Here is a 253,025-nt window from a genome sequence, read left to right on the forward strand (position 1 = left end):
ATTATCCCATAATATGATTTAATCCAACCTAACGAACTCTGCGATTGGCCTTCCGGTTCTACAACTTTGCATCTAAGCTTCTAAAACTTTTTTGCTCCATCATTTATGCTGCGGTGGCTTAACTTATAAATTCAACATATCTTATAAAAACAGATTGTAACACATCAAAGTCAGCGTATCAACAGTCTGTAGGCTGTTACAAATCAAACGGGGGAGCATCTTTTTGACACCCTGTTGGATTTGACGAACCTAATAGAATGATGGAGCCACCAACTATTTTGGATAAGTATGATTAAAGGTGATAGGCGATAGGCAACCCGGATGAGTAGCTTCCATCAACATACCGACATCTCCTCATTGTCGTATTTAGACTTTGGAGCAATTCAGACTACAAGCAACATTGTGCTTCTACTCGGAAAAAAACATACTATTTATGCCACTTTAAGTGTGAAAAACTGTTGAGCCAACATGGAATTAGTCGAACAATCCTAATGAAGGTTAGCTCTTGGTTAGATCACAGGTAATCTAATAGGTGCTAACCCTGATTCTTCCAGGCTATAGGTTAGAGACACCTGCCATACGTGTGCAAGTATGTATTGCTGAAATTAATTACCCATCCTACATGGCAAGAGGAGATTGGTTTGAGTCGAAGAGTTGGATGCAATTTTGTTGGATGCCATGTTAATGAAGTTTGGATTGTAATTTTCTTTTGTTGAGCTGTGGAAAATGATATTAGAATGATTTGCTGAACTTTTGTTGCTGAGAATTGAAGTCATGCTTCTCCAGAGCATCATGCTGCTCCTTCCACCACATGGAGCATGTATTCAGGAGCATGGTGCAACCTCTGGCCAGAAAGTAGGGTTGTAAAATATCAAATTGAATCAAACCTAAGTCCACTTTAATTGGGTATGATCCTAACGGGACTTGGGTCCAAAACTATACCCGTGTTCGACCCATATACTTGATAGGTCAGGTTATTCTCTATTTTTTGAAGAAATAATGTAAAAAGAAAATATGCTCATATGAAGTGATACATGATTTAGTTTAAAATAAATGTGCATTAATTCATAAATGCTACACTTAAAGATCCCATTAAGACATCAATAATTTCTTCTTCTTCTACTACTTTTTCAGTCTATGTCCATATCCTGCCTCAAATACCTCAATAATTTTATAGCTATAAATATGCAGATGGAGTAACAAGAAATAACATCCGATGATGAAGAGAATATCGTAGGCGAATGAAGCTGCAGGCTGGGTAACATCTTTCGTAGCTCATCACTCAGATTATGTGGTTTGGACCAACGTGACACATGCTCCAAGTGCCTTCCGGGATATATTTTATTTTCTATTTTTTTTTTTTGATGCATTCACACTAGAGCAGTGTGAATTATCCATCTTAGACAGAGAGTATCGAGCCATCAATTGTTGACTGTATTCGAAATCCTTAAATGAACTTAATTTTCATTTAAACAACCCTCCTCCCATGAAAATCTTCCAACGAAAAGAAAATTCCATCCTGTGAGAGCGACCGCATATGCATGGTTGTGGGGTTGCGAGCAATATGAGAAGAATAGAGCTCATTGCCATTGAATGACAAAGAAAATATCCCACAGACAATGGATGAGAACCTCTTCCACCTTGTCCCCACTGCTTAAATTTCTCTGGACTTCACTATTCTATACGTCGGCCACCACCTGCACCTTATCCTCATCTGTCTCCATCCACCCATTGCCAACAATAATGCTCATAGCACTCCTCACTCAAGATTTTGGACAAGATGCATCATGCATGCCCATAAGATTCCAGCTATAAATTTGTTCCTTTACATGCATCACATGCCATTGTGGAGACTTTTCCTTCTGTCACTCACCCTTACCAAAATGCCAGGATCCGGGACAAATTAATGAACCTAGTCTGTCACTACCCGGGGCAAGAGAGAGTTATTAAGCTCCTAATCCTTGATATCATTAACCCATTTATTTCTTCTGGTCACAAGTATACAAGTGGAATCCTAATATAGCTTTCACAATGCAATTAAAATCAGCTATAGTACATATATCTTCTTGTTATGTTTTATGCCATCTGCACTTCAACCTACCTCATTTAATTGTAGGATCATCTGACATAAATGCCTTAAGAAGAATATTTGCCGGGGAACAATTTGGGGAAAGCAAGAGATTAAGGAATGTGTTCTTTGTCAGAAGTTCATCAAAACTTCTAGTCGTTTAAACTTCAAAATCCGAGAAGCATGACGTCGCAGATGGAAACCTTTTTTTTTCCAATCTCTGCTGCTGCCAATTGCAAAGAGCTAGCATATAATGCATGATACCTCTCCCGTACGCGCATTTGTTTTCCTGGTGAAAACAGAAGTAAGCTGTTGTGTCAAAAGACAAGCAGAAATCTGGGAACTGGTAGTTTAGATTCCATTAAATGAATATGAAAATTAATGAGACACTCGTATATGGGTAGTTTAGATTCCATTAAATTATGATCCGCAATCGGAGAATTGATGTGGTGTAAATTGTGATAGTTTAACTTATTTTTTTTTATAGAACTGAAAGATCGTACCATTCTAATATGAACATATTTTACAAAATTAAAAAATAAAATATCACAAAATGGAGAAGAAACATATATAAAATCAGTCCACAGAGTATCACCAGAGTATTCGGTTATATAGGAAGCCACCCAATCTCCAGCACTATTCCTCATGATAGATATGAATAGTTCAAAATGCAATGGGCACATCGAGCAGCAAAAGGGGCACATCTATCGGCTAGGCCTGCATTGAAATCCACCTAATAATAGTCATCGAGTCGCCCTCAAAGTGAATATGGTCAGCTCTCAAGATAAACCTCACATAACTAACACCCTCCCATATCGCTCTCAATTCTATTCCAAGGACTAAGATGTCATAGATTTATCTGCCGCTATTAGCAACAAACCTGGAATCAAGGTCTCTAATCACAAACCCTGCAAATCTTCTACCGCCTCTATCAACCACACAACCATTATAGTTTATCTTTAGGATGCTAGGGGGTGGGTGCTCCCAAATGAAAAAGATCATCTAGGATGCAGTTGATGAGGAGGAGTCCTAGGTATCCTCGGCTATCACGAGTTGTCCAATGGCAAGTGGATGAATAACTTATGCTACTTGAAAGAATGCCCTTTCCACAATAAGTCTCGGCGACTGGATACTACTCTAAAAGATCCTTTCTGCTTTAAAGAAAAGAAAACCAAAACCAAAACATTTCTAGCCAACCAAATATGATACACAATATAAGCAGCCCGGATGCCCTGAGGGATAGTAGCAGCTCTGCCCCTGCAATTCTTCAAAAATACAAGAAAGATCTTGATTAGTGATGTAGACCCACGATCAGTAAAAGAAATGTTGGACATACTCCACACCTAGTTGCTCTCAGGCATAGAAAAAGGACATGGATAATAGATTCCACAGCAATCACAACTCAAAGGAATGCTCAAATTGCTCCTAGCCTACACTCCCTGTATGGAATTTGACCCCAAACAATCTTTCAGAAGAAAAGGGACGCTCTCGAATGGACATCAAGTCTCCAAATCGAAGCACTATCGATCCTTTGCACATCATGTTTAGGGATTGCTATAGATAGAACCCTATCATCCAACCAATCCTCAAATAGATAGATAACAAAAGGGGCATCCCATCTACTCTTGCCAAATAAAATCGGATTACAAATCCTCATGCCAACTATAGCATCTTGGTTGACCATGGAGGGCCAGCGAATCAAAGGCATATCAAACACCTAAGCATCATCAAACACATCCACAGACCGACCATCACCTATAGACTATCTGATATATAGCATCATAATTGAAAAGTAAGCATATACATCTCTCCAGATGAAGGAGCCGCTACAGCCAAGCTAGCTAAAGTACTAAACCTGATGTCCAATACTCGTACTTGGCTCTCATCATAGAGCTCCATAAACTGTCAGGCTAAAGTATATACCTCGCGGCGTGTCTAGCCACCAATGCCTCCCTCCTGATCAACAATGATTGGATCCCCAAACCCCCCCTAAAATAACTAACAAATTGAATCCCATACCACTAAGTGCACCCTCCTCACCTCACCAAAGGAGCTCTTGATAAAGTTCTTAAACATCTATTCCATCTTCTACAAAGAAGACTTCAGAAGGAAAGCATTGGTCATAAGAGACATATAAATAGAGCTAAGCACAGATTTCACCAAAGTTACCTTACCCATCATGGATAGAGATTTTGATTTCCACCCCTTTAGTCTCTCCTTGACCCTCAACTCAACCGTATCATATTATGTCCTTCGCAGCCTCTTGCCGGTGATAAGAATGCCCAGATATTTCTATCACCATCTTATTCCATAACTCTGAGAGTTTCCTTGATATCATTATTAAGTCGAGCCTTGATCTCTGGGCTAAAGTAGTTGGATGCATTCTATCTAGTTGCACAGTAAGTAGGAGGCAATCATCGGTGAAGAAGACATGGGATATCAATTGGGCTCATGGTGCTAGTCGAAATGCCTCCAAAACTTGATTCAGAGTAGCTTTCTGACTGGCTCTAGACAAAGCTTCAGCACAAACATAATCCAATCAATGAATCAAAAAAGTATGTGGGTGTGCCATTAATAAGAATGGCAATAGATGAGCATTGCATGCTACCAAGAATCCACCTTATCCTCACATACCCTATTCCTTGCTTGCCCTCGCATCTTTCTCCTCTAGCCCCTTACGACCTCATTAGTGTTTTTGTTGTTATTCAAGTCCACATATTCAGATCTTTGTTAAAACCAACTTCCATCTCTCCTCTTCTCTACTTGTCTTCTCTCTTCTTGAATGATACACGAGGCAGCTCTAGAGAGTTCATTGTTCTATAGGTGCTAATATGCAGCCTTCTTGAGATGGAGAGCTCATCAGCTAGAAGAGCAAGGAAGGAGAGAGAGGAAAATATGACAAAAGGCAAGAAAGTTAAAAAGATGTTGTATATTTTTCTATTTCTATAAGAATGTGAGTACAAGGCAATACACGACACACATATTTAAACACAAGGATAACCAACAGATTTCCATAAAATCAGCAGGTCAATATACTCTTCATATCCTTGATTGGTTTGTTTCTTATGCACCTAGACTTGAAGAGGCTTCTGTGCATTTACCAAAATTGATTTACTTGATCTTGTTACGATATTTTTGGACTGCATTGCTGGAGTTTCTACATCTGTTAGACTCCCATCTTGGTTTGAATTTGTTGACATTTGAACTTCATTATCTCCCAATATCTCTCCACTTATATGGGTGGTATTGTGTGAGCTTGCAACTTTATCACTCATATAATCTTGGGCCACCTTATCACTTCATTGACTCACACAATAACTGATGTTGCGAAGCTGTGATGTGCTAATACCCTCCCGCAAATTGTGCCGAGGTTGGAGGCAGAGTTTGGTTCGAAAATGATTGAGGGCAGCCTTTGTCATTGGCTTAGTGAAGAGATCTGCAACCTAGTCATCAGTGGAGATATGTCGAGTGATAAGTAGTCCAAGTGCAACTCGTTCGCGCACAAAATGGTAATCTAACGCAATGTGTTTGCTTCAGGCATGAAACATAGAATTAGCCGTCATATGAAGAGTACTAAGGTTATCACAGATCGGGGGAGATCTCATTGGAATGCGAAGATCTTTTAAAATGAAAGTCATCCACGTGAGTTCTGCTATAATGTTGGCCATGGCCCGATACTCAGTTTCGGTACTTGAGCGTGAAATTATATGTTGTTTCTTCGCACACCAGGAGATGATGTTTCCTCCAAGGAAGGTGCAACATCCTGTGGTGGAGCGCCTAGCAGTGGGATTGAAAGAGTAGATGCCCTACAAGCCAATCGCAATATGTATTGCGAAAGGTTTTTTCTTTTGATTTGTCCAAATCATGTACATGACATTTAAATATGAATAAAGGCGTTATGTTTTATCATATGCTGTTGATTATATTTATGATAAACTCCTTAGATTAGGGCAATGGTTTTAAGACTATGATGAGATCATACTAGTGAGACTTAAAATCCTAAAATCCTAATCTTAAATATTTCCAGTCATTGGTACATTGAGTCGGGGATCAATGATTACCGGAAAGACTGGCATGTCTTATGTATGCTCGATGCAGAGGATGATTGATCTCACAATCATTTGTGTGGAGACACTAATACAAAGATGTGGGTGCTCATTAGAGGAATGAGTTCACTGAATTGACCTACAAAGAGAAATCATATGAAGTCTTACTTAAATGTCAAAAGATGATTCTCTTAGTGGGAGTTGTGCAACTGATCCTATGACCTGAGATCACCATGGTATCTTGTGCACATGAACCCATATTTTGGTTTACACTCATTCATGACAATAAGTTATGTACGAGGTCTTCTGGATATGGTGAATTGCGTACGAAGATTATGAGTAGGTCAACAAGGAATTAATCATTTCTAGTAAGAGAAGATAGCATCCTATTTATTCTAATTATATGATAATTCAGGAAGCCTTTGATCAAAGCAGAATGAAAATTAGAAAGAGTTTCTAATGTTTCATTATTTGAATTATCATTAAAAGATTGAGAAAAATATGAATATGAAATTGAGTTTGACATATATTCATACTCATATACATATTTGGGATGCAGTTTGATTAAAGGATTGAATTGCATGGTAACTTGCCACTGAAGGGTATTTTTGGTATTTCTACCAAATTCCATATTTTTCGGATAGACATGACACGTTGCTAGACGTCAATCTTGTTTTATAGTTTTGATCAAATTAAAGAGTTTAATTCGATCACCAATTAGAAAGGATTCTAATTGTTAAGTTCGGGTTCGCGCAGTTTGGACTTAAATCGATTAGAAGAGTTCTAATCAAGTTGGGTCAACTCGCACTCACACCTATTGCTGGCTAAGTATGGAACCCAATGGGTCACACACAAGAAAACTTATCAAGGGTCTAATTGGATTAGATCATGTTTGCAAGATAAACATCCTAGCAGGTGTTGCAAACCTTAGCTCCTGATTCGAATTGGATTCGAATCTGATTCTTAATTAATCTAATTTGATTAGATCATATTCTAATATGGGTTAGCCAAGAGTTGGCACCTAATTGGCTTGGTTTGAGTCTAATTGGATTAGATTTAATAAATCATTCAATCTAGACCGTTAGATCTTGATCTACCGTTGGATGAAGACATAATGGAGAGTTGGTTTAACCCAATTGGATTGGGTTAGAGGATGGCTACCATAATTGACCATTGGATCTTAATCCCACCATTGGATAAAGACATAATGGGTCAAGTGAATGGCGCCTTGCATTGGAGCCCTTGGATCATCATCATGAAAGATCAAGAGGTGAGGCATGATGGACATGTGATTAGCATGTGATGTTGACTTGGTCAAAATATGGCACCACATGAAAGGACATATCATTTGATACACCTCCTCACTTGATCTGCACCTCCTCTTATTTGATGTGGCCCTTTAGATGATGCCCTTTAATGAGAGGATGTGTGGATGGGATGCATCCCTTGGAGATGCATCCCTACACCTATTATAAATAGGTTAGCACTCCATGGGTTTCATCATTCCAATTCCACCCCACTCCTCTCTTCTTTCTTTCTTACATTAGTTTCTTTCTTTCTAGCATTGCTTCTAGTGTGTCCTAAGCCAAGACAAGGTGGTCTTCTTTAGGACAAAAGGATTAGAAGTGATTTTAGAAGGCTAAAGGAAAATAGAAAGGAAGGAAAGCAAGCCATTAGAGTTCTTTAGAAGAATTCTGCATTAAGGATCAAAAGTCTTTGGAGCTAAAGTCTTGATCAAGTTTTCGTGTGGATCACCATTGGAGGGCGGACACTTGGACGCCTCGTGGAGATTGTACACTTTGGATTAGCGTTTGAGGTATTCTACTAATTCTGCATTTATTTTATATCATTTGATTGTAATCATTAAGGTGATCTAGGCTTAAAAGGGTTTCATGCATAGGGACTTTATTAAGAAATTTTTAAAATCCCTAGCTTCCGCTGCGCATTATAACATGCTAAAATCCTTCAGTGGTATCAGAGCCATCCTTAATTGGTTCAATCAAATAATAATGCATGATGTATGATTATTAATTTACTATAAGATAGTAATGTCATATGCTTAATGAAATGCTGAAATATATGATTCATATATGATATGTTATGTAATAAAATATCATGATATAAAATTTTCCATATGAAAATATGTTGAAGCATATTAATTAAATTGCTTATGATTTATACATGCTATGAGATAGCCATGATGCATAATAGTTTATTTTAGATATGTTAAATATATGTTACAATTAAAGAATGTGCTAGAGACTAGTAAGCCCTCAATAAAAATTATATTAAGTCATAGTGTTGAAAAACTTTGAGCTAACCCATTCTAGAACAATTAATCTAATTGGTGTCTAAGGAAAGCACTAAAGGTGGTTACTTAATTAGGACCTTACTCTCTGAGTAAGGAGAGCCTCCCACCTGCTTACCTGGCCAATTGTTTGATTGCCTATTATGGATAAGCTTAATATTGATATAACACTATTGATAGCCTTTCTTCATGCCTCGATATTATTATGTCACGATCCATGCTAGTTTGTTGTGTTAACACAAGACTTGCAATGGGGACTGATGTTATACTGTCTTGGTGCATTAAGATGCTTATGGCATATTTTAATATATTGCCTTGTTGTGCAACCACAAGGGCAATATTATTCGAATATGACTATATGGAAATGAAGAGTTTGACTTAACTAAAATATTATTGTTTGTTGTGCTAACACAAGGCAATAAGTATTTTAAGAGGACAAGATAAAGTTGAGAATTGCATGAGATGCAATTGGAAAGAGTTTCCTATCTTTGAACTCATAAGAGTTTGTTGTGTAAACACAAGGCTTTTTATGATGAATTAGGATCTCTCAACCCTACTAAGAAAAATTATATTTTCACGTTTATCATAGGAGAGGGCTATGATATTCGATAAAAATAGTAGGAGACAAATTAGATTAAAGTCCTTATCTAGTTGCAAACATGTCATCATGATTGGTCTGCTTATATTAGTTTTGTTCTTGCATATGTAGAATTATTAAATGGCTTCTTCACTTTCACTAAGAGGCATCTTAGATGCCAACAAGTTGACCGGACCAAACTATGTGGACTGGTTGAGGAATTTAAAGATAGTACTCACTCAGGAGAAAATTTCCTATATACTTGAAACCCCTGATCTTGGAGATCTAGGGGATGATGCTACAGAAGAGGAGGTTGCCACACATAAGATGTGGAAAAATGACAGTTTGACCGTCAAATGTATCATACTTGCCTCTATGAACAATGAATTACAGAGGCAACATGAAGGCATGGACACTCAATCCATACTTCTCAATTTAAAAGAGTTGTATGGAGAACAAAGCAGGACTGCTAGGTATAAGATATCTAAGCAGTTGTTCCGTGCTAGAATGAATGAAGGAACTCCAGTGCAAAACCATGTTCTTATGGTTATAGACTTGATCACCAGATTAAGTCAATTAGGTTTTGCTATGGATAGTGAGCTCAGTCAGGATTTGATCCTGCAATCACTGCCTGATTCATTCTCTCAGTTTGTTGTGAACTTTCACATGACCAAGCTGAACACCTCCCTGCCCGAGCTGTTAAATATGCTCAAAATAGCTGAAGGGCATATTAAGAAGGATAAAGGTCCACTCCTTCTTATAAATAGCACCTCTATGAGGAAATCGGAAAATAAGGGTTCTAAGAAACGATTGAACCCCAAGAGTAGCATCAAAAAGAAAAAAGGAAAGAAAAACTCCAGATCAAGTACCTGTTTTCATTGCGGCAAAGCTAGCCACTGGAAAAGGAATTGCAAGAGTTTTCTTGCAAGTATGAAGACCGATGCAAGAGTTGCATCAAAAGGTATGTCTATGTTACATGCCAACTTGTCATTAAGTTCTTCAAATTCAAATTCATGGGTATTGGATACCGGCTGTGGTTTTCACATTTGCAAATCTTTGCATGGACTACAGAAAATTAAAATTTTGAAGAAAGGTGACTTCGAGCTATATGGCGCTGGAGGAGAGTCCATCCAGGCTGAAGCTGTTGGAACCTACAACTTGGAATTGCCTTCGGAAAAGCTCCTACAATTAGAAGATTGTTATTATATGCCCAAAATTATTAGAAATGTAATTTCCATTCCTTTGTTGTTAAAGAAAGGTTTTGAAATTAATGGAAAGGGCAATGGTCTATTTATTTTTCTAATAAGCATCTTTGCAATGGCATTATGAAAAATGGTCTTCTAGTTTTATTACTTAATGACAATGTCTTTCATATTAATAAAAGCAATAAAAGAAAGAGAGAGAAAGTGAATAATACCCTCCTTTGGCATTGCCGACTTGGTCACATAAGTGAATCAAGAATCAACAAGTTATACAAAGAAGAGTTCTTTGATCCTTATGATTATGAATCATTAGGAACTTGTGAATCTTGTCTTATGGGAAAAATGACCAAGTCTCCATTCACTGGACATGGAGAAAGAGCAAGTGAGTTATTAGGACTTATACATACAGATGTATGTGGTCCTATGATAACTCCAGCTAGAGGTGGATACTCTTACTTCATCACATTCACTGATGATTTATCAAGGTTCGGATTTGTGTATCTTATGAAACATAAATCCGAAGCCTTTGATAAGTTTAAAGAGTATCAAAGTATGGTTGAAAAACAAACCGGAAAGTGTATTAAAATCCTTCGATCTGATCGAGGAGGTGAATACCTTTCTAGTGAATTTTTAAATCATCTTAAAGAAAAGGGTATTCTCTCTGAATGGACACCTCCGTATACGCCACAACTAAATGGTGTAGCTGAACGGAGGAATCGTACTCTATTAGATATGGTAAGGTCCATGATGTGCTTTACAGATCTTCCTATTTTCTTCTGGGGTTATGCCTTAGAAACTGCTACATATGTGCTAAACAGGATACCTTCAAAATCTGTATCTAGTACTCCATATGAGATATGGAGAGGTAGAAAGCCCAATCTTAAATATTTTAAAATATGGGGCTGCCAAGCATATGTCAAAAGAAATTTTGGACATAAGCTAAGTGCTAGATCAGATAAATGTACATTTATAGGTTATTCCAAAGAAAGTATTGGATATCTCTTCTATCACCCTACTGAACAAAATGTATTTGTTAGTAGGCATGCCACTTTCTTGGAAAAAGAATTTATCTTAGAAAAGGGCAGTGAAAGAAGAATTGAACTTAATGAAGTTCAAGACCTACAAATAGAAACACAAGAAATTCTTCAACCAGATGTACCCATTGATGAAGTACAACCACAACACACATCTCCTCTCCAAAGGTCAGATAGAGTGCGAAATGCACCTAAGAGGTATGGGTTTATCATTGAGAATGATGAAGCCCACATCGTCGAAAATGATGATCCTCTGACCTATACGGAAGCTATCATGAGTAATGACTCTAACAAATGGTTAGAAGCTATGAAATCCGAAATAGACTCTATGTATACCAACCAAGTATGGACTTTGGTTGATGCACCAGAAGGTGTAAACCCTATAGGTTGCAAATGGGTCTATAAGAAGAAGATTGGAGCAGATGGCCAAGTAGAAACCTACAAGGCTAGATTGGTGGCAAAAGGTTTTAGGCAAAAGCAAGGAATTGACTATGATGAAACTTTTTCACCAGTTGCCATGCTTAAATCTATTCGGATTTTGCTTGCAATAGCTGCATACTATGATTATGAAATTTGGCAGATGGATGTCAAAACCGCCTTCCTTAATGGTTATCTTGAGGAAGAGGTTTACATGACACAGCCAGAAGGATTTGTCTCAAGTGGGAGAGCAAATCAAGTATGCAAGCTTAAGAGATCCATTTATGGATTAAAGCAAGCATCGAGGAGTTGGAACATCCGTTTTGATACAACAGTCAAAGAGTTTGGTTTTATCAAAAATGTGGATGAACCATGTGTGTACAAGAAGACTAGTGGGAGTGCCGTTGTCTTCTTAATATTGTATGTAGATGACATACTAATCATTGGAAATGATATTCCAATGTTACAATCGGTCAAGACTTGGCTATCAAAAAGCTTTTCCATGAAAGATTTGGAAGAAGCATCCTATATACTTGGTATAAAGATCTATAGGGATAGATCTAAAAGGATGCTAGGCTTGTCCCAGTCTAAGTACATAGATCGTGTGCTGAAAAGATTCAGCATGGAAGGAAGTAAAAGAGGTTACTTACCTATGAGTCATGGCATACGTCTCTCTAAGAAGATGTCTCCTAAGACATCTGAAGAGAGGAATAGAATTAATTCTATTCCCTATGCTTCGGCAGTAGGATCAATTATGTATGCTATGCTATGTACTAGGCCTGATGTTGCTTATGCCTTAGGCATAACAAGCAGATTCCAGGCTGATCCAGGAGAAAATCATTGGATAGCTGTGAAAAATATTCTTAAGTACTTAAGAAGGACTAAATATATTTTTCTAGTTTATGGAGGATCTGAGTTGAAACTAGAAGGATTTTCTGATTCTAGTTTTCAATCAGATCCAGATGATAGCAAGTCCACTTCAGGGTATGTCTTTACCCTAAATGGTGGTGCAGTGAGCTGGAAGAGTTCCAAGCAGCAAACTATAGCTGACTCAACTACTGAGGCAGAATACATCGCTGTAAGTGAAGCCGCTAAGGAAGCTGTCTGGATGAAGAAGTTCATCGCTGAGTTGGGAGTAGTTCCTGAGATTGCTGGACCAGTTTCAGTTTATTGTGACAACACTGGAGCTGTTGCTCAAGCAAAGGAACCAAGATCTCATCATAAATTCAAGCACATTCTAAGACGCTTCCACCTTGTTCGAGAGATCGTCGAGAGACAAGACATAGTCATTGAACGAGTAGACACAAAGAACAACTTAGCAGACCCGTTCACTAAAGCTCTACCACAACAGCAGTTCGATCGCCACATCGATTGCATGGGTATAAAATATAAGAGCGATTGGCTTTAGTGCAAGTGGGAGATTGAAAGAGTAGATGCCCTACAAGCCAATCGCAATATGTATTGCGAAAGGTTTTTTCTTTTGATTTGTCCAAATCATGTACATGACATTTAAATATGAATAAAGGCGTTATGTTTTATCATATGCTGTTGATTATATTTATGATAAACTCCTTAGATTAGGGCAATGGTTTTAAGACTATGATGAGATCATACTAGTGAGACTTAAAATCCTAAAATCCTAATCTTAAATATTTCCAGTCATTGGTACATTGAGTCGGGGATCAATGATTACTGGAAAGACTGGCATGTCTTATGTATGCTCGATGCAGAGGATGATTGGTCTCACAATCATTTGTGTGGAGACACTAATACAAAGATGTGGGTGCTCATTAGAGGAATGAGTTCACTGAATTGACCTACAAAGAGAAATCGTATGAAGTCTTACTTAAATGTCAAAAGATGATTCTCTTAGTGGGAGTTGTGCAACTGATCCTATGACCTGAGATCACCATGGTATCTTGTGCACATGAACCCATATTTTGGTTTACACTCATTCATGACAATAAGTTATGTACGAGGTCTTCTGGATATGGTGAATTGCGTACGAAGATTATGAGTAGGTCAACAAGGAATTAATCATTTCTAGTAAGAGAAGATAGCATCCTATTTATTCTAATTATATGATAATTCAGGAAGCCTTTGATCAAAGCAGAATGAAAATTAGAAAGAGTTTCTAATGTTTCATTATTTGAATTATCATTAAAAGATTGAGAAAAATATGAATATGAAATTGAGTTTGACATATATTCATACTCATATACATATTTGGGATGCAGTTTGATTAAAGGATTGAATTGCATGGTAACTTGCCACTGAAGGGTATTTTTGGTATTTCCACCAAATTCCATATTTTTCGGGTAGACATGACACGTTGCTAGACGTCAATCTTGTTTTATAGGTTTGATCAATTCAAAGAGTTTAATTCGATCACCAATTAGAAAGGATTCTAATTGTTAAGTTCGGGTTCGCGTAGTTTGGACTTAAATCGATTAGAAGAGTTCTAATCAAGTTGGGTCAACTCGCACTCACACCTATTGCTGGCTAAGTATGGAACCCAATGGGTCACACACAAGAAAACTTATCAATGGTCTAATTGGATTAGATCATGTTTGCAAGATAAACATCCTAGCAGGTGTTGCAAACCTTAGCTCCTGATTCGAATTGGATTCGAATCTGATTCGAATTGGATTCGAATCTGATTCGAATTGGATTCGAATCTGATTCGAATTGGATTCGAATCTGATTCTTAATTAATCTAATTTGATTAGATCATATTCTAATATGGGTTAGCCAAGAGTTGGCACCTAATTGGCCTGGTTTGAGTCTAATTGGATTAGATTTAATAAATCATTCAATCTAAACCGTTAGATCTTGATCTACCATTGGATGAAGACATAATGGAGAGTTGGTTTAACCCAATTGGATTGGGTTAGAGGATGGCTACCATAATTGACCATTGGATCTTAATCCCACCATTGGATGAAGATATAATGGGTCAAGTGAATGGCGCCTTGCATTGGAGCCCTTGGATCATCATCATGAAAGATCAAGAGGTGAGGCATGATGGACATGTGATTAGCATGTGATGTTGACTTGGTCAAAATATGGCACCACATGAAAGGACATATCATTTGATACACCTCCTCACTTGATCTGCACCTCCTCTTATTTGATATGGCCCTTTAGATGATGCCCTTTAATGAGAGGATGTGTGGATGGGATGCATCCCTTGGAGATGCATCCCTACACTTATTATAAATAGGTTAGCACTCCATGGGTTTCATCATTCCAATTCCACCCCACTCCTCTCTTCTTTCTTTCTTACATTAGTTTCTTTCTTTCTAGCATTGCTTCTAGTGCGTCCTAAGCCAAGACAAGGTGGTCTTCTTTAGGACAAAAGAATTAGAAGTGATTTTAGAAGGCTAAAGGAAAATAGAAAGGAAGAAAAGCAAGCCATTAGAGTTCTTTAGAAGAATTCTGCATTAAGGATCAAAAGTCTTTGGAGCTAAAGTCTTGATTAAGTTTTCGTGTGGATCACCATTGGAGGGCGGACACTTGGACGCCTCGTGGAGATTGTACACTTTGGATTAGCGTTTGAGGTATTCTACTAATTCTGCATTGATTTTATATCATTTGATTGTAATCATTAAGGTGATCTAGGCTTAAAAGGGTTTCATGCATAGGGACTTTATTAAGAAATTTTTAAAATCCCTAGCTTCCGCTGCGCATTATAACATGCTAAAACCCTTCAGTGGTATCAGAGCCATCCTTAATTGGTTCAATCAAATAATAATGCATGATGTATGATTATTAATTTACTATAAGATAGTAATGTCATATGCTTAATGAAATGCTGAAATATATGATTCATATATGATATGTTATGTAATAAAATATCATGATATGAAATTTTTTAAATGAAAATATGTTGAAGCATATTAATTAAATTGCTTATGATTTATACATGCTATGAGATAGCCATGATGCATAATAGTTTATTTTAGATATGTTAAATATATGTTATAATTAAAGAATGTGCTAGAGACTAGTAAGCCCTCAATAAAAATTATATTAAGTCATAGTGTTGAAAAACTTTGAGCTAACCCATTCTAGAACAATTAATCTAATTGGTGTCTAAGGAAAGCACTAAAGGTGGTTACTTAATTAGGACCTTACTCTCTGAGTAAGGAGAGCCTCCCACCTGCTTACCTGGCCAATTGTTTGATTGCCTATTATGGATAAGCTTAATATTGATATAACACTATTGATAGCCTTTCTTCATGCCTCGATATTATTATGTCACGATCCATGCTAGTTTGTTGTGTTAACACAAGACTTGCAATGGGGACTGATGTTATACTGTCTTGGTGCATTAAGATGCTTATGGCATATTTTAATATATTGCCTTGTTGTGCAACCACAAGGGCAATATTATTCGAATATGACTATATGGAAATGAAAAGTTTGACTTAACTAAAATATTATTGTTTGTTGTGCTAACACAAGGCAATAAGTATTTTAAGAGGACAAGATAAAGTTGAGAATTGCATAAGATGCAATTGGAAAGAGTTTCCTACCTTTGAACTCATAAGAGTTTGTTGTGTAAACACAAGGCTTTTTATGATGAATTAGGATCTCTCAACCCTACTAAGAAAAATTATATTTTCACGTTTATCATAGGAGAGGGCTATGATATTCGATAAAAATAGTAGGAGACAAATTAGATTAAAGTCCTTATCTAGTTGCAAACATGTCATCATGATTGGTCTGCTTATATTAGTTTTGTTCTTGCATATGTAGAATTATTAAATGGCTTCTTCACTTTCACTAAGAGGCATCTTAGATGCCAACAAGTTGACCGGACCAAACTATGTGGACTGGTTGAGGAATTTAAAGATAGTACTCACTCAGGAGAAAATTTTCTATATACTTGAAACCCCTGATCTTGGAGATCTAGGGGATGATGCTACAGAAGAGGAGGTTGCCACACATAAGATGTGGAAAAAATGACAGTTTGACCGTCAAATGTATCATACTTGCCTCTATGAACAATGAATTACAGAGGCAACATGAAGGCATGGACATTCAATCCATACTTCTCAATTTAAAAGAGTTGTATGGAGAACAAAGCAGGACTGCTAGGTATAAGATATCTAAGCAGTTGTTCCGTGCTAGAATGAATGAAGGAACTCCAGTGCAAAACCATGTTCTTATGGTTATAGACTTGATCACCAGATTAAGTCAATTAGGTTTTGCTATGGATAGTGAGCTCAGTCAGAATTTGATCCTGCAATCACTGCCTGATTCATTCTCTCAGTTTGTTGTGAACTTTCACATGACCAAGCTGAACACCTCCCTGCCCGAGCTGTTAAATATGCTCAAAATAGCTGAAGGGTATATTAAGAAGGATAAAGGTCCACTCCTTCTTATAAATAGCACCTCTATGAGGAAATCGGAAAATAAGGGTTCTAAGAAACGATTAAACCCCAAGAGTAGCATCAAAAAGAAAAAAGGAAAGAAAAACTCCGGATCAAGTATCTGTTTTCATTGCGGCAAAGCTGGCCACTGGAAAAGGAATTGCAAGAGTTTTCTTGCAAGTATGAAGACCGATGCAAGAGTTGCATCAAAAGGTATGTTTATGTTACATGCCAACTTGTCATTAAGTTCTTCAAATTCAAATTCATGGGTATTGGATACCGGCTGTGGTTTTCACATTTGCAAATTTTGCATGGACTACAGAAAATTAAAATTTTGAAGAAAGGTGACTTCGAGCTATATGGCGCTGGAGGAGAGTCCATCCAGGCTGAAGCTGTTGGAACCTACAACTTGGAATTGCCTTCGGAAAAGCTCCTACAATTAGAAGATTGTTATTATATGCCCAAAATTATTAGAAATGTAATTTTCATTCCTTTGTTGTTAAAGAAAGGTTTTGAAATTAATGGAAAGGGCAATGGTTGCTCTATTTATTTTTCTAATAAGCATCTTTGCAATGGCATTATGAAAAATGGTCTTCTAGTTTTATTACTTAATGACAATGTCTTTCATATTAATAAAAGCAATAAAAGAAAGAGAGAGGAAGTGAATAATACCCTCCTTTGGCATTGCCGACTTAGTCACATAAGTGAATCAAGAATCAACAAGTTATACAAAGAAGAGTTCTTTGATCCTTATGATTATGAATCATTAGGAACTTGTGAATCTTGTCTTATGGGAAAAATGACCAAGTCTCCATTCACTGGACATGGAGAAAGGGCAAGTGAGTTATTAGGACTTATACATACAGATGTATGTGGTCCTATGATAACTCCAGCTAGAGGTGGATACTCTTACTTCATCACATTCACTGATGATTTATCAAGGTTCGGATTTGTGTATCTTATGAAACATAAATCTGAAGCCTTTGATAAGTTTAAAGAGTATCAAAGTATGGTTGAAAAACAAACCGGAAAGTGTATTAAAATCCTTCGATTTGATCGAGGAGGTGAATACCTTTCTAGTGAATTTTTAAATCATCTTAAAGAAAAGGGTATTCTCTCTGAATGGACACCTCCGTATACGCCACAACTAAATGGTGTAGCTGAACGGAGGAATCGTACTCTATTAGATATGGTAAGGTCCATGATGTGCTTTACAGATCTTCCTATTTCCTTCTGGGGTTATGCCTTAGAAACTGCTACATATGTGCTAAACAGGATACCTTCAAAATCTGTATCTAGTACTCCATATGAGATATGGAGAGGTAGAAAGCCCAATCTTAAATATGTTAAAATATGGGGCTGCCAAGCATATGTCAAAAGAAATTTTGGACATAAGCTAAGTGCTAGATCAGATAAATGTACATTTATAGGTTATTCCAAAGAAAGTATTGGATATCTCTTCTATCACCCTACTGAACAAAATGTATTTGTTAGTAGGCATGCCACTTTCTTAGAAAAAGAATTTATCTTAGAAAAGGGCAGTGAAAGAAGAATTGAACTTAATGAAGTTCAAGACCTACAAATAGAAACACAAGAAATTCTTCAACCAGATGTACCCATTGATGAAGTACAACCACAACACACATCTCCTCTCCAAAGGTCAGATAGAGTGCGAAATGCACCTAAGAGGTATGAGTTTATCATTGAGAATGATGAAGCCCACATCGTCGAAAATGATGATCCTCTGACCTATTCGGAAGCTATCATGAGTAATGACTCTAACAAATGGTTAGAAGCTATGAAATCCGAAATAGACTCTATGTATACCAACCAAGTATGGACTTTGGTTGATGCACCAGAAGGTGTAAACCCTATATGTTGCAAATGGGTCTATAAGAAGAAGATTGGAGCAGATGGCCAAGTAGAAACCTACAAGGCTAGATTGGTGGCAAAAGGTTTTAGGCAAAAGCAAGGAATTGACTATGATGAAACTTTTTCACCAGTTGCCATGCTTAAATCTATTCGGATTTTGCTTGCAATAGCTGCATACTATGATTATGAAATTTGGCAGATGGATGTCAAAACCGCCTTTCTTAATAGTTATCTTGAGGAAGAGGTTTACATGACACAGCCAGAAGGATTTGTCTCAAGTGGGAGAGCAAATCAAGTATGCAAGCTTAAGAGATCCATTTATGGATTAAAGCAAGCATCGAGGAGTTGGAACATCCGTTTTGATACAACAGTCAAAGAGTTTGGTTTTATCAAAAATGTGGATGAACCATGTGTGTACAAGAAGACTAGTGGGAGTGCCGTTGTCTTCTTAATATTGTATGTAGATGACATACTAATCATTGAAAATGATATTCCAATGTTACAATCGGTCAAGACTTGGCTATCAAAAAGCTTTTCTATGAAAGACTTGGGAGAAGCATCCTATATACTTGGTATAAAGATCTATAGGGATAGATCTAAAAGGATGCTAGGCTTGTCCCAGTCTAAGTACATAGATCGTGTGCTGAAAAGATTCAGCATGGAAGGAAGTAAAAGAGGTTACTTACCTATGAGTCATGGCATACGTATCTCTAAGAAGATGTCTCCTAAGACATCTGAAGAGAGGAATAGAATTAATTCTATTCCCTATGCTTCGGCAGTAGGATCAATTATGTATGCTATGCTATGTACTAGGCCTGATGTTGCTTATGCCTTAGGCATAACAAGCAGATTCCAAGCTGATCCAGGAGAAAATCATTGGATAGCTGTGAAAAATATTCTTAAGTACTTAAGAAGGACTAAAGATATTTTTCTAGTTTATGGAGGATCTGAGTTGAAACTAGAAGGATTTTCTGATTCTAGTTTTCAATCAGATCCAGATGATAGCAAGTCCACTTCAGGGTATGTCTTTACCCTAAATGGTGGTGCAGTGAGCTGGAAGAGTTCCAAGCAGCAAACTGTAGCTGACTCAACTACTGAGGCAGAATACATCGCTGTAAGTGAAGCCGCTAAGGAAGCTGTCTGGATGAAGAAGTTCATCGCTGAGTTGGGAGTAGTTCCTGAGATTGCTGGACCAGTTTCAGTTTATTGTGACAACACTGGAGCTGTTGCTCAAGCAAAGGAACCAAGATCTCATCACAAATCCAAGCACATTCTAAGACGCTTCCACCTTGTTCGAGAGATCGTCGAGAGACAAGACATAGTCATTGAACGAGTAGACACAAAGAACAACTTAGCAGACCCGTTCACTAAAGCTCTACCACAACAGCAGTTCGATCGCCACATCGATTGCATGGGTTTAAAATATAAGAGCGATTGGCTTTAGTGCAAGTGGGAGATTGAAAGAGTAGATGCCCTACAAGCCGATCGCAATATGTATTGCGAAAGGTTTTTTCTTTTGATTTGTCCAAATCATGTACATGACATTTAAATATGAATAAAGGCGTTATGTTTTATCATATGCTGTTGATTATATTTATGATAAACTCCTTAGATTAGGGCAATGGTTTTAAGACTATGATGAGATCATACTAGTGAGACTTAAAATCCTAAAATCCTAATCTTAAATATTTTCAGTCATTGGTACATTGAGTCGGGGATCAATGATTACCGAAAAGACTGGCATGTCTTATGTATGCTCGATGCAGAGGATGATTGATCTCACAATCATTTATGTGGAGACACTAATACAAAGATGTGGGTGCTCATTAGAAGAATGAGTTCACTAAATTGACCTACAAAGAGAAATCTTATGAAGTCTTACTTAAATGTCAAAAGATGATTCTCTTAGTGGGAGTTGTGCAACTGATCCTATGACCTGAGATCACCATGGTATCTTGTGCACATGAACCCATATTTTGGTTTACACTCATTCATGACAATAAGTTATGTACGAGATCTTCTGGATATGGTAAATTGTGTACGAAGATTATGAGTAGGTCAACAAGGAATTAATCACTTCTAGTAAGAGAAGATAGCATCCTATTTATTCTAATTATATGATAATTCAGGAAGCCTTTGATCAAAGCAGAATGAAAATTAGAAAGAGTTTCTAATGTTTCATTATTTGAATTATCATTAAAAGATTGAGAAAAATATGAATATGAAATTGAGTTTGACATATATTCATACTCATATACATATTTGGGATGCAGTTTGATTAAAGGATTGAATTGCATGATAACTTGCCACTGAAGGGTATTTTTGGTATTTTTACCAAATTTCATATTTTCCGGGTAGACATGACACGTTGCTAGACGTCAATCTTGTTTTATAGGTTTGATCAAATTAAAGAATTTAATTCGATCACCAATTAGAAAGGATTCTAATTGTTAAGTTCGGGTCCGCGCAGTTTGGACTTAAATCGATTAGAAGAGTTCTAATCAAGTTGGGTCAACTCGCACTCACACCTATTGCTGGCTAAGTATGGAACCCAATGGGTCACACACAAGAAAACTTATCAATGGTCTAATTGGATTAGATCATGTTTACAAGATAAACATCCTAGCAGGTGTTGCAAACCTTAGCTCCTGATTCGAATTGGATTCGAATCTGATTCGAATTGGATTTGAATCTGATTCTTAATTGATCTAATTTGATTAGATCATATTCTAATATGGGTTAGCCAAGAGTTGGCACCTAATTGGCTTGGTTTGAGTCTAATTGGATTAGATTTAATAAATCATTCAATCTAGACCGTTAGATCTTGATCTACCGTTGGATGAAGACATAATGGAGAGTTGGTTTAACCCAATTGGATTGGGTTAGAGGATGGCTACCATAATTGACCATTGGATCTTAATCCCACCATTGGATGAAGACATAATGGGTCAAGTGAATGGCGCCTTGCATTGGAGCCCTTGGATCATCATCATGAAAGATCAAGAGGTGAGGCGTGATGGACATGTGATTAGCATGTGATGTTGACTTGGTCAAAATATGGCACCACATGAAAGGACATATCATTTGATACACCTCCTCACTTGATCTGCACCTCCTCTTATTTGATATGGCCCTTTAGATGATGCCCTTTCATGAGAGGATGTGTGGATGGGATGCATCCCTTGGAGATGCATCCCTACACCTATTATAAATAGGTTAGCACTCCATGGGTTTCATCATTCCAATTCCACCCCACTCCTCTCTTCTTTCTTTCTTACATTAGTTTCTTTCTTTCTAGCATTGCTTCTAGTGTGTCCTAAGCCAAGACAAGGTGGTCTTCTTTAGGACAAAAGGATTAGAAGTGATTTTAGAAGGCTAAAGGAAAATAGAAAGGAAGGAAAGCAAGCCATTAGAGTTCTTTAGAAGAATTCTGCATTAAGGATCAAAAGTCTTTGGAGCTAAAGTCTTGATCAAGTTTTCGTGTGGATCACCATTGGAGGGCGGACACTTGGACGCCTCGTGGAGATTGTACACTTTGGATTAGCGTTTGAGGTATTCTACTAATTCTGCATTTATTTTATATCATTTGATTGTAATCATTAAGGTGATCTAGGCTTAAAAGGGTTTCATGCATAGGGACTTTATTAAGAAATTTTTAAAATCCCTAGCTTCCGCTGCGCATTATAACATGCTAAAACCCTTCAGGGACACCCTGCCCAGTCTGCATCTAAAAAAGCATACAGATCAAGTGTAGTATTGGATGTAAAATGTAAAACTATATCAATAGTTCCTTTAACATATCGTAGGATACGTCGAACCATTTTTAAGTGTATATGGTAGGAGCACGCATGAATTGAGACGCATAATTAACACTATATGAAATCTGGTCGTGTGAGAGTAAGGTACTATAAAGCACCAACAAGGCCTCAAAAGTAACTTGGATCTTCAAACGAGGTGTCATTTGAAGAGGTTTTGGTCTTTGCTTCAAGCGGTGTACTCATGGGCTTGCAGTCTACCATGTTGGAGCGTTCGAGTATGGTAAGAGCATAATGAGACTGGGACAAGTGAAGGCCATTGGGTGTCTGAGAGATTTCGATGCCAAAGAAGTGATGCGCTGGTCCCAAGTCCTTCATCGCAAATTCACTGCTTAGTAGTTGAATAAAGGTTGTAACAAGCTCTGTAGTGGACCCTGTAAGCAGTATATCATCTACATAAAGAAGGAGGATTAGTGAGTCATGATCAGAATGAAAAATGAACAAAGATGGATCGGCCAAGCTGCAAAAGAAACCATATTTAAGGAGAAAGGTACTGAAATGATCAAACCAGGCACGCGGTGCTTATTTAAAGCCATAGAGAGCTCTTTGAAGCTTGCAAACATGTGTAGGGTACTGAGGATCTGCCATTCCTAGAGGTTGTTCCGTATATATATCTTCTGAAATAAGGCCATGTAGGAAAGCATTTTTTACGTCTAGTTGATGAATGGGCCATTGTTGAACAAGAGCTATGGTGATAATCATTCAAATGGTTCCTGGTTTGACGATTGGAGAGAAGGTCTCTATGTAGTCCACTCCATCAATTTGATGATACCCCTTTGCAACAACTCGGGCCTTGAGACGATCTAAAGAGCTGTCAGGTTTGAGTTTTGGTTTGAGAACCCACTTAGAACCAATGACATGCATATCAGGGGTGCGAGGAACAAGTTGCCAGGCATAACCCAGGGATCACAGCCAAAGCTTCTCTAACAATCCCACTCCTTCAACTCAACAGCGTCGTCCTCCACCACCAGGAGAACGTCGCATGACTGCTCCCAGAGAGATATGTACCATAAAGAATAATGTCAATACTGTGGAACAGTGGGTCACATTGCCAAAATTTTTTGGTGGGTGCCCAAGAAGCCTACCTAATGTGATGAAATACCACAAGTACTTGCAGCACTCACGCTAGGCAACACCGTCACAGAAATTGAGTGGACCTCAAACATAGGAGCTTCCAATCACATGACAAGTAAGCCGGGTATGTTAACCAATATTCGTGAATATTTTGGCACTGATTCTGTTCTTGTTGGAGATGGATCCTCTCTACCAATTCTCGATATTGGTGATTCTTGCATTAAACAAAAGAATACTGCCTTACCTCTTCTTGATGTCCTGCTTGTTCCTGACTTAACAAAAAATTTACTCTCTGTAAGTCAGCTCACTACCCAATTTTCTGTTAATTGTGAATTCTCTAATGTTAATTTTTGTGTTAAGGAACGGAAAACAGGTCAACCAGTAATAACAGGGAAGCACAAGGTTGATCTCTATGTTCTCCCCACTTCACCAAAACTGCATTTCTCCCATCGTTCAAATCAGGCTCGGCAGAAGTTTGGCACCAACGCTTAGGACATCCTCAGTTTTCAGCTTTACAATTTCTGAAAAATAAGAGGTTGATTGATGATGAGAGCACAAAAGTATGATCTACATATCACTTAAATTAGTGTTATTGCTAACTAATAATAATAAATTTACTGGTTTAATATTATATTTTTGTTTGGCACAGGTTATTATAAATTAAAGTTTAAATGCGCATTTGGTATAGATTGGGTTTAGAGAGATGCACCATAGCCCCAAACTGCGCAGGCCCAATTCTACCATGACCTGGTCGAGCACATTTGCACCCGAGCAACTTTCCATATTTCGTGATGCATCCCAAGCTTCCAGTATCCAGCCATCTGCAGTCAACTTCGTGATTCCAAATCAGCGTCTTCCCAAATTCAGTATCTCCTTTCCATCTTCACCGTCTCAGATTCCACGTCTGCATCATCCGCGAGCCCAAGCGTCTCAGCTTCCTTCCACGTCCTAGCTTCCTCCCAGCTGTCCACATGCAAGCCTCCCGCGATGCAAGCTAAGGTCCACAATCTCCCAAGCATCTTTGCATTCATCCATCCATGCGTCATCCTCGTCCGCATGCAATCCCATGCATCCACACCCCATCCTCCGCGATCCGGCCTCATCCTCTTCTTCCGTGATCAACTCCCTCCTGTGATGCATGCCAAGTAATCCGCGGCCAACACCTCCTGCATTCAGTCATCCTTCATCAGCATCCCGCGTTCATAGCAATGGATTAGCAGCCCTGGTTCCCACCAAAGAGAAAACAGAGGATACTCTATTTTTGAAAAAAAAAAAAAGAAAAAAAAAAGAGGAGAGGTTGATGTTCATAATGAGAGGCTGATTCCCTTGGTAAAGGGTGATGGATGATCCCTTATCATGTTGCTTTCTTCAAGTAAACTCTGAACTTTTATTCTAATTAATTTATATCCATTGGTATGTTTAGGATTCTTGCATATTTATTTTGTAGATAGATCTATTATGGTGTATGTCAATTGATCTATGGATTGCTTTAGTATTTGATTCATCATAGACGTAACTGGCACGATGAATGCTTAGACATTGAGTTCATGTATTCATTTGATATATTCCATGATTAGATCTATTTTGTTTAATTAATTCTTAATCAAGAATCGTAGAGTTTATTTATTGAAAGTAATATTGTCAAGGGGGATTCTGGATCCCTAGCCTTCTCTATATTATCGAACTTAATCTATTAATTAATTTCTCTAAATTTCTAGAAATCATTTGAAATCACATCTGAAATTACACTAATAATACATATACCGTTCTCTGAGGGTTCAACCTCGGACTTCCGAATTTTACTACTTGTGCGATTCTCCTGCACTTGGGAGAGTAGTTTTGCAAACGCATCAATTGATGTCATAAGAACTACAAAATCTAAATATCTTTGTGATAGCTGTCAATTAGGGAAGCTTAGTGGATTACCTTTTTCTAGTTCTGAACATTCGAGTTCTGGTATTTTTGAAAAAATACATTGTGATTTGTGGGGACCTGCTCTTGTTTTGTCTATTGGCAAGTTCGGATATTATGCATGTTTGGTAGATGATTTCTCTAAATATACTTGGATCATTCCCTTACAACATAAATCTGATTTTTTTACTGCATATATCGCTTTTGAGCAACATGTTATCAAGCAATTCAACAAACAAATTAAAAATTTTCACTCTGATGGAAGAGGCGAGTTCATCAACTTGAAGCTATCATCTCATTTTCTCTCCACGGGAACCATTCATCAGGTATCTTGCCCATACACTCAAGAATAGACAGGTATGGTTGAAAGACGTCATAGGATTATACGAGAACTAGGTATGGCTATGTTATTTCACAATGGTAGCCCTCTCTTTCTGTGGGTAGAAGCCTTCACTACAGCTGTCTACTTTATGAATTGCCTGCCTTCATCTACTCTTAATTTTGAGACCCCATATTTCACACTACATGGTATTCATTCTGTTTACTCTTCACTTCGTGTCTTTGGCTCTAAATATTTTCCTTACACTTGGGACACACGACGCCACAAATTTGATCCTAAAACTGTTTCCTGCATCTTTGTAGGCTACAGTGATAAACATAAAGGTTACAAGTGCTTTCATCCCTCAAGCAAAAAATTCTTCATCTCTCGACATGTTGTTTTTGATGAGTTAATTTTTTCACATAAAACTGCTCATACTTCCAACATCAATCCCACCACACCACACGTCATCAGCATTTTTGATTCATGGCTGCTACATACTGACTCAATTCCTCAAGCAGAGACTTCTTCAACATCTACTCCGCCATGCTTGAGTTTTTTGCCATCAGTAGCTCTCCAAGTTCCAGTCTCACAACCTACAGAGCCTCCCATCACACCACCTCGTGTGGCTCCTGAAGATACAACTTCAATCTCACATGCTTCCATCTCTTCAACTCCTGCTAGCGTACCACAGCTCGGGCAACCATCTCAAGCACAGCCTGCACAACCTCCACACCTTGAGCCCGAACCATCTCAATCGGCTTCACAGCTCGAGCCTGAGCATTTTGATGTCTCTCAAACAACTCAATTTGAACCTGAGCTCGAGCTCTCACAAGCATCAATCGATGAACCTGAGCTTCCCTCACAAATTGAGCATGAGCTCCCACAAGAACCAATTGATGAACCTGAGATCCTCGAGCTCCCACAAGCACCAACCTCCCACTCTATGGTTACTCGGTCTCAACTTGGAGTTGTTAAACCCAACCCAAACTATGCCTTGACTACCACACCCTCTACCAATATCCCTCGTGAGCCACACAGTGTTCCACAAGCCTTGGCTCATCCTGGATGGAAAGCTCCCATGGACGAAGAACTTGTGGCTCTACATCAGAACCAGACCTGGCAACTTGTTCCTCGCACCCCTAATATGCATGTCATTGGCTCTAAGTGGATTTTCAAACCAAAACTCAAACCTGACGGCTCTTTAGATCGTCTCAAGGCCCGAGTTGTTGTGCCTAAAACCCTTGCCCGGTGGAGGTAAATTTCTGTGAATTGCCACGGTAGCCAGAGGAAGGCTGTTGGGAGTGCTGCTGCTATTGCCCATAGAATGCCAGTTGAGGAGTAAATTGAGAACTTGGTGGATCTGCATGGTTAAAGAACCAGCTGCGCCGCTGATCAAGATTTTGAAGTTGTGAAACCAGCTCAGAGTATGACAGTCTTGGAGGCTTCAACATGGTGGTTGTGGAGGATTCATATTGAGGGTCGAGACTAGTGAGAAGGCAGAAAACTTTCTCTTTATCAGGAACTGGTTTTCCGATGGCTGCAAGACTGTCGCACAGTCCTTGAAGGCGCGAATATGGTCTCCAATGGTTTTGTCTTCCTCCTTGCGAAAATATATCACCGTTGTCGTAAGGTGAATTCACGTTCTTGTGAGTCTTGTGCATATGCATTTTTGAGAGCTTCCCATACTGCATGGGCTATGTCTAAGCCAACAACGAGTCCGAGTGTTCCTTCAGAAAGTCTTCTATTAATTTTGGAACAAAAGTTTCTGTAACCGTGGTGTTGTTTGGATTCGGTGTGGTGTATTTGGTAGAGGCAGGATCTTCATTGGTGAGGTGACCAATTAACTCTTGGCTTTCTGCAAAAGCCAAGGCTTGTTCACGCCATAGGGGGTAATTGGTTGGAGTGAGCCTGAGTGTATGAAGTTGCCTACATTTAGAGATAGAGTAGTCATGGTGGAAGAGAAGAGCTGTGATGTGCTAAGCTGTGTACTCACAATTGCTCTGATACCAAGAGAAAAATATGAAAAAAAAGGCAAGAAAGATAAAAAGATGCTGTATATTTTTCTGTTTCTTACGAGTACAAGGCAATACACGACATACATATTTAAACACAAGGACAACCAATAGATTTTTATAAATCAGCAGATCAATATACTCTTCATATCCTTGATTGGTTTGTTTTTAATGCAACTAGACTTGAAGAGGCTTCTGTGCATTTCCCAGAATTAATTTTCTTGATCTTGTTCTGATATTCTTGGACTGCATTGCTGGAGTTTCCACATATGTTAGACTCTCATCTTGGTTTGAATTTGTTGACATTTGAACTTCATTATCTCCCAACGTCTCTCCATTTATACGGGTGGTATTGTGTGAGCTTGCAACTTTATCACTCTTATAATCTTGGGCCACCTTATCACTCCATTGACTCACACAATAACTGATGTTGTCGAGCTGTGATGTGCTAATAGGGAGATCATTTTATCCAATTGATTCAAGAATTTCTTTGAGCCTCCCAGTATGGTATACTATTCTTCTCTTTTTTCTTTTTCTTCTTCTTGCTCTTCCGGCTGGGTAAAGACCATGATGTTCTACCTCTTGCTCTCTTCCTTTCTCTTTAGCCTTTTCTTTTATTTTCTATTGCTTTGCAGTAAGAGGGATTTCAAATAGAAGGTTTGTGGCATTTTGAAGTAGAAAATGATTAATTCCAAACAGCATGGCAATCTAGGATGGCACATTGCTAGCAAGAAATCGTTCGTAACTGATTTGGTTCAATGCCATGTTGGATTCAATCATGAATTCGAACCTCATTTTTCTTTCATGCTTCACTTTTCTAATTTCTAATCTTATTCTTTTCCATAAACTAAATTGAACCAAATTTCTAATGTCAATTTGAACAGGTTTTTGCAAATAGTTGGTTTGGTTTTGATTTTAGTTTTAGAAAACCGATTTAAGTCAGTTCCGCCCTACCTCGGAGTATTATAAATGAGAGTTTCAGATAATTCTGAAAATATAAGGGCTTTTAGTGTGTAGGTCACATGTGGGGACTGGTCCTTTCAGATAAAGCGGGATTTTGTGTGATTGAGACCCAGAAGGATACGAAGGACTTTCTTAGGCATCTAACCTTAAAGTAAAATCTGATCTATCCTAGATATAAGGACACCAAACAAAAGCATAAGGCATCTTACCTTAAAAATCGCACCAACTCTTACTACTGAGTATTTCATCTATTCAATTTATTTCTCAAGACTAGCCACAAGTAAACTTTAAATTTCATCGATGCACAATAATTCCATCTTGTTGGTGAAGAGAGCAGATAATTTCACATTTATTTAGAAATCTGTTAAAGAAGTTGATTGAGAAAATACTAGAAGTTGACCATTTCCAAGGGTCTTATATATCCTGAACTCCACATTGTTAAAAGGAAAAGAACGTATTTAGAGCCGGAATGCAAAGAGAAGCAACCCTATCAAAGTGTCCCTCCACAACTTGATAGAGGAGCCATCTCCTAACTGGAAGCAATCTTCATCTTGAAAAGATCAAAAACTTTAACAATATTTCTCCTCTAATGGATAGCATCGATACGTTTACTCCCAAGCACACTTACCAAAGACTTTAACAATATTTACTCCTCTTTCAAATTGAGAACACTTAGGATCAAATCCTTGCTTCGGTTCGCAAGCAAATATTTATTATTGCAGTCAGAAAGAACTTTGGATTTTATGAGTTCCTAAGCAAGTTGTCTATTGGTCATTATATGCTTACAGTTTTTCTAAGTGGTTGATTTAGTTAGAACAGCTAGGGTGGTTGATGTTTTCTTAAAGTCCCAATGAAATTTTATGCACTTATACCTTTATAACATGCTGTTGGGGGAATGCAGCTCCCCCCTAGTACGTGAGAACCTCGTCACCAGAAGACCGCATGACGGCCGACCTTGGGCGGCCGAGGTCGGCGTCCGATCTCAGAACTTCCGACCCGGAGAGCTCCCAACCTCGGAAGTCCATCCTCGTCGCCCACCTACCGCGGTTGTACCCTTCCGAAGTCTGGCCGGGGGCCATACCCTGCCACCACCTCCAGCATTTAATATGCATGATCTCTGCAAACCCACGGTTCACTCAACAATTAATGCATATCTCTGACTCACTCAACAATTAATGCATATCTCCGACTCACTCAACAATTAATGCGCGTGGCTCCTATTACCTATGGATCCTCAGCTCTCCACGGCAAATCGGCTCAGCAGGGTCCAGTCGGCCGTGACAACTCTCTGATCCCGGCCTCACCTCCGACATCAATGCAATGATTCACCTGATCGCGCGCCAGCTCAAGTAACGTGCTGAGTCGTACGACGGCCTCGCCATATCACATCACAGGTAATCCGACCCCCCTATAAAAATGGGACCCTTCCTTCCCGAGGGGGGTTGGACTCAGAAAAAACTCAACAAAAAACATATCTTCCCCCTCTCTTCTTTTAAAAAAAGCTAAGCCCCCCCTCTGACTTAAGCATCGGAGGGCCGGCGCCGGAAGACCCAGCCTCCGGCTTTTTTGCAGGCACCCCTACGGAGGACGCCGCTCGTCGACGGATCGCCACCCTCCTATGCCCACCGGAGCTCCCCCTCCTCAGCCGACGACCACCCTCGGGTCCAATTTCCAGCAACAGTTGGCGCTAGAGGAAGGGTCCGAGTCGCGATCATGAAGCTGAGAAGTAAGGGAGCCTCCAACATTTTCCGGCGTCCCCCGCAGAGTCCTGGAAACTCCGTCCAGAATTCGCCTACTCCGGCTGACCCGGTTCCTCAGGTCCAGCTGGAACAATTCAACGCCCTGGTGCAACAAGTCCAGGCCTTGGCCGCTGCCGTTCAAGGTCTGCGGCGCGAGGAAGCCTTACCTACGCTCCCCCTACAGGCCCAGATCCCGCCGGAGTTTCCTCCCAACGGTCCGATTCTCCAAGGCCAGAACCTTCATGGCTCTTCCAGGGCCAACAACGAAGGGCGGGTGTCCCCCCAGAGAGAGCTGCCGGGGGGAAGTCTCAACAGAAGACCCCAACTCTCTGAAGCCGAGTCGGCCCCGGTCCACCGTGAGCTGGAGCAAACCACGGTGACAATTCTCCGGGTTGTGGAGCTCGACAGGAAAGTCGAGCACCTGGAGCGCCAGATCGAAGCGCTCCACAGCAAGAAGGCAAGACAGGAGGAGGATTTCGAATTTACCACCAAGTCCCCCTTCTCCCACCAAATCGAGGACGAGTCGGTCCCCCCGAGGTTCAAGATGCCTCAAGTGGAGCCCTACAGCGGAACTACCGACCCCTCGACCATTTGGAAAGCTTCTGAGCTCTCATGGCACTGCAAGGATCCTCGGAGGCCGTGCTCTGCAAGGCCTTCCCGGCGACCCTCCGAGGGACAGCTCGGCTTTGGTTTTCCGGGCTGAAGCTGAGCACGGTATCCTCTTTCGAGCAGCTCGGCAGACAGTTCGCTACCAACTTTGCTGCCAGCCGACGCCAGCGGCGGACGTCAGACTCCCTCCTAGATATCAAGCAAAGGAGGGGGAATCCCTCAAGGAGTATCTTGACCGCTTCACCGCCGCCACGTGGGAAGTCTGCGAGCTGGACCAGTCAATAGCCATGTCGGCCCTAAAAACTGGGGCTCGTTCCTACCGATTTCTCTTCTCCATCGAGAAAAGCTTCCCTGCCGACTTCACCGAGATGCTGGTCCGAGCTTGGAAGTATGCTAAGGCCGAGGAGGCTATCGCCTCCAGGCGGGGTGCAACTGAACCAGCTTCAAAGAAGCAGAAGAAACGCCGCGAGGAGCGCGGCCGCCAAAGAAGTCGATCCCCCCGCCGAGAGAAGAACCTCCCCCGGCTGAGAAGCCCGCCTCGACAGCGGGGACAACCTAGACAGAGGACCCCGCCTCAGCCAAGGTCCCCACTGCGACCTCGGACACACCCGGGGAGGTACGAGAACTACACTCCTATCAATGCACCCCGGGCCGAGATTCTGATGGAGATTGAAGGTCGGGACTTCTTCCGACCTCCGCCTCCTATGCGGGATACAGGAGTTCCCCGCAATCCGAGGAGGTATTGCCGCTTCCACCGAGACCACGGGCACGACACGGAGGACTGTTTTCAGCTCCGGGATGAGATTGAGGCGCTTATTCGCCACGGAATACTCAATTGGTTCGTAAGGAACCGACATGAGGAAAGAAGGCCAGTGGGAAATGCCACACCGCCCGAAAATCCGGATGACAACAGGCCTATCGCCGGCACCATCAATGTAATTGGAGGAGCCTCGGCTGGAGAGTCAGCCCAAGAAGGAATCTCCCCAAAGCGCCTGCGCACTTCTGAAGTCATCTCGTTCTCGGACGAGGATTTGGAAGGGGTTGAGACCCCTCACGATGATGTTGTGGTCATCTCCATGATTGTAAATAAATTTGATGTAAAACGCGTCTTAGTTGACAATGGAAGCTCAGCCAATGTTTTGTACTACCACGCCTACCAAAAAATGGGGTTACCGAAAAACCAGCTTCGGAAAATTAATACCCCGCTGGTCGGGTTCACCAGGGACTCGGTCCCAGTCGAGGGCGAGGTCAGCTTTCTTGTTACGGTCGGCCTCGCTCCCCAGGAAAACACTGTGAGGACGGACTTTCTTGTGGTCCGTCTACCCTCAGCCTACAACGCTATCCTTGAACGACCAGGGCTAAATGCCCTCCGAGTCGTGGTCTCGACCCGCCACCTACTCATGCGATTCCCCACCAACCAAGGAGTAGGCGAGGTCCGCGGGAACCAGCTGACTGCCAAGCAGTGCTACATGGCGACCCGCAAAGTAAAGCAACCAACTGAAGCATCGAGTCGACAAGAGTCATCAGCAGAGGCGCCAACTCAGGCAACGGGTCGCTCGCTGCCCATAGAAACCTTGGACGCAAGGGATGACCTCTGGAAGAAGCAAGTAAAACCCGGTGAGCTTCTCATTCAAGTTCCTCTACGAGAAAATTTTTCCGAGCTAACTGTGCAGGTCGGCTCCGGTCTTGGCACTCGCGAGAGGGATCACCTCATCAGCTTCCTGCGGGACAATGCTGATGTCTTCGCCTGGTTGCCCGTCAACGTGCCAGGAATTGACCCTGAGGTCATGGTCCACCGACTCCAGGTGAAGCCAACCTGCATGCCTGTAAAGCAGAAAAAGAAGGGCTCTGCCCCGGAACGACAGCAAGCCGCAGCCGAGGAAGTGGATAAACTTCTTGAAGCCGGCTTCATCCGGGAGGTTTCCTACCCAGACTGGCTCGCCAACATAGTCCTCATAAAGAAGGCCAACGAAAAATGGCGCATGTGCGTGGACTACACCGACCTGAACAAGGCCTGCCCGAAGGATAGTTTCCTCCTTCCAAGCATCGACCAGCTCGTCGATTCCACCTCAGGATACTAATTGTTGACCTTCATGGACGCCTTCTCGGGATACAATCAGATCTGAATGGCGCCAGAAGATGAGGAGAAGACGGCCTTCATCACCGACAAGGGCACCTATTGTTACAAGGTAATGCCATTCGGAATGAAGAATGCTGGAGCCACATACCAGAGGCTGATCAGCCAAATTTTTGAAGATCAGATCGGCCGAAATATGGAAGTCTATGTGGATGACATGCTGATGAAGAGCCGAGCGGTGGAACACCATGTAGCTGACCTCAACGAAACATTCTCCAAGCTCAGGAAGTACCAAATGAAGCTCAACCCGGCGAAGTGCGCGTTCGGAGTTACCTCGGACAAATTCCTGGGTTTCATAGTGACCCAGCATGGAGTTGAAGCCAACCCCGAGAAAATTTGAGCGCTGCAAGAGATGACGCCTCCGAGGACAGTCAAAGAAGTGCAGCGGCTCACCGGGCGGGTCGCCGCCTTGGGAAGATTTGTCTCCCGGTCGGCTGAGCGTTGCCTCCCTTTCTTCAAGATCCTTAAGCGGCCGAAGGACTTCCTGTGGTCGGAAGAAGCCAGTCTACTATATCAGCCGGATCCTCAGGGATGCTGAGACCCGATATTCTAAGCTTGAGAAGACAATTTTTGCCCTGATCATTTCAGCTCGGAGACTCCGGCCTTATTTTCAAGCACATACCATAGTCATACTGACCGACCAGCCTATGAAGCAAATACTACAAAGGTCGGATCGTGCTGGGAGGATTGCCAAATGGGCGGTTGAGCTCGGAGAGTTCGACCTTGAATACCGGCCCAGGCCGGCTATTAAAGCTCAAATACTCGCCGACTTCATCGTGGAGTGTACCTTGCCAGACGACCCCGAGCTACCGCTTACATCTACAGAGGAGACCCCGAGGCTGCCATGGGTCCTATATGCGGACGACTCCTCAACCTCGGGGGGTAGCGGAGCTGGACTCATCCTCACCAACCCGGATGGAGTGGTGGCTGAGCAAGCCCTATGCCTCGAGTTTCCGGCCTCAAACAATGAGGCAGAATATGAGGCGCTCATTGCCGGACTCAAATTGGCGAAAGAGCTGAAGGTGGAAGATCTAAAGGCCTTCAGTGACTCCCAGCTGATAGTAAGCCAGGTCCAGGGAGACTTCGAAGCAAAGGAGCCATCGATGCGGAAATATCTCCAAAAAGTGCGGAAACTCACGTCCGTCTTAGGTTCCTTCAGCATCCAGCACATTTCCAGAGTGGAGAATCTCAGGGCGGACCAACTGTCTAAACTGGCGACCTCCCGCATGAGCGAGCTTTCCAAGGCGACGGTGCTCGAATATCTCCAAACACCCAGCACAGAGGAACCTGAACCAACCATGTACATCGACCTCGAGCCAAGCTGGATCGACGGGTTCGTCCGCTATCTCCAGGATGGAACCCTCCCTCATGACGAGATGGAGGCCCGCCGGATCAGGCGTCAAGCTTCCCGGTATGTCCTATATGAAAACAGGCTCTACCGTCGGTCATTCACTTCTCCTCTCCTTAGATGTCTCCGCCTCTCGAAGGCGGACTATGCCCTCCGAGAGGCCACGAAGGGATTTGCGGAAATCACCTGGGAGGTTGGGCGCTAGCCCATAAGATCCTGCGACAAGGATATTTTTGGCCCACGCTCCAGAAAGACGCGACGGACTTCGTCCGGAAGTGTGACCGGTGTCAACGGAACGCCAACATCCAGCGCCGACCTTCGGCCCCGCTAACTTCAATTATCGCCCCCTGGCCGTTTGCCCAGTGGGGGATCGATATCCTGGGGCCCTTTTTCCTGGCCACCGGGCAAAGAAAATTTCTGGTCATCTCCATCGACTATTTCACCAAATGGGTTGAAGCTGAACCTGTGGCCCGGATCACCGAGCAAAAGATGCGGGACTTTGTTTGGAAGTCCATAATCTGCAGATTCGGACTCCCCCGTATCGTTATATCTGACAACGGCCGGCAGTTCGACAACGTCCACTTCAGAGAATTTTGCTCCGAACTCGGCATCGATCACCGCTTCACCTCGGTCGCCCATCCGCAGACAAACGGGGAAACTGAGTTAACTAATCGTACCATTTTGCAGGGACTCAAAGCTAGGCTTGATCGATCCAAAGGACAGTGGGTCGAGGACTTGTACAACGTCCTCTGGGCATACCGGACTACGTTCCGATTACCCACTGGTGAGACCCCCTTCAACCTGGCATATAGCACGGAAGCTGTTATCCCGCTGGAAATCGGCCTCCCCTCCTCAAGGGTGGAGCACTACGACGCCGACTCCAACTCTTCCCAGCTTAGGAATAATCTGGACCTCGTCGAAGAGACACGAGAGGTCGTCCAGATCCGCATGGCAAGGTACCAACAGAAAACGGCCCAATACTACAACTCCAGAGTCAAGCCCAAGCTCTTCAAGGTGGGGGACCTCGTCCTCAGGAGAGCCGAGGCTTTTCAGCCAACCGAGCAGGGAAAGCTTACCCCAAACTGGGAAGGACCGTATCAAATCGCCCGAGTGCAACGATCCGGAGCATACAAGTTGAAATCCCTTAAAGGAACTCCTATTCCGCGAAGCTGGAACTCCGAGAATCTACGGATGTATTATCAATAAAATCCCAAGGGGTTCCAGGCAATCAGGAACATGGATCCAGTCTCCTCTTTATAATGATTCGTCTCTTTACAATGATTATGATTATCTCTTCTAATATTGGGTCATTTGTGATCCTCAGATACCCCGATTAAGGTCGGGATGCCCCGAGCGTCGACCGTAGAGTCTCAAACTCCCTCGACCTCGGGAAGCGCCACCCAGTCGACGATGAGCCCAAGCTCCCTCGGCCCCATATTTGAGACCTCGACTAATGTCGGGATGCCTCGAAGGTCGACCGTAGAGTCCCAAACTCCCTCGACCTCGGAAAGCGTCGCAGGTCGATAGAGCGTTCCCAGACCCATCGACCTGGCGCACGATTCCTCGACTAAGGTCGGGATGCCCCGAGGGACGACCGTAGAGTCCCAAACTCCCTCGACCTCGGGAAGCGTCGCAGGTCAATAGAGCGTTCCCAGACCCATCGACCTGGCGCACGATTCCTCGACTAAGGTCGGGATGCCCCGAGGGTCGACCGTAGAGTCCCAAACTCCCTCGACCTCGGAAAGCGTCGCAGGTCGATAGAGCGTTCCCAGACCCATCGACCTGGCGCACGATCCTCGACTAAGGTCGGGATGCCCCGAGGGTCGACCGTAGAGTCCCAAACTCCCTCGACCTCGGAAAGCGTCGCAGGTCGATAGAGCGTTCCCAGACCCATCGACCTGGCGCACGATTCCTCGACTAAGGTCGGGATGCCCCGAGGGTCGACCGTAGAGTCCCAAACTCCCTCGACCTCGGAAAGCGTTGCAGGTCGATAGAGCGTTCCCAGACCCCTCGACCTGGCGCATGATCCCTCAACTAAGTTTGAGATGCCCTGAGAGTCGACCGTAGATGTAATATCCGGGCCCAATCTAAGCCCGATATCCTTTTCGGCCCATGGTTGGCAGCCCATTTGAGGGCTGCCACCTCATGTTAATTGAGAGGACAGAGGAGTCCAGCTGTCGGCACTGGGTGCAGCTGAAACAATGCTGCTAAAGCGGTGACTACTGCTTAAGAAATCCCCAAACCCCCTGCCTTCTCTCCTCTTGATGTATTCGAGATAACAGAGAAAGAAAGAAACAAAGAGAGAAAGGAAGGGGAAGGAAGAAGACTCACCGCGTGCGGCCGCGAGCGTCGCCGGCGCCCTGGAAGCTAGGTAAGCCCCTTCCTCCCTATCTTCTAATTTATTCAAGATAACAAAGAAAGAAACAAAGAGAGAAAGGAAGGGGAAGAAACAGGGCTCACCGCGTGCGGCCGCGAGCATCGCCGGCGTCGCTGGCCTCGGCCGCGAGCACCGCGGCGTTGCAGCCGGCCGTGAGCGCCACGACCATCGCGCGGTGCGGCCGTGGGCTCAGTCGCGGGCATCCCGTGACACCGCTAGCTCTCCCGGCGCGTCTCTCCTCCGTGGGAGAAGGGAGGGCCGCCGTAGGCGCCGCCGGCCTCGGCTAGCCTCTCGAGAACTCCGTCACCCTCATCCCGAGCTCGCCTTCCTCCCTTCGCAGGAGAAGAAAGGGGGGAAGGAAAAGAGGGATCGGGAGAAGAAAAGAAAGGGAGGAGAACAGAAGAAAGAAAGGAAAAGAGAGAAGGAAAGGAAGGTTCGGGAAGAAACAGGGAAGAAAAGAAAAAGAAAAGAAAAGAAAGAAAAGAAAAAGAAAAAAAAAGAAAGAAAAGAAAAAGAAAAGACCCTATCGGATCAGATCTGGGTTCGGGTCCGAAACCCGTTAAGCCTAATTGACCTATATGAACCCCATCTGGTTTTAAACCGAGCCCAAAGGTTCCAAATTGGGTAAATTGAACTTGGGCTAGATCCTTGGATGGGATCCAGGCAAGTAGGTTCATAGTGTAATGAACTGAGAAATTATATAATAAATAAATAGGGAATAATGTAATTCCTATGATGTTGTTTTAGGTAATTAAGGATTTGTCACCTGGACTTGAGAAATTTGGAAAGCGAATCACTGTAAGTAATCTATTTTAATCTTATTGTGGATCATGTTAGTACTATGTTTATTAAGATTTTAAAGTGTTATTCGTGTATATATTTCATGAATGGGTGTATTATAAAATGTAAGTAACCTATCCTAATCTTCTATGGATCATGCATGTAATTGACCTGTCCCAACTTTATTGTGAATTATGTATCTTGAGTTATGAATTATGCATCATGTATATGAGTGGTATGTTCTAGCCATATAATGTATGATTATGCATGTATTGAGCTTATGCAGATTTTATTATGCATGCAAGATGAATTGGGTTACATTGCTATGTAATTGTGATATCCATATGAAATAAGATAATGAATTGCATCTAGTTATGTGCACTGCTTGCAAGGGGTACCTAAGGGTTCTTATTGCTACGGGCCGAATGCAACTGAGCCGGCCTTGCCAGTGGCCGATAATGACTGAGCCAGCCCCGCCAGTGGCCGACTAATAACTGAGCAGGCCCCGCCAGTGACCGATAATGAATTCGCCGTAGCATCCATGAGGTACTACCTACAAGAAGTATTGTTTACGGACTCTTAAGAGCTACTGATCGAATGCAACTGAGCCGGCCTTGCCAGTGGCCGAGAATGACTGAGCCAGCCCCGCCAGTGGCCGCCTAATAACTGAGCTGGCCCCGCCAGTGGCCGATAATGACTTCGCAGTAGCATCTGAGAGTATGACCACGGCATGCCGGAGGCACGGTTATATATGTGCATTTCATGAAAATTCTTGATTGATATAAAACACTGAATTGTTTACTCAGCATGAATATTTTATCATGATAATTTGTTATATAGTATACATGTTAGCTTCTCAAACCCTATTAAAACATGTTTAGTATTTTTTGCATAATCAAGCATATGCTAGTAGATGTGCATGATTTACCAGGGTTAGCATGGTTCAAGTGTATCATTGTATATGGAACAACGGACATTTGATGTATATGTTAGCCTCTCAAATCCTGCATAAACATGGTTATCATATTTGATGTAAGTGACCCTGCACAAATCTTATTGATCGCAAATTACTGTTTAAGTTATAAGTATGAAATGATGAAATAATATTTGATATGGTGTATTCTCAAAATTAGGATCATATGATTGTATGTGATTCATGAATTTGGTTAAATGGTATTTCTTCATGAATATATGATTGGGTATGAATTATGATTATGATATATTGCATGAAAATGATATTTGAAGCATAATCATGAGGCTCGTTCGAGAGCCTAGGTATATGAGGCGGGTGTTTCCAAATCCTGTAGATGCGTTTTGGGGAGAAGCAAAATCGGTGAGGGGTTAAGTGCGGCGCATGCGCGCGCGTACGGACCCCGGAACCGGCCAACATCTGGCAGGGGAGCCCCGTGTTTCTCCCTCATGTGGGCCCGATAGTCACGTGCCCTGTGCAGGCGGGCCGTGACATTTATGAACGTGCCTGGCCAAAGCATACATTATTTTACGACGAGTTTTTGAATATATCCTTTATGAAATGTTGTATTTTGCTATAACTGCTATCTCCTTTAAATGATGCTAATCGCATGAATTCTTATGTTTGATCCGGTAAGATTATGTATGATTACTTACTGAGCCGTGTAGCTCATATCCATTCATTTACATTTTTCTTTCAGATCCTCACCACTGATAGCTGTCGGAGACACTTTAATTTGGTATCTGGGCTTCTTTCCTTTGGGGTAAAATAAGTATACTTTTGTGTACATAAACTACATAGAAGCTCTGTATTTGGGTACTGACCAGCATGTTGTACTAAGAATGCTTTCATATATAAAGGTTTGGTTGGTTTGACTACCCTATAACCCATGTATGAGGCTTCGTGCTATTGTGGGCGGTAGTTGGCAATAGCACGGCCGTGTCACGGATCCGGATCCGGGGCGTGACATTCTTGTGGTATCAGAGCAATAGGTTAATCATGAGTAAAAATTTTAAGTTTTAATAAGGGAATGGGTAGTTAAGTCTCATTCGGTGAGATTCCGCATAATTGGAAAGAAAGAAAAGATTGTATTAGTCGTATCATCGGTCAATCACGAAAATTGTTTGACACAAATATTTTGATAGGTGACAATGAGCAACAAAAAGAGAGAAGTTAGGGCTAATACACAACCATTCTAGGGGCATGATTGTGACTGGTATGGTATTAGAATTCAAGACTTAAGATTACTAAGGATTTTGGTATTTTGAATCAGAATGCTAGCAAGCCATGGCAAAATAAGAATAAGCTAGTTTGGAGATTTCTCGATGGAGTAATTTGTATTTGGATTATGATTAAAGTATATTTTGACTAATATTAAGTGGAGTATTAAAGTACATTGCGTATCAGTATATATGTGATTTTGGAAGTTTAACTTGATACTGAGTACTGTGGATATTATTTCTAGTTTGAAGTTGATTATTTTGATACCAAGATAGTGTTCATTCATAAGTTGTTTAAGGCTTGGACAAGGAAAGATATTTTTATTCTTCGAAGATGAAATCTGTATGACAATTATGCATGAAACTGTTATATAAGAAGAAAATATATTTGAGGATGAGATTTAAGAGTTTCTCCTTTGTTTACTTGGAATGTGAAATATTAGATCTTTTCAAATTACAATGCAAGATTGGTATTTTGATTGGAAGTCATTTAGTAAATTCTGAGATAATTTTCAATCTTGAAGAATATTTTAGGCTCAAATGTTCTACTATGGATAAAGTGCAGTAGTTTGTGATCCTGTGATAAATCAATTAAACGAATATTAGTTGATGTTTTGACAAAAAAGAAGAAGAAGAGAGAATGATGATGATATGGGGTCATTAGGAAATGCGAGTGGAATCAGCAATAGAGTTGATATGGGAACATGCCCAATAGCACATGATGTTTCAGGAGTTTGTATTTAGCAATCCTTGCTTCTAAGATTTGGAGTAAAGTGTTTCATCTCTAATAGATGAGCAATTACTAAATGCCTTCGTTTATCATTGAGAAGCAAGTTTAAATTGTTTCATGAGGAAGGTGAAAGTAATGGATGATAATTTTACATATCATCGTCTAGTGGAAGGAGCACAAAAGAAGAAGATTTTTAAATAAAGATCTTACGACAAAAGTATGCATCTCTTTCTTTTAACGGATATGTGAGATCGAGAATCACCTTCTAGCAATGCTAAAATAGGGCAGATTATTGTTCATGGCAATTTAAGGATACCTAATATAACAGATTGGGATACTAAGAAATAATTTTCAGAAGTTTATACAATTCCGAGCCTAAAATGTTCTAAGATGACTTGAGAGTTAATCTCTTATTAGGAAAGAAGGCTCATTTTTATGGCTGAAGTTGCTGGAAATGTAAAATTCGTTTAAAGCGTTTGTCACTTATTTAAGAGGATCTTATGTTGGGATACCCTTTCTTGGCTCGCTCATGGAAAAGTAAAAAGAAGTTCTAGCTAAGTAAAATTCAATCTAGATGGAGGAAAGATTTGTAGTGCAAATATCCATGAGGTATTGAATAGTCCTGTTTGTAGACAAGTAGTACGTTGATTAAAAGTTATTAGTGAATTCAAAGGATTTTGATCAGAGTGCGCAGCGAAAACATAGTGATCTGAAGTATTTATCTAAGTTGGCCAGAAGTGTTATTCTTTTGATTCGGAAAGTTTTAATAATAAAAGATTTGATCTATTTTCTGATGTAGTAGGATTTTTCTTGATAAATAAAAAGAGAAGTTGATATTTTGACAAAGAAGCTTGATCTTCTTATTCAAAATTGAGATGTAGATTTTTGTGTATAAGAGAAAAGTTTGATTTAGATCACCTACCAAAAGAATCAAATCTGAAAATGTTAGACCTTATTCTGTTGATAAGATCTAATGATGAAACTGTATCGATGAATAGAATTATCGAAAAATGTGAATTAGAATTCTACTGGAGAAAAGTATTGTTGATTCTTTGAATAATCTGGAGATAGCTATATAATTTCACTAGTGAGTTTTACTATTGTTGGCAATTCTTGGGAGATTTTGAGCATCTTAAATTTAGCATTAATGGATTGATGGTGCTTTGGATGGGCTTAGACCTGGAATGTTCCTTACTCCTAGCTATGACATTATCAATCTATCCATTTGAAAAAGGGTTTGAGGTGTTCTTAGGATAAAGGTTGATCATTAAATCATGGGCAAAGTTAAAAGAAGAAAGAGGATCATAGATTATGAAAAGTATTTGATGCTTCATCTATTTCGGTTAAGCCGATTACGATCGTTGTGTGGACTTAATCGAGAGCAATTAATTTCTTGGGCCAAGAATCATAGCATTTAAAATCTAAGGTTGGAAGATTAGTCCTCTTTTGAAAGAGATCAAAGAACTCCTACGTGTCATAGATGGAAAGGTTCAAGTTTTGAGATGCCATGACTTTGTATGTCAAAATCTTATCAGTAGGTACTCCGAGAGAGAGACTAACTGAGATCTCACGGATGACTCGATGGTTGAATACTTTTAAAGCCTGAACCCGAAGGTATGACTAATTTCGAGGACGAAATTTTTTTTTAAAGAGGGAAGAATGTAATATCCGGGCCCAATCTAAGCCCGATATCCTTTTCGGCCCATGGTTGGCAGCCCATTTGAGGGCTGCCACCTCATGTTAATTGAGAGGACAGAGGAGTCCAGCTGTCGGCACTGGGTGCAGCTGAAACAATGCTGCTAAAGCGGTGACTACTGCTTAAGAAATCCCCAAACCCCCTGCCTTCTCTCCTCTTGATGTATTCGAGATAACAGAGAAAGAAAGAAACAAAGAGAGAAAGGAAGGGGAAGGAAGAAGACTCACCGCGTGCGGCCGCGAGCGTCGCCGGCGCCCTGAAAGCTAGGTAAGCCCCTTCCTCCCTATCTTCTAATTTATTCAAGATAACAAAGAAAGAAACAAAGAGAGAAAGGAAGGGGAAGAAACAGGGCTCACCGCGTGCGGCCGCGAGCATCGCCGGCGTCGCTGGCCTCGGCCGCGAGCACCGCGGCGTTGCAGCCGGCCGTGAGCGCCACGACCATCGCGCGGTGCGGCCGTGGGCTCAGTCGCGGGCATCCCGTGACACCGCTAGCTCTCCCGGCGCGTCTCTCCTCCGTGGGAGAAGGGAGGGCCGCCGTAGGCGCCGCCGGCCTCAGCTAGCCTCTCGAGAACTCCGTCACCCTCATCCCGAGCTCGCCTTCCTCCCTTCGCAGGAGAAGAAAGGGGGGAAGGAAAAGAGGGATCGGGAGAAGAAAAGAAAGGGAGGAGAACAGAAGAAAGAAAGGAAAAGAGAGAAGGAAAGGAAGGTTCGGGAAGAAACAGGGAAGAAAAGAAAAAGAAAAGAAAAGAAAAGAAAAGAAAAAGAAAAGGAAAAGAAAAAAAGAAAAAAAAAAGAAAGAAAAGAAAAAGAAAAGACCCTATCGGATCATATCTGGGTTCGGGTCCGAAACCCGTTAAGCCTAATTGACCTATATGAACCCCATCTGGTTTTAAACCAAGCCCAAAGGTTCCAAATTGGGTAAATTGAACTTGGGCTAGATCCTTGGATGGGATCCAGGCAAGTAGGTTCATAGTGTGATGAACTGAGAAATTATATAATAAATAAATAGGGAATAATGTAATTCCTATGATGTTGTTTTAGGTAATTAAGGATTTGTCACCTGGACTTGAGAAATTTGGAAAGCGAATCACTGTAAGTAATCTATTTTAATCTTATTGTGGATCATGTTAGTACTATGTTTATTAAGATTTTAAAGTGTTATTCGTGTATATATTTCATGAATGGGTGTATTATAAAATGTAAGTAACCTATCCTAATCTTCTATGGATCATGCATGTAATTGACCTGTCCCAACTTTATTGTGAATTATGTATCTTGAGTTATGAATTATGCATCATGTATATGAGTGGTATGTTCTAGCCATATAATGTATGATTATGCATGTATTGAGCTTATGCAGATTTTATTATGCATGCAAGATGAATTGGGTTACATTGCTATGTAATTGTGATATCCATATGAAATAAGATAATGAATTGCATCTAGTTATGTGCACTGCTTGCAAGGGGTACCTAAGGGTTCTTATTGCTACGGGCCGAATGCAACTGAGCCGGCCTTGCCAGTGGCCGATAATGACTGAGCCAGCCCCGCCAGTGGCCGACTAATAACTGAGCAGGCCCCGCCAGTGACCGATAATGAATTTGCCGTAGCATCCATGAGGTACTACCTACAAGAAGTATTGTTTACGGACTCTTAAGAGCTACTGATCGAATGCAACTGAGCCGGCCTTGCCAGTGGCCGAGAATGACTGAGCCAGCCCCGCCAGTGGCTGCCTAATAACTGAGCTGGCCCCGCCAGTGGCCGATAATGACTTCGCAGTAGCATCTGAGAGTATGACCACGGCATGCCGGAGGCACGGTTATATATGTGCATTTCATGAAAATTCTTGATTGATATAAAACACTGAATTGTTTACTCAGCATGAATATTTTATCATGATGATTTGTTATATAGTATACATGTCAGCTTCTCAAACCCTATTAAAACATGTTTAGTATTTTTTGCATAATCAAGCATATGCTAGTAGATGTGCATGATTTACCAGGGTTAGCATGGTTCAAGTGTATCATTGTATATGGAACAACGGACATTTGATGTATATGTTAGCCTCTCAAATCCTGCATAAACATAGTTATCATATTTGATGTAAGTGACCCTGCACAAATCTTATTGATCGCAAATTACTGTTTAAGTTATAAGTATGAAATGATGAAATAATATTTGATATGGTGTATTCTCAAAATTAGGATCATATGATTGTATGTGATTCATGAATTTGGTTAAATGGTATTTCTTCATGAATATATGATTGGGTATTGTTGCTGGAAATTGGACCCGGGGGCCGCCGCGAAGCCGAGAAAGGAGGGGCTTCCGCCGCAGGGGCGGCGATCGACGGCGTGCCGACTGGTGGCGTCCTCCTGGAGGGGCTGAGCTCCGCCGCTGGGAGGGTGGTCGACGGTGCGCCGGCTGGTGGCGTCCTCCTGGAGGGGCAGAGCTCCGCCGCCGGGAGGGTGGTCGACGGTGCGCCGGCTGGTGGCGTCCTCCTGGAGGGGCAGAGCTCCGCCGCTGGAAGGGTGGTCGACGGTGCGCCGGCTGGTGGCGTCCTCCACTGTGGGGTGCGAGTCCTGCAGGAAGAACCGGTGGCCGGGCTCCCCGGCGCCGGCCCTCCGATGCCTAAGTCAGAGGGGGCCAATATGTGGAGAGAGCAGAGAAGCCCGTATGTGGAGAAGACAGCCAGAATATTTAGATTAGATCAAGAAGATGAAGAAGATGATGTCATCCATTGTATCTGTGCTGTCCAAGAGGGTTCAGTCCCAAGGGTCCTGAGAGTCCTCAGAGTCCAGTCCCCCTCCCCTTTTCCCCCCAGGTTTCCTTTTATAGGAGGATTTTTGTTACCTGGGAGGTGACAGGAGGTTTGTCCTGTTTTGTAATAATTGGGCACGATTTGGCCCATTAATGGCGTGGTGGAAAATAAGGCCGAATCAGACCGGAACCAGGAAGTTGTCACGGTCGATCGGACCTGTTGGGGTGGTTGAATCGCCGGCCGTGGTGGGCCTGGGGTCCGTGGATGGTAAGTGCATTTATTACCGAGTGAACCGGCGGTCAGGGAGAGCCATACGCTTTGATGGTTCAGTGATCCGGAGATCGCCTTGAGCCGTGTTCATTAAATGACTGAATGCATCGGAGACTTAAGGGGGTCTCATGCATTAATGGCAGGTCGTGCCGAATACCTGCGGAGATCTTATGCCTTGATGGCTTGGAGATAGCGGCAAGTTGTAGTGGAGTTGTCAGGTCCCTTAGAGGGTTAGGTGGAAATTGGATATTTGGCTAAGGCATGGGCTTGGCCTGCTGTGCTCGGCCTTCTGGTCTCGGCCTTCTGGTCTCGGCTCTCTGATCTCGGCTCTCTGGTCTCGGCTCTCTGGTCTCGGCCTTCTGGTCTCGGCTCTCTGGTCTATGAGCTCGAGAGCGGAAGAGCTCGATCACTTAGGATGAGCTCGAGAGCGGAAGAGCCCGATCACTTAGGATGAGCTCGAGAGCGGAAGAGCCCGATCACTTAGGATGAGCTCGAGAGCGGAAGAGCCCGATCACTTAGGATGAGCTCGAGAGCGGAAGAGCCCGATCACTTAGGATGAGCTCGAGAGCGGAAGAGCCCGATCACTTAGGATGAGCTCGAGAGCGGAAGAGCCCGATCACTTAGGATGAGCTCGAGAGCGGAAGAGCTCGATCACTTAGGATGAGCTCGAGCTTGCTGATGGATTTGGGTGCTATAATTACATTTGTGGGGTGGTCCATTTTTCCACCAACACTACCCCTCGACTTTCGAGTCCGAGCTGCTTTTTGGCTCGGGCGAAGGAAGTAGTTCAGTCATCGATCGTCCTGGTGCTGTGAGCGTTCTTACACCAAGGCGACTGAAGACGCTTTTTCTGCTCGGAGTCCGTTCTTTGGGAACGTCGGCAGAGAAGAATCCAAGTAAAGATAAATGAGAATGTAAAGACATTAAATGAATGGGTACCTTGTACCGTGTGCGTCCTTGTGCCGAGGCGACTGAAGACGCTTCTCTGCTCGGACTCCGTTCTTTGGGGACGTCGGCAGAGAAGAATCCAAGTAAAGATAAATGAGAATGTAAAGACATTAAATGAATGGGTACTGTTACGGGGGAACTTAGCCACCATGCCCCACGTGACCGGCACGCGCGCCCAGGGAGACTACGGCAGCCCCTTGATCCAGCAATCCGACCCCGAGTCGGACATCTTCGGCTCCGCAGCCCGACCCCGAGTCGGCTGCCCCTTGATCCAGCAATCCGACCCCGAGTCGGACATCTTCGTCTCCGCAGCCCGACCCCGAGTCGGACATCTCTCGACAACGACAGGCTATTTCCCAGAGGCACGCCGCGGCCCTCTGCTCCACTACTCCCTGCAACGGTCGTATCCGGCGCTGCTCCACGATCCCCTGTAACAGCCGTACAAAGCGGAGCTCCACTACGCCCTGTCATGGCCGTACCCAGCGCTGCCCCACGACGCCCTGTAACGGCCATGTCAGTGGCAGCTCCATCGTGCTACACGATGACCAACCCCCCAAAAGGGCCCCCCAGCCTGGTATATATGCGGCTGGGGGGAGAAGGGGGAGGGTAAACAAGAACTTCCAGAGCATTCTCTTACTTGCTACTATTATCTCTCCCTCTCCTCCAATCTCCTCTGACTTGATCGTCGGAGGGCCCCCACTACCCCAGTGGTGGTGCGAGGCTTGCTTGCAGGTTTCCCAGTGGAAGGTGGAGCGCAATCAACACCAGCCAAGGCAACTCAAACGGAACCCCGTTCACACCGCTGTGCCAATCGTTCTCGGTTTGGACCACCAGCAACAGTTGGCGCTAGAGGAAGGGCCCGAATCTCAGAGCGATCGTAATGGCACGGCGAGGTGGTCGTGGAGCTTCCAATGCCTCCGATCGCGGGGCCTCTCGCGCCTCCGGCCGGGAGGCCGCTGCGTCTCCAACACATTCTCAGCAACACTCCACCGTTCCACCCCCCATTCAGATGGTCGAAGCCGCTCAGTTCGACCAGTTAGCCCAGCAGGTTCGCACCCTCGCGGAGGCAGTGCAGAACCTGCAGGGTGTGATGTCTCGGGCGCCGCAGCGGGCCCAGGAGCCGCCGCTCCCTGAGCGCTCACCTGTCCTCCTCAACCCGCGCTCCTTCCTCTCCCATGGGGAGGAGCGCCGGCGCGAGGAAGATTCTCGAGCACGGTCCATTCTGCCGGGACCTTCCCATCGGAGCTGCGCGGGGTACGAGAGGCGGGCCCGGGCGCGTTCCCAGACCCCCCAGTCCTCAAGGAACCCGCGCTCCAGTCGGTCCCCCTCTCGGTGCTCCTTGTCTCCCACCCACCGGTCGCGCTCCCTGGACCGGCGGGTGGACGATCTCCACCGACAACTCCAGGTCCTGAAGGGCCACTCCAAAGATCCCTTCGCCGACTTGGAGATCTCCTCCCAGCCGGCGCTTGCCTCGAGGATCCTGCGGACCCCGAATCCACCGGGGTTTAAAATGCCGGCGATCGAGCCCTATGACGGGGCGGCGGACCCGCGGGATCACGTCGAGAGTTTCAGGACCCTTATGCTCCTCCACGGAGCATCAGATCCTCTCCTCTGCAAGGCCTTCCCGGCGACCCTCCGTGGCCCGGCAAGGGCGTGGTTCGCCGGCTTGGAGGCTAACTCAATCCAGTCCTTCGACCAGTTTACTCGCCTCTTCATCACCCATTTCGTCGTCAGTAGCCGGCGGCGACTGGTCTCCGACTCCCTCTTTGATGTCCGGCAAAACGAGGGAGAAAGCTTGCGGGATTATCTTACCCGCTTCAACAAGGCTACGCTGGAAGTCCGGAACCTGAGCCAGGAAGTGGCTCTTTCAGCCCTGAAGCGTGGCTTCCGAAAGGGCAGACTCACCTTCTCCCTGGACAAACGCCTGCCGCGGAGCTTCCCGGAGCTGTTGTCCCGGGCGAACCAGTATGCGGACGCCGAGGAGGCGGCCGCCCACCGGAGCAAGGAGGCCGCCGAGATCCCTCCAAAGCTCGGGAAGAAAAGGCGAAAAGAGGCACGCCAGAGGAGGAGCCCGACACCTCAACGTCGGCGCAGGAGCCTGTCGCCGGCGAGGAACCACGGCGCCCTACGCCCTCGTTCTCCGCCCCGACGTTTCAACCGGTACACTCCTCTCCTGACTCCCCGGGCCCAGATCCCCATGGAAATCAAGGGGCGGGAGGACCTCCCGGTCCCGAGACAGATGAAGAAGATTCCTGGGAGGAGGCCCTCTCGGGCGTACTGTGAGTACCACCGGGACCACGGCCACGACACCGAAGACTGCTTCCAGCTTCGGGACGAGATCGAGGCTCTCATCCGCCGAGGGCATCTCGGTCGATATGTGAACGACCGACGTCCCCCCGCAGACCCGCGTCCGGCCGATCCGGCCCCTCAGGAGCCTCGGGAGCAGAATCGACCCGTCGCGGGCGTGATCCACACTATCACTGGGGGCTGCCCCCGGCCCGAGAGGAACGCAGGGGGCTCGACTGAAGCATCAGGGGCAGCCGTCGCAAAGAGGCAGAGGGTCGGTAATGTAATCACTTTTTGTGATGAAGATGTAAAGGGGGTTCAGACCCCCCACGATGACGCCATGGTGATCTCCCTCACTATGGCAAACTATGATGTAAGGCGTGTTCTTGTGGATAGTGGAAGCTCAGCTGATATTTTGTTTTACGAGGCCTTCCAAAAGATGAGCTTGTCCAGACAATTGTTGCACAAAACATCCACCCCCCTCATAGGATTCACTGGTGACGCTATCTCGGCCGAAGGTGTCATTGAGCTGCCTGTGACTGCGGGCGTTGCACCCGCAGAAGCCACGGTGCGGCTCGGGTTCTTGGTCGTCCGTGTTCCCTCGGCCTACAACGCTATCCTCGGACGACCCGGACTGAACGCCCTTCGCGCGGTGGTCTCTACGTACCACTTGCTCATGCGGTTCCCCACGGCGGCCGGGATTGGAGAGGTCCGAGGTGACCAACCGACCGCAAGGCAATGTTTCCTAGCAACTCTCAAAGGGAAGAAGCCCGTAGAAGCCTTAAGCGTCGAGTCCCTCGACGCCAGAGACGAGGTGGCCTTGCGACACGGGGAGCCGGCCGAGGGTGTGATCGAAGTTCCCCTCGAGGAAGGTCGCCCGGACAGGACGATCCGGGTCGGCGCCAATCTCGACCTGGGAGCTCGGGCCCGGTTGGTGGAATTCCTCCGAGCCAATGTCGATGTGTTTGCCTGGTCGGCGGCCGATGTACCTGGGATCGACCCGGAGGTCATTTCTCACGCCCTCAACGTCGACCCGACCCACCGACCAGTAAAACAGAAGAAGAGACACTGTGCCCCGGATCGGATCCGAGTGGTCGACCAGGAGGTAGACAAACTCTTGGAGGCAGGATTCATAAGGGAGGTCAGCTACCCCGAATGGCTGGCAAATGTCGTACTTGTCCGGAAGGCGAGCGGAAAGTGGAGGATGTGCGTCGACTACACCAACCTGAACAAGGCATGCCCCAAGGATAGCTTTCCGCTTCCGCGGATAGACCAACTGGTCGACGCGACTTCCGGATATCAGCTGCTGTCTTTCATGGACGCCTTCTCCGGCTACAACCAAATAATGATGGCTCCACGGGACGAGGAGAAAACTGCCTTTATAACAGACCGGGGGCTATACTGTTACAAGGTAATGCCCTTCGGTCTGAAGAATGCTGGCGCCACTTACCAGCGCCTCGTTAACAAAATCTTCAAAGAGCAAATTGGCCGGAACATGGAGGTGTACGTGGACGATATGCTGGTGAAGAGCCGCCATGCAGACCAGCACATCGCGGATCTGGAGGAGACTTTCGCCACCTTGCGGAAGTTTCACATGAAGCTGAACCCAGCGAAGTGCGCCTTTGGCGCTTCGGCCGGGAGGTTCCTCGGTTTCATTGTCAACCAGCGGGGGATCGAAGCCAACCCGGACAAAATCAAGGCCATCCAAGATATGTCCCCTCCGACCAAAGTGAAGGAGGTTTAGGAGCTCGCTGGGAGGGTCGCCGCGCTCGGACGATTTGTGGCAAAATCGGCCGAACGCTGCCAACCTTTCTTCAAGGTGTTGAAACGCCCGAAAGACTTCCTCTGGATGGCCGAATGTCAAGCAGCATTCGACCAGCTCAAGGAATACTTGGCGTCTCCTCCCCTGCTGTCCAAGCCGCAAGAAGGGGAGATGCTCTACCTCTATCTGGCGGTCTCCCCAACTGCAGTCAGTGCGGTACTGGTTCGGGAAGAGGCAAAGCTCCAGAAGCCTGTGTACTACATCAGCCGGGTCCTACGGGATGCCGAGACGCGGTATACGAAGGCTGAAAAGATCGCCTTCGCGCTGCTGACTGCGACCCGGAGGCTTCGCCCCTATTTCCAGGCCCATTCTGTCACCCTCTTGACCGATCAACCGCTGCGGCAGATCCTCAGCAATCCAGAGAATGCGGGACGGCTGGTGAAGTGGGCAATAGAACTTGGTGAGTTCGACATCCGCTACCAGCCCCGACCCGCCATCAAGGCCCAGGCACTCGCGGATTTCCTCGCTGAGTGCACAGTGCAGGAGGCGGAACCTAGGTCGCCGGAAACACCCAGCCTCGACCTCCCGATTTGGACGCTTCACATCGATGGGTCGTCGAACCCCGAAGGTGGAGGGGCCGGGCTGGTCCTTACCAGTCCAGATGGAGTGATAGCCGAGTATGCCTTGAGGTTCGAATTTCTAGTGACCAACAACGAGGCGGAGTACGAGGCCCTAGTCACGGGACTCAAACTCACCAAGGAGCTCGGCATCCGGAGCCTGAAGGTCTTCACCGACTCCCAGCTGGTGGTCGGGCAGGTCCGTGGGGAGTTCGAGGCCCGGAACCCGACCATGCAGAATTACGTCCGGAAGGTGCAAGCACTCATTCCCGACCTCGGCAGTGTCGACATCCAGCAGGTCCCAAGAAGTGAAAATGCCAGGGCCGACAGGTTGTCCCGCTTAGTGAGCGCAGACGCGCACAACTTGTCGAGGGCGATCTACCTGGAGACCCTGGATACCCCGAGCATCGGCGAGGCTGGAGCGGTGATGGCGATTGATCCGGAGCCGTCTTGGATGGACCCGCTTGTCGCCTACCTCGCCGAAGGGATCCTCCCTGAAGACGAAGATCAAGCTCGGCGACTTGTTATGAAGTCCGCCCACTACGTACTCTATGAAGGGAGGCTGTATCGGACCTCGTTCACCGCCCCCCTCTTAAAGTGCCTCCGCCCCTCGGAAGCGGCCTACGTCCTCGGCGAAGTCCACGAAGGCGTTTGCGGATCACACTTGGGGGCTAGGTCCTTGGCGCACAAGATCATGAGGCAAGGCTATTATTGGCCTACCTTGTTGGAGGACTCAAAAGATCATGTACGGAAATGCGACGCCTGCCAGCGCCACGCCAACGTCCAGAGAGTCCCTTCTGTCCCCTTGGCACCAATCACTGCGCCCTGGCCCTTCGCCCAGTGGGGAATGGATATCCTCGGACCATTCCCCGTCGCTTCAGCTCAGCGGAAATTTTTGATTGTTGCAATCGACTACTTCACCAAGTGGGTGGAGGCAGAGCCGCTGGCCACTATCACGGAGGCGCAAGTCCGGAAGTTCGTGAAGAAGAACATCATTGTCCGATTTGGGGTACCTCGGGTCCTCATCTCGGATAATGGCCGACAGTTCGACAACAAGCATTTCCGTGACTTCTGCGAGGAGTTCGGGATCGAGCATCGGTTCACATCTGTGTCGCATCCCCAAACCAACGGCGAGGCCGAGGTCACAAATCGGACAATCCTCCAAGGAATCAAAGTGCGAATCGGTCGGACGGGGCAAGCTTGGGTCGAAGAACTCGAGAATGTCCTTTGGGCGTATCGGACCACGCATCGGACCCCTACCGGGGAGACGCCTTTCAGCCTAACCTATGGCACGGAAGTCGTTGTCTCCGTGGAGCTCGGACTCCCCTCACCTCGGGTGGCCGGGCACCGACCCGAGGCCAATTCGGAGCAACTCCGAGGGAACCTGGATCTCTTGGAAGAAGCGAGGGAAATGGCGCAGGTTCGGATGGCGATGTATCAGCGGAGGGTAGCCCGATATTACAACTCCAAGGTCCGACCGAAGCTTTCAGAATCGGAGATCTGGTGCTAAGGCGAGCTAAAGCATCTCAACCTGCGGAAGGTGGAAAGCTAGCGCCAAATTGGGAAGGCCCGTATAGGGTTCGCTGGGTAAACCGACCTGGCTCCTACCAGTTGGAGGCCCTAGATGGTCGAGAAATTCCAAGGAGCTGGAATTCCGCTAACCTGCGGATGTATTACCAGTAGAACGACAATGCCAGAAAGACAGTTCGAAAATGTATAACACTTTTCATTTCAATAATTTCTGGTTACAATGGCGTGCTCGTGTGATTACAAGGAATTCCCAGAGGAGAATTAGGGTGTAAAGAAAGTAAAGAAGAGGTGGAGACTCCGAGGAGCTGAAGATCTGGGATCCCGAAACCTCCATCCGAAGCGGCTGCAATCCCGCCGGGAGTGGGTGCTTTCAACCGGAGGCGCCATCGGCGTCTCACGAAGAAGACGAAGAGCCGGCGCGGATGAAGAAGAACTGGACGAAAGAGAAGTCCACACTGCTCCTACCCAGAGGCGCCATCCACGCCTCACGAAAAAGACGAGGAGCCGCCGCAGACGAAGCTCCCGCTGCCTCCAGGGGAACGCCACCTCCAAGGGATATTCCGGTCCTCCCCAGTGTTAGGGGAGAGAAGGAATACAAGGGAGAAGAGCATATGGAGGCGCGGTCCCGGATCAAGCGCCTGGTGCGGAGCTCAATCGGGAGGCCGAACTTCAAGGAGGGGAGACGTGATCCCGGATGAAACGCCTAGAGCGGAGTTCCGCCGGGGAGAACCTCCTTGTTGATCCCAGATGAAACGGCTAGTTGGCGGAAGTCGCGAAGGGCGCGCCTCCCGTTCCTTCGATAGGGGTCTCTCAACCATGCGCCGGAGAGGAGGCCTACGATCCATGGCAACCTGAACAGCTCCGGCTTGGCAGGCTCCATCGCACCTGCACCTATATTTATAGCCAAACTGCGGCCCCCCGGTCGTTCCGCTGCGGGTGGCTCCAATAAATGCGGGCGCATTGAATCCGGAGCCGATCCGGCTCTCGAGGCGTATCTTTCCGCGATTTCCTAAGCGTTATTCTCCTTAATCGCATTTTTTGTGCAGGACACTCCGGGTGGCCTGTACCCCTAGGTCCACATATCTCCGCTCGCGCCCAGGCCGCATCCGCCTCGAAGAACGCGCGTATCGCGGCCGCTTAACTGACACTCCTCGCAAGCAGCAACTGGCGATCCGATTTCCCAGGTAACCCCTCAATTAGCATTTAATGCTCATCTGGTGTTCCCCAGGCGACGCTTGGAGAGGAGGAGAAACACGATCGCAGCTGGCCACGGAGAAATCCCATCGGGCGGCAAGCGCCAGGCGCACGACCAGCGAACGGAATTTCCCGAGGCTCGGCCCTCGGATGCCAGGCTAACCCGATGATCATCCCGGGAGCAGACTAGCCTGAAGCCCCGACCGGTCGCCTCGGCTTGCGCCAGCCTTGGCCGACCAACGAGCGGAATTTCCCGAGGCTCGGCCCTCGGATGCCAGGCTAACCCGATGATCATCCCGGGAGCAGACTAGCCTGAAGCCCCGACCGGTCGCCTCGGCTTGCGCCAGCCTTGGCCGACCAACGAGCGGAATTTTCCGAGGCTCGGCCCTCGGATGCCAGGCTAACCCGATGATCATCCCGGGAGCAGACTAGCCTGAAGCCCCGACCGGTCGCCTCGGCTTGCGTCAGCCTTGGCCGACCAACGAGCGGAATTTTCCGAGGCTCGGCCCTCGGATGCCAGGCTAACCCGATGGTCATCCCGGGAGCAGACTAGCCTGAAGCCCCGACCGGTCGCCTCGGCTTGCGCCAGCCTTGGCCGACCAACGAGCGGAATTTTCCGAGGCTCGGCCCTCGGATGCCAGGCTAACCCGATGGTCATCCCGGGAGCAGACTAGCCTGAAGCCCCGACCGGTCGCCTCGGCTTGCGCCAGCCTTGGCCGACCAACGAGCGGAATCTCCCGAGGCACGGCCCTCGGATGCCAGGCTAACCCGATGATCGTCCCGGAAGCAGACTAGCCTGAAGCCCCGACCGGTCGCCTCGGCTTGCGCCAGCCTTGGCCGACCAACGAGCAAGAATTTCAAGAGTCGGGAGTCAGCGAGACGCTACCAAGAGTTAAAAAGAAGAAGAACGAAAGTGAAATGAAGAAACTCTATTTGCATTAACTTTCATTGTTTCAGGGCCGAGACCCATACAACTTGGCAAAACGCCAACACACAAAGAAAAGAACGAAAATACAGAAGGTCAGCTTGGAGGAACCCCCGGGTCGGGAACGCCGGCCACGTCCGCAGGGGGTAGGGAGACGGTTGGAGAAGCAGCAGGCAATGGCGCCGGAGGGGAGTCGAGAAGGGAGATCCCACTCAGGTCAATTTTGGGGTACTTAGCCGACACCCTTGCCAGGCCTTCCTCGAAGCCTAAGACAAAGGAGTCGGACCCCGCGTCCGACATGTCGCGGACGAACTCGTCAGACTGACGATAGGCCTGTACCGCCTCCGACATATCACGGGTGAACTCGGCGGACTGACGATAAGCCTGTACCGCCTGACGCCCGATCTCCGCACTCTTCTCGGCCAGCGCCGCCTCTGCCCGCTCCATAATCTGAGCCTTCGCCTCCAAGACCTTCGCCACAATCCGGTCGTCCGCCTCGGAGGAGATCCTCAGCAGATCAGCCTGAGCCTCCTTATACTTCGCCTCGGCAGCAATGCGAGCAGCCTCAGCCTCCTCCAGGCGCGACTGAAGCTCCTGGTCGCTCGCGCGGGACTTCTCCAAGGCCGACTCCAATTCGCCCAGCTTGGCTTCAAGAGACCGGGTTCGGTTGCGGGCGTTGTCGGCTGACCGCTGGGCCTTCTCCCACCTCTTCCGGTAGTCGGCAGCCTTCCGGGACTGCTTCTCGGCCCGCTCCTCCGCCTTCTTGATCTCGCCCTCGAGACCCGAGGCAACCTTGAGTTGCTCCTGAGCCTCCAACAGTTGCTTCTCGAGGGTGACGAAGCCGAGTGCCCGCTCTTCAGCCACCTGGAGCCTCATCTCGAGGTCCCTGGTCGTCCTCCCCGCCGCAGCCTGACCTCCCTCCACTACTGCCTTCAGTTGGCTCTCGGCCCTCGCCAGAAGCCTCGCCTGTTCCTCGTAGCACTCCTCCAGGCGGATCATGTACTGGGCGAGCTAAGAGATAGGAAAAACGAGGGCGTCAGGCGGGGATCAACAGAGCCTATAAATGATGAAAGCGACCAAAAGAACACTCACCGACATGAGACAGACGCAGCTGGCAGCCCCAACGTCAGGGACCCTCATCTCCCGGACCTGCCTGCGGTCCTTCTCCAGCAGTACCGTCTCGATGAGGCTTCGGGCGCCGGCGAAAGTGAAGGCCGACCCCGACTTCTCCCCGGAGTCGGACGGTGGTTCCGCAGCCTTACCCTTACCCATCGCTTGGGGAAGAGTCATGCTGACCATGCTCGGGGCAGGGACCGCCCCTGGAATTGACAGGGTCCCGCTCGGCCGGGGCCTCGGCGCGTCCCTCCTCGTATCATCCGGAGCCGACCGAGTCAAAGGCTGGGCTGGGGACCGATCACGTCCGACCCGTCCATCTCGGCCGCGCCCGGGTGATGCCTCCGGAAAAACGGTAGTCTCGGCATCGAAGGGCTGATACAGCGTCAACTCCCGGTCCGCGCCCGCGGCGTCCCCCTGATCGGTGGGTCCGGACCCGTCTGTCGGCGTCGGAGTCGCCTGCCGGCGGGACTTCTTCGCTGGTGGGGCCCCGCTCGGAGGAGCTCGTTTCTTCCTCCGGACTGCTTCCAGTAGGGACGTCCTACCAACAGCCGTTGCCTTGTCCGACCGCATGACGTCGTCGATCTCTGCAAAAAGGACGAGGTGGTCGGAGGTTGAGAAACTGAAGGAAAGAACGAGACGAAAGAGGAGAAAAGAGCTAAAAAAAGAAATGGTGGCGGGCTCACGGTCAGTGGGGACCGAGCTCAGACCAACGTTCACCCAGGTATCCTCGGAAATAAGGCAAGCCACCGAGGGGAGCCGGCCCTCGGCAACCAACCCCTTCAAGACGGCGACGCCATCGGATTCCTCCCTCGACAACCTCGATAGGCCAATCGGGGACTTCATCGGCGTCTCCCAGGTTGCCCTGATTTCCCAAGAGGGATCTACGTCAATGAAAAAGAAACGCTCCTTCCAGCCGTGAATGGAGGAAGGAGCCTCCTTGACGAGGCCGCACCCTCGCCGCGCCGCAAAGCACCACCACCCTTTGTCCTGGGGGTGGCCGCTCAGGCCGTAGCATTCCCAAAAGACATTCAGGGTGGCGGGAACCTCGTGCATGCGGCAGAGAACCTGGAAGGCCGTCAGGGCGCGCCATGAGTTCGGCACCAGTTGCGTCGGCGCCACTCTTAAACCCCGAAGCACCTGCACAACTAAGTCCGAGGGGGGAAAGCGAAACCCAGCCTGAAGAATGCCCTCATTGATGGCGACCTTCCCTGGAGGAGGATGGGACATCCTCTCCTCAGGCCCCGGGAGCGTAACATTGCAGGCCTCGGGAAGGTAGTATCGAGCCACGAACCTATCTAGGTCTTCAGCGACCAGCTCCATCTTAATGCGGTCTGCTCTCACTTCGCCCATCCCTAATGGCCAGTGAATCTACGGTCAGGACGGGGTCAAGAAGGAGGAAAGGACCGGAACGACTGGAGTACCCTAATACAAAAGGAGAAAGTATGGAGAGCCTTAAATTGAAGAATGGGGCAACTCACCGGAAGAAAAGGAAGAACGGCTCCGAGAGCGTCAAAGGAGGAGCAAGCGAACAGTCCGACGGCAATGGCGGCAGCGCAAAGGAGAAACTCGAAGATGTCTGTAAAGAGAAAGGCGGACGGAGGAGGGCCCCCGGTTAAATAGGCGGAAAGGTGGGTGACGCCTCGGTGACGCCAGAGGACGCCTGGCTGCCGAAGGGTCGCTCGCGCCCCAAAGGCGAATCGACGCCATTAAGGAGGGATGTCCGCCGAAATCCTCAGACTGCCAGGTCAGCAACAACCGCCGTACGCCATAAAGAAGGCGGGGAGCTCGAAGCGCGCGCGCCTCTCCGAGGGATGGCGGCAATCTCGAAGCATCACTCCCTTCACCCGTTCCCCTTCTGGTTTCAGGCTCGGAAGTGGGGGGCTACTGTTACGGGGGAACTTAGCCACCATGCCCCACGTGACCGGCACGCGCGCCCAGGGAGACTACGGCAGCCCCTTGATCCAGCAATCCGACCCCGAGTCGGACATCTTCGGCTCCGCAGCCCGACCCCGAGTCGGCTGCCCCTTGATCCAGCAATCCGACCCCGAGTCGGACATCTTCGTCTCCGCAGCCCGACCCCGAGTCGGACATCTCTCGACAACGACAGGCTATTTCCCAGAGGCACGCCGCGGCCCTCTGCTCCACTACTCCCTGCAACGGTCGTATCCGGCGCTGCTCCACGATCCCCTGTAACAGCCGTACAAAGCGGAGCTCCACTACGCCCTGTCATGGCCGTACCCAGCGCTGCCCCACGACGCCCTGTAACGGCCATGTCAGTGGCAGCTCCATCGTGCTACACGATGACCAACCCCCCAAAAGGGCCCCCCAGCCTGGTATATATGCGGCTGGGGGGAGAAGGGGGAGGGTAAGCAAGAACTTCCAGAGCATTCTCTTACTTGCTACTATTATCTCTCCCTCTCCTCCAATCTCCTCTGACTTGATCGTCGGAGGGCCCCCACTACCCCAGTGGTGGTGCGAGGCTTGCTTGCAGGTTTCCCAGTGGAAGGTGGAGCGCAATCAACACCAACCAAGGCAACTCAAACGGAACCCCGTTCACACCGCTGTGCCAATCGTTCTCGGTTTGGACCACCAGCAACAGGTACCTTGTATCGTGTGCGTCCTTGCGCCGAGGCGACTGAAGACGCTTCTCTGCTCGGACTCCGTTCTTTGGGGACGTCGGCAGAGAAATCCAAAAATAGACAATATGGAGACATTAACGTAGAAACATTAAGTAAATGGGTACCTTGTACCGCGTGCGTCCTGGCGCCGAGGCAACTGAAGACGCTTCTCTGCTCAGACTCCGTTCTTTGGGGACGTCGGCAGAGAAATCCAAAAATAGACAATATGGAGACATTAACGTAGAAACATTAAGTAAATGGGTACCTTGTACCGTGTGCGTCCTGGCGCCGAGGCGACTGAAGACGCTTCTCTGCTCAGACTCCGTTCTTTGGGGACATCGGCAGAGAAGAATCCAATGATGAAGAGCGGGTCGAGCTCGTTGGCTGAAGCCGATGGAGCACGATCCGAGCTCGTCCGGTCAAAGAGGACCGCTACTCATAGCTGGTGGAGCACGAGCCGAGCTCGTCCGGTCAGAGAGGACCGCTAACTCATAGTCGATGGAGCACGAGCCGAGCTCGTCCGGTCAGAGAGGACCGCTAACTCATATCCCGACGTCTCGGGCCATCCCGACGGATCGGGGCATCCCGTTGTGGCAGGGCATCCCAATATATTAGGGCATCCTGACGTCTCAGGGTAGGAGCACGAGCCGAGCTCGTCCGGTCAGAGAGGACCGCTAACTCATAGCCGATGGAGCACGAGCCGAGCTCGTCCGATCAGAGAGGACCGCTAACTCATAGCCGATGGAGCACGAGCCGAGCTCGTCCAGTCAGAGAGGACCGCTACTCATAGCTGATGGAGCACGAGCCGAGCTCGTCCGGTCAGAGAGGACCGCTAACTCATATCCCGACGTCTCGGGCCATCCCGACGGATCGGGGCATCCCGTTGTGGCAGGGCATCCCAATATATTGGGGCATCCTGACGTCTCAGGGTAGGAGCACGAGCCGAGCTCGTCCGGTCTGAGAGGACCGCTAACTCATAGCCGATGGAGCACGAGCCGAGCTCGTCCGGTCAGAGAGGACCGCTAACTCATAGCCGATGGAGCACGAGCCGAGCTCGTCCGGTCAGAGAGGACCGCAACTCATAGTCGGGGAGCACGAGCCGAGCTCGACGGTGGAAGCCGATGGAGAACGAGCCGAGCTCGTCTGGTCACTTAAGACCGCACCCCGACGTCTCGGGCCATCCCGACGAATCGGGGCATCCCGTTGTGGCGGGGCATCCCAATATATTGGGGCATCCTGACGTCTCAGGGCATCCTGACCGTGGTCAGGGTAGGAGAACGAGCCGAGCTCGTTGGCTAACCTGAAAATAGATAAAATATTGAATTTATTTGAAGCCAAAGTGGCGTCCTGTACCTTTTGGAGATATTTTGATAGCTCTCGAGCTTCGAAGTCCCTCAGGACTTGGTTCGGCACCGGCCTTCTTTGGCTTGATTTTTTAGGTGTTTTGCGCTCGGATTTCTGAGCTCGGTCTGCATGAGCTCGACGGGGGCTTCAGTGATGGCGACGCTCTGAAAGGGGAGCAATGTCGCGGGCGCCGTCCCAAGGACTTACGCCCGTAAGGAGGGAGTACATGCTGGTTTCTTGCTTGCTGCCGGAAGACAGAAGACTTGGAAGGATAATGAGATTTAATGGGGCTGTACCCTTTGTCATAGAGGCTTACAATCCCATTTTAAAGCTCCATAACTCTCCTTCTCCAGACCTCAGCTTTTATTTCTCTTTCCCCCCAACTCGTTGACGTGAGACTTGGACTACTACTTCTCACTGGTTGCCCCCACATACGTCGTTGCAGCGGGAGCCATGCCTGATTCGAGATGGCTCGGGAGTCAGGAGAAAGTTTCTTCCTCTGCTTAACATGATTCCGTGGAGGCGGCACAGGAGGGGCCTCCACTTGTTGCAGGCTTTGGGCTGCAAATAGCTAGCTCTTGGACTTGCTGCACAAGCGCATCGAAGTGCTCGAGTTGGACTTGTGGAACTTGATCTACCGGAGATCTTGATGGTGAATTTTGGACTGAGCGTTTGGGACTTGGAGCATGATACTCGAAGGGGAAACCCGCTTGTAGGGGGCTCCGGTTGAACTGGAGCCGGAGGAGGCGGTGCTGTTGGGATGCCCCTGGGTTGCAAGCTTTGGACAGCGGTAGCCAAGGCTTGCACTTGTTGCACCAGGGCATCAAACTGCTCCGGCCGAACTTGATGAACTGACTCAGCCGGAGGTGGTGAGTTCCGGACGGAATGCTCAGGACTGGGTGGAGGACGTCGAGAGGCATTGGAAGCCCCTTTGCTTCTTAGCTTCATGGCAGCGAACTCGGGCCCTTCCTCTAGCGCCAACTGTTGCTGGAAATTGGACCCGGGGGCCACCGCGAAGCCGGGGAAGGAGGGGCTTCCGCCGCAGGGGCGGCGATCGACGGCGTGCCGACTGGTGGCGTCCTCCTGGAGGGGCTGAGCTCCGCCGCTGGGAGGGTGGTCGACGGTGCGCCGGCTGGTGGCGTCCTCCTGGAGGGGCAGAGCTCCGCCGCCGGGAGGGTGGTCGACGGTGCGCCGGCTGGTGGCGTCCTCCTGGAGGGGCAGAGCTCCGCCGCCGGGAGGGTGGTCGACGGTGCGCCGGCTGGTGGCGTCCTCCTGGAGGGGCAGAGCTCCACCGCTGGAAGGGTAGTCGACGGTGCGCCGGCTGGTGGCGTCCTCCACTGTGGGGTGCGAGTCCTGCAGGAAGAACCGGTGGTCGGGCTCCCCGGCGCCGGCCCTCCGATGCCTAAGTCAGAGGGGGCCAATATGTGGAGAGAGCAGGGAAGCCCGTATGTGGAGAAGACAGCCAGAATATTTAGATTAGATCAAGAAGATAAAGAAGATGATGTCATCCATTGTATCTGTGCTGTCCAAGAGGGTTCAGTCCCAAGGGTCCTGAGAGTCCTCAGAGTCCAGTCCCCCTCCCCTTTTCCCCCCAGGTTTCCTTTTATAGGAGGATTTTTGTTACCTGGGAGGTGACAGGAGGTTTGTCCTGTTTTGTAATAATTGGGCACGATTTGGCCCATTAATGGCGTGGTGGAAAATAAGGCCGAATCAGACCGGAACCAGGGAGTTGTCACGGTCGATCGGACCTGTTGGGGTGGTTGAACCGCCGGCCGTGGTGGGCCTGGGGTCCGTGGATGGTAAGTGCATTTATTACCGAGTGAACCGGCGGTCAGGGAGAGCCATACGCTTTGATGGTTCAGTGATCCGGAGATCGCCTTGAGCCGTGTTCATTAAATGACTGAATGCATCGGAGACTTGAGGGGGTCTCATGCATTAATGGCAGGTCGTGCCGAATACTTGCGGAGATCTTATGCCTTGATGGCTTGGAGATAGCGGCAGGTTGTAGTGGAGTTGTCAGGTCCCTTAGAGGGTTAGGTGGAAATTGGATATTTGGCTAAGGCATGGGCTTGGCCTGCTGTGCTCGGCCTTCTGGTCTCGGCTCTCTGGTCTCGGCTCTCTAGTCTCGGCCTTCTGGTCTCGGCTCTCTGGTCTATGAGCTCGAGAGCGGAAGAGCCCGATCACTTAGGATGAGCTCGAGAGCGGAAGAGCCCGATCACTTAGGATGAGCTCGAGAGCGGAAGAGCCCGATCACTTAGGATGAGCTCGAGAGCGGAAGAGCTCGATCACTTAGGATGAGCTCGAGAGCGGAAGAGCCCGATCACTTAGGATGAGCTCGAGAGCGGAAGAGCCCGATCACTTAGGATGAGCTCGAGAGCGGAAGAGCTCAATCACTTAGGATGAGCTCGAGCTTGCTGATGGATTTGGGTGTTATAATTACATTTGTGGGGTGGTCCATTTTTCCACCAACAGGTATGAATTATGATTATGATATATTGCATGAAAATGATATTTGAAGCATAATCATGAGGCTCGTTCCAGAGCCTGGGTATATGAGGCGGGTGTTTCCAAATCCTGTAGATGCGTTTTGGGGAGAAGCAAAATCGGTGAGGGGTTAAGTGCGGCGCATGCGCGCGCGTACGGACCCCGAAACCGGCCAACATCTGGTAGGGGAGCCCCGTGTTTCTCCCTCATGTGGGCCCGATAGTCACGTGCCCTGTGCAGGCGGGCCGTGACATTTATGAACGTGCCTGGCCAAAGCATACATTATTTTACGACGAGTTTTTGAATATATCCTTTATGAAATGTTGTATTTTGCTATAACTGCTATCTCCTTTAAATGATGCTAATCGCATGAATTCTTATGTTTGATCCGGTAAGATTATGTATGATTACTTACTGAGCCGTGTAGCTCATATCCATTCATTTACATTTTTCTTTCAGATTCTCACCACTGATAGCTGTCGGAGACACTTTAATTTGGTATCTGGGCTTCTTTCCTTTGGGGTAAAATAAGTATACTTTTGTGTACATAAACTACATAGAAGCTCTGTATTTGGGTACTGACCAGCATGTTGTACTAAGAATGCTTTCATATATAAAGGTTTGGTTGGTTTGACTACCCTATAACCCATGTATGAGGCTTCGTGCTATTGTGGGCGGTAGTTGGCAATAGCACGGCCGTGTCACGGATCCGGGTTCGGGGCGTGACAGTAGAGTCCCAAACTTCCTCGACCTCGAAAAGCATCATGGGTCGAGAGTGCGTCCCCGGCCCCCTCGATCTCGTGCATGATCCCTCAACTAAGTTTGAGATGCCCCGAGAGTCGACCGTAGAGTCGCAAACTCCCTCGGCCTCGGGAGGCGCCACCAGGTTCATAGGAAGCCCAAGCTCTCTCGACCCCGAACCAAAAAGTGACTCCGAAGGTCGGCGAGGAAACAAGGCAACCCACTCCACTATGAGGCGCGCAATTTCGGAGGTGCAAGAGGTACATCCCACTTGACGCCCGCCTTGTTATATTTATCTACGTATTGCCAGCGAAATTCCGATTGAGATCGGGACCTCATCCCGGCCAAGGCCGGGTTGCCCCTACAAGTCGGTCTAAGACCAAGGTCCCACCAACCTCATGCATGCTCCCTCTACCGATAACCCCCATGACAACTCATGCAAACCTTCATGAGTAAGGGCCTAATTTGGCCCCCATACGTCGAGACATCGATCTCGACCCATGAAGATAACCCCGACTCCGGACGTGCCGATTAAGCTCAAGATGGCTGAGGTACCCTCTACAGGTTCCGACCCCGCTCGCCGGAACCTCAGTAGAGCCCGAGGGCAATAATCATGAAAGCCCCGATGATGGTTTGACCACTGGCTCACGCTTCCCTTCAGGGAACAGCCCTAACATTTCTATGGACCTACGCTCCAAAATACTAAACTCAAAGACTCGGTCAAATACCCCGATAGCGACATATGCGAGTCTGACAAGGCCCCTCTCGGGGCCTGAGGCCCGAGCACGGTGCCTCAGAAATCCAAAAACCAAACCGGGTGGCCTCTGCGAGCTTTGAATCCGAGCTCCAAGACTTGGTGAAACTTCTTAGAATCCAAGTTCAGAGCCCCCCAATCAGCGTAATCGGAAAGTGGACATTCAAACAAGTCGGAAGAAAGAAAAACAAAACATAGCCAAGGAACATGTCTTTATTGAAAAGCAGCCTAAAGGCTGAAATACAAAATTGAGGTCAAAATGCCAGCCCTGCTTACAATTGGAAAAAGTAAGAGGAAAAACTAAACATAGAATGGTGAAAGAAAATCTTTTCATTAATAAAGTGCCAGAAGGCTAAGTACAGGATTGGAGGTCGGCAGTCCAACAAATTTGGAAGCCGACCTCACTTACAAAAAGAGGAAAAAAGAATCTAAGTCCTAAGGGGCAGTGGTCCCGCCGGCGTCACTTCCAGGGTCATCTATGGCGATGACCTGAGGGCCTTCGGTGAGCGCGGGCTCGGAGCTTATGACGGGGACCTCGGCAGGCGCCTCGGGAGCGTCCTCGGTGATTCCCCCGCGGGGAGCCTCCATCCCCGCTGGCGCGGCTGCGTCCGCCTCGGCCTCGGCGGACTCCTCCTCGGACGCGAGGGCTGCGGGAACGTCGTCGTCAGAGTCGGCGCTCAACTCCATCCTCGGACGAATTGTCGAGAGGTTGAGCTGGGGGCAGTACCGAGCCATCTGCCTCCGGAAGTTGTCAAAACCGTGGAGGAACCCATCCACGGTCTCCTCCTCGAGCATATCGCGGAACTCGTCCGAGTCCTTGAAAAAGTCCACGGCATGCTCGGCCCGCTCGAGCGCCCTCTTCTCTTGGGCCTCGAGTTGCCCGATCTTTAGGCGTAGGACTCCGCCCTCGTACTTGAGACCCGCCACCTCGGATTGGGTCTCCGCCAGACGCGCCTCTGAAGCGCGCAGGGCCGACTTGGCCAACGAGTGAGCAGCCCTTTCCTCCTCGAGCTCCTCAACGATGGCCAGTCTCCCAGCCTCTGTCGCCTCCCTCCGCGCCTCGGCCTCGGCCAGCGCGGCCTCCAGCTCGGCGATCCTCTTCTTGGCCGGCTCCAGCTGCCGGCTGAGTCGTCGAGTCTCTTCTTGACATCCTTGGGCGATGAATACCAAGGTGTCGACCTCGTGAACACGCTGCAAGAAAGAAAAGGAAGAATGCAGTCATAAGTAAAGTGTTCATATACACTAATAGCTGAAGGAAAATTAAGAGGATGGCTTACCCGAACAGTATTGCAATAAGCACTGTCGACGATTTCTTCCAGGGACAAGTTCCGAAACTCGGCCCGATCTGCCGGAAGCATGGCGCGCCGAAACACCGCTCGCGCGACGTCGGCATCATGGAGAGCCGAGCTCCCCTCGAGGAGCGGGGACCCCGGCTCGACCGACTCTCCCCTCGGGCCCCGCAAAGAGCTCGGCCCGCCCGAACTTGGAACCTCGGAGCCCCTGCTCTGCTCGGGCTCCGAACGCCGGGACTCAACGGTCACCCGCCCCACCCGCTCGGAGACAGGAGCGGGGCAGAGAGGGGCCGCCGAATCAGACGCCCTCGTGAAGCTTGGGGCTGCGTCCCCGGCAGCCAGCTCCCACCCTCGAGCGGTTGTAGAGACCCCCGCCTCCAGGCCTCTCACTCCGGCCGAGGTAGAAGCGCCGGCCGATTTCGATTTTTTTCGAGGCTGGGGAATAGCCCCGCCGGCCTCGGCCTCCTGCCTTTTCAAACGGGAGAAGAGAGACGTGTTGCTGGTCGGCATGTAAGGAATGTCTGAAACAGAAAAGATTTTTCCTAAGTGTCAGACCAACATTAAAATAGGAAGAAACAGATAAAGCGAAGACGAAACAATGCGACTACTCTTACCCTCGGGACGCGCCGAACTCAAGCCAACGCTCGCCAAGGCGTCCTCTTTTAGGAGCTCGGCCAGGTTGAACCCCTTCCCGAGGCCCCGCTGGGCATCAAGGACCCTCAGCTCCCTCGCCGAGGGCTCGGAGAGCCTGTTAAGAGCCTTTAGCCGAGGGTGCCCCCACCTCGGGTCAAACCCCCACGGCACCTCGGACGCGAGAAAGAAAAACTTCCTCTTCCACTCATGAATAGAGGAAGGGGCACCCTCAAAGAGTGACATACCGCCCCGAAAGGCGAAGTATAGCCACCCTCCATCCGCCGGGTTTTTCTTTAACAAAAAACACCGGCGGAAGACACTTACCGAAGTCGGGATCCCATGTGCGAGACAAAGGGATAAAAACCCGACTATGGTCCTCCACGAGTTCGGAGCGAGCTGTGCTGGGACGAGCTGATACTCCACCAGCAAGCTGTTCACGAACTCGTGCAAGGGGAACCGCAGACCGGCCCAGAGCGTCTCGCGATGAATCGCGATCTGACCTAGGGGCGGCCGCATGACCCTGTCCTCCGGCCCTGCAGTTTCGAGACGAAACCCGGGCTGGAAAAAGAACCGGGAGCGGATCAACTCCAGCTCCTCCCCCGACAAACTAGATCCGACTTCATCCGGACCGAAACCCATTCTAAGAAAAAACGCAGAGACAAAAGAGACGAAAAGGAAAAGGGAGGAAGAAGGAGAAACCCCCTAACTGACACGAGGGAGAAACCTACAAGGGGAGTCGCCGGAAATCGCTCCAAGCACCGTCGGTGAGGTTTCTGTTGAGAAAGGGGACGAAGGTGGAAACGGTAAAAAAGAGGGGGCAACCGGACAAGGCTCTTCTTAGGGCTGGGGGGTTTATATAGGCCCCTCTAACGGCCCAGATCGGCGGGTTCGATTTCCACCCCCCCCCCCCCATCTGGATTGCGCCACGTGTCGGCCTCGGAAGCTGAAGCACCGCATTCATTCCGGACCGATGCGTCGAATACAAAACCGAGGCACCGTCCCATCGGATCTCACAGCCTCATCATGAACCCGCAAGGCTGGACCACCTCAAAAGACGAGCAAATGCCACCCCCGCTCCCTTCATTTAATAAGCCCCAGGGACGCGTGGAGCACCGATGTAATCTCAGCCTCCCAAATCTCTGTTCGGCCAATACGAGATTAAAAGCGTCCGACCTCGGATCATACCGCGTGTCCGCTTCGAAGAACGAAACGGCGTACTTATTCAAAAAGGGCGCCTCAACCACAAGATCGAGGCGCCGCCCCATCGGGTCCAGGGACCCCATCATAAGTTCGCCATATGAAACGACCTCGAAGGGCCAAAGGGCGCGACCTCCGTTATAAATGCTTCGAGACGCGTAAGGACGCAGACATAGTCCAATTCCCCTCGGCCTCGGTAACCATAATAACGACTTTTACTTCCCGCGTCCGAGCTCGCAAGGGGCTCGAACTCGGAAGTCGGGGGGGAGTGTTCGGGGAATGTAGCTCCCCCCTAGTACGTGAGAACCTCGTCACCAGAAGACCGCATGACGGCCGACCTTGGGCGGCCGAGGTTGGCGTCCGATCTCGGAACTTCCGACCCGGAGAGCTCCCGACCTCGGAAGTCCGTCCTCGTCGCCCACCTACCGCGGTTGTACCCTTCCGAAGTCTGGCCGGGGGCCATACCCTACCACCGCCTCCAGCATTTAATACGCATGATCTCTGCAAACCCACGGTTCACTCAACAATTAATGCATATCTCCGACTCGCTCAACAATTAATGCATATCTCCGACTCACTCAACAATTAATGCATGTGGCTCCTATTACCTACGGATCCTCAGCTCTCCACGGCAAATCGGCTCAGCAGGGTCCAGTCGGCCGAGACAACTCTCTGATCCCGGTCTCACCTCCGACATCAATGCAATGATTCACCTGATCGCGCGCCAGCTCAAGTAACGTGCTGAGTCGTACGACGGCCTCGCCATATCACATCACAGGTAATCCGACCCCCCTATAAAAATGGGACCCTTCCTTCCGGGGGGGGTTGGACTCAGAAAAAACTCAACAAAAAACATATCTTCCCCCTCTCTTCTTTAAAAAAAGCTAAGCCCCCCCTCTGACTTAAGCATCGGAGGGCCGGCGCCGGAAGACCCGGCCTCCGGCTTTTTTGCAGGCACCCCTACGGAGGACGCCGCTCGTCGACGGATCGCCACCCTCCTGTGCCCACTGGAGCTCCCCCTCCTCAGCCGACGACCGCCCCCGGGTCCAATTTCCAGCAACACATGCTTATACCGGTTTTCTCCCAATCTAAAATGCATTTATTCTTGCTTTGATACACAGCCTGGGGTTAGTTCAATAAGCATTGCTTGATCAAAAAAGTTAGTCAAAAATCCCTCGACTAGTATTCTCATTAGTCCCTTTGACTCGTTATCACCACTGGTGTCGCGTAACGATGCACGTACAGTGAATAGTAAAAGGCAGCTGGGTCACATGTTTTCAGCAATGCTTTTTCTAAGTTAGATCGTAGCGTTATTTTAATTTCCGAATTTCTTATTTCACTCACGCTTACGAGCGAGACACCAAATAGCAGATCCTGGCTCCGCCGCCAGCAGACGACTCGGAAACATACCATATAAAGATTCTACGCCATTGTTGCAGATGAGCATATATCCACGTATCTATATATACCTATTAAAAGGAATGGGAGAGAAAACTCAAACCTTTTTTAAAATTCGAAAAAATAAAAAAAACATAAAAAATAATTTTTTAAATTATTTTTAGAAGTTGTGTAAAAAAAATTGTACATGAAATTCCATGCATAAAAAAAGAAAAAAATAATTTATTTTTAGTGCGGCTCGTCAAAAATGATAAAACGTAGAGAGAAGTGTGGAGTACGTAGTTTGACGAGGGGACAATATGTAGATTATTGAGAGAGAAGAGAATTAAGATATAGAACAAATAGAGGTATACTTCAGTTTTAGAAAAGGGTGGAAAAAATGAGGGGTAACCAAATGAGTGGATGAATAAGAGGGGGAGAGAGAGAGTGGGATTTTTTTTTTTTTCTCTTCATGTTTTTCTTTTCAAATTGACATGTATATTTATAGGAAGAGAGAAGACCACAGGGTTTTATAGAGATAAGGACATTTCTATTTTTTTAAATTTTTAGAGACTATAATATTTTGATAGATAAAATAAATTTGATAAAATATTTTTAAATCTTTTGAATTAAGGAAAGAGAAGGAGCTAATTACAAGAGGGAGAGAAGAAGATGTCAAATATAGGGAGAAAAAGAAAGTCACTAATTAAAGAAATGGGGAGGGAGCATGAGTATTCTATTTTCTAATAAAAATATAAAAATATTGCTGGCATAAGATGAGAGGAATTATAGCAATGAAGGAAATTCTATAAAATTTTATCCTTTTTATTTTTTAAGAAAAAAAAGAGTTCAACCTTTTACATAAACCACATCGTTCGAAACTACTTTTCCACAATTTTCATCTTATCTTGATTTTAAATTTTTTTTAATTCATAAATAGATATATTACTTTTATAAAATGACTATTTAAATAAAAATTCTATTTGCCTTATTTTTATAGTTTTCAGAAAATTGAAATTTATCTTTTCTTTGAATGTTAATTTTTTCATTAATAAAATACCTGAACCAAAATTATCAATCAATTACTAAATTCATTCTATATAAAATTTATATATCATTTTTTATAAAAAATATTTTTATATATTTATAATTTTATTATCCCCCCGCATATATCATACTAATTGATCGTTTTATATATATGAATAAAAAGAGGAACACCTGCAAGGGAAACAAACCGAGAATATTCAAACTTCCCATGAGTGCAAGCTAACCAAGACCACCAAATCGCAGCTAAATCATCTGGAGACACGGGCAATGAATGAGTCCAGTTCAGCTCGAGACGATCCTCCTTTAGCCATGGCTTCTCGAACCGCTTCAGCCAAAGCCTTCGCTCGCTTCCTAAGCTCCTTCCCTCCATCATACACCATCACCTTCTTGATCGACTCCTCTATACCCGCCGACGACACGATCTCCTTACGGCGAGCCCACTCCCTCGCCATGATCCCAACCTTCAAGTGTTGAGTCACCAGCACAGCGTTGCTGGGCTGGTCCGACTGCATCGGCCACGCCAAGATCGGCACGCCCATGCTGATGCTCTCCATGCACGAATTCCACCCGCAATGGCTCATGAACGCCCCCGTCGCCGGGTGGGCCAAGATCTCGAGCTGCGGCGCCCAACCTCTCACCACCATTCCCACTCCCTCTACCATCCTTTCGTACTCGGCCGGCAGCTTCCTCTGCAGCTGAGACTCGCCGTGAACAAACCCCCGGTCGGCTTCTCTGCAAACCCAGATGAAGCGCTGCCTGCTGCGCTGCAGCCCGACCGCGAGCTCTTCGATCTGCTCGTCGGGTACCGTCGACAAGGTTCCGAAGGAGACGTACACGACGGACGCCGGGGGCTGCTTGTCGAGCCATTCCAAGCAGCCGTGCTGTCGCCGGCCAAGATCTTCTCTGCTCAGAATAGTAGGATTTAAGGGGCCAATTGCGAAAAGCGTCTTACCTTGGAAAGAAGGTTCTCGAGCTAAGCGGTCAATGAATTCACCCTCCACCGGCCTGCATGTGTTTATGAGAATTCCGGCTTCCGCGACGGATTCGCGTAGACGATGATTCGTGATGATAAAATCCACCAAAGCTGGCGGGAAGCAGCCTTCGAAGGAGGCGAGGATTGCGTCCGGCTTGCCTTGAGAGGAGGCCGAAATAAAGGGGAGAAGGAAGGAAGCCGGGGTTGTTCGAAAGCAGTAGACCTCGGCGTTGGGGAATGCCATGGCTTCTTGAGCGGCCAAGGAGACGAGGGAGTCGTAGATGACGACGAGGCGGGGGGAAGCGGCGGAGAGGGAGCGGAGAAGCGAGGCGAGGGGCGCTCGGAGGTTGGCGAGGAGGGCTTCGCGCAGGGGCTGGAGGTGGGAGGAGAGGGCGCCGGGTTTGGGGGGTGGAGTGGAGACAGGAGGGAGGGGGAGGTCATGGAAGTGGATGGATTGAAGGGAGTTTGGGTGCCAACCTTGGAGTCTAGACTTGGCTTGGAGGATGTGGGAGGGAGAGGTGGCGTAGTGGACGGAGAGGCCATGGGAGGAGAGGTGGAGGGAGAGGTGGAGGAGCTGGTTGAGGTGGCCTTGGGATGGGAAGGGCACCACCACCACGGCCACCCCATGGCGTTGGGTCTCTTCCGGTTCTCCAAGGAGTGCCATGGAAACGGTGCAGAGGTTTCCTTCCTCCCTCTCAGCTGTGGAGAAGTTGCCAGGGAGCAAGTTTGGTTGGTGCTTGCTGTGATAAGCACTAACGAGACTAGGGGTGCTTTCTCGCCACCCGTGAAGATAAAACCGAGGGTGTGGTCGGTGGAGCATGTCGGAATGTCGATGGGCTGCTCCTTTGGAAGCATGTTGGTTTGTCAAAAAAAAAAAAAAAAAAAAAATTATAGTGGTTTGGTCTATACCCTGCACTATAAGAAAGTATGCTTTTAGCAACCACTTTCGGTGACTAAATAAATAGTGGTTGCTGCAAATAAGGCTATTTGCGACCAACATCCTTATTAGTTACTGAATGATTGTCCTACACCGACTAAATGCATATTTGGTCGCGAAAAATCAAAACCAAGTTGGCGAGGTGGAGGTAAAACGTTTGGCGACTAAAGTTTGGCCACTGCAAATAAGGCCATCGGCGACCAACATTCTTGTCAGTTACTGAATAATTGTGCTACACCGACTAAATGCATATTTGGTCGTGGAAAACAATACCAAGTTGGCACGAGTCCAATATTTCGCGCGGGCTGGAGGTAAAAATTAGTCCAGGAAAACTTTTACGAATGGTACATTTTTCCGATGAAAAAATTGGACAGAAAGTTTGAGTTTTTTAGTGACCAAATTTTTGGTAGTGGAAGGTTCCCGTAAAACCAAACGATATTGTACTAGCCCCTATAAGATGCTAATTTCTAAGTTTTTTTTTAAAAAAAAAACTGCTTATTTTCAAACGGTGCCGTTTAATACCTTAATTCACTTAGGCATACCTCGTCTCTTCGACTGAATCTCAATCCCACAACTTTTCTTCATACTTAAATTCCTTTTTATTTTTATTATGGTTGCATTATATCCATCACGCCTTGAAAGCTATAGATGCCATTTTGATGGCAATGACAAAGCCTCCTAACTACCCTCTCGTGGCATGAATAAGAAAGGAATATGGAATCATCTAGTGGTTGTTTGGCTGTCTAAATCTATCATGGAATAGCTGTAAAACTCAGCTGCTTCCTTGCATTGAGAAGTCACAGACAATCAATAAAAATCATGTTCAGGATTTAAAAATCATCTAGTTTAGACACTTTAAATTGCTAAAAATTGGATTTTTTTTTTCTTTACTTTCTTCACAACCTTAAGTAAGGTGACTACTTACCAAGTATGTTCAGGAGCTTCCTCATGTTCAGAAGCATTCACTACTGCTTGAGTCCTATTCATAGATTTGTTTATAAAACTTGACATTCAATAAAACCTGAAAACTGAATTTATGTGAAAGAAACTTTCATTTTTTCCACAAAAATTCAAAACCTAATTCTATCATCAACTTTTTTCTAATAGGTTAACTAAATTGTTCCTTAAGCAATAAAGTATGAATAAATTCACTACTGGACACAGTTAAGGTTCATGATCATCATTATCCTAAAGTATTATTGATCTATTTTGATATGACAGAGGACACTATGGACCACTTTATGATGTGTACTAGCATGAATTATTAGTTAGTGAATGGCGCCTTTTTCCAATGAAAAAATTGGACAGAAAGTTTGAGTTTTTTAGTGACCAAACTTTTAGTAGTGGAAGATTCCCGTAAAACCAAACGATGTTGTACTAGCCCCTGTAAGATGCTAATTTCTAAGTTCAAAAAAAAAAAAAACTGCTTATTTTCAAACGGTGCCATTTAACACCTTAATTCACTTAAGCATATCCTCGTCTCTTCGACTGAATCTCGATCCCACAACTTTTCTTCATACTTAAATTCTTTTTTATTTTTATTATTATAATATAATTTTAAAAGCTCGAGCTCGGTGCTTGACTCCTTGTCAAATAAATATACGGATCGACAGGATACGCGGCATGAGGACGTGGGAACGGAAATCCGCTTAAAAATATATAAAATTCTTGGACATCCTACGGGCAGGATCGAAAATCCGCTTAGAAATAAATTTGCACGCATCCTTGTTAGTTACTGAATGATTATCCTTGTAACAACCCAGGATCTCACCCAAAATGGCTAGCCGGAAGTTATTATTTGGGTTCCTTGATCCTGTATAAGTACCCAAGATCTACCCAGCAAATAATCGATGTGGGACTAAACACACGCCCGCACGGGTCCTCACATACTCCCCCCGTTCAAGCCCTGACGTCCTCGTCAGGCTAAGGGTTCAAATCCATTCAAATCTAATCACAAATACCACGATCGGTCCATGGTCAACTCCAATGGATCCGTGCTGCAGTGTCCCCTAGTCCACATAAGTTATGGGCTGGGTCCGCTCTGATACCATTTGTAACAATCCAGGATCTCACCCAAAATGGCTAGCCGGAAGGTATTGTTTGGGTTCCTTAATCCTGTATAAATACTCAAGATCTACCCAGCGAATAACCGATGTGGGACTAAACACACGCCCGCACGGGTCCTCACAATCCTACACCAACTAAATGCATATTTGATCGTGGAAAATCAAAACCAAGTTGGAGATGAAAATGGAGCGTGAGGAGCTGCGGAGGCAATTGGAGCAGGAGAGGAGAGAGCGTGAGGAGGAAAAAAAAGAGCGAGAGGAAGAACAGAAGCAAATTGCACATCTTACAAGTTTGGTAACAGAGTTCTTAAAGAGAAAGACTCAAATGCACAAGTCATCTATCCATCATGATGGGGCCATGTATTCAACTAGTGGTACAAATACTCGTTGGTATGTATTCTCATTTATATTACGTAGGTTATTTAGAGATTTGGACCAAATTAAGTGAAATGTCATTGTGAACTTATACTTGAATTTTAGTTTATTATTTTTCACATGTGGTTATTGATTGTGTATTCTTTTTTGCTTTCTCAGATACATGGTGGAGTTATGAGCATGTGAAATCTAGTTTCTGGTACATGGATAGCTTTTGTTCAGATGATCATGGTGGAGTTGTCTACAAGCAAATCCAGTTTTTGGTATAAGAATATTTTTGTCTACATGATGGTTGTTTGGATGAATAGCAAGATCAGATATTTTGAAATTTTTAATTTACATTTTGATGTGTTTGGTGATGATTATCACCTTAACATATGGTATGGATGAAACATTTTGATGTATGGTTAATAAGTATGCTTGACTTTAGACTTATAGATGATAATATTTATAATGAATGATTATGGATTCTCCAACATTGTGTATACTTCTATTTGGTGAGCAAATGTATTGTGCAATATGGATATTGGATATGCTATGTTGGTTGTACAGGATTTGGAATGAGCCCAAAAATAAATATTAAGCTTATAATTTGAATTGTTAATTAAATACGGGTTAATACTTTCTGCCACCAAAAAATGTTTGTTGCCAATGCATTCCAATACATTCTGCGACCAAACTATTGGTGCGGGAAGATAGACATTCAGTGACCTTTTTTTTGGTAGCGGAAGACAAACCTTCCACGACCAACTCTTTGGTCGGCGTTGAAATTAGCAACAACAGATTTGGTCGCTGATAAGTTTCTTCAGCAACCAAACGTTGGTCGTTGTTAGTGTCCTTTAGGTGACCACACAATATTGGTCGCTAAAACCTTTCAGTGACTAGGGTTCGACGACGAAGGGTATGCTAGTCGTGAAAAGGTTTCGGCGACCAAATATGGTTATTTGGCGATTAGAATCTTAGTCGCTGAATATTTATTTTCTTGTAGTGTTGGGCTGAAATGAGGCATTCTCCATGGCAAATGACGAGTGCAAACCATTAGTGATCCGAAAGAGAAATTTGACCAACTTTCGCTGCTTGAGAATTACGAGAGAAAAGAGCTATGGTTTTCATTACTATTTTATCAATTGTAGTGATCTGTGATTAAGGAGGACATTCTAAAACCATTTTGAGGAGCTGAATTGTCGTAAAATTGATTCGAGGTGTATCGACTTCGCTTCTTCTATTTCCACAAAAGAGGATGCTTTTTGTCAGAGAATTCTGGTCAATGAGTTTGTTGAATGGAATTCGTAAAACTACGGCTAAGGTTTTGGCTAACAGATTGAAGGGTGTCCTACATGATTTGATCTTTGAAAATTAGCTTTCATTTATGAAAGGAAGGTCAATTTTGGATTGCTTCCGTGAAGTAAATGATGTGATCAGTAACCGTCCACTTCTTGATTGATCTTAGGTAGAATAGGTGCTTCTCGGGAACGTAGATTAGCTGGATGCTTTCTAATATCATGTTGCGCTGAAGTTCTTTCAAATGGCAAGCTAGAACGATGAATTTTTTATTGGATTTTTTACATGGATACCTTTCTAAATATTAGATTTTACGTAAATACCCTTTTAAAATTGATATTTGCACGTATACCTTCATCAAACTTTGTTATTGTATAAATACCCCTAATATAATGGTTGCTCTAACGGCATTAAAAAAAAATATTTATATTAATTAAAAATAAAATTAAAATTTGAAATTACATTATCATCCTTAGACCACCCCACCCCCCCCCCCCCCCGCCCCGACCCCGCACTTCCGCGCCCCCCCCCCCCCCACCCGGCCCCGACCCTGCACTGCCACGCCCCCCCGGCCCCAGCGTCTGGCTCCCCCCGCCCCAACCCCCCCCCCCCCCTGCGCCTGGCTTCCCCCCGCCCAGACCCCGCACCACCGCCCCCCCCCCCCCGGCCCACCTGCACCCCGCATATCGGGATCGCGATGCCGAGATCGCGATCCCGCGGGCCATGGGGAGCGAGATCGGCCCAAGAACGTGATGTAGCTCACTCGCGATCTCCTCCCCCTTCCTCCCTGTTCTGTAATCCAAGAAACGATAAACAAAAATTCTTCTTACTCCTAAATCTATCCTCCCCAAAAATTAGTCATGAATCCATCCTTCAAATCTTCAAAATCTCTCTTATCTTTCATTGTCAGGATGCAACTCTACATTTAATTAAAAAGGGCACAACGAAAAATTTAAAAGATGTGCCTAAGTGGCTGTAAGCTAGATATCTACCTTGAAAATAAGTAAACCACGATGACTCAAGCTCAATGCAGCATCTGTTAAACCAAAATAATAATAATAATAATAATAATTCACACCATCTGTTTCTTGACTCTAATATACCTTGATTATGGAATGTTTCACATTCTATTCTAAAAGACACATAGGACAGTATTTGGAATTGAATACTATATGCTAATTTATAGGAGTAACACACTATCCAATATAAAATTAGAATTTAGAGAAGAAGCTCAACACAATCAGCTGACAGAATAGCTGAGATCTAGACCTACTCACAGCATTCACAATGAAGAGTCCATCAAATATAGCCAATTCGTAAATCCTATTGCATATTTTTGTTATATTCATGATAAAGAAACAGGCCTGTGGTTATAGAACCAAATGCATTTTCTAATAAATACAGAATTATAAAGGCTATCACATTAATTAATGTATCTAAATTCTTTCCATCTACTAGGATTTTTTTCACGTATATACCCTTCTAAATATAGAAAATTATATGAATATTCTTGTAAAGTTACTATTTGCTTGTATACCCATATAAAATTTCTATTTGCACGCCTACCCATTAAGGGTATTTTAGTCATTTTAATTTGAAACCGTTAATTTTTTAACGGCGTTAGATGGTATGGGTATATATACAAAAATAAAAATAAAAAAGGATAAAATAGCAAAACAAGTATTTTACGAGGGTATAAATGCAAATATTAATTTTGGAAGGGTATTCATGCAAAATTCGATATTTAGAAGGGTATCCATGCAAAAAATTCTTTCTTATTAAAGGCGTCTTAAACAAGAAGATCTTCTCCCTCCCCTCTTATTTGCATTTGTGTTTGATCCACTAGCCAGAATGTTCTTGTCGGCTCTAAGGAATTCTGCAGTTAATGGGCCTGAAAATACTATGGCTGATGAAAAATTAGTCTCTTTACAATATGCGGTCGATACGATGGTATTTTTTAAAGTTGATTTGGAGCAGGTCGAAAATTTCATTGCTCTTAATTTGAAAATAAAGCATTTAGAATATCTATTAATATGTGAGAATCCGTGCAGGTGTCTTTTAATCCCACATCGATTATTCATCGAGAAGATTTTGGATACTTATAAAGAATCAAAAAACTCAAAAATTACCTTCCGACCAGCTTTTTTGGGTGAGGTCCTTGGATGTGACAAATGGTATTAGTGCACACTCGGTCCATAGCCTATATGAACTATGAGACACTATAGTACGAGTTCATGAAGGCTGACCACAAGTCGATCGTGATACTTGTGATTAAATTTGAATGGATTTGAACTCTTAGCCTAACGAGGATGTTAGGGCATAAACGAAAAAATTATGTAACAACCTATGCGGGTGAATATTTAGTCCCATATCGGTTATTCGCCGAAAAAATCTTGGGTATTTATATAGAACTAAGAAACTAAAAACTTACCTTTCGGCTAATTTTTTTGAGTAATCTACTATAATTCCGACGGGATAGGATAGGAATTTGGAATTAAATTGTGCTTCATTACTTGGTCGCAGAGTTGATTGTTTTTTTGTTAATATTTGGATCTTCCTCTGACGAGGTAGATTACTTGAATAATTGATTGGCATTGATTGGCAGTAATTGATGGAGTGTAAGGGAAACTATCTAGATGGAAGCATGAGTGTTATATATTGGTGATCGACTTACTCTCGTGAATTCAGCTTTTATATATATTATTTTTCAATACGTTGGCTTCGTCATGGTTGATTAAAAGGATTGCTTCTATCAGGGAATCTTTTTTTAGTAGTAAAAGAACTCAATTGAGGTTTTTGCTTGGTAAACTGCACAAGTGTGTGTTTGTCCGAAAATCGAGGTTTGTGGGTCGAACTTTGAGACTTTGATTTGGCCTTACTTGGTAAGTAGTAGTGAAAGTTATTGCCTAACTTTTCTTCTTTATGGAATGATTTAGCGATGAATACTTATTATAAGAGAAGATTTTCTTTGGCATAAAATTTCTATATTCCTTATGCTTCTGCTTTTTTGAATGTTGTCTAAAAGGTTAAAAAGCCTTTAGCTTGCAGCATTTCTTTTTCTCTTAGCTTGCGTAATCTCATTTCGTTTTGGGAGGATATAAAAATTTCTTGAATTGTTTCGGGCTGTTGCTCCTGATGCAGTTGATTCTATCACTTGGAGATGGCACAAGTCAAGTTGTTTCTCAATTAATTCTTTTTATAATTTGTTAGACTTCAAGGATGTTTCATTGGATAATTGCACAAACCTAGAGCCCCAGCTAAAAAGATTAGCCCAAATGTATCATCTGAATTTCTTAGTGTTATATAAGTATTTAAAATCTACCCAGTGTATAATTGATATAGAACTAAATACCTATCTATACTTGTCCACACGATGATTTTCACTATAATTAGAATTAGTTCCTTAAAAAGTCAAAAATTTTGGCTCATTAGTTGCTAAAAATAGATTATTGATGGCTGAAAATCATCCAAACAGGAATTGTTGTGTTCTTTGCATTCTTCACCCGAATCAGCTTTTCACATCTTTTATGAGTGCTTTTTTTTTTCTTTTTGGTGCAACGGCGGCTCACACTTATGAGTGCATTTTTCTGAAACTAATGATGCAACTCTTTACAGATCAATTATCTATTAGAAGTTGGCCAGATTTTTTTTATTTCCTTTTGGAAGGGTTGGAGAATGATGCTGTTGAAGGTGGTTCGAACTTCTGGAAGGGCTAAAATTTTGGAGTCTAACTGCTTCTATTTTATTCTTTTTACTTTTTTTTCTTTTCTTTTTTTTTTGCTTCTTCTAAGTTTTTCCCCATCTTTCTTCTCCAAAAAAAAAAAGTTATTTTACTCTGGCGACCAAGTTGACACCATTAGCTAGTGAGAAGAAACTTTTCATGAATGCCGTTCATCTCGCTTCACTTAATTATTGGTTTTGGAAGAGAAGCTTGTAGTTTCATTTTCTTTAGAGTAATACATATTGAGATGTCCCTCAATTTTTATCCTTAAATCTAAATAAAAAACTAGCAATAATCTAAACAAATATATAGCATATAATAAAATATATGGATCATATAGTTAGTAAATATCTATCATCAGTAAATGTGTATGCCTGTCTTGTATGTTATGTAGTCCCAAGGACAAAATTTCTTAGGACCCTTGAAAATATATTGTTAAAAAGAGAGAAAAACTTTTTTTGAAAAATTTGGGCGATGGTAATTGACGAGGTGGCCTTTCAGGCTAAGCATATGTTCATAAAGATCAATGGAGCCGCGAACTGAGTGGTTTCTTATTTAGCCTGCCACTTCGGGATACTGTATGGGTTGAAGAGGTGGAGTTGCCTAGAACGCTATAGACTTATTATTTTCTCATTTTATTGGATATATCCGTCCTCGTAATGTCTAAAATACCCGTTTTAGTAAAAAAAAATCTTAAAAATTTTATAATTAAATAGATTCTCTATGCAAAAATTTTAAATTTATGTGCATCAGAAATTCTAATATCTAACCCAAATCTATATGGAGTTTAAAAATCCGTGTCCAACTCGGACAGAACTCACTTTTTACTGTTACTTTTTGAGCCTGGGAATTGAGCCCAAACCTGCTTTCCGGGCCCGGTTCGGCCCATCGACAGCCTTCATCACTTCTTCCTCTCTCTCTGTTTTTTAACAAAAAAAGTTGGGTAGGGTTTGGCGGGTGGACATTTGAACCCCAAAACCCTCGAAGGAAAACGGCTCCGATTCCGCCCCCTCGTGTCTGGAGGATACCCATTTCTTCTCTTCTCTCTTTCGAGATGTTAGAATTCTAAACATATCTTTCCTTCTTCACGAAATTTATACCTATATTTCTCCTTTCTATTGACCCAAGCCATAGCAACTGAGAAAGTCGCAATCTTTTCTCCCCAGATGTTCCCGTACTGGAATCCCAAACCTTTTCCCAGACGTCCATGCGGCGGCTCGCCAAGATCCCATTTTCTCTTCTCAAAAAACCAACCACCACTCCGATTTCCCACCGCTTCTCTTCCTCGGCATCCGCCTCTCTTATTCAAGTAGTCCCGGAGGAGAAAGAGACCTCCAGCTCAAATTCAAGCCCCTCTTCGCAAGATTCTTGTGGATTCTCATCTGTTGAGGTTCTTCAAACCTTGAGCAGTCTCGAGAGGAAGCCCGACGCTGCTTTCGCCTTCTTTAACAACACCAAGAGCCTCGGTTTTCGGCACGACCTTTCCAGCTACTCGGAGATGGTTCGCATCTTAGACAACTCGGGACACAAGAAAAAGTTGATATCTTTGTGCTCGGAGCTCATTTCGTCGAATACCAATATGGGTTTTGAAGTCTCAGCTCTCTTTGATGCCCTTTTGCAGAGATTCCATCGGCCGGAGATGTTACTTCTTCTGTTTGATGCATTGATCAAGGCGTACGCCATTTGTGGGAAGCCCAAGGAGGCTGCCCGCGCTTTCTTCCAGCTTCCTGGACTCGGTTTCGTACCGTCAGCAAAGTCTTGCAATTTTCTTATGAATTTCCTGGCTAAAGTTGGTGACTTGGAGATGGTGATGGCTGTTTTTGATCAGATGAAGAGGTTTGGAACGAGCCGGGATGCTTGCACATTTACCATTTTGATCAAAGCATTCTGCCGAGCTGGGCAAGTAGAAGAGGCGCTTGACGTTTTGAATGGAATGAAGGAGATGGGAATTAAGCCTGATGAGATCACTTACCTGACGGTTATAGAAGGGATGTGCAACAATGGGAAATCGGATTTGGGTTATGTATTTCTTAAAGAGATTGTAAGAGAGGGCACCCCTTTGGAGCACATCGCTTATAATAAGGTGATTGGTGGCTTGTGTAGAGAGATGAGGCTTCAGGAGGCTGAAAAAGTTTTGGAGGACATGGCAAGACAGAATATGCTCCCTGATATGTTTAGTTACAAATTTCTTATTAGAGGTTATTGTGCAAGCAAGAACCTCTTAAGAGTTTTAGATCTTTATGAGGAGATGATTGCGAAGGGTATCGGACCAGATCATGTCGTTGTGAGCCTTTTGCTCCAATGTTTTTGTAAAGCAGGCATGGCGTCTGAGGCTTTAGTCTACTTTAAGAGGTTTAAGGACCCAGGACTTTACCTTGACAAGATTTTATATAATATTGTGATAGATGTTCACTGCAAGATGGGAAATATGAACGAGGCGGTTCAACTGCTTCAAGAGATGAAGTGCCAGGGCTTGGTTCCAGATAGAATCCATTTCACGAATTTGATAAATGGGTACTGCTGCAAGGGTGAAATGTATAATGCTCACAAAGTGTTTACTGATATGGTGAACAGCAATGTGGAGCCCGACCTTGTTACCTACAATATACTTGCTACTGGATTTTGTAGGAATGGGCTTACGAAGGAGGCATTTGATCTTCTAGAATATATGTTGGACAGAGGTGTTGAGCCTAATGCTACCACCTATAGTATGATTATTGTGAGCCTCTGTAGAGGTGGCAAGTTAAAGGAGGCAACTCTACTATTTAAATCCTTAGAGGGGAGGGGGATCGATCAATATTTAGTTCTTTGTAGTGCTATGGTTTGTGGGTACTTAGAATGTAGTTGTACAAGAGAAGCTTATGCACTTTTCATTAGAGTCTCTAAGCAAGGACATCTAGTGAATGAGATTGCATGCTCCAAACTTATTTCTGAGCTTTGTAGGGAGGGAGATGTAGAGAGAGCTTCCATGGTGTTTGAGTTGATGCTCAAGATGGATGTTACCCCAGATGTAATTTCCTATAGCAAACTTATTGCAGCTTATTCTCAGATTGGAGATATGAGACATGCTCGGGTTTGGTTTAAGGATCTGATTGTACGAGGGCTTTCCCCTGATGTTGTTTTGTACACTACACTAATGAATGGGTACTGCAAGGTTAATCATTTACAAGAAGCCTGCAAATTGTTTGTTGATATGATAGAACGAGGGATTAAACCTGATGTAGTTGCATACACAGTTATGTTGGATGGTCATTTGAAAGAAATCTTGAGCCAAAGTTGGTTAAACCGTGACAAGGAAAAGGGAAGAGCTGAAATAAGAGCCAAATCTTCAACATTGTTAAATTGGATGACCACCATGGGGATCAAACCTGATGTCATTTTTTGCACCGTATTGATTGATGGACAATGCAAGATGGATCATGTTCAGGATGCCCATAAATTATTTGAAGAGATGATGGTAGGTGGGGTGATGCCTGATGTAGTCACCTATACTACTTTAGTAAGTGGTTACTGCAGACAGGGAGAAGTATGTAAGGCTGAAGACCTGTTAGAGGATATGCTAGATTGAACAATACCACCTGATGCTGTCTCATTTTTTGTCCTGGATCGGTGGAGCTTGAGGTTCAGATGTTTACAGCTCCGACAATAATTCTTGTTTTGGAAAGTTGTGAGGAGACAAACATAACATCTTGTCTTAGGAGGCAATGCAATACTTTTATTTCTCAGACTGCATAAATGTAAGTTAAGAAGCAAAACTAAAAGTTCCTTTTGTGACAAGCTAATTGGTAACACATCAAATGCTCACAAATAAAATCATATTCAGGGTGGGCATTTCTGAATGGATGGCACACTAACATGATGCAGGCCTTAAAGTGCAGTGGAAGATTCTACCACAGGATTGCTAAAGCTCCAATGTAACAGGTGCAAAAAACTTTTGCATTGTTGTTATTTATGAGTTTGTCAGATAAGATCGGGGCCAGCTTCAAGCTGAATTTTGGGGCCTAAGATCTGGGTTTTCTATGCTTTCTCTTATCCAGGAGTGGACTTATGACACTTCCAGCTTTTCCTTTCTATCTGTGACCATATGTTGTGGTTGATTAAACGTTCCATTTGCACATCAAACAAAGTCCAATTTGAATTACCCAAAGTAGTTTAGAGATCCTGTGTCTGTGATCTTAGCATTTTCTTTGTGAATCTAACTTATTCAAAATTGTGCATGTCCTAAAGATTTATTCTAACTGAATGACATTGAATCTGGTTATTAGTTTGCCCCTCTATGTACTTCTGAGTTGGGACAGGTTCCTTTTTGAAGTAAATAGAAAACATAAATCATGCCAATTGCTTTCAAAAGTGTTATTCTGCAAAACCTTTATATATTAGGCAGTGCAGAGAAATGCTACTTCAATATGGTCTTCTGTGACCAGGTGAGATTTAATGCATTAATTATTACTTTCTTTACTTGATTGATAAACTTTATCAAGATCCAATATTATATACAAGACCTAAACCATGCATTTGCAACCTAAAACAATATAGTTCAACAACATCTCAAAAATTGCAATATCTGTACGGAATGTATTATCGTATTGTAGTATCTGTTATTCTGTATTCTAATTCTCGTGCAAGGATTTGAAACTGTGATGCATGTCTTATCTAGTTAACACTGACCTGTCTTTTGAGTGTTAAAAGACCTGCAATATTGACTGAATTAGCATTCGCTTGAAAAATGTTTGCTGTTCCTAATGACATTCTACAACATTAATGAAACATTTATAAATGTGGGAAACCTTACAAGAGTCAAGATCTGGTTTATCACCAGTTTCTAATTTTGACATCTATTGCTACTTTATTGCTACATTATTGCCTTTCTTCTTTAATTTGAAAGTTTATTGGAATCAAACCTTTGGTTAAATAATCATTAAGCTGAGCTTGTTGTGACTTTTGCAGGCTTAAGCTTCTCTGTTTCCGTCCATGGTTTATGTTGAGCTTCAGCTTTGACATTGAATTTAGTACAAGATGCCTTATGCCATATTCTAGGAACATCCACATGTTTGAACTGGTTAGTGTTTGCTTCTATAAATAATGAATAAAGATTCATCCAACTTTTAGAATGAAAATAGATATGCCTTTGCATGTTATTTTTTTGCATGCTCTTGTTCATTCAATTTCATCGTATGCCCATCCCATGTCCTGACATGGATAAATATTCCCATTGGAGGCATTGAATTTCTATATCACATCCTTGTACTCGCTACTTCTTACAACAGATTAGTTTTCCTTTTCCATGCTTGTGATGCTTGATTGTAGGTAGCTGTTTTTTATGGTTCTCTGATTTTACTACAAGAAATTGCATCTTCAAAGTGTTTAGTTGTAACCATATAGAAGAATTAATGGTGAAAAAGAATTAATAAAGGCAACCATTGGATGGTAGGCTGTATAAGGAAGGCAGATTTACAAATCTGCACTAGTAAAGCCATCATTTTCAACTCCCTTATTCTTTCTTTCATTTTGCTTGAAGAAAAGGTGAATATCTGAGACCATCTTTCTTTTCTTTTGCTTCCACAATATTTTCCTGGGCATTGGGTTGTAAATGAGATAGTTAGATCTGCTTAGTTTGTGCACTTAGCTGATCAAGAATGGCTTCTAATTTGTTCTTTTTTGGGCTTTGGCTAATCTCACCAGCATGCTATAGCACAAGAGACTCGATCAGTCCTCGGGTACCATATTTAGATCCACTTTTGAAACACAGGGTTGTTTATTATTGATTTGATTTGATTAGAGAAAGAGAGAGAATCTTGTATGTTTTTGTTGCATATCAACTCTGATTTTTCAGTATCATATTCTTATATTGATGGGAAGTAAGGAGAAGATGATTTACATTGATAGGAAAATGATAATCTGAACATGGCTCTAAAGATGTTGTATCTTGGAAGAATTTTATTGATTTTAGTGGAAGCTCTTTGTTACTTGCTCCATGATTAATAGTCGCAGCTGTTTCCTTGTTGCAGATTGAGAGTGAAATCCAATGGTCAAAGGTAAGGGATCTAGCACCTTACTTGAAGATCTTCTTGAGGTAAGCTGAATTGTTAAAAAACCGAGGGACCAACTAGGTTTGAATTATTTGATGTTAGGGATGTTATTGAAGACAAATGAAATAATACTTAATTCATGTCTATTTTGCACATTGCAGGAAATTTCCTGTTGCGTAATATCCACAGTAGCATTGAAAGATGTTGGCAGTACTTGTATTTTTCCACAGATATGGAGATACGCTTGGGTACATATCCCCAACCTGAACTTTGACAACACTAACATGTTTAATGATAACATTGATCACATATAAGGGCAAGATGCTCCACCGAGGGACTGAACAGAGAAATATTCTTTAAGTTCTAGATGCTTTATTAACAGAGAAGTTCGTTGGATATGTTGATCTTGTCTTGCAACAGCATCAAAGTAGTGAAGTACAATCGTTAAAGTTTCAATTCTTACTTCAAAAAAAGCATGCCTGGTATCTTGATAGATGGGTTTTCTTTGCAATTGCATCACAGGCCAAAGAGCTTTTTATGATCATCTCTACAATATATACCTATTGATGATCCATATAGATTTGTTGCCAGGTTTTTATCAACCAAAGAGGATCCTGTATACTGTATAGAGTGTTTATGTCTTGAATCTACATCTTGAAGCCTCAATAATCTTAAAATGGTTGAGTATACAGTATCCTGTATACTGTATACTTTGATGCTTTCGATAATCTTAAAATGCTCAATTTGAATAAGGTAGATGTAACTGGTGAAGATATTCAAAACTTCTTGTCCAGTTGTTTGGTACCTAAATGGTTGAGTGTCAAGCACTCCCACCAACTGGAAGACCTAGAAGTTTCCCAGCCATCATGCAGAATGAAATATGTGAATGTTGAATGGTGTATATTGTTAAGGACAGTAGAGTGAAATGCTATAAATCTCATCAATTTTGAGTATGTAGGGTATGTGTCATATTTTGTACTTAGAGGAGCTTTGCAATTAGTTAAGGCATATCCTGAATTGGACACAGATTTAGATGCTATGACCTATGTTCTGACCCAACTTTCTGGTGATCTGCCTTCTCTCTCAAAATTCTGTATTTAAGGATAACGGACAACTTTAAGTTTTGCCTGCACAATCTTCATAGAGTTTGTTTTTGAGAGATTTGTAGAGATTCACTTTAGTCATTCTTTTTAATATTCTGTGTTTCAGGTTTTGATTTACCAACAAGCCCCAGTGAATTCATTCAATTAAAACACTTGGTGCTGATCTTTCTCAGTGGCTTGGATGAGGAAGAAAACTGTTTTGGATTGATTTCTCTTCTTAATGCTGCTCCTATACTGGAGAAATTTGAGTTGCATGTATGTCATTTTATCCTGACCATTCTATGTTAGCCATATAGAGAATCTGTTATAGATGATTTCTCTATGATAATTCACCACTTAACTATAAATCTGAATAGCCCATTCCACAAGCACCTTGGAGAGTATCCTAATCTAAAAGCCAAGAAAACCACAAAGTTCATTTTCAGTTTAGGTTGTAATAGCATTATTCAATATGCCAAAATTTAGAACCTTTCAACCAACCATAAGCTTCTACTTTGGGTTGTAGAGTGCTGAAACCAACGAACTAATTATTTTTGTGCATTAAAAATAGATCGAGCTTATGTTACTATATTAGTTTTCTAGAAATCTCTGGAAAATAGTAGAACATTGAGCAACATAAAACTATATATAAGAAAAACCTGGGACAGAATTCTGCATCTGCTTGAATCAATTTTGTATGTCTTCTCATGGTTCATGTAGTTAAGCTTGAGCCATTCATTTAAATTTGAGCAAAATTTGAGTTGCCCAAGAACAACTCATCTAATAGATTCAGCGAGAGTAGAAGATTCCTTGAGGTTTGGGGCCACAAATCTATCCCTTAGATTTGGTATACGCAGAATGAGAGATGAGAGCGATTCTTTCAAATTAGCTAACTTATAATTGCTCATTTTTCCAAAACATTTCAAATAACTATTTTAATGATGTTATCCAATATTGATTGCAGCTGCCTTTTCCCATCTTGTAGTTCTAATGGCATCTAAGAACTTTATTATCATCATCATCTTATTTTTATCATTTTCAACCTAAGTGATATTTATCAGAAAACATCAAGCTGTTAATGGGAGTTGATTTTTATCTTAATGGAGCAGTAATTGTAAATGGTAGGCTCCTGTCATTTACAAGGTACTCTATTGTTTTGCACTGTTGAATATGGGGCATCGCCGAAGGAGTGCCTTTGAGGTATTAGCCAGTCTTGATGTTGGCTAATATAATTCACTGATATAGAAGGCATGGTAGCAGAGAGTTAATAGTAGAGGCATCTATTGCATGTTATGGACTTGTTCTCTGGTAAGTGCTACTGTAAGTCAAAAGTCTTAAGTACTTTCATGTTGATCACCATTTTTTGCACTTTCATAAGGTTTTTTACTGGATTGACGCTGTATAGGCAAACAGTTTGCTATGCTTTTACTAGCTATCAAGTAATCTTTCAATAGCAACAATTCTTGCTAAATCATTGTTGTTTTAAGCATGCAGTGTTTGATGTACGGACATGCAGGAGAAACCTGCCTAGTGACACCGTGATCCATTAGACCTTTCCTCTAGATTTAGGCTGAGCCTTGTCAAGTTTTTCCAACATGTTTACCTCTGATTTGAGTCAACTTTTAGATGCTATTCTAGTCTTAGCCAATCACCATGTGGAGCTGGTGGCTGGTGTAACACCAACCTCTTTGATGTAAGGGCAGTATTTTGTTCTCTCGAAGTGAACAGGTGGAATTTTTTCATGCCTTCTGTGATGCAATTCACAGAAGATATCTTTTCATTTTCCCCTCTTTTCTTCTTCTTGTTGTTGTTTGTTGTGATGTAACCAAGACAGGTGCAGTTGGTGCAATCATGATTTCAATCTTGAGAGCTTGCCTGCATCACTTGGCAGGCAATGAGGCCAAGGAGCTTCTTAAACAAGATTAAGGCTTGGTCATTGAGCTAAGCAGTTTATTGTACTAGGTTTCTGTAGGCCAATGTCATGACAAGAGCTTTTCATTTTTAATATTAGCTTGGGTTGGGTGCAGATCATTTGGCAGTCAGTCTGAATCCAATCCAGAAACATAGAAAGTCATCTAGTTCGATCCGATAATCAAATGAATAGAGTTGTTAAAAGTGATTCTCAGAGTCATCCAAATGCAAATAACTGAATCCAGTAACTGTCCTGCCAATGCTTGACATGTGAGGGAAAAGCATCAATGACTATGACGAGAGATCGAGGAAGCATTAATGATTATAATCTTTTAGCTAATAATTTATTTTTTTTTGATTTTTTCAGAAAAGGGGAAGGGATTTATAAAACCTCACCTAAATGTAGGTGGGACTCAAACCTAGATCAGTACCTTACTGACTATTAGTTGGCAACTGCGATGCGATGCAGCTCTCATAAACAGATAGATGACCATAATGGCCCATATATACAAATCAAATTTAAATGCTGAACCGTGAACCCAGATTATCTTGTAAGAAATTAAATTGTTGATCTTGAGAGCCATGGCTGTGCCATGTCATACTTTTTTTCTGAAAAAAAGAAATTGGAATTCTGCAGCGCTATTTAAAGTATAAGCTAGTATTGCAGTCTCATAAATTTTATATTGCGCATGAAATGTTGAATTGGAGATATATGTTTGCTGGTAGGAATAGACCTATGTAGTATATGTATGTAGTCTCCAATTTGCAGCTTTCAAATTTTTTTTTTTTATAATTTCCTTTTTTTTTGGTAGGAACATGATAAAATAATGTTAATTGCATGGGGTATAAAGCGCTGAAAAGAGAAATTATATATGCATGGCAATTAAGTTCAAGATGGGTGTATAAAAGAAAATTATATGATTGCTTACTTGATCTCCTTGTTTAGGTTGAGTTCTGATATATGTTGGTGAGATGGAATTAACTTGCACCAAGCTAGGCCAATAAGCATGGACTTGGCTGAGCAAGGTTCAAGTCTGGGACCCATGCAAGAGGAGAAACATTTATTGGAGGTCCCACGTACATGGATGGGTTAACTGCTCTGACATCCTGGTGGAGGATCCAGTGTTGCATCCCTCTCCTTTTCTAGCACTTTTGTCCCTATGAAAGGTACTCTTTGTTCTTTTGCCTGTTTCTACCATTCACCTGTCCCTATAAGGGTAGCAAGTTTTAGATATTCCCACAACTGATAATTTTTGTTATCATCATCGTTTATGAGGAGATGGCATTGGATTCTGTAGAAAGCCGAGCAATAATTGAAAGGATATTTTAGGAACACTCTCCTGCCTTCAATAATTTGAAAGTGCCTATCGATCTCTCCGCATCTTTCCTCAACTTATCTTCTGATGCCCGTCACATACTAGTTCTTGATGCACATATCTTTTTTATGAAGATGGATTTGATCATCATGGTTTGTAGATGCCTTGCAGTATGAAGAGTTCGCCTTAGAGCTTGTCGACAGCCATTGCGAAGGTAGGCATGTAGACAAATAACTTGGATCTACAATTTTAAAATAATCCAAAAAATATAATCAATGTCTTTTATATTCATTTTTTATTCTTTCTAATTAATTGTTAACAAAGTAGTTGCGAATGAAAGTAACCTCTACTGTGCAAAAACCAAGTTTATAAGGGCTTAAATATAATCCATTTTATGTTAGCAAAAACTATAGAGTGTGATTCCTCAACCTCATGATTTCTGATTAACCAACTTCTCATATTTTCGGCAAACTATTTAATTAATTAAAAAAATAAAATTTTTATTTTATGTTTTGAAATGTATATTTTGTCAAAGGTCCTTGGTAATATGATGCATCATACGTTTCGCTATAACTTAATAATTAAAACTTCTTATTCCTATCTGTTCGAATCATGTTTTCATTACTTACTAAATGCTTTAAAATTAAAATGCACTTTGTTATACACATCTTATCTTGTTTTCAAACAATTAATGATTTCTAACAAGCCACAATTACTATGCAGGTTTTGCATTGCATTGTTTCGGAAATGCAGTCGAGCAAATTAAGCTGCATAATCTTAAGGTTGTTCTAGCTCCTTACAGGCTTGTCTATCCTTCTACAGAAATTTCAATAATTTGAGGGAATACTCTTAATGCTGAGGGTTGATATGGTCAGACTGGCAAATAAGACCAGCGAACAACCCATGAGAGTTTCCTAAGCATTCCCTTGTCTGCTTCCATTTCCAGCTCATCAACCTCGCTGTTGTTGGCTAGTCCATCTCAACATCCCACATGGACATTGGTGCCTCGCCGGCCCCTCGCTCTCTTCTTCTCCTCTCTCATACCATCCATCTATTCTTTCCTCCAAAAAAAATATCACATCCCACCAAACAAATCTTCCCACATCTACAAAAACCCCACTATTGTTTCCCTCTCCTTGCAAGCCTTCCTTGCCTCCCCTCTCTCCTTTCTTCAGCAACCTCTTCTATCCTCCTTTCCTCCATCTATCTTTTTCCAGTTCCATTTCCTCCACTCCATTGCACTCATCCTTATCTAATATTCATCACTCATCTGTTCCAATTCACTTGCACCACCTTGAAACCAAGCATAAAAAACCATGAGGGAAATCCTCCACATCCAGGCAGGGCAGTGCGGCAACCAGATCGGCAGCAAGTTCTGGGAGGTGGTCTGCGACGAGCACGGCATCGACAAGAAGGGCATCTACGCCGGCAACTCCCCCCACCAGCTGGAGCGGGTGAACGTTTACTACAACGAAGCCAGCGGCGGGCGGTACGTGCCGCGGGCTGTGCTCATGGATCTCGAACCTGGGACGATGGACGCGCTCCGCACCGGCCCCTACGGCAAGATCTTCCGCCCGGACAACTTCGTCTTCGGCCAGTCCGGCGCCGGCAACAACTGGGCCAAGGGCCACTACACCGAGGGCGCCGAGCTCATCGACTCCGTCCTCGATGTCGTCCGCAAGGAGGCCGAGAACTGTGATTGCCTCCAAGGTATATATATATATATATATATAATTCCAAGGAAACTGGAAATGTTCGGTAAGAGACTCATGATATATATATATGTATGTACAGGGTTTCAGGTGTGTCACTCACTGGGAGGGGGGACTGGATCGGGGATGGGGACGCTGCTGATATCCAAGATCAGAGAGGAGTATCCTGACAGGATGATGCTGACGTTCTCGGTGTTTCCGTCGCCGAAGGTTTCCGACACGGTGGTGGAGCCGTACAACGCGACGCTGTCGGTGCACCAGCTGGTGGAGAACGCCGACGAGTGCATGGTGCTCGACAACGAAGCGTTGTATGATATCTGCTTCAGGACCCTCAAGCTCACCAACCCCAGCTGTAAGTGCCTTCTGTATCTTGTCACGGCGATTTATATTCTAAGTTGGTACCCTTTGCTCAATCTCGATCTAATCTTGGCTTCGAATGGCTATGGATATGCTTTTAGGTTCAGCAATTAATAGCCAAAATTGTGTGGGACATGTAAACTCACTAACGGACTCGGATCTGGACTGCTAAAACACAATTTGACCCACTTACGTGGGGCTTACCAACAAAAATCTTGGACAACTAATCTAAATATTTGTTCCAAAATCTAGATTTTTTTTTGGTTTGCCATTTGATAGTAATGAATTATTTCATCGTGACCATTAAAAGCTCACGACGTGTTTGCATATTATTATTGGCATGCAGTCGGGGACCTGAACCACCTCATCTCGACGACGATGAGCGGCGTGACGTGCTGCCTCCGGTTCCCGGGGCAGCTGAACTCGGATCTCCGAAAGCTGGCGGTCAACCTGATCCCCTTCCCCCGGCTCCACTTCTTCATGGTGGGCTTCACCCCCCTGACCTCCCGGGGCTCCCAGCAGTACCGCGCCCTCACCATCCCGGAGCTCACCCAGCAGATGTGGGACGCCCGCAACATGATGTGCGCCGCCGACCCCCGCCACGGCCGCTACCTCACCGCCTCCGCCATGTTCCGCGGCCGCATGAGCACCAAGGAGGTCGACGAGCAGATGATCGCCGTCCAGAACAAGAACTCCTCCTACTTCGTCGAGTGGATCCCCAACAACGTCAAGTCCAGCGTCTGCGACGTACCCCCCGCCGGCATGACCATGTCCGCCACCTTCATGGGGAATTCCACGTCCATCCAGGAGATGTTCAAACGTGTCTCGGAGCAGTTCACCGTCATGTTCCGGCGGAAGGCCTTCCTGCATTGGTACACAGGCGAAGGAATGGATGAGATGGAGTTCACCGAGGCGGAGAGCAACATGAACGACCTGGTCTCCGAGTACCAGCAGTATCAGGATGCAGCGGCCGACGAGGAGGATCTCGGGGCGGAGGAGCTGGAGGAGGATTAAGGAACTTTGCAATGTGATCTGGAAGGAAGTCTGCTGTTGGTTTATCCAATCTCTCTGTTATATATATGTTGTGTGGTTTGTTTTGGTGTCAATTGTTGTGATTTATTTCTCTCTTGCGAACCTTAATTTGTTCTGTATGTAAGTATACTATGTGAAATTGAAGTCCGAGTGTTCAAATAAATGTTTGGCAGTGCATGCCAGAAATAAATCAAGAACGGGTTGGAGCTTTGACCATGTTTAGCTTGAGGTTTTTATTTGTTGGATTAGATCCTACATAGCAGGGTCTTGGGATATAATTATTTTTCTCGTTGTAAATTGCACCAATAAAGAGTATGTAAGATATCCAAAAGCTTAATAAAGTATAATTTAATAATTGTAAGAAAGTTTGTATTGAATTAGAATGAGTACAATCAGGAGGGTGGATCGGGTTGGATTTTGCAAAATAGGCCATAGTTTTGAGTTACAATTTAGGAGCCAATTAAAGAGCAAGTTTGGATTTGGTAATTGAAATCAATTGTCTCGTGTATAATAAATGGCATGGTCCTAAATTGACCTGACCTGAAATCGACCCAAAAAGTAGGTAGAATTTATCCTATTGTGAGCATAAAGCCGAAATCATTCAGTGTAAAAGGTAATACAACTTTACTATATGAACATTTCTAAAAATGTTGCGCCTTGAAAAGATTACTGAAAACAGCACAGAGTCTACACCTTCAGTATCTCTCTGGCATTTGAACCGGACCCCATGAACACCAATAAAATAGTACCATTCACTTGGCCAACCTAGCTTGGTCTTTTTCTCTTAATATATGGCTTGTCAAGTTGGGTAAGGTTAAATTCAGGCATAACCCATTTACAATCAGGTTGAAATGAGTAAACCCATAACCAACTTTCAATGCCTCACTTATCAATTATATATCCTAGTAAAAATAAAATAAAATTGGCAATAAATAGGAGATTTAGGTTCAATATCCAAAAAAAAAGGTGGAGAAGAGGAGTAAAAAAACTTCCAATAGAGAAGAAAATGATAAACATTTAATACACTATTCTCTTCACTTCTTTTTTTATTATCTTATTTTTGGATAATCAATTATGCAACCTTTTTGCAAACATTTAAATTAATCCTTAGCCAAGCCATAAGATATGGTACGATTACTGCCATGCTAGAGGTTTGTGAGTGGATCTTATGTTTATAAAATCTATGATAACTCATTAGATCGGAAGGGCCTAAGCTAGCCATACATGACCATTTATAATAAAGTTGGTTTTAAGCTATTGGATAAATCCAATTATAAGAAATTGTCACCCAAATCTATTTATTTTGAGAGAGCTTAGTTCAAACTGGCATATGTAAATCCAAGGGTCTAACCATTTATGTACATTGGCTAGTTATGTGCGAATATTTGGTGCCGCATAGTTTGTCCATTACCTAGTACTAGATACTGTTATATTGAATTATGTAACTTGGAATTCAAACGGGTCCATAGCTCAGTGGTAGAGCATTTGACTGCAGATCAAGAGGTCACCGGTTCGAACCCGGTTGGGCCCTTATTTTACCAAAATTTTTGGATATTTTATGTTTTCTTATTTTTGAATTTTAAATATAATTTTAACATTTTCTATTTATAGTCATTAAATTTCTTATATATTAAATTATATTCTATTAGAATTTTTTTATTGGTAAATTCGGATTCGGAAGTTAGAGACTCAAGAGGTTGCTTGCCTGTGACTGGTTCTATTTTTCTTTTATTTTTTAAATTTAATTTTTTTATACATTTGTTTCTAGTATGAATATATATGACCATGATAGTGCTTTTTTCCATCGGAATACAACGGTGCCTATTTTTTTTCTATTAGAAATTTCGAAATTCTAAAAATTCTACTTTTGGATATTAAATTGAAGAACGTTATTTAATATCTAAAATAATAATAACAAAAAGATTAAAATTCTAAGTGGCCTAAAAAGTGGTGAGAATCGTTTGAATCCTTGTTCTCCCTCTTTATCTCCTCCCCCTTTCTCGCTCTGTCGGTAGCCATGGTGGCGGAGCAGCAGAAACACCAGAAAATGGTGGAGGAACAGCAAGAGATCGAAGACACGCATGCCGCCGTGCCGCTTCCCCATCGAAACTTTGATTCCAAGCTCTTTCCCATGCATTTTCCTGTGGAACGGCTGCATCCATATATCCAGTTCCTCATTCAAATCCAACATCGAAAGCGTCCCTGAATCACAAGATCCATCACTTGCTGACATTAGATTCTTCAATAAAGCACTCGACATCTACTAGCACATTCATGTTTCCGACACAAAGCTCGACCGTTCCGCATCCACTTATGCTTCTCAAGGCCTGCGTCAGCCTATCAGAATCCAGCCATGAAGCTGAAGGCACGTCAATTCATTCTCGCATGGCTGTCATGATTTGGGTTTTTTTGCATGGATTTCCTCTTAAATCTCAAATTTTATATAAATATCCTTCCAAAATTGATATCTGCATACCCTCATAAAAACCTTATTTTTACTATTTTATATTTTTATTCTTATTTATATATATATATATATATATATATATATCTATCTGTACCATCCAATACTGTTAAAAAATTAACAGTTTCAAATTTAATAACTAAAATACTCTTAATAGATAGATGTGCAAGAAAAAATATTTATAAAATAATCGTGATGGAGGATAAAAAAATAATTTTAAAATTTTATTTTATATTTAATTAAAATAAATATGGTTTTTTATTAATGGTGTTAGAATGACTGTTATATTAAGAGCATTTGTTTAAAACAGTATTTTAGAAAGGTATAGAAATAAATATAAATTTTAAAAATGGATATTTACGTAAATTTGAATTTTAGAAGGATATTAATGCAAAAAAAAAACTTATTTTTTTATTATAAAAATGTACTCTAGGCTCTTTAGCCTCTGCTGGAGTTTTCACTGAGAATTTGATGGTTTCTTGTTATGGTTATATTATATTGCTTGGTTTCCGTTCGGATGTTTCTACAAAATATGGAGAACCGAGTTCTGCTGGTTGTGAATGCCACTTCATGGAGTTCCATGAATAATAATGGCCTTGGCATGCATGGATTTGGGAAGGAAGCTCTAATGGCTTCCTTTGGAATGTTGAAGAGAGGTATTGCTCCTGATGATATCTGCTTCCTTTCTGGTATTAGCTTCTTGCGGTCATTGTGGCTTGATTAGTGAAGGGGTGACGCAATTTGGGGTTTAACTGAAACTGGAGCATTGAGCCAGAATGTGTTGATGGAACCAGAATGCACTCACTGCAGTGAGGTGAAGGCTTTCCTTGGAGCATGTAGAATTTGTGGGCACCTGGAAATGGGGAAGATACTTGGGGATTGCTTGGTGCGAACAGAATGGACAATTGCAGGATATTACAAGCTTCTATTGGGTCTTTATGCAGGCAAGTACCGTTGGGACCAGGAGATGAAGATCCGAAGCGTGATGGAGGAAAAGAAAGCAGAAGGTATTGCTGGATGTAGTTTAATTGAGCTGAACAGATAGGTTTGTGACGAAGATACTATGATAAAGATAAGAAATCCTTGTGAACACAAAACATGATATTCAAGTTATTTGGCACTTACAGGATTTAACAATTACAAATTCAGCAGTGAGAGGTTCCCGGAAGACTCCATTGCAGGCTGTTCCATAGATGATGTGGAATACATCCTTAAAAAGGTGTAGAGATTGGATTCTGAGATAAATGATCAATCTTCTTTCTTGATGTGTATAATGAGTGGAAGAGTAGAACCTAAGCACAGTGAAGTAGAACTTCAGCATTACATGTATAAGAAATTATATTCCCTGGCTCATCAATAAAGGATCAAGGATCTCAGAAACAGAAATGGTTGAGGAGCAATTTGACCTCCTTTGAAATTGGCAGTCCACAAATTATTATTTCCAACTTGCATGGTCATTGCTTCATTGAGTCACCAGAACATAAGGAAATAAGAAATTGGAGTTTTTGACCTGAAACTGAAACATATCTGGAATGGGACACTGGATCCCTTTTTTTTTTTTTGGAAGGAATAAGGGATTATGAAAACTCTATTACATGTGCCTGTTGACGGATAAGTTCTGATACTAATTCAATCTGCTTTCTTTCTCTTTACATCTGTCCCTACATTCAAACTAGAGAGGAAAAACCTGTTTCTTATCGACAATATAAGATTATTTCCTGGCATCACTTGTAAATAAATAATATGAACACTAGCGGGCACACAGCATTATGATGAATAAGGGTTACAATGAATTGAATACTTTATCCCCACCTACGTTCAATCGTACCCAGTGACTGACCCAAAGATTCCCCAAGCCTGAATTGGTAGCACATTCTAGCAGGTTGAAATTGTGCAGTGATTGATTTTTGAGAAAACATGCAGTGCTCGATTGGACCTTCAAGGCATCTAGTTCAAATGCCATATAACATTCTCAATCTAGACTCGGCCCATTGGAGAAAAAGGGGGATCGAGGAAAAAAGATTGAGGGATTTGTTCTACTCTCTTCTTTGCTTTACTTTTCTCTTCTACAGCAACTGCTTCAATTAAGTGTCTCACTTCTTCCTCAAGGAGCAACTTCAATGAATCAGAATATAGCCTCTGCTTGTTCTTCTCATGACCAACAGCTAAAGAATGTTCTGAAACATGTAATAAGGCAATGCAGATCGAGAATGCCTGTAACGTAGATAACCGTCCATGAAAATCAACTGAATACTGTCCTTTCCCATCAGCCATCATGGATAATGCAGGCAACTTTTCTTTGCTTCCCTGTTAAAGAAAGGAGAATGTAGAACATGTGAGTTGAGATAATGCAATAATGAGACAATAACCAAGAAAATTACTTCATGCATCAACAGAGTAATTGCAGTCTCATATAAGAAGAAGAATTATTTACATAGATACATGGCACACTTGGTTTAGAGACCCCCAGCTCAATGCTTCTTGCATGACACAAGCAAACAGTTATCTAGTGAATGCTCCTTTTACCAAAGAAAACAAAGAAACTATGATACGACTATGATAATATGTTGCACGCCAATAAATGAACAACTTTCTCGACAGTTGCCTCTCATTACTTTAAGCTATCATAATACTAGGAGCCTAAATATTGGATCTGACCCATCAAATGGTTTTCAGGGACCAAATATTCCACACTCCATATCTCAAGGCTAGCAGATGCTCCACTACTTCAAAATATTACATCTTAAACCTTGTAGAACAATTATTCTACCCTGCATAATAAATAATTGAAATGACATGCATGTTATTATAAGGAAAAAAATATGCAAGGATATTGAAAATGCACCATTATAATTTAGAATTTTTTCCTACCTGTTCAAAGTTAATAACAATCAAATAATATCCCAAATCCATCATATTTCATCAAAAATCAGATATACAGCCAGATAAATTTACACATAAAGTACCTCGACAAATAGAGCCATGGGCTTTTGACTCTCCATTGATGAATAATCTGCCCAATCATCAGCACCGGAATTACCAAAAACAACAATCGGGCAGGCCATGTCCCAGCCACCACAATCACAACCTCCACCAAATCTCCATCTATCTAGTAATGATGATGGACCACCTTCATCAGTACTTGGCAACCCATGTGTCCCACTTGGGATAACCACATTCATAATTCCAGGACCCAGGCTACTGGCCATCATCTCCCTATATTGATCAACTACAACAACACTTGATAAATTAGAATATTCTTGGGAACCGACCTCTTCTGTTTTCATATCTTTTGAGCTCTCCTTCTTATTAAAAGGAATTTGAATTACAATAGCAGCAATTTCCAGGTGTGGAAGCAAATCTGCTGGTGACCAAGGGTAAGATGTCGAGGCATCTGAATCACAACTACTAAAAGCATGTCTAGCATGATGTTGGTGCTCCATTGAATTACTTCCCGCTAGAGGACCATCTGTTATTGAGCTTTCAGAAATAATGTTTGTGGGAGGTTGAATGGAATCTGAAGAACACTGAGACCTTTCTTCAGCAGCAAAGCTCCTTCTTGCCTGGGCAACATCATATAAAATGAATTCTGTTACAGCAGAGTTAACCAACAATCCATTTTCTCTCACTTCCGAGCACAGATAACAAGAGACCTGCATCTGTCCAATCACTGGAGCTGACTGTCCATGCCTGTCTTTTGTACCCTTCCCAGTGTTATTGATCTTTCTTTTATAACTATGGAAGGTGTAGACCCAGTTAAATGCATTATCCGTTCTCCATGTCTTTGCAGAAAGAACATTTTCTGGATCTTTTATAGAGAACTCAAATGATGGTGCGCCATTCATAGTCTCCAATTTAAGAATGCCATGTAGGTGAGCAGGTGAAGAAGTAGTGGTCAAGGCTTGATCTTTACCGCTCAACTGCCCATCATACTCTATTTTTTTATTCAACTTTGAAAAATCATTCAACAAAGATCTGCGAGATAATCCATTCCTTCTAATGCTTGCAAGATTGGTAGCTGTGCCCTCAGCAGTTTCTGTTTCCATGACTGATGGGTTTCGCACAGACTTGGATTTCATGATCGGATCCAACATCCACTTGAATGGGCTAAACCGATTTTTCGGGCTGGCATTAACAGACTGACAAGATGAGCTAAAATTTCCAGCCTTTGCTGATAAGGACTTTGGGAGAGATTTAATCATCTCTTTCTCATTAATGACATTTCCATTATTTTCTGGACCAAGCATCCGATTACAGTTAGATCTTAGTTCTCTAAATGAACCTGCTTGTAACAGCTCAGGAGCTGCATCAGTATAAAGATAATCAGCATCTTCAGTGTGCAGACAGATCTCCAAGAGATTATGTGCCGAACTATTTTCTTCTGCAACAAAACTTGACCATGAAGTGTGAGGATTCAAGGGCGCTTCAGGAAGATCACGGAAGGAAAGATCTAGGAACTCCATCGATCTTCTTGTAACTGAGTGACTTGTGTCAACACATGGTGATGCTGGCTCAGCATTTAAAAGAACAAGAGGTGATCGGTTTTGCTGCAGAGGCATAACTTCTTTTGACATAGGCTCAGGCAAGGAATCAACAATCTCAAAGGACAGGAAAGCACCATCATCATCATTGGCCAATTCTACTTTTCTTCTTCCCTCTCTTAGTTTCCTAATTCTTGTTACCTCTTTTGAGCTCTGATATACAGAACCCCTCTTTACCACTTCGTTATCATTCACATCTGCCCCAAGACGCCTGGAAGGAATGCTTTTGCAATGGAGGCTTGGAGAATAGCTGATGCTCGATTCCTTGAAGTCATCATCCAGACTCTTCAAGTGATAATATCTGCTAGTGGGCTGTCCTTTGGTATCTCTCTCTTCGACTTTTGTACTGCAACAAGAGGGACAAACAATTTTGGTCCTTGATTCTGTTTGCAAATGGTTTTCATATTTCAAGGCTACATATTGCCCCATTGATGTACTGAACTGATGAATCACAAGAGAATCAGGTTAGAATTCAGAAATTTCTAATGTAATGTTTATAATTTTAGAGTACTTTTTTCTTAATCTTGGTATTACAATGCATGTACCCATGCCATAATGTTTTTTAAATTTTTGAGTACTTTTTGGTGAACACATACAAAATTATTAAGCATTGAATGATGGCTTTGATATGTACGAAAATATTATGTACTAGCCATGTAATATTAAGAAAATATTATCAATTATTACAAAATCCATATAAGAAAAAACTGGACAAATGATTTCACAGATAAATATGCCAAAACAACTTAGATGGACAAGGGATTTCCTTGCTCCTTGACTTGATGGATGCTAAATATATGGTGAAGTTTTTGAATACTTATACTGCAAACAAGAATCCTTACACCAATGATGCACGTACAGCAATTACTTTTGGCTCACTATCATAAATATTAGCTGCCAAAGGCAGAGGATAGTAGTACAATAACCACCACAAAAGAAAAAAAATTATACAACCCTGGACAGAACTTCGTTTATAAAATCTTAGGCCTGCAGAAGGATATGATATAAATTGAAAGCATTTAAATTCTGTGCTACTATCTTGTTAAGAGGCTCTTGAATCGATAAACACAGTCAAGAAATGTAAAAGCATCCTCATGGATAAGCTCCTCTTGATTGATACCTTAGAAACAAAATTCTAGGTATCAAACTATCAATACCAGCAAATTCCACTCATATACTTCAACACTTGGAGTAATTTTGGTGTAAAGTCCTTCCTATGCATGAGTCATTACAGCTCTTCCTAGCATTCATATCTTTTTTCTTCGGTAAAGGATGATTGATGATATCTTGGGAATTGGAAAGACAGAATTAGTATGTAATAGAATTTTAAAAGCAGATTTTAACTAAAAGAATCATAAAAGCAAAATTAGTACCTTACGGCATTTACTCAAATTAGTTGGGATTTGAGCAAGAATCTTAATTCAGGCGATATATAAATGGTCGAATTGTTTTTCTCTAGATACAATAAATTTATTGAATTATATAGCCCTTAAGAGATTGGTGTTTAATTTTTAAGCTGTTTTAGCATTTAGGTAATTGAAATGGGATTTCAAATGAAATACAGATTGAATTAGGTAACATTTAAGTGTTTGTTCTAATAATTAAGCAGTTCTAACTTCTGAGAGGCATCACAAACTAATCATTTATGGCCCTTGAAGAAATGAAAGTTTACATTTTTAGACTCTTCTCTCGGTTCAACAAGTTCATTATAGCAAAGAGAAGAGGTTAGGATCCCTGTGAATAAGACTTTGCTAATGTGGCTAAAACACTTGAATACTACCAAGATTTCTTATAAGACAGCCCTATGATGTTCCTCAATTTTGATTTTGATGACCAGAAATCACTGTTTTCTCTCTTTGATAAATAGAACATGGAATAAAGAAGCTAGATGCAAAGTGCAATTTGTAAACCCAGTCAACAAATAATCAGCATACAACATTTTGTGAACAAAAAGCTCTTGCCCTAATTTTAGATATTTGAAGAGTTTGTTAGATAGAGCTATCACAATTTTGGAGGTGCTCGCACCTTTAATTCCTTAAAATTTAGAAAGAGGAGGACGAATCAAATGCTTTTTGGATGTCTATCTTGGTACTACACATCTTCGGCTGCTTGGAATCCTGGTTGAACTTTCTCATGAGTTCGTGGGACAGGAGAATATTGTCAACAATGCCACGCCCCTTAATAAACGCGGTCTGATTGAGCGTTTTCCCTCAATAGAGATTTTGTAAAATAGATTTACACAAGTTTTTCCTTTTTCTCCCCGCGAAAGGCGCATGGGTTCACTCTATTTTAAATAATGAAATAAGTTGTATTTCTCTTTCTGTTTCGGAGAGTGGTAGTCCGGAGTGTAACTAAGGGGGTTCAAAGAGACGGTTGCAGTGTCGGGTGTATCATACATTGGTTGGACTTTCCGCCTCCAAGCATTTCCTCACGCACAGGCCTATGGGCTTAAGCAAGCCCCTTAAGAAAAGTCTTTCATTTCTTGTTCGAGTTTCGTTAGCTGAACATCATTTCTCGTTACTTGTTACGGTTGGTTTGGTTGAGTCTTACAAGACCTGAGTTAACATGAAGGAAGTTGTGAAAAAGGAGTTGGAAAATCCTATAATAACATCATAGGCATGCCTTTATAGGAATAATTGGTAAATGAGGATTCCTAAAGCTAACCCAGATTGCTGGGATAAGGTTAGGTTATTATTCTTATGTTCACATTGCAAACTTTGAATTATTCCTTATACTTGCATCAATAAGTGACAAATAATAAAAAGAGGAAAATATGACCTATTCTAGTCTCTTCTAGAAGTTGTGAAAAAGCTCATTTCTGCATCTGCATCTAGCTCGGTAGTTTTATGGACTTTTATTAGTACCTTGTTGTAAATGCCAGGACAGACTTCCAAACACTAAAAATGTAATATTCCCTCAAGATGTTTCTTCATTGTAAAGTATGCAAGAGCAGACAATTGTAGTCAAACTGATACTACCTTGTGCATGAACAATACTGACAATGATTCCTCCAATAAACTTTACAACACATAACATTAGGGCTGTTTTTTGGAGGTTTTAAATCTCAAAATGATGATGCTGGTTCTCCTGAATTGAAAGTTTTAATTTTTGAGAATTAAGATTTACCACGAGTTGTTTTCTTGTTTAAAAGATAAGATTCAAAAAATAGGCATACTCAAGATTGTAAGGAGATAAAGACATGAAATTTGAATTAAGGTCTGGTGTTTTATATGATTTTCATGGCATGGCCAAGCACCTCATCAATAAAAACATAACCTGTAATACAAAAATATGTAGTTTCTCAAAAATTTCAAAACATGTAGAACCACATAATATCATTATTCAATGATTTGTATTGCAACCAAATCCACCTAACAAGGAAGATGAGTAGAAACTTGTGTGCCTAATGATTTGGTATCTAAGAGATAAGTGCTTTTCATTAGTCTGAAAGCATAAATTTGTGGTGTCTGGTGCTATGAAAGACGAAAACCACACAGTAATACAAAAAAAATAGGAATAAACAATATGTACTACTGATGGTTAAAGAGCTAGTGGTAAAATATTGGCAGCGCCCAAGGAAAAACTACTTTGAATTTTAAGATATAAGGGCACTTGTTCAGAATAGCTTATGACAGCTAACTTATTGCCCAGGCTCAAATGTGCAAAAGAAGTAACATAGCAAGTGAAGGGTGCATGCAAGAGGAAATAAGCATACAAAGTGGCACAAAAATGAAGAGAAGATAATCATTAATCAGAAAGCAACACAATAACACACTTAACATCAGTAAAAGAACTAATGCACTATGCAAGGTATTGATTTTTTGACCTTGATAAAGCATGCTTGTCAAAATGAAAATGCAATTCAATACTTAACCATCACAAACACCATTAATGCAAAATTAACTGAAAATATAAAAAAATATAACAGAAGAAAGTCTTAAAGAAAATCATTTAAAAGGAGCCATGTGACAGCATCTGAAGTCACTTGATGAAGTACATGAAGCGCCTTCTGAAACTAGGTTCTGCTGAGAGCCATGCTTTTAACAGTTGATAAGCTCTCCTATAAAACAAGCGGCAGCAGGAATCTACGAATATTAACACAAGAAAATGGTACATAAAGAATCCATGATCTTTACATATCTTGTTCTTTAGTATTAACCAAATTTTTACAACTATAAAAGAAGTAACAATACGACGGATGGGCCTTTCTTTTTCTCCATATCGACACTGGATGCCCGTGCAGGTGTAAGCATCTATTATTAGTGATGTTTTGAGTCTCAGGTGTTGGAGCATCTAATCTTTAACTGAAAGGGAATGAAAATCAGAAACTATGTACAGATTTGAGAAGGATTTAAATGAGGACAAAATGGTGAGCTGAAAGAAGAGACAATGACATATGATCAGAACCCCAATTCATATTTTGAAAACCAAAGGTAAGATAAATGATATTTTATATGTTAGTCGTATTAATGAGGGATTTTAGGCAGCTCCTCCATGACATGCCTTGAGCTGCAAACTTACATCAGGAAGCCTGCTAGCAAGGATTTGGCTGTTAGTTATTTAGTAGGTCAAGAAGAAAAATCTAAACTATTGATTAACACAGGACAAAGTAATAATTATACAACATGATTTGTAGCATCCTAAAATTTTAGGAATTGTTAAATGTCTAGCTTCTCTATACTCCTCCTTTATCTCTTTTCCTCAAGTTCACTTGCACCTGATTTTAAAGGAAAAAAAAAGGTAGAAGAAGAGGAAAAAAAAATCACTCTGTCACCTATTTCTAACTTGCTGATCCTGGGAGCTCTAATTACCTATCAGAGAATAGCATATTGAAGAATGCATCTAAACACCTTTTAATTCTCATATAAATATGCAAAAACATCATCTTCCAACATCCCAACAACTTGGCTGATTTATGAAAGATGATTCCATCTTACAACTGAGCAAAAAGAGTCAGACATTGTAAACTAAAATTATAGTTAACCCTAGCTGGCAAACAATAGAAATTTTTGAGAGAAAAAAAATTTAGAAACTTATGCACCGCATCCAAGAAAATTGACCCATTTGCTCAGCAAACAGAACCAAAGCAGCAGCAGCAGCAGCAGCAGAAACCCAACGACCCAAGACCCCGAAACGGAGGAACATCTCTCTCTTGGCAACCTCGGAGCTCAACAAGTTCGAAAATGTGGCTGAAATGGCACCCGGCAACGAGGCCTAAACGATAGTGAATCGATGCAATAAATCCCCAAGGAGACAGGTAGATCTTCCCACATCTCCCCACCTTAATTACGGACAGAGAATAAAAGAGGGCAAAGAGATCAATGACAGAACCCCAAGTCGAGAATTTACCATTTCGCATCTTATCCCCATCAGATAAAACCATAAATGCTGATCAGAATCGTCCTTACATCAATCAGATCTCAGCAATTCAACCTTAAACATTCACCAAAAAAGCTAAAAAAACAAAACCACACAACAAAAACAGCAAAAAGATGCATTTTTTCTTCTAAAAAACAATCATCTGCATCACCACTCTAAGCTGGCAGCAACAAAACACTACCTTGCTTCAAAATCCATCAAGGACACCTCGATCCAACTCCAAGAACCAAAAAAATCACAAAAAAAGAAAAAAAAATCCACCAACAGAAGTCTAGAACCAAAAGTAAAGAAAACAAAACCACAGAGAGATGTGAAGTACCTCCGATCACTCGAGAAGCCGCCGGTGAGGGGGAGAGAAAGAGAGGCGTCTAGTGATCACAGTGGAGGAGTGAAAGAAGCCATTGGGGAGGAGAGGAGGCGACGAACGGCAGCATCGGGACTCGCTAATTGCTCGCGCTTTTCCTATAAAGAAGAGAAGAAAACGGTAATTAGGACGAATAATACACTAGTAATAACAATAATACCGTGAATTAAAATAGGGAAAATTTTTCCTCCCTCCAGCTCTTTTGCTCTCCGGCTACTAATTAAAGCGGCTAATAATTAATTAATATTTCCAAAGCGGGATTTGTCCTTACTACTACACTGTTGCTGCGGAGGCGTAATTACACGTATCTCCTCTCTCTCTCTCTCTCTCTCCTCTGTCTACTTTTATAAAGTTTTCAGTGATAATTTGGTTGGCAGTGAATGACTGATTTGCCCCCCACGTGTATTGATCATGGCTGCTGACAAAATGAGATGACCTCTTGTAACAACCCAAAATCTCAGGCTAGCCGGAAAATATTATTTGGGTTCCTTAATCCTGTATAAATACCCAAGATCTATCCAGCAAATAATCGATGTGGAACTAAACACATGCCCGCACGGATCCTCACATACTTCCTCCGTTCAAGCTCTGACGTTCTCGTCAGGCTAAGGGTTCAAATCTAATCACAAACACCACGATTGGCCCGTGGTCAGCCCCAATGGATCCGTGCTGCAGTGTCCCCTAGTTCACATCGGCTATGGGCCGGGTCGGCTCTGATACCATTTGTAACAACTCAGGATCTCACCCAAAATGGCTAGTCGGAAGTTATTATTTGGGTTCCTTGATCTTGTATAAATATTCAAGATCTACCAAGCAAATAACCGATGTGGGACTAAACACATGCCCGCACGGATCCTCACACCTCTTGAATTGAAATAATCTCAGAGGATTATATGTTTATAGATTTCTGACCTTTTTTTCAGTTGTTATAACAATGTGTTTAAAGATTTTAAAAGTGATATTAATCACAAGTTAAATAGTCTCTTTCATACTGTTTTTTTGTTTTGCTTCACACAAGCTAGCCCCTAGTTTCTTATCCTTTTTTAAATGTTATTTGGAGATCTGGCATATGGAGCATATCTTGATATAATTTAAGATATATATGCTAAATTACATTGTGATATGTTATATTTGTAAAGAAAAATATATTTATTATTATTTTTTGTTTTTATAAGGATATGTTTAAAAGTTTTCAATAGAAAAAAAGATGGGTTGGACAATGTGAAGCTACCATTATATCCCATAAAAATCAAAATCAATGATGATTTTATGTTTCTAACTAAGAAGTTGCATGATATGCACAACATATCTTCATTTATAATAAGATGTGTGTTTTTATAAGGATATGTTTAAAAATTTTCAATAGAGAGAAACATGAGTTGGACGATATGAAGCTACCATTGTACCCCATAAAAATCAAAATCAATGATAATTTTATGTTTTTAACTAAAGAGTTGCATGATATGTGCAACATATCTTCATTTATAATAAGATGTGTGCATCTACATAAACCGTTGCCGAATCTTTTATGCTATCCATAATGAGTGTCATGTAATAAGGAATTGAAGAGATTCCTATTGCATCAATAAAATTATTTGAAATCTAATTTATAGGATAGATGTACATATGTTTGAAGTCCAACCTAGCATAAAATATTTGTGTGAATTCTTAATCATCTGAGTATCAGTTAGCTGCCAATCATAAATCACATCGGATCACTTTTTTTCTCCTACAAGCACATTAAACTAAGATTGTGAATCTTCTCCGAGTCATAAAATAATTAAATGATTTACTTATAAAGTTATTCACAATACAAATAAACTAGGATATGTATGATGATTTTTTTGCATTATGGGTTCAAATTGATTATTGACTGGTGTTATAAGGTGAGTAAATAAATAAATCGTCCATTATTTCAAGCATAGAGAGAATTTGGCCCTAAGAATTTAGAGATCATTGGAATATAGCAAATGGTAACTCTTTTCACCTCTCAATAATGGTTTAACATTTATACCTCCTATTTTGCCATGACTAAGCCTCCATTATTGCAAATTCGCAATCATCCCATAGGTGCCAAACATGGTACCTAATTGAAGTTCTATGCTATATGGCATAAGAGGATTAGTGCTGTGATACATGGCCACATTATGATAGTGTGGAACATGAATCTACAAATGACACATGGTAGTGAACCTGAAGTTTTTTTTCTTTTTTTTTTAAAAAAAAACCCTAAGTTGTAGGAATGTAACATGTCATTAGTGATAAACAAGGGTGATCATCTTAACAAAGGCTTCCACATTCCTTAACATTTTCCAATTAATTTCGTAAGTTGGTATGTTAAGGTCTAATTAGCCTAAACAAGATTTGAAAATGCATAATTATACTTATTAACACAAACAATACATAGGCTCCATGGTCCTGATGGAAATCTAACAGATATTTATAAATGCAATATTTAAATTATATAATGGAGTAATTCCCAAAAAGGTGCTTCGTTCTATATATTCTTGAAATTGACTATCTAGCTAACACGACACACCATATAGTAGAGGCATGAGAATTGGTCCCATCTTTTCCAATATCAACATTATCCCAAGTACAGCTAATAATAATATTATGGACACAATCTTTCCAACATATATTCAATAACCAACGTATGCGATGTTAGGTCTACTAGATTTTCATTTTTTTTTTTTTTGCATATTCTCTTCATAGTAGGCATAATTTGTACAATACAAAAAATTTCTGTATGTGGTACAACAAAAATCATGTGTGCTATGGCAAATATTCGGGTAAGGTCAAAGAATGTGTTTTTTTCCTTTGATAAATTATAAATAAGATGGCAAACTTTGAGAGAAGGGACTATAGGATGTTGATTAGTAAGCTAGCTTGAATCTTCTAGCCATTCAACAACCTTGTTAAACCATTTGATTGGCAATTTTCAAAATAAGCTAAGAAAACTTACTATAAAATGCATAATATTCTACTATAATGAGGATAGCTAGTTTTTTCCTCTAAAAAACAAACTAGAATGATATTTTAATTTCTCTCTCTTGATAACCAAACATGACTCAATTTGACATTTCTTTGTGTCAATAAACTTTAATTATCATCTTGATTGTGGCCAAATTTTCTACTCATTAAGCACTTACTATAGATTAATCATTATGGTTGTCACAAGGCAAATTAGTAAGGAAAAATTAGCCATGCACAAGATTAAGTAAATATCTTGCCAACCTAATCAATTTAAGATGGCATGAATTTGGTGGTCACACTTAAAGAGTTCAAATATTCCTCCTTGTATGAGCTGAATTTTTTTTAAATTTTGAGCGAAACGTACCATTTTATGATCTCACATTTCATTGGGCTACATGAGAGTGTAACATGCACCCCATTAAACATTATTCTCAAGCAATTAGATTACAAATACATATCTTACAAATATCACGTTTTGCACAATCAACTACACATATCTTTGCTCCTATATATATATATTTGATGTTGTATAGTTACGCCCAATCTGTATTTTTCACTTTTGATATATATTGTGTGGGATCTCACGAATATCACGTTTTGCACTATCAAGTGCGCATATCTTGCTCCTATATATAGATTTGATTTGTATAGTTACATCCAATCTGTATTCCATTCTTGATGCATATTGTGTAGGATTCGTTCTATATACAGTTGTTCATGCCAGATAAATAATATACAAAAAAACCTTCTTTTCTTTAGTACCTCTTATTACCACTCTTATCAACATATGATATACTACTCGTGCGTAAATATATATTATCATTGTTATTGACAGAAGTATATTATCATGGTGATGGACCAATTCCAGCACCTTATGAAGAGATAACTCAATCAACCCAAACACTGGGAAGCCATCTTAATTATCTCACTAAATTATCAATTATTTTCTAGAGAGATGACGAGGACAGATGTGTAATTTTCTCGGGGTGTCGGTCGCTATCCGCATCCGGATCACGGTAACAGTGCATGGCCGGCAGCGAGGTCACTGTCACATGACTTGCATGTGATGTGGGCGAAGATGTCTCGTAGACCGGGCACAGCTCCGTCAGGCTTAAAAAAAAAAAAAAGGTACTACCACGGAGCCCGGCTACGTTACCAAACGGGCTATGTGACAAGAATATTGGTCTCGAAGCGTGGGACACTGATAACTCACTAGTAATAACCTTACACGTGGCATGCGAGCAGTGAGGATAAGTTTTTGGGTAAAAATCTTGGGCCTTGTAGCACAAAATATTACGAAAAAGGGCGGCCTTGGCGGGGGACCATGCACAACTCCCGCCACCCGACAACGTCATTACGTGTTCGCGTATGCTCCACTCCATCCATTTCATCCATCCATGAACCATAATCAAAAAGAAGAAAAAAAAAGGCATTGCTTTTCTTCTATTTAGTTCCTTTGCTTTGCATCCTGGTCAAACCTACTCTAGGAGGAAGGGGACCAATTCCCTCTTTAATTTGGCGCCTTATAGACAATGGACCACTTCGATCCAAAATCTTATTGAATTTTGAACATCCTCCAAAGGACAAAGGGTGTCAGTGCTTTCTTAACTATTTGAGTCCGCTTCCTAAATTTTTCATTATTGAGTGCTTATCAATCAAGTGCTGCCTTTGTTACAAGAGCCAACCGTTTTGGATCTTCCTTTTAGTAACTTTCATTTATGTTGTAGTAAATGTGTCTTTGTTTAGAGCCAAACTTCTGATAGAATCCAATGGATCATAACTTCGAGCATCCGGTACTGAATTCGAATCCCTGCCTATTTGACCCATTTGCACCCTTGCTTTTCATGCACCATCTTGGATTTTATTGCGACATAAATAATTCACATACTAACTTCAAAAAAAAACAAAAGTAAAAAAAAGGGAAGATTCCATTAAGTAGATGAAATCAGGTAATAGAGTTGATAATACAAGAACAGAAGTACAAACAAAAATAAAGAGTTGCAGCATAGATTTAGTTGGGCATGCTGCCCTGCTTTACACCCTGTGAGCCCCCTGGTCCACACATCTACTTTTAATGCTGACAGTGGAAACTTCAACTGCAGATAAATGCAGTGAATGATTGCCTTTGCCGTGCAATGTTTTGTCAACATCCAGATATTTAATGGGTAATTACGAAGCAAATATGCATGAGGCCATGCGCGAGATAAAAATTTGCCCCGTATTGCACTCAAGCAGTGCAAATAAAGCTTCTACTGCAAGGCCATACTTATGATACCACAAGCGTACAATTACAATGTCAGCTACAACCCTATACCTCGTGTTACCATCTCATACATGTAGTCATATACTAATGATATCCGTTTCACATGGTTAAATACCGTTTTCTTTCGTCCCAACATTCCTATCTATCAAAGATTACTGTCTTCTGTGAACTAGTTCTCCTACGCTTACATTCCCCAAAGGCAGCACTGCACCATGAGTCACAAATTTCATGGTACTACGAAATCAAGAAATCAAGACCCATGACAATGTTTTAAGTTCACCACACAATAAGCCCATCGTCGCACCATTAGAGATTTAGAGTAACTATTCAGCACTGCCTGCTTCCTCTGGTAGCTTTAGTGCAAACAGGCGGACACTTCTGTAGTCTGTACACATTACGAAGTACCTCTTGGTTCGTTGATCTCCGTATCCTCTCTTCTTCTAGGTAGATTTTTGTAGCTCCCTCTTCTCAAGCTCCTCCTCATCGTATATAATTAGATAATGCTTTAAATTAATGACCCAGTTGCTCATCATTGGATACCAACCCTCTGAATTGCTTGAAACCCAAATAACTGGTTGTTACATGGGACCCAGATATGCAGACTTCGAGTATCCTTGGTGGGTGCGCTTCCTTAATCAATTTCCTGGAGTTATTGCCATAAATAATTTCAGAAAATCCAGTATTAGTTCAGCTATCATCCCTTTATCCCTGTTTGGTTTTGGAACTAGGCCATCCATTAACAGGATGTCCATCAAAGTGGCCATCCATTTTGGCAAGAAGTCTCACGCGAACCTGGTTCTCTATAGCCACTGCCTCTCTGATGCTGTCGTGAAGCTGTTTACACAGCTCATCAAGTGCAAGCATTGGGAATGGCTCTTCAATGAGTACACCAACCTGATCAGATTTCTATGTAAGTTAGCAAGCCAAAGTATAGCAATGATATGAGTCATATGACCGCTATTTTGCTTTACATATCGTCTAGTTCTGCAAATTGGTTGTAAAAAAAGAGGCATGTGTCTTGTTAGACAATATTTGATAGTGACCAGGCAAGCAACATCCCATGCATGAGTTCTACAAGGAAAAGTTGCACATAGAACTGCTGTCACAAAATTCTCTGAAACATTAAAAGAATCCAATTACTCAATAACTTATGTATCATTAAAAAAAATCACCAACTACTCAATAATGCAGAATAACTATTCTTGAAAGATTTATGAATATTTAAATGAGAATTGTTACTTGTCTTGTTGTGATGACTGTTGGCTGTTGTTGCTTCTTCAACTCTTACTGTCCATTAATAAATATTCAATGTAACTGTTATTCATCTTGTTGTTACGACTGTTGGTTGTTGTTGCTTCTTCCCCTCTAGTTGTCTTCTATGCACTTGCTCATATAGATCAGTTCTCTCACAATTATTTTAATTCCTTCAGGTTATTTTATTTTCCCAACTTTTATTCCAAACATTTGGTGGAATTTCTGCATCTAATTTGCCAAGTGTGTGGAATTTAGGTGCATTGTACGCATGTTTATAAAGCATGTACCGTTTTATTAGGACCAGCTTCTCACTTCTTAGATGAAATGTGTTTACTGGTTTTTTCAATTAACTATACTGTCAATTTCTGTGATTCCATTGAAGAGAGGGAGAGAAGTCATGTTGCAGGCCATTGGTTTCTTTGACCGGGCATTTCTGTGAGTTGATTCTACACCCATTGCTGGGTATTTTCTGCCACATCTCATACCCATAGTACAGGATGTTGACCACATAATCAAAGGCTTTAAAAGGTCTCAGAAGTGGAATATTTTATCGCCATACGAAATGAAGCAGTGGCTAGCATGCTAAGATAAACCACTTGGAAAAGGCATTGCCTTTCTTTTCATTACCACAGTTCTGAGTCATCAAAATGCAGATCTATTATCAAGATAGGGAAGGTTTAAGAATAAATGATTGGGCATTTGAATTGCTAAGCATTAACAATCTCTCATAAGGCACTTGGCGATAGGAAGGCTTGCAGGTTTCCAATTGGAGTAGTCAAGCGATCAAGTATAATTGAGTCTCATTTATAGGGTTTTCTATCAAAAATAGCAGAGTTTAGAGAAGTTCAACAAACAAAAAGAAAAGGAAAAGGGAGTCCATAGGAGGCAGGAGCAATAGTGCACCAAGTCAAATATAAAGGAAATAATGTATTTTTTAGTAATAATCTTCAAATAAAAAGTGTAAAGAGGCAGAGATAAGCAGTAGAATGCATGAGAGAGTGATTCTACACTTAAATTATCTTGGAAAACAGCATTTTAATTGCTAGGTAGAGCCAACCTAGAAAAATTTATCCACCCTATGAATAGCTGATGATGTTATTATTCTGTCAGAACTTAAATTATGAAACAAATGAGCTGTTTAAGTTAGAAGCAAAGATAAATGAAGGTTATCAAATATTAATATAATAGCTCATCCAAGCTTTATGGTCATTAATTTCTGATAACGATCGGAAGTCAGACATATTATAAGAAACAACTCAAGAGAAACATATTTGCTTACTTCTTCGATGCAGAATAGAGAGGCTGCACTGATAAAGGTAGCAGGAACAACAATCCAATTGCAGTCATCCCAAAGTATCACAGGAAGTGTAAGATGCCATAAGACTAGAAATCTCGAGGTTAAGCGAGTATATGATAGAGGGATTGGAGTACCCATTAGCTGTTCGCAGACACCAATCCCTTCATGGAAGCAAGAGATCTTCGACTCCTATATGAAAAGGCAAGATATACACAATGAGTTAATACCACCATCTGGCTCGGGGAAGAAAGCGTAATAACTTGCATCTGTAGCATGCTGACGTTATTATTAGCAAAGAAAGCAATAAACAACAAGGTTCTCAATGATTTAACAAAACAGTACCAGAGAGCTTAGCAAACTCAACCAAGAAAATGACTAAAGAAACAAATATAAGGAACAGTTGGCATTTAACATACAGATAAAATGTCCTTTCTCTACATAACGCATAATTTGATAATTAAAATAACTATAAATTAGTAAAAAAGAAATTCCATCATAAATAGCTTGAATTAAATTACTTTGTAAGAGAGCTTTAATATAGCTGTCTGTTCAATAGCAGCAACAGCAGAATGTAATAAAAAATTGGAGCCAAGCCAGAATAGAAACTTGCTCTTAATATTGCAGGTCGGCATATTAATAGTACTCGTAGTGATCACCAACACAAGTTTTTCAAGAGAAGCTTTGTCCTCTATGTTGTGCAAGTACTCATAGCGTGCACCAACACAAGTTTTTCACACCTGAAGTTCTTGAGGCCAATTATTGACATTCAGAGAAAACCTTGATATGAAGTGATCATGTATACCTCAACTTTCTCACCAATGATAGACTGAAACTACAAAGAATAAAAGTTAAACTAGATGGAAGGATCTGCATTCCTTTTACAAATAAGACTTCAATCACCTTTTCTTTTATCTTCAAACTTTGATTTTAGTTATTTAAGTTCTGCATACAGTTGTAATTGTACAGGCACCTTTGTTAACCTTGAGGACTGCAGAGTTCCCAGGCACTTGCAATGGGATTATAGACAGAGGGAATAATGTGAAGCACCCTCATCAACCATTGACACCGTCAATGGTGACATATCCTCAGCCCCACAAGGTGACCAAGTTCCATAAATACATTAAAATTCCAAGAGCTTCACTTTTTTTCAATGAAAATTAACATGGATAAGAAACTTGAAGATGTAGCACAATGTTTCACCAGCCCATTCATGTCTCATACCTCCAAATGGCCCTTGCTACTTGATCAGAAAATAAATGATTGAAATATTCCTTAAACATTCTGAAAGAATGGATAGAAGGAAATATAGATTCAATGATAAAAGAATGTTACTCCTAAAATGTAGTGCAGGACACCAACGCAGCAAACTGAGAAGAACAACAACAAGATAGGTGTTGGATATGCCCTATCCAGCAAAGAAATATAACCAACAAAGGACAACACCAAGTCTCACTGCAGGGTTTCCAAGTATGCAGGAGTTTGATAGGATGGCTTGAAAAGAACTATCTCATGGATTGCTAAAAATCGGCCACATTTAGTATGCCATTGTATCTCATGCCATGAGTTACCATGCCAGGTTTGCTTGCACAGCAGATTGATCCCCAAAGTAAAATTGGAGTTGATGGTGCAAGCAGTGACATTTGTTGATAATTGTAAATTGTTTGGCATTGGTAGCTCAAGCCCTTGCATTTATCCAGCTTATGCAGTGGAACTATAAGACAGGTTTGCATCTAATTTGAAAAAATATTTAAGCCCAGATAAATGCTGTTTCCTATGAGATTACAAAGTTTTTCTTTCTTGCATTGATTCTAGAGGAAGGATTCAGAAATTAAAGGAATAAGAAAAAAAAAATGAAAGTCATCCATGACAAAAACCATACCATGTTTACATGGAGGCATTAGAAACTTCTATAGTCTTGACTTTTTCTTTGGAGGGTCCCCTTAGATCTTGAATTCTACATGGAATGACCAACGGTTTAAACTCCAAATTGACTCCTGTTATTGACCGTGTTTTTTGAAAGATCAAGCCAATCATGATTAGGGAACCAAAACTTCACTAAAAAATTTTCAGAAGCTACTGATGGAATTCTTAGATGAGGACATAAACTGGCCCATCCAGCAAGAAAGTCAACAACATAAGAGAAAAATATGCCAATGACCAAAAATATTATGTTGCAACTAACTCTTATAGCAAGAAACTTTGTATGCATGGACTGTGAGGCATCTGGGTATCTCAAAATATGTTGGGAACTCGGTGTTGATTATGTCACGTGGACTTCATCTTCATCCACAATTTATCTTCATCCTAAGCACAACAGTGAAAAAAAGGTAGTTAATGCCTTCAGGAAGACAACTATAAGTAAACGTTTGCCATTGCAAAAGTGAATGACACAGCAAAAGTCAGACATCACACTCATTCCAAAAAAATAAATAAACTTGGTGTTAGGTCATGCTGAACCTTGATGAGAGAGAAAATTACCTCAAACAAGAACCGAGATGAGAGAACATATTTTCATAAATAAAACTTATCCCACAACGGTGAGAGAATCAGACACTTGGCTGCTCCTTTTTTTTCTTACGGATCAAAAACCAAAGAATCAAAGACATCTAGCAAAACGTTGAAACCCGCAAAACCAAGAAACTATGAGAGAACTAGTAGCATAACAATTACCAATCCGATATTCCTAAAAATTGATTCTCTTGTCTTTGAATTTTAAGAATTCACTTAGTCCAATATATATTAGAGTATTTAAAGTCAGTAAAGACCATGGTTTACATTAACATAAATCTCAAGTTGATGCAACTAGATTTAAGAATTGATTTAATTATTTTCATTGCAGTACATTCCTCCTTTTCTTACCTTTTTCTTGCTCAGGATCTCAAGATGATTCTTTTATCTAACTTCCTTTTATTATTTCTTTTTTTATAAATCAGTCGATGTGATCTGCTTGTCTTATGGATTACTTTGCTTTCAGCATAGTATGAACAATGTGGCCTGACATACCTTCGGTTGGTATGGATATCGTTCTTCTATATGTCCAAAAGAAACGAAAAAAGTTCATATGGAAGTAATTAGAGTATACTACAGTGACAAATAAAACTAAAGTGATGTTTGTGCACTAATTAACCACAACTTATCGATGAAATGCATAAAGGAGTTACAGACTTTCTTCAGCTAAACATAAACCATTTTCTTCCTATTCTGCTTTACAGAGAGTAATTAGCTCCAAAAGAAATTACCGAGATGTTTTGCTTTGGTTCTTCTAAATGTAAAATTTGAAGGCTCTGTGAAATAAATTCAATGATGCAGCGAGGACGATGCCTCGATCTCACAACTATAGATAGATCATCCTCTTCAAGCAAATTCTGCAGATCTGATCTGATGTCTGAACCATTAATAACATGACACTGCAGTGCAGAGCTTTAGTTATCAGATTGATATTAATTCCAGTTACTAGTCTGATAAAAAGTATTTTTATTAGAAATTGGTATAACTAGGAATGGAAATATCAGAGGTAGAACATACTCAAGAAAATGTATAAAGTACTAGAGCATATATAACAAGAACAGAAAAGAAGCCAGGTGTAATAACGAGAAACCAGAATCAGTCTACATGACAAAACCTTCTACAACTATAGAGATACCAATTGATTTATCAGAAAAGGCAACAGAACACGTATAGCAAGCATGGATTTTGTCGTGTCCACGTTCCAAGCTAAAGGAGTAATAAATGAGCATGTATTCTTCATTGTTTCCACAGGAAACTCTAAGAGGAACTATTGGAGTGAATGCAATATAACAACATCAGGCAAGCACCTCAAGATATACATGCATTTAGAAGTGGCTCATGTCTGACATATAAAAAGGATGCAACACAAGAAGGTGGAATATGTGTACAGATTGAACTGAAACTCATTCAAAGAATGTAAAGTCACACACAGCCAGCTCAGTAATCATGCATGCATTAAAACATGTATCCAGAGCTATAGGCTACTAGCCATCTACAAACCCTCCCCCCAACCTACTAAGAGAGAGAGAGGGGGAAGGGGGGATAAACTCTACAAGAATTTGCAGTAAAAGCTTACCACAAACCACACCAAGCACAAATGCAACCACTAAAACAGCAGTTTAGGTCTAAAACAACTGTTTAGGTCATTACTGCTTGAATCTCTGTCATCTATTTATCTCACATACACATACAAGTATCGAAAATCATGATGCTTATGCACCAAAAATTTACCTACCAATAATTAAAGTTTTACTACAAACCTAAATTAATAAAGTTTCATAAAAAATGGAATCTTGTTGCTTACACAAATCAATAACTTTTAGATAGCAGTCCTCTACAGATAGCAGAAGTGTTATGATACTTATATTTAAAATACTTTACTGCTACATTTTTCCTTATTTCTTGATTCAAAAGTTCCAAGCATTGTAGCATTATGATTTAACGCATTCTTTAAAACTTTAGCCCATATTGGAGAACAAATGCAAGTGAAGTTGCATTTATTACTTTCCCAAGTGGACTCTAGTTGGATCTGTAGGCCTTTGGGCTTTTTACCTCACACACAGGTGCTTGGGCTCAGCTATGTCTAAACATAACCCCAGGCACTTATTGTAGCCTTTACGGGCCTGTTTACACTAGCCACTGAGTCCATGGATTGGCAGGCAACATGTTACTTGGATTGGACTCTATAAATAGAGCCCAGGTCCAAGTGCTCCCTACATATCAGATTATACTTTAGAGCTTCTTTTCACCCCAAAAATAGCCTTTGCTTTATTGTTCCTCAAAATTCTGCATCTATTATCCCCACCATGGTTCTTCGTAGTTTTTCCACCATTTTTTTTTTACATCATTTTTCAACGTTTATTTCCAAGTAATGGAGGGAGTTGGTCAAATCATCACCATTGACATGCTAATGCTGCTCTTGGAGGGAGTTGGATTGAGATGGGGATATGTTTACCTTGGAAGCATTTATAACATCTACCCTGCATGAGAGAAGCAAGAACACTCAGGATAGTGCCTAGCACACCTTTGATCCAAATTCTTCTGCACCTTCACTTGTATCCTCTTGATTTTTTTGTGTTTGCTAAAACGAATTGGTGCATTTTCCAACATGATTTTCAAGAGAATTAAATATTTCTGGTTTTTTGTGATTTATCTCCAACAATAAGTTCTAAATCATGATCAAGCCAATCAGTTCTAATATGACTTCATACAAGTCTAAGTTATATTGGAAAGCTTTTTCTTCAATTGTTGAGTAGATTCATGTAGTAATTCCTCTACAATGCCACGATTTATTTTAGCTTTCTGTTTTCCATCATGTAACTTGACTCCAGTTGAATGATATCTCGGTAGTATATGTCCTAGTGTAAAACTATATCAATATAAACTTAAATGTCTTAATTTGGCTATCAAAAGAATATGTCTTAGCTTCTGCATCATGTTGTGTACTATGACTATATAACCATAACTGCACTTAAAAATTGTGTGCAGCTAGAACAGGAAAGCTGACAAATAAGCAAAAGGGTATAGGATTTCTCAACAACTAATGCAAAATTCTTCATGTAGCCAAACCGATTAATTGCATTAAAGACTTGAAGCACCAAATAATGTTTTAAATGGTGGTTGCAGAATCCAGAAGATTGGGCTAGGCACCTATTCATCTGCAGCTATCGATCCTTGCTAAATGCCAAAATGAACAGTTTCACAAGCATAGACTTCTTCAATTTATAAAATGCAGATCTCTTAGTCTTTTCCATACTTTTACATAGTACTCTCCTAAGCCTTCTCGTGTTCCTTTTTTTTTTTAAAAAAAAAAAGGTAAGCTAATGTTCTTTTTTGTGATAGCTGGAAATAATATTTCCTGACATGATACAACATTGTTTGGAGTTCAATCTATCGCAGACACCACATTCCCACTGCCAACCCTAATAAGTTATGCCAGAAAGACAATCGAAAATTTCGCCCTAGAGTAACAAAAAGTATTTAATTATACAATCAAATTTATATATATATAAATAAGATGACTTTAAGCAAGTATGTAGGCAGCGAATGGATTTTCACCAACCTTGAGAGCCACAGGGAATGCCATGATATAGTTCAACAATGCCCGCCTGACTCCGGCATCGGCACCGCCATTATGTCCTCTCCCCGAGATCACCATCCCGGCAAGCTCATTGGCCCCCGCGACCACCTTCATCCACGCCTTCCGGCCCTCGACGAACCTCGAGTAGGACGCCTCCGTCCTGAAGACGAGCAGCAGCGCCAGGGCCGGGGCTGTCAGCTGGTAAGGCAGCGACGACGCCCGGAAAAGGGGGAAGAAGTCGGGAAGCCAGGCGAGGGAGACGGCGGAGTTGTAGAGGGCGAGGGCGGCAGCGACGGCGGTGAGGGAGAAGACGGGGGGATGAGGGAGAGGATGACGCGGGAGGAGAGGCTGGAGAGGAGGTGGCGGAGGTGGCGGCTGGAGCTGCGGTGGTCGCGCCAGTCGTCGGGGGTGTAGAGAGGGCGGCGCTTGCGCATGCCACGCTCCTTGACGGCATCGGCCCACTCGGACACCCACCGGAGGGAAGGGAAGGGGGAGTTGGCGGACTTCGAGCAGAGGATGGGGAGGAGGAGGAATTTGGTGGGATGAGAAGGGGGTGATGAGTGGGAGTAGTGGAATTTGAGTGGGTTTTGAGGGGTAAATTGGGAATTGGAGGAGAGGGAAAGATGGGAAAGGGCTGTCATTGGTGAGGGATGGGGTTGGGGTTTGGAGTTGGAAGAAGGGGGGAGGGAGGGGTGGCGATGGGGGAAGAGGGCACGCTTTTGTTTTCACAGCAGCAGTTCGTGAAGGAGGACGTTACACATGTTTGAACGGGAAGCGGGCCTGCTCAGGAATATCCAGTACAGCGGAATACTGTGACTGTCATCTCAGATTATTCTTGTAAATCTTGTGTATCCAAAAACAAGTAGAATTACAGACTGGACCACCTACTTCGTTGTTGGCCACATTTTTTGGACCTATTTTGTAGCCATCTTTCCATCCTTATATTATCTCTTTTCTCTCAAACCCTGTTAGTTGCACTTTTATTAGAGCAGTATAAGCAGCTATTATATCAATAAAAAAATAGGCATAAAAATCCTGTTGTGCAGAAATATATTGTATAGCTATCAGTAGCTTACACATACCGTATCATACATGGCGTTCATCATCCGATAACCGTTCATTTTTTTTTTTATCAGGACCATCGTAGGCTACACAACATTCTATGGTATGACCCAACCTACGCAACAACGTAGAGAATCCAAGTTATTAGGAACCATGTAAAAGTGATAGACATTTAAAAAGAGACATTGAGGTCAAGGGGAATTAACATATTTTCCTTTTTTTTTGACTTTTTCCGAAATTTGCAATAAGTCTCTTATATTCGTTTACTGCATACAAAGTACTCTCACTCGGGCTAATATAACTTGACTGACTTATATTTATGCTGATCTTTTTTTTCCTTTTGGGTTTAGAAGTTTATACTTGATAAGGTCTAATTTAACTAGTAAAACTTAGCCAGTGCAACTCAATTTAACATGATCGGATCGAATTTGTATTTAGATTTAAAATTTTGGGCTGAGATTCATGTTTAGTTACTTAAGTTGATGAATGGGTCAAATCAAATCAGGTTAAGTATTTTGTTGATTGGATTGCACTAGTTGGTCCTGACTAGGGATGTAATTGAGCCGAGCTTAAACAAGCTTGGATTTGATCAAGCATGGTTAGAAATTATTTTATAGCTAGAACTCCAAGCTTGATTTGTTGGCAATTATTTTCGAGCTCACTCTGAGCTCAATTTTGAGTTGAGCTAAAGAAAGCATATTTGATAAACCTGTAATCCTAAATCAAGCTGAAATAAACCCAATATCAAATGAAGCTTAGTTGAAACTTGAATGAGAGCTTAATTCTTGATCTCAAGCATGGTTTAGGATTTGGTTGATTTAAATTAACATTTAATTAATCCAAGAATAAAAAACTTTAATTCAATGTTCCATTTTATATAAAATAGGACATTTTAAATATCCTTATATAATAATTTTATGTCTTAGTCTCCACAATTTTAAAATAAGTACTTTGTTTTATGACAATGAAGCAATAATGTTATCTTATTTTGTTATTCATTATATTTTTGTTGTAATGATTAATGGCTGCCACAATTGCCATTGTCTTATTTTATAAAAATCTTTCACGGTGTATGCAGGTGTTTTATTTCCATGTTCCAACTTCATTATTTTATGATGCTTACATCGTATTTTTTTATTTTTTCTAGATTAGGAGAGGCTAATTCTTACCTGCTGCCCTACACCTGCTCCACCCTCTCTAAGCTGAAGCCTAGACTCTTGAGCTGACCAAGTCCTGCTCACATAAACAGGCATTTCATTATCGGCCAGAATCGAATCTCCGACCTCTTAATGCTGCTCCCTCGCTTGCCTCTCTATTTGATATCAAGCTCTTCCACATCCCGGTCACTATTTTTTTGTTGTTAAAAAAAATGAATTAAACATATTTTTTATTTTTAGAAATATGAAAAAATAGAAATATAATTTTTGTTTTTGATTTTTGTTAAAAGATTAGGAGCGATGCCAAACATCATCTTAGTATTATATTTTTAATTCTTATTTTATAATAACTTATATGGACCAATGATTTAAATTTTATATTATTTAATTAAATCTTATATATCTCAAAATATGGTCCCACTTCTATCATTTGCAATCATAAGCATCTATGTATCATAAATAGCCCATGATAATAGATTCTCCGTGTATAATGTACTAAATCATATGATAAAGCTCAATAATCATGATTTATTGCACTCTATATAAATAGTCATGATTGTAAGATGAAACCTCTCTAATTCAACCTGAGATCGAACTCACCTAGCACACCTGCCCAGATGGGTTAAAAGTGGTACTTAGAAGTTAAAATGCAATTTATATAATAATATTTATTTTGAATTTTAGACATCACAATCATTTATCTTTTTTCCATATATATCATGATAACATTCATTCTTTAAGTCCAATTTGTTAGTAGAGCTTTCAAAGCTTTTAAAAATAAAGTTTTTGAAAAGTAGAACTTTTGGAAGTAAAATTTTTATAAAAACCTATTTGTTATTTGGTAACTATATTTTTAAAGTAAAATGAAGTTTTAACATGTTTGGTAACCAAACTGATAAATTGCCTTTGTTATACAATATAACAATAAAAAACATTACATACAGATTATTACATATTAAAATTTTTATATAATATAATATATCGTAATATATTTTTATAATATAGTTTAATATAATATTGTATACTACATAATATAATATAATAATGTTTTATAATTATTATAATATAATATAGTATAATATAGTAAATATAATATAATGGTATAAAGGAAAGTTCAAGGACCCTTACATTATGGTCCCTCCATCTGCAAGGAAACCGCTCGCGGGCAGGCAGATTCACAAATTGTTCCGACCTGCAAAGCTGAGCCAAAAACACGAAGCCTCGTTAGAATAAAAAATAAGTAAAAGATTATCAGATGAAGGAAATTCTAAAAATCTGATCCACTCACCGCAAACTCCAGCCTCTCCCATCCCGCCGGCCGCAACGGTTTTCTCGCCAGCTCCGAATTACAGCAACTTTTCGGTTTTTTCACTCGAAAACCCAAATTCCTATTTCCGAAATATATAAAAAAACGCAAGAATTTGATTCCGAAAGGGGAAAGAATCTGGTTCCGATGCAATGCGGACCGTTACACTATATAAAGCCGCCAGCTTCGACCGATTTATTCGTCTCACGGCTGCAATCGTTATCATTTTCTCCCCCTTTTCTCTCGTCCCCCTTGCCCCTTTTCGGCGGCAGAAGACGGAGAAGGCTATCAAGGCTAAAGAAAAGAGGCGCAATCATTAGGGCAATGCCTTCTTCTTCTCCTTCTTCCCCTACTCCCCCGCCCTCCGAAGCGAAGAACAACGCCCTCGGTACCTTCAAACTCAGCGAGTCAACCTTCTTGGCCTCTCTGATGCCGAAGAAGGAGATCGGAGCCGATCGCTTCATCGAGTCCCATCTCGACTACGATGGAAGAGGCGTCCTGATTGCGATCTTTGGTAATATGTTTTGATTTTTTCCTCCATTTTTGATCTTGTAGGGTTCTGGTTGTGCTTGATTTGACTGGGAACTGAAAAAGATAGGTTTTTCGACGAAATCTTGGAAGATTTGGTCCGATTAAATTGAAAAGATTGTGTTTATATCTTTTAGGGTAACTTTGCCAGGTAAAGCTGTATTATTGTTTGCTTCTGATTCTTTTTCGTTGAATGCCATGTTCTTTGTCTTTTTTTTTTTCTTTTTCTTTTTTTTGAATGGAATGTCATGTTCTTTGTCACCTGTAGAAGCTAAGCTTATACATGTCTAGCATGTAGAGGTTGGCATTGTATGATCCATGTACTTAAACTTCTTTCGTTCAGTGTCAGTTGATGAGTTTACAAGAAAAGATTGGTTTTGTTGAAATATTGGAACACTAGAGCGAAAGTTGCTTTTTTATTTTTTATTTGGGTGAAATATTGGAAGATTTGGTCTCTTAAAGGTGAAATGATTGAGCCTTTATCAGAACCGTTATGACTGGTGTCAGTAGACCCAATCTTTTAGTGTTACTTTACCAAATAAAGCAGTATTATTGTCTGCTTCTGCCTCCTTTTCGTTCGGTGTCATGTTGTTTGCGACTTGTAGGAGCTTACACATATGTCCAACATGTTCCTCTGACTCCATTTTTCCAGTTTCAGTTGGTTAGCTTGGTTTGATTTGGGAATGAGAAAAGATTGGTTTTTGTTGAAATATAGAAACATTAGATTAGATTACGGCGGAAAGATTGCAACTTCTTTATATTTTGGAAATACTGTTTACATATTAAAAAGGAAATATACAAATCGTAATTTAGCGGGGTCATAAACCTAATCTTTTAGTGCTATTTTACTAGTTAAATCTGCATGGTTGTTTGTATTTGATCTTTTCTTAACAAAAAAATATTCTTTTGCTTTATGTGGGATGGTCCGACACATTCTTAATCCATGCATACATTATCACATTGTTTGCCACCTTTTGAAGATTATTTATATACTTGACAGTTGACACTTTAAACTTAGCCTATTACAATTTTTTCTGAGGATTTTTTTGAATTTGATTGCTGTGTACAGATTCTGGTGTGGATCCAGCTGCTGCTGGCTTACAGGCGACATCAGATGGCAAACCAAAAATTATTGACATCTTAGATTGGTAAATTGAGTATTACTTGCAAGTTAATGATCTCTTGGATGTTGTATAAATTTTCTGACTATCACTATGTCTGAAGTATCTGTAAACCTGTATTCTTGCCTTCTGCAGCACGGGGAGTGGTGACGTCGACACCTCCAAAGTGGTGAAGGCTGACATTGATGGTCGCATTGTAGGGGTATCAGGTTGGTATTGCTAGAAACCGTGCTTACAATGAATTGTGGGAGCAAATTTGTATGGGGAAATTAAATAGTCAATTACTGGAGAGGTCCTAGTAAAAGAATTCTTTCGCAGCAATGAGGTTACTTAGTGGGCCCGACCTGGAACAATATAACCTCAGGTCTCCGGCCGTTCATTTCTATTTGAGGCACAGCACTTAATCTGAGGAGGGTATTTTTCTTATATATCTTCTGCCATTCTCAACACGTGGGTGGACATTATTGATGAGTGTTTCTTGATCATCTTAAATACTTGGTCTAGGTAACTTATTATGAATGGTCGTTTTGTACTACTCGGATGGTTATACAGAATCACATTTCCACTCCTCGTAACTTTACCGATTTTTTTCTTCTCCTACCTTTTTTTTTCCTGATGCTGAAGACCAAACTCACTGGAGCACAATTAGTAACAATACCAAAGTTGTCTTTAAGAAAGCTAGTAAAGATGCTAGAAATGTCATCCATAGAACAAAAAGTTATTATGGAATGGTTATGCATGGATTTAACTACTAAGGGAAGTTATGCAAGAGAAGCCATGCATGGAGACTTGGCAATAGCCACCAAGAAAGTTATGTATGGAGGTGGTTACCGAGGAAAATTGTGCTGGGGCTAGCTACCAAGGGAAGTTGTGCATGGGGATAGCTACCAGGTTCCCTTCATTAAAAAGTTAAAGGAGGCTCTTCTACACCACAGTTCTGAATGGATTCAGCATCCACAAGGCATCTTAGGTGCTTATATGTTTTTATCTTAGATTATATAATTTGATTATCAAATATTTTTGTAGTTTTTAATCTTTCAGTTAAAAGAGCAGTTCATAGTTTACACGTTTTTAACATTCTCTAATTGCTTGTATATGTAATCTTTTATTCTATTTGAGTGAATGCATCATTATTAAACTGTAGTTGCATTTTTCATGCAATCCACTTCTTACAAGGCAAATTCAAAGTCCTCTTCTCGGAGGAATAAAAAAGGACATACAGCCAATGGTCGAATTTGACCCAAACAATCCATTTTGGCATTCCAAGAGATATTTTCTGAGAACAATTTAAGATATTATATTTCTGTTGTCTGTATCTTCATAACTTTGATTTGTTGGGTTCCATGATCCATTCTCACCAGCACTTTTTCAACATTGTTGGAATCATGTTTCTATACATTGTCAGACTCCATGCTTGATGGGTATAAGCCATATTTTAGCCGTGTCATGTTCTCATATTAGGATTGTGTTTGCTAAAGATTCTATTAATTATATCCAGGGAGGAAATTGGCTTTAAATCCATCATGGAAGAATCCTTCCCAGGAGTGGCATGTAGGCTGCAAATTGGTCTACGAACTTTTCACAGACACTCTCACAACTCGGTTAAAGGTACACCACCGTGTTTAATATCAGCCCTTCCATTCTATGAAAAGCTTGTGCATGTATGTATCTTATTACAAGGCATGGAATTTATTGATATTTTATGGCAGAAAGAAAGAAAGAAGAAGTGGGATGAGAAAAATCAGGAAGCAATTTCAGAGGCTCTAAGGCATCTGAATGAGTTTGACAAGGTTTTTATCAATTTCTCATTCCTTTTCCTTTCAAAATGAAGAATATGCAGCCAAAGCATTTATATTTTTGCAATGTAATATATTTGTAATGAGATGTAGCGACATATCTATGAAATGTGTGTTAGTACATGCTTCCATTTATTTCAACCCTTTAAGTTACAAATAGATTCAAGCGCCATCTCTATATAAAGGAAACGTACTGGGCATCCTTTTTCCTTAAAATGCATTAAAACTGTTAAGTAATGCAATTATAAAAAAGGTTTCAATAATCAATTAGATGGGGGAAGGGGGGGGGGGTTGTTGGTTGGGTAGGTCTTGGCCATCATGTCTTGTTCTTGTGAGAATTGGGACGGGGGCGGGACCTTGAAACCCTCGGTCCCTTGCATGTGGGGCTTCCCTATCTCGTGGAAACACCGGCTGGGCTGATTTGCAGAGAAAGCACATCCGCCACTGCTTTGCCCTCTTTCTCTCTCTCCTGGTCTGGTGCTCAGCTCTTGCTGTTAGGTTTGTGAAAGCACATTCCCTTGGTTAAAGGGTCTGCTCTTGTTGCTAGGTTCGGAAAAGCACATCCCTTAGCCTTCTTTTTTTTAATTTATTTTTAACAGGGCCTCTGCCTCTTTCAAAGTTGGACCGGGGCCCGCTGTCCCACCTAGCATATTTGATAGGATGATCATGGGAGTGGACAGGATGGAGTGGCTATGGGATGTTCCATTCCATGGGGAAACCAAGACTCCCCCATCCCCCGGAATCTAGAACTTCGATTATAGGAACTAATAATTTGTATCTCAGCAAATTTCTTAATTATTACGATTCACTGGACCAATGAAGTCCGGCTGTTGGCAGTGATTAAAGTCACTGAACATTGGAAAGATGATGACAGACTTGTTCCTTTGACAGATTGGAGGAAAAAATATGGTTGCAGTTGTATGTAAGGCAAATGCATATTCAATTTTTTATCAAATTGTTCCATTCTCTTCTAAAAATTAACTTTGCTTTAAGATAATCATAAACTAAATATGAGATTTAAAATTTGAGAAGATATCTAATGTGGGCACCTTTTAGCAATAGCAAATTTTGGAAGATTAATTCATCCGAGAGACTTTACGAAATTGTCAACTTGACGGGACTGAACATTGAGAAGATGATTGTTGTTCTGATGGGTGGCATTGTCTCCTTAAGTATAGAGTGAAGTTTATGATTAACAGGATTCTGAACGTACTTTTGGATGAGTCTTGAAGACTCTAATGATACTTATTTAAATGTCCTCTGGTTCTTATTTGAATCTTCATAACTTCATGTGCTTTATTGGGACAAGCTTGTTTCTTTCAGTGACTTGAAGGAGGAAAAAATATGGTTGCAATTATGCACAAACCAGATGCAAATTTTCTTTTTGGATCAAGCTGTTCCTTCTCTGTTAATGATTATGTTCACTTGAAGCTAATCATAAGCTAAAAAATGATAAATACAAATTTGATATAAGTATGTGCTAGCATTTTATTTTTGGTTGGGAGACGAGCATATTAAAATATGAGAAAAGTACAACTATATGGATGCTAACACCTTTTAGAAATAGCACACAGCAGCAAATATGCTATGTTAATGCCTATGAAACTGTCAAAATTTTCAAAAAGTGGCAGCTGTATGCAGGTGACTGGGACAATGCATAGTGCATATGTGCTTGGTGTATTAGAAATACTAAAATGTTAAATAGAAAAGATAACCGAAGGAAAAACAATGTGTAAATATTTAGAAAAATAAGAAAATAATAATTATTACAGTTTCACACTTTTTTGAAAGGCTCATTAGTATTCTTTGACATGTTAACGTAAAAATTTACAATATTCCCCAGAGTTTTATTGTTGCCTTTCAAATATGTTAGTGCAGCGAAACCTATCAATTACAAATGAAGAGGATAGGGAAGGAGTAGAATACGTACTGACCAGCATAGGGCTCAGAATGCATACACAGGCTGCTTGAGCATATGCGAGCAACTTGTGGCCAATAATGTGGTTTTCCCATGATGCTGTGAAGTCACGAAACCACATCCACATATGCAACGAAGCTAAGCATATTTTAAGACAGTGACTAATGCAAGTTTTAGTTAAAATATTATTCTAGGGCTATGCAAAACTTTTAGTAATCATGATATAAACACCAGTTACAACTTTTGATGAAGTTGCTTTGGTACATGTATCTTAACTTTTTTAGCTCTATCTGTGATATATGTTCCAGGGGGATGTGTAAGAATGTAACCTGCTTATGGCTGTGATTGCATCCGTAATTCATAATAACATCCTTAAACTTGTTTGGCTCAATTTGCCAAAAATACTTCAGGGTAATGTGCAACAATTCTGCATATGTCAGGTTTCCGTTAGTCTCATGCTATTTGTTTTGATATCTTTTTCATTTACAGACTTTCCAGTCTTCATAGGAACGCGCAGTCAATTTGATAGCTGAAAATTGGCTGCATTTCTATATCATGCACATGTTCTGACATATTTCATGACATTTAATTTGCCTATGCTTCAACTTCTCTGGATAAATAAGCTCGTTTGGTCAATGTCTATTTGCAGAAATATGGTAAAACAGAAGATTTGAAGCAAAAAAGGGCTCGTGAAGACCTTCAAGATAGGCTCGATTTCCTAAGGAAACAAACTGAAGTAAGAGAACATATCTTTATATGTCAACAATGTTTTTCTTACTAGCTGCTACCTTCTAGGGAAGATTCTCATTTTTATCCATTTTAGAGCTATGATGACAGGGGCCCTATAATTGATATTGTTGTTTGGCACGATGGCGAGGTTTGGAGGGTTGCTGTTGACACACAGAGTCTCGAGGATAGCTCAGAGCATGGAAAACTGGCTGATTTTGTTCCTTTGACAAACTACAGGTGTGCATCGATAACGTTTTTCTAAAACCTATTCATAACCTTAAGCCGTGTTCCTGATGTTTCCTGTTTCAGCAACAAGAATAGTACTTTCTTTCCGTGTCATTGATCACATTACAATGTTCATGTAAATATTGCTACTGAGACTCATTTTTTATTTTGGGTGTGTGACCTGGGTAATGAAGCTATCATGTTCTATGTTTTATTAGGTTGCGTTCTGTCATATTATGTTGGGAAACTTTGTTTAGTTCTAGTTTATAGTTCCAAATGTTTTGAGCTGTCTTCATCACTAGCAGCTGCAAGTCTGCAACTATGATGATCACATTCTTCGTACATGAAAAAACATTTTTGTACATGAAAGCATGTCCAACCGATGTCTTGCTTCAAGATTTTGGGAATAGTTGTGTTTTGATTTTATTGTTCTTTGGTTCTGATTTGGCTAGTTTTCAATAATGTATTAGTCATAGATGCCCGCGATATCTTGATTTAACCTGCTAGAAGTGGCCAAAGAAGCAAATGTGCACCTTAGCATCCTCAAATGCAATTGCTGTTCCTGTGGTCATTGCTCTTAAGTCCATTGTTGCACTTGAGCCCAGGATATCTCGATTTGCCAAGCAGATTCAATTGATCTAACGGAGTATCTGGGATCTTACCAATAATATTAGTGATCTCTTCTTTCTTTTGGTATCTCACTGTTTATTTGTGGTGCGAATCTATGTCACACATCATATGTTATTATAATATCTATTATTCATACCTGTGTTTCATGTACTCTAATGCACAGTTCTAGCTTGGTATGCCTGTGATGCCTACCATCATACAGTATGTAAATATCGAAGGTTTCTACCTTTTTTTTCCTCATATTCTTATGCACCATTCTAGGTTGATGTTGACCTTCAATGCTGATGTACAGCAGTAACCTCTCTTCATGCGAACCCTATCATGCTGCGAGATCCCAACTTATTCGAAGATGTGTAACTAACCCTATCATGCCCTGAGATTCCCACTTTTTCGAAGTTGTGTTACCATCATGGATGATGAAATATCACTAATATTAAAACATCTTTTAAGGAAATCATAAGATCAAACGTAACAATAGCGAAAATTTTATCATTGTCCAAATTTCATAAAAATCCGTATAGACATGTAAAACAACTCATCACAAAAGCAACTAAAGAGAACATTATATCTAAATGTCAATTTCAAAACATTGACTCTTGTTCTTTAAACAAGTCCATAGGGATCTTACTAATCACCGTGAAAAATTATATAATAAATAAAGTAACCTAGAAAGCTCCACAAGCAACTCCTACCATGACCAAAGGACTTAAGGGTGCATAGGAAACAAATGACTCGAACACATGATCAAAATATTAAAAGAAGGAAATTCATTGAAATTACTTTTCATGGATTCCAAAAAAAGTGAAGTTTTAGTAATATTAAGTAGTTGGATAGTGTTCAAAGTTCAAACACAAGTTTAGAGAAGAATCCAAATAACTTGCACAAAATCATAAGTTGAATCCTAATTCAAAATTAAATGACCAAAGATAGTTTATATTGAAAACTCTTATATTTCACATAGTATTTTCTTACAAAGTCTCACTTATGCCTTGAGGCCACATAAATCCTCTTTGCAGACAAGGCGACATAAAATCCTGATCAGTAAATTGGATGAGGCCACATAATCCTCCCCAGTGAATCGTTAAGCCAAATGAGGCCATATAAATCCTCCATGCTAATGCAGATGAGGCCACATAAGATCCTTAGATCCACATATACCACTTGGCAAAGGTTCGACATATCCCCATCCATAAATTTGAATGAGACCATATATACCAGCTAGCAAGAGGTTCGAAGAAATCCTCATTGATAATTTGAATTAGACTGGATATACCACCTGACTAGGAGTCCACATTTGTCTTTCACATTTGCTATTATTTCCTATTTATAAACATCGCCAATGCCTTACAAAACACTTAGAAAATGCTGCAATGAAATCAAATTGTTGCAGGAGCTTAAAAGCAGTTGATTTTCGAGTCATAACATTTATATACTCATTCCAAGATATCAATTCAAAATCTAGAGCTTCCGTATTAATACCAAAGCATAATTTCAAATTAACACAGCACCCAATTTCACAAGAAAGAAAAGATCAAATGTCTTTCAACATATTGTAGGTTTCAAGTCACTAAACAAACTAAAACTAAACCTTATTAGACAATCCAATAGCTCAAAAGAAGTCCTAAGTTTGAAACAACATTGTGGTTTAAAACCTTTTTATGTATTCAAACTGAATCAAAATTTGAAAGACAGAAACTCTGAGCTTTAAAAACTAGTTGAGGCTTTATAGTTCTTCAAACAACTTTTAGGTTTAGAGTTGACTATTCAAAAGAATAAGTCCCTTCAAAAATACAAAGCTTAATTCAAGATATGGAAAGATGACTTGGAAAGAAAACCATAAATATTGAGAAAGAAGCTTTATGTTAGAAATCCAAAATAGTGTAGAAAAAACTAACCAAAATCTTAAATGCAAATTCAAGGAGAAAGGTTTCCTGAAAAAGAAAATCATCAATTTTGGAAAAGATGGATAGTTTAGAACTCGAAACTAAGCATAAGTGGTCACAGGACTCAAAACACAGATAATATCCAAATTCAAAGACATGGAGAGAAGTTTACTTATGTAATGAAGAAAGTAAATACACATATCTTATCCAAGCTTCCCATCTTCTTCTTCTTCTTCTTCTCCTCCTCCTTCCTCTTTTCTTCTCATCCCCCTTTCCTAGGTTAGCCACTCTTCTTTCCTCATCCCCTGCTTGCTCTCCTTGTCTCTATTAATAGGAAAGGTAGGTCAGTTCAGACAGGGGGGCCACTTTGTCAGTTCCACCCTAAGGTGGTTCTCTTAGGTCGGCTAGCAGTCTAAAGGACTATAAGGTTAAGTTGGTTAGATCTAAATCACTATTGTAATGACGAACAAACTAATAAATAGATAGATAATAGACTAATAATGTTCACTTCTTCCTTTTTACTCCCTTCTATTTCCATTTATTTAAGACATTACATGTAAACAACAAACTACTTAAAAATTCTAATTTCTTAAATAAAAAAGTTGATTTCCCAACTTTAGTTTAAAACCCTATTTTTTACACGGGTAAAAGTTTCAACTTTCAGATAGTAAGGTGTTTTTTAAAGCTTAAGAAGTTTCATAAATTTTATTGTATCTAAACATTGCTAAAACCCAAAAATCTGGTAAGAAGTATGCTGTCTGTAAAACATATTATCTAAAATGATGCTTGATCGCCAAGGTTTGTTGTATGAACGTCCACCCTCTTGTACTAGGTACACTGTACCATATTGATATGGTACTATATGGTATTGACTATCGAGGTTCGATTCGGTATACGTGTAGAATCGGGCAAGTATCCTGTACCACCTGGTTCTATGTTGTAGTGACCTTTGCCGCTTACTTTTGGACAGTATCATGACTAGGCATGAGAAAATACTGTATTGGTACAGGGTGCATACCTTAATGTACCAATTGTACTGGTAAGGTACCCATATGGTTGCTGGTACCAATATAGTGAACCTGTTGACGACACTTACTGCTTCCACAAAATTGGTCCTTTCAAGGGTTACATTCGCATACACATGTATACATATGTTCACAAATATGTATGCATTTGTGTGTTTGTGTTTCTAGTTACAGGTGCACTTGTTGGAAAACTATTGTTCCTTTTCGAACCCTAAAAGACACTTTCTAGTTATAAATACTTGTATAAGCATGAGTTATGTGTGCAGGGTTGTTAGAAAACTATTTTGCCCAAGATCCGCCGTACCGGATCCGGTAGGCGTACCGGTTGCCTACCGGACCGGTACGGTTCCGGTTCGTACCGAAACCGGACGGTACGAACCGGAAAGCTCTTCCTCGCCGGAGCCGGGAAAGAAGAAGAGAACCAGAGAAATCGCGGGGAAGAAAGGGAGGAAGACTACCTTCGGCCGCCATCGGAGAGCCGTGGAGGAGCGTCGGAGGCCGGTGGGGGGCGGGGGAACCCGCGGGGGCGCGGCGGAAGCCGAGGCCATCCACTGTTTCGAAAGAAACCGATTTGCCGACTTCACTTAAAATCCCTAAATTAAAAACCGTGGCCGCGTCCCTTATTTCTTTCGAAACAGTGGACGCGACCGCGACCTCGGCCTCCGCAGCACCCCCGCGGGTTCCCCCGTCCCCCGCCGGGCTTCGCCGCCCCCACCGGCCTCCGATGCCCCTCCGTGGCTCTCCGATGGCGGCCGAAGGTGGTCTCCCTCCCTCTCTTCCCCGCGCTCTTTCTTTTTCTCTTCATCTTCTTCGTCTCCGGCACGGAACCGGCCTGTACCGGTTTCCACGGCTCCGGCGTACCAGTAGCTGGCCGGACCGGTTTGTATCGGCCGGTACGGGCCGGTTTGGCATACCATGATTTTGCCTTTTCAAACACTAAGGAGTAAGGACACACTTTCAACTATTCATTATTTTGATTTTGGTTCTGGAGTTTGGACAAAACATCAAAACCACGAAAGCAAAAGAAAGAGTTTTATAAAGGTAAAGATAACCAAAATTTATAAAACCTTTACCAGTGTTGCACAAATTATACCAATACCCAATGATGTTTTTCATAAAATACCAAGAAACAAAAATTTTCCTTCAATATCTAAAATATATAATTTGATGTATTGAGAACCATCTTGTGATATATTCTTCTATGCGATCTATTTTGAAGTTCCTTTCTCTTGCTGCAAATTATTCTCAAATTATTGATGAAAAATTTGGCTTTGTCAATTAGGTTCATCTGATAGGAGTTGCCATTTGTTTGGAAATTAATGTGCAGGATTGAGCGAAAATTTGGCATATTTAGCAAATTGGATGCTTGCTCTTTTGTTGCTAATGTTTATAATGAAGGAAATCTTGTAAGTATAGTAACAGATTGCTCACCACATGGTACCCATGTTGCCGGTATTGCAGCTGCTTTCCATCCTGAGGTATTACAGACAATGTGGTTATTTCTTTACCTTTTTTAATGCAATATTACATGTAATTTTCTAAATATAGGATTGTCATACAGGAACCGTTGCTAAATGGAGTTGCACCTGGAGCCCAGTTGATTTCTTGTAAGATAGGAGATACACGCTTAGGCTCAATGGAAACAGGAACAGGTTTGATAAGAGCATTAATAGCTGCAGTGGAGGTAACTGAAATCTTTGAAGTGTTCACTTTAACTTTTGCAGTTACAATGAGGATTGTTTGTGTTACTATGAAAATTAATTAACTATTTTTTCTGATAATGAATTGTTCAATAGATGATCTGGAACCCCCTCTTTTCTTTCTAGTAGAACCCCTTATCACCAAAATAAAACCTTTTGTTGGTCCTGGCAGAGTAGGGTATCATTATAGTTACAGAAATGTTTAATTGGTACGGCAGTTTTTTTCCCCCCAAAGGAGTGGTTTCTGCAGTAGTGGCCACTGTCTATTGATAAGCATTTGCTCATGTGGACCATAATTCACTCCATCATGTAGTAAACTTTTTATGCATGCCATAATAACAGGGGCACTAGGCAGATCTTGTACATACAATGATAACTCTGGTCTTTATATCAGGCATTGTTCTGATGTTGACTGAGATTGATCTCCATCAGATGGGAGATATACTTCAGCTGTGGTGCTTTTATAGGAAGCAAACCTCCAAGATGGGGAAGCTAAAAGGAAAGATTCACCGACAGAGATCTGTGTAAAAGCTGAATACAGGAAGCAGCCGGCAACATTTGCATGCTGACAGGACTTCAAATTCTGTTATGACAGGATTTGGACTTTGAAATCAGCAAACTACTACAATTGTTTTCTGATAATTTAAGGCCTATTTGATGATGTTGCTGTTTTTATGTTTTTGTTTCTGGACAAATTGCTAAAATACCACATGGAGATTGCTGTTGAAGATATCATCTATGCAGAACTTTTGCCATTCTTTGTGTTTGTTTTCACATTTTTTTGAAAGTAGACCTGCCCAATAGGCGGACTGGCCAGGTTTAGGCTGGGCTCAGTCCAAGATATAATAAAATTAGTTAGGCCCGGGCCAGACCGGCCCAGCCCGGCCTTCGGGCCTACTTCCCAGGCTCGAGCCTGGTACTTACTCGAGCTTCAAGCTACGGGCCCGGTCCGGCCTTCAGGCCTACATCCCAGGCTCGTGCCCGGTACTTACTCGGGCTTCAACTTACGGGCCCGGTATTGGGCTTCCTTAATCTTTTTTTTCAATTAAAAAAAAAATGAAAAGATCGGGGAATTCCAAGTGATTCTCGCTGCAGAATTTTGTCGAATAGCTTGGGAGTGTTTGTGTCCTTTCTTGGGCTCCACCATTACCATAGTAATTGTGTCCTGCTCCACTAGCCTTGATGCAACCTGCTTAAATGCCCACCCAGCCACCAAAGGCAGCTTATAAGAACTAGACGATACACCTTGATTCATGCTCATATTGAAAAGTTGAAGAAAAGAATCTCCATGTATTACTTATAAGTACCCACTTTGGGGCTCTTCTTGTAATCATACTTGAGATCCTTGAGTAGTGAAAATTCTACTATATGAATTATTCTTCTTTTGCCTTCTTTCTATTCTCTTTGTCCTCCCTTCTGGTGGATTCCTAGGATTTGGGAGCGAGCATGTAAGAGCTGTATCATTGGAATGACTAGCCAGAGTGGTGTTTTTTAGCCTCGAAAGAGAGTGATCCATCCCTGCTCCTCTTCCATCTACGCTCCACCCTTGTTTAAGCCTATTGGCTTACGAGTCACTGCTGCCTTTAGGTTCTAATCTCTTGTGTTGTACATGCTGAGTGGGGTTTCTGCCTTGCCACAATCGGTTGCACGACATGCCCTTTCGTCCTTCGACTTTTTAGTCCAAGTTCAATACCTCATCGGGGTTAGTTGGTATAGATCACGGTTTCAAGATGCCGGCCCACCGCCGCAACATTGAAAAGCATGTTGAACGTGAGCAAGATCTGTGAGACATTGAATCGGATGAATTGCGTCATCGGCTTCAACAACTCCAACAAGAAAATTAGCAACTTCGACAACTTCAAAAGCAATGTGAATGCTGACATCTTTAGGGTTCCAGTCACTACAACGAGCAGTCCAATAAAGAAGTCGAAGATTTTAATTCGTTCTACAACAAAAAAGCATCTTCATCGAGTGAAGAAGATGCTCGTCACCAACGCGAACGAAGACCACATTGCAACCATTGTGACTTTGGCATCAAAATAGATATCTCTGACTTTAAAGGATGCCTACAACCTGACGAGTTCATTGATTGGCTTAACATTGTTGAATGAGTTTTCGAGCTTAACGATGTTTCCGGCGATCTATGTGTGAAGCTAGTTTTCATCAAGCTTAAGAAGTATGCATCAATTTGGTGGAAAAATCTGAAGCGACAATGTGAGTATTAAGGATGTGGCAAGATTTGAACATGGGACAAGATGTGTCGTGAACTCAACTGTAAGTTCCTCCTAGAAGATTATTGTTGGAATAAATTACTTAAGCTCCACAATCTTCGGCAGCATGACATGACCGTAGAAGAATATAAAATGGAATTTGACCTACTCCTCATGATGTGCGACATCAAGGAGCCTGAAGAGCAAACTATAGCACAACATCTTAGACGATTGAAGCTAGAAATTAAGCGAGTTGTGCGACTCCAACCCTCCTGAACGATGTGATATAATTGGCAACAAAAGTCGAGAAGTAGCCACTAAAAACAATGAATTCACACTTTCCGAGGTATAGAGGCAGAGTGTCCAATCGAGAGAGTTTCGTGTTGAAAACATTGGCACCCTCCAAAGCTAACACCTTCCAACCATTTCTAGAAGAAGGACAAGGCCATTCTTTGCAACTGCAGCTATTCCAACACTGTCGCCTTGCAAGTGTTTCAAGTCCCAAGGTTTTGGGCATATTGCAGTTTATTGTTCAAATAGAAAGCTTGTCTCTTTGGTGGAAGAAGAATTATGTGCTGAAGAGGAAGAAGATCAGCCAGTCAAGTAGGATGAGGAAGGCCCAAGCGAGGAAGAGTTAGTGCATCTTGATGAAGGTGAAGCTTTGGTGGTCCACCCTAGCTTGAATACAACCGTAGGAGCTGATGAAAAAGATTGGTTATGCCACAACATCTTCAACACTAAATCCACTTCACATGTCAAGATGGAGGAATCCAGATAAATTTTAACATCCTAAGGTACCTTATGCATGTGAGTATTTACTTTCAGCATCAGAGTCATCAAATGTTGCCGATCATGGTCTAGATTTTGGGTTGGTAGTGTTGGGTACATTAGACAATGAGCACTACTTACATCTTGCTAAAAAACAATATCAGGGTGTTGTGTCTCCTAGGCATTCAATCAGCAATCCAGTTATCGGACTGATACCACATCATAATGGAGGTGAAATTGATCAGAATCCTTATGAAGAATTTGAAGACAGATGCAAGGAGGTCTACTGTATTGAGATGAATGAGAAACAGAAGTGAAAATTCAAAACCTTTCTTGATTAAAAGCAACAAAAATCTGGTACAGCTAAGTATAGATTCTTTCAAGCATGAATGTGAATGAGAAACAGATGTGAAAATTCAAAACCTTTCTTGATTAAAGACAACAAAAATCTGTTACAGCTAAGTATAGATTCTTTCAAGCGTGAATGTGTTGATGCACTCTCCATGACCTTCGTAAAACTGCAGCCAGTAGATGAATTGGGCTACCCTGGAAGAGCCTACAAGTTCTTCAATGGATCCACCTTGTATCCATTTGGCAACGATCTGAGCTGTACAAATTTTTCCTACAGAGTGGGTTTAACTTAGAACTTAGAAGTCTATAGAGAAGAAGTTGGCTTTCAATCAAAATTGCCTATCAACTCCCTATAAATAGTCCGCATATGTTCTGCCATGTTCTGTTGTTTTGATTGAAGATTTGAATTGTAATAGAAACAATTGGAGCGAAGGGACCCGTAAAGAGCAAAAGCTTGGATCCAATCTTAGACCTCTTGTAGTCTTCTTCAAGATGGCTGCTAGAGTTTGATAAAATGCAGAAAAAGATAATTGAGCTTTGGCATGTATGCAATGTTTCCTTAGTCCAAAGAACTTTCTTTTTCCTGCTCTTTAAAGGTGATCCAACAGATTCTATCTACATGGGAGTGGAACTCAGGAGGTTATCCTTTCTAAAGAATGCTTACTGTAGGTGGAAGTGAAAATACTACTCTCTCATCGTGTCCAAAGAAGCTCAGCAAGAAGCACAAGGACTTTTACACAAAAATGCTGGCCTAGTTCGAGTCAAGATTAAAAATTATTTAGATGTTCGGTGGCTTCGTTATACCTACAAGCTGAACGTGGATTGTGAAAAGACCTATTTGCTTTGGATAATCAATGCTGCAATCAATAATCAGCTTTTCTTCAAGGTAGCCGGGTACTCCTTCACCATCGTCAAGATGGAAGCTAGCTACAACTACAGCTTTTATTCTACATCCGAGTACTTGTAGTTTATTGATAACCCAAACTTCTTGATGATGTGTCTGCAACTTTTAATGTGGTTGACCTATCACCTTTCTACGAAGACTAGGAAGCCTAAGAAGACTTAGACTTGATGGTGAGTCTTCTCCAATTGGGGAAGTATGATGTCGAGCGCTTTTGACACACATGATGCCACATGGGTTGCAGGTCTCATATGTATGGGTCTCGGAATCCAACATGAGTTTTGTCTTGTTAGGAAAGTTTGATGTTAGTTAATTTTAGGAAGTTTGATTTTTGTGAACTTTTGAGAACTTTTGATGTTATGAGGGAAGTTTGCAATTAGAATTCTTTGAGTTAGAATAGGACTTGGAATCTCACATTGGAAAGTAGAAAGAAAGTGCCCCTGACTCTCCATGTATTACTTATAAATAACCCCATTGGGGCTTCTCTTATAATCATACTTGAGATCCTTGATTAGTGAAAATTCTATTGTAGGAATTATTCTTTTCTTGCCTTCTCTTTATTCTCTCTCTCCTCCCTTTTGGTGGATTTCTAGGATTTTCAAGTGAGCATGTGAGAGTTGTATCCGTGGAATGGTCAACCAAGGAGGTGTTTTGTAGCTTTGGAAGAGAATGACCCACCCTAGCTCTTCCATCTACCCTCCACTACTATTAGAGCCTATTGGCTTGTGAGTCACTACGGCCTTAAGGTTCTAATCTCTTGTATCGTTCGTGCTATAATGGGGATTCCGTTTTCATGCCATAGTGGGATTTCTACCTTGCTACAATCGATTGTGACGACATACCCTTTCATCCTTTGAATTTTTAGATCAAGTTCAACACCTCCTCGGCGTTAGTCATCTTCATCTCCCAGATGTGCTTGGCTCGTGGAGGCCGATGACCAGGTCAGAGTCGCCAAGTGCAGTGATGTTGGAGGTCGTTTCGATGGCAGTGATAAACTTGGTATGGATCAAGGTTTGCGGTACCGATAGTACTGCTGTACCGGTGAAGACCGGTACCGGTACCGGTACCGAACTAGTCGAGATAGGAAAAAAAATGCGTCCGACGTGAGGAAAAAAATGCGTCCGACGTGCGGACGCTCGCGCGCGCCCGCATGCATCCGCGTTGCCACAGAGTGGCATTTAATGTGCGGCATTAAGAGCCCATGCGGGGCAGCCCGCATGGGCCGCTGCCCTGCGCGGGGCTGTGTGGGGAACTGCGTGCGGGCACGGTTCCTTGCGTGTGGAACGCGAGTGGGCTCGCAGTTTTCCACTCGTGCCGGCTTCCCCACTCGCCCCCTCGAGCGGGCGTGCTACCCCGCGCGCGGTCGCTTTTTTTTTCCTTTATTTTTCCCCTCTTCTTCTTCTCGAACCCTCCTTCTCCTCTCTCCTCTCTTTCCCGGTTTTCCCCCATTCTCCCGCGAGCAAGGAAGGAAGAGAGGTCCCGCCCACGAGCAAGGAAGAGAGGTTCTCCTTCTTTCGGTACTTGCCTTCTCTTCTTCTATTCCTCTTTCTTTTCTTCTTCCTCTTCTTGTTCTTTTCTTTCTTCCTCTTCTTCCTCCTCTTCTTCCCCGCTTCTACCGGTGCCAGTCGCACCGGTTTCGGTTCGGTAGTGGTTTTCATAATCAAACCGTACCGGTAGCTGTCGGCACCGGTTCGGTACAGCCTGAACCGACCGGTTCCGGTTAGTTTGGCAGATCATTACTGTAGATGCTAGATGAGAATGAGGTGGGGTGGAGATGCTGTCGATGACTCAGGTTAGGGCCTTGGAGCGAGTTTTGGAGATGCAGAGGAGCTTGAGGGTGAGGCAGGGCAGCCACGGACGAGGGCCTCGTAGAGGCAGCATTCTTCTTTGAGTACCTCGACGATGGCTTAGTTGATGCAGTTCTTAAAGCCGAGGAGGTGGAGGTTGCGAAGGCCAGCATCAGCTTTAATAGTGACAATGGACATGCAAATGGGCTAGGGAGAGGCTAACATTGGCGATAATGGTGGTCTTGTCGACACTGTCCTTGTTGGAGGTTAACTACCATGTGGGGGTCTCATTGGCTTTTGGGGCTTGCGGTAGCATAGCGCTAGGGTTTATGGACGGAGGAGTGCGGGAGAAGGGAGGAGATAAAGGAGGAGCTCGACTCATTCAGAAGAGGCGGCGAACCGAGGAACCCTAGCCCACTTATTCCTTATTCCCAAATGAATCAAGTGAACCCACAACTTGAACCGGGTTCACCTATCAGCTTTGGGCTAGGGTTCCTCGGTTCGTCTAGCTTAGCTTGTAACAAGCAGACTTATTTTTCAGGCCTAGCCTAGCTTGACAGGCTTAAAATTCAGGTCTAGGCTCGTCCGAAAGTCTTCAGGCTTGAGCGGGCCTAGCAGGCCGTTTGGCTCGTGGTCAGGTTGATTTGAAAGCAATTAATCGTTGCTATCAAAAACTTTAAAGAATTTACAAACAATTATGAAACAGAGGGGTTTGATCATACAGTCTAGATCATTTTTCTTGGGTTTTTGCAAACAAAAACAAAAAAACAAAAGCAATACCAAATGTGCCCTAGTTGCAACATTATTCCTAGTAAGATCTTTTGTGAAAGAATGAAGTGCATAAAATTCAACTATCATTTTGTTTGAGACACAACTATATATTAGATTAGAATTTTAGATGGACGATTTCATTCTTGAAGCTCTTTGTCCTACCTATCCAGATTATGTGCTCCAAACTGGGCAAGGAATTGTGCTAATTCATTATATTTAAATGCAGTACAATTTCTAGAAATGATCTTTGGCCTCTATGTGTTATTATTTTTTCACTATGTGGAGACATGTTATGAGCTCCAAAACCAAGGTTCCCAATACTAGTACTTGTACCGGTATCATGTTGGTGCAGTATTGGTATAGGTCAATTTGGTGTATTGATACTCGGTATAGGGGTTTGATACTCCCCTCATATTGAGTATTGGTTTGCTACCAATATAGTATGGTATTGCTTGAAATGGGTTAGGACTATGGTATACCGTACCGGCTCGAACCGGATAGTACAAGGGCGTATCATACTGTACCGGTTTGGTATCGATACTTGGTATGGGTGGTGTGCTAACACTCGTTTCGCCAAAAAAAATTTCGCACTGTACCGTAGCGACACTGTGCTAGTGTGGCACTGGTACGAGGTCTGATACCGAGATGGCAAACCTTGGTTAGGACACACTGGTATGACGAACCTTGCTCACTACCAATATATGTGCCCATATTATGTATCGACCATGGATAACTTGGCCATTCAACTGACCTAATTTTGTCATTCCATTTTACTAAGTAGAAAAAGAGAATTATGTTTCCTCTATCCATTCAAATTTGTTTTTGCTACTTCTGCCCTTTGTCTTATGCTTTGTTTTGTTTCTTTCTTGTTTTCTCTTTGGATCCATATCTGGTTAGAGTTTGCTGGCTCACTGCCAAATATCAGCTAAACGAATATGCTATCTTTTAATGTCCCATCTGTTATTGGAAAGTTTGATCTCCATCTGAGCATCAACATTTTTGAGATCTTGAATTAGATGCAGGGCTCTTGTTTTGCACATAAGGGGCTGCGTTGTTTTTCAAGTGTTTAAATTGGGAATCTTCCTACAGCTCAGCTAAGATTAGTTTGATTTGACATCTTTTAAGAATTGAAGTAGTTTGTTTCGATCAAGGTCCGCCGGATCGACGTACCGGTGCGGTACCAGTGCCGAACCGGCCAACAGAGCAGATGCGCGCGTGCGCGAATGCGAAAAAAAACTACACACATCCGCCCGCGTCTGCAAAAAAAAAAAACAACGCGTCCGCGCGTGTCCGCGTGCGGACGCGTTAAATGCCATAGTGGCATTAAATGGCCCACGAGGGCTGCTAGCCCACGTGGGTGCGCTGCCCCAAAGGGGAACTGCGCGCGTGTGCGGGGAATCACGTGCGGGCGTGATTCTCTACTGGGGAACCGGCCGCGGCCGCGGTTCCCTATGTGGGGAATCGCACGCAGACGTGTTATGCTCAAGCGTGCGAGCGCGTTCGCGCGCGGGCGTGTTATGGTCGTGTGTCCACTCTTGGGCGTGCTGCCCTGCGCGCGAGCGCGCGAGAAAGCTGCGTTTGGGCCGGTACAAATCTGCCCGATTCGCACCTGTACACAGCGGAAAATGGCTGGTTCTGGCCCCTACAGGGCCCGAACCGTTTTGCACAGGCGAACCGTACCGATTGGGGCTGGTATCGGTACGGTACGCGGTGAACCGGCCGGTTTGGGTTGGTTCAACAGACTTTGGTTCCGATATATTTTGTGAATTTATCTCAAAAGAAACATGCTGGGTTTGTCAACTAGTGCTGTGATTTTGGAAGCCAAAAACAATTTACACTACTGCAAATATTATTTTGAAATTTTTAAGTGACCAAGGATTATTTCTTAAAGAGAACATATCAACGCTTTCGTTACAAAGCAAAGTTTTAAAACAATCATCAGCCTGTAATGATTACAAGTTGATATGGCAGATATCGCATTATGGTCCTGTATCGACATGCAGTTTGGCTGGCATGGCTGACACTGTATCAATATAGGTCGGTATGGGGTCCGGATGGGCCGGTAGCGGCAATATGTACAGGTTCCATACTGCAATACCTTAATCCTTGTTAGGAAGCTTGGCTACCATATAAAGACTCGACCAAAATCACCTTTGAAGTGAGTAATCAAGTAAATTTCCCTTTGCAGCCTTTCCCTACCATGTACAGTTCTAAAAATCTTGCTCCGCACAGAGGTTTTTGTGTGCATCTGTACTTGTATTGATAGTAAGAGCTATTCCTGTGCTTAGCGGCTTGCATTTCCATTAATAGGTGATCTATGGTAAACTAGTTTTCTTGGCAGCATTCTTGGCATGTATTGAACCAAAATATTGAATGTTGTGGCAATGCCAAGTGCAAAAGTGAGATGCAGTTGGATAGTCCATATCTTTTGATAGTTGACTTGGTTAACATCTTCATGTGGGAAATGAGCTTTGAAATTAGTGAAAGTGAAACTGTGAAACAATGGAAATGCCTTGCGGTGTCAAGCTGCAGCTTCATTGCTAATAATGCCATTTATGAGGATAAAGAATATATCTTTAGTATGAGACGTTGATTTGGTTTTTAATTATCCCTATTTGTGACTTCTTTTCTTCCTAATTTATGCTTCTTTGTCTTCCCTTTCTGATTCTTTTTTTTTTTAAAATTTCTGACATTGGATTTACAGATCTGAATCCCATAAAGGTTGAAGCCAAATTTAGAGATCTATAGAGGTTGTTTGCTGATTTTAATTGCTCGGTTGAGAGAAAATGTTTCAACTCAATGCAAACTTTTGCTCTTCTGTGAAAGCAACATGCTATGTAACTTTGTTAGTGATTATGTGGTCAGAATCAATTCTGCTATGAGGGTGCCATCTAGTGTAGTTGGTACAGTCATTGGGAATTGGTACAAACGTCCTGGGCTCGAGTCCTGCCCTCTTTTAATTTCTACCGGGTTTCCTTTAATCCTAGTTTTAATATAAAAAAAATTTAGTTCTGCTATATTTTGCTACTAAGGGGCTCTCATGGTGAAATGAATCTTTTGGTATGTGCAGTTTATAATAAGTTCCTGCTGAATTTTCCATTATCCTCCATGGCATAGATCCAAAGATGTAATTAGATATAGTTTTGCCTCTTGGATCACATTCATTCCAGAGAATCTATCTTAGTTTCTTTCTTTTTTTGCAATAAATTGATTGGGATGATATACAATTTTGATGAGTGCTACTTACAACCACTATAATTAGTTCCTTTCAAATGTTTCTATGTTATTATGTGCTTGTTAAAATCTTATCTTTTGTGGAAACTATCTTATTTGATACTTGCAGCACAAATGTGATCTAATCAACATGAGTTATGGCGAGCCTACATTGCTGCCTGATTATGGATGTTTTGTTGACCTTGTTAATGAGGTATTTTTCTTTCCTAATATGCAACCTTTACTTTGTTGATGATTTTTCACAAGTTTTTTAGTCTTTTATGTTTTAAATTTTGTGAAAGCTGTTCTGCTTATATGATCAATTGTAACAACAGGTTGTAGGCAAGCACCGTCTGATTTTTATTAGCAGTGCTGGAAACAATGGACCAGCATTAAGTACTGTGGGCGCACCTGGTGGTACTACTTCAAGCATAATAGGTGTTGGTGCCTATGTCTCCCCTGCCATGGCTGCCGGAGCTCATTGTGTGGTTGAGGCTCCGTCTGATGGGATGGAATATACATGGTAAACTCAAGTTTGACAATGTTTTTTGTTGCTATTAGAAAAATGTCATTCATTGTATCTGAGGGGATGGAATATACATGGTTAACTCAAGTTGACAATGTTTTTTGTTGCCATTAGAAAAATGTCATTCATTATATCTGTGAATCTCACTTCGGAATTTATCATGGTTATACACTTATACTATTTCTAGATTTTACATATTTGACAGTTATTCATTGCTATCAAGTTTTATGGGTATATTTACTTTTACCATTTCTTTTTATCGTACCTTCATTTGAAATTTGTTGGAACTCATATTCCAAAATTTTCACTTTAGGATATTCATCTAATAAAGTCAAGCTGCATTAAATTTTATTTATAAGTGCATGTTACATGGCACCAACTTCCATATTTATCATTGTTTGTAAATTATAGTTCATCCATTTGTTGATTCTTTTTAATTTACATGCATTGTTTTCTACAAGGTTTGCTGTGCCGGAACTGGGGTCCGAACCGGTTGTCCGGTGGCATGGGTCGGTACGCCACCGTACCAGCACAGTAAAGGAGATAGGGGAGAGGGTAAACATAAGAGAGGAAAAGAGAGAGAAAGAGAAGGGGGAGAGAGGGAGGGAGAGAGAACGAGGTCGTCGGAGGGCCGGTGGAGGATGACGGTCCTTGCTGAGGAGGCAGAGGAGGGCTTCGTGGCAAGGTCCCCTGTTTCGTTCGAAATAGGGGTCCGACCCCTTTTTTTATTTCGCAACTTTTAAGTGAAGTCGGCAAAAGGGCCGTGGAGCCCTCCTCCGCCTCCTCCGTGCGGCTCGCTGGCCTCCGCCGGCCGGCCTCCATCTCACTCTCTCTTCCTTCCTCTTCCTCTCCCTTCCTCCCCTGCTTGCTTTTCTTTTCCTCTCTTTCCTTCTTCTTCTCTCCCTCCGTCGATGGATTTTGTTTCCGTTGCCGGAACCGTCCCGGTCTGCCGTCGATACGGCTCGGTATGCCCCGAACCGCCTGGTTTGGGACATTTCCGCCGACTATGGTTTTCTCTTTGGGTTGATCCTTCAGAAAATTTATATTGAATTGTAATACTTCTCATAACCTATTTCCTTAATATGTATATTGAAAATATAGTTTGTCCCATTGGTGGACCTTGGTATGTGCTTCTTGTACCAAGTATTAGCTCACTACCAGTATGGTATGATATGGCTGGTATAGGGCAATATCCATTGGTACGGCAAACCTTGGATCAAACAGCTTATTCTGCAATTTTCACTTTAAATCTTCTGTCACTTTCAAGTGTGCAATCGAATATATTCATTCTGCAATTTTTGCTTTTTAGTTCAGTAGTGCTGTTATTCTGCTGTATTGATCAATCAGATTTTTTATGTTCTTACTTGACCTACATCCTTCAACCAACTTTCCATCATGCATTTTAGGAACATAATAGATCTGATTGAATAATACAGCAGAATACACCACTCCTGAACTAAAAAAGCAAAAACTGCAGAATGAATATTTTCAATTGCGCCAACTGCCATATGCATCATTGTTTGCAAACGATAGTTTGTCAATTTGTTGATTCTGTTCTATTTACATGCACTGTTTTTCTGTTTAGATTGATCCTTCAGAAAATAAAGTTGAAATGTTTACTTCTCAAAACCTATTTCCTTAATATTTGTCTTGAAAATATAGTTTGTCCATTTGTGAACCTTGGTATGCGCTTCTTGTCCCAAGTATTAGTTCGGTACTTGTATGGTATGGTGTGCCCAGTATAGGGCAGTATGCATTGTTATGCCAAACCTTGAATTGAAGGGCTTATTCTGCAATTTTGCACTTTAAATCTTCTGTCACATTCAAGTGCACAACTGAAACTATTCGTTCTGCAATTATCACTTTTTAGTTCAGTAGCGGTATTATTCTGCTGTATTGATCAATCAGATTTATTATGTTCTTAAAATGCATGTTGAAAAGTTGGTCGAAACATGTAGGCTAAGTAAGATAAGTAAATCTAATTACCTATCAATGTTGTTTAGAGATTTTTTTATGGAATCTTCTATTCTTGGTTTCTCAAAGACATGCAAACAACTGCACTGGCTATCTTATTTCTTATTTTCTTTTGGCTTTTGCTTGTTCTAACCTATAAATAACATTGTAATTTCTACTTGAAATTTTACAGGTCTAGCCGAGGCCCAACGGTTGATGGGGATCTTGGTGTCTGTATAAGTGCTCCTGGTGGAGCAGTGGCTCCTGTACCGACATGGACCCTGCAGCGACGCATGCTTATGAATGGGACTTCTATGGCATCTCCTTCTGCATGTGGGGGAGTTGCTCTACTTATTAGTGCTATGAAGGTGTGTCTCAGTTGTTTTGGCAATGAGATCTAGTTAGTTCTGTGATTAGTGTTTAAAAAAAAGGTATGTGCATTAATCTCATCTTACAGGCTGAAGGAATTCCTGTAAGTCCATACACTGTCCGTAAGGCATTGGAGAACACAACAACCTGTATAGGTGATACACCTGAAGACAAACTAACTACGGGCCAGGGGCTTTTGCAAGTTGATAGGTTGGTTTAGCTATCTCTGTCCCTGGTTCCTTCTTCCAGTACATGGCTGTGGCCTGTGAGTTCGAACCTAGTATGATTTATCCAGAGTTCCTGTAATTCTTAAGAGTCACTGCTGTATTGATTGCATGTCAGGGCACACGAATATGTTCAGAAGTCGAGGAATTTCCCATCTGTTTGCTATGGAATCACAATTAATCAGGCTGGGAAATCAAGTGAGTTCTCTGCTTATTTCTTGTACCAAGCTTTTTTTTTTTGAAGTTTTTAATGTCATACTGAATGATAGTAATAGAATCTATTCTTTTTATATTTTTGTTTTAAAAACATAGAATAAAAGCTACATATTCAGTTCCACAAATTTATTATCTTGTGAACATGAAATAGATATTGTTTGAGATAAGAGAGTCAAAAACTTGCACTTTAATGGATTGCACTATACTCAGAATTTTGTGTTTATGGCAAATAGAGATCCTGTCTTTTTAGTCCTTTATGCCATATTTCTCTAGCATTGAATAAGGACATACAACTGTAATTTTAATATTTCCATTTATTATATCCAAACAAGAAAATCTATTACTGTTTTTCTTATCACGTCCTATATGGGTTGCAGCTCCTACATTGCGTGGGATCTATCTAAGGGGGGCTAATGCTTGTCAACAAACCAGTGAGGTGAGACAATGTTCTCTGTTTTATATTGTTTTTGTTTGTAGTTCAGCAAAAAGTTATATGCAGAAAAAATACTTAGATATGAGAAAACCTTACAATAGGATTTTGGTAAATTAAATTCCATAACTCCCTAAGAAATGCCCTAGCCATGACATTGGTTGCTTCCTATCTTTGTCCAGCCTTGCCAACAAGTTGGCAAGTGAATTAGCTTATGAGGCACATAAGAGATGTAATGATCTTGAATACTTGCCAGTAATCTGCAAACATCCTATAATATGAACTTCAAATCTTCAAGCCATATCGCATACACTTGAAATTATCTCGCTGGGGAAGGGGCACCAATCCTCAAAACTATTTTCTTTAGCCCACCTTAATTCATCTCTGATTACAAGTAACTTGACAACATGGATACTTCCCTACTTCTTTGTTGCACCAATCAGCTCATGTCAAAAGTGGCCTTCTTATGTCATCTCTAATACGCAAAGTGATACCTGATCCTTCAACTTTTTCTCTTTTAGATCTATCTGAATCTATGTTAATTCTTAAAGCTAGATGACTTGGGTCGCTTCAGATCCACTTGTTTAGAATGCAGTCTATATTGGAAGACCTTCTGTTTGAATTAATTTAGAGTTGTTCCTTTGCTTAAATCAACAGTTTGTAGCAAGTTTTATCGTATCATTACTTTTGGCCTAGAAAAATAACTTTCATGGGACTCATTGGTGATATGCTCAAAAATTACTTTAAATCTCTCTTGCGAGGCGACATCCGTAGCTCCTAACACCTCATACTTCTTGATCTCCTAAACTAATTTGCCTTTGGGCATCTGAAAATAAATGCTCCAAGTTTGGTCTTGGGTTGGGATAGTACTGGGAGATTGGGGTGCTTCTATGCCAATATGTAGGAAAGGCCAACATCCTAGTCCTAGATGCCACTTTGCCACTTTTTCCTTTTTTTTAGTTTTTTTCATTTCTTAATTCTTACTTTGCCGCTTTTAATGGAATTTTACTTGTTTGAAGGTCCTTAATGAGGTTTTTGAGTCGACAATGGGGTTTGAATTCTTCCTCTATTTTCTAACATCTTTCCAATCCACTCCCTCGGTCCTTCCTCTCTCTCTTTTTCTCAATTTTCCTCTCTCCTATGTTTGAACAACAGGGGACATGAGTGCCCTGATGGGTTTCTTTTTCTCCTTAAGCGGGATAGCCTGCCCCCTGCATTCAAGTAACGTGTTTATATAAGAGTTGAAGTCCTCAACTGGACATGAAAACTTGAATGATAAAACTAGTTTGACAATGATAACTAACAAAATCTTAGATATTGATTTTCACAATTAACATTAATGATGCTCTAATCTTAACATAATGCACGAGCACACTATTACCGTATAGCTTGTGCATTTGTCCCTAGCTTTCAGCCTATGCACCGCCCTTCTTATAGACTGAAGTAGCTGCTCACCTAAGGCAATTTGACGTACTTAGGGTTTAGTATGCTACGGAGAGAATATAAGAATGAAATTAATAGATAGCAGCAACCATTATTGAACTAAAGACAAGTGAAGGTTAAGAATAACTTAAGATTCAAGTAGAATTTACCTGTTAGGTAAAAGTCCCTGCCCATTTGAGTGTCTTATCTGTCCTTAATACTCTGCAAGTGTAGTGGAGCTTTTTTTTGGCATATTGCTGTATGATCTCCTCTTAGGTCACAGACATCTTGGTATACAAATTTGCCCATTTAAGGGTACATTTCATTATCAATTGTTCTTAGCACCATGTGTAGAGTTTCCATCGCCTTGACCACCTTAGTGTATCTATCATAGAAGTGTGAGCTCAAGATAACTGTCTCAATTCTACTTTGTTCTTGCTACCTGTTTTACTTGGAATGCATCCATTCATTTGAAGTAAACATCGGCTTAGACTATCTTCTCAAGGAGGCTATTCAAGGCTATATAATTAGTAGCAAACCAGGCCACGCTGGGCCTCATCAGCTCCCTGTGTACATGTGACCTCATAATGCTAGCACCTCCAGCCTCCAGGTTTGATTGTAGACATATTTGGATACTGCTTGCCCACTCTCCATAGTTGACTTCCCTTGATGGCAAGTCACAGATATCCTTCAGCATGAGGTCTTTGCAGTATTCTGCACATGGAGTCTATTGCAAATGTGGTTCCATCTAGTCTGTTGCCTTCTTATACTGTAGAGTATAGGCCATTGTTTTTAATAACTTGGAAAACATCTTCTCACTGATCTCCTCAATGCAATCCCCCTTACGATCTATAATCTAATTGGAGCCATGAACCTATTAGACGTATCGACTGATTTTATGAAGAAAGCGCCTCAGGAAATTGATGGTGCTTCTCCTAGTTAGCCCAAACCAGCCATCGCATTAGTTTATCCCCATACAGATCTTGTATCCTATTCCGTTATAGTTACATGTCATTGCTCCTCTCTTTCCAAGGTCAGCCGAACCAGTACTTGAACCGGTACTGGGACCCGTGCTGGTAGCTATCAGTTCGCTACGGGGTGAATTGGGTGGTTCACCCCGGTTTAATAGGCCATGATTCAATCTTTTTAAAAAGGTGGGGGCCCAAATTGGTTCAAATCTGTGTGAATCGGTTCGCTTTGGTTCTGCTCCGAACCATTCGGTTTAGGGCGGTTCGAAACAGTTCGGGGCGGTTGGAGGAAATTTTGAAATAGGGCCGAACTGACCCGGTTCCCCACTAGTTCGATTTGATTCAGGGTGAATCGAGCGGTTTGGCCTAGTTTGACATACCTTGCATTCTTCTATGATACCATCCAATAAAGGGTTCCTTTTGCTTCTTCTTGTTGAGCTCCATCCGAACACAAGATCTATGTTCCCTACAATTTCAACAAATGCTTAGTTGGTTAGTCTATGATAAGTTGTATCTAAATTGATTTATCTTGTATTTTTAAATTTGATAAGATTTTTTTTACAAAACTAAATAGGTAAGAAGGCACATATCTGCCACTTTCACGCCTTTAAATTATTTAATCTTATTTTAACTTTTCCACTTCTAATCAATTATTTAATTAATATAATTAATATGATTAATTCGGACAATTATCGATATTCTTGGTAACAACCGACAATTAGCTTTGAATTCTCTATACTTATTCCACATTTTTAATATTTAATCTAATTTTTATTTTTAAATATTTTTTTAAAATTAAATGAAATATTACAGAACTTCCAAAAATTAGATTTGCTCGGAGGATTTTTGTAATACTATGTATGTTTTTCCTATTATGAATAAAGTCTATTTGGCTGGGTTACTATTAATTTATATCAATTTTAGGCATAGGTTCAGGTACTCTTGAACTTGCCTGAAATTAATTTAGATCTAGCTACTGTTTAGTATCATGTGTGCACTAATAGTGCAAACAGGCTACAAATTCTTCCTTCCCTAAATTATTTTTGTATTATTTTTAATAATCAATTTATTTCAATAATAAGTATTTTTTGAAAATAAAATACATATTTGGCAAATAAATAATATTGTGTTGTATGTTGATTGCCACCTAGCAACCAATTTGAATTTGACACTAAATGAGATTTTTAGGGCATGATTTGCCTTTATGCTAATAATTTTTGGACATGTAAATAGTAAAATAGAAAAGAGAGAGTGGATGACCTTATTGGATGCATGATGTTACATTGGAAAGGAGACCGGATCGGCGGACCTCCTCTCTTTTACTTCCATCCTTTCTCTTCTCTCCCTCTCTTTCATCTCGTTCTTTCTTTTCCTCTCTCCCATATCTAAACCAATGGAGACAAAAGAGGGCAAGGAGACATACGAGAGCCCTCAAGCTCTCTTTTATTATGAGCATGACCTAGCCATCTCGGTTAGTTCTGGGTGACCCAGCTAGTGAATTTTTCTATCCTGACCTAGCCATCCCGGTTAGTTCTGGGTGACTCGGCTAGTGAATTGTTCTATCCACACCATTATCAAGTAGGATGGTTAGGAACTTGAGATGTCTCACTTCATGAGGGAACTGGTGCAGGGTGCATCTTAAGTATATTCTTTCATTGGAGACATGACTTATGAGGATGTGGTGAGACCCAAATCCTTGGCTAGCCTTTTTTCGATTTCAATTTTGTATGACACCACAATGAACTCCACTCAAAAGTCCATAGGCTTTTTATAACTCTCAATTCCCTTGTCACTTGGACTCGATTGTTCAAATTTGGATCTTTCTCCTAGCCGAAAGAAAGTGGTTTCAAATAAGTCCATAATCAGTATATGCTGTTAAGCATTTTCTAGTTACTCCAGGCAAATAGGAATAACCAATCTTCTTGCCGGTGCCTTTATTAGCAAGTTTCCTTTGAAAAACTAGTGAAATGGCTGCTAGAAGAAAGCTTTGACGCAAGAAGAGATGTTAATACCTACTTATGGTAAAATAGAGGACCATCAATAAGTTTTAAGCTAAAGAAAGGAAAATGACATTAGTCCATCTCTATGAAGTTTTGCCAAGTGAGTCATCTTAATGAAAGTTGCTCTTAGGTTTACTATCTCTTCAATCTGAGTACAAGTTTAGTCTCTTCTCACTTTAGAACAACAATAAGAAGCCTCTCAAAGTTAGCCTGGTATCTTTGAGACAGGTAGCTGCCATCTCATGCGACCTAGCAAGCTTAGAGAACTGGCCAGAAAGGAGAGGGAGGTCATCAACCAAATTGCCAGTCAATATAAAACACTCAAAATGGCTAGCTGAAAGATATTATTTGGATTTCTTGATCCTATATAAGTATTCAAGATCCACCTAACGAATAATCAATGTGGGACTAAACACATGCCCGCACGAGTCATCACATACTTCTTTTAAGTTCTGGCGTCCTCGCCAGGCTAAGGATCCAAATTTATTCAAATACGATCACAAATACCACGATAGCTCATGGTCAGCTCAAATATTCCTATGCTGCAATGTTCCCAAGTCCATATAGGTTATGGGCTGGGTCCGCTCGGATACCATTTGTAACAATCCAGGACCTCACACAAATTGCTATCCAAAAGGTATTATTTGGATTTCTTGATCCTATATAAGTACCCAAGATCTATCCAACAAATAACCGATGTCGGATTAAACACACGGCCGCATGGGTTATCACATAATAAAATAGCACGCCCCACATCTGGGACATAACACAACCATGCTATCGAGAGGTACAACCCACGATAACACGAAGCCAAATATTTTATTTAGAAAATCAATTATCCATTAAATAAAATCAATATTGGTTCAGAGCGTCTAAATCCAGACATAAATACCAAATCCATAATCTTCAATATTCAGAAAATTTATAGTCAATTTAAAATACTAAATTTTTTTTACAAAATTGTCAAGCTTGCTAGCGCGAACTTTAAGCCTGGACGATCCTTCATTCTTATTGACTCTATTCTTCTGGGGAGAGAAAAAAATAAGAATATAGATACATAAGTGACACAACTTAGTAAGTAAATTTTTCACCATCTTACTGGATCAAGCATAAGTTTTTACATGCATCAATAAATCATTTAGAGAAGATAACTACAATTAGAAAAAAGAACATTTCATAATAGCAGTATAATCATAAATTAATCATGCAAATTATATAAATATGGTTTCAATGCATAAACAAAATCATAAATCATGCTAATTTTATAAAGTCATAAATTATTTGTCATTTTGCCATATCAAAATTTATAATATTTCTCTTGGACTAAATGCTATGGTCACCTTATACCCGTGATAGGGTTGTAATCAATATCATGCTAACTACTATAACTTGCTGGCTGGGCCGTATGCCAAGCTACTATAATCCGCTGGCGAGGGTTGTATGCCAAGCTACTATAATCCGCTGGCGAGGGTTGTATGCCAAGCTACTATTATCCGTTGGCGAGGGCCGTATGCCAAGCTACTATTATTCGTTGGTGAGGGCCGTATGCCAAGCTACTATAACTCGCTGGTGAGGACCGTACATATATATCTGAAAGTCGATAGTCATTTCTTAAACAAATTTTTTTGTCATTTTTCTTTAAATCATATTGTCTTTCATCATACAGGAATAAATTGCTAAAATATTATAAAGAGTTGTAGTCCATAATTAAACTTTTAATAGTAGAATAATCATAAAATTATCAAAATACAAATTTTATTAATATGGAGTTCATAGTTCATAAACAAATCATTAATATTAAAATATTCATGGAACTATTATTCTGCAATAAATCATGATTTTCATAATATCGTATGTTTGATCCTTGATTTCAAGAAAATATGATATCATAAACATTTAATACTATTTTCATATTTTCATAATACTTGAAAATAAGTAGAAATTTGAAAACTAATAAGTAGTGTTAGGGTTACTTACCTCTTCTATCTTATACTTTCAAACTTCCCTAAGCGAATTTGCTAACCTATTTAAAAGTATTAAGAGTAAGATTAATTCCCATTCGATAACTTTAATAGTATTGAAATAACAAGACAAAGAAAACGGTTGGCTGGATGATGGTGGCCTGGTTAAGTCCAGTCTAAACAACTCGATCAATGAATCATGGGGTACGGACTCCATTATGGCCAAGGCCATTTGATAGGGTTCATCAATATTGGGTTTCAAAGGCACTTAACAGGGCTGGAGTGATCGGTCTGGCAGGCTGTCCGGGCACCAGGACAGATCAGGGCCCTTTGCAGGGGTCAACTCGAGTTCATAGGATAGGGAGATAGGACTCAGTTCATGAATCTATGAGTCTTTTTAGGGAAGGAAATAGGAAGATGAGAGAGAAGGAAGAGAACGAAAATAAGAGAGAAACAAGAGAGGGATAGCTCTCTCTCTCCTCTTCTTCTATTCTGTTCTGTTCTCGTCTTTCTTTCTTGGTAAACAAGGAAGGGAGGCGGGCTGGTGGCTGCCGTGGTCGTGGTCCGGCGAGGCAGCAACCGACGGGGGTGGCGACAATGGAGAGTAGCCTACGGCGGCGGCCGACCAGCAGAATTCAATCCAAAAACAAGATCAAGAAGGGGGTTTATTGGCTCGATCATTTTCGGATCCCTGCTTGCTTACCGGCGGCTAGGGGTTTGGCTCTGGCTCGGGGTTGAGGCCCTCGACAATGAACGCCAGCGGTGATGGTAGTTAGAAAGAAGGGAGAAGGGGCAAAACATGGGATCCTTATATCGGTCAATTTTCGGCCGATTTCGCGGCCGACAGTCGTGTTCCGAGTCATGGGAAGAAGAACAAGGAAAGGGGAAGAGGGTCAGAGCATTACCTTGGCTCTTACGGCGTCATCGGCCCTAATTTCTGGCGAGCACAGTCACAGGCAACCGTGAACTCAACGGAAAAAAAAGAAAGAAGGAAGCTTTGTAATCGCCGGTAGAGGTCCATAGGGGGGTGAGGTTCGTTTAAATAGGCATGGGTGCTAGGCATGGTATGCTGTACCGGTCGGTACGGATCGGTACCAAGCGTACCGTACCCGTACTGATGGGTACCGGTATCGGTACGCCAATATCGGTACGCCTGGCATACCGCGTACCATACTGTACCGACACTCGGTACGCCTATACTAGTGCGGCACCGGTACGGCGAACCTTGAATTGCTAGGGTTTCCTTGCCTTCGATGCAGTCGAAGAGGAGCCAGAGTTGGTCTTCTCTTCCGACTCAAAGAGGGGAACTTAGTTCCCTTCTTTTTTTTTGTGTTTGGGCCTATTTCAGTGATGGGCCGGGCCAAAGGGCTGGGTCTTACAATCTTTGCAAATCTTGGTAGTCTTTCCATCTGATAGCTTCGATGCCTATGCTATGTTAGAGATAATTGCGAGGTTATGCCAACTAAAAATGATATTTAGAAGTTTTTGAAACCACGCTGGAATTGGATTTTGGTTTATATCCCATTAACCAAACAAGGTGCTCATCATAGAGGTCTTGCCTAAATGCTTAACCTAATCTAAATAGCTGGCTCTATTATGTTGTCCCCTTTTCAAAAGAAATTTCTTTTTAGTCCATCTAATTCAAGAATTGTATTCTCTGGCGTCATAAGGATCTTGCTAGGCATATCTAGATTGCTGGGCAATCACAACGTAAAAGAACAATCTTTCCTTCAAAAGAAAACAAGGGTCTTTTTCTTCTATTCAATCTTTCATCAATCTTCTTTGTTATAACTTTCCTATCTTCAGCTTTCAGAATACGAGTAAGAGGAACTTCCTTGTGTCTCATTATTGGAACATTTCACTTCTGTTGAACAATTCTGCTGAAGCTTTTGGTTTATCCAAGTTCTTACCTGGATAGATAAAAAGAGACTCTTAAATTATTTTTTTCTATGAATTCCATGCTTCAAGTTAAATTGGCTTTTATATGTATGCTCTTCAAGGTCTGTATCTTTCTTTTCTTGAGGAACTTAATATGGTAGTGCATCATAGTTCATAGTATAATTTAAAAGTTGCAAGTATTCTTGTCAATGATATATCAAGCTGTTGGAACATGTTTATGTTGCTTGTTTTCAGATGTCTCTACGTTACTTTCTCTTTCCTCTTTCTTTTTTCTTATAATACCAAACAAATGGAGCTGGGTATCTGATAGGCTTAAGATGGTCATATTAGCTCTTAGAATATTGGGAACAATTAGTGACCTGCCCCTTGGATCTTTATTACTTGAGACAATATGGTATTATAAAAAATCAATAAATTCATGAACTCCAGCTGAAACACTATTTTGAGCATTTGAGGATAGGCTAGTACTTGTAACATGTACTTTCTGTCACGTATTTCTATTGTTATTGTATTTATGTTCGGAAAAAATCATAGGCTCTTGTTTCTTTCAGTGGACTGTTCAAGTTGACCCAAAGTTCCATGATGATGCTAATAACTTGGAGCAATTGGTTCCATTTGAGGCGTGTATACAATTGCATTCAAGTGAGAAATTTGTTGTTCGAGCTCCTGAATATCTCTTGCTGACACATAATGGGCGCAGTTTCAAGTTAGTATGCTTTGTTTTATTTTATTCTTGTATGTCATAATTACATAGAATTCATATGAATAGAAGGTTATTGGTGGTGACAATAAACCTTAACTTTCATAATGCATAATTATATTTATGTCCATGAAAGAGTGCTCACCTTTGTTCCATATGTGCTCATCTATCTTCATGTATATTGGCCTTTGTCAATGTTCATCTTTTTGATACAGATTTATACAAGATAATAAATAGCTTTATGGGTCGTACCAAGGTCTGCTGAATCAGTCGGAACCGACCACTTCAGCTTGTACTGTACCGGTACCGGCCTCCACCGGTACGATACAGCGGTGGAATTCGGTTCGGAACCGAACGGTTTCTTGCCTGTACCCGTGCGGTTCGCACCGGTACAAGCCTGGTACCGATCGAACCGCACCAGTTCGGGCTTGTACTCGCAGGGAAGAAGAGGAGAAGAGAGGGGAAGAAGACCTCTCGCGCTACTGGGCCTCTTTCTTCCTCCCGAGCACCTCGCGGGGAAGAAGAGCTCCTTTGCTCGCAGGAGAAGGGGAAAGAGAGGAGAAAAGAGGAGAGAGGGAAGAAGAGAGGAGGAGCTCGGGAAGAAGAGGAGGAAGAAGAAAAGAAAAAAGAGAGAGAGAGGCTGCGGGGACACGGGCGCGAGTGGGGAAACACGTCCCCAACTCGTGCCCGCACGCGTTCCATGTGGTGGGGATCACGGTCGACGCACGGGGAACTGCGCACGCGCGATTCCCCGCGCGGGCTCGTTGTGCGGGGCAGCGATCCCACGCGCTGCCCCGCGTGGCCGGCTTTAATGCGGCAGAGTGGCTTTAATGCGTTTTTTTTTCAGAGCTGGTTCGGTATCGGTTCTGGACCAGTATCGAACTGGTACCGATTCTGGACCAGTATCGAACCGGTACCGGTCTTCACCGGTACGTCGGTTCGGTTGGTTCGTCTAACCTTGGGTCATACCATACTTCTTTAAATGTTGTACCTGACCATAATGAATAACCTATATTTCAACTCTAGGTGGTCAAGAACTCTTCATGATTAATCTTTCTTTTCTGTAAGGATTCAAGAGTCTATTTGTGACAAACTGGAACTTCTGCCATGCCACGAGTGTGACTAAAATCTCGATCAATCAATGACGGGATTTGTTTTGATTAAGTTTTGTGGAAGCACATACATACCAATTTAAACCTTGAGACATGTAATTATGAAATAAATGGCCATTTTGTTATACAGAGCAAACTAAAAATTTCGTCCAATTTAAATTTACACATAATCTTGGAACCAAATGAGGATTTAGTTCAGTCCATTGTCTTATAATACACATAATAGTTCAAGTTAGAGGCAAATATTACATCCCTCTGTAGGTACATTGCAAACCCTCTCCTTTGCTAGTACAGTCACTTATATAGCTGCAAGCCTTAAGATACAAAAAAGGATGTGACTCCTTCTGTGGTTGTTGCTTCCCTATGTGCACCAACAACACTTTAAGATGCTAGTAGCCTAATGCCGGTTAGCCTTTTGTCCTGAAATATCATAATTAAATGATGAGCTACACAGCTTAGCAAGTACCTAGACATAGTGAACAATATATTTTGAAAAAACTAGAATGATCGGAAAAATAAAGGCACATACTTATTAAAATTCAAATAGTTAGTAAATAATATCTTATAATACATATCCAATAAGTAAACTTACTAACGTAACTTCATTTTTGAAGCACTGAAATGCTTTTGAAAACAATTGGGATCATCAAGATACATTTCTTTTTGTGCGAAATTATTGAAAACACTTGTTTAGGGAAACACTGAAATACACTTAGGAATACTTGAATTACACCACGGTACAATTAGAAACACTTGAATACACTGAAACTTTTGAAACACTTATCATGATCATCTGAATACCAACTGGTTAATTACCAGCTATTATACCTGCTGGTCACGGGTTCATTGAAACCGTCATATCCGCTGATCAGGGGTTAACTGATCAATGGAACCGTTGCCTAAGTGTTCACTGATACCAGCTATTGTACCTGTTGGTCAACTCACTGCATGATGTCTCTGCTAAGAACATGAAGGCCAACAACTTATCCTTTCCTAACCAGGATCGCTGCATCATATCTCTACTAAGAGCATGAAAGCCAACAACTTACCCCCTGCCATTCAAGGTCACTTATCATAATATGACTGCTGAGAAGTTTTCGTTTCAATTCATGACAAATGAAACTTTTCACTTTTAGGAAAAATAATTATTAATTAACATTTCGAACGACTACTGTCAAAAGAAATCTCTTTGATACATTGACATAAATTTAGATCATGATTACTGAACACTGATAAATTTGGATGTCAAATAGTCATTCAATGCACATATTTTTTAAAATTCATTTTCCATAAAACATCAGAGAAAAATTCAGAAAATTATGAAAAGTTTGATCATATACATATAACAAAGTTGTATAACCTATAAAAACACTCATGTTACAAAGCACAATGCTGAAATTAAAATTAATAAGCTGCCTCAGTGCTAGTTAGAAAATGGGAATAGAAACTTCTGAATCACCATCAATTCAATGCAATCATTTATAGAAAAAGGATGTTGATTATATAATGATATTTACCCACCCTAGATGATTTACAAAGATTCACAAATCACAACACACCCTCCTTTCTTCTAGCTTGTCCCTATTCCTCACTCTCTCTTTACTTCACTAGATGCTTTCTATGGTGGCTGTCATTTCTATAGCTGCAAAACTGTAGAAATAGGGCAGCACCCTCCTATTTATAAATGTTCCTAAGCACAAGCTGTCAACTAGCCTAAAATAGTAGCTCGATGTCAAGCTAAGGTTTAGCATGATGGCTGCCCTCCAAGCTCGAGGTGGCTATTTTTATTAAGGACAAGCATGAGGTGTCAATCCAATACTTAGCATGAGTTTGCATCAAGTAGGAGGTGAGTGTTTAGTGGATAACCATGAGTTTACAAATGCGAGGTGGCATTAAGTAGGTGGTACCTGCTTACTAGAGAAAGCACTAGGTGGCAGCTATTAAAAAGTATGAGGTGGCTCAAATCAAGGAGGCAGGACATCCCACAGGACACCAGGATGCTATATGATTCCATGTATTAGGATAGAACCGTCTCGGCATTGTCCCAGCATCTCAATCGGCATGTCTTGGGACATCCCCTATCCCAAGTGTCGGGACGGGGTGGGACGACAGCGTGTCTCGTTCCATACGAAAACCAGGATAGCCCGGTCTCATGGGATTTAAAACCTTGGCTCACATTATGGGAATGTTTACAATCCAGTCCTTAACTCTTCAAACTTGTTTTAAAGATCTTATTGGCAGTTCTATTTTAGTCCTCAACATTTACAATATCCTTCTAAGGTAAATTATCACTTCACTTCTAAATAGGCTACACTACATACAATTGGTAAAAGTTATCATTTATCTAACTTAACTATATCAATAGTCAAAATCATGTTACAATTTTGGGTTATTACACCATCGGAGTCAATAATGATAAAGTCTCATTATTCTATGTTGGAATATGAGTGAGAAATCAACATAACTCATAGCATGTAAATTTTTCACAATACTATCAACATATAAGCTTCCCATAGTACTGGAAATATGTGTTCAACCCTATCTATATGCTGTAAAAATATAAAAGTAATTACATGTGACTTTATAAGTTTTAGAATGAATGTGTAGGTTATTTTTGTGACTAATGTGTAAAATAGTTGTGTAATGTTAAATCTGTATGAGTTCAGACTCCATATTGCACATGTTAAACAGGAAGTAGGATGGATGTTTATAATGTTTTGTAATACTGTATTTATATGCATTAGTGTAAGCCATGTTTATTTATGTGTTTATGCACTATTATACAGTGTTCAATATTTGTTATGTTTAAAAAAGAATTGAACAAAGTAGGATATCTTAGCATTCTAGTTGCAAACATCTTACAGATGTGTACCTTTCTGCTCTAGTTCATGTCAAGTGTCGGCACAAGACACCTATTGCTCTGGTTTTTGATTTGCACAAAGGTGATACTTGCTAGGGATCTTGACTATTTTTTGGGAGGTCTCGAATCTAGTACACAGCGTGTATCACGAATCCTACTTTCAAGTGCCAATGAAGATATATCAACATTGCACTATCAAATAATTGACAAACTTATTTTGATTGGAATGCCTTTTTTTTGAATGCTTTTTTTTTTGTTAACTAACTACTAGAATCCAAAAGCTTAAGCTTTTAAGGTAGGGGTCAACAATGTATATCAGGCCTTAGTACCCCCGAACCAGATGATTATATAACTTTGACCATGAAAGGGTGGTGATTTAGGATCTATAGATCCATCTGGAAATAGATGGGAGAAGGCTTAATGACAAGTCTTGACTAGTTGCTCCATTTCTATATCGAACTATTTAGTCTATTTTTGCATTCTATAAGCTTGGCAGTTGGCACAGTTGTTGATTTTAGTTTTCAGTGATGACAATGTTGTATTAATTAGCTGTTATATTCCTTGGTTTTTGCAGCATAGTTGTGGATCCCACAAATCTTGCCAATGGTCTACATTATCATGAAGTCTATGGCATAGACTGCAGAGCTCCATGGCGTGGTCCTCTTTTCCGAGTGCCAATTACAATTATAAAACCTTTTGCTTCAGCAGGGCAGCCTCCAGTAGTTTCATTTTCAAATGTTTCTTTTCAACCAGGTATCCTTCTAACTTGCTGATGCATTCTTAACTATAAATACATGCGATTTATGTCAAACTTACTCAAATTGATTTTAGCATATATTGCGTTTCATCTCATGATGTAGCCAGCTTCATAAGTCAATCAATGGATTAACAAAAATGAGTTTGATTTGTTAGTTTTGCTGTCATAAGCTTGCCATTTATGGCTAAGAGAAATTCTATTTTTTTCATACCATTGCCAACCTATAATAAATGAAGTGTGTTTTGAATTTGAGAAAAATATTACATGGAGAGGACAATAATAAGACATGATATCTTGTACAAAATTTAGATAGGATTTGCTGAGTGATTGTTTTCAAAGAAATTGTTTGGACATCATTTTGAAAGCTAGAGATGTTGCCATTTTCATTGGAAATATTGATGCGAGCCTTCCTACCAGAGGATCAGGTTCATCACATGTTTGAAGTCATGTTGATATTGACAACAAAAACAATGCATTCCTTATAGTGAATTTTGCAATTTTTTTTTTGACCAAGCGTCCGCTTATCTCAACAATTACATGACTATTTATAACCTTGGCAGTTCTTAGTGTAAACTTCTTGTTTTTTTTCTTTTTCTTCCTTTCCCATTTGTGGATATGATGACTATTGCATGTTATTCACCATGATTGCGGAAAACCTCATGCACCTAAGGTTATATTAATGTTTTGCCATGTGAATTCACCTCTTTCAAACTAATAACAGCTCTTTTATAGTCCTTTTTCATTAATAAATTGTATATTTTACTTGACTCACCCAAATAAAATTATATATTTTACTTGAAAATTTGTACTGAGATCAAAGGACATAATATAAATCACATATATGCTTTTCTTTAAGGTAATAATGTCAATGATTTTCTATTCCCACCTTTTCATGTGGATATTTCAATTTTTGATCCTAGGCATCTAAACCTGTGTGGTTTTTCTTGAAACAATTTGTAGGCAATTTTTATAAATGACTCTCTCTTGCACCTATCAAATCTTACACAATCATTCTTTCTGTTTCTTTCATGTTAAAAAGCTTTGCCATATTAATTCTTGTCATGTTGCTTGTTTTTTTTGTATATATTTATGTGTATGGCTCTGTATTTTGCTTGCTCTGTTTAATCAACAGGTCATATTGAAAGGAGGTTTATTGACGTCCCACTTGGTGCTACATGGGTGGAGGCAACAATGCGAACTTCAGGGTTTGATACCGCTCGGAAGTTTTTCATTGATACTGTTCAGGTACAGCACTTTAAAAGAATATTATGTCTTTTTTAACGTGCAAGCTTTTCTTGGTAATTTAAGATGAAAACTTTAACGTTGTGGTTTACAGATCTGTCCATTGAAGCGGCCTATTAAGTGGGAGGCAGTTGTGACATTTTCATCTCCTTCACTTAAAAGTTTCACTTTTCCTGTTCAAGGTGGTTTGACTATGGAATTGGCTGTTGCCCAATTCTGGTCCAGTGGCATTGGTAGTAATGAATCTACTATTGTTGATTTTGAGGTATTTCCATTGATCACAATATTTTTTTCTTCTTTATAAATAGTCATTTTATACCATGTATAATTGTATATCTTGTTACAATTATAAATCACTTAAATTTTGAAGTTTTTTGAAGTCTATTATGTTGACTTGATAATTCTAAATTATCAAAATGCAAATTTCTATGGTTTGAGAGCTACAATGACCTGACTGAAAACTTGAACTTACTAAAATACCAAAATTTGACCATTCCAGTTGTTAAAAAATAACATTATTTTTGAGCCATTGTTATGCGATACCATTTGACCAAAAAGATCATAACTGAAATTGTATGATAAACCACAAATCTTAATTAAATTCCAGGTGCAGAACATTGGACATAGTGTTAAGATTGGTAAAAATATGAGGAACACTATACTGCTGCTGTCACTTAAATATTTCTATCCGAAAGCAACATCAAAATGCTGAGTCCTCTCTCTTTCAAAGGCTTGACTATATCCATCAGTAACCTTTAGGGAAAGATTACATGATAAATGAAGTGCACTAAACAGCTTAGTAACTTATTTGAAGTGTCCTCTAAAAACAAATGACAATTAAGATGCAACATTTTATAAAATTCTCACCTGATAGCTCCAGCATAAGTTCCCGGAAAACATTGTATGTGAAATGCCAAAATCAAGATTCTAATAGGAAATGTGGCACTGTGAAATCAGAATCCATAACTCTAGAAAGTGTTCATAGTTCATATAAAATCGCAATATCTTGTATAAGTGTCCTCATTGCCGAATCCGGAGCTTGAAGCCTTCTCTGACCTCTCCTTGATGCCCTCCTCCGGATCAGGATGCGGCAGCATCCTGTCCATGTCCAATGACGACAATGATGCCCAGCCAGGTGAGTCCCCTCTCTCTCTTCCTCTCTCTCTCCCCCCTCTTCCTCTCCTTCATCTCCCCCCTCTCCCTGACCCGCCCTTTCTCTCGCTCTCTTCCTCAATCTCCTCCCTCTCCCCCTCACTCTCCTCGTTTATTAAGCTCCGGCATGGTAGGGTACGGTATGACTGGTCGCAGGCATGTACGAGCCCCGATACTAGGTCGGCAGACCTTAGTCATGACCCAATCCAGCTACTAGGTTTTAAGTGCATGACTATTCAAAATTTGTCAAAGCATGAGCAAGATTATAATTCATATTTATCAGTGCAGAATAATTTGCTATAACCATGTGATAAACAAGTTCTAATAATTATACCCATAAATCAGTAATGTATGAAATTTTAAACATAACAATTTATATCAATCCTATACTACTTTCTGAACAAAGATAAATAACATCATAATTGTTCCAGCTAAAGAAGGGTTTTCCTCCAACGTTCAAGTAATGATGAAATCCTCAAAGAAAACCACCAATTCCATGGAGCAATCTATATTTTCTATCTAAAAGAAGCAACTCTGACAAAAGCTCCCTTGCTAGCATAAATGCCATCTGTCCTCTTGATTTGCTATCTGTAATGGTAGAAATAGTCCAATACTCCAATAGGCTGCCCGATAAGCAGTAAACAGTATACAAGGAATGAAACAAACCATGGTATCGGTGGAAAATAATAATACAAAAAGAATTGTGTCAGTTTCTTTAAATATCTTTTACAATTAGAATAGTAAGCAATGTGCAGTAATCTATAGACAGTAAATAGTTTCCCATCTTCAATAATCAATATAAGTTGCAAATCTTATTTTTGAAATATTAGAATACCACAATATATAGTGAACATTGATAAACAAACATACAAGTTATTAAACTGTCAACATATTTACTACATTGTTCGATGAGTAAAGTGGCACACAGTAACAATATAGCTTATTAGTTCCACTTACTTGGAATTGAAGGCCTTGCTAGCTAGCACGCGAACATCCTTGGTCACAGGCCCCAAACATATTTTATTAATGGGGACATGACAATTCATTGGTACCAAATAGCAGCACAACATCTGGCTGACTGGGGCCACAGTTATCATGTCTCCACTGAGATCACGAAAGCCAATAACCTACCCCATGTTGGCTAGGGTCCACTTTTCACGATATGAGTGGCTAGGAGTCTCAAAAATACAATAGCAGTCAACAAAATACAGTTATCATATATTCTATGAAACTTTAGTGATTTAACAATAACTTTTATGAAATCATAACTGAAAGCAATGAGTTGCATTATCCTTATAAATATACATTCAAAAGCAGAATAATTTGATGTCCAAGAAATTTAGCAATTTCAAGGTTTTTGTTAAACAAACAAAACAAAAAGATTGCAGATCCAGATTTCAAAGTCAAAAGTATTTGTGCAAGGACAGTGGAACCATCTTGAACCATTCGGTTTGGGGCGTACCGAGCTGTACCGGTGACAGACTGAGATGCTTATGGCAAGCAAAATGAGAAACCGATGATGGAGGGGGAGAGGGAGAAGGAAAGAGAGAAAAAGGGAGAGGGGAGAGGGAGGGAGAGGGGGAGGGAGGAAGAGAGAGGGAGGGTGGCAGATGGCTGGGGAGTTGCACGGAGGGTGGAGGAGGGGCTCCGCTGTCGGTTCTCCTGTTTCATTCGAAATAGGTGTCCTGGAGGGGCCCCTTTTGATTTTCAAAGATTTTAAGTGAAGTCGGCTAACTCCTTTTTAGAGGTAGAGCCCATCCTTCGCCCCTTCGTGCGACTCCTCGGCCCTCCGCCGGCCTTGGTTGGACGTCCACTGCCCTCCTTCTCTCTCACTCCCTTCCGCTTCCTCTCCCACCCTCTCTCTCTTTTCCTCTCTCCCATTCTCCCTCTTCCCCACCCTCTCTATCATGTCGCGACATGCTTCACCGTCTTCTCCCTCTCTCTCCCTCCCTTATTCTCCCTCTCCCTCCCTCCCCACCTCTCTCTCTCTTCCTCTCTCATGTTCTTCCTCTCCCTCGCCCTTTCTACTATGTTGGTATGGGTCCGACATGGTACGACACAGGGGCGTACCGAACCATGCTAGTAGACAACCAGTCTGGGCCCGGTTTTGGCACAATGATTCTTGCATTTGTGCATAACTACTTACTCTTCAATTTTGGCAGCAAATAGTCTCAAAGAAGTGCAATTTAATCTCAATCAACCTTAGAGTTCGTTTAAAATATATGCAATAAAATGATACAAATCTAGGTAAGGACTCATAATACTGAACTTGTCAAATTTCTAAAATATCAGTCTAATACCCTAGCTCCCATGGAAGACTTTCTAACATTCAAAAGCATCTCTACCGGAGTCAGAATCGAGTGGTACAAGTCCGGTACCGGTGCGAATCGGACCGGTTGCACCGGTACGCGTGCGGGGCAGTGCTCCTGCGCGCGATTCCCCATGTTGGGCAGCACGCCCGTGGATGCGAGCTAGGAACCGCGCCTGCGCGGGCACGAGCTGGGCAGTGCGCCTGCGTGGGCGCGAGCTGGGAAACCGTGCCCGCGCGGGGTATTTAATTAATGCCACTCTGTGGCATTTAATGTGATGTGTGTGCGTCCACACGTGCTACACACTTCCGCGGGCTTTTTTCCATGCACGCGCTGCGCTCTGTTGGCCGGTTCGGTACCGGTTCAAACCGAAACCGTACCGGTCTGCTAGGCGACCGGTATGCTTACCGGTACTGGTACAGCGTACCTTGGTCATGACTATTATGGAAAGTTGTAATCCCTTTTGGCTAGAAGATAAATCCAGCTTGAATTTTGGGGCTTGGACCTCACTAGTATAAATAGCTTGATTGTAATCAATTTGTCAAATTAATGAAAGAAAAGTGGGACGAGAACCCTAGTGCAGATTCTCTTCTTTTCTATTATTCTCTATGTGAAGTCCAAGTTGAGTGGATCAAAGGAGTTGCTTCCTTCTTTCTTTGATTAGATCAAGTTGGTTTTGTTGGTTACCACATCCTTCTAACACACTAAAGATCTCTAGCGGGAGAGCAGGTTGTTCGGAGGTCATCGTAGGGCACTCACCAATGTTTAAGTGGTGATGGCAAGTTAAACCGGTATAGTCATCGAGGGGCTATGAATAAATTCGCTTATTCATTGTCTAGGCCTCTGCGTCAGACCAAATTTTGTGTCAAAATTCAAATCCTAGATTAATCAAAACAAGGGTCAAATGAAGTATACGGGGCATTGTTATCCTTAAGAGTATAGATCTTATTCTCTTCATTTTTAACACCTACAAGAGTATAATTGATTCTCATTTTTCTCCAGATTTTAAGATTTATAAGCGAATACTACAACCATCGAATTCTAGATCCAAACTGACTTTCTGTGAGGTTGTAACAAATTCTACAATACAATATGCTAACTGTTGTCTTTTAAGGACATTATCATCATATTTCATTATGCTAAGAGATATGATTCAAGACTAATGAACCTAAGATGCCACAATAAAAAATTTAGAAGTTGGTACGATAACCCGCTAACCATTTTTCTCACTTTTTATCTCGGTGTGCCTCAGTATGAGTCAGTACATCTCAGTATTGGTTGGTACACACCTCAGACCAAAGTCTGTGGAATCGTCTCGAACCGCCCGGTACTGAAATATGCCTCATTTTAGATAGATTTTTGTTTTTTGCTAATGTATTTCTTGATTCTTTTAGTATGTCTCTCTACATTTTGTTAGATACACATGCCCTTCTAAATTGAACCAACAAACCTTTGAATGGCCAAATGGAGCACAATGCTTGTTTTTCCAGCAGTCTTGAGTTATAAAATTACTCTTTATTATACTGTATGTACTGTAATGGAAATTAGCTATATAAAAATAAAAAAGAAGAGTATTCAATTTGGTATGTCTTATTTTAAATTTCTTTCTTCTTCCTTGATTTTTTTTTAGATTGTGTTTCATGGAATCAACATCAATCAAGAGGCAGTGGTACTTGATGGAAGTGAGGCACCTATGCGAATAGTTGCTAAATCTCTATTAGCATCTGAGAAACTTGTCCCAGCTGCTACTTTAAACAAGGTAAAGTATTGTACACATTAGAAAAGTTTGTGTAGGTCTTGTTAGAAATCTGATATGTGGGGTGCAAGCATAAGAATTACCATACAGAATTCTTCCAAGAAGTTACATGGTTTATGTTCTACTACTTCTAACAACAATGTCATTTTGCAGTTGAAGATACCATATCGGCCTGTGGAGTCTAATTTGATTACTCTTCCTACAAACCGTGACAAGTTACCATCTGGCAAGCAGATTATTGTGCTGACACTGACGTGGGTTCCCATTTGTTCTTTTCTAATTGTACACTTGTTTAGTAACTATACATATGTCTAAATCCTTTCTTTTCTGCTTGATGCCTCCAGTTACAAGTTCAAATTGGAAGAAGGAGCTGAAATAAAGCCCCGTATACCACTTCTAAATAATCGGATATATGACAATAAGATTGAATCCCAATTTTATACAATCTCAGATTCTAATAAGGTTGTTTTCTTTCCTATTTTCTTAAACTTATAATTCTAGAATGCATTTCCATTAAGTTTTCTTGTTTTTCGTAGTCATGTTGCTTTGGCTTTTGTATGTACTTATCCTTTTATTGTAACATAATTATCCGAGTCACTTTCAAACTATAAATTTCATTCTATATATACATGGTGAGTACATTCTTTTAAATTTTTGATTGCCGCTCTTTTTGTTGTTCATTCCCTATTTCAACTATATCTCGGAAAAAACAAATCTTATTTAGGAAGAATGTTAATTTAGGAATCAATTTAGTTGTCTCATTCTAACTTCTACTTGAGGTTTCATGACATGTTTTCTTTAATGCATCATAAGCTTGATTCAGATGAGTTCACCATTCCAACAAAACTTTGGTCTATCGAGAAACCTATCTTTTCTATGTTCCTTGACATTTCTTTTCATGTGATTTGCCTTATCAAATGAGTTATCTTCTTTTTGAGAACAAAAGGGTGTTTGGCAAGGCCTGTCTTTGTTTCTTGTAATGTGATAGTTCTATGCTCAGTATTTTTATGTCTAGTGTACACACTTCCAGCTTTATTAGAATTTCATTGTTAACTTAAATGACTCAATAAACAATACTCAACATGCTTAGTTAGCCACATTTTATATTCTACAATGCTATGTAGGATTTAAAATAATATTTTAATTTATGAGACCGATTATAATTGTAGCAAGTACATCGTAATATCAAACTTTAAAAAGAAAAAGAAAAAAAGGAAAAGTGCCTTTGCTCGTGTGTTATAATATAAATGGGCATATGCCTTTTTTCTATCCCATGACAGGCATTGTCATGGCATGACATGGAAATAATGTGCTGACCCTTGATAGACATCAATTGTTGGTGCTAAATTCCTAGATCATACAACAAACTTATTTCCTTCATGACTCCTCTAGTTTATAAGGCCATCATAAAGCTTTTCTAAGATTTATAAATCCTATTGAAGGTGGTCCCTTGAGACATTAGTCCTCAAGCTTTGAGTCTCCATCAATCTAAATTCTTTTTAGAAATGGGTAATTGCTTATTAATTCTAAATATTTTTTCCTTATTTCCAAAACGTTAGCTTTTCATTCTTTCCCACATGAACAAGTGGTAATTATAATTAGGGATTTAAATTTTGGTTTGTGCTAGTCTGTCTTGGTCATCCTGGATGAACCAGTGAGATGTTGGGTCCTGGGAAGGGTTTGGGACCCCAATACATGAAAACTGGATCATTTTGATTGGTATGAGTAGTACGCATTAAGATGGTGATTGAGAAGGACATGTACCCTTCAGTAACAAATAGGATCTGTCCAAAGAGGTGCCTGACCTCTTTGCTTTTGCTATTTCCTTTTGCATGTGAGAGGTGGAAAGAGAGAAGGGATAGAGGGCTCTGATTCAACTTCTATTGCTCAAATTGTATCCTTATTGATTTAGCACCATTAACCTATTCGCTAGTTCAGAAAACTGCATTTAATCTTAAATTATCACTATATAAACCATAATAACCCTTTAATCAACCGCCAACTCAATGTTTGATCGATACTGGGCATGAGATAGGGATTTGAAACCTTGATCAAAATTATTTATCATATATTCATTCGTATTCATTTAAAACCACGAGAATTTAACTACTTGCATTTGAATAAATTTTAAACTACTATGATATTTGCTTCAATAATGTAAAAGCTGGGTTTTATTTGAGATCTGCCAACCCATGTTAGCTAGATTTGATATAACCCATTTATATGTTATGATTGGGTTAAGTTAGGTGAGAAACTTAACTTTAAAACCCATGTCTTACTAGATCTTGTGATTCTAGATAGGACCTATTTTGAGTTTGGTTTGAGGTTAGGGGGTCATGTTAGGGTTAAAGTTCCATAGCTAATTACACTCATATTCAAGGTCTGCAGTCTCGGTACCCAATACTGTACTAGTGTCTTCTAGTTTGCTATAGTACGAGTAGGTACGATATGGTACACCTCGTACCAAGATACCTTCTGATCTTTTTTTCACTTCTTATCATGCTACCGCTCGAAACCGGGCAGTACGGTTCAGTATGAGTTAGTAAGATACAGTGTGGTTCCGCTCAGTACAGGTTTGTATAGGGCTATATTGACCCAAATAGTATCTTCGTGTCAGTTCTAACTCGATACGATATAGAACCAGGTGGTTCGGGGCAGTATGACAAACATTGCTCATATTGTTGTCTATATATATTCTAATAAGTGGGAAATATATTATGAAACAGTTGAACATAATAGCATTCTATATATAGTCACAGCTTAACTATTTTCAAATAACAAAACCTTATAAATCATTTTTGGTTTGCTGTATATAATATCTAAATTATTTTTCCTAGATACATTCAAACTATTGGTTTTCATGTAAAACAAAAACTTTTCTTATTTGTTAAAGCCTCTAAAATTATTATGCACTACAAAGCAAGGTTTACCCTGTGCTAGGCTGCTTTATCATTGGCATGGTACTCGTCATGCCATTTTGTGCTAGTTCTTGGCATGTACAAGCATTCGTAAATATCATGTTGTGCTAAGCATTGGCATGTTACCATGATACATGCTGGTTTTGTATTGGCTCATTATGTGTCAAGTAGCATAGTCGGCACTTGGATCCATGCTAAAAAGCTAAAAGAACTAAATCATGGTTTACCAAAGAAACTGAATTACTTCTATTTCTTATGTTGTTGAGTTGGGTTGGATGTTTAGATGTTGATCAACTCGAATGTGAGATGTCCTGTTGGCTGTTTTTTTTTTTATTTTCTATATGGTTATGGTTTGGTTTATTTAATTTGTCCTCCAGGTTGGATTTCAAGGATCACCAACCGATTTCTAAACCTAATTTGCTTTGTGGTAACAAGTGCATATTTAATTTTCTTGCTGCATAACTTATTTATAAGGTTGTATATATAATAATTTTTTTTTCACTTTTAAGTAAGGTTCGCCGAATCGGTACCAAGACCCGTACCGTTCGGCGTTCGGTACGGGTCGGTACCGATTCGAACCTAGTTGGATGGAACCATCCGGTTCCGTGGTTTCGTCCGATTCTGGCCGGTTCTGGCCAGAGCCAATCAGGTTCCGGCCCCTAGGGGGCTGGAACCGTGTTCTGCTGCCGAACCGACCTGGTTGGAGACCGGTTCGGCTTTCTTTTTTTTTAATATGTTTAGCTTGCATATTTCTTGTATGGAATACTGGGAAGCTTTGTAGGAATTCATAGGTTGATTCTAGAAGGAACTTTGATCCTTCATCATTTCCTTTGTAATAGTCCACATAATTTAGGAGTTCTTCAAGGAACGGAAGGGTGCCAAACAATTCAAAAGGAAATTTAAGATTAGAATAAAGAGATTGAGAGTTGTAATGTTGTAGAAAAGTATTGTATCCACTAATTAGGATTCTAGTCAGACATATACACATAGATATGTTATTACCTCTCAAATAACATGCTCATGATCTACTTGTTTTTGTTGTGGTCTATAACTTTATATACATTAAGTTAAAACTATTTACATAAAATGTATGCAAAAAGTGTTACTATATGAATTTGTTTCTTAAAGTTTTAATTACGGCCCAAAGTTACGTTAAAATGAGGATTCAGGTTTTTGGCTTGCATGTACCATGTCAAAACAGCACCTCTACACCGGGCACTAGTTGGCATAATACTTGATCAATCCTTGTTTTTTTTAATGATTTAATATTTTAGGTTTTTTTTTTTTTGTTGTGGCACTACTCAACAACATGATGTAGTGCTGATAATGGGCATAGGCTAGGCCTAGGCCAACTGGGCTATGTCAATGTAGGGTTTGGGAGGCTTATTAAAGGGTGGTGGTCTTTCTTGGACTTAAAACTTTTATGCTTTTACTTTCTCCAAGCTTGATTTAGGCAAGGTCAAGCTCAGCGCTCGCCCATCCCATGTCCCATCAACCCTAGCAATGTTTCTACTAAATCATTGAATTTTTTTTTGACCGAGCCTTTTCCACCCCCTTCAATCTCTTCCAAGGTTTCAGGCATTGATGATCTTGATCTCTCTCTGGTTTTACCATTCCATAAATAAAATGGTTTGCAGGACACTGGTTATTTCATGAGCCGGGATGTTTAGCTTGTCCCGCATGGAACCAGTCTGGACAAGTCATTAGTAAGGCTGGTTTTGTCAGTACTAGTGGGGAGGGTCAAGCGTTCTTTTCTCCTTGCTTCTTTCATGTGTGTGCCTTGGGGTGAAATAGAGAAAGTGAGAGGAGAAAGAATGGAAGGAGAGAAGCTCAACACAGATCTGGCCTCAACACTGGAGACCTCGTGTATCCAATAAAGCTTCACTTCCTTTCTTCCTGCAATTAATTTGTCAAAAAATAAAATATGGCCTCATGCCAAGAACAAAAAAAAAATTTTTCGTTATTGTACTAGGATTGGACTGTCCTAGAGTCCTGATGATAGTTCTTAGTACCTTACTATTCTAGGACCAAATGGGTGCAGGGTTGACACTGGTATTTAAACCCTTGTTCGTTTTTCTTTTCTTCTCCTTATTCATAGCTGACATCATCACCCATCGCCATGGTTTGCCATGGTTGTTTATCACCACTACCTTCGGGCTCCACCATCATTCATCATTTGCCTCTCTTCTTGTCCGCCACAATAGAAGTCATCACTGTTTGGTGTTTGCTGCCATTTTTAATCACCATGTTCTCTGCTTTTGAAGAGATGGAAGGATGACATGGTGACTTGAGGTACAAGAGAGAGGACTTGGTGTAGGTGGTGGTAAGTACTGGAGTAGAGGACTTGGTGAGCAGTAGCGAGTGGTGGAGGAGATTTGGTGCAGACGTGGGTTGTGGCGAGCAGTAGAGTAGAGGATGCATGAGTGGCAGGGGGGAGGATATATGAGATCATTAAGGGCTGGATTGATTGGAATCAAGGCACAATCTTGGTTAGCATTTGATGTGGTCATTTTGGACTTTTTTCCTTTTCCCCCTAAATTGGTTGAAAGGAAATGAATGTATTTTCATTTTGCATTTGGGCCTTGGTTTGTTTGTGGGTTGGGCTGGACCTAGTTATTTTTGGGCTGGCTTTATGCCCTATGGGATGACAAGTGATTGATATGCCCGTTGGTACCAACTTTTAAAATGTTGCTATGAACTTTGAAATCAAAAACAAGGTTTTGAAATCTAGTTTAATTACTTTTGTTGGTCACTGGTTGGCATGGTTTGTGCTGTGGCACATGCATATTTTGACACATGACACATGTTGGCAAGCATCTAACACGTTCGGCATTAGTGGCATAGAGTGACAACAGTCAGCATGCTTATGACATCCATCATTCTGTGCTGGCCAGCATCTTAATCCTTGGCTAGTATATTTAATCTACTGCAAACCTCATTCAAAAAATATGCAGATGATTTGGTTAGCTAGCGAAGCATGTAATTTGATCTCTTACTCTACATGACTTTCAAGAAAGTGGGGTTAACTTGAAATGTTGTTTCAGGTTGTTCATCGACAGTAAACCCATTATTTTTCATGATAGTGGAAGTTTTCAGTTTTTTCCATATAATTGTTGTTGAAAGTAGATTCAGTAACTTATGGGATCACATAACTAATTAGTTTTGGAAACAACACGGTAAGGAATGGTATAAATCATAACCGACCAGGTGCCATCCCAAGTCATATGGTCTTGATTAATCCTTGTTTGATTATTAGGTATCATATTGAGCAACCTGTACGTTATATGTGTTGTAGGTTGTAGCACAATAGGCATTCGATTACTACATGTTTTGTTGTTCACGTTGATCTTCATGCTCCCTCTTGTTTCAATGGTTTGAGATTTAAAAGGATATTATAGTTATACCAATTTTCTGTTAAAGAATATGTACCAGGGATCAAGGTTTGCTGACTCATCATGGGACTGCATACCATAGGAAACGAGTACGACATGATACTGGTATAGTACCAAACTGCACTGGTACACAAAAAAATATTTTTTGATTTTTGTTTTCAAGGTTTTATGCTTCCTTTATTCAATTTTGAGCATGATTTTGCCGAATCGGTCGGTATTGGTGCATGCATACCGACCGTATCGGTACCAAATTAGTATGTGGTACGCGGGGCATACCAAATATCGGTACATCAGATTAGCCTACGTACCAGGCATACTGAGTGTCGGCATACCGCATCAGTTCCCTTATCGAGCGTACTGATATAATAATAGAATGGTATTGATACGGGGTTCGGTACCGTGAGGGCAAACCTTTTTGAGTGGAAAATAGGTTTTGTGAGTTCGTTTTTGATGTTTAAAAGTAAATGTATTTTGAACTTTTATGTTACATGCCTTTCCTCATTTATTTTTCAGCCCATATTGAGCACTGGTAGCCTAACTAATTGTAGGAATTACTTTAAAACGGGGCTTTTACTTGAAAAGCAATTAATGTGCTGGAAATTAATCCAATTGTTGTCAAAAAAAAAGAAAACAAATAGCATGCTAGACCCGGAGCATGATATTAATTCTTGGAATGTAGCATCTTGTTTATTTTTTAAATTTATTTTTTATCTAAAAATATTCTTAATAAAATAAAATAAATATAAAAGTTAAAAAATTATTCCATTGAGTAGATGTGACTAAGATTTATGACATAATTCATGAAATCATTCTGGAATACAAAATTTTGGCATTATTTTCTTATATTTATTTTTATTTTTTTTCAATATCTCTCCAATTGTGGAATGTAACAAAGTAAAGAAAATGGAAGAGAGAAATGCCCGAATTGGAGTAACAACTCAACCTTTTTGTCTCTCGCTCTATTTCTCCTCTCTTACCTTGAATGGAGGGAGAAAATGGTGTTGGATTCCTTTCTCCCTCAATTGTTGAGGTTCTAAACTGGTACGTGGCTCTTAAAAAGCCAAACTGCTCAAAAGTGATCTGTTTAGCTTGTTAAGGACAGGTTTGCACCAGTCCAAGCAAAATCTAGTACTAAAACCATGAACCATCTCTATTTTGTGGTTGGTATGGTACCATATCGACTGAACTGGTAGTTCTCTATAGTATTGCATTCCTTACTAGGGCTTGCATGAAGCAACAATGACAAATATTATTTCATATGTTATAGTTACACTAAAGTAATTTAGTTATTCTATTCTATGGAGTTTAGCTGGGTTTTGTATGAAACTATGAATTATTAGTGTTTTTAAAATTGACTTAGACCCATGTTTTGTTGTGCTGGCACCAGGCTCCGGACCGGTTGCTCGACGGCATGTATTGACATAGTAGAAGAGACGAAGGAGAGGAAAAACGAGAGAGGAAAAGAGAGAAGGGGGAGGCTGGCGGAGAGCCGCCGTGCAGAGGTTGAGGCCGGGGAGCCGCCGTGGGCTGCTGCGGAAGAAGAGCTCTGCTCTGGTTCTCTGTTTGGCCGAAGGGGGGCTTTTTATTTTTTAGGTTTTTACGTGAAAGTCGGCAAACGCATTGCCGACTTCACTTATTTTTTTTTAAATAAAAAAAATAAGTGAAGTCGGCAATGGGTTTGCCGACTTTCACTTAAAAACTTCAAAAATAAAAGGGGCCCCTTTCAGTCCCTTGTCTCATTCACTTTCACTTAAAAACTCCAAAAATATAAGGGGCTCCTCCGGCTACTCTTTTGTGGCTCCGTCCTCCGTGCGGCGGCTCCCCGACCTCCACCGGCCGGCCTCGACCTTCCTCTCTTCCTCTCCCTCTCCCTCCCTCCCCTGCTCTCCCTCTTTTTCTCTTCTTCCTTCTTCTTCTCCGCCTCCGTCTTCGGTTTCGTTTTCATCGCCGGAACCATTCCAGTCCACGGCCGATACGGCTCGAGATGCCCCAAACCAGGCGGTTCAGGACGGTTTTGCCGACCATGCTTAGACCTATATCATACCATATGTATTTAAAATCGTTCTTTACTAGTTCTACAAGTATATTCCTTTTGTATATAGTTGAAAGAGGAGCTACTTTATTTGTTGTCGTCTTTGCATAGCGAGTACATGCATTTGGTGATGTCTACCCTGATTATGTGACAAATATTATTTTATTGACTGAACCAAGCAGTTTGCGATGGTATTGCTTTCTTTGCTGGGAATCGCAAGAACCAACAGTGACAAATATTGTTTCATATGTTCTACTTATGCTAATCTAATTTATTACCTTAATTCTATGGAGTTTAGCTGGGTTTTGCATGAAACTATGAATTATCATTGTTTTTTAAAATTTACTTAGACCTATATCGAACCATAAGTACATAGAATTGTTCTACACTAGTTCTACAAGTGAATTCCTTTTATGTATAGTTGGAAGAGGAGCTAACTTATTTGTTGTTGTCTTTGTGTAGCGAGTATATGCATTTGGTGATGTGTACCCTAATTATGTGAAGATTCCCAAGGGAGAATACACTCTACAGTTGCATATAAGGTATGGCTTATTTTTCATTAAAGGACCAAATGGAAAGTGCAACTTGCAATAGTAACCATAGCATTTTCAGTCAGCTTGATCAAGTGTGCTTCTTTCTAGATCTTTGTTTAAGCATATGTATGCTTTTTCTCCATTTTTTGACCAGAATAGGCATGGAAGCCACACACTTAAATTGCACATACTTAGAAAACTACATGAGCTATGAATATTTTTAACTACATTTAATCATACAGCTCATTGGATTTTCTGTAGAAATGTCATAAAACTTAACTAGTTAATTGGTCTTGAGAAAAAAATGTCAAGCTCATCAAAGAGCCAATACCCCAAAATATGTTATTACCAATATTTAGAACATAGGCCTCTTGTATACTACAAAAATTTATGCTGTTAAGGGTAAACCATGGTATGCTGAACCGGCTCGTCGGGCCGGTTCAGCATGTACCATACTGGTACTGGACCGGAACCGACTGGTTTGCGCTGCATACCGGTACGAACCGGTCCGGTTCGCACCGGTACGCACGAGGCAGCGCGCCTGCGCGCACGGAGAAGAAGAGGAAAGAAGAGGAAGAAAGAAGAGGAAGAAGAAGAAGAGAAAGTGGAGAAGAAGAGGAGAAGAAGACTTACCGGTACCGGGGCTCATCAGGGTGATCCTCATCGGGGTGCTCGCCCTTCCTTGCTCGCGGGGAGGAGGGGGAAAGAGAGGAGAAGAGAGGAGAGAGAAGAAAGGAGAAGAATCAGGAAGAAGGAAGAAGGAAGGAGAGAAGGAAAAGAAAAAGTAAAGAAGAAAAGAAAAAGACGCGGCCGCGCGCGTCCCGTGCGCAGGGCCTCGCCCTTGGAAACGCGGGGAAACACAGGGGAGACGCAGGGGAAACGCAGGGGAGACGGGGGAAACATGCCCCGCGCGACGGCGGGGCAGCGCGCCCGTGCACGCTGGGAACCGCATGGGCGCGTTCCTGTGCGGCGGACCGGGTCGGTACTGGTTCGGTACGGCCCTAACCGGTACCGACTCTGTCCGGGTCACCACCGATACTGGTTCGACATACCTTGAGGTAAACGTTAATAAATTTTGTACAATTGAAGTGATAGAATAATTATCAAAGGATGTATTAGCTTGGCTGTTAAGGGAGGTATGTATCCTCCTTGGAAGCGTGGATACTTTAAATCAGATGCCATGTCCGTATTGCATCTAGATTAGATACCAATATTTCCTAGGTATTTCTTGGATATGTGTTAGATACTTGTATTAAGTATCCTATTTTTTAAAATAAAAAAAAACACTTTGGATACTTATCGGATACACCTTAGATACTTTCCCAACACCTCCAAAAGTGAAGGGGAGGGTCACTTTTGTATTCTATGATATTAATATTAAAATATAAAGTGTGGATTATGGTTAATGAAATAATGACTAAATGATGAGCTTGTAAAAATTAATGCTGCTGCAAAGAAGTATGGACTATGTGATTTTGATAGCCTACTATGCTTTATGGGTGCCTTTTTTATGCACATATATTTATTTGTACATATGTACGCATGCTTGTATGTATTTTATACATACGTACGTAGTACATACATACATGTATAAATACATATATATAGTACATTTATGTTGGTCATTATATGGATAACTGCTGTGCAATTAGTATAGAGGGCTTTCGTTGTTCATTTATAAGGCTTCACTATAGTGTGTTATGGATTACTTTATGGACCGCCAATTTCCAAAGCAATCTTGTTTAATTGCTTGTATAACCAGTGTTGGTTCTCTCACTTGAAGGTATTTTACTTGTATATTAAAACTATAGCGTTCTAATCCTTCAAAAAGTGTAGAAAGCAATTTGATGTCCTATGCTCCATTCGAGTGATTTCTAATCTTGCATGGAGGCTGGGCATGATGATAATAGCAATCAGCTTTCATTGTCCTTTTCTTTCTATAGCAGTTTTATTTCTTCCGATCGGGCATATTGGAATGTATTAGTATCGAACTGAGATTCGATATGGGTGGTGCACCAAGTCTCGGTACGCCAAACCTAACCCATACTAGGCATTACCAACAACGTACCTACATGGTACTGGTATATTGTCCGATATCGAGATTTCGAACCTTTGTTTGACTTGTTTTACTTCCCCTAAGTTGTAAAATTGTATTTGGATTTAATTCTTATTTGATGAGATTTTACAACCTATTTATGATTTTATGAACGCAATTATTGCTAATCATGTTTTTGTAGCTAGCTACTAGTTGCACTAAACCTGTCAAGATTTTGTATTCTTGCAATGATTTGGCATTATCTTTTTCATCTTGGGAGTGCTTTTGCTCTTCATAAAAAATTTTGGGTGAGTTTTACCTTTCTTTGATTTATGTTGGCTTCATACGCACATTTACATTTTGATTGTCAACGAGTTTACTCATCCTCACGTCATCCGTGGCCTGTAAACTTGGTGGATTTGATATTAAGGGCCAATGACCTTTGTTTTCCATCTCCATGAATCTTATCATCATGGATGGGATATTTAGGGTGGTCATATTAGAGCTATATATCACCATTTTTGACATGATGGTTTGAAGACCATCAGAGAATTGACATTATAAAATGATCAAGCCATGTTGAATTATTTTTGGTTGGTTCCTTTTAAACAATATTATATTAAGTAATTCATTGCTTGGACCTTTTTGGACTACATTGTGGATTTATCATTTCTACCGTTTATGCTCGTGAGTATAAGTTCATTCAAAAGTGTTCTTCATGTACCTTTTGGGTAGCAATATATGGGAATTTACCTCTATGATCATGGGCCATTAGCGGTTGGCTACCATAAATCCTCTTATTTGTGAAATGACATGCCCATTCAGCTTCAATATTGTCTTTGTAGTTCTTTTTGCTGAGGGACATGTCTCCACCTATCGATTTTTCCTATCAGAGATTTGCTTATGCTTGTTCAATTTGTGGCCTATAGTTAACTCAATATACTGTAAATGCAAGTTTCTCTATTAATTCTTGTCCAATGTTGGCTGGAAAAACTGTCACCATTACTTCTCCATAATTGTCACAATTGCCACCACCGGTAGCATTTTTATTGCTGATGGCATGTCTTTGTCTGAGGTTACTACTTCCCATCATATATATGTTTGCTCAATTATTTGATGCCACTAATGATGTAGGGCATGTTACGTTGTAATGCTCGGTATCAGTGCATACTCGGTGTACCATATTGTACCGGTACCAAACTAGTAGTATGGGGGGTGTACTGAGTGTTGATACTCTGAACTGACCCCCGTATCGGGCAATACCGGCACTATAACCGGATGGTATCAGTATGAGGTCCAGTACCGAGACAACGAATTTTGATATAGAGTTTCTCAGCTTCAATCAACCATGCTAAAGGTAACAAGGTTTTGGGCTTTGCTGCCCTAGATACTCTTTGTTTTGAAGAGAGAACTGATCTCAAGTTGTTATTTGAATTGGCTCAAGAATAGTACCAAACTTAACCATGTTTACTGAACTGGTAACAGGACATGACAAATTTAACCTTGATTTTCTTCTTCCTTTCCCCTTCCAAAACCTTGGTTTCTTCGCCCTCCCACAGCCACTAATAGGCAGACTGCAGAGTGTAGTGACATCCCTTAACCCTATGTATTTCTTTGCATCACTGGCTGATGTCATTCCTAGCTCTCACTCTTTCTCTCTCATTCATGAACCCTTTTCCTTCTCTCACTTTTTTCTCTTTTTCTATCTGAATCCTAACCTTGTATGCTGCTTGATCCAAACATTGCTTGGTAGCCCCTTCTTGTCTTCAATTGAAACCTAGCAAAAACTTAAAATAAAAGAACTTATGTTGGCTTGATTTTTAGTGAACTGAACTTGTGCTAGGCCTTCATGTTCACGACAAACATGAACTAGTAATAATGCAGGCATTTGAGCAAAGCTTGAGTTTACCCAAGTTTACGTAGGCTTATCTCATTATTACCCCCCATTCATCAACTTAAAGTAAGGCACACATTCCCATCGAGCCTTGAAACCTAGCCATTTATTTATGGCAGGGAACTTAATAACATATGCATTGGATCAGTCTAGCCAGCTTTGTTTTTGGATTCAAACCTTTGCCTTACACCAAGAGATCTAAGATTCAGTTTTTTCTTCTATTAACTTAACATCCAAGAATCTAGCGATTCCCGACGCTCCATTAGCCCTGAAAGTAGACTTCTAAACAGCTATATTAGGTGGCTGCTGATAACTGGACTCTATAACTACTTGACCATTTTGGAATGGCTCCTCAATATGTTAGGAAGGTCTTTGATGGAGAGGAAAATAGTATTCTACACAAGGTCGGCCGAACTGGTACCGAGACCCTTACCGGTCGGTGGACGATCGGTACGATACCGATTTGGTATCATATTGACACACGGTATGCTTGGGCGTGTTGGTAACCAGTACCGTACCTACACATGATACACTTGGGCGTGCCGATTCCGTATCGGCACATCCATTTTTTTGGAGTTTTTAAGTTGATTTAATTGGTAATTAATCTTTTTGAACTTTTTTAATGATTTTAAGTCTAATTTGATTTTTTTTTGATTTTTTGATGTTTTTTTGATGCTTTTTGATGTTTCTATGATTCCGGTTTAACCCAAATGATACATCTTATTGTTTTAAAATTATACAAAATATAAAATGATTAGTGAGATGCTACGTGCTACAAGAAGCAACATGAAATATTCTCAAATCAAGTAGTGAGGTGAAAAGTATAAAATAATATAACCAATTATATATATTTAAAGTTCAACATACATATTGATATCTAAAATTTCGTGAGTGATGATACCTCTCGTAGATATCCAGATTATTAGCATAGTCAGGAGGCATATCAATCCACTCTTCTAACCAAGCAGTGTTGTAGCTTGTATATTCATCTCATAAGAAATGCGCTCCGGGTTATAAACACTTTTGGATTTCTCGTTGAAGCTCTAACTTTTGAGAGATGTAAAGGGGCCCATCAGAATAAGCCGACAACAAAATCTGATCCATAAGATGCTCTGAGCTGCGTAGGATAGTAACCTTCGAAAGATGCCTCAGACGCACCATATCCATATTTTATCCGTATGGGTTATAGGCTGCCTGTGGCTGCGTCTATGAATCCTACTCCACGTGCGAGGTCATCTGCAACTGCATCGTATCCTCTTGAGTGACTTCGAGGAGCCCGTCTCCTATATGCAATTGTATTCTCGGGAGCTTCACTATATCATGCACCATGGTTCCTATCATGTGTAGCATGCATAAACTGTCTCATACATGGAATGACGTACCGGCCCGTACCGGCCGTGGACCGGTACCGGAACGGATAAAAAACCGGTATTTCCCGATTTTTTATCCGAACCGGCCGGTTCGGAGCCCGTACCGGCCGGTACCGGCCGCGTACCGGTGCGAACCGGCCGGTACCGGCCTCGTACCGGTGCGAACCGGCCGGTTCGCACCGGTACGATTTTTTTTTTTTTAGAACCACAGCGCCGCGTGCTGTGGTTTTTGAAACCACCGCGTACCGGCCGGTACGGGACAGGTACCAGCCGGTACGTACCGGACCGGTACCGTACCGATCCGGCCGGCCACCGGTACGCCGACCGGTACCGGTACGGCGGACCTTGGTCTCATAAACGATGGTCTCATATTCTCCACTTTCTTCCTGGCCAACAAATCTAACCACTAGAATTATTGCCATTGGTCTCTGAATTTGAGTGAATTGGCTCTACACTCCACTGGGCTGTAGGTGCCTTTTGTTTTTTTTTGTGCTGGGCAGCTGTCTTCTTATCCTTCGTGCCACTCGCTGTTTGCTTACCCTTCGTGCCCCTTTGCCTAGCTATATTAGAAGGATGCATGTCACCCTCCTGACTGTGTCGACTGGATAGTGTAATGGCTTCATCTAAGCATCTCTCGATCATATCTCTAAGAGGATGTCTCAGACAAGAAGTCATGTGGTGACCGGCTTTCCTATAGCTGTGGGTGATCAGCTAGAAGGATATGTGGAATATTGCTCTGCCCATTGCTCTGCATCGATCCTAGCCTTGCTGGTTACGAAACTGGCCGGCTGTTGAGGTAATCCTCGCTCATCAAGCTCTGGCTTCTATTGTTAGCCCATAAGCTATCCGATTATAAGATCATCCTTATCATCAACGAAGCACCATGGATCGAATTTATGTACTTTAGCTCTACTCCTGAATGCACTTCAGCCTCAACCTCAGATTTTAGTAAACATATTCACGGTCGTTAAAGCGCTTCTATATCAAACAATTTCTCTGCTTGTTGTGGATGAGGGCAAAGGTGGACTAGTTGCGCTTACAGCCACTCGAGAAGATCGTCTGGAAGAGGATTTAGATAGCTATTCACTTAAGATTTTTTGCGGACAAACCAAAATGAATCCATCATTCAGCCGCAAAAATATTGAAGAAAATTACATATAAGATAATATCATATTAGTAACCATCTAACAATAGATAAATGTTCTCCTGATGTGTAATATACCTGGATTCATACTTTTCTTACTTACGACAACAATGGAGACTTCAAAGTTGTTGGTGCCCTCTTTAAATATTTTGGCCTATGAAAAAGTACCGTGTTGTAATATGTTAATAATTAAAGATATCAATTAACTTACACATGTCACTTAAGTTAACTTACCTTTTCTAGACATAGGACGGCGACTTCTAGATCTGGCGCGATCTTGTAAATCACATTACGCAGAGCAACCAAAAATTCGTCATCCATATTGATTCCAGCTGTGGTGTACTAAAACCGAGGGTTCAGGTAGTATGCTACAGATTGAGTTCGTTATTATCTTGGCAAAATTGTACAAGTACAGGTGTAGTCTAATTTTCAATGTTCCTGCTTACCTGCTAGATGCAAGTTTCTATCCATTTAGTAGTCCCACAACCGCTCAATGATGTCGATGTACTCCTTGGCGTACGTCAGTTCTACCTTCTTGATTTGAATTTTTGCCCTCTCCATCATATGATACAAGAAGCCCATCTCGGGGTACCTTTCGTTGTTCACAGCCCGAAGCACTTCATATACTGATCTGATAGCCTTGACTATCGTAGTGGCCCGCTGCCAGAATGTATGCCTCGTCACCAAGTCCTCAACAATGCTCCCTTCAGTGCCGGCCCTCGCATATCTTTTCTGCCACTCGGGACTTGAGAAATATTTGACGTAGGGCTACTTTCTTCTCAAGAATGCTATCAAGTGCAACGTAGTTGGTAGCAAACTGTGTAACTCTTGGTCTCAAGATCTCTCTCCTTCCATACCTCTTCATCAGTGAAAGGACTTATGAATGGTTATAAATATATCTGCTGATGGTTTAGGCTGTCTTCACTGTCTGCTGCACCCTATGAATCTTCGCAATGTCCATCAACATGAGATCTATACAATGTGCAATACATGGGGTCTAGAAAATATGTGGTCACCGCTCCATCAAGATTTTTTCGGCGATCTTATATTGTGGCCCATTATCAGTGATGACATGTACGACATTTTTTGATGGTGTGCGTGCAGAGGGCTAAGCATGAATTTCAGAAAATTTTATGCGGAAAGAACGGGTTAAACATTTTAACCCAAAACATGCTTGATATTTTAGATATTTTGACTTTGGTACCAGTCGAAAACAGTCTTCAACTGCACATCACATGTGGCGCGGGCTCTGTCCCAATACATAGGGTGACACCCGCGCGTGCCTATCAAAGCACTCATCACATGAGCCCCCGGGTGGAGAGCCACGCTTCGTCACACGATCACGCGTGAGAGTTTTCGAAAATCGGATAGTCTCCACTAATCCTTTGCTTTGACACCAAATATCACAAAGCCCTCAGGTCTCGAGGATTGTGTGATTCAAATAAATATGCATAAATCACAACTTCTTGTGATTTGAAGATTGAGATCATATCTCAACCGTAAAAGAGATCAGATCTCTTACCTTTAGAAGGGGGTTCCTTCAAGAATGCTTCGCAGCCGCACAAGCGTCCGGCCTCGATGACTCGTCCACGCGAGGCTCCGGAATGATCAGCTTTCCGGGGAGTGCTAGCTCGCAGGGAAGCAGAAAGATGGCTGAAGGGGAGAAGGAAGAAGATGGACCTTCATAGCTCAAGAACTCCTTGGGCTTTCACCTTCCGAGCTTCTCTCTCTAGAATTCAGATTGGATTTCTTATCCTTCATAAGCAAGAGGGGTGGCCTATTTATAGGCCAAGGAGAGAGAAAAGGTGTCCCATGAGGTGTCCTGCTAGGACACATGTCACACATGCAAAGGGTGAGGTGTCCTGCAATGAAAAAATGGCTTGCATGCAAAGGGGGTGAGGTGGCCTGGAGGGCGATGTCATGGATGACCTCATGAGGCAGATGAGGTCATGGATGACATCAGAAAGAGTGTGAGGTGTCCAGGCCCACCACATGTCACATATGCAAGCAAGAATATGCTTAAGAGCAGGCAGTCGGGATGTGGGTCCCATATACAGTATGTGGGTCCTATAAATGCAGGACGTGGGACCCACATACAGTATGAGGGTCCCACCTAAGCAGGACGTGGGTCCCACCTAAGCAGGATGTGGGTCCCACAAAGGGAAGGGAGTCTTAGTCATACTAGGATCATAATTGATTTCAATCCAATTTGACTCAAGCCAAATCTGATTTGGTTGGGGCAAATTAGACATTTTCACTAAACCAATTTTGGTGTCTATTACGGTTTTACCAATTTCAAATCATATTTGAATTTGGTCAAGCCCAATCTTTATTACTCAATCAAATTGAGTCTAAATAGTGATCCAATCACCAATTAACTTCTCCAAGCAACAATTGCTTAGGGCAATCAGTCAATCACATTGGCTATTTTACCTCTAGAAGATTTTCAATCGTCAATCAGCTATTTGATCAATCCAGAAACTTCTAAGCGTGTGACCTCACAGGTTCGAACCTAAGCCGGTAGTACAAGAACACTTCCTGCACTAATCGAAGTAACCATCTAGCAATGGGACCCGACGACCGGATAGGCCGAATAGATGCAAAGCAACATTCTAGAACCTTTTGGACAATGGTTACCATATAATTCATCCTCTTGACCACAAATGCCCAAGACGGGTTAAGAGTGTGTCAACTCTAAAACTATCCATCTAGAAATGTGTTTCAATTCAATAAGTCAAGTGATAGTGATTTGACTTTTCCTGGCCAGGGTACTACTTAATTGAAAACACAAGGCATTCACCCTTATTTCTAAGGGAGGTCAATCCCATCTTGATCTGTAACTGACTACCACAAGTACTTGACTGGATCCAGAAACCTTCCGTCGCTGGATTAGAAATCCAGGTAGTCCAGCACCAAAGTACAATGAGTTGTTTGCAAGCCACCGGTTGCAATCTCAGGTCTAAAGGATACATATACCCATATCCACTCGGAACAACTCTTGATAAGAGAGAGTCCGTCAATTGGTCACGTTCAGTGAACGTACACTACCATTCACCTGTATACCATACTAGTATCTCTATACTCTTTGGTTTGGAAGACAACCAACAAATATGATACACAATGACCTACGCCCGATAATACTATCATCCTGTTAATAGTATATCATACGGTCATGAACATTTAAGGATCTGTGTGACAAAATCATATTTCATTACACAAAGCAGTCCTAAGGACTTCATCACATCAGGAGTTCATGAAGATGTACTGGTGATGAATAAATACCAAATAATATTTATTAATTTTATTGATTCATTTACAATTACAATCATCGAATGATTGGTCTTAGGACACAATTCCCAACATTTTTCTTTCCTACCTGATCAATCACCTTCATCAATTTGAGGATGTACGTGGCATCGTGCATCTGATCGAAAGCATAATTGACTTATGGAAGAAAGTCTTCATATGTCAAAAAGTTGATAATGCTCCGCCTGGTAAGACCGATTCAACCATCACACATCACCGTCAGTCTATATGTGGTCCACTTGCTCTTGTATGAGGCAATCTGTTTCTCTAGTTTCTTATTATTGTCAAGAAGCTTAACGTAGATGTTCTTTAGGTCTGAAGGATGTATATCGGGACTGGTAGCCTGTACGAAAAAAATGGCAAATCTATAGTACGTATTGTCTACCACATTCGTTGGGATGTGACTGACGTGGAATTAGGATCCAATAGCTCCTCACATATCCTTCTTTTTATCCTTCTTTAGCATTGTCTCAACCCTCTGCTGCTTCGAATCTCTGCTGAAAAAGACATATGGATCTAAATCATGGATTGCTGCTCCTGGTGGAATCTCTCTAGATGACTTCTTTTTGCCATCAAAAGCTCCTAGCATAGACGCAATACGACCGCCGCCTCTGCTGATGGCTTTCTTGATTGAGGAGGTCTTTTTGAACTCTGGATCTGCTTTGCTGCTCGTAGAACCGGAGCTCGACTCGTAGTATGAGGGCCCAAATCGAGCCCTATGTCTGGCCACTTTATCTTACTGCCACTGATCATATAGGTTAATCTGCATGGCAGCCTGGATCTGTGCCTCGTCATCTAGAGCGGACGCCTCCTCTAATTCCCTAGAGTGATAGGAAGGTAGCTCTGACGCTCGGTGGTCCACCTCCGTCTTCCTGGAAACCCTCTCCTTCGCTGCTCTGAACTCAACGAAGTGCTTTTTCATCAGTTGCCGGACCTCTTGTGGGCATGTGGCACAGATATGTTAGGGTAACTACCAGCTAAGTGCTGCTTCAACCTGGTTACCCTTCCTTCCTTGAACTTTGTATTGCACCAGTTGCACTTCCAATGATGCCGACCCGAGAGCATTGGCCCATAATCCCAATTAATGTGACGCTTTGGCTCCTTTTTTCTTGATGGTTCTATTCTGGGTTTATCAAGTACGTCAGTTTATTAATTTTTAAAAATAACAAAATTTTGTTAGGATGAAGATAATTTTTTTTACCTCAGAAAATACATCTGATTTATCTAATACATAATATGAATATTTCATATCTTTTATTTATAGATTTTTAATAATTTTTAAATTTACAAATATGTTTAAATATCATAAATTCAGAAATATATGTTTTCTATTTTAAAAATTACTTCTGAATTATGTAATACATACTACTAATTTAGATTAACTTTTATCAGTACTAACTAGTAGCTTGCTTGTATGGTATGCCACCATATTGACATATGGTATGCTGTTAGAGGTGAGACTCTATGTGTCAGTGCAAGTGCCGAACCGAGCCTTTGTGCTATACTATAGTAAGGTATGCCTGGTGCCTAGGTATTGTAAACCTTATATGCACATGTTGCCGGAATTGCATGGGCACATTTGCGCAAGTGAAAGTTGGATTTGCACCAAATGTCAAACTCGAAAAGAGAGAGGAGAGACAGGAAAGTAATTGACTTAGTTGTGTCTGTATAAATATGATAATCTTGCAGAATATAGAATATGATATGATACTATTCCTTCAGATGCACCTGTTACAAAAAGAAATGGATCAAAGGATTATTTAATGCTACATGCTAACTTTTTGGTGTTCAGGGGCTCTTGATATAAAAAATTTCAATAATCCAGCTTGTTTGGAATTTAAGTTGAAAGGCTTAGTGCCATCAACATGATGATGCTGACATAAATTTTTGAATGTAGTTACATCCTACAAATATAAATCATTATATGTTTTTATTCATTTCCATATTGAATTACAATTAGAAAGGCGGGGGGAGGAGGCTACTCTCGAAAAAAACCAACTTCTTCGAGTCGTCTGTATTCCCTCCTTATGGTGTTCAGTGGCTCAATTTGACCCTTTTAGATACTTTTTCAGACCCATTGCCGAGGAGTCTCCCAATGTGATCATCCTGAGGCTAGGCTAGATAGGCAATTCCGGCTCTTCTGCTTCTGAAAAAGGCTGGAAGCATGCTGTCTTTTAAATGCTTTAAAAGCTAAAACTTTACTGTTATATGCCTTAGCCATAGTATCACAATTAAAATACGTCTCTCCCATTCAAACTCCAAAATTAGTTCAAGGATATCTGATTTCTATACCTTTGTCCTTGGTCAATCTCCAAGTCCAATAGAAGCATATTTCTAGTGTCTTTTTGATTTCTGCACTTGTTAATAATTTGGTAATACTGCATGTCACACACCATGAAGTTTGCTGTAACCTTTGAAGTTTGAACTAACAACATTTGCATGAACTTGAAAGACAAAAGTGTAGTTTTGCAAGGAAATGGATACGAGAATTGGATTTGGACATGTATCCAAGTGTCTGACTTAATAAGAGAGAAAAAGATAGATACAAGGATATGTGAGATGTTTAACTAAATTGTATATCTATACCTTTAAATACTATCTGTTTAAACTTTAAATTTAAAGGTTGCAAAGCTTTTGTTTGTTAAGATTTTTCAATATACATATTTTCTATTCAAACCTCCCAATTAAATTAAGGATATTAGTTTAATAATAGTTTGCAAAGTTACTTCAACACCTGCATTTTTAACAAATCTCGAAAAAGAATACCTACTCACTCCTAATATCGAACTAGAGAATCAAACTTATTATTGGAAGAGTTCAACTCTTTTCCAATTTTCAAGTGGTTATCAAAGAATTTCAAAAGTATGCAAATATTTGATACGTATCCGATACAGATTTTTGGAGCTGGATGTGAATATCCAAGTAACATTGCAAAAGTTTGCGGTAGCTTATTCTTTCTTTAAATATGAAAAAATACTTTATGCAACATTTGCTATATCTCTAGTGCAAAACCATAGAAATCTATACATTTCTCCAATCAAAGTTGAGGTTTACAGTATAACAAGCAGCAACTGAGTTATTTAACAAGGTTCGTAATCTCAATAATGGGCACTGTACTGGTATCTTATTAGTTTGGTATGGTACGGTATGATATGTACCCTGTATTGAAATAGCTATCTAACTATTTTTTTTAATTTTTATCTCGATATGCCTCGGCATACCTCAAATACATCTCGGTACACACCTCGGTACGGAGCACTACGCCTCGATGCGGGCGGTATGGGACCTGTATTGACCCAAACTTGAGTTTCTTACTGGTCCCCTTCTGGTATGGTACAATATGCCACATATCGGATAGTACGGGGCGGCATTGTACTCTAAAGAAATAACAAAGTGGAGAAAGGTGCAAATAATAATGATCAATGATTCAGATTGCTATTGTACCATGCAAATTATATGTTAATAGCTGAAATGACAGAGGAAAATAATGAAGAAGAAGAGCATTTACTTTTAAGAATGGAATGGTTCAAGAAGTCAAGAAAAAAAGAAAAGAAAAATGGAGAGGTATGGGTGCAGAAGATCATTGTCAGACTACTTTCTTTGAATCTATATGGTATCACATATCCATCTTTATTAGTTGAATAGAGGTTCATGGCATATGAATCCCTTAGACGACTTGCATGAAAACAAATTAAAAAGAGAAGCTATTGAGGAAATATACTTGGGGTAGAACATCAACTATTTGTTTTTAAGCATTCTTGGGCTAAATATATTAATCTTATTATATGTGCAGGCATGAAAATGTGCAATTTTTGGAGAAAATGAAGCAGCTAGTTTTGTTTATTGAAAAGAAACTGGAGAAAAAGGTAATTGCATTATCAAAGTCCAGAATGATAATTTTTTTAAAGGAATCAAATATGTTTATATAATACTTGATCATGTTTAGAGGTTTTGCAGACTGACGTATAAGTTGTTTGGACTAATAAGATAAATCTTGTACATATTTAGTTCTTGATCAATACTTGATAAGGTTTTTCAATGGCTATTACTGGTTGTTTAAAGATTTTACTATATTTTGGCTTACATTGTAGGTTTTATTGTGTTAGACCGAGCATGTAATTATTGAGTTATGATAGAATTTTTTCTTTGATGGGTTTAAGTTAAATATGCAAATCTGTTAATCAAGGTTCGCCGTTTCGGTACCAGACCCCGTACCGGTGCTACACTAGCACAGTGTTAGTATGGTACGGTACAGAATTTTTTTTGACGTACTAAATGTCGGTACGCCACCCATATAGTATACGGTACCGAACCGGTATGGTATGGTTCGTTCCGTACCGCCTGTTTCGGGCGAGTGCGGCATACCATGCTCTTAATACTGTTCTACTTGATGCTTTCAATATCGTTTATTATCATTGTAGTTGATATGTGGATATTGACTGGCTGCATCACACTTTTCCTTTTCAATTAGCCTCTTGTTCATTAATGAATTGATTTCGTCTCTGAAGCCCCTTTACTCACTTTTCAGCAATCATGTCCCTCTTAATCTTCTGTATTTTGATCTTCCTGACTGTGCATTCCCTTCTGTCTACCCACTTTCTAATTCCCCATACCACACATAAATCCTTATCCTCTTAAGCATTGCATTTTTTGCTTTACTCAATTGCTTTCAAGATGGTGAAATTAATGGAAGATCTTCCTGTATCCTTGATGGCATCCAAGAGCCTTTTTGGTTAACATGAGCAAGTCGAAGATCAGAAAATTGAATGTGGCATGCATAAAATTTCTTTATGTCATATTTATGACCTGATGAGCCAAATATAGAGTGGTGTTTTCATCATGGCAACCTTCTAAAACAAGCATATGATAAATTAGCCACCTTAACAAGAAATTTCGTCTCTCCCAAAAGATGTTGCTAGTTCGACAAATTATAGAACTTCTCATAAGAAGACATTTCAATTAACCTTGTACCATTTCTTTTGTTTTTGCATGAAGAATTAACCTGATTCTAGAAATTGCAAAGAAAACAATGGATGCCTTCTTTGTGAAATTAATCTTAAAGCAACCTCATGTGGTGACAGCTACAGTGGCTTCTGGATGACCAAATAATTGGTGGCAATTGAGTGCGAGAATTGGGAACTATTGTCAATATGGTTAGACAAGTTACACATTTATCATCTGGATAGTGTCCAAAATGTCTGTAACCAATGAAAATTTAACATATCCTAATCATGTGAATTCTATTTCTAAATCCTTCCGAATTAAGTCATCTCTAATAGTAAATCTATTTGTGCAGATCCAGGTGGAATGCATCATTTAAATTCAAATTCCACCTGTATCATTGCTTCCATTAGCAAACTCCAATCTTCCTCATCTTCTTTCGAAACAGATATAAAAATCTTTCTTCATAGTTGAACACCTCAAATTCTCACCCATCTGATAACTACTGCAGCTAGGCCCTGGATCTTTTCAGAATCTCATAACCAAACTGAGAATATTTACTCAGGTTTGAACCCCTATTCTCAAATAATTGTTGCCATTATCCAAAACTGCTTCCTCACCCTCCTTCACAGAAACCCAGCTAAATTTTTCCTTCTGGATTCTAACCCAAATTAATTCACATTTCACAGCTGACGCAAATGAGTCCAGCTTCTTTTTCTGTAAGTAAGATCCCAGCTAGAAACCTTTTTTTTTCTTTTTATGAAACCTCTGACTGATACTGTATCTGCCATGTATGAGTCCCACTGACCCCTTCTCAGATCTTCTACCCCAACAACATGCAGTCTTACTGAACCTCATTCCCTCACTTCCAGAAGTTTTCTTGTTTCTTTGTAAACATGTTGATAAAACATATGCTACTTCACCAACAGAGTATTTTTTCTATTGACCTCACTCGAAAATCCCTCAACATCAATCTATAAGAGCCATGCTGATCATATAAAAAGAGGAGGATATGCAAACTGATTCAGTTGAATTAACTCTTAAAATTCAATTTACATAAGACCCATCATTATATGCTCCTTATTGTACATGTTTCTTCTAAAATTGGGGCAAATAACTTCTTTCAGATCACTCCAATAACAGAAATTCCATGCTCCAAAGACATCAAAACAAGAAAACTTGCTATGATCCCTATTTGAAATGTGTACCAATGACCAAATATGGATCCATAGTTTGGTCTTTTACTACTGCAACCCCAATCTTGGAAACCTTCATCGTGGTTGTGGAGAGAATATTTGTTGAGTGCAAGGTCTGCCGTACTGGCCGGTACGTACCGGTACCATCCTGAATCGGTACCGGATCAGCGTGGCATCCAGTACGAGGAGCTTATCGTTGGAGAACCGGTACGAGGCCGGTATGCGGAATCCCAAAACTCGGCTATTCAACGGGATCGGTACGGGACCGGTACGGACCAGTACCGTATCGGTCCGGGCCGCCACCGATACGTCGACCGGTATCGGTACGTCGACCGGTATCGGTACGGCGGACCTTGGTTGAGTATTTTTTTAAAAAAAATTCTGATCCTCTGATGTTGTTAAGTATGATTCCACAGGTACTAGTTTATAGCCTCTAGCATCTATGAGGAAGCATATGGAAATATAATCTTGAATTTGGAGATAGTCCTAGTGGCCAGCCAGTGTCCTAAAGAGAACAAACACTATCTTGTTCTATGAAAAATCAATAAAGGGATGCCAGAACTCTTTTAGCTTTTATTTGGCATAGTTTCTGTTCATTTTTGTTATCTTTGGCTATTCTGAGTCAGGAACAATGCTTTGGTATCATGGCTTAAAATGCAATATTTCACTGGCAATACTACTTACTTCTTGTTCTACACTATTCATGCATTATCCTATGTTACAGGAGGATCCTTAAAGGAAAAACAGTTGAAATATTTTAAACCATTATGCTGCACCTGTTATCTACATCATTGCCTTTTGTATCATGAGGAAAGCTATTGGAAAAGAAACAGTGCACTTAACTTTTTCACAACACCATCTACGAATTCTATGATCACTTGTGATTGACTTCGATCTTGCATATGGATTTTTTACAACATCTTCAGCAATGTGATTCTTAATATTCATAGATGTGCTAATTTCCAGATGCATTGGTTTCTTATCTTTTACTTATTAATAGTGATCACAAGATTCACAACCAATGTTCCCAGTCTCGGTATTGGACTGTGCACCAATGGGAGACTGGTATGGTACAAGTAACATATCATATGCTTTGACCATATCGGCACGCAAAAAACATATTTTTTTCATTTTCAAAGTTTTTAAGCTTCCATTATTTAGCTTTGAGTGGGAAATAGAGTTTTATAAGTCAATTTTTGATGTTTACTTATAATAAGCTTTAAAGTTTTTTATGTTATATGCCCGAAGTATTGTGTGGCTATATAATACATGTTAAATTAATTGACATTGAAAATGTAAACTGCTTATATTTAAAAATTGGGTTACAATTTACATGTGTATGTTCAACTCCAAGTCCAGTGTTTATGTCCCTCATACATGTTTGTATCGCGTTTTTAGTCGAGCCTTGGGACTTGACTCCTATTTTGCTCACTGAGGATTCGGGTAAGCCGTTTGTATTGGATAGCCATACTAATACCGATGCTCTTTCAGTATGGGATGATGATCCTAAGTATGAAGAGGATCTTGATACCCCTTCTGGTACCGAAGCCATCACCTCTAGGTCCCCTCCTTTTGTATGTTACGTTGTCCTCCCTAGCCCTGTTCCCATGGTTTCTATCTGCATCCCATACTCAAATTGGTACTCACCAGTGAATAAAATAAGCATATGGAACTGCTTGCCATTCCCTCCTGTCCACTACCTCCACCCTGACCATTGAATTCATCATCTCTCAAAGAGTCTTTGTCATTATTGCATGCATCATGAGATGACCTGGGCAATCCTTCATCGATATATCTATCTTCATTCCTTTATTTTTCTTTGCCTAAGTGGATGTCTAGAGCACTAGCTTCTTACCCTTGCCTGATCAACCTTCTTGGCTCTCTTTGGTGGCCCGGATAGGCAAACTACCTTGACTAGTTCAGCCTCCCTTTCCGGCTCTGCTTCTCTTGATCCCCTAGTGCCGTGGTAATCTCTACTTAACATCTCTTTGTCAAATCTCTGATGGGAGATCTCCGACTTTGAACCAGACTGGCTTCTCCCCGAACTTTGTGGTGGTTGTGGTTGTTAGGCAACTGGTGACTATGGATGTGGTATGCGTCCATTTGGCAATGATTTTTCAGAAAATGTTGCCTTAATTTTTGATTTTTCATGCATGAATTGCTTTTTTTGAATTAAACTTACTCAAAGCATTTAGAAAATTTCAAAATTCCTAAAAAATGTTGGCTACCTCAATAATTAGTTTTGAACAATACAATATATTTCTAATTTTTCATACATTTTCATTGCATTAATAATTTTTACAAAAATATGTATAAATTGCATAACTATTGGAAAAATATGATACATTCTCCAAAAAATGTCTGAAATATCTTTAAATGCTACTAAATTTCCGTGAATTTTTGAATTCATTATATTTTTTATTTTTTTATTAGAATATAATATGCAGTTTGACTAAAATCTTGAAAATTAAAGTTTAATTATGTCTAATGTACTTCTTATAGGAGGTACCACATATTATCTTTTCCATTGCATATTAATAATTAATAGTGTAAACAATCTATGATTTATTATAAAGTTGGTCTTTTATTCGAGAAACAATTAATACATTGAAAATTAGTCAAAGTGCCGTAAGAAACAAATAGCATGCTAGATATTGAGAATGACACTAAATCTCTAATATTTGGAATCTAACATCTCTTTTATTTTTTATTGATTTTATACAAAAATATATTTTTAATAGATAATAAGATAAATATAAATATAACAAGTTATATCATTGCATAAGTTTGATTAAGATCTATGATATATCACAAAATCATGCGAAAATACGAAATTTTGGTATGGGGTGTAAAAGAAAAGAAAATGGAAGAGGGCATCTTGTAAAATATCTTGGTGAACTGAGAACCTACCCTCCTTGTTCACCTTCCCCTCTCTCCCTATCATTCCCCTCTCCTTTCTTTCTCTACTCTTTCTCCTCTCTTATGTTGCTCGCAAGTGAAACAGTGGGAGAAAAGGGTATGGTAATCTTTTCTCCCTCAATTACGAGGGAATCGGTAAATCAGGCCCTAACCAGGCCCTTACTAGTTTGAACTGTTCGAAATTGTTTGGTTCTAAGCGGTTCATCGTAATGAGGACCGGCTCCAGTCCCATTTTGTACCGAGACTGCGAACTATCCTAGTTTGTGGTCGGTATGGTATGATAGACTGAATCGGACCATTGGGTCCAATTATCATATGCCATGGTCACAGACTAGACTTTCCAATCCTCAACAAAGCTACCAAATTGAGGTGACCAAACCATTAATCCTGAAGCAATATGGGTAGGAGATAATCGTTTTCAAAAACATTCTTGAACTTTTGCGGATATCCAACAGGAAATAGGAGATGTAAGAAACTGCACCAACAAATTAAAGAATTTCCAAAGTGGTTTGGTTGCTGGATCAGCGAACAATTTTTCTACATGCACAATAAAATTGAACAAAAAAATAGAATGGCATGACAGTTGTAGTTGATCCAATACGCTATCATATAGGGACCGTACCAAGTGTCGATACGCCGAACTGACCCCTATATAGGGCATATCGACACTATTACCAAGATTACAATCCTTCGTCTGAACTCTAGATCAATAGAGGGTAAAATTATGAACAGATATGAACATTTGTTGTCTATTAGGTCCCCTAAAGAACCCCGATATAAATAAGTGCCTTCATATTATTAGTGTGTGTGTGTGTGTGTGTTGAACAAACCTGTTAGCTTTGTATCTTATTCAATATAACTGTAAATTTTTGAATATAATTTGGAACTTTCTGCATTGTTCCAGCAGTAACAAGCTTTATTCAATTTGAAAGAAATATTCTTCGTATAACTGATATAGAACTTAATTTTTAAATGCAGGACCACATTCACTTGAGCTTTTTTTCTCAACCTGATGGCCCCATAATCGGAAATGGCACCTTTAAAACCTCAGTTTTAGTTCCTGGGTATACTAATTTTTTCGGATCTTTTCATAGTAATCATCCTTTAACAAGCTTTTGTTGGCCTAATCTAGGCTTCTGTATTTTCTTCCAGTGAACCAGAAGCATTTTATCTGGGTCCACCATCCAGAGAAAAGCTCCCAAAGGTATCTATCAGTTGCAGAGTGCTATAGTATTTTTTTTTCAAAGTGAACCAATGATCGGTTATCCTTTTCTCTTTTAATGTATTATATTATATGACTTCCAAATAATTGTAATTTCTTGCAGAACTCTCCAGCTGGAGCCGTATTGCTTGGATCAATATCCTATGGTACCATAACTGTTAGCAGCAAAAATGATGACCAAAACCAAAAACCGCCACTATCTTATCATATATCTTATCTTATCCCACCATCCAAGGTAAGAATATAGTTGACTTTCTTCAAGTTTCTCAGTTTAAGTGTTTTCAAAAATTTTGAGCTGCTTGATTATGTGATGTGTTAAGATCATAATATACATCATATCTTTTGGAGTTGTAGGTTACGTCAACTTCATGGTTGTTTACTGTATGTAGAATTTTGTTTTTACAGGTTGATGAAGACAAAGGAAAGGGCACTGGTACCTGCACAAAAAGTGTCTCTGAGCGTTTGGAAGAAGGGGTAATTAAAATAACATTTGTCCATTGCATATTTCCAGCTTATTTTTTTGTTTTTTATATGATATTACTAATATGTGGTTTGAACTAGTAAAGTTCCTCATGCTTTGTGCATGTGCACTCATTTCCATGGATTGAGATATTGTGTACCATTCGCATGTCGGTCAAGCACTAGTGCAGCTTGTATCATAGATGCTGTGACAGTGCTTGGCGCACAATGGTGGTGGGGCATGCAATGCACTGGTGTGCAGCCGATAGTGTGCCAGTGCTGCATGCGAGGCATTAACATGATATGTACTGTCCCATGTAATGCAAATTGACCGGCATTTCTTTATTCTGCATGTTATTTTTTTTATACTTGAATGTTTTTTCTGAATTTGATCTAAACCTCAGTAAGAAATATCTAATACTAAATAATAACCATATTAATGTCTATTTAATCCCTGACACACTCAATTTCTCCTATAATTTTGGAGATTTACCATTTACCATTATTCATCTTTGTACATTATACTAAAGTAAAAATGTTTGATGCATAGTTCATAGCAATTTAAATTGTACACATTTTTTTGTTTCCATCTATTTAAAAGAGATCTGCTAAACCAGATAGCTCTTCTGTGTTAACACACTCACTTTGATCAGGTACGGGATGCTAAGATAAAGGTTCTATCAAGCCTGAAACGAGATACTGAAGAAGAGAGATCAGCATGGAATGAACTTTCCGCTTCTCTTAAGGTAGCATTGCATCTGCCATTTTCTTCTTTCTATTCCCATCTTTTAATGGTTTATATATTTGGAATTTTGGATATTGGCAGAAAAAGGGGAACTTTCTAAAGGTTGGATGCACTAGTGTATGATTTCAGCTTAGTAATTGCTAGTAGTTCAAGGGCCTTATTAGACATGTGATACCATATGTATGTGATGTCGCCTGCCACAATTGGAAGGGTCAAAAAGTAAATGTTGGCAGATGGAGAAATTGGAGGAATAGGGAGAGATGGTTTGCAATCTTGAGATTTTTGGAATACAATAAATCAGAATTGTCGATTGGTTTCATTATTCAGAAAACTGTGGAGAGGGATTAACTGCCCCTGAAATACTTCCATTATCTTTTATCAGTCTGCTTTGCCGCCTGGCAACTTTGCATTCATGTGGGATATGTCACCCAGTTAAAGGTGTCAAAACAGGCCGTGAAGGTTCCTTCCCTCCGTATAATGTGAGATATCTCATAGTACAAGGTTCGGCATGCTACGGCATGCTGACCAGATCTGAGATCCAGTCCAATCAGGTCAAACTTTATGATGAGGACTCATAAATGATAATCCAAATCATTTCATGTGATTTACTACCTCTAAATTGTCTACAATATCCGAAGATTCAGAACCATTTATTTTGGATACCCTTACCTGTGCGTCAAGCCCTTCCAAATGCACAGTTCAAAAACATGTCACAATGTTTTGATTTGTGTTTTATTAATTTTATTTTATCTTTACTTTCCTTGCATAGTTGCTTGTATTCATATATTATTTTTATTATCTCTTGACTTATTGTTGCCAGAAAATGTTTCTTTTAAAAGGTCACTTACGTATAATTCAGAATCTATCTTTATGTGGTGTTCTATAAGATTTTTGAACACCCTTTTTCATTTCAACCATGAGTTTTGTACCTGCAGATGGAGTATCCAAAATATACACCATTGCTTGCCAAAATTTTGGAGGGCTTACTTTCAAGTGGTGCTGATCAAGAAAAGGTTAGCCATGACAAAGAGGCAAGTATATACTAATATAATGATGTTTTTATTATTTGCATAGACAGAATTTGTCTATTTGTCGATGATCGCTTGTATCTTGAAATTGAACTCTAAGATCATCTTCATAAATATTTCTGGAATATTTTTTTTTTTAGATCGATCATACCTGAAGATTGTCCCCTCATATTTACTTAATAAGTCAAAATCGAAGGCTGAAAATTAGAAAGTGGTTATGTTGAGTGATTGTGCCCAATCATTTTTTTCCTTTGTTTGGCTCGTGTGTCAATTGTTGCTTGAATTTATTTATATTCACCTTTGTGAAGAATAATATGATGTTCCATTAGTATATTGCTTCCATTAGAACTGATGATCTTGGCCATCTTGGTGGTTGCACATTACTAGGATGAATCTAAATCTCTGTTATCTTGTCCTAGAAATAAAGTTCGAAAATATTGGGTACCAGGATTTCTTGAGATTTTGGCCAATATTGTAAGAAATGAGATGTTGGATCCTGACCAATATGATAAAGTTAGAACTTAGAACTAACGCCCATATTAATGTTTAACATTTAAAAATTAATTTTTAATGTAGAAGGATGATTAGGAAATAGCAGTCTATGTCAATCTAGTTGTGGCAGATATGTTGGAATATATTAGTATATGTCAGTTGAGATAATAAGGGCAGAGATATTAGTTTTATCATATTGGTGAGAGGTTGGGAATTGCGAACTTATATTTTGGTCAAGATCTCGCCTATGATGAAAACCTTCTAAGATTTCTTGATTTTGTGTTGGAAAATTCTATTACTTGTTTGGCATTGCTTTAGTTTCATTTTTCTTTTTGTTAAAAATAGAAAACATGATGCAATGAGCAAAATGTGTTTAGTGATGTCTTTCTTTCTCAAGATTCTTTTTTTATATTTTTGATAGTGGAACATTTTGGCTTTCAAAATTTTTTAAAAACAAAAAATAGGAAATCAGGTTCTCTCCACTCTTCAGCATTGCCAACTCCATGGCGAGCACTAGTGGTGCCATTAACCCTCCACTTCATCATTCCATAGTCACCACCACGACTGCAACTGCTATCACGCCTTAACTGCTATTGCCCTTGCCAATTCCATGCACCACCCATGACCATGGTGCCATGGATGCATTCTTGCCACCGTTGTCGCCACGACTATTGTTACTAATGCCACCTTACCACCAGCACTACTTATTTCCACCATCGCTACCACTGCCATGACCATCACCTCCAATTGCCACACTCTCACCATTAGTGTCGCCACCGCCACCACCGCCATTAGTCATACCACTACCACTTGTGCAACCTGCAACCTATGTAGCTGCCACCCTTGTTTCCATTACAACCACAGCTATTGCCACTACTATGCCATTTCCATCTGTCTATTGACCAACACTTCCAAATGTATTCAGTCTTCTGATTTCAAAGATAAAATAACAATTTTGACTACCTTCTGTTTCAAAATATTGGAGAGAAGATTAATTGGAAACTGAAACAATAAACAAAAAGGGAACCAGTGAACTTTGCTAAATGCTACTTAAACAGAAAAAATATGGTAAAATTGATTCTTAAAGGATAAGCATGTTATTAGTGTATTTTAAATATCATTTTTTATCATGAACTTCCTGAACATTTTATCTATTCTTCTTATATGCTGAAAATAACATGTTTGCAATTTTTTTTAACCCCCTGTATTATCCATATCTCTTTTTCAGATTATTTGTGCAGCCGATGAGGTCATTGACAGTATTGACAGAGAAGAGTTAGCAAAATGCTTATCCATAAAGTCAGATCCTGAAGATGAAGAAGCAGAGGTTAAACTAAGTTTTGCAGTTATTCTTTCATCTAATAGTTCTTGATTATTTGAGGAAGAAGTGTCTAGAGACTCTAGACTAATATACTTCATTCAGGGCTTATAGTTACACTTCTTGTGTAAATATTTGATGCATTAGTTTTTTATCTCAGTGCATCTTATTTAATTCCTATTACCAATTCAATAGTCCTGCTTAATCCTTAAATTAAAATATGAAATTATGTTTCGTTTTGAATTCTTCCTCTTTTGCAGAAAATTAAGAAGAAGATGGAAGTTACACGTGACCAGTTGGCAGAGGCTTTGTATCAAAAGGGACTGGCACTCGCAGATATTGAATCTTGTGAGGTAAGATTACTTATTTGTTAAGTATCCATAGTATCTAGATTAATCTGATTTCACCAATATTTTTTTTGTTTAATTTTTGTCTTGAAAAGAGATCTAGCTTTTGTCTCAGTGAGACCAAAATTGATTGCACAGTCTCCAATCTCTATGTTTTCTTCTATCCTTTGAAATTCTCTAATCAAGAAAACAAGTAAACTTCTGACTATAGATCCATTCAATCATCTCTTTTCAAGAAAAGCGATCCTTTGTATCAAAAGGACAAGAAAAGGTATCTTTTTTGACTCATCAACTTGCATACCATATACCCTCCTCACTGAGGCCATCTTTGGGTGGTGCTGAGTGGGATGAAGCTATCTCAGATGATTTTTTTCACTCATGTTCTCCAATGCACTTCTCAATTTCATCCAAAATAACCTAATGTTATTTAGGATGGCATATCTTTCATCTATTTTCTTATAAGAGAACAAACATAATTTTTTCTTTTCTGATGGCCCTTGATCGTTAAATCTAACAACATTCTCGTCTTCGCCGATATTTGTTTCAATGCCAACTGCATATACTCATAAATTTTCCTAGTTTGCACATAAAATCTATCCTTTATTAACTTTCATGTTTCTAAATAGTATTCGTTGTTTCCCTGGTCTCATTGTTCAACTCTGTTTCAAATGAAGTGAAATAGTACAGGCCGGCCACCACTTACATTTAACCTCATGTCATCTGCAAAATTGCCTGCTTCATGGCGCATTCTTACAGCCACTATGGATTCCCCCATCTTTGCTAGAAATTTCTTGCTCTCATCACTCCTTGAATGGATATTTCACATTGCTAATCATTTGAATTTTTATTATATTTATTTCCCATTAATTAACCTTAAGATCAAGTATCTGAATGACTTTACTACTCTGAATTGGCAGCTTCAAATTTATCCAAATGTATAATACAAACTTTCTAGCAGGGTTGGCGGAACTGGTACGGGACACCATACCGGTTTTCCAGCGGCCAAGTCAGTACGGGCCTGCGTCGTGCCGGGCTGAGCCTGTACTGACAGAGGAGAGGGCAACATAGACCATGGGAGAGGGGAAAAGAGAGAGAAGGGGGAGAAAGGGAGGGAGAGAGAAAGAGGCCGGCAGACGGTGGCGGAAGCCGGCAGAGGTTCGAAACAGGGGAACCGGCAGCGACCTCGCCTCCTGCCCAGGTGCCGGCCTTCGTCGGCCCTCCACTGGCTTCCCTCCCCACTCGCTCTCTCTTATTCTCTCTTTCCTTCTCCGTCTCTGGCAATGGTTTTCGTTTCCGTTGCCGGAACCGGACCGGTGAGCCCCTGGTATGGCTCGGAATGGCCAGAATCGTCTGGTTCGGGATAGTTCCGCTGACCCTGCTTTCTAGTATTTTCTTTAGTAACATACTGATATCAGCAGTTTCATTTAAGATGCAAGTGCTGCTCTATATCATATGAAATGATGCTATGCACACCATGAAGCAAAGTTAAGAACATGATACAGGGTGCAGATTCTGTACCAACCCATGTCAGTGTGAACTGGTTTATGTTTCAGATTATCCAAGCAATGCAACATAATGGGTCAGCATAAGATTGATAATCATGTATTGAAGCTATGCTGATAGATCATCTAAGTGACATCTAAAGATATTGCAAGATTTGCACAGGATGCTTAATTTTTAAACCGTATTGAATTAAAATAATGATAACTGCAAATGTTAGTAAACTTGATTTATCTTTGCTTTGGACTGATGCTGATGTAATAATCCGCAGGTTAGAATTCTTAGGTTGGAATCCTAATTCTCTAAATAGCACTTGGAAAAAATCTAAATACAGATGTTATTGTTTCTGAATACTGGGTAGCAGTTGAATGTGCCTAAATACTAAAATTTAGGCTTCTGCAGTGTTTCTCATTGTTCCTTATGTGTACGTATTGACATTGTCTGCATCATCCCTTGGTGATGCCTGCCAAGTATTGGCAGGTCTTGTACACTTGTTATGCATACCTCTAATCAGCATGTGCATGATGCATAGTGCTTTGATCCTTGCTTGTCGCGGCTAATTAATACATGCTTTTCATATTGTTCTTTCCTCAATTGTATCACATTCTTAACCATATGGTTCACAACTTCACACTTTCTTACTTGAGATGCACAAGAAGTGCCTGAAAGAAATGCATTACAGTAAAATATTACATATGCAAGTTGTTTTCATTGTATGCAATACGTGGTAAATTAGCCCTTAATTAGTTCAGGCAATTATCTGGACTTTACATCTTGTGTGTAATTTATTCATTATTTTAGTTTAGTACTTGTTCTGTTACCATAGGGTAATTTTAAATAGCTCTATGTTTAGTTACTTCTTGAGAGAGTAGTCACAATTAGTGGTGAATTCTCAAGCAGTTTGATAAGTCTTGTCTTGTAGCAGGCTGATCTGTCAGTGGAGAAATCTGAGACTGCTAGCAGCAAAAATTTAGATGGAGCTGAAACTCTTACCAAAAGTGACCAATCAGATCCTTTTGAGGAGAACTTTAAGGAATTAAAGAAATGGGTTGATGTTAAATCCACAAATTACTGCATGCTGTTGGTGGTACGTGAGAGACGTTGTAGAAGACTTGGAACAGCTTTAAAGGTAAATTCTGCTGAATTCTTTTTCCCAATAATTTGTTTCAGATCCATTTTTTGCTGAAACTTCGTAAGAAGTTTTGGTGGATGATTTTTTTTTTAATTTTTAACTTTGAAAAGCAAATACTTGCATAAGTTTCCGCATCTTCTGAATCTATGCTTTATTAAGGGAAGAATGTAAGATAAGTCACAATTTTTCATAAAAGGGGGTATCTTGAATTATTTTTGATAATTGTTATAGTTCCGAACAAGGTTTTGAATATGGCTGGAGCAGGATGGTACAAATGGTCATTTGGTTGGTTTCGAGCACCAGTACACAGTGTCGGTACAGGAGGCAATCCAGTATCATGTGTCAGTATGTGGTACTGCGCTGTTCTGGCAAAAAGCTGGAATGAGTTCAAGTACCAGTATTTGAATCCTTTTTTCCGAATTTCATATTATCTTTATTACTGTTAGCATGTAAAGCCCCTCTCTTCGTAAAGATTTTCTTTTTCCCTTGTCCCCCTTTTGGAATGAAATTCACATGATATATGAATGCCATTCTTCCAATCACAATATGCATGACCAAAAGATCTAGGATATGATGCATGCTCTCTTGTAATTCCTCTCTTTAAGATGTCAGAACTCAAAACACCTCGTCAAGCATCAGAAGAAACGCTGATATCAAAAAATTAAGGTTGCATTGCATTCTCAGCTTTTTGTGTTTAGAATCATGAAGCAAGTTAGTTGTTCTATTCCATTCTTTTGTGCATCATGCCTGATAATAATAATAATTGTTTACTCTGCATAATTATTGAACACAAAATGGGAGTGAAAGGAAAGAGGTTTGCTACTATTCGTTAGGGTACCAAGAAGATGATCATACAAACTGTAGAGAGACAAAATCAATGAATAACCGCGGCTCGTGAAGGAAACCAAGAGTCGCTGAGGAGAGCATAGGTCTTTTTATTTACAATAGATAGAAATTCTTTCTATGTTGAGCATGGACATGCTGCAGAATACACATTTGCAAGGTGGGGAGCAGGGAAACGTTTACTAAAATATAGTAGGTAGTAGGGCAAAAGAAATGAACTTTGCTTCTCTGGGGAAATCATTGAGACAATGGAAATGAAGATTTGAGAAGAGAGGCCGCAGTGCTTTTTTCTGGGGCTCATTGGTTAAGGTTTGCTGCAACTTGGAGAGAGCCCACAAAGACCAGTCCCTGTTCAACATGGTTAATATGAAGTTTTATCTTGCAATATGTCCTTGATTTGGGCCAGGTAGGTGTGAAAATGAGGTTGCAATACTTAGAAACATGCAACTCCATTTGTCACATACTCTGACCCTTTGTATTTTCTTCTAGATTTTTTTCGTGGAAAATTATTCTGGTTATGTTTTTGTTTCTAAATCTGGAAATGAAATGGCTTGAGCAAATATATTCTTTGCTTATTTTAATGTTAATCTGTTTCTTAGAACAAAGCAACTAAATATTCTCTGATTTTTCATGTATATTTTGAGAACTTTTTCTTTCTCCTGCAAAACTGCACTCACTCAAATGCTCTGACCGATGCTGTAGCAATAACTACCTTTAATGGTTATTCCTCAGTGCCTGTTATAAAGTACTTCTCGGCTCTCCTTATACTTTCTATATGGCACTGACCTGCTAATTAGTGAACATTGTATTAATTTACATGTTCTAGAGTTCTTGTTTGTGAAACTCTAGCTATAACCCGTTATATGTAAATTTGTTGAAAATGATCATAATGTATTTGAAATGTTGGATAATCTTTAGGTAGTGTGTTAGAGAAATTTTTCGTACTTTTCGATGCGCAAAATGCCAAGCTAACCAAAACTATTGCCAAAAACCTGGGTTAATGTGATGTTGTCCGTTATGGCAGGTATTGAGTGATAGGATTCAGGATGAATCAGAGCCACCGAAGAAAAAGCTTTATGATCTAAGGATCCAATTGCTTGAGGAGATTGGGTGGACCCATGTGGCATCATATGAGAGGCAGTGGATGCACGTCCGTTTCCCTTCAAGTTTGCCTCCTTTCTGATTTGATTGAATAAATACATGGAGCTGTTTAGTCTCATAAACCTGACAGATGTTCATTATTGCATTCTCTTCATGAGGCTAATTGGTTTTGTGCTTTTGCTATCGATAGGATCGACAGGCATCAGAGAAGCACCATTTGTTTTCTTTAGTTTTTTTCCAAATAAAAGTCGGTTTCAGCGTCTAGTTCAAAATCAAGCATATACTGTCCATTGTACTATATTTCTTCTATGATGTCCGTCCATTAAGTTACACTAGCCAATGTACTACGGTATGACCTACCCAGTTGGTAGATCAACTACATATTGGATAGGGAAATTTGGTTATTAGTTCGTTTGCTAAATTAATTAGATTTTTCAGTGGGTAAAGTTGCATTTTATTCCACCTTAGGGCTGCTTTTTTCATTTATGTTTGGATCATTGCAGCTTGCCTGCCCGACAGGGTCCAATTTTTGACCCGACAAACTAGGCCCTGGCCTGGACTTGTAGGCCCCATCGATAACTGAGCCCGATGTATCTGGTATATCAGATATAAAGTTATATATAATGTGTTTGTATGTGCGCATATATGTGCATGTGTGCTGATTTTGAGACAACTTAATATATAGGCTACGTATATCCAAATTAGGTTAAAATATTATGCATGAACATTTTAAATTATTTAGATTACATCCCATGGTTTAGATTTTGTATTTGCTAATTGGATTGTGGAATTTTGTAGTGGGTGCAAAGAGAGGTCTATACACACACCTTGCATATTATAACAACACCTATATATATGGAAAATGAAGATTAAATTTTGAGTTTAGTGGAAAAAGCCCTTTAAGAACTAATGACTTTGGCCTTGCCCTGGCCTGAGTTAAAAGGCCGGTTTTATTCAATTTATGAATTCACTATCTAATGTATGTCTCCACATTTTCTTAAGATGGTGGTTTCAATGGTTCACTTTTTATGAATCCCAGGAAATTTTTGGTTTATGGCAAAGTTCAAGAAACGTCTAATTATTCGAATATATCAACAATATTATTGTACACATACATACATACATAATATGTATACATATGCATATACATATGTGAAGAGGATATGTTCTCCTTTCAAGTCTAAAATTAATAATCAGGCACTCTATTTGAACATCCAGGCCGTTGATATTTGTTTGTGCCGCTAAAAATATCTAGAAAGATAAAATCATGTGATTTGCTGGTATCTAATCTTTGCATCAAGTAGATAAAAATAAAAGATTTTCATTGTGCTAGTGTTTTAAAATGCATTTTTAAATGCATAATAAAGTGTTTAAGTTAAGAATCCATCTTATCGATAATGAGACATATATATATATATATATATATATATATATATATATATATATATATATATATATATATATATATATATATATATATATATATATATATATATATATATATATAGAGAGAGAGAGAGAGAGAGAGAGAGAGAGAGAGAGAGAGAGAGAGAGCGAGCGCTCAATAATTAATTCTTAGATCGTAGCTAACCATGATAGTAATATTATTTCAAACAACTTGATGCATAAATCAGAGATTTGTGAAACATGTGATTTTTGGTTCTTAAGTATTTTTACAGCCAACGTTATGTATCTTTAATTTAAGTATTTAATTACTGGATTTGGAGGATTTAAGAGAAGCAGATGCTTGTGTATAATATTATATTATTTGTTTCAAATTTAATCGAAAAGTGGACCCTTAATGGTTTTCCTCTCGAAACTCACCCATCTTTCTATGGTTGGTGGTGCCACCATCGTTCCTATCCACTCCTTCAGTAACTAGCAGCGGCGACCATCCCCTCCTCCCTAGTAGGTTATCTCTACCTGTTCATCATCTTCTGACCCCTTCAGTCCTTCCCTGCTGCCAAGAACCACTTACAAACCCTTTGACTCCATACAAAGACTCCCTTGAATTTCTGACATACCAGGCTGCTTCCAAGCTCAGCTCCAACATAATCCCCTTTCTGGAGAGAGACACTGGAAATCCCTAACTTTTGATTTAGAGGATAAAATGGTCCCTACCTTCTAATTTGATCGCACTTTCTTAACTCTGTTTATCTCCAAATTATTGGTGACTTAAACCGCAATCTTGCACCCCCCCTGGATCTTGGTCAGCTCTTAATTTTCTTCCATCCCCTTCCTGTGCTCATCTACGCTCTCCATCTCAACCGTTTGGAAAAGACTTCTGGTACCCTCTTCCCAGCCCATTATTGTTGTTGATAGATCACTCTCGTTGGCGAAGACCCGCATGATCTGTTTATTAAATAAATCAAGTCGGATTAACGGATTAAATTTAAACGAGTTAAACAAGTTAAGCAGACCGAGTTAAAAAGGATAGAGATAGATTAAACAAGTTTTACATAGATTAAACAGATCTTTAATGGATCGCATAGATCGGGTTACGACCCAACCTAATTATTAAATGGGTCCAAACGGATTAAACAGATCAAGGGTCTAAAGTTGAATCCAATTTATTTCATAAATAGGTCTAGACGAGTTGTTCCATTTATGACACAAATCCATGCATGCCAAATTAGAGCCTGTTTAAAGTAGGTTGTTTGTGGATCAGATTGATGGATCGGATCATAAATTGTCATCTTTAGTGACCACCCCTATCCCAGCCAACATAATTTAAACTAAAATTTAGTATTATATATGTTAACATAGTGTAATAATTTATTACAATAATGTACATAAACCTTATAATATCAGATAACTTTATAATATTATATTCCTAGAATAATTGTCATTATAATATTATCGTGTCCACTTAACATATATCTATTATTATGACCATAATTTACTTATTTAATTATTATTGTTATTGTATGATAATGATTCTTATTATAATCTATATAACATTATAAACATTATATAACTGTTGCTGGAAATTGGACCCGGGGGCTGCCGCGAACCGAGAGGGGAGGAGCTCCGCTGCCGGGGCGGTGGATGGCGGTACGTCGACTGGTGGCGTCCTCCTGGAGAGTCCTGCAAGAAAGCCGGTGGCCGGGCTTTCCAGCGCCGGCCCTCCGAAGCTTAAGTCAGAGGGGGCTAATATGTGGGGGGAGTGAAGGAGGAGAATGTTTGTTCTCCCTTTTTTCCTCTATTTTTCGTGTGTCTGTGTTTTTGTGTTGTCCCCCTTATCCCCTTCCCCAGGTTCCTTTTTATAGAAAGATATTATGTTACTTGGGAGGTGACAGGGGAATTTGTCCTCTTTTGCGATAATTGGGCACGATCTTGCTTATTAATAGCGTGGTGGAAAATAAGGCCGGATCAGGCCGGAGTCAGGGAGCTGTCACGGTTGATCAGACCCGTTGGGGTGGTTGAACCGCCGGCCGTGGTGGGCCTGGGGTTCGTAGACGGCAAGTGCATTAATTGCTGAGTGAACCGGTGGTCAGGATGAGCCATACGCTTTGATGGTTCAGTGATCCGGAGATCGTCTTGAGCCGTGTTCATTTAATGACTGAGTGCATCGGAGGCCTGAGGGGGTCTTATGCATTAATGATAGGTCGTGCCAAGTACCTGCGGAGATCTCGTGCCTTGATGACTTAGGGATGGTGGCAGATTGTAGTGGAGTCATGTACTTAGTTGTCAGATCTTTTAGAGGGTGAGGCGGAGATTGGGTATTCGGCTAAGGCACGGGCCCGGCACAGGTGCCGAGCCGAGCTGGTCGCCTAGCGGAGTGTCCTGTGGCGGGGTTGCTTCTGGTCGGCGCTCTCTAGTCGAGCGCCTCTCTGGTCGGCGCTTTCTAGTCGAGCGCCTCTGAGGTGGCATGACTTGGGTATTCCCCCAACACTACCCCCCGACTTTCGAGTTCCAGCTGGCTACCAGCTTGAGCGCGGGAAGTAGTTTTAGTTGGGTCATTATGGATTCCGAAAATTTTAAATTATTGCGCGTTTCGAATTATCGGGCGCTTCGAGGTGCCTTTAATAGGCGGCGTTTCTTCTTTTCCGAAATGTCTCATTATTGGGACGCCTTCTCCGAAGCGTCCTCGCGTCGTGGGCTCATGATGGGGCCGCACGATCCGATGGGGCGCTTCGGTGTTCGAAGCGTCAGTCCGAATTAAATGTGGCACTCCGTTGTTTGGGCCGACACACGTCGTAATCTAAACGGGGTGCAGCGTTTTTCTCGCTGATCTGGGCCGTTGGAGGGGTCTATATAAGCCCTCACCTGGCCTCCCGTTCCTTTCTTATTGTCTTCTTCCTCCAGCTTTTCTCAGTCCGAAGTTTCCTTTCTCCGGCATTTTCTACAGTTCCCTTTCTCTCAATCTTTTTCTCTTTCTCCTAATGGTTTCCGGTCCAAGTGAAGTCGAGTCCACCATGAGTATACTGGAGGTCGAAATGACCGAAGAGTGGTTTTTTCCTCTAGAAGGGTTCCGTTTGGAGCCCGCCAGGCGAGGGGATCGGGTAACCAATCCTCCGGTAGGCCGGATTGGAGTGTATTTGGAATCACTCTGGGCCGGCCTACGGTTTCCTCTTCACGGCTTCGTGAATGAGTTGCTGACGGTATACCAATTGGTTCCAGCGCAACTTGCTCCGAACGCCTGGAGGACAGTGGTCGGTTTCCTGTCGCTGTGTTTACTGCACGGGATTCCGACCTCTGTCAACGTTTTCCGGCGACTTTTTGTGTTGAAGTCGAATCCGGGAGACGGAGAGTGGCTCTACATCGCCCTTCGGGCGGGTCGGCCACTCTTTCAGGGCGCTCCTTCGTCCATTCATGACTGAAAGAAGAAGTTCTTCTTCCTAGGTTCTGAACGGACATGGGGATTTGACCCTAGGTGGGGGCCGACCCAGCTCAGGTCCGTCAACAAAGCCCCCAAGCTTTCTCCGCGTGAGCAAGGGATCATCGACACCATCCGCAGCCTCGGGGACAGTATTTTACTGGGCGGCCTCATAAGTGAGGACGCTCTAGTGAACGTTGGCCTGAGCTCGGCGCGTCCCCATGGTAAGAGTAACAGTAGGGTGTCTTTTTCATTTTGTTACAGTTCTAAGTTTTAATCCTGCTCGTCCTTGCAGATATCGCAAAGATGGTGACCAAGAGCGAGGTCCTATACGCCCGGTTTCAAAAGAGGGCGGCCGAGCTCTCGGGAGAACCAACCGAGCTGAGGAAGAAGGCGAAGACCTCGGCGACCACAGCAGTCGAGGTCAGCGCTCCTCGCTCCGTGTGCTCCGAAGCTGGTCGGGGTGAGGGCGCGGGCTCTTGTGGAGCTACGGTGGCGCTCCCGTGCCCGGTGCCAATTTCTCAGATCCCTGGTCGGCAGGAAGCTCCAATTGCCGACCAGGGGAGGAGTTCAACGGGTCTGGCCGAGGCGGATGAGGGTGTCCCCGAGGCCACCGAGATGGTCTCCGAGGCTGTTCCTGGTGCTGCCGAGGCTGCTGAAGAGGAGGCCTTGACCGCCGAGCCGGCTATTCCTGAAGTCGCCGAGCCCGAGCCTTAGCATAGTTTTTTTTTTTTTTTTGTAAGTCGGGATGGCCTCCGCACTTGTTAAGGCCGACCCCGAACTTTGTACTTAGCCTACGGGCTTTTTGAAATGAATATGCATATATTTTTCGTAACTTGCAAACGCCTTGTTTTTATCTTTGGTAGACCTAGGTTTCTCTGCTTGGATCCACTTTAGGTTCCAAGGGCATGGGCTCTATGGTCCCGACTTCGTCCGCCATAGTTGGACTTGTGTTTAGGCTCGGGGGAGTTTTTCCGAGCTTAGCTCAGAATTCGACCGAGCCCTAGGACTTGGAATTTTTAGTGAGCTGAGTCCGGACCTCGGGTTGCCGGGGCGGATGATCGGACTTCTTCCGACGAACGGGTTGAGCGCCCGTCAGCTCGTGACGGGGATTTATCGAGCTGACGGTATAAACCAAGCTTGCTATTTAAACGGTGCATATTGAAGGGGTGAGGCCGAGCGATGATCGGCCTGACCAGGTGCCTCGACGTCAGTCGGGGGTTCATTCAGGTAATTAATTAACCAAGAATGAAAGTAAACGAGAATGTAAAGACATTAATTAAATGGGTACCTGGTACCGTGAGCGTTCTTACGCCGAGGCTGTGAACTTCGCCTGGCGACTGAAGACGCTCCTCTGCTCGGAGTCCGTTCCTTGGGGGACGCCGGCCAGAGAAGAATCCAGTTTGTTGCCAATCACGGACTTCTCGTTGAGTCAAGCCCTGTGATCGATGGAGAACGAGCCGAGCTCGTTGGTCGGTGAAGACCGCATCCCGACGTATCGGGGCATCCCGATCGTGGTCGGGGTAGGAGAACGAGCCGAGCTCGTTGGCCGATGGAGAACGAGCCGAGCTCGTTGGTCGGTGAAGATCGCATCCCGCTGTATCGGGGCATCCCGACCGTGGTCGGGGTAGGAGAACGAGCCGAGTTCGTTGGCCGATGGAGAACGAGCCGAGCTCGTTGGTCGGTGAAGATCGCATCCCGCTGTATCGGGGCATCCCGACCGTGGTCGGGGTAGGAGAACGAGCCGAGCTCGTTGGCCGATGGAGAACGAGCCGAGCTCGTTGGTCGGTGAAGATCGCATCCCACTGTATCGGGGCATTCCGACCGTGGTCGGGGTAGGAGAACGAGCCGAGCTCGTTGGCCGATGGAGAACGAGCCGAGCTCGTTGGTCGGTGAAGATCGCATCCCGCTGTATCGGGGCATCCCGACCGTGGTCGGGGTAGGAGAACGAGCCGAGCTCGTTGGCCGATGGAGAACGAGCCGAGCTCGTTGGTCGGTGAAGATCGCATCCCGACGTATCGGGGCATCCCGACCGTGGTCGGGGTAGGAGAACGAGCCGAGCTCGTTGGCCGATGGAGAACGAGCCGAGCTCGTTGGTCGGTGAAGATCGCATCCCGACGTATTGGGGCATCCCGACCGTGATTGGGGTAGGAGAACGAGCCGAGCTCGTTGGCCGGTGGAGAATACATCACGAACTCACGAACATCTCCAGGGAGTCCACGTAGGTACTCCATCATCCCGAGATATTGGGGCATCCCGACTACGGTCAGGGGAGGAGAGCGAGCCTGGTACCATGAGATAATTTAGGAGAATGGGTGAGTTCGAACAAGTACACAAACCATCATAAGTCATAATAAAATGAAATTTATGGTTGAATAGTGGGGGGCCCCTTGGGGTTCTACTGGTGGTACACGCGGAGATTTTTAGAACTCCAGCTTCGTGGAATGGGAATCCCATCTAGAGACTCTAGCTTATAAGTTCCGGGCCGGCGGATGCGCGTGACTCGGTAAGGTCCTTCCCAATTTGGAGCCAGCTTCCCTTGCTCAGTTGGTCGGGAGGCCTCGGCTCTCCTAAGGACAAGGTCCCCTGCTTTGAAGGATTTGACTTTGACCCTGGCATTGTAGTACTGAGCTGTCTTTTGCTGGTACCTCGCCATGCGAACTCGGGCGGCCTCCCTTGTCTCCTCGATCAGGTCAAGGTTGTTCCTGAGCTGCGAGGAGTTGGAGCTGGCATCGTGATGTTCTACTCTTGGAGAAGGGAGTCCAATCTCCAACGGGATGACAACTTCCGTTCCATATGTTAGATTGAAGGGAGTCTCGCCGGTGGGGACACGGAATGTGGTCCGGTAAGCCCACAGGACATTGTATAGGTCCTCGACCCATTGTCCTTTGGATTTGTCGAGCCTGGCTTTGAGCCCCTGCAAAATAGTACGGTTTGTTACCTCGGTTTCTCTGTTCGTCTGAGGGTGCGCGACCGAGGTGAAGCGGTGGTCGATGCCAGTGGTCGATGCCAAGCTCGGAGCAGAATTCTCTAAAATGGAGGTTGTCGAACTGGCGACCGTTGTCGGATATGAGGATGCGGGGGAGCACGAATCTGCAAATTATTAATTTCCAGACAAAATCCCGCATCTTCTGCTCGGTGATCCGGGCAAGAGGCTCGGCTTCCACCCACTTTGTAAAATAGTCGATGGAGACGACCAGAAATTTCTTTTGCCCGGTAGCCAGAGAAAATGGCCCTAGAATGTCAATTCCCCACTGGGCAAAAGGCCAGGAGGAGCTGATAGAAGTTAAGGGAGCCGAGGGTCGGCGTTGGACATTGGCGTTTCTCTGGCATCGGTCGCATCTTCGGACGAAGTCCACAGCATCCTTCTGGAGTGTCGGCCAATAGTATCCTTGGCGCAAAATTTTATGGGCCAATGTCCGTCCTCCCAGATGATTTCTACAAATCCCTTCGTGGACTTCGCGCATTGCATAATCAGCCTCTGTTGGGCGGAGACATCTGAGGAGGGGAGAGGTGAAAGATCTCTGATAAAGCTTTCCCTCATGCAATATATACCAGGTGGCGGAGCGCTTTATTCGGCGAGCCTCTCGTTCATCACTGGGGAGGATTTCGTCTTGCAGATAGCTGATGAGCTCGTCCATCCAGCTTGGCTCGGACTCAATGCAAAGGGCCTGCTCGGGCTCCTCCGTACTGGGTTTTTGGAGATACTCCAGCGCTGCCGCTTTGGGGAGCTCGCTCATGCGAGAGGACGCCAGCTTTGACAGCTGGTCGGTCCTGAGATTCTCCGACCTGGCAACATGTTGGATGTGGAAAGAATCCAAGGTCGAGGCGAGATCCCGTACCTTCTGAAGATATTTCTGCATTGTGGAGTCTCTGGCTTCAAAGTCACCCATGATTTGGTTGACGACGAGCTGAGAATCGCTGAAGGCCTTCAGGTCCTTCACTCCTAGCTCTCTGGCTAGCTTGAGCCCGGCGACGAGTGCTTCGTACTCCGCCATGTTGTTGGAAGCAGGAAACTCGAGGCGTAGGGCTTGCTCAGCGACCACCCCCTCCGGGCTGGTGAGGATGAGACCTGCTCCGCTACCCCCCGAGTTTGAAGAGCCATCGACATGCAAAGTCCATGCCAAACTCGGGGTCTGCTCCGTTGGTGGCTCAGGTTCGGGCTCGACCTCGTCCGGTATGGTGCACTCGACTATGAAGTCGGCGAGTGCTTACGCTTTGATCGCCGGCCTGGGTCGGTACTCGAGGTCAAATTCTCCGAGCTCGATGGCCCATTTAGTGATCCGGCCCGCGCGATCTGATCTTTGCAGGATCTGCTATACTGGCTGGTCGGTCAGCACGGCCATTGTGTGGGCTTGGAAGTAAGGCCGGAGCCTCCGAGCTGAGACGACCAATGCATAAGCAGTCTTCTCCAACTTGGAGTATTGGGTTTCAGTATCCCTCAAGACCCGGCTGGTGTAATATACTGGTTTTTGGAGCTTGCCTTCCTCTCGGACCAGGACCGAGCTCACTGCTACAGGGGAGATAGCTAAATACAGGTAAAGGAGTTCACCTTGTTGAGGCTTTGTGAGCAGGGGAGGGGAAGCCAGAAGGTGCTTGAGCTCTTCAAAAGACTGCTGACACTCGTCCGACCATAGAAAGTTTTTCGGCTTCTTGAGAGCCGCAAAGAATGGAAGGCAGCGCTCGGCTGAGCGGGAGATGAATCTTCCGAGGGCTGCAACTCGGCCCGTAAGTCGTTGTACCTCTTTGACTGTCCTTGGAGGCGTCATTTCCTGGAGGGCTCGGATCTTTTCAGGATTGGCCTTGATTCCCCGCTGTGTAATGATGAAGCCGAGGAATTTGCCGGATGTGACTCCGAATGCATATTTGGCTGGGTTGAGCTTCATTTGGTATCTTCGGAGTGTGGAGAATGCTTCATCAAGGTCGGCCACATGGTCTTGCGCCACCTTGCTTTTCACCAGCATGTCATCAACATAGACCTCCATGTTTCGGCCTATTTGATCTTTGAAGATCCGGCTGACCAGCCTCTGGTAAGTTGCCCCGGCATTTTTCAAGCCGAATGGCATTACTTTGTAGCAGTATGTTCCCCCATCGGTGATGAAGGCCGTTTTTTCTTCATCTTCTGGCGTCATGCGGATCTGGTTGTATCCGGAAAAGGCATCCATGAATGCTAACAGCTCGTGACCCGAGGTGGAGTCCACGAGCTGGTTGATGCTGGGGAGTGGAAAGCTATCCTTTGGACAGGCTTTATTCAGGTCGGTGTAGTCCACGCACATGCGCCATTTCCCGCTGGCCTTTTTGACGAGGACCACATTGGCGAGCCACTCCGGGTAGGATATCTCCCGGATGAAGCCAGCTTCAAGGAGTTTGTCAACCTCCTCGGCTGCTGCTAGTTGTCGTTCAGGGGCGGCACCTCGCTTCTTTTGTCGTACGGGCTTGCAGGTTGGCTTCACTTGGAGCCGGTGGACCATGATTTCTGGATCTATCCCCGGCATATCCACGGGCGACCATGCGAAGACGTCCATGCTGTCTCGCAAGAAGTTGACGAGGCGGTCCCTTTCGCGCTCATTGAGGCCAGAGCCGACCTGCACGGTTAGCTCGGGAAAGTTTTCGCGCAAAGGAACTTGGATTAGTAACTCACCAGGCTCTACCCGCTTTTTCTGAGGGTTGACCCGTGCCTCCAGAGTTCTAGTTGAAGGCTGGTCGGTTGCCGGGACAGGCGCCTCGGCTGGTCGTTTTGCCTCGTGGGTCGCCATGTAGCATCGCCTTGCTACCATTTGATCCCCACGAGCTTCGCCAACTCCTTGGCTGGTGGGGAATCGCATGAGCAGATGACGAGTCGAGACTACCGCTCGGAGGGCGTTAAGACCTGGTCTTCCTAGAATGGCATTGTAGACTGAGGGCAGGCGTATCACGAGGAAGCTCATCCCCACGGTGCTTTCACGGTGGGCGAGCCCGACTGTGACCAGGAGGTCGACCTCGCTCTCTACTGGGACTGAATCCCCAGTAAATCCAACCAACGGAGCATTCATCCTCCGTAGTTGTTCTTCTGTCATCCCCATTTTACAGTAGGCATCAAAATACAAATCATTCGCCGAGCTTCCATTATCGATCAAGATACGTTTTACATCAAATTTATTTATAATCATGGAGATAACCACGGCATCATCGTGGGGAGTTTCGAATCCCTCCAAATCATCGTCTGAGAAAGAGATGGCTTCCGAGGCGCGCAGGCGCTTCGAGGAGGTTTCTTCCCCTGACGCTTCTCCAACCGAGGCCCCGCCTCGGATGGTGTTGATGGTGCCGGCGATGGGCCTGTTGGCATTTGAACCTCCAGGCTGTGTGGCTCCTTCGGCTGGCTTCTTTTCTTCACGCCGGCCTCGCACAAATCGATCGAGCACCCCTCGGCGGATGAGCGCTTCGATCTCGTTCCGGAGCTGATAGCAGTCCTCGGTATCATGGCCGTGATCCCGATGGAAACGACAATACTTCCGGGGATCACGCCGAGCTCCGGAGTCTCGTCTCGGAGGTGGGAGCCGGATACAATCCTGCCCCTCAATCTCCATGAGGATTTCGGCCCGAGGAGCAGTGAGGGGAGTGTAGTTTTCATACCTCCCTTCAGGTGCACGGGCCCGTGGTGGGAACCTCGGGTGGAGTGGTGACCTCTGCTGAGGCGGTCCCCGTAGTCGGGGTGGACTCTTCAGGCGGGACGGATTTTTAGCTCGGCGCGGGGATGAGCTTCTGGGCTAGCCACGCTCCTCGCGGCGTCTCTTTTGTTTCTTGGGGTTCTGCTCGACCCCGCTCCGCCTAACAGCCACGGCTTCCTCAGCCTTGGCGTACTTCCGCGCCCGAACAAGCATTTCGGTGAGGTCTGCAGGAAAGTTCTTCTCGATAGAGAAGAGGAACCTGTAAGACCGGGCTTCAGTCTTTAGTGCCGACATGGCGATTGACTGGTCGAGTTTCCGGACTTTCCATGTTGCGGCGGTAAATCGGTCCAAATACACCCTGAGGGATTCTCCCTCCTTTTGTTTGATATCAAGGAGGGAGTCTGATGTCCGCCGCTGGGGCTGGCTGGCGGCAAAATTGCCGGCGAACTACCTGCCGAGGTGCTCAAAAGAGGAGACAGTACTCGGCTTCAGCCCGGTAAACTAAAGCCGGGCCGGTTCTCGGAGTGTCGCTGGGAAAGCTTTGCACATCATGGCCTCCGAGGCTCCTTGTAGGGCCATTAAGACCCGATAACTTTTCAGGTGGTCAAGGGGGTCGGCCCTGCCGTTGTAAGGCTCCACCTGGGGCATCTTGAACCGCGACGGGACCGGCTCGTCTTCAATCTCCGAGGAGAAGGGGGACTTCGTAGTGAACTCGAAGTCACCATCACGTCCCGATTTCCTTCCGTGGAGTGCCTGGATCTGGCGCTCCAGCTTCTCGACCTTCTTGTCGAGTTCATCATTTTGGAGGATCGCTGCAGCGGCTAGTTCGGGTGCAAATTGCCCTGGAACCGACTCAGCCTCCGAAGGTTGTGGCCAGCCACCAGGGGCTCTAACTGGGTGTTCTCTCCAGAGGGAGGCCTGGACTTGAGAGTCCTGACCTCGAAGGGGAAGCCCGCTTGTAGGGGGCTCTGGTTGAGCTGGAGCCGGAGGAAGCGGTGCTATCGGGACGCCCCTGGGTTGCAGGCCTTGGACAGCGGTAGCCAAGGCTTGCACCTGTTGCACCAGGGCATCAAACTGCTCCGGCCGAACTTGAGGGGTGACTCGGCCGGAGGCGGCGAGTTCTGGACAGAGTGTCCAGGACTAAGTGGAGGACGTCGAGAGGCGTTGGAAGCCCCCTTGCTTCTTAGTTTTATGGCAGCAACTCGGGCCCTCCTTCTAGCGCCAACTGTTGCTGGAAATTGGACCCGGGGGCTGCCGCGAACCGAGAGGGGAGGAGCTCCGCTGCCGGGGCGGTGGATGGCGGTGCGTCGACTGGTGGCGTCCTCCTGGAGAGTCCTGCAAGAAAGCCGGTGGCCGGACTTTCCGGCGCCGGCCCTCCGAAGCTTAAATCAGAGGGGGCTAATATGTGGGGGGAGTGAAGGAGGAGAATGTTTGTTCTCCCTTTTTCCCTCTATTTTTCGTGTGTCTGTGTTTTTTTGTTGTCCCCCCTTGTCCCCTTCCCCAGGTTCCTTTTTATAGAAAGATATTATGTTACCTGGGAGGTGACAGGAGAATTTGTCCTCTTTTGCGATAATTGGGCACGATCTTGCTTATTAATGGCGTAGTGGAAAATAAGGCCGGAGTCAGGGAGCTGTCACGGTTGATCGGACCCGTTGGGGTGGTTGAACCGCCGGTCGTGGTGGGCCTGGGGTTCGTAGACGGCAAGTGCATTAATTGCTAAGTGAACCGGTGGTCAGGGTGAGCCATACGCTTTGATGGTTCAGTGATCCGGAGATCGTCTTGAGCCGTGTTCATTTAATGACTGAGTGCATCGGAGGCCTGAGGGGGTCTTATGCATTAATGATAGGTCGTGCCGAGTACCTGCGGAGATCTCGTACCTTGATGACTTAGGGATGGTGGCAGATTGTAGTGGAGTCATGTATTTAGTTGTCAGATCTTTTAGAGGGTTAGGCGGAGATTGGGTATTCGGCTAAGGCACGGGCCCGGCACAGGTGCCGAGCCGAGCTGGTCGCCTAGTGGAGTGTCCTGTGGCGGGGTTGCTTCTGGTCGGCGCTTTCTAGTCGAGCGTCTCTCTGGTCGGCGCTTTCTAGTCGAGCGCCTCTCTGGTCGGCGCTCTTTAGTCGAGCGCCTCTGAGGCATGACTTGGGTGTTCCCCCAACAATAACAAATATAGTTGTTACAATCTTGAATGCTGCATCACCTCAGGCGGGTCTTCCTTCAACAAAAATATAAAATTCAGAATGTTACTTTTGCTCTGAAGGTCTCTTATGCCTCATGTGGATTTAAAATTAACAATTTTAGTGATGATACCATGCTTTGACAGTTTTATGCATAGCTTAGAAGAACATAAACTATTATATTATTAAATATCAAGCTCAAAGCTACTCATTTTCAGTTAGCTCTAGCTAATTAGTGTTTTTCCTTTTATTGCAACTATATTCACGCACAACCACTCAACTATTCGGTAGCAGTTCCACCTCTACGTACTGCTGCATCGTGTTATCTGCTATAATGTTACATGTTACATTTACATGTATAACGGATCCCATCTCAAATTCAGTGACCTAACAATTTCTATGCCATGATTCATGAAGCAATTGTCACATTAATTCATCTGTCATTTCGCTTTTTTAACAAATGTAGACTATTCACCTAGTGGTTAGCATCATGATATTGTGTCCATGATTGTGCCAAGTTGTCCAAAACCAAAAGTTTTGTAAAAAAGTGATTCAAAATTAAGGAAATCCTTTTTTTTAATCAAAAAGTTACAATTATCATCTGAACTAATTCCGACGGCCAATGTCATGGCGCCAGCGAGCATTTGAAGTTCTGCGTGCACTAATGAGAGTGGATATTATTACTTATTAGCCTCTGTTGTTTGTGCTCTTAACTCTCTTATTGCTTTCTCCCATCCCTATGAGATGATTGTTTCCTCGCTTTGTTGATCATCTTCCAAATCCCGGCATTCTCGGACCAATACATATAAAAAGGAAAGGAAAAGACAGTTTCCTCGTTTATCACCTTCCTCCAAACCATAGCATGGAAATAAAAAAAAGTGGAAAAGAATACCTCCTCTTCCTTATCGCCTTCCTCTCATTTATAACATTCATAAAGGAAGACAAATTTTTTTAAAAAATTTTATCACCTTCCGCTAGCCCTTAGCATGTAGAAAGGGAAGAAAACACGGTTTCCTTGCTTCACATCTTCCTGTAACCAATAACATGTCAAAAGTAATTGTTAAAGAAGAGCCAAAGAATCAGGGTCCTCCCATTACAGCAGATGGACCCAAAGATTATGGCAAGATTACAGGATTTGTTAAGGACCGACCCGAAGAATCAAGATCCTCCCATCATGACAGTAATGGACTCGAAGATTCTGGAGGATTAGATGATTCAATCACAATGATTCTTGCTTTACTTGCTTCATGTAATCTTGTGATTTGTTTTCCAATTTTGTATATAAATAGGACTATGTACAGGACGACAACACACCAGAAAATTCTCAATATAATCTCTTCTTCTCTTTCTCTTTATGCTTTCGTTCGTTATCTAGCTCTGATTTTTCATGGTATCAGAGCGTAGGATAGCCAAGTTTTCTTTTCTTTCCGTCGATTTTCTGTTCAAGCTCTTAAAAAACAGAGCTTATTGTCTAGTTTAGATTTCGCGGAAACGAGTTTTCTTTTTCCAGTTAGGCCGTGTGGTTCACCAGAAATTTGTTTTAGCAACTGTGCTTTTGTAGCCGTGCTGCTTATATTTATCTACAGTTGAGACATTTTGTCAAACACCTAGAGGCCTTTTTTTTTCTGATCCACCCACAACAAGAGAACCAGACCCAGGCCCGCGTATCTCTGCTGCGCTTGCATTGCACCTGATCCGTGCTCTTCATTCGCCCCCTGTCGCACCAGATTTTTTTTTAGCATCTTTGGCTCAAGCAAAAAAAAAACACTTATGGGTAGTGAAAAGCAGAGTTTTGAAGATCCAAACTGCCATCTTTACCTCCATCATTCTGACCAACCAGGAGTGTTATTAGTAGCCCAATTTCTCACAGAAGAAAATTACAACTCATAGAGTCGTGCCATGATTACAGCTCTCAGTGCTAAGAACAAACTTGGATTCATTGCTGGCACTATTTCCAAACCAACAAGTTCATCATCAGCCGAATTCAAGCAGTAGGTTCATTGCAACGATCTAATAAAGTCTGTTGCTTAATTCTGTTTCAAGAAAGATTTCATCAAGTATTCTTTATTGTGATAATGCTCGTGAAATTTGGGTAGATCTAAAAGATCGTTTTTCTCAAGTTAATGGCCCTCGAATGTTTCAGCTTGAACAAGACATTCATAATCTTGTTCAAGGCACTATATCTGTCACTACCTATTTCACCAGATTGAAGAGTTTATGGCACGAGTTATCTGCACTCCAATCAATTTCGGATTGTTCTTGTGGAGCAATCAAGGAGGTTTTTCAATACCAAACACAACAACGTACCATGAAGTTCCTCATGGGACTGAATGATACTTATGGCACTGTTCGAGGTCAAATCCTCCTAATGGAACCTCTTCCTTCTCTCAACCGCTGTTATGCCATGGTTCTTCTGGAAGAACGCCAAAGAAGAATTCCATCTCCATCTAATATTAAGGGTGTTGCCTTAGCTGCTAAGAGTGGATATCCACCACGGAAAGACACCAAGCCCGATACTCGGAAGAAAGGTCTAAAGTGCATGCATTATGGGCGAGATGGTCATACTGTTGATCGCTGCTACCATCTCCATGGATTTTCTCCAAGCTCTCGCAACACGAAGTCTGGTTCTGGTTCTGGTTCCAAGCCTAGTGCCCACTAGGTTTCCTCCCTTGACAATGATTCCTCCACCAGTGGTCTGCCTTTCACCCCTGATCAATGCCAACAACTTCTACCCATTCTGAATTATGTCAATCTTCACACATTCATGGCAAACCAAGTAGGTAGTACTGAAACTTCTCTCTCAGGTATATCATCTGTCCCTTCTGATAATAATCTATGGATTCTTGATAGTAGAGCTACTGACCATATGGTCCAATCTCCCACTCTCTTAACTCATTCCATTACTGTATACAATCGTACTGTCCAATTGCCCAACGGCTCTCATGCAGCCATCACACATATTGGATCAGTTATATTTTCATCCTCTCTTGTCCTCAAAAATGTTCTTTGTGCACCAACATTTCATTTCAATTTGATTTCAGTTCGTACACTATGTAAACCTTTTAATTGTCTCATAACTTTTTCTTCTGATTTTTGTTCCATTCAGGACCTTCGCTCGATGAAGATGATTGGACTGGGAACTGAGCGGGATGGCCTGTATAACTTTAGTAATACCAGATCTTCTCGCTGTCAGGTGGCTAAATCTTCCTCTCAACTTTGGCAGGCTAGGGCACCTATCAAATAAAATCTTTTCATTTTTATCCAATAATGTCTCTGAAATTGATTCTCTCAATTCAGAACCATGTTTTGTTTGTCCTTTGGCTAAACATACTCGTCTTAAATTTCAATCTAGTTCTATTTCTACCATTGCACCTTTTGATTTGTTACACGTTGGCATTTGGGGTGGGTACCGTGTTTCTTCTATCACTGGTGCTCATTATTTCCTTACCATTGTGGATGACTACACTAGAAGCACATGGGTATATTTAATGTGTGATAAGTCTAAACTCAAACCCTTCTCCAATCCTTTGTCCAGCTTATTGAAAATCAATTCTTAACTACCATCAAAATTATTTGTAGTGATAATAGGCCTGAGTTTGGTATCCCCCTCTATTATTCTAAAAAGGGAATCATCCATCAGACGAGTTGTGTTTCTACCCTACAACAAAATGGGGTGGTAGAACGAAAATATCGCCATTTACTTAATGTTTCTCGGGCTTTGCTTTTTCAGGCCAATTTGCCCAAATATTTTTGGGGGATGCCATTCTCGTGGCCACTTATTTGATCAATTGAACTCCTACTCCCATTTTATCAAGGTTGTCTCCTTATGAAAAATTATACAAAAAGAAACCCACATACCATCACCTGCAAGTATTTGGATGTCTGTGTTTTGCTTACACTCACTCGCAACACCCCTCCAAGTTTGATCATCGTGCCTCTTGTTGCATATTTATTGGGTATCCTCATGGGCAAAAAGGTTACAAACTTTATGATCTTCGTACTCACAACATGTTTGTTTTAGAGATGTGACCTTTTATGAAGATCAATTTTTCCTTTCTCAAGATGACCCAGATTCCTTATTTTCAGTTTTGCCATGTCCCAATGACAGCCCAATTGATGAGCCTTTACCTTCCCAATGATCCAATGTTCCTCCTCTGAATCCTTCTCTTCCGCCTCGACGCTCTACTCTTCCACCTAGCCTCTTGGCTACCTTCGTGATTTTCACATTGAATAGGTATTGCCGTCTCGGTCCACCCAATCATTGGAATCAACGTTGGTACATTCCTCAGGTACTTGGTATTCTCTTAGCGAGTCTATCTCCTATCAGCACTTACCCGACTCTCATTGTGCCTTTACTACTTTCATTTTACTTGTGCGAGAACCAGACTCCTTTTGCAGGCTATGCAAGATCCCCAATGGCGTTATGCCATGCACGAGGAGTTTGATGCCTTAGAAGCTAACAACACTTGGACCTTGACAGAATTACCACCTGGCAAGACCTCTGTTAACAATATGTGGGTCTACAAGTTTAAATTCAACCCTGATGGCACTGTGGAGCGACGAAAAGCACGCTTAGTTGCCAAGGACTATAGTCAGAGGGTGGAGCTTGATTATCATGAAACATTTGCTCCCGTTGCCAAAATGGTCACCATTCGCACAATTCTCACCCTTGCAGCTACATGCAGATGGCATCTTCACCAGTTGGATGTCAACAATGCCTTCCTGCATGGTGATCTTGATGAGGATGTCTACATAAAGCTTCCTCTTGGTTTCGGATGAAAAGGAGAGACTAGAGTCTGCAAGCTCAACAAATCTCTGTATGGTCTTAAGTAACATCTTGACAGTGGTATGCAAAACTTTCATCAACCCTCATTAATACTGGATATACACAATCCAAAGCAGACTATTCACTATTCGTTCGGTCCCATGAATATACTTTTACAGCTGCTTTGGTATATGTGTATGACATCATTTTAGCAGAAAACTGTCTTGAGTAGGTTAATGAACTTAAGAAATACTTGAAGGAATGTTTCAAACTCAAGGACCTTGGCACCTTGAAGTACTTTCTGGGGTTAGAAGTGGCTCATACAAGATATTTCCCTTTTCAAAGAAAGTATGCGTTGGAAATACTTGAAGATACAAGATTTCTTGGTTCTAAACCAGTGACATGTCCAATGGAACGAAATATGACACTTAGCGAGAATGATGGAGAACTTATTCCCGATCCATTTTCATATTGCCGACTGGTTGGAAGATTAATTTACTTAAGCATTACCAAGCCGGACTTAGTATATGCAGTACATGTACCCAGTTAGTTCATGGACAAGCCACAAACATCCCACTTGGATACAACACATAGAGTTTTACGATATATCAAGCAGATACCAAGATAAGGAATTTTCCTCTATGCTAATAGTGGTACTCAATTACAAGCATTCTACGATGCAGACTGGGCACGCTATAGAGACACTCGATGAGCAATGACTGGATATTGCATCTTACTTGGAAAGTCGCCTATATCTTGGAAGATGAAGAAACAAACGACAGTGTCGCGTTCTTCGGCAGAAACAAAGTATAGATCTATCGCTTCCACTTATTGTGAGATCACTTAGTTGAAACATCTACTGGCAGACCTTAATGTACCTCATCCGCAGCCAGTTAAGATGTATTGTGACAATAGAGCAACAATCCATACAGCCTCCAATCTTGTATTCCATGAGCGGACAAAGCATATAGAGATTGATTGCCATCTTATTCGGGAGAAACTTCAGAATGGCTACATTCAAACTATGCACATGTCTACGGATCTGCAACCAACAGATTTATTCACTAAGGCACTTAGTCCAACATAGTTCCAATATCTACTTGACAAGTTGGATGTCATCAATATCCACTCCAACTTGAGGAGGAGTGTTAAGGAAGGAGCCAAAGAATTAGGATCCTCCCATCATGGTAGTAATGGACCCGGAGATTATGGCAAGATCACAGGGTTTGTTAAGAAAGGACCTGAAGAATCAGGATCCTCTCAACACAACAGTAATGACTCGAAGTGTTGCCCAGTAGATACAACCCAAGAGGGGGGGGGGGGGTGAATTGGGTCTTTTAAAACTTTTATACTACTTCTAAAACTTTTCAATTAATTATGCTAAGTTGTATAGATGCACAGTGGAATTTAAACTTAGCAACAGTTTGATTTATTGAATGAGACTTGATTAAGTAAATTGAATATGCTTGCAACTAAAGGATGCGCGGATAAGAGTTAAGCAAGCAATTTATCTAAGTAAGTGAGCAAGTTAGACAATGACAAAAAGCATCACAAACACAACAAACATATAGTGGTTCGGTGCACCCCAGCACCTACATCCACTCCCCAAGATCTCTTGGGAATTTCACTATAATCCTCCAGATTACAGCCGGTTGTTTTACAAGCTCACAACCCAACTTGTTGTTTTGCGAGATCACAACGAACTCGGTCGGTTTTCACAAGCTCACCGACTAGAACCAACCGATTGTTTTTCTGGATTCACAATCAAACCCAGTTGGTTTTTCCAAAGGCTCACCAACCACAACCTTACAACGATTGTTTTCCGGGTTCACAATCAACCCAGTTGGTTTTTCCAAAGGCTCACCAACCACAACCTTACAATGTTGGTTTTCCCTTTGGCTCACCAACAAACCTTAACCCTTTGATTCAATCCCTTGATTGAATCAAGTTACAAGATATTAGAACACGAATTTAAAACAAATCAAAGCTTCTTAAACAAGCAAATATAACAATATAAACAAATAGGTAAAGAGAAGCCCTCAAACAAGTTGTGTAGATGAGGAAACTCGGCTTCTTCTTTACTTGACCCTCTTCTGATTTCGCACGAGGTAGAGGATCACTGAGGCAGCACACAGTTGGAGAGGAAGCTTTGGGATTCACTCGGATGCTCTTCTTCTCTCTATTTTGCTTTGAATGGCCCTTTTATGCTTTTGGGAGATTTTTCTTTGAGATCTCTTTCCTAAGTGTTCTCTCCCACTTTGATACCTTCTCCCCTAGTTCTCCTCTTGATTTTATAGCTGTAGATGGCGTGGAAACAAGAATCTAGCCGTTAGAGACAAAAATAGAGCCGTTCTGCACAATCTGCAACTCCTGACAAAATGTCCGTTGGGATCGGAGTCGACTCGCTCGATCAGGAGTCGACTCGAGTGTTGCTGGAGTCGACTCATGCTTTACTGGAGACGACTCGGCCACTATTCAAAATTCGAAATAAAGTGCCGTCCCGTTCTGGAGTCGACTCGGCTGAACCTGGAGTCGACTCGCCAATTGTCCGGAGATGACTTTCCCTTCTGGAGACGACTCGATCTTCAGGATTCCAAAATCATCCTCTCGATTTTACTTCCTCGAGTCGACTCGGATTTCCTTGGAGTCAACTCGGCTCTCAGAGCCTGAAAGACAGGTCTTCTGTCTTTGAACTTGATCTGTCTCGGAGTCGACTCGGACTTTGCGGGAGTCGACTCGGCTCTCAGACACGAAATACCGATCTTCTGTCTTTGGAGTTGAACTGCCTCGGAGTCGACTCGGACTTTGCGGGAGTCGACTCGGCTCTCAGACACCGAAGTACCGGTCTTCTGTCTTTGGAGTTGAACTGCCTTGGAGTCGACTCGGACTTTGCGGGAGTCGACTCGGCTCTCAGACACCGAAGTTGGCTCTCTGACTTTTAGCCTTGCATTTCTCTGAGAGTCGACTCTTGCATGATTAGGAGTCGACTCGCCAAACTTCAGAGTCGACTCGTAGTCTTCTGGAGTCGGCTCGGTTGCAGGGTCTAAAAATCAGGGTTCTGTCTTTCTTCTGTTACCCTTTGGAGTCGACTAGAAAACGTGGAGAGTCGACTCGGCACGCATCGGAGTCGACTCAAATTTTCCAGAAGTCGACTCAAGGACTATTTTTTTGAATTTTTCTTTGAATTTGCTCCTCCAACTTGAATCCTTTGAACTTGAAACTTGGGCCACTGAAGTGTAGCTTTCTTCCAACTCTTCTTGAGAGCTTTTGAGGCCTTCTTGTATTTTTCCAACTTGCTATGTTTCTTGCAAAACAAATTATCTTTCTTCTTGCAACACAAACATTAGTATTTATACTTCAAAGTTTTGTGATCATCAAAATCAATCTTTAAATCAATCTTTGGGTCATCAGTCTCCCCCTTTTTGATGATGACAAAACTTGGAGTATATGCAATATAAAATATATTGTGTTCTAGAAGTAATGCATAGCTAAGTTGTTTGAAGTAGAAAATATATATCTTTAACATATACTTCATGATAATGCTTTAGATTTAATCAACTTAACATAATCAACACATAAAGCATTATGAGCATATACTTAGATATTTCTCCCCCTTTTTGACTACATCAAAAAGATAGTGAAACATTAAGCACAAAGATAAGAATACTCAAATATTTCTTATTGTACTCTGATTTGCATGTCAAATTATTGCAAGAATATGAATCAAATAACTCAAGGCAATAATGTTGAAAAAAAAGATTAATGAGCATAGACCAGAGCCAATTAAGATAATTTTCAGAGCAGAACACATCGAATGTGATTCCAAAGATAGTTTTCAAATTAAGTGTAGGTGGAATCTTTCTCAAGTTAATTCAAGAAGTACCACGAATGATATTCAAAGAAAGCACGAATGGAAATCTAACCTCTCTTCAATAATAAGTATGAAAGCTTGTTCATTTAAGATCTTTTGCCCAATATATTAAGTATTTTATCAACATGAGAGCAATTTAATTAATTTTCAGAGTATAAGATCAAAACTTATATACTTGAAAAATATATCATCATGTTGGATCATTAATTCTTAATGACTTCAAAGTTCTTTTATGATAATAAGAGCATTGGGGCACAAATACCAAAATATGGATTCATACAATTTTTGATACATCTTAGAGCTCTTTTAAAGACTTTCTTTTATTCCTTTAGAAAATAAGCACAATTTGATACATAAAAATATGAATTGGCACAAAATTGAAGTTCTAAAGAGCAAGCCAATTAGGACTCATTAGTGAATTTCAAAATAGATTTTCTAAGAGATACTCAAGAAAATTCAACACATTATTCTCCCCCTTTTTCATTAAATTAGAGGTTTTTAAGATCAACTATTTGAATTGCAATTTGGTTCATGATTGATGCATAAGATATACTAACCAAATAATAAGCCTCAAGGTGTATCGTAAAGATTTTCAGATTAAATTTCAGATGATACATATTGGAGAGTATTAGGATCACTTTTCATTTAGTATTCTTTCTCTCTCCTTTAGTTATGGATTTATGCGATTAAGTTTCATATGATCTTTCCTTCTGAAATTTTCTTTCTCCCCCTTAATTGATCGTTCCTATTTAAGAGTTTAGAATTTGAAGATAAAGTTCAATAAAATTGTCAATCTCAAAAATATATTTTCTATAAGTTTCAGCATATTTTCATAAGACTCAAGGTTTGAGATAAGACAACCTTTATAGAACTCAACTCAAGGCAAGCAATGGCAACACAAGGAGGTTTATCAAAATCAATCCATAAAACATTCAAAATATTCATCAAATGGATGTAACTTTTTGCATTTAGATTGAATATCTAAAGCTCCCCCTCAAAAGATGCATTCTTCTTTAATCATTCTTTTCTTTGTTGAATTTCAGATTTTGATGATAAGCATGAATAGAACTGAAATTCTATGATATCGAGATTGTAGAGTGATCTAGAATCATTCAAAATTTGTAGCAATTACTCTTTCTAATCCTTCAATAACAAGTTATGCATTCTCTTAATCTTAGAGAAAATGTATAGAAATATTAATCAGAAAATGATTCATTTGAAGCTCAATTTCTTTCAAAAGTATTTACATTTTCTTTCTTTTAAGAATCATTTGAGTAAGCTGAAATATTTCTAGCTTTAAGATCATTCACTCTATATATATATTTTGATGGAAGTCTTTAAGAATGTAGGAGAGAAAATATACAGATGATCATTGAGATATATATATATTTATAGAACTCAATTTCTTAATCATAGTTTTTCAGCAATGTATACATGAAGCACAATAAATCTTTTCAATATCAAAATAATATAATATATTTAAAAATATTTGTTTGCAATCAAGATCATCGAAAGACACATCATTTAGACCAATATTAGTACACTTTAAAGATAAAAAATGATATGTTTCAGATGCGTATCAGGGCAAACAATCAAGGCATCAGAATTATTCTATTTTTCTTAAAATGTAGTTTTTTTATCTAGAAATCATATTGAGTTTAAGCTTTTATACAAAATCAGATTCTGAATTTCATAAAGATTTTCAATAGAGGCTTTCAAAATTATAATTTGAGATATGTATCTTCCACATTGTAGCTCATCTTAAATCATTACGATTGAAAACACATATTTCAAATATATAAGAGCATATTCAGAATATTTGTATTTATGTTGAGTTTTGGTATGAATTAGAACATTATATACCAAAGTTAGGCAAGTTGAAAGATAAAACAAAATCAATTCATTTTGCCTAAATAGAGATATACTTCTCTTCTCCTTTTTACAAATTTATTCAACTTTCAGATTTCAAAGATGATTGTGAACGACAAATCTAAAATTTCTTTTCAATAATACCATAAAATAATTTCATATAGTATTTCAAACATTCAATCAAATTATCCAAGCATGGAGCATTACAAAATATTGAGAACCCATAATTCAAGACATCATGCCACATGCAAAATATATTATGTGTTAAGTCATGCATTAAAATATTAAAAACAAGCATGTTAATGATCAAAATCATTTTTTTCAAATAAACTCCCCCTATTTAAAATTAATCTTGCACTGATTTCATCCCTAAAGTGTGTTTTCAAGTGATTAAAAATTTGACTTGATTCTTCTTATATACTTTCATTTACTTTGTCTTTCATTTTTACTTTCTTATGCCTTATACTCTATTTGCTCCCTATCCGGTGGAGTTGGAAAGGGCACGAGGTACTACCACTAGCCTCCCTTGTGCCGTCCCTAATATATCCTACACCGAATAGTTGGGTCAAATAGTGCCGGGTACTACCACTAGCCTCCCCATTGGCACCATCCCTATGATGAGCAATATAGAAAGGTTCACTTCAAATAGAAAGGTTCACTTCAAAGTGTAATTTATTACGGATTTTATCCTTTCAAAAGAATGCTCCCACAAGTCTCACAAATGTGCCGAATATATTATGCTTGTTTTGTTTTTTCTTAAGATTGGAGTATTTGCCTTTACTTAGATTTTACTTTCCTTCATTTCCTTTTCTTTATCTCTCTCTTTTTGTTATTTTCAAGTAATTTACATGGAAGAGCAGAATAAAGAAATAATCTTATGTATCATATAGATGTATATTATGCAAACAATATTTTCATTATGCTCAAGAATTCATAGCTTCTCACAAGTCATTTTAAATCAAAATTTTAAGCATATACTTGTATATTTCATGGTTATGACATAGTCAAAGAAATATTTTAGTTTGAGCAAGCCATGAAATAATTTCTAAAAGCATAAATCAATTGATACATATATGGACATGATATCAAAAGATTAATAAATAAAGATTTTAATCATGCCATAATAAGATTTAAGTTATTGACTTTGCTCAGCTAATTTATGAGAGAGGTATCTAAAATTACCGATACATTCTGCATTCTTCAAGTCAAATACCTACTAGATTTCTTATGTGTAAACTTTTGGCTGAAGAAGGTCCTCTCTCTTGTTTGCATGTGAATGTATATTGTATCTTACGTGGAGGTGTCCTTCAAGTTGAAATCTCTCATTTTCTTGCTCAAGGATCCTGCATTATTAACAAACTCCTTTTCTTTCTTGAAAGAAAGTCATTAGTTTCTTCAATATACAAAACATTCATCCAACATATTTTTTAACTAGATGACTCAATATAAGATATGACAATAGTTGAATGTTGAGTCACTTTACTTAAGAGATTGCCTAAATATAAGCAAGCACATATCACTTGAACTAAAGAGATAGTTTCATTAACCAAGATGGTTTAAGGACAAGCATGTGAGGCAATATAAAGATTCATCAAGATCAAATCAATTTCTTATTTTCAAAATCAATTTAGCTTAGATTCTATTTGCTTAAGATAATTATCAATAAGGCATGCTAGCTAAGTTTTGATTAAATTGTCTTAACCAATTATTTCTATCAAAATTCAGATTATGATTCATTTGTTATCAATAAAATATGATTCATTAGAGTTAGATTGAAGTCTCGCACAAGGGCACATAATGAGCATACAATCTAGTTTACTAGCTGTATGATAAAATAATTGTTCTATCATGCTTCAATACAGCTTTAAAACAATAGATCTACTTTGCTCATCCTTTTCAAATTCTACAAGATGGGGTCATAGACATACCTTCTTCATGCCAATCTTCTATAAGATTTTTCTTGTGGACTAACTTTGGTCAATGAAGATCCCCTTCCTTGTTTATCTTAATTTGGAGTTCAAGAAAAATGTTAATTCGTTCATTATACATATTTCAAACTCACTTTGCATGAGCTTAGTAAAATCTCCATATAAATCTTCATTAGCAGAACCAAAAATAATGTCATCAATGTATACTTTGAGCAAATAAGATATCACAAATTCTTCTTTTTGATGCATAGATTTATAACGTTTTATCAAAAAGTTACTCAAGCTTTTATATCATGCTTTTGATGCTTGTTCCAAATCATATATTGCTTTATCATATTTGTAATGAGTGTTTTTAAATAAGGTGGTTATTTTACATAGATCTTTTCTAATGAAATAACCACATAGGAGTGCATTCTACACATTCGTTTGACAGAATATAAAGCTCATAAAGCAAGCAAATGATAATGGTGATCTTTACTTCTAATCATGAGAGTTTCATCAAGATCTATTTCATCTTTTCTTGATTTAGTCTTTTAGTAGTCATCAATTTTTCTTCATTAAGTGCATTTCTGAAAAATTCAATTTGGTTCTAATTATTAACAAGTTTTCAGAATGTTATATGTAAAAGATTAACCATATACATATATACTTTGATTTTAGTATCTTGATAATAAATCATTAGTCTCATAAAGAATAAACTGAATTGATATTTCTACAACTAGAATCTTTTCATTGAATATTATATATGCATTGCTTGATGAATGATATCCAAGGATAGAAATATCTTTATCAGATTTGGCATTATTTTCATAAGAACATATCAAGTATAGTATGTATAGCTGAAAAATATGAAAGATATGCAATAGTTCATTTTCTATTTTTCAGAAGATCAAATGGAGTTTTCATCAAAAATAGACCTAATAGAAACCATATATATGACAAGCAATGATGATAGCTTTTAACAAAAAAATATTTAAGTAGATGACTATCATACAACATTACCTTTTTCATTTCTTCAAGGATTCTATTAATCCTATTTTACTTATGGTGTTCTTGGTGCAGAAACAATTGTATTCAATATTATTTTCTGTGCACATCTTAATACAAAATTGGTTTTCAAAACTATGCCATGATACTTCTTTATTTTCATAGTTTGCAAACCTTTTTCATTTGAACCCTTTTTGTGAGTTTGTGCCAATGTAGAAAATATTTCAATTTGAGTGCCAAGAACAAAACTAATGTAAGCTTTTGAGAAATTAGTGATGAAAACAACATCTTTAGATTTAGAAATTGATTTTTTGTTTGTTTCCTTAGTTAACATGCATAGCAAACTTTGACCTTTCAGAAGATAATCTAAGTAAGCCAATGGCAAGGTCTTTTGAGATACTAGCATGAGTTGATTTTATATGCCAAAGATGGTTTCTTTAATCTTAGTATTCATAGTGCATATATTCAAAGGCATACCAAGTACACATTTTCATATCTATGATCAATAAACAATAATGTCAGGGATTAAAAGTCTCAATCAAGCATATAGAGAATTTATAGAGTTATTCTTAATAAATTGATTAATCATTTAACGACTTATCCAATAGTGAGTAAAGCATACTATAAAATGAAGTGATTTGATTATATTTCCAAAAGTATCACAAAATTGATTAATACTTGCAATTCATATTTTAATCAAATACTAAAACAAAAATAATGATGAGATGCAAGGGTTACTGATTTCATTATTATTATTTTTTAAATACTTTTCATAAGTATATTTTAAGTTTCATTTTTTTTACATGTGTCTAGAACACCCATTTGTATGAAAGTTCTATTTGTTCCATGGGTATCTCGGCACACCTACATCTACATCCTCATATTTTCATTTTGGGTACCCAAGCTTGCTTGGGTCCTTGAGAGTTAGGACATATAGTTCCTTTTGGAACCCAAATTTGTTTAATTATAATAACTTTATCATTTGATTTAATTGTACTAGAACTATAGGTAAAGTTGTTATGCCCATTCTTTTGATGTTTGAAATATGTTATCTTATTTAATGGTTTGCTTGGTGAGTTGATAACCTTTTTCTCTAGAGATTTATTGTTAAGTAAAGGAGTCAAGCCAAATTTTGATTTATCTAAAACAGCATGTTGGCTTTCAAACATCATTTTTAATCTTTCTGAACTTACAGTGAATTTGTTAATAAAAGATTTTAATTGGTTGATTTCTTCACTTAAGTTTTGATTTTCTTTAATTAAATTCTGATTTTTCTGAATCAATTGTTCTGAATTTAACCTTAAGCTTTTATTTTCAGAATTTAGTTTTTCTTGTATTTCAGCACTGGAATTTCTTTCTTTTGAAATTTTTTGAGTTAGTTTCTTAAAATTTTTATTCTTCACAGCTAATTTTCTACATTCACCATACAAATCATGAAAAGCATTTAATAATTCATCATAAGAGAATTCTTCTTGAAAATCATTTGATGTAAGAGTAGATTCAGATTTTACCTTGTCTTCTTGTGCCATAAAGCACAAGTTAGTTACCTCTTGTAGTTCCTTGGAGCTAATATCATCATTGTTGCTCCTAACTTTTATTTTCTTGCTTGACTCTTTCTTGGTCAAGGCTTTCTTCCTTTTTATTTCTTTCTTCCTTTCTTCTTGCTTCCTCTTCTTCTTTGTCTTTAGGAAGCTTTTGAATCTTTCGGTGTTTGGGAATGGATCCTTGTTTTCATCACCGAATTCTTTATTTGTTGTTCTTTCTTCCTGATTTTGAGTGTTTCTTGCATGCTCAATGTTAGTCTTGCAATTATCCTCAAGTAATCTAACATGGGGTTCCTCGGAAATATCATAAGTTGCTTCAAGAGAATCCCATATTTGTTTGGCAGATGAACATATACAGATTTGGTTGAAAATATTTTTATTAAATGCACAGTAGAGAAGGTTCATAGCCTTAGCATTTAGTTCAGCCAAATTTTTATCGAACATACTTTCAATCAATTTCGTGGGTGTGTGTAGGCCATTTGTTATGACTTTCCATAACTCATAGTTTTGTGATTGAGTAAAGATTTTCATTCTAGCTTTTCATTAAATATAGTTAGATCCATAAAACAGTAGAGGTCTGTTTGTGGAAAGTCCCTCAGCAAATAATACGTTATGTGGGGTTGTCATGATCTTTGGCTTTAGTCGGTTAAGACTACAAATAATATTTGAGCACCTGCTCTGATACCACTTGTTGCCCAGTAGATACAACCCAAGAGAGGGGGTGAATTGGGTCTTTTAAAACTTTTATACTACTTCTAAAACTTTTCAATTAATTATGCTAAGTTGTATAGATGCACAGTGGAATTTAAACTTAGCAACAGTTTGATTTATTGAATGAGACTTGATTAAGTAAATTGAATATGCTTGCAACTAAAGGATGCGCGGATAAGAGTTAAGCAAGCAATTTATCTAAGTAAGTAAGTAAGCAAGTTAGACAATGACAAAAAGCATCACAAACACAACAAACATATAGTGGTTCGGTGCACCCCAGCACCTACATCCACTCCCCAAGACCTCTTGGAAATTTCACTATAATCCTCCAGATTACAGCCGGTTGTTTTACAAGCTCACAACCCAACTTGTTGTTTTGCGAGATCACAACGAACTCGGTCGGTTTTCACAGGCTCACCGACTAGAACCAACCGATTGTTTTTCCAGGTTCACAATCAAACCCAGTTGGTTTTTTCAAAGGCTCACCAACCACAACCTTACAACGATTGTTTTCCGGGTTCACAATCAACCCAGTTGGTTTTCCCAAAGGCTCACCAACCACAACCTTACAATGTTGGTTTTTCCTTTAGTTCACCAACAAACCTTAACCCCTTGATTCAATTCCTTGATTGAATCAAGTTACAAGATATTAGAACACGAATTTAAAACAAATCAAAGCTTCTTAAACAAGCAAATATAACAATATAAACAAATAGGTAAAGAGAAGCCCTCAAACAAGTTGTGTAGATGAGGAAACTCGGCTTCTTCTTTACTTGACTCTCTTCTGATTTCGCACGAGGTAGAGGATCACTGAGGCAGCACACAGTTGGAGAGGAAGCTTTGGGATTCACTCGGATGCTCTTCTTCTCTCTATTTTGCTTTGAATGGCCCTTTTGTGCTTTTGGAAGATTCTTCTTTGAGATCTCTTTCCTAAGTGTTCTCTCCCACTTCGATACCTTCTCCCCTAGTTCTCCTCTTGATTTTATAGCTGTAGATGGCGTGGAAACAAGAATCTAGCCGTTAGAGATAAAAATAGAGCCGTTCTGCACAATCTGCAACTCCTGACAAAATGTCCGTTGGGATCGGAGTCGACTCGCTCGATCAGGAGTCGACTCGAGTGTTGCTGGAGTCGACTCATGCTTTACTGGAGACGACTCGGCCACTATTCAAAATTCGAAATAAAGTGCCGTCCCGTTTTGGAGTCGACTCGGCTGAACCTGGAGTCGACTCGCCAATTATCCGGAGATGACTTTCCCTTCTGGAGACGACTCGATCTTCAGGATTCCAAAATCATCCTCTCGATTTTACTTCCTCGAGTCGACTCGGATTTTCTTGGAGTCGACTCGGCTCTCAGAGCCTGAAAGACAGGTCTTCTGTCTTTGAATTTGATCTGTCTCGGAGTCGACTCGGACTTTGCGGGAGTCGACTCGGCTCTCAGATACAAAATACCGATCTTCTGTCTTTGGAGTTGAACTGCCTCGGAGTCGACTCGGACTTTGCGGGAGTCGACTCGGCTCTCAGACACCGAAGTACCGGTCTTCTGTCTTTGGAGTTGAACTGCCTTGGAGTCGACTCGGACTTTGCGGGAGTCGACTCGGCTCTCAGACACCGAAGTTGGCTCTCTGACTTTTAGCCTTGCATTTCTCTGAGAGTCGACTCTTGCATGATTAGGAGTCGACTCGCCAAACTTCGGAGTCGACTCGTAGTCTTCTGGAGTCGGCTCGGTTGCAGGGTCTAAAAATTAGGGTTCTGTCTTTCTTCTATTACCCTTTGGAGTCGACTAGGAAACGTGGAGAGTCGACTCGGCACGCATCGGAGTCGACTCGAATTTTTCAGGAGTCAAGTCGAGGACTATTCTTTTGAATTTTTCTTTGAATTTGCTCCTCCAACTTGAATCCTTTGAACTGGAAACTTGGGCCACTGAAGTGTAGCTTTCTTCCAACTCTTCTTGAGAGCTTTTGAGGCCTTCTTGTATTTTTCCAACTTGCTATGTTTCTTGCAAAACAAATTATCTTTCTTCTTGCAACACAAACATTAGTATTTATATTTCAAGATTTTGTGATCATCAAAATCAATCTTTAAATCAATCTTTGGGTCATCACGAAGATTTTGGCAGGATCACAGGATTAAAGGATAACAGCTAGCAATTCCATTGATGATTCAATCACAATGATTTCTACTTTATTTGCTTCATGTAATCTTGTGATTTGTTTCCCAATTTTGTGTATAAATAGGACTATGTATAGGACAACAACACACAAGAAAATTCTCAATACAGTCTCTCCTTCTCTTTCTCTTTATGCCTCCGTTCATTATTTAACTCTGATTTTTTAGTGATGGAAATTAAATGTAGTTTCCTCTTTGTTATTATCTTCCAACAGAATGCAAAAAATAAATAAATAAATAAATAAAAGAAAAGAAATGACTGTTTTCTCATCCTTATCACATTCCTCTCGCTCCATAATATGCAAAAAAAGAAAGAAAAAGATTGTTTCTTCATCTTTATCACCAACCTCAACTCATAACATGCAAAAGAGTTCAAGAAAAAGGATCATTACATTGATCTTGTCACCTTCCTCCAACCTAGAAAAAATGAATTTTCTTCTCTACGACCATTTATAACCCTCCCTCGTTGTTATAAGCTTTCTAACTTTGTTGCCCAAGTGCAAAGTGAGAAATCTATTTCTCTTGATCTTCTCCATTTAATTTATTTATTTCATATTCTTTCGCTTCTCCTACCATCGGTCAAACAAGAGAAGCAACATGGCAAGAGGAAAAGAATAGTGCCTCTATAAGAAAGAGAGGTAAAGTTGGTAGTTCTAATCGGCTCAAGAAAATCATGAAATAGAAAGTTTGGTTGCTTTAATCTGCGATAAACATCTCAATCTGTTAGTGCTTCTATTCTTTCTTCCCAATACAAAACCATCTTCGACTCATTGTATAATGACTGAAGACCTTACTTAAAAGACTAGTCAGAAGATGCTGAAAAATATTATCTAAATTTTTTGGCTCAGCATAAGCGGCCAAAATCTACTAAGTACATAGCTGATGTAGGATTAAACACATGCCCTCACATACTGCTTGTTATAAGTATGCCCTAGAAGCCAATGTGGCTGACACATATTTGTAATCTGGGGCACAAATTTGTAGTTTGACTCTTATTAATAAATAAAATTGGGCAATTTTATTTATCATTTATGTTTGTATGTGTCTATGAATCGTCCAAGAAATTAACAGATGATTACACATATTCTCAAGAAGTTGAGAATTTGAGGCATGTGTCATTAGGGATTAATTTCTAAATGCTCCTGATCGATGGATCCATCACGAGAGACGGTGATCGATCCGCTGAGATTAGTACACAGATCATTTAGTCAGATGGACGAGTCTCGAGTCCATGGTGTAGAGAAACTGGAGTGATTGTGCGAGTACTTGTTAGAGAATATGGTACTGAGTGTGACCAAAAAAAGTAGTCACATGGATGTCTATCCACTCGTCAGTGACTACTTATGCTGCAGTTATATGACTGGTCATTTGACTTGCGATGCCTCAGCTATTCACTGTGAGGTTGTTGTAGTTTGACGAGCATGTGAACTTGGGCCCTAGCCATTCGGGTTCTTGTAGTGCGGATTGGCTGCAGTAGGTTCATTTTGAAATAGGGTTGCATCTAGATGGGATCTATCGACCTTGATAGGTTAGAAGTGATCATTATGATTTATAAGACTGAGTTCGATAAATTCTGACCAAATATTTTGGAAAAGGAGTTTTCTATATCTCGAACTGGAAGTCGAATAAATTAAACATATGACAGACGATGGAGTTTGACGAGATATTCATAACCTCCATCATGTCGGAATTCATGATAGAGGGACTGTATCATACGCTAAATGCACCTAGAGGTTTAGATATTCCATTCTGCCGGGTTGCCAACATATACTGCTAGGTGTCACTAGTGGATTGTGAGACTCGAAGGCATTCACTTGGTAATCAGTGGACCCTAAGAGTAGAACTGAAATTATTTCAGTCCACTGAAAAGAGTTTCAGTGATATTGAGATAGAGATCTCAATATGTCTTACTATCAGTCAGAATAGAACCTACGAGGTCACACACATAGAGGATTTAATTAGTCAGACTATCATAAGTATGATTTGGAATCATAATTCATGTAAATTATCAATGTGATTGGTGATTGAATTAATCCACAAAGTGTTAGTGAGTTAATGGAAGAAGAATTAAGTGAAATTGATTGCTATTGGATTGCAATTGGGCTGATTTAATGAGCCAAATCAAATTGGGTTCGACTCAAATTGATTTGGGTTCATGATTGGGTCAATTTGATTAAACCAGGAACTATGCGGATTTGAAAGTCCACATGTCATCGTAGGATGAATATGACTTAAGTCGTGTTCACACTATGCGGACTTTAAAGACCACATGGCATTGTAGGATATAAATGCCATAAGTCATATGGGGACTTTAAAGTCCACATGTCATCATAGGATGAATATGACTTAAGTCGTGTTCACACTATGCGGACTTTAAAGTCCACATGACGCCACAGGGTTCAAGCTTAATCAGATTAGGCTTAATCTAGATCCATGGACACTTGTCATGCATTGAATTGATGGCACCATGGGCACATGGATTGGACGCTTGGTATTCATCCAAAGAATGCATTGTTATGTAGAGTTTATCTCTTAGTTTAGATAAACTCTTTTGAAAACCCTAGACCCATCTATTTAAAGGGATGGCGTGTGCATAGGATTTATGCTTCATCCTCTCCACGCCTCCTCTCTCCCTCTCTTCTCCCTTCCCACGGTAGCAAGAGAAGAGCTTTCTTCTCTCTCACGGCAGCAAGGTGAAGGTTCATCTTCTTCCTCCTCCAAGCATTGGAAGAAAAGAAGAAGAAGATCCAAAGGAAGAGCACTCCACACGGCAGCAAGGAAGAAGGAGTTCTTCCTCACGCCAAGCCCCCTTCTTCCTTCTTCTCCACGGCAGCAAGAGAGTCCTCTGCATCCTCTTCTTCCATGGCATCAAGGAAAGGAAGATCCACGATTAAAGCTACCTCCATCTCTCCCTTAATTGCGAGAAAGGTTGAAGAAGAAAGCGTTATTCTTCAAAGAGGTATGCTGCAGATTTTTATCTTCTAATCTTTATGATAGTCATGAGAGATCTTTGCAAGGAGCTAGCACTCCGGTAAAACCTTATTTCAGATGATTAGATCCTCGTGTGGATACCTGTAGAGGCCGGACAAGTATGCGGCTTAACCAGAAACCTAGAAAGATCATCAGGCTGCGATGTTCTACACCTGTAGAATTTTTGAAGATGAGATCTTCAAATTTATAACTTTTGATCTTTGTTTTAGTTTTATAAATCTTAATCAACCTTTTTAGATCCTATTCTTTCCTTCCTAATGAGTTCAAAGATCTTCTGGATTTGGAACTAGAAAATTTTTTAAATTCTACGATCCGAGGCGCGTTTATGTGATGAACGACGTTCCGTTCGAATTTCGCTGCGAACGTCGCATCGAACAGGGCGTATCTCAGCACTCCTCCCATATTTAAGATTAGAAACTAAAAGATCCTTCAGTTACATGTATGAAACATGTACATTTGAAAATTCACTGGTTTTGTTCAAAATACTTAGTTTTGGCCTGCACAACTAGGTCTAGTCTAGATTGTATAGGAGGGAACCCTATAACCTTAAGTCAGTGATAATATGTTTTCTTCTTCTTGTTAAGGTGACAAAAATATAAAATTTCATACCTATGAAGATTTGCCAAATTAGGATTCTTGGGTATGCTATGATACTAAACATGCTATATTTTAGTGACCTTTTCACTTTCATTTTATATTCTCTTGAATTTGAAATATTGTAAGATAGGCTATATCCTCTCAAATTCTAGAGTGAATTTGAGAACAAGTTTTGACGATGTCTGCATTTTGTGCAATGGCCATGATGCAATAGGCCTAAGCCGTGCATTGGACAATAATCATTGCATGCTATACACAGATGCCGCTGTATCATGGAAGCATGAATGACTGTGATTGTCAAACTTGACTCTCAAGTCTGCTTTTCAAACTTGAGAGAATCTGAACTCCAAAGTAGTTCAATAATTGCACATCTAAAATGATAAGGAAGCACTATAGTTTGATATCAAATTCTAATTTTTTAATTATCATTTTTTCTAGTAATTGGTTATTTCATTCTATAATTTCTTATTGTGAATTTTATAATATTTTATTTAAATTTTATAATAGTTACTATAGGATGTGTTTCAATGTAGAAAATCTTGATACTTTTTGATGTTATAAATGCTAAACATGATTTTGTAATATGGCATGTTTGGTTGTGTAATTGAATTTCAGAAGAAAAAAAAGTGTAAAGTCGCAAAATTAAATATATCTGCCTTGAATAGAAATTTTCTTCATATTTTTCTCTTCTCCTCATCGTCAAATCATTCTATTTTTGAACTTTCTCTACCCAATAACCAAACATTCTTGAAAATCTCAATATTTTAAAATTCAGACATTCAAATCATGAAAAGCCATGGCTTCTGAATCCAATATGTTCAGCATTAGGTTGGTCTGAATTGCAAATAACTAATATCTTCAATTCTCTAACTGAACGATTTTTCCCCTGTATACAAACTAAAAAATGGTGTCACTAAATGATATTTATTGATGTTCATTTAGATGTCATCAATGATCATTTGTGATCACCAAACTAACACATCATCCAACGATATCATTACATCTTTTAGTGTTGAAGTGGCCTCTAAGCATGAAAAGATATTAACGTATAGGTGTTCACAATAAAATCTATCAGCCCACCAGAGGATGTTTGTGTTAGATGTATGCCCTAGAAGCCAATCTGGCTGACACATTGTTAAGGAATCTATCGACCTTGATAGATAAGGAGAGATCCTATGTGATTTATAAAACTAAGTTCGTAAGACCTCGACCGGGGCAGATTGCACAGTGAAGAAAGAGTTCTCCGCTCTCGAACTTAAGTCGAATAAATCTTGACATATGACAGACGAAGGAGTTTGACGAGTTATCCATGACCTCCGTCTTGTAGGGATCCACGATAGAAGGACTGTATCACATGATAACTGCACCTAGAGGTTCATCATTCTATTCTGCTGGGTAGCCACTACATGCTGCTAGGTGTCACTGGTAGATGGTGGGACTCACAGGGATTATCTTGATGATCCATTAACCCTAATGAGTAGAGTTAGAATCGTTCCGACCCATTGAAAGGAGTTTTCAATGATATTGTGATAGAGATCACAATATATCTCACTACCAGTCAGAATACAACCTATGGGGTCACACACACTAGAAGTATTGACCGATCCGATGGTTGAATCGTGATTAGGAATCACAAGTAATCAATTCGATTGATATTTAGTTGAAGAAGGAACAATGGAAATAATTAATTGGACTTAAACACAAATTCTACTTCGAGCAGGATTCCTAGAGTCCTAATTGGATTAGGACTGGGAATCCTAATTAGAGTAGGACTGGGATTCCTACTTGGAATAGGATTCCTACAATCCTAATTAGATTAGGAGTTTTGAATTAAAATTGAATTCCTACTTGGAGTAGGATTCCTAGAGTCCTAATCGGATTAGGACTTCGGATTCAAATTAGAGTCCAAATTGGATTAGGACTAAAATTAAATAAGTCCTAATTGGATTAGGGTTTCTTAAGTCCTAATTAAGTATTAATCTAATGAATCAACATGACTCCTAATTGGGTTAGGATTGAAGAGTTCAATTGAGTCATGGTTCATTCAAGTTCTAATTGGATTAGGACCAGTATAATTTGAATCCAATTGATTCATGATTTGGTTAAACCCTAATTGGATTAGGGCTAAACCAAATTAGAGCCTCCCAATCCTCCTTAGAGGAGGATTAGGGTTAGCCATAAGGGAGGGGCGTGTGCCCCTCCCCCTTGTTTCTTTGGTGCGGCAACACAAGAGGGGCCGGCGCCCCTCTTGGAAATCTTTCAAGGGAGCTCCTAAAAGTTAGGAGCTCCACATGCTATTTAAGAGGAGGCTTTTGGGGGCTGACCGAATTATTGAAGTCCTCTTCTCCCTTGAGCCGTGAGCCCCCTTTCTCCTCTTGTTTTTCAGCCGCAAGCAAGGAATCAAAAAGAAGGTGATTGGCGGCCCTCCTCCATCCTTGCTTTCTTCTTCCAATGCAAGGAAAACAAAAGGGCTGCAGTCAGGCATTGGTTCTTCTTCAAGATCCCTCCTTCTTCTTCCTCCTCCCAAGTACAATTAAGGGTTGATTCAAAGGAAGGAAATCAGCCATCAAAGTTATCTCTGCAAGGGAGCTAGCACCCCGGGGAGATAGAAAGCTTGGATCGGTTCCTGCTTCGTGTGGATACCCGTAGAGGCCGGACACTTGAACGGCTTCAAGCGAAGCTTCATCCAAAAATCACGATCATCAGTTTGCGGTGATCATCTACCCGCACAAGGTGAAGATCTGATCTTCTAATATTTTTAAAAGTTTTTAATCCTTATCTATCTACGAATGGTTTTAAACAACGTTCATGCGATGAACGGTTGATCCCGCGCATGCCTCTTCCACTGCATCTGAAATTTTTGAAATTTTTCTGCGGCATGGGCGGGTTTTTAACAGTGGTATCAGAGCCTAGGCATCGTAGATTAAGGTAAGGATTAATTATTAATAGGCTTATTAGATCTGAAATTTAAATGATTATGCATGCTGAAAAATTTCTGCATGCAGATTTTTTCTAGGGTGCTGATTTTTGCATGCTGATTTTTATGTGATAAAAAGATGATTCTAATTGCATTGTTAATGGGATTACAAAGTTTAGAATCATGATTAGCATGATCAGCAACCTATGTCATGAGATAATCAATTAGATTTCAGATCTAAAAATTATAATTGCTACATGTGGTGATGATCATAGGATTCAAACCCTTTTGGTATCAAATGTAATGACCTGCGATGTGATCTGTAATTTCATGTAATTTTTCAGATGCTTGCATGCATCTTATTTGATATTTTGAGAGGCCTGCGTGTGTCACGACCCCCGCCCCGTTCCCGGCGGGCCGCCGCGACGGTCCTAGGGTGCGGGTAGGCATAAGGCCACCAGCCACCGCGTAGGACCCTACTACCTATCAATCATCAATAAATCTTGAAAAATTTGGCATGATACATGCACAAAATGATCACTTTTCCTATAGTGACCCGTCAGGATTATTTCAATACATACAATAACACTACCTGTCAGAGCAGCAATCACATAATCTGTCACATAATGAACCTGGACAATATATATCAATACTTTATCTCAGGCATATAACTCATCTGTATAAAAATCTGGTTCCTATTCCATCCATGGTCAAACCCATATCCACAACAGGATCTATGACTGTAACTATACACTAAATACAACAGAAGGTTTATATTACACCAAAAGGGGATAAACCTCTATCTACATTATACTATACTATGGAGCAGCACAGCTAGCAGGCAATCTCTAACCCTGCTCCTCTCTATACAATACCTGCCCTGCAATCAAAAACACCAAACTGGGGAGTGAGTATATGAATACTCAGTGAGTGGAGTAGAGAGTACTATGCACATGAGACAGAATATAATCATGGCTCGAGATGAAATCTCAAGATCAATAACAACATAAACATGAACTCAACATAGAGAATATAGAGTAAATCATCCATATCACCACAATCAATATCAACTCATCTGAAGCATATATGGAATAATCAAGTAAACATATATGCTACTCATGAATATGCTCAACAGATCATAATGCTGGAATATACAAATCAGGTGTCAATATGCTGAAATCATCACTAGATAGCTGTCGGGAGGTGGGTTTTACGCCCCAGGCGAACCAGCAACAACTCCTTACTGTCACATGCATATGCAGGATAATACACCATATCGATAATGGAAATGCTAGACAGCTGTCGGAAGGTGGGTTTTACGCCCCAGGCGAACCAGCAACAACTCCCTACTGTCACATGCATATGCAGGATAAGACACCACACTAATCATGTAAATGCCGGCCAGTATCCAGAATAGAAATCCATCTCATATCTACATACTAAACGGCACCTCGCGGGAATTCTACATCCGCGGAAAGCCATACTGCACCTCGCGGGGTCTTACTATGCCCGGCGGCAAGCAGAATATAAGTCGTAGGACCGGCCGATCCTACGCCTAGGGCCGTGTCCCCCCTAGGAAGGGACTGGGCTCCGCCCACCCAGAAGGCTACTATGTGCACAAAGGCCGATGTTCAACCCCATCGACTATAGGTGTCCTGCAGATACTGCCAAGCCATGCATAAATGCCATAATGCACCCTCCCAATACTCTACTAAAAAGGAGTATAATCAAGATTACCACTCACTCGATCATGACCCAATCATAAACTAACATCAGGGTTGGGAGTGAGGGTCAAGGAAGTGCAATACAACTCAATATACCACTAAAAAGGCTCTACAAATCTTTGAAATGGAGAAAATGAAATCAATTTACAAAAGAAGTCATTTCATAATTCGGAATCAATTTGATTACTCATCAACCCCTCGTAATTCCTCTCAATGTTCCCTCAAATGCATGTACAGAATAATCAAGCATGGAGAATCAAGATTATAGAGGAATCTACTACAATATCAATCAATATGCTCAAGTGGAATCAATTCACACTTGGCGACATTCATGAAAATGAATTAAGGATGCTCATGGTGCAAAGTACATGACTCCCACTCACCTGTCAATCTGGCACAGCCCTGATACGCCTCCAAAAATCTACAGCTGGCAGTGGGAAACTTCTTCCTCTTGTTCCCTAGCTTCTTGCCCAACTGTGACATGCATTTACAATACATTTAGTCCTGTATCAAGGGCTATAATCTACGTGCCAATTATAATATAGGAAACTTTAATTGATTCAACTCTCCCGTTCCCTAAATCTTTTCTTTTCTTTCCTTTTTTTCTTTTTCTATTAATTAACTCATCATTTATGTATACCAGGGATTCCCTTGCATGAGTACAAGGTCCCTTTTAGCTTGATCTAGGCTTAATACTCTATTATAGCATGAAATCCCTTATTTTCCACCCGGATGAACAGTAATCCGGACCGACAGCCGGTTACTTCATCCCGGGTTTGATCCACTTTTCAGACTCCAAATTTGATGAAATTTTTACCTAACATTCTACACTCATAGGAAATTCCAAAGAGGTAACATGCATTGCTATCGGAGGTCGTTTGACCCCCTAAATAATTCACCGAAGTTGGAACTTCGACACAGTTTTTCCGTAGTGCCGGAAAAATTTGTCAAAATCCGATTCTTCCTCTTTTAACCGCCTCTACAACCCTTATCCGACCCCTCTAGACTATATCCACCCTTTGTATAGCCTAATATCATCAAAAGACTAGATAGGGATGGATATTTACCTTTTTCTTTTTGAAAATCGAGGTCCTTGCGTAGAGGAGAAGGAGATCTACATTTTTTCCTTCAGCTGGAAGTACACCCGAGATCCCTTTCCTCCTCGAATCCCCTTCCTCTTCTTCTTTCTTCTTCTTCTTCTTCTCTTTTTCTTTCTTTCTTTCCTCTCTGTGAAACACCTGAGACTCCCCCTCTCTGTCTCTCGCTTTCATTCCAAAAGCCACAGTAAACCCCCTAATTAAATCACATCAAAACACTATTACCCTTTTTTTAATATTATTAAATTTCCATTTTGCCCCTAACACTTCAACATATCTACTGTTATGCCATTAACTTTTGATTCCTTTCCAATTTTACCCTTACCACTTCAACGTATCTACAACTATGCCATTATCTTTTGATTCCTCCCAATTTTACCCCTTATATCAATTTTAAAGGACTATTCTATCCCTTTTTATATATATATTAAAAAAAATATTTTGGGGTTATTACATCCTCCCCCCTTATAAAAAATTCGTCCTCGAATTTAAAAGAGTAAATTACCTGATTACTCAAAGGGGTGAGTGTATCTGCTCTTCATATTCTGCTTGGTGTGGTATTGGGAATCAAATAAATTGGGAGTGTATTTACCTTCTATCTCTACCACATAGGTAGGATATACATACTTCGCTTCTATACTATCCCCTACAGGTGTACTAATAGCTAAGGGGATATGCATTAATATCTTATCCTTAGCTAACTTTTTAGCAAAATAAGGGGACACAAATGAATGGGTAGCTCCATAATTAAACAACACTCTAGCTTTAATCTTATCAATGAGGAGCATACCTGTCACAGCTGCATTCGATGCCTGTGCCTCCTGTGGATTTACCGTGAACACCCTTCCTTGCCCTCTGCCTACTAGAGCTGACAGTTGAGATGGTCCAGCACTCTGCTGTGATGTTTGTGCTTGACCTCTACCTCTGCCTACAGGCTCCCTACTACTAGGCCTGTCCATCTGCACAGAAGGGTAGGATGTTAAAGGCACAAACTGCTGGGTGGCACCCTGTGGGCATTCTCTGACAAAATGACCCGGCTGTCCACATCTGTAGCACACTCCCTGACCCATTCTGCATCTACCAGGATGCTGCTTCCCACATATGCCACACATTGGCCATGATTGGAACTTAGATTCAGTTCTGGCCATAGTGACTGGAGGACGAGGTACTGATGGTAGAAAAGTATCTTGTGATTGACCTCTTTCCCTCCATTTTCTCTTACGTGGGGCAGGTGGAGTTGAGCGTACAGACTGCTCCGTCGGACCCTCCGAAAGATCTACTCCCTCAGATCTACCTTTGCTGCTTTGCTCCTTCCCCACACTCATTTTTCTCTGTTCTCTTTCAGCTCTTTACTCTTTGTTTCTGGTCTCCCACTGTTTTGCTTTATCAATCAGCCTAGACAAGGTAGGGACCTCTACTGCCAGTACTGCATTATAAAGCGGAGAAATCAGACCCCGCCTGAATCTTTCTATCCTGGCAGCTTCAGTGGGGATGATGTAAGGAGCATACTTCCCCAATCTAGTGAACTCACGAGCGTACTCAGATACGCTCATTCCGGGCATCTGCTTCAGCCTCTCAAACTGAAGAGCCCGATTCTGCCTCTCAGTCGGAGACAAAAACTCATCCATCACTGCTTGCCTGAACTCTTCCCAGGTTGGAGGATTCCTACTGTACAATCTGTCCTCCACGTACCTCTGGTACCAGCCCCAGGCATCTTCTTTCATTGTGAGCCCTACAAGTTCTATTGCCCTTGCATCAGAACAGGGCAGTCTCCGTATCATCTTTTCAGTCTCCTCCAGGAATCTTTGAGGATCTTCACCTTCTTACCCCTTAAACTCCGGGGTTCTGAGCCTCAGAAACTCCTGTACAGTAATCCCCTCATCATCTAGAGCCCGTCTGGCCAAACTTCTTGGCACAGGTACAGGAGGTGGGATGGATACTACTAACGGGGCAGGAGATTTCCCCCGAGGAATCTGCTCCCTCAGAGCCTGATTCTCCGCCAGTAACTGTTCCATCAATGCATCTCTACATCCTACCTCTTCTTGATCATCAACCCTCCGTCTATCAGCAGGAGGAGATTTTTCTCTTTGGGGCTCGATGTGTGCGGAACCCGCATCCAATACTATATCTGGCTCCATCCTCTTTTCAGAACGAGCATGTCCTCTTCTTGAAGGTATTCTTTATATCTCTCTAAAAAAGTCAAAAAGAGAGGACGGTCGTTACACACTAAGTCATGATATATTTTACTGAGTTGTAAATGACTCATAAAATAACATACAGAAAAACCTTATGCTCCATAGTATAATCCTATACTTAATCCTGACTCACCCTATTGCTCTGACAGGACTTTTCTTAACCTTTGCTCTGATACCAAGCTTTGTCACGACCCCCGCCCCGTTCCCGGCGGGCCGCCGCGACGGTCCTAGGGTGCGGGTAGGCATAAGGCCACCAGCCACCGCGTAGGACCCTACTACCTATCAATCATCAATAAATCTTGAAAAATTTGGCATGATACATGCACAAAATGATCACTTTTCCTATAGTGACCCGTCAGGATTATTTCAATACATACAACAACACTACCTGTCAGAGCAGCAATCACATAATCTGTCACATAATGAACCTGGACAATATATATCAATACTTTATCTCAGGCATATAACTCATCTGTATAAAAATCTGGTCCATGGTCAAACCCATATCCACAACAGGATCTATGACTGTAACTATACACTAAATACAACAGAAGGTTTATATTACACCAAAAGGGGATAAACCTCTATCTACATTATACTATACTATGGAGCAGCACAGCTAGCAGGCAATCTCTAACCCTGCTCCTCTCTATACAATACCTGCCCTGCAATCAAAAACACCAAACTGGGGAGTGAGTATATGAATACTCAGTGAGTGGAATAGAGAGTACTATGCACATGAGACAGAATATAATCATGGCTCGAGATGAAATCTCAAGATCAATAACAACATGAACATGAACTCAACATAGAGAATATAGAGTAAATCATCCATATCACCACAATCAATATCAACTCATCTGAAGCATATATGGAATAATCAAGTAAACATATATGCTACTCATGAATATGCTCAACAGATCATAATGCTGGAACATACAAATCAGGTGTCAATATGCTGAAATCATCACTAGACAGCTGTCGGGAGGTGGGTTTTACGCCCCAGGCGAACCAGCAACAACTCCTTACTGTCACATGCATATGCAGGATAATACACCATATCGATAATGGAAATGCTAGACAGCTGTCGGAAGGTGGGTTTTACGCCCCAGGCGAACCAGCAACAACTCCTTACTGTCACATGCATATGCAGGATAAGACACCACACTAATCATGTAAATGCCGGCCAGTATCCAGAACAGAAATCCATCTCATATCTACATACTAAACGGCACCTCGCGGGAATTCTACATCCGCGGAAAGCCATACTGCACCTCGCGGGGTCTTACTATGCCCGGCGGCAAGCAGAATATAAGTCGTAGGACCGGCCGATCCTACGCCTAGGGCCGTGTCCCCCCTAGGAAGGGACTGGGCTCCACCCACCCAGAAGGCTACTATGTGCACAAAGGCCGATGTTCAACCCCATCGACTATAGGTGTCCTGCAGATACTGCCAAGCCATGCATAAATGCCATAATGCACCCTCCCAATACTCTACTAAAAAGGAGTATAATCAAGATTACCACTCACTCGATCATGACCCAATCATAAACTAACATCAGGGTTAGGAGTGAGGGTCAAGGAAGTGCAATACAACTCAATATACCACTAAAAAGGCTCTACAAATCTTTGAAATGGAGAAAATGAAATCAATTTACAAAAGAAGTCATTTCACAATTCGGAATCAATTTGATTACTCATCAACCCCTCGTAATTCCTCTCAATGTTCCCTCAAATGCATGTACAGAATAATCAAGCATGGAGAATCAAGATTATAGAGGAATCTACTACAATATCAATCAATATGCTCAAGTGGAATCAATTCACACTTGGCGACATTCATGAAAATGAATTAAGGATGCTCATGGTGCAAAGTACATGACTCCCACTCACCTGTCAATCTGGCACAGCCCTGATACGCCTCCAAAAATCTACAGCTGGCAGTGGGGAACTTCTTCCTCTTGTTCCCTAGCTTCTTGCCCAACTGTGACATGCATTTACAATACATTTAGTCCTGTATCAAGGGCTATAATCTACGTGCCAATTATAATATAGGGAACTTTAATTGATTCAACTCCCCCGTTCCCTAAATCTTTTCTTTTCTTTCCTTTTTTTCTTTTTCTATTAATTAACTCATCATTTATGTATACCAGGGATTCCCTTGCATGAGTACAAGGTCCCTTTTAGCTTGATCTAGGCTTAATACTCTATTATAGCATGAAATCCCTTATTTTCCACCCGGATAAACAGTAATCCGGACCGACAGCCGGTTACTTCATCCCGGGTTTGATCCACTTTTCAGACTCCAAATTTGATGAAATTTTTACCTAACATTCTACACTCATAGAAAATTCCAAAGAGGTAACATGCATTGCTATCGGAGGTCGTTTGACCCCCTAAATAATTCGCCGAAGTTGGAACTTCGACACAGTTTTTTCGTAGTGCCGGAAAAATTTGTCAAAATCCGATTCTTCCTCTTTTAACCGCCTCTACAACCCTTATCCGACCCCTCTAGACTATATCCACCCTTTGTATAGCCTAATGTCATCAAAAGACTAGATAGGGATGAATATTTACCTTTTTCTTTTTGAAAATCGAGGTCCTTGCGTAGAGGAGAAGGAGATCTACATTTTTCCCTTCAGCTGGAAGTGCACCCGGGATCCCTTTCCTCCTCGAATCCCCTTCCTCTTCTTCTTTCTTCTTCTTCTTCTTCTCTTTTTCTTTCTTTCTTTCCTCTCTGTGAAACACCTGAGACTCCCCCTCTCTGTCTCTCGCTTTCATTCCAAAAGCCACAGTAAACCCCCTAATTAAATCACATCAAAACACTATTCACCCTTTTTTGAATATTATTAAATTTCCATTTTGCCCCTAACACTTCAACATATCTACTGTTATGCCATTAACTTTTGATTCCTTTCCAATTTTACCCTTACCACTTCAACGTATCTACAACTATGCCATTATCTTTTGATTCCTCCCAATTTTACCCCTTATATCAATTTTAAAGGACTATTCTATCCCTTTTTATATATATATTAAAAAAAATATTTTGGGGTTATTACAGCGTGCCTCCTAAAAGGGGATGTAATTTATTATTATTTTTATTTTACATCTGGTTGTATTTCTGTGATGTGATGTACGTTAACGATCAAGTTGAAGACAATGCATGAGATGAACGACGATCTAAGCGGTTGATGGCGATGGGATCAAAAGTTGATCAAAGATCGAATCAAGGAGGCTTGAAAATAATTCAAGAGTTGAAGATCAATTGATCGATTGACGTGCATGTGCTTGTAATACGACCTAATTAGAATCCATGATCATCACCTATTTAAAGTTTAGCTTTATTTGATGCTGCGATTATAACTGCCTGTGATGTGCCGTTTGCATGTGATGTGAATAAGAGCGGGGTAGATAGGTTTACATGTGGTGTAACAAACCCAATTGAGACCTAAATTAAAACCTCCTCAATCAAGTCGAGAGTGAACCAACATGAGCGAGTCATATTAGATTAATTGATCTAATTGGTGTCTAGGAAAGCATGAAAGGTGGTTACTTAATTAGGACCTTACTTTCTGAGTAAGGGAAGCCTCCCACCTGCTTACCTGGCCAATTGTTCGATTACCTCTTATGAAGAGCTCAAGTTGCAAATACTAAGACCTGATTAACCAATATTAAGTCAATAGGTCTTCCACTGTAGTAGAGCTGCTAAGGTCTTTCTGATGTTGATTTGTCTCGGCTGGATACAGTGGGCAAGTTGCATCGGGGGGCTGGACCTCTCTATAGACATGAGATGTTATAGGGTAAAGGTGGGGTTGGGCACCAATAACTGTTAGGTGAGGACCCAATGACGACTTTATTTCTACGGTTATACGGTGGGTCTGACTTAACTAAGAAATGGGACCAATAACTGTTAGGTGAGGTCTTCATGGCTTAGAGACCAAGTTGCACTGCAACATGCTTGAGAAGCATTGTACAAGAGTTGTACACTCATCCATCTATGTGTCACCAATTACTGTTAGGTGAGGTGCCATGTAGATTGGTGAGACCGCAGTACCTACTAGAAACCCCAGTCGCGTAGGATTTCCGTTTTCTTACCAGAGGAGTGTAAGGGATTCGAGAAAATAGTGGGAGGTACATTTGTTCTAAAAGACCTTAAAATAGATTAAGGATCAAGTACAAAAGTCTAACTAGAATTTTTACTCTCTGCAGATCATAATGTCAGTCTCAAACCCTTTGACCCGTATTCTTGAGACCAACCGATTGACTGGAACCAATTACAAGGGCTGGCTAAG

General features: G+C 41.2%; 5 protein-coding genes, 2 long non-coding RNA genes and 1 other non-coding gene across 17 annotated transcripts; 5 read left to right on the forward strand and 3 right to left on the reverse strand.

The window, feature by feature from the left end:
- The first annotated feature begins 36,907 nt into the window (after positions 1 to 36,907).
- On the forward strand, positions 36,908 to 39,837 carry LOC120105979. Its single transcript, XR_005508226.1, has 3 exons — positions 36,908 to 37,203; positions 37,957 to 38,007; positions 39,660 to 39,837. It is a non-coding gene; the product is annotated as an uncharacterized LOC120105979 (long non-coding RNA).
- Positions 39,838 to 69,752: 29,915 nt separating this feature from the next.
- On the reverse strand, positions 69,753 to 71,141 carry LOC103719376 (putative cis-zeatin O-glucosyltransferase). Its single transcript, XM_008808588.4, has one exon. It carries the CDS (start codon positions 71,139 to 71,141, stop codon positions 69,753 to 69,755), a length of 1,389 nt encoding a protein of 462 aa, XP_008806810.3.
- Positions 71,142 to 73,660: 2,519 nt separating this feature from the next.
- LOC120105977 lies at positions 73,661 to 74,340 on the forward strand. The gene is made up of 2 exons (XR_005508225.1): positions 73,661 to 73,870; positions 74,015 to 74,340. It is a non-coding gene; the product is annotated as an uncharacterized LOC120105977 (long non-coding RNA).
- A 5,471-nt stretch (positions 74,341 to 79,811) lies between these two features.
- Positions 79,812 to 92,518, forward strand: LOC103719375 (tubulin beta chain-like). Of its 9 annotated transcripts, XM_039118784.1 has the most exons (10): positions 82,463 to 82,594; positions 82,681 to 82,778; positions 83,805 to 83,916; positions 84,866 to 84,930; positions 85,048 to 85,134; positions 86,096 to 86,244; positions 88,826 to 89,409; positions 89,919 to 90,905; positions 90,990 to 91,259; positions 91,611 to 92,518. In XM_039118784.1, the coding sequence occupies exons 8-10, from the start codon at positions 90,512 to 90,514 to the stop codon at positions 92,276 to 92,278; spliced, it is 1,332 nt and encodes a 443-aa protein (XP_038974712.1). In that variant the 5' UTR covers positions 82,463 to 82,594; positions 82,681 to 82,778; positions 83,805 to 83,916; positions 84,866 to 84,930; positions 85,048 to 85,134; positions 86,096 to 86,244; positions 88,826 to 89,409; positions 89,919 to 90,511; the 3' UTR covers positions 92,279 to 92,518. The 9 variants fall into 9 exon arrangements, 1 of the variants encoding a protein (XP_038974712.1); XR_005508231.1 differs by lacking the exons at positions 90,990 to 91,259; positions 91,611 to 92,518 and having other exon boundaries at positions 79,812 to 82,594; positions 89,919 to 89,977; positions 90,142 to 90,268; XR_005508229.1 differs by lacking the exons at positions 90,990 to 91,259; positions 91,611 to 92,518 and having other exon boundaries at positions 79,812 to 82,594; positions 88,826 to 89,046; positions 89,159 to 89,409; positions 89,919 to 90,268.
- A 1,237-nt stretch (positions 92,519 to 93,755) lies between these two features.
- On the forward strand, positions 93,756 to 93,827 carry TRNAC-GCA. The gene has a single exon. It is a non-coding gene; the product is annotated as a tRNA-Cys (tRNA).
- Positions 93,828 to 96,284: 2,457 nt separating this feature from the next.
- LOC103719373 lies at positions 96,285 to 105,233 on the reverse strand. Its single transcript, XM_008808584.4, has 3 exons — positions 105,000 to 105,233; positions 97,727 to 99,742; positions 96,285 to 97,067 (listed from the first exon to the last, which is right to left on the reverse strand). The coding sequence occupies exons 2-3, from the start codon at positions 99,728 to 99,730 to the stop codon at positions 96,738 to 96,740; spliced, it is 2,334 nt and encodes a 777-aa protein (XP_008806806.3). The 5' UTR covers positions 99,731 to 99,742; positions 105,000 to 105,233; the 3' UTR covers positions 96,285 to 96,737.
- Positions 105,234 to 109,931: 4,698 nt separating this feature from the next.
- LOC120105980 (UPF0187 protein At3g61320, chloroplastic-like) lies at positions 109,932 to 119,677 on the reverse strand. Its single transcript, XM_039118786.1, is given in 5 exon segments — positions 109,932 to 111,177; positions 112,817 to 113,023; positions 116,074 to 116,241; positions 118,905 to 119,242; positions 119,245 to 119,677. Coding segments are annotated over 5 exon segments (1,224 nt in total). The 5' UTR covers positions 119,564 to 119,677; the 3' UTR covers positions 109,932 to 110,985.
- Positions 119,678 to 122,446: 2,769 nt separating this feature from the next.
- On the forward strand, positions 122,447 to 206,135 carry LOC120105981 (tripeptidyl-peptidase 2-like). 2 transcript variants are annotated; one of them, XM_039118787.1, is made up of 34 exons: positions 122,447 to 122,961; positions 124,045 to 124,123; positions 124,232 to 124,305; positions 125,595 to 125,704; positions 125,806 to 125,886; positions 128,460 to 128,546; positions 128,634 to 128,776; positions 133,630 to 133,780; positions 133,864 to 133,986; positions 144,134 to 144,217; positions 144,339 to 144,526; positions 146,676 to 146,850; positions 146,940 to 147,061; positions 147,194 to 147,273; positions 147,669 to 147,727; positions 156,523 to 156,677; positions 161,218 to 161,396; positions 162,533 to 162,645; positions 162,737 to 162,907; positions 167,734 to 167,862; positions 168,013 to 168,113; positions 168,204 to 168,321; positions 176,664 to 176,743; positions 190,277 to 190,349; positions 196,518 to 196,603; positions 196,692 to 196,743; positions 196,865 to 196,996; positions 197,167 to 197,235; positions 197,874 to 197,966; positions 198,901 to 198,996; positions 200,714 to 200,812; positions 201,064 to 201,156; positions 203,573 to 203,779; positions 205,650 to 206,135. In XM_039118787.1, the coding sequence occupies exons 1-34, from the start codon at positions 122,595 to 122,597 to the stop codon at positions 205,806 to 205,808; spliced, it is 4,128 nt and encodes a 1,375-aa protein (XP_038974715.1). In that variant the 5' UTR covers positions 122,447 to 122,594; the 3' UTR covers positions 205,809 to 206,135. The 2 variants fall into 2 exon arrangements, with proteins under 2 accessions (XP_038974715.1, XP_038974716.1); XM_039118788.1 differs by having other exon boundaries at positions 122,448 to 122,961; positions 203,576 to 203,779.
- Positions 206,136 to 253,025: the final 46,890 nt, after the last annotated feature.

The sequence above is a fragment of the Phoenix dactylifera genome, unplaced genomic scaffold (assembly GCF_009389715.1).
Source record: "Phoenix dactylifera cultivar Barhee BC4 unplaced genomic scaffold, palm_55x_up_171113_PBpolish2nd_filt_p 000412F, whole genome shotgun sequence".
NCBI classification, from domain to species: Eukaryota; Viridiplantae; Streptophyta; class Magnoliopsida; order Arecales; family Arecaceae; genus Phoenix; species Phoenix dactylifera.

Excerpts from the sequence above, each read along its gene's own strand:
- LOC103719376 (XM_008808588.4), bottom strand. The coding sequence starts at position 71,141 with ATGGCACTCCTTGGAGAACCGGAAGAGACCCAACGCCATGGGGTGGCC.
- LOC103719375 (XM_039118784.1), top strand. The coding sequence starts at position 90,512 with ATGAGGGAAATCCTCCACATCCAGGCAGGGCAGTGCGGCAACCAGATC. Across the intron at positions 90,906-90,989 it reads GAACTGTGATTGCCTCCAAG|GGTTTCAGGTGTGTCACTCA; the intron begins GTATATATATAT and ends ATGTATGTACAG. Across the intron at positions 91,260-91,610 it reads CAAGCTCACCAACCCCAGCT|TCGGGGACCTGAACCACCTC; the intron begins GTAAGTGCCTTC and ends ATTGGCATGCAG.
- LOC103719373 (XM_008808584.4), bottom strand. The coding sequence starts at position 99,730 with ATGGGGCAATATGTAGCCTTGAAATATGAAAACCATTTGCAAACAGAA. Across the intron at positions 97,068-97,726 it reads CCATGGCTCTATTTGTCGAG|GGAAGCAAAGAAAAGTTGCC; the intron begins GTACTTTATGTG and ends TTTCTTTAACAG.
- LOC120105981 (XM_039118787.1), top strand. The coding sequence starts at position 122,595 with ATGCAATGCGGACCGTTACACTATATAAAGCCGCCAGCTTCGACCGAT. Across the intron at positions 128,547-128,633 it reads TCCTAAGGAAACAAACTGAA|AGCTATGATGACAGGGGCCC; the intron begins GTAAGAGAACAT and ends TATCCATTTTAG. Across the intron at positions 197,967-198,900 it reads AACTTTCCGCTTCTCTTAAG|ATGGAGTATCCAAAATATAC; the intron begins GTAGCATTGCAT and ends TTGTACCTGCAG.